Below are 245477 nucleotides of genomic sequence, written 5' to 3' on the forward strand. Positions count from 1 at the left end.
GAGGCTACTTTGTTGAATATGTTTAAGTCACGGAGTAGATAGATTTCTGATCGATAAGGGAATTAAGGGTTATGGGGAGAAAGCGGGAAAGTGGAACTGATCTACTTCAGATCAGCCATGATCTTATTGAATGGCGGGGCAGGCTCGAAGGGCTAGATGGCCTACTCCTGCTCCTATTTCTTATGTTCTTATGTTCTTATGTTCTAGGTCTCTCTGCACCTGCTTCAGAATCCTCTAGCTTATATTGCCTATCTGTGCTCTTCCTATCAACATGGATCACTTTCCATTTCTGTGTGGCAAATTGGATGAGCCACATGTCCACCCATTTATAAGTTCATAAGATGTAGGAGCAGAATTAGGCCATTCGGCCCATCAAGACCACTCTGCCATTCGATCATGGGTGATATGGTCCTTATTCCCATTTTCCTGCCTTCTCCCTATAACCATTCAACACATTACCAATTAAAAATCTGTCTTAACTCTTCAAATTTATTCCCTATTCCAGCAGCCACTGTACTTTGGGAATCCACAGATTCACAACCCTTTGGGACAAGTAGTTTCTCCTCAACTCTGTTTTAAATTTGCTATCCCTTACCCTGTTCCTGTCACTGGGTGTGATGTGTGGAACTGAATGACACTGACCCCTCAGCTTTCTGCAATTTTAAACATAAGATCATAAGAAATAAGAACATAAGAAATAGGAGCAGGAGTAGGCCATCTCGCCCTTCGAGCCTGCCCCGCCATTCAATAACATCATGGCTGATCTGAAGTGGATCAGTTCCACTCTCCTGCCTGCTCCCCATTACCCTTAATTCCCTTGTCTATCAGAAATCTATCTACCCATGACTTAAACATATTCAACAAGATAGCCTCCACCACTTCATTGGGCAGAGAATTCCAGAGATTCACCACCCTCTGAGAAGAAGTTCCTCCTCAACTCTGTTCTAAACTGTCCCCCTTATTTTGAGGCTGTGCCCTCTAGTTCTGGTTTCCTTTCTAAGTGGAAAGAATCTCTCTACCTCTACCCTATCTAGCCCCTTCATTATCTTGTAAGTCTCTATAAGATCCCCCCTCAGACTTCTAAACTCTGATGAGTACAGGCCCAGTCTATTCAATCTCTCCTCATAAGCTAACCCCCTCATCTCCGGTATCAGCCTGGTGAACCTTCTGTGTACTCCCTCCAAGGCCAGTATATCCTTCCGCAAGTGCGGCGACCAAAACTGCACAGTACTCCAGCTGCGGCCTCACCAGTGCCCTGTACAGTTGCAGCAAGACCTCCTGCTTTTATATTCTATCCCCCTCGCTATAAAGGCCAGCATCCCATTCGCCTTCTTGATCACCTGCTGCACCTGCAGACTGAGTTTTTTGCGATTTGTGCACAAGGACCCCCAGGTCCCTCTGCACTGTAGCATGCTGCAACTTTTCACCATTTAAATAATAATCCCTCCTACTATTATTTCTTCCAAAGTGGATAACCTCACATTTGCTAACATTATACTCCATCTGCCAGGTCCTTGCCCACTCACCCAGCCTATCCAGATCTCTCTGCAGACTTTCCGCGTCCTTCACGCAATTTGCTTTCCCACTCAGCTTCATGTCATCAGCAAATTATGTTACCTTACACTCAGCCCCCTCCTCCAGGTCGTCTATGTATATGGTAAACAGTTGAGGCCCCAGCACCGATCCCTGCGGCACTCCACTCGTCACCAACTGCCAACCAGAAAAGTATCCATTTATTCCAACCCTGGTAGCCAATCCTCAATCCATGCTAACACTTTACCTCCAACTCCGTGTACCCTAACCAGTCTGCTTGTGTTCTTCTGTAATATAATGATATCCTCCTTGCAGATTACAATGCTTCAATATTTTGTGCCATCCACATATTTTGAAATTGTGCCCTGCACACCCACACAAGTCATCAATATAGATCAAGAAAAGCAGGAGTCCTAACGCTGCCCACCGGGAACAACCACTGTGTACCTTCATGCAGTCCAAAAAATAACTGTTCATTATTATTCTGTTTCCTGTCACTCAGCCAATTTTGTACCTATGCTGCCAGCAGAGTCAGTTCTATTCCTTGCCTTCAACTTTGCTCAAAAATGTTTTATGTGGCACTTTATCAATCTCCTTTTGGAAGTCCACATCAACCAGATGGCCCTCATCAACCTTCTCAGTTATCTCATCAAAAAACTCAATCCTGCTAGTTCATCATGGCAAATCTGCGTTGGGATTCTTTAATTCACACTTGTCCAAGTCATTGTTAATTTTATTAGTTTAGGTTTGGGTAATTAAACATGTATCAATGATGAGGGGAGTGTGTTTTCAGTGATCTGTATTTTACTTCAGCACCAGAAATTCTCCCCGTTCTACAATAGCTTCAGGAACATGGTGTAGAACCTCTTGTTGTGTGGAAATGTGTGGCCCAATAGATCCTGCCAAATACAATCTTAAAATGCAGAAAATGCAGATGTATGGGATTGGGGGTGATCTAGGTAATTGGATCAGGAATTGGCTAGCAGATAGGAGACAGAGGGTGGTGGTTGATGGTAAATATTCGTCATGGAGTTCGGTTACGAGTGGTGTGCCTCAGGGATCTGTTTTGGGGCCACTGCTGTTTGTAATTTTTATTAATGATCTGGATGAGGGTATAGTTGGGTGGATTAGTAAGTTTGCTGATGACACCAAAGTCGGAGGTGTGGTAGATTGTGAGGAAGGGTGTCATAGTTTGCAGGGTGACTTAGAAAGGTTGCAGAGCTGGGCTGCGAGGTGGCGGATGGAGTTTAATGTGGAGAAGTGTGAGGTAATTCATTTCGGTAGGAATAACAGATGTGTTGAGTATAGGGCTAACGGGAGGACTTTGAATAGTGTGGAGGAGCAGAGGGATCTAGGTGTATGTGTACATAGATCCCTGAAAGTTGGGAATCAAGTAGATAAGGTTGTTAAGAAGGCATACGGTGTCTTGGCGTTTATTGGTAGGGGGATTGAATTTAGGAGTCGCAGCGTCATGATGCAACTGTACACAACTCTGGTGCGGCCGCACTTGGAGTATTGTGTGCAGTTCTGGTCCCCACATTACAGGAAGGATGTAGAGGCTTTGGAGAGGGTGCAGAGGAGGTTTACCAGGATGTTGCCTGGTATGGAGGGGAGATCCTATGAGGAGAGACTGAGAGATTTGGGGTTGTTTTCGCTGGAAAGAAGGCGGCTAAGAGGGGACCTTATTGAGACATATAAGATGATTAGAGGTTTAGACAGGGTGGATAGTGATAGCCTTTTTCCTAGGATGGAGAAAGCTAGCACGAGGGGGCACGGCTTTAAATTAAGGGGGGGTAGTTATAGGACTGATGTCAGGGGTAGGTTCTTTACCCAGAGGGTGGTGAGGGACTGGAATGCCCTGCCAGCTGCAGTTGTAAATGCGCCTTGTTTGGGGGCGTTTAAGAGATCTGTGGATAGGTTTATGGACGAAATGGGATTGGTTTAGATTAGTGGGTTAGTGTTGTTTTTTTTTAAAAGCTGGTCGGCGCAACATCGTGGGCCGAAGGGCCTGTTCTGCGCTGTAATGTTCTATGTTCTAAAAGATTCCTCTAATGTATTTAATGATGTGTTTCACTCTTTGATTTAATCCTTTTTCCTGGCCCATAAGGCTCTCCAAGAATTCATCATTCCTAGTCTAGGAATTGAGGGCAGTTACAACACATCTGTCTGCATTACAATTATTACAAAAATTGCAACTTACAGTTGCCAAAACTGGTCATCTTCGTGTTTTCAGATTTTTTTTAACTTATTTTGAAAATGGACTATTTGGTGTATTTTCAAAGACAGTCTATTTCCTATATTGTTTTAAGAATCTGATTAATGTTTAAATAATAACACAAGAACTTACTATATCCTCAAAACAAATAAATCAAGTATTCTCAAAGCCACTAGGTTGTTGTACAGATTTCTTTCTGCATTTGATCCTCTGTAGTTTATCCGCATGAAGGAAATGAGAGGTGGTGAAGAGCAAAAGGGAAAGAAAAGACAACGAGGCACAAACTAAAAGATAGAGTTGCTTTGAGGCACTTGAAACTAATGCTTCTTACAAAATTGTAAGTGTTGACTGACTTTTGAATGAACTCATTAGAGGTTTGCTGCTGCCTTAGAAATGTGAACATGCAGTGCCTAATTTTCCAAGCATTTTTTCGAAGTGTATGAAATATTAGGGCATTGCTGGCCTGCATTTCCAGGAACCCAAAGTTTGAAAATTAATCTTGTGAACTCTCTCACACATTTGTTAATAATTATTAACCATCAATTTAGAACAACCTTCATTATAATTTGTCAGGTCTCTATGAAAGATAACCACTTGCTGGTTCTCCTTCCGAAAAAAGCAAAAACAAAATGCCAGAAACCCCAGAGTAGAGAGAAAATTAGTTCACATTCAAGTATAAACACTTTGCAGAATTAATCTGTGTACAATGGCTGAAGTTTGTAGGAGGTGCTACCATTCAAGTTATCGGTTTAAAATAAGAAATACTCCATGTTTCTCCAAACATTAAAGCCTGTTCCTCATCAGAGGAGGGTTCACCAGATTTTAATATTAGTACTCACTGTAACCGTGTTTGCATTGGTAGCACTGAGTTATTTCAGTCAGATATGCAATGTGGTTTTAATTAAGAGTGGAAAGGTTCAACACAAATCAGGTTAACCCAAATATAAGAAATCCCACATCCTTCTTGTTGGGCAACGTTGGCATCAGAAAAGCCACATCCTGCCTGGGGATTATCACATTTCTTGTTTGGGTGTGGGCTGGGAATGAGAAGCAATAAACTTCACACACAGGCAGTTTATGCAGAGTAAGTGGGAGCCTGTGACACAGGGAAAAGAGGCAGCAGAGAGATGATTGGCAAATTGCAGGCTTTCAGAAGGATTCTTCAGATCAGGAATACAAAAAGCAGACATTTCTCATCAAAAGAACTGACAGGAAGGGAAATTTCCCAGCTATGCAGCAGAAAGAAAGACAGAGCAGGACAAGGTGAGACAGTATCCAACTATATGGGTTGGATGGGGATTCTATATATTTATACATATTCAATATATAACTAAGTGTGTAGATATGTAACTAATATGTAACTAAGTGTGTAGATGAAGGTGGAGCAGTTGATGTTGTATACATGGATTTTAATAAGGCATTTGATAAGGCTCCCCATGGTAGGCTCATGAAGAAAGTAAGGAGGTGTGGGATCGAAGCAAATTTGGCTGATTGGATAAGTAACTGGCTGTATCGTAGAAGACAGAGGGTGGTGGTGGAGGGAAAATTTTCAGAATGGAGGCCAGTTACCAGCGGTGTACCACAGGGGTCAGTGCTGAGTCCTCTGCTATTTGTGATTTTTATCAATGACTTGGAAGAGGGAGCTGAAGGGTGAGTAAGTAAATTTGCTGATGACACCAAGATTGGTGGAATAGTGGATGAGGTGGAGGGCTCTTGTATGTTGCAAAGAGACATTAATAGGATGCAGAGCTGGGCCAAAAAGTGGCAGATGGAGTTTAACTCTGATAAGTGTGAGGTGATTAATTTTGGTAGGACAAATTTGAATGTAGATTATAGGGTCAACGGCAGGGTTCTGAGGAATGTGGAGAAACAGAGAGATCTTAGGTTCACCTCCACAGATCTCTGAAGGTTGCCACACAAGTGGATAGAGCCATGAAGAATGCTTGTAGCGTGTTAGCGTTTATTAACAGGGGTTTTGAGTTTAAGAACCAGGAGGTTATACAGGACCTTGGTGAGACCACATTTGGAATATTGTGTGTAGTTCTGGTCACCTCACTGTAAGAAGGATGTGGAAACATTGGAGAGAGTGCAGAGGAGATTTACCAGGATGCTGCCTGGTTTGGAGGGTAGGTCTTATGAGGAAAGGTTGAGGGAGCTGGGGCTTTTCTCTTTAGAGCGGAGGAGGATGAGAGGTGACTTAAGTGAAGTTTATAAGATGATGAGGGGGATAGATAGAGTGGACATTCAGAGACTATTTGCTCAGGTGGATGTAGCTGTTACTACGGGACATAACTATAAGGTTCATGGTGGGAGATATAGGAGGGATGTCCGAGGTAGATTCTTCACTCAGAGAGTGGTTGGGGTGTGGAATAGACTGCCTGCTGTGATAGTGGAGTCAGACACTTTAGGAACGTTCAAGCGGTTATTGAATAGGCACATGGAGCACACCAGAATGATAGGGAGTGGGATAGCTGGATCTTGGGTTTGGACATAGCTCGGCACAACATTGAGGGCTGAAGGGCCTGTACTGTGCTGTACTGTTCTATATTTCTGTGTTCCATATGAAGTGCATTGGGGTGTTTTAAAGGCGCGATATAAACATAAGTTATTGCTGTTGTTGTAACCATTGGCGCTGGAGTGTTACTAGACAGACTCCTGGCCTATTAATCCAGGGAATGTCCTTCAAATACAACTTACAGAAATTTCAATTATATTTTTAATGAAATTTAGAAATAAGTAGTGTTAGTAGGGGTGATCATGAAGCTGTCATATAAAGCTAACAGGTTTACTAATGTCTTTTAGGGAATGAGACAAGCATCCTTACCCAAGGACAGGTGCCAAACCAGAGCTGTTTCATAGAACATTCAAGTAATGGTCTGACATAGCCTTAGAATCACAGAGGAGTTTTAATAGAATAAAGAAGAAGAAACTATTTCCACTCAAATAAGGGTCAGGAACCAGACAATACAGGTTTAACATAATCAGCAAAAGAACCAGAGGAGAATTAGGAATAAGATTGTTTTGCAGTGAGCCATTAAGATCTGGCATTTATTTATGAGTCACGTAGTCTTCTGTGCTGGAAGATTCTATGCCATTTACTTAACACCCCATGGTCCTTCATTGCCATTTCTGTTGTGTCTTGTCCCACCAATAGGTCAACCTTCCTGAGATGTGGAGATGCCAGCATTGGACTGGGATAGGCAGAGTAAGAAGTCTCACAACACCAAGGTGTTCAACAGGTTTATTTGGTAGCGCAAGCTTTCGGAGCGCTGCCCTATCATAAAGTGAGTGGAGAATTGGGTTCACAAACACAGCATATACAGACACAGTCTCAAATGCAAGATAATGGTTGGAATTCGATAATCAGGTCATCAAGTCTTGACAGGTACAGACAATGCAAGTGGACAGAGTGTTAAGCACAGGTTAAAGAGCTGTGTATTATCTCAAGCCGAGACAGTTATTAAGATTTTGCAAGTCGTGGAGGTTACCGATAGTGTGACATGAACCCAAGATCCCGGTTGAGGCCGTCCTCATGTGTGCAGAGTTTGGCTATCAGTCTCTGTTCAGTGATTCTGCGTTGTGTGTCATGACGGCCACCTTGGAGAACGTTTACCCGAAAATCAGAGGCCGAATGCCAGTGACCGCTGAAGTGTTCCCCAACAGGAATAGAACACTCTTGCCTGGTGATTGTCAAGCAGTGTTCATTCATCTGTTGTCATAGTGTCTGCAAGTTCTCCCCGATGTACCATGCCTGGGGACATCCATTCCTGCAGCGTATCAGATAGACAACATTGGCCGTATTGCATGAGTAAGTACCATGTACCTGGTGGATGGTGTTCTCATGTGAGATGTTGGCATCCGTGTCGATGATCCAGTATCTCTTGCAGAAGTTGCAGTGGCAGGATTGTGTGGTGTCGTGGTCCCTGTTCTCCTGAAGGCTGGGTAGTTTGCTGGGACAATGGTTTGTTTGAGGTTGTGTAGTTGTTTGAAGGCAAATAGTGGAGATGTGAGGATGGCCCTCACACCCTCAACTTGACATGTACGCCCAAGCCGTCAGGAGATGCGTCAATGCCAAATTCATCAGCCGCACTCACAAGGCAACCTTGAATGTCACCCAAGCTCAGTGCAATGCCACCTGCTCTCTCAAGACCAACCGCAACATTGTCATCAAACCAGCAGACAAGGGAGGGGCCACTGTCATACTGAACAGAACAGATTATTGCAAAGAAGTGTACCAACAACTGAATAACCAGGAACACTACTGACAGACCTGCAGATCCAACCAAAGAACACACCTGTCAGCTCAACAGACTGACCAAGACTGTGATCCAGATCTTCAGAGCACCCTCCGTGCTCTCATCCCATGTACTCCCCGCGTTGGAGATCTCTACTGCCTCCCGAAGATACATAAGGCAAACACACCTGGCCATCCCATCGTATCAGGCAATGGGACCCTATGTGAAAACTTCTCTGACTACATTGAGGGCATCCTGAAACCATTGTACAAGGAACTCCCAGCTTTTATCGTGATACTATGGACTTCTTACAGAAACTCAGCACCCATAGGGTAGTTGAACTAGGAACATTCCTCGTCACAATGATGTCTCAGCACTCTACACCATCATCCCCCACAATGATAGCACTTCTGTAACTGCCTCAGTATTCAATGCCAACAACTCATCTGCTTCATCCTGGACCACAACGTCTTCACCTTCAACAACCAGTTCTTCATCCAGACACACAGAACAGCTATGGGGACAAAATTCACACCTCAATATGCCAACATCTTCATGTTAGACATATACAGACGTTGGCATTTAACATTGCATTGTTTCATAGAATGGGTACATTTCCTCTATCAGTGACTATCAATGACTTAGTTTCGGTCTATACATAATTTGTTTTCCTGCATTTATGTATTTCCGTTCCCATTTACGGCTAATCTCTTTATCAGTCCTTTTTGTCCTAAGTTTGTCCTTATCTTTAAAGTGCCTCAAGCTCTTTACTGGCTTCCTGCAGTATCTGATTCCTGCATGTTTAACTTTAAATGGCTGTCTATCCTGCGTGTTTTAATTTCAAGTAGTGGCTGCGCTAAAAGTCAGTGCCAGCTTAATGTGTCTCTCCCAGGTAACCTTTCTATGTGCCAGGCAGCCATTTTATGTGTCAGGTACCCATCTTTATGATTTTCCCCACCTCAATCTCCACTTTTGGTCTGGATTATGACTTTAATAATCCCTAGACCAACAATTACACATTCACGTATGGAGGTCAATTTTCTTCTTTGTTTTTTCTGATGTCCTCAGGGATCTTTATCATGGGTTCTTCCTTGATGGATACACTAGCTCCTGGCACAATTCTCATTACCATAACCTTGCAGCAGATTTTTAGGCATCCAACAATTAGACAACAGACAATTACAATTGAAATAAGTATGACTAATCCATGTAATAAATAAGATTCCCAGGACCCCCCACTAGCCATTTCAGCCAGTTACTTCCTTTCTTGGGTCCCTGTCTGAAGTTATCAAGTTGTTCTCTGATGCTATTGATGACTTGTGTAATGTTATAAGACTTATTTGTGACATGGGTTATGCATTTGTTGCTAATGATTGTACACACTCCCCCTTGTTGTGCTAACTGGTAGTCCACTGTATTTCGTGTCTGCTGTGCATGTAATCTCAGTTCAGCCATTTCTTGGTTAACAGCCTCCAGTGCTTTTGACGTGCTGTTTCCCAGGACTGTTAGTCCACAAACAATATGATTCCTATTCTTTGCACTAATCACTCCTGCCCCCGTCCCCCCGAGAAAAGTCTCCAAGGAACCCATGTCCCAGTGAGGATCCCATTGTGCCCGGGGCTTCCCAGTTGGTACAGAATTCTTTGCTAATAGCCCGGGTTACTATTCTCCTCCAAATATGTCCTTCTGAGGGCATGGAACAGTCAGTGGTCCTATTGTTCCTACTGCAAAACGGTTTGGGAGGTTTGGTATTTCTGTTGTGTAAGTACCATTGAAGGGGAACACATATCCCTCCTTAGCCTGGTAACATTTAGTGTCTTGATTATGAATTTGTTCATATGGCCAATTGTTCAGTTCACTTGACTCCCTGTTTGATCCCACCAGCTGGTAAGTATCAAATGGCCATGTCTACTTGGCTGAGCTTACATGAGTCCTATTGCATTGTCCACAAATGAGTTGTCTTCCTGTGGTTATATTTAAACATTTCTGTTCCTCACAAGTGCAAGTAATCTGTCTCTTATTAACCCGACAATGTTGACTGACACACTGCGTCTGCATGCAGGAATCATTCTTAGGGACCAAGGCATAGGCACACCCACATCCCTGTCCTGTAAAACAAAGCGGATAGCTTGGGGTATCTGAACAAGCTTTTCCTCCAACCTGTTGGAACCCCCTGCACACAGGATCTGTGCGGTTTACAAGTCCCACACATGTCCCCTGTATACCTCTTTTATATTTGCCAATTTGTCCCTTACAGGGTGCACCTGATGTATCTACAGTATATAAGTCATGAGGGAGCCACCCAAGGGTGACTACAAATAGGGCTTCTACCGATTGTGCTAACGGATAACTTACAGTCCGATTCCCATATAAGTGTATACGAGCTTTGTAAAATAGACAATCCTCAAATTTACAGTCAAATTTACAGTCACGACAATGCAAAGCAGTACAGTCACATGTGTGATTATATACATATTCGCAACAATCAAGTATCAATCCTAATACTATAATTTATATAATCTCCGAAAGTTAAAATATTAACTCGAATGTGCCAGTTGCTCTTTGCCTGTGTTGAGGAAAGCAGTCTGGTTAATTCAGTCATTCATTCATTCATTTCTTTGTGTAATTTCAGCTGGGTCCAATGTTTCCATATACCTTTCCCTCTTGTGTCTAGACAGGCACAGGAGTCTCCACTAATTATAACTTTATATAGCCCATTCCATTTTGTGCAATCCCTGGTTTGTTAGGTAATGCTTTCACTAGGACGCGACTTCCCGCTGTTGGAACGTAAGGGAGTTAGTTCCGAAACATATCTCCTGATTTTATCTTTTAGTGGACCTACATCGGTCCCACCTGTTACGTTGCTTTCTGGTAATTGCATCGCCTGTCCCGTCATTAGTTGATAAGGGATTAATCCGGTTGTCCGGTTTGTGGTAGCTCTTAATCTCATTAGTATAGTGGGCAATAACTCTGCAATTCACTTATACGTCAGTAGTGCAAAATATTTAATTACATATCCCCCTTCCATAGAAAGCTTAGTGTGAATCAAATAACACTTTACACTGGCCTTTTGGCTGCAGCTGGACATTCATTCATTTGTGTATAATCTTATCAAAAGACATCGCTTTCCCCATTGAAATCACGTGCCATACAGCTCCCATCTTTATATGATGTACTGTTACATTATATATAATTTGATCATTTGTTTGCGTGCAAGCACCACATTACAATACTTCACAAAATGCCACTACCCTACCTACAAAGAAGTGCATTCAGATGCCTAGCACCAACATTTAGCAGCATTGTGCAAGTTATTCTGGATTTGATTTTATTCTCGGGTCTATATAGCAGTGTTATACTGTATAATAATAAAGCGACGGTTGTATCATGCCACTTTACACATCATAACCACGGTATCCAAATCCTTTTAATTTGTTTCTATTTTTAAACTGAGTTAAGCTTTATATTTGGCAAACTATGAACAATAGATGACACATGAAATTCCGACAGCAATACTTAACTTTAACCAGTTACAGAATACTAAACAATCAGATGTTCGTAAATCATTATACTCTGTGGACCTTAATACTGTATTTCGCTGACTTGATGCACTTTAAACTGACTCACAGACAGTATATTTACCTCATTCTTTTGTTTCTGCTTTTCTACCCTTCCACAAAATTACTTATTTTCTTCTCCTAACTACTCGGCTAACTCTCTCATAATTTCTACTTCATGACAAAGGAAAGAGCACATGGTTCCCTCCAAGGTTTAAATCCTTTCTTAAATTTCAATTTACTTCCCAATTTTTATTTAAACTCTGTATCAAACCCACTGTTGTAAAATCACAATTTGGGGAAGAACATTAAAACATTAAAGCAAACAACAAAACATCCACGCAACCACTTTGTTAAACACACACAGACACACATGGAAGCTTCCAAAATTAGTTCAACAGCACTTCCTCTTTCATTCAAACTTAACAATTTTAAACTGGGATGAAAATAAAACACTTAAAGAGAATATAGAAAATTGATTAAGACAGTCACTTTCATTCTTCTTTCTTCCAAACTGTAATTGAATTCAGAAACAAAAATAAATTCAAAAAATCTTATCACTTTAATCTTTAACAGTTTTAACACTTCCCCAGCAAACCAACCCCCCCCCTCACCACCACCGAGGCTAAACCAAAGCGCAAAGCACCACATTCACTGCCTGCAACAAACACTCCACAAGAACAAACAGCAAACAGGCTTCACCAACTCCTGCTCTCACTCTAATGCAACAACAACCACCTACATTTGACAAGCAACCAGACCACACAAACACACTGAAATACAAAAACTAAGATTTCTCCTCTCCGCCTCCAGGTATGCTACTAGCCCATTCTACCAGTAATCTTAGGACATAATCACTCCCATTTTCAGGATGGATTGGTGAGTGTTAGAGAGTCCATCCTTAAAGCCTGGATGAATGCTCGATCTCCTCAACCTGGATTCCCTTGTTCTGAGCACTCTTGATATACCTGGAACAATCGTTCCACGTATTCAGAAGCTCCTCCCCTTTTAACTGTTTTGCTGTGGTTATTCTGTTCCAGTTAATGGGAGCATTCTCTAATACCCTCTGAATCTCTGCTTTAAATTGGGTGAAGGGTGCCTGTTGGGCATCTATCTCCGATGTTAGGGGCACTACATGTGTCCACCGTCCCCCACTATAATCCTGTGCTGGAGGAGCAGCGGGTCCACCTGCCTCCACTTATCTGCTGGACAGGCTGCCCTGACCAGCTGGTGTACATCTCTCAGGTGTAGTTGGTGCCCTACCCAGATTGTGTCTAATTCTTCCCAGAATTTAGTGTTTGCACTCCTAGGTTGTAATTTATCCAGGGAAGCCATTATCTGCTGTCTCTCACCTGGGGTGAAGGGTTTATAATTTGCCTTTGGCTGTGCATCTGTTCTCCCTCAGGTCACTGGCGCTAAGTTGTGTTCTAGCGCTTCCCACTCCTCTGGAGGAGCGGTTGGTCCCTGTTGTGTGGACTCATAAGGAGGTAGAGGAACATTGCTCTCCATTGCTTTCCTTCTAATGCCTGGTTTTGTTTCTCCAGTTCCCTCACTCGGGATTCTAATTCTCTACTCTTTTCTTTATCTCCACTCCACTTATTAGTAGAGGCGACTACTTGCTCAATTCGACCAGCTAATTGATGTATAAACAATCCTCCTATCTTCTTTGTCTTCAAACATAAGAACATAAGAAGTAGGAGCAGGAGTAGGCCATCTAGCCCTTCAAGCCTGCCCCGCCATTCAATAAGATCATGGCTAATCTGAAGTGGATCAGTTCCACTTTCCCGCTCTCTCCCCATAACCCTTAATTCCCTTGTCTATCAGAAACCTATCTACCCGTGACTTAAATATATTTAGCGAGGTAGCCTCCACCACTTCAACAGGCAGAGAATTCCAGAGATTCACCACCCTCTGAGAGAAGAAGTTCCTCCTCAACTCTGTCCTAAACTGCCCCCGCCCCCCCTTATCTTGAGGCTGTGCCCTCTAGTTCGGCTATCGTTTCTAAGGGGGAAGAATCTCTCTACCTCTACCCTATCTAGCTCCTTCATTATCTTGTAAGTCTCTATAGAGCCTTAAAACTCAGCCTTCTAAACTCTAACGAGTACAGACCCAGTCTATTCAATCTCTCTTCATAAGCTAACCCCCTCATCTCCAGTATGAGCCTAGTGAACCTCCTCTGTACTCCCTGCAAGGCCAATATATCCTTTTGCAAATGCGGTGACCAAAACTGCACACAGTACTCCAGTTGCGGCCTCACCAGTGCCCTGTACAGTTGCAGCAAGACCTCCCTGCTTTTATATTCTACCTCCCTCACTATAAAGGCCAGCATTCCATTCGCCTTCTTGATCACCTGCTGCACCTGCAGACTGGGTTTTTGCGATTTGTGCACAAGGACCCCCAGGTCCCTCTGCACAGTAGCATGCTGCAGCTTTTCGTCCTTTAAGTAATAATCCCTCCTACTATGATTTCTACCAAAGTGGATAACCTCACATTTGCTAACGTTATATTCCTTCTGCCTGGTCCTCACCCACTCACTCAGCCTATCCAGATCTCTCTGCAGACTTTCCGCGCCCTCCACGCAATTTGCTTTTCCACTCATCTTTGTGTCATCAGCAAATTTTGTTACCCTACATTCAGCCCCCTCCTCCAGATCGTCTATGTAAATGGTAAACAGTTGAGGCCCCAGCACCGATCCCTGCGGCACTCCACTAGTCACCTACTGCCAACCAGAATAGCACCCATTGATTCCAACTCTCTGCTTCCTGTTAGATAATCAATCCTCAATCCATTGCTAACACTTTACCCCCAACTCTGTGCACCCTAACCTTTTGCAGCAACCTTTTGTGAGGCACCTTATCAAACGCCTTCTGGAAATCTAAAAGCACCACATCCACCGGTTCCCTTCTGTCTACCGCACTAGTCACATCCTCATAGAAATCCAATAAATTCATTAAACACGACTTCCCCTTAACGAATCTGTGCTGCATCTGCTTGATTAAACCATTCTTTTTTAGGTGTCCTGCTATTTCTTCTTTGAGGACAGATTCTAGCATTTTTCCAACTACGGACAGTAAGCTAACCAGCCTATAATTCCCTGCCTTTTGTCTGCTACTTTTTTTAAACAGCGGCGTAACATTATCTTGTTTCTCTTTTCTCCATCTACCCACTTTCTCTGCTGCTCTAAGGTCTGAGAAGTATCCCAGCCATCCCTTTGCATCCTGTTTATTAATGCTCACCTGCCTGTCGTATACACTTCAATAAGAGATCCTGCAGGTCCTCTCTTAACTTTATTATCTGCCATTTCGCAGACTTCACCAACCCCGGTCAATATTGCCACCTTGGCAACGTGCTTTAGGCACCATATGGTCACGATTACTCCCTAATAAAGTGTGCTCTCTACCACAGGGACTTCACTAACCCCGGCCACTATCACTACTCTAGCACCATGTTTCACTACCGTCTCAGGATTTCAATTTATGCTCACGGCTTCCGCTATTACCACCTCGGCAATGTGCTTCTCCACTGGAGTCCGGCTCTAGGTCAGAGTTGATCAACCTCCTTTTCCACACCGGACAATCTAGTACCTAACTTTACAAACTTTCATGCAATCAGATGGCAACTCTGCATTTGTTCGCCATTACAGAGTTTGATGTTAACTGACCTCTGCAACTTGTGCTTCACAATCCTAAGTGCCCTTGGTGTCTCTTTGCCCACTTCAATTCCTGACTTTCGTGTGGGGAATTTCCCCTCTTAACAACTGGTCTAAGGCTGGGAGTTTTGAGACAGGCACTACCTTGTCCTCTTGTCGGTCAGCACAAGTAACAGTTACTTTTCACTGTCAGCAGTTAGTACTTATCACTATACCATATATAACAATACTTATTACTACAAATATCTCTTAAGTTAAACCCTTTTCAAACTGTATTCTTGACCTTGTCTGACTCCCACAGATTCAGTGATGTCTACCCCGGCTTTCCGATTGTGGCCAATCTATCAAAACTTACCAGTAATAGGATCCTAGCCGACTGTGCCAATTCTTGTGGGAAATTACCACCAGAGTCAGACAGGAGGTTCAAAAGTACAGCTTTATTTCAGACATGAAACTTCAGGGAAAAACCATTGGTGCTTCACAGTACTTGACAGCTACCTTCTCAATAATACAATAGGAGTGGTTCAATTTTATACTTTTCAAACATTGGGTGGTCCAGATATTAGCCATTTAACACATTGTTATAGTTGAGTAGGATCGATAGTTTAACACATCATTACAGCCAGACATATACAGACATTGGCTTTTGACATCGCATTGTTTCATAGAATGGATACATTTCCTCCTTCAGTGACTATCAACGACTTGGTTTTGGTCTATACATACAGTAATTGTTTTTCCTGCATTTAGGTATTCCTGTTCCCATTTATGGCTGATCTCTTTATCAGACCTTATTGTCCTGAGTCTGTCCTTATCTTTAAACTGCCTCAAGCTCTTTACTGGCTTCCTGTAGTATCTGATTCCTGCATGCTTAACTTTAAATGACTGTTTGTGCTGCATGTTTCAATTTCAAGTAGCTGTCTGCGTTAAAAGTCAGTGCCTGCTTAATGTCTGTCTCCCAGGTAACCTTTCTATGTGCCAGGCAGCCATTTTATGTGTCAGGTACCCATCTTTATGATTTTCCCCACTTCAGACATGTCACAGCGAAAAACTGCACTGACCTCCTCAGAAGACGAAGACGGGACACAGACAGAGTACCTTTCGTCATCCAGTACTTGCCTGGAATGGAGAAGCAATGACATCTTTTTCGGAGCCTTCAACGTGTTATTGATGAAAACAAATATCTCATCAATGCCATCCCCACACTCCCACTATTTGCCTTTGAACAGCCACGCAACTTCAAGCAGACAATTGTCCACAGTAAACTACCCAGCCTTCAGGAGAACAGTGACCACACCACACAACCCTGCCATAGCAACCTCTCCAAGACATGCCGGATCATTGACACAGATGCCGTCATCTCACCTGAGAATACCATCCACGAAGTACATGGTACATACTCATGCCATTCGGCCAACATTGTCTTCCTGATATGCTGCAGGAAAGGATGTCCAGAGGCACGGTACACTGGGGAGACCATGCAGACGCTATGACAATGGATGAATAAACACTACTCGACAATCACAGACAGGAATGTTCCCTTCCTGTCAGGAAACAATTCAGCAGTCACGGGCATTCAGAGTCCGAGCAAAATCGCCCAGCAGAGACTGACAGCCAAGTTCCACACACATGAGGATGGCCTCAACCAGGATCTTGGTTTCATGTCGCACTACCTTAACCCCCACAATTTGCCAGGGCTTGCAAAATCTTACTAATTGTCGTGGCTTGAGACAATTCACACCTTTTTAACCTGTGCTTCAGCCTCTCACCACTCACATTGTCTGTACCTGTAAAGACTTGATTACCTGATTATTGCATTCCAACCATTATCTTGAATTGATTCTGTGTCTATATATGCCATGTTTGTGAACCTAACTCTCCACTCACCTGATGAAGGGGCAGTGCTCCAAAAGCTCCTGCTACCAAATAAACCTCTTGGACTTTAACCTGGTATTGTAAGACATCTTACTGAACCTTCCTGAGGTCAGGGCACAGTGGAATACCAACTCTGAGAGTCCTCAATATTGACTGAAGTCTCTTAGCATCAAATCAAAACATGGGCAAGGAAGGTCCTGCTGATAGCCACTGACTTCCCTCCCTCAGGTGATGAATCAGAACTCTTCCATGTTGAACACTACTTGGGGAAACACCAATGGTAGCAAAGACACAATGTGCTGTGACTGAGAGACATCAATCGCCATCATGAAGAATGGTTCAGTAGCTTCGCCATATATCCAGAACTGAAGGACATGACTCTTACTTCTTGCTGCAGCTGTTGAGAAAACTTACACAGATAAATAACCTACTTGATCTCACTGTTACCAATCTATCTTTTATAGATGCTTCTGTCAAGGTAACTTTATTGGAGATGAAGCATCATCTTTTCATTTGGGGATATCTTCCATTAAGTCTTGTGGTGTTATACCACTATGTTTAGCAAAAATCAATTAAGAACAGATCTAACAGCTCAAAAGCGTACATCAGTGAGGCACTGTAGGCCAGTGAATGCAGCACACTCTGACACCTATTTGATTCACTCCATATAATTTTGAGAAATGACTAAATGTACTAGCCAGGACAATGACTGCAGGTCCTGTCAACTTTCAAATGGAAATATTTGTGCTGATACCACGTTAACATTTTAAATTACAGAGTTTAGATAACTCACTCTTGACTCTTGCCCAAATGGGAGCACCATCACCACAAAGACTGCAGTAGTCCAAAAAGGCTGACCTCCATCTTGGTAACTAAAGGTTAAAAATAAAGGAGATCTTGTCTGCGTTGCCCACAATTCAAGAACAAATGGTTAATACTATTGTGGACTTAATACAATACAGATTGAACAACAGAAGTCTTTAACATGAGGAATAGATTCAAAAGGGCAGAGAAAATGTTTCCATGTGTGGAGAATCCAAATGCAAGTGGTGTTTCTTCATCATCAGTCTGTTATAAGTCTTGCTCCTACATCATTAGCTGACATTTCTCAATTATCTGAGAGGCAAACGGAAAGGGTTATGGTGAAAGGAATGGGAGGTGGGGGGCAGTGCAAATCCAGGTAGTGCATCTGCAGGATGCAGAAGTGGGATGTGAGAATGGTTAGGTATGAGCATACCACCATCTTCAATTGTTTCAGCACTGCTGTGGCCGCAGCCTGTCACACTCTGTCCAATGATGGTGAACACCATCTCCTCCATTAGTGTGAATTAATGCAGTCATGACTGTTCCTCATCACATCCCGCCCGGTCCCCTCCCCACCCGCCACCGCCACCAGTTACGTGCTGCTTTGTGTCACCTTGTCCATTTAAGGTGTGGGAGGTGTATCAGTGAGTGAGCTGCAATCTGCTTTGGTATAACCATAGAAGCAGGAGACCATTCAGCCCAGAGTCTACACCGATTCTGCAGAAGAGCATCTCACCCAGACCCACCTCCCTGCCCTATCCCTGTGCATTTATCATGGCTAATCCACCTAAACTGCACACCTTTGGACTGTGGGAGGAAACCAGAGCACCTGGAGAAAATCCAAGCAGACACAGGGCAAACATGTAAACTCCAAACAGTCACCCAAGGCCAGAATTAAACCTGGGTCTCTGGTGCTGTCAGGCAACAGTGCTCACAACTGTGCCACCAGACAGATGACAGTTAAGTCTGTCACAGTTGAATAAGCTGTTAAATATGGGTGTGAGGCTTTTTGTTGTTATGCAGTATTTTGGGATATCTGTATTGAAGTGCATCTGTTAATGATTGCCTAATTGTAGATTTTCTTTAACTCCTTTTATTAACCATGTGCATCTCAGAAATACTGCCTCAGTTTAGCATCATCCCAGCTCATATTAGATTTCGGAATCTGAATCATTAAATGTAGATCAGCAACAAAAACCAATCAAGTTCAGTATCACGTAACATTCTATTCTGATATCACTTCCTCATCACATGCTTTATTTGATTCAGTCATTTCCTTAACCCTGCCTATATTTTACCTTGAATTACCACTACTTTCATAAAATACTCTTTGTGGAAATAAGTACATCATGTTACATATTTATGCTACCCTCCTTTAGGTTCACCTCCTCATTGAGATTAGAGAGGTGCGTCAGATACAATCTTTTCTGTCTAAAGCCATGTTGACTGGTCTTCATTAATTATTCTCACAAGCACTCAAGTGTTAATTGATTCAATTATTTTAGCAGGGTTTTGAGGTGCTGCAGCTAGATGCCCAAACCTGCTCCTTCCATAACTAAGCTGGTTTGTTTCAAATCTCGTGACTCCTCTTCATTTATTCTCTTCCTCATAGCACTTTGCAAATGTCATCTCCAAGACTGATCCCAAATACTCCTGGCAATTTATTTGTATTTACTGTACTGCATTCACAGCTCATGATACGGTTTCCTCTACACTGGAGACTCCAAACACCGATTGTGACCCTTCAGAGGGGTCAAGTGAGTGCAAGGAGCGAGAGTGAGAATAGAGCTGGGAAATTAAGAGCGCAAGAAGGAGTGAGATTTTCCTATACATAAGAATTACTTAAGATTTTTAAGGAAGTAACTAATTAGCATAAGTAACAATGGCAGGACAAGAGTTATGTTGCTGCTGTGGAATGTGGGGACTTCTGCACAGCAGGACAAACATGTCTGCAAAAAGTGCAGAGTCAGGGAGCAGAAAGGAATGTGGTGGTGGTAGGGAACAGTACATCAGGGGGATTGACATTGAGTAGAGGCATAGGAACAGAAGGAGGTACTAACATGGGAAATGACAAACAGACCATGACAGGAAGGGACAGAGAGTACCAGTCCAAAAGTAAATCAATAGATAGAACATAGAACATTACAGCGCAGAACAGGCCCTTCGGCCCATGATGTTGCGCCGACCAGTTAAAAAACAATGACCCTCTAACCTAAACCAAACCCTTTCCATCCATAAACCTATCCACGGATCTCTTAAACGCCTCCAAACTAGGCGCATTTACAACTGCAGCAGGCAGGGCATTCCAATCCCTCACCACCCTCTGGGCTAGGAATTACAAAATCAGCAAAGGACAAAATTTAAGGCTCTTTGAAATGTGGTCAAGGGAATTTCCTTGAGCAGTGTGTTTCTAGCCCAATGAGGAAGGAGGCATTGATGGATCTAGTTCTGGGAAATGAGATGTGACAGGAGGATCCAGTGTCAACTGAGGACCTATAAGTATAATAAGATTTGGGTTAACTATCGTAAAAGGCAAAGATTTGTCCAAAATAAAAAATGCTAAATAGGAAGCCCAATTTCAATGGGGTGAGAACAATCCATCTCTGGTAAATTGGGATCAATGATTGGCAGAAAAACTATAAAAGAAGAACAGGTTGCTTTACAGGGGAGATAGTTTGCATACATTCCAAGACTCTCTGAATGACAAGAGATAGACAGCAAGAAGTAGAAAAGGGGTGCATGATAGATGTTAAGTTTGATAGTACAGGTGAGAACCAGACTGAACGTAGAAAGTTGACAGAGGAGTGAGAAGCAAACAGAGAAAGAATGAGAAGAGATTGACAGCTAACATAAAAGGGAATCTAAAATTTTTCTATTGGAATGTAGTAAAAGGATAAGATGAGGGATCAGGCTGATTAGGTAGGACGAAGGGGATCTATACATGGATGCAGGGGTATGGCTAGATAATTTTGATTGATCTTTACCTTGGAAGAAGATGCTGCCTAAGTCAATGTGGGTGGGTAGACAAGGTATTGGATAATAAGAACATAAGAAATAGGAGCAGGAGTAGGCCATCTAGCCCTTCGAGCCTGCCCCACCATTCAATAAGATCATGGCTGATCTGTCGTGGCTCAGTTCCACATTCCCACCCTCTCCCCATAACCCTTAATCGCCTCTCTTATCAGAAACCCATCAACCCGCGTCTTAAAAATATTTAGCGAGGTAGCCTCCACCACTTCAACGGGCAGAGAATTCCAGAGATTCACCACCCTTTGAGTGAAGAAGTTCCTCCTCAACTCCGTTCTAAACCGCCCCCCCTTTATCTTGAGGCTGTGCCCCCTAGTCCTACTATTCTTTCTGAGCGTGAAGAGTCTCTCCACCTCTATCCTATCCATCCCATTCATCATCTTGTACGTCTCATTGAGATCTCCCTTCATTCTTCTAAACTCTAACGAGTACAAGCCTAATTTATTCAGTCTCTCCTCATAGCTCAACCCCCTCAACTCCGGCATCAGCCTAGTAAACCTCCTCTGCACTTCCTCCAAGGCCAAAATATCCTTGCGTAAGTACGGCGCCCAAAACTGCACACAGTACTCCAGCTAAAAATTGATAGAAAAACTGGCTGTATTTAAAGTTAATGTCACCATCTGGGTGGCTTACATCCAAGGATGCTGAGAAAAATAAGGGACAAAATTGTGGTAGTACTGGTCCTAATCTTCCAATCCCCCTGTTAGCAGACATTACAATGATTTTCTTGTTGTATTTAAAACTTATCATTCTCTCAAGTAACCAAACAGAGGGGGAGTTCCAAGTTGAACATTACTATAGCCAGCTATTGCACCGTGAATGTCCATTGAAGATATTCGGGGTGAAAGAATTCAGAAATGCAAAGATAATTAAAGTCTTAGCATTGATTACAAGTAATACTCCAGATCTGGTATTGGGTAATGAACTTGGACAGGTGTCAGATCTCTCAGTGGGACAGCATTTTGGGGATAGTGATCACAACTCATATCTCCTTTACTGTAGCATTGGAGGGGGATAGGATCAAGCAAGCTGGAAACGTGTTTATCTGGAGTAAGGGGAAATATGAAGCCATCAGGCAGGAAATTAGATGAGTAAATTGGAAGGAGGTATTCTCGGGGAAATGTACTGAAGTAAGGTGGCAGATTTTCAAGGAATGTTTGACTGGAGCTTTGCACGACAACGTTCCAATGAGACAGGGAGGTTATGGTAGGTTACAGGAACCGTGGTGCACGAAAGTTGTAACAAATCTAGTCAAAAAGAAAACTGTACAAAAGGTTCAGGGAGCTAGGTAATGTTAGGGGTCTAGAGGAGTATATGGCTTGTAGGAGAGAACTCAAGGAAATTAGGAGAGCCAGAAGGGGTCATGAGAAGGCCTTGGCAGGTAAGATTAAGGAAAACCCAAAAGTGTTCTACAAATATGTGAAGAGTGAAAGGATGAGATGTGAAGGAATAGGATCTATAAAATGTGACAGTGGGAAAGTTTGGTAGAAATAGCAGAGGTGCTCAATGAATACTTTACTTTGGTATTCACGGTGGAAAAAGATCTTGGTGGTTGTAGTGCAAGCTTGCGGCGGCCTGAAAAGCTCGAAATGTGTGGACATTAAGAAAGAGGATGTGTTAGAGCTTTTGAATAGCATCAAGATAAATAAGTCACCGGGACCGGATAGGATGTAGAATCATAAAATGCTACAGTGCAGAGCACCGAGCACAATCCCACCCAGGCCCCTACCTCCATATCCCTACATATTTTACCCACTAATCCCTCTAACCTACGCATCTCAGGACACTAAGGAGCAATTTTATCATGGCCAATCAACCTAACCCACACCTCTTTGGACTGTGGGAGGAAACCGGAGCACCCGGAGGAAAGCCCACGCTGTACCCCATGTTACTGTGGGGGGGCAAGAGAAAAGATTGCAGAGCCTCTGGCGAAGATCTTTGCGTCATCCATGGAGACGGGAGAGGTTCCAGAGGATTGCGGATGTGGTTCCTAGATTCAAGAAAGGGAATAGGGATAGCCGAGGAAATTATCAACCAGTGAGTCTAACCTGTGGTTGGTAAGTTGATGGAAAAGATCCTGAGAGACAGGATTTATGAACATTTAGAGAAGTATAGTAATCAGCAAGGCTTTGTTAAAGGCAGATTGTGTCTTACGAGCCTGGTTGAGTTTTGTTTGAAAATGTGACTAGACACATTGCTGAAGGAAGAGCGGTGGATGTGGTTTGTATGGACTTCAGTGAGGCATTCAATAAAGCCGCCCATGCAAAGCTTATTGAGAAAGTGAGGGGGCATGGGATCCAAGGAGCCGTTGCCTTGTGGATCCAGAACTGGCTTACCCGCAAAAGGCAGAGAGTGGTTGTAGATGGGTCTTTTTCTGCATGGAGGTCAGTCACCAGCAGAGTGCCCCAGGGATCTGTTCTGGGACACTTGCTGTTTGTGATGTTTATAAATGACCTGGATGAGGAAGTGGAGGGATAGGTTGGTAAGTTTGCCGATGACACTAAGGTTGGAGGTGTTGTGGAAAGTTTGGAGGGATGAAATAGGATGTTAGATAGGATGCAAGACTGGGCAGAGAAGTGGCAGATGGACTTCAACCCGAAGAATCTGGAATATTGCCATTGGATCTTTTATCAGCCTGGGCAGGCAAATGAGGCCTCAAAACTTTGCAATTCAGAAGCATATGTGCTACCACTTGAGCCATGGCTGAAAAACAATGTCTTTTTTCAGTATGTCTTCAACCCATTTTAATTCTGCCCTTGTTTCTTCGCAGTTGATTTTTGTCTGAATACACATCTGGATCTTGATAAATAGTTTTGTTCCTCAAACTCCTTTTTTTGGATGTGAGCCAACACAAGTGTTGGATCTTCCACTTACCGCATGCTTTTGAGTAACTTCTCTTTGCTATGTCAAGCTTTTGTGATTTTCCTTGGTTAAAGTCTTGGCACATGTCCACACATAATGTTTCCTGGTCCAGTATAGTTTATATTACTGAACTGTATTCCAGGTAATACCTCTCATGGGGTTCATACATATTAATGGTTGAGAAGTTTACCTTTGAAGGTAATCAAGCCTACAATAGTTTACGGATACAATAACTATCCTTAATACTGCTCCAGTATACCATGGCTACATCGAGGGGTTCAATCATTTCTCACCCTCCACGTTACGTACTGCAATTCACTACCCAATTGAAAGGGGGATATGACCAATCCTACATTTCCTGAATAGGGCAGATAAGGGAAGGTGAATGCCTTAACAAAGGCAGCATGCCTGCCTCCTGGGAACATGCATCAATGAACTGAAATCTGTACTTATGGAAATAGATCAGTTGCATCTTCAATGAATACCAATGAATTTATGCATTTCTTGTCTGTACTGACACAAGTTAATTAAAAAATGTTTTCCATATGGAATTGATGGTGCTAGCTTTGATGCACAACACATCAAGTCAACAGCTTGACATACTTGTGCATGACAGATAGTGCTAACCTTTCATATGGCATAAAATCTTAGGGCTGAAGTGACCTTGTTAACCACCAGCAGAATGCCACTTGGCTGGAGTATGGGTGCAGATGTGCTTGTTGTATACCTTGTCCTTAGAATCTCAAGCTAAATTAAATCCAAGTCTAGCTTAGAATTAAGCAGATGATTTATTTTAGTAACTGCAGTCTCCTGCCATCTGTGATGGGTAAGTTGTTGGAAGATATTTTGAGAGACAGGATCTACAGGCATTTAGAGACACAAGGACTGATTAGAGACAGCATGGCTTCTGAGTGGAAAATCATGTCTCACAAATTTGATTGGGTTTTTTGAAGGGGTAACCAAGAAGGTAGATGAGGGCGGTGATGTTGTCTACATGGCTTTTAGCAAGGCCTTTAACAAGGTACAGCCTGGTAGGTTGTTGAATAAGGTCAGATCTCATGGGATCTAGGGTGAGGTATCTAAATGGATACAAAATTGACTTCTTGACGGATGGTTGTAGAGGGTTTTTCAAACTGGTGGCTTGTATGCCTCAGGGATCAGTACTAGGTCCGCTGTTATTTGTCATTTATATTAATGATTTGGATGAGAATATAGGAAGCATGGTTAGTAAGTTTGCAGATGACACCAAGATTATTGGCATAGTGGACAATGAAGAAAGTCATCTCTGATTACAACGCGATCTTGATCAATTGGGCCAGTGAGCTGATGAATGGCAGATGGAGTTTGATTTAGATAAATGCGAGGTGATGCATTTTGGTAGATTGAACCAGGGCAGGACTTACTCAGTTAATTGTGTGGCATTGGGAAGAGTTACAGAGCAAAGAGATCTAGAGGTACATGGTCATAGCTCCTTGAAAATGGAGTCACAGGTGGACAGAGTGGTGAAGGCAGCATTCAGCATGCTTGGTTTCATTGGTCAAAACATTGAATACACGAGTTGGGATGTCTTGTTGAAGTTGTACAAAACATTGGTAAGGCCAAACTTGGAATACTGCGTGCAATTCTGGTCACCCTATTATAGAAAGGATATTATTAAACTAAAAAGATTTAGTAGGATGCTCCAGGACTTGCTGGTTTGAGTTATAAGGAGAGGCTGGATAGATTGGGACTTTTTTCTCTGGAGCATAGGACGCTGAGGGGTGATCTTATAGAAGTCTATAAAATAATGAGGGACACAGGTCAGCTAGATAGTCAATATCTTTTCCCAAAACTAGAGGGCATAGGTTTAAGGTGAGAGGGGAGAGATACAAAAGCGTCCATAGGAGCAATTTTTTCATATAGACTGTGGTGAGTATCTGGAACAACATGCCAGAGGTAGTAGTAGAGGTGGGTACAATTTCGTCTTTTAAAAAGCATTTAGAGGGTTACATGGGTAGGATGGGTATAGAAGGATATGGACCAAACACAGACAATTGGGATTAGTTTAAGGGTTTTAAAAAAAGGAGGCATGGACAAGTTGGGCCAAAGGGCTCGTTTCCATGCTATAAACCTCGATGACATAACCCAAGGCATACTCCATCTGTACCAGCTCCAGAGTTCTCCAAGACATGGAAATGGCTAAAGCTCCCAATCCATTTTAACCTGGCAGCAATTCATTTTAACATCTTTCAGCTCCTAGTTTCTGAAGTCCTTTCACCTACATGAATGCTCAAGTGTTATCTGCTTAATTTAAAATTAATATTTCTAATATGCATTTATATTAACCAAATAATCCACTAGTTCTAAGAGTGTACTAGTGCAAGTGAGTACAGAAGTAGGAGGATAAGTGTGTGGCTGGAAAGATGCTGCAGGAGGGTGGGTTTTAGATTCCTTGGACACGGGAAAATGTTGCAAGTACAAGTGGGTGTGTTGTACCTGAACAGAGCTGGGACTGAGTTCCTTGCAAGCCATTTTGCTATTGTGAATGAGGGAGTTTTAAACTAACTCAGCAGGGGTATGGGTATCGAGTCAAAATATGAGACAGGAATACTAAGGTGCACAAGATACTGGCAGAGAAGATGGCACTAGTATAGAGAATAGTAAGTTAATGCATAAAGATAAGGAAAAAAGTAATGACGCTACCATGCATGTATGTGAATGAAGGAGCATGGTGAAAAAGGCTGAGAAGTTACAGTCACAGATTATGTTGTGGAAATATGTTTTTTGCAAGAGTGGTTAGGCAGCAGTTATTGCCCATTCCTAATTGCCCTTTAAAACAGTTGCTTGCTCAGCCATTACAGAGGAGCATAAGAACATAAGAAATAGGAGCAGGAGTAGGCCATCTAGCCCTTTGAGTCTGCCCCGCCATTCAACAAGATCATGGCTGATCTGAAGTGGATCAGTTCCACTTTCTCCCCATAACCCTTAATTCCCTTGTCTATCAGAAACCTATCTACTTGTGACTTAAGTATATTCAGCGAGGTAGCCTCCACCACTTCAACAGGTAGAGAATTCCAGAGATTCACCACCCTTTGAGTGAAGAAGTTCCTCCTCAACTCTGATCTAAACTGCACCCCCCCACCTTTTTTTTTGAGGTTGTGCCCTCTAGTTCTGCTGTCCTTTCTAAGCAGGAAGAATCCCTCTACCTCTACCCTGTCTAGCCCCTTCATTATCTTATAGAGACATATTAGATCCCCCCCTCAGTCTTCTAAACTCTAACGAGTACAGACCCAGTCTATTCAATCTCTCTTCATAGGCTAACCCCCCTCATCTCTGGTATCAGCCTAGTGAACCTTCTCTGTACTCCTTCCAAGATCAATATATCCTTTCGCAAATGCGGTGACCAAAACTTTACACGGTACTCCAGTTGCAGCCTCACCAGTGCCCTGTACAGTTGCAGCAAGACCTCCCTACTTTTATATTCAATCCCCCTCGCTATAAAGGCCAGCATCCCATTCGCCTTCTTGATCACCTGCTGCACCTGCAGACTGTGTTTTTGCGATTTGTATACAAAGACCCCCAGGTCCCTCTGCACTGTAGCATGCTGCAGCTTTTTGCCCTTTAAATAATAATCCCTCCTACTATTATTTCTACCAAAGTGGATAAGAGTCAATCACATTGCTGTGGATCTGGAGTCATGTTTAGGCCAGATCAGATGAAGATGGCAGATTTCTTTCCCTAAAGGACATTAGTAAACTAGATGGGCTTTAATGACAATCAAAAATGGTCATTAGAATTCAAATTTTAAGTGTCAAATTCAAATTTCTCTAGCTGCTGTGGTGGGAGATCATTACCTTGGGTCTCTGAATTACTGGCCCAGTGACAATACCACGATACTATTGCCTCCGTGTGATAACAACAAAGACCAGGCTGAAGGGAGGGAAGGACTGGATGATCAATATTGTTGGGAAAAAGGTGTTCAGTAAGTAATAGGAAAGAAGGAGTAGTGGTACTGGTCAAGGGGAGCATTTTGCAGTGCTGATAAAGAGGATGTCCCAGAGGGTTCAAGGGCAGAATCAATTTGGTTGGATCTAGGGAACAAAAAGAGTGCAATTACATTGCTACAGACCACCATCTAGTGAGAAGGACATAGAAGAACAAATCTGCGGGGAAGTTATAGATATACAGACATTATGGAGTAATTATAATGGGGGACTTTACTAGCACAGTCCCAGTTTACATTTGGGTAATTAAACGGTGGAGGGGCAGAAGCTCCTGGATTGTGTTTGGGAAGATTTTCGACAGCAGTATCTATCCATTCCAATAAGAATACACTGCTGGACCTGCTTCTTGGAAATGAGGTAGGCCAGATAGATCAAGTGTCAGTATGCGAACATTTAGGAGACAGCGATCATTGTATTATAAGGTTTAGGATTATGATAGAAGGGGACAATGGACAAATACAGAGTCAGATTAACTGGAGGAGAACCAACTTCAATGGGGCAAGAACAGAGTTGGGCCACAGATTGGAATGAAAGGTTGGCAGAAAAACTATGGCTGAACAACAGACCATCTACAAAACAGATATGGTCCAGTAAAGGCATATTCCCGAAAAAGGGCAAGGTAGGGCAAACAAATCCAGAGTTCCTTGGGTGAAAAAGTTGATAAAGCAGCCAAGACATTAGGTAGAAAATACAACTGAGAGGAGAGCCATGAGGAAAAAAGAAAGTTTACAGGGGAGGAGAAAAAGCACATTAGAGAAGCAAAAAGGGATTATAAGACTGGCACCCAACATAAAAGAGAATCTCAAATTTTTATAGACATTTAAATAGTAATAAGGTGGTAAAAGGAAAAGAGCTAAAGGGAATTTACACATGGAGGCTGGGGACATGTCTAAGGTATTAAATGAATACTTTACATCCGTCTCTATAATGAGGTGGGCACTACCCAGGACACAGTGATAGATGAGGAAACTCTGAACTTAGAAGGGTTCAAAATTGATAAGGAGGAAATGCTGAATAGACTGTCGATACTTAAAGTTGATAAGGGACCAGATGAGATGCATCCAACATGTTGAAGGATGTGAAAATGGAAATTGCAAGGGCGCTGGCCCTTGCAATTTCCAATTTGCAAAATCTTCCAGTTTTCTCTAGACTTGGAAGTATCAGAGAATTGGAGACTTGCAAATGTTATACCTTTATTCAAAAAAAAATTGTAAGGATAACTCAAACAATTACAGGCCAGTCAGTTTAACTACTGGTGTGCAAGCTTCTACAAACAATTATTCAGGATAAAATTAGCAATCATAGTGGAAAATATAGATTGATTAGGAACAGCCAGTATGGATTTCAAAAAGGGGATAGTGTTTAACTAATTTCCTGGAGTTTTTGAAGAGATGTTGCATTGGAAGTGGCGTAATGTACTTTTGAAAGGCATTTTTGTACAGGATCACACAAGAGACTCGTGGGAAAGGAATAAAAGGCACAGTAACAACGTGGATACAAAATTGGCTGATAATAGGAAACATTGTGGATATTTTTTGGATGGAAGAAGATTTTTTACAGGTGTTCCCCAGGGGCCAGTATTGGTACTCTTGCTTTCCCTGATATATGTCAATGATTGAGATGTGTGCAGGGGACAATTTCAAAGTTTAGAACAAAACTTGGAAGTATTGTGAACTGTGAGGTCAGTGTAGAGGTTCAAAAAGATACAAAAATTGATGGAGTGAGTAGATAGGTAACAGATGAAGTTCAATGCAGAGAAATGGGAGGTGATTCATTTCTGTAGGAGGATAATGATCAAATTTTATAGAATAAGGGTTAAAATTATTTAGAGGTACAAGAGCGGAGGGACCTGAGTGTGTATCTGCATAGATCATTGAAGGTAGCAGGACAGGTGGTGGAAGCAGTTGATAAAGCATATAGTATCCTTTTAAAAGGGGTATAGAGTACAAGAGCGAGGAGGTTATGTTGAACTTACACAAGACACTAGTTAGACCTCAGCTGGAATATTGTGGCACACAGAACTGTACACAGTGGGGAGATTGTGAACAACAAGAGTACACAAGAGATTTACAAGAGTAGTTTCAGGGATGAGGAACTTCAATTATGAGGATAGATTGGAGATGTAGGGACTACTCTTCTTGGAGAGAAGGGCAAGAGGAGATTTGATAGAGATGTCAAAATCATGAGGGGGCTGAACAAAGTTGATAGGGAGAAATTGTTCCCACTCACAAAAGAATCAAGAATGAGAGGACGCAGATTTAAAATGATTTGCAAAAGAAATAAATGAAGTGGGAGAAAAATCTTTTTCACACAATAAGTGATTTGGGTCTGAAATGTGGTGAAGGCAGGTTCACTTGAGGCATTCAAGAGGACATTGTTTCTGTTCAAATAATGATCTTATGTGCAAAATTATGGAGAAAAAGCAAGGAAATGGCACCAAGTCATTGCACACAGAATGGGCTAAATGGCTTCTTTCTGTGTTGTAACAGTTCTGTGATAGTTTTCAATTGGATAAATAAATAGATCAAAACTCAGCTAAAATTGAAATGGGCAATGATTACTCAGTGCAACATGAATCAACTAAAAGACTGGGTAGTGGAGGATGCTATAATTTACCCCAGTTTGTAAAAACTCAGTATAGGTACTAGTTCATGGAGGAATTATGTATTGTGTGCTTTACAGACAGCTTGGTACAATAAAGATCAATGAAATCTTGAAAAATTGGAAAATAAAATTGCATGCGAAACTGAAGGATACATTTTTGCTGAAGGCTGCAACTTTTGACAGTATATTCAAGGGATTAGCATGGAAAGTAAGGCCTGGGAAACAAACAACTCCAACATTTTCCAGGAGGATGGGGTCATTTCAGGCAGGAATATTAACTTAGATTCATACTACCCCTTTTAAAATTATTTTAAGTGAAGTCTCTCATTTGGAAAGCTGAATATTTACGCAATATTTATGAAATATTCTTAGAACCATTCACTCCATTTACAAACATTAATACATAATAGAAATCAACATCAGGAAAGGCACAAACCTTCATGACTTTTAGTGGCAGTCATGTCTATCCCTTCCAGTAGTCTTGTTGGATCACTTGAACACACTGGATGAATATCTCAAATGCTACAGCTTGTTTTAATTATATCAAGGATTGCTTTAGGAAACATAGGAGCTCAACAAATACAATTACTTTAATATATAATCAAGGGAAGCTCCAACAATCCATATTATTTATTTGAATTCTTGACATTGCATTGCGTTTTAAGAAAATTCTGACCTAATTCAAGGTGATAGCAAAAACCACTCAGGATTCCCATTTCCCTTGACATATGATTAACGTTCACACTGCTGGGTTGATCGTGAAAAACTGTGAAATGTTAACATTATCTTCACTGGGTTCCAGAAACACTGCAAATCAGCAAAGTTTTCTTAAAAAATGAATTTACGGTCATTTAATCCTATGATATTGTACACTGTATGCCAAGTAATATTTAAAAATTATAAAGGAAACCATAACTGTAAATTTACAATCATGTATGAACATAATCCCAGTTTTGAGAATTCGGAATTTTTTCCACAACTCCACTACCTGCATTATACCGCTAGATGCAAAAAGCACACCAGGTTACAGTTCTACACAAATACTGACTGCAGGACATAGTGAAAGAAGCTGCAAACAATTTTCATTTTTGTAGTGATCCGTAAAATGCCCCACAGCACAGAGGTCAAAGAGAAAAATGGATGTCAAACCAAAGATATTAAATCAGGTGAGATAGATAAGAGATTAAGGTCTTAAATGGAGAGCAAATGGAGTAGTTCAGAAAACTTCTGTAGAGCTGAGGAAGCTGGAAAAAACTGCTGCTGATGATTAAATTGGGGCACAAAAGAGGCCCAAGTCTGAGAAGTGGGAGTATTCATCGAAGATGAGATTGGAATGGGGGTTACTGAGATAGTAAGTTTCAAAATCATGACTGCATTTGTATACAAAGATGAGAATTTTAAACTTGAAGCACCAGGGTACAAGAGCCAATGTAGATAAGCAAGGTCAGGGATGACTGATGAGCTGAAATTGTTGGAAAGCACTAGCTAAACTGAAATCAATATTATAATAAAACAGCAGCATGTTTGAAGGGATTTAAGAATTATATCTTTTTAGTTTTACATATCTTGATTTTGAAATAAATTATGTGCATCAAGTGTTGCACTTGCTTGACAATGATAAATGCTAGCTGATGAATAATCAGTTATTAATTGTGTCCCTAGCATAATCATAATTGTGATCAAGCAGTAATCCCATCTCTCAATTTGACGAATAGACAAACAGCAAATGTTTTTTCTTTTAATGTTTTTTAATCCAGAGGTACTTTGGTCATTGTTTACATTAAAGGTTATTTCTTAATGATTGAATCACAATCCATGTTATGAGTTTGAAATGTTTCAGTTTAATATTAACTGTACTGTTATCCTCAATAACATCTGGGAACCTCTGCCAAAATTGAGAGAACTGTCCCACAGACTTGACAAACAACAACCTGGCAAAGCCATGTTCACAGAGTTATAAGTTTCAGCCATTGTCCCAGAATCCTCAATTGTCAACCCTGGTCATTGAACTATCCCACCACAGCAGAACAGATAGTAGTGGTGGTGCATTGGTATACAATCTGCATGCAGTGGCCCTGCATGAAATCTCCAGGCTTCGGGTCAAACATGGGCAAGGAAACCTCTGGCTGATTATCACTGACCGGCTGCTCCATGTTGAATGTCATTGGAAGAGGAATTGAGGGCAGCAAGGGTGAAGAATGTACTATGGATAGGACTTCAATGGTCATCAATGAGACAGACTCAGTTACACTAGTGCTTGCCAAATTGACTAAAACCCAAAGGACATAACTGCCATATGGAAACTTCACAGGTGGTCAATGAACCAACACATGGGGAAAAACCTACTTGACTTCATCTTCATCGATTTGCCTTCACACGTTTATCTACTCATGACAGTATTGGTAGGAATGACCACTGCGCAGCGTTTAAGGAAACACAGTCCCCTTTTCACTCAGATAACAAACCCTGTTCAGTTGCTTGGCACTGCCATCAGTGTTAAATGGGGTAGGTAAAACTGGGCATCTATGAGACATTGAGAGGGCAGCATCAGCAGTGGAATAGTTACATCACTCCAACCTGGCTCGTATATCCCTCCATCTTCAATGAGATCCATAGAGAAACATGCTAGGAACATCGCCAGGCATATCATAAAATGAGGTACTAATTTGGGAAGCAACAAGACACAATTTCATGTATGTCAACAACTGAAGCAGCACACAAAAGGCAGCAAAGTGATCCAATAAGAATGGATCAGATCAAATCTCTGCAGTCTTACCATTTCCAGATGTGGGCAATTAAATCAACTGACTAGCCCCAAGCTGAAAGTGGGCAAAGCCCAGAACACCATTGCAAAAGACAAGGCTGAAGAATTTGCAATCATCTTTAGTGCTGAGTAGATGATCATCTTGCCCTCAAGAACAAAAACCAAAGAAAATTCAACATAGGAACAGGCCCTTCACTCCTCCAAGCCTGCACCGACCATGCTGCCCGACTTAACTAAAACCCCCTACGCTTCCAGGGACCATATCCCTCTATTCCCATCTCATTCCTGTACTTGTCAAGACGCCCCTTAAAAGTCACTACCATATCCGCTACCACCACCTCCCCCAGCAACGTGTTCCAGGCACCCACACTCTGTAAAAAATCTGCCTTGTGCATCTCTTTTAAAACTTGTCCCTCACACCTTAAATCTTTGCCCTCTGCTAGCTGACTCTTCCACCTTGGGAAGAAACTTCTGACTATCCACTCTATCCATGCCTCCTCCTGAGATTCCCACCATCAAAGAAGTCAGTCTTCAGCCACTTTACTTGACATGATCCTGGCAGTGCAGTCGTCTGTTCACACCACTTGTGGGCTTCTGTGAATATTCTATTACGCATTGTAAATTCAAATCCAGTGCTTTCAAGGTCACAGGCCAGCCACATTCTGTGTGCATCAAGGAGATTGACATATTGTCTACACATCAATCTCGGACGTCTGGATCAGATTAAAAAACAAAGCGCAAATTTTGCTTAACTCGGTCGTCTAGGGCTTTAGGCCTAATGCTCAATCCATCTACAGATAATGTCACAGGATTATGTGGATTTCCATAAACAATGATGCATTATCCTTTATTGGTGTGGTGTTGTTGAATGCACACATTAGAAAAGAAATCAGCATTTTTCAAATAAAATTAATGTTGACATCTACAGCACAAATTTCATAAAATTAATGTTCACATTTACTTACACACAAGTTTCACTAAAAACATTCAGTATTCATACACATAATTCTGCGGTGTACACACAGCATGGTTCTATTGCACTCCAGCTCCTACAAAAAAATAGAGGATCTCACAGAGGGAAATGAATATTCTTCACTTCCACATGGAAGTTGATGCTGTCTCTTTCTGCACCTGTAATATACAGAAGACCATTCAGACAATACATTTTGAAGCAGTCACTAGGTCACAAGAGTACTTGGACAGAGATGTTTTTAGCTGGCACTCTCATGATTTCAGCCCCAATCAATAAAATCACAAGGCCTCAGGAACAAAATCACACATTACTGGACACAGAATTGCCAGCTTAGAGACCAAACTGGAGCTGGCATTGGAATTTGTGGCCCTTTGCTTTGATTGTCATCCAAAGGACTATGTTGACTCATTAAAAAAAGCTTTAGTGTGTTTGTGGATCATGCTGCACCTGGTTTTGGAGCTCTCAGTATATTCCGTATTGAAGTGCAAAAATGTTACATTTACCAAACATCCCTAACTGTAATAACAATAGCATTTCAGAAGATATCTTTGCTGCCTCTTTTGATCAATCCCACTCATCTTCAAATTCTAATTAACTGCTTTATTGAGGAATCTACTCAACATTCATCAATTTTCTTGAGATCATAAGCACCCCCAATCTCCATTCCACTCAGTTTAGAGGCTGAATTATTTCAACCTGATATCCTCCATAACTTACAAAGGAACAATCAGAATCCTGTTTACAATCTACTAATGACTGTTCTTGTGTCTTCTGCAATGCTCATCGATGGGTACTACCTCTTATATTTGATGACTCCACATTGGTCACAAAGAGAAGCAAAGATGAGTGAGGCCACTTTGACCCATTTACCTCTATCTTCATTAGAATCAACTGGCGCTGCCAACACAGTACCTAGCTTCTTTCTGAATGACTCCAGATTTGATCCCACCATTTAACCTAAAACCCTTCCAAGTAATGACAATACCCTGCGCAAGTATTGTTCCCAAACTTGAACTTGTATTATTCTGGTTTGTATCGATCAATCTTGTCCTTTAGACATGGTTTGGGTTGAAAGAGGGTACTGGATTCACCTCAATTTAGCATCTTATATACCTCAAGGCCACACTCATTTGTCTATTTCAAGTGCTGGCAGATGGATTTACGTGAGAGTTTGTGTTTCTAAGTATTGGTGTGGACTTAAGAACATAAGAAATAGGAGCAGGAGTAGGCCATCTGGCCCTTCGAGCCTGCCCCGCCATTCAATAAGATCATGGCTGATCTGTCGTGGCTCAGTTCCACATTCCCGCCCTCTCCCCATAACCCTTAATCCCCCCTCTTATCAGAAACCCATCAACCCACGTCTTAAAAATATTTAGCGAGGTAGCCTCCACCACTTCAACGGGCAGAGAATTCCAGAGATTCACCACCCTTTGAGTGAAGAAGTTCTTCCTCAACTCCGTTCTAAACCGCCCCCCCATTATCTTGAGGCTGTGCTCCCTAGTCCTACTGTCCTTTCTGAGCGGGAAGAGTCTTTCGGGCAAAAGGGTCTCTTCTGTGAGTCTTCTGATGATTCAATGAAAAGATCTATTTCTTATATGAGGACTTTTCCTCATAACTGACTCATGGAATCACCTTAGCCACACTTTGTTAGACTACTTGGGTCTGGATATGATCAGATTTGCACTCAAACATGTTGCCTGATTACCGATGCTACACAACCTCTAACTTATACTCTACTGATCGAACACAATAGCTCAGCATTGGTTATTTTGTTGAATAAGATCTGCAATGAATGGACTTGGATCTCTCCCCAAGCTGATTAACATTATTCTTCAAGCATTTATTTCTTCCAATGTTTATCAGCTTAACCATGTCAAATAAAATTCAATGCATGTGCAAATTTTGACTAGACCCATCATCAGTAACTCAATCTCCTGCGTGCCAGGTAGCTGTGAATGAGCATTATTTTTCTGAACCAAGCGTATTGATGTGATTGGAAATGGTAGGAGCCCCAGCACAAATCCTCAGGGTATTCCATTTAGCCTGACATCACTTCACAAACTATCGCCCTTCATTTCTCCTCTTTCAGAGGATTTCTCATCAACCTTCAAACTTTACTTTAAAATCATGTAGACTTTCATATAACAGAAATCTATCTATGCAACATAATAGAACTTGGACATTCACTTAGCCTGCCATTTCCTCAAAGGTTTAAAAGGGTTAGTCAGGCAGGATCGGTCATTACCCAGTTTAATTTCACATAAATAACTTGCAATTTATCCCATTCTGATAGTCAGTTTGTTAGCCAGATTATTACTTATAGCAAACATTTTCAAGCTATAAATTGAATTATCTAACAATTTGATTAAGCAATGTAAACAACAGCAAAATTATGGAAAGCTCAGCAATATCAGAATTTGCGTTAAGACTGGATAGTATCAACATTCTTGACTTTGTAATCACGACTGACCTTTAACAAAACTGCAATTCTTTCTTGAAACCCAAGTCCACCAAGGTTTTAAACTGCATTCCCACAGCTGAGGAACTTCCTCTGACATATTTCCAGTTGTTAGGAGAGAAGAAATGCTTTCCCTACACAACGTAATCCTTCTCATCTTGTTTCCAAACTAAACCATTTTATTGATATCACTTCAAACAGTGATACTCAGAAATTTTTTACAATTTTCCCCATGCGTAAACACTCTTCTGCATCCTGAGAGTTGAAATAAGAAAGTATTTCGCAGAAACTCAAAATTGCGTAACTCTTCATCTTCTCTAGGTTTCCCCTTTCTCTGGCAATCTTCAGGTTTTTAATCCCAATGTTTGGCAGCATGTAGTTCACAACCATTCTATGCAGATGTCAGTTTTTTTTCAACAACTATGGTGATTTCTGTACTTGCTGTCCCAAGAAAAAAAAACTTTGAAATGATTCCCCTCCCTGATCTAGGCCAAAAGTTGACACAGATGTAAAGCATGACAATGTTGGGCAATCCATCCCATACAATTTCTGTACAGCCTGCTGGCTGCCACATGGCAACCTCCAATTGTGGCTCAAGCTATATTGGAAATTTATGAGAGTAGAATTATGTTTAATATTCATTTTGCATTATGTAGTTTTGCTTTGGTTTAGATTAACTTCCAGGTAAATCACATTACCCAGTGCTTACTAGATCCCTAAAATAATATACTGAGAACCCATCTTAAAAAGGACAAAGAAACAGCAGACAATATATGACAGAGTGGCTGGAAGGGCAAGTAGGTGACAATAGGGATGCATTCTGGACACTGGAGTACATAAAGCAAGTGGAATAATGAATAATAAGAATGAAGAGAGAGTGACACAATCTCCAACACAAAAGGTGACACAAACAGGTTCAGGCAGATAATGCATCCAAGGTCTTACCTCGAGCAATGATACAAGAGATCCACTATTGTGTTACATAGATCTTGTGCAATTTAGTGTGGTCAGACACAGGGAAGGGAGAGAGAAACCTTCAGAGAGAGGGAGAGTTCAGACATGCAAGATGAGGCGAAAACTGTGGCGAAAAACTGCAGCAGGCGACGGTGCAGAGGGACCTCGGGGTCCTTGTGCATGAGTCGCAAAAACCCAGCTTGCAGGTGCAGCAGGTGGTCAGGAAGGCAAATGGGATGCTGGCCTTCATAGCGAGGGGGATTGAATATAAAAGTAGGGAGGTCTTGCTGCGGCTGTATAGGGCATTGGTGAGGCCGCAGCTGGAGTACTGTGTGCAGTTTTAGGCGCCGTACTTATGCAAGGATATTTTGGCCTTGGAGGGAGTGCAGAGGAGGTTTACTAGGCTGATGCCGGAGTTGAGGGGGTTGAGCTATGAGGAGAGGCTGAATAAACTAGGCTTGTACTCGTTCGAGTTTAGAAGAATGAGGGGAGATCTCATTGAGACGTATAAGATGATGAATGGGATGGATACGATAGAGGTGGAGAGACTCTTCCCGCTCATAAAGGACAGTAGGACTAGGGGGCACAGCCTCAAGATAAAGGGGGGGGGCGGTTTAGAACGGAGTTGAGGAAGAACTTCTTCACTCAAAGGGTGGTGAATCTCTGGAATTCTCTGCCCGTTGAAGTGGTGGAGGCTACCTCGCTAAATATTTTTAAGACGCGGGTTGATGGGTTTTTGATAAGAGAGGGGATTAAAGGTTATGGGGAGAGGGCGGGAATGTGGAACTGAGCCACGACAGATCAGCCATGATCTTATTGAATGGCGGGGCAGGCTCGAAGGGCTAGATGGCCTACTCCTGCTCCTATTTCTTATGTTCTTATGAGACAGAAGTTTAGCTATTTTTTGATATTTATTTAAGTATCTGAACTATATATGTGAAAGCACTAGTGAGAAAATAGTGAGCCAAACAAATGGAGAGTGACACAGTGATTTGACACACCATAGAAATTTACAGCATGGTCCATTAAAACTATCCAATCCAAAATGAATCCTATACCCTATTATTTCAAAAAAATGCAGCTTTAATTTCCCTTAAAAGATGCAATCCTGCCTCACCAAAGCATTCTCTGCTCAACAACTTTGGACAACAAGATGATCCCTCATTGCTGACTCTTTTCAATCTGAAGAAATAGACTTTGCCTATTCACCATCAGAACCTTTCGTAATTTAAATATGTCCTATTAAATCTTCTGTAAAGATTCTGCTCCAACCAAAATGGGGATAAATCCTCTCCTCAAAACTCAAGTAATAGTAGACAAGGAGATAGTGTACTCAGGCTTTCAAAAATCTGAGAAAATTACATGGTTCCACACATTACGTGTGTCCACCCTTGCTCTTACCTTACTGAGTTCTGGAAACAGCTCCTGCAATACAATGTCCAGCAGTACATATGTCAGCTGAAATAAAAGTAAACTGAGTAAGTAAATACTGAACCATATTGTTGGGAAGTGGCTGCAATATTAAGTCACCTCTAGTAACCAGCCATTAGGCTATTTAGTCTCATCCCAAATATGCTGTCCCAACAATGGCCTCGTTCAGTAGCGCAAACCTGAACTGACAGCATCATTTCAAACATTTGTTAAATAAACCAGCATATTTATATGTTAAATGTGTCACCATATAAATATGTTAAAGGCATCAACATACAAATATTTATTAAATATGTCAACATATTAAGTACATTGCCATAAATGAGCAATCATGTTTAACAAACCTGTCAAAGGTGTAACTAACAGAATAGTTAAGGAAGAACCAGTGGATATAGTTTATATATTTAGATTTTCAGAAAACCTTTGATGAGGTACAACACAATAATTAGAGCATACCAGAAAACAGAAATACATGGGTCATTCTGAAGTTGGCAGGCTTTGACGAGTGGGGTACCACATTTGGACCCTAGCTATTCACAATCTAGATCAATGATTTGGATGTGGGGGTTAAGTCTGTCCATGAAAAAACTAGATGGAAGGGCGAGTTTGAGAAGGATACAAGGACTCTTCAAGGGGAATTGGAGAGGCTAAGTGAATGCACAAATATTTGACAGATGGAATATAATGTGGGGTTATTCACACAGTTCCAGAATAAGGGGAAGACAATTTAGGACTGGGATGAGGAGGAATTTCTTCATTGAAAGTAGTATTTGGAATTCTCCACCCCAGTGGGCTGTGGAACCTCAACCAGCACGTTGAAGACTATCCTCAGTGATAACTAAACATCTCTAATTCACGCCTCTTGAACATTAGAACATAGAACATAGAACATTACAGCGCGGAACAGGCCCTTCGGCCCACAATGTTGCGCCGACCAGTCTTATTTTTAAAAAAAAACATTGACCCACTAATCTAAACCAATCCCTTTTCGTCCATAAACCTATCCACCAATCTCTTAAACGCCCCCAAACTAGGCGCATTTACAACTGCAGCAGGCAGGGCATTCCAGTCCCTCACCACCCTCTGGGTAAAGAACCTGCCCCTGACATCCGTCCTATAACTACCCCCCATTGATTTAAAGCCATGCCCCCTCGTGCTAGATTTCTCCATCCGAGGAAACAGGCTATCACCATCCACCCTATCTAAACCTCTAATCATCTTATATGTTTCTATAAGATCCCCTCTCAGCCGCCTTCTTTCCAGTGAAAACAACCCCAAATCCCTCAGTCTCTCCTCATAGGACCTCCCCTGCATACCAGGCAACATCCTGGTAAACCTCCTCTGCACCCTCTCCAAAGCCTCCACATCCTTCCTGTAATGTGGGGACCAGAACTGCACACAGTACTCCAAGTGCGGCCGCACCAGAGTTGTGTACAGTTGCAACATGACGCTGCGACTCCTAAATTCAATCCCCCTACCAATAAACGCCAAGACACCGTACGCCTTCTTAACAACCTTATCTACTTGATTCCCAACTTTCAGGGATCTATGTACACATACACCTAGATCCCTCTGCTCCTCCACTCTATTCAAAGTCCTCCCGTTAGCCCTATACTCAACACATCTGTTATTCCTACCGAAATGGATTACCTCACACTTCTCCGCATTAAACTCCATCCGCCACCTCGCGGCCCAGCTCTGCAACCTGTCCAAGTCACCCTGCAAACTTCGACACCCTTCCTCACAATCTACCACACCTCCGACTTTGGTGTCATCAGCAAACTTACTAATCCACCCAACTATACCCTCATCCAGATCATTAATAAAGATTACAAACAGCAGTGGCCCCAAAACAGATCCCTGAGGCACACCACTCGTAACCGAACTCCATGATGAATAATTACCATCAACCACCACCCTCTGTCTCCTATCTGCTAACCAATTCCTGATCCAAGTACCTAAATTACCACCAATCCCATACATCTGCATTTTCTGCAGAAGCATACCATGGTGAACCTTATCAAACGCCTTACTAAAATCCATATATACCACATCTACTGCCTTACCCCTATCCACCTCTTTGGTCACCTTCTCAAAGAACTCAATAAGGTTAGTAAGGCACGACCTTCCCGCTACAAAACCATGCTGACTATCTCTAATCAATTCATTACTCTCCAAATAACTATAAATCCTATCCCTAATAATTCTTTCTAAAACCTTGCCCACTACAGAAGTAAGACTCACTGGTCTATAATTCCCAGGGAAGTCTCTGCTCCCCTTCTTAAACAATGGGACAACATTCGCTGTCCTCCAATCTTCCGGTACTATACCAGAGACCAACGACGACCTGAAGATCAGAGCCAGTGGCTCTGCAATCACCTCTCTTGCCTCCCATAGAATCCTAGGGTAAATCCCGTCTGGACCAGGGGACTTATCTATTTTCAACCCATCTAGAATATCCAACACATCCTCTGTATCAACTACAATACTTTCTATTTTACACCCCTTCACCCCAGTGACCTCCTCAGCTACATTCATATCGTCCTGCGTGAACACCGAAGAGAAATAATGGTTCAATGCCTCTCCAATCTCTTCCGGTTCCACACACAACTTCCCTCTACTGTCTGTAACTGGCCCTAATCTTGCCCTGACCAACCTTCTGTTCTTGACATACCTATAGAACGCCTTAGGATTCTCCTTAATCCTATCAGCCAAAGTCATCTCATGCCCTCTTCTAGCCCTTCTTAACTCCCTCTTCAACTCCCTCCTAGCCAATCTAAAGCTTTCTACTGCACTACCCGAGCCCTCAAGCCTCATCCGAACATAAGCCTCCTTCTTCTTCCTAACCAACAAATCAACTTTTTTTGTGCACCACGGTTCCCTAGCCCTACCAATTCCTCCTTACCTGACAGGGACATACCTATCACAGACCCACAGTAGCTGCTCCTTGAAAAAACTCCACATTTCAGACGTTCCTAGTCCCTGTAATCTCCTAGTCCAACCAATGCTTCCTAATTCTCTCCTAATGGCCTCATAATTACCCTTCCCCCAGCTAAAACTACTGACCCGAGGTTCATGCCTATCCCTTTCCATCACTAAGGTGAACGTAACCGAATTGTGGTCACTATCACCAAAAAGCACACCAACTTCCAAGTCTAGCACCTGGTCTGGCTCATTTCCCAGCACCAAGTCCAATATAGCCTCACCTCTAGTTGGCCTATCTACATATTGAGTCAAAAAACCTTCCTGCACACTTTGAACAAAAACTGACCCCTCTAACGAGCTAGAGCTATAGCAATTCCAATCAATGTAAGTAAAGTTAAAATCCCCCATAACAATTACCCTATTACTTTCACTCCTAACCAGGATCGTCTCTGCAATCCCAATTTTAATTACCTTTAGGTACCCAAGTCCTCTGTAAATCACTGTACCTCACTTCCCTTTAAGGCTTTCCTTAAAACCTCTCTCTTTGGAAAACCTTTTGGTCTTTTGCCCTAATGTCTTATGTGGTCCAGTGTCATGTTTTGCTCAATAACAATTCTGTAAAGCACCTTGAAATGCTGTGTTGTTAAAGGATCCTATATAAAGACAAAGTGTTGCTCTGTTTTCAGTTGCCTAAACCTCATGCTTTAATTCCCTCCTTAATGTTCCTCTGGAGTACTGGGTACAATTCTGGTCACCACACTACCGGAAGGATGTTGATGCATTGGAAAGAGTGCAGAAGAGATTTAGTAGGATTTTGCCTGGTTTGGAGATATGGACTATGAAGAAAGGTTGAACAAACTTAGACTGTTTTCATTGGAGGGTTGGAGGATGAGGGGGAAACCTGATAGAGGTTTACAGGATTATGACAGGTTTGGATAGAGTCAATCGAGTCTTTTTCCCAGGATCGAAGGGTCAATTACTTGGGGGCATAGGTTGAAAGTGAGAGGGGGAAATTTTAAACAAGACGTAAACAGCAAGTTTTTCCACACAGAGGGTGGTGAATGCCTAGAACGTGCTGCCAGAGATGGTGGCGTATTCTATAACAATGTTCAAAAGGCATCTGGATAGATACATGAATAGGCAGGGAATAAAGATATATGTAGAGGCAAGAAAACATTAAATTAGAAAGGCATCTGTATTGGCACAGAATTGGTGGGCCAAAGGGCCTGTTCCTGTGCATACTGTTCTTTGTTTCAAGCTCCTCAACCTCCCTCTCGTCCTCAGAACCCGCCAAGTTCGTTGTTATTCCACCTTCCTCTCCTTTTTGCCTTCTTTCTTTATTACTTTTTAAGTGTTAAACACTAGGAAAATGCAAGATGCTGATCCTGAAGTGGTAAAATTTATCATCCAAGTGGATCCATTCCTAAATATACTATTGGACTAACAAGGCAACCAACTACATGAGGAGCAATTCTCTCAAGTCAGACAGAGAATATGCAAGAAAGTTGAAGGTTGAGATAAATAGCTACACAGCAAAACTGACCTTGAATGATTTAAAAAGGGAGATAACATTAACCAAATGTGTTATAATGTTGCAGATAAGTGAGCAAAGATTTAATAAAGTGCACAGACTTTGAAAAGGAGGCCCAATTTTATCAAATACCAGCCAATACTCAAGCTACATTCTTGATCCAAGCAATACCATAACACATTTCTAAATGCAAATTATTTTGTATAATTTGAGGTGGGATTACCCACCTCATGTAAAAACCCCAGGTAAATGTAACAAGAGGGTCAATCTGCAGAAATAACATTAGGACTATACAGGTAATATCAATACAGTTCATAATCATTGGTGAAGGTTAACAACCCTACAGCATCCTATAGCTGTATTTGTAAATAATTAAATAACTGTTCAAAAAGATTTCCATGTATACATTATTATGTTCTGATTATCACCACTGATGAACATCATTGCTCATGCCAGTATTTATATCCATGGACATTAAATTTTTTTTAAATTATGAAAATTCTACACTATGCTTCTAAGCTATTGGAATACAATGAAGATCTAAGAAAACAGCACTGCAGTTTGGGCTGCAATTTTGACAAAGTAACATGTAGATGACCAAAGTGCATGGGGTTACAATGAGACAGAGTTTTTATGATTCACTACAGGATAACAAGGAATGCTACAAAACTCTCAAAAGTAAACTAACTTATTTAAAAAAGGACTAAAACATTACTAAAAGTGAGCTGATTACAGAAACAATGAAAACAAGGAGTCAAGAGCAAATATTGTCTTCAGATGAAGGGGGATATCCCCTCATTCTCAATCCCTCCATCAAAGGGAACAATTTCCCCTTATTTGTCTGTCTAGACCCCTGTCCCCATGATTTTGAATGCTCTACCAAATCTCCACGCTACCTTGTTAGGGTGCTGGACCTGAACCCTAAGGTATATTATGAAGCCATGGTAGATCCTTACAATTTTTCTATTCTGGCACAAATAGGAGGATGGGGTACCTCTCTAAATCAGTTTTAAAGAGGGAACAGACATTATTCAGTCCCCTTTTTAAAATCAGAGATATTCTGCCCATTAATTTTTTTTTGTTAAAGGAAAAACTTCTGCAAGAAACAAAGTGGTTACAACATAGAAGGCTGTCATTTGGCCCATCAACTCAGTGTTGGCCTTTTGAAGAAGCCATTTCCCTGTAGCCCTGCAAAATTTCCTTTTCATATAATGATCCAATTCCCTTTTTGTAAGTCTCAATTGGATCAACTACATTCTCAGCCTTGGCATTTCAGATCCTAACCACTTGCTGTGTGAAAAAAGTTTGTCCTTCTGCTGCCATTGCCTCTTTTGTCAATTACCTTAAACCTGTGCCCTCTCGTTTTCAATCCTCACAGATGTGAATATAGGAGGCATGCCATACTGGATGCCATACTTCAACTGAGGATGAACCAATGTTTTACACAAGTTTAACTTAACTTATTTGCTTTTGTATCCATGCACCTATCAATAAAGCCTAGGATACTGTATGCTTTGTCAACCTTAAATGATGTATACACATACACATCCAGATCCCTCTGCTCCTGCACACCTTTAAATCTATACCTTTTATTTTATATTGTCTTTCTGCATTATTTCTACTAAAAAGAATCATCTCCCACTTCTCTGTATTAAATTTCATCCATATTAAGTTTCATCTATCACTTGTCCATCAATTCCACCAACTCGTCCATGCTCTTTTGAAATTCTACACCATAGTTCACAGTACTTCCAAATTTTCTAGCATGCGCAAATCTGAAATCATGTCATGTATACCAAGGCCTAGGTCAAAAGAGCAGCAGCCCCAACAGCAATGCTTGGGAACAGCACTACAAACCTTCAAGTCCAAAAAACAAGCGTTCATCACTATTCTTTGTTTCCCATCGCTCAGTCAATTTTGTATCCATGTTGTTGTTGTCCCTTTGTTCCACAAACTCTAATTTTGTTCACAAGTCTGTGTAGCACTTTTAAATGTCTTTTGGAAATTTGTATACACCATATCAACAGCATCATCCTCATCAATCCTCGCTCTTAACTCATCAAAATGCCTCATTAAGCAAGTTAAATTCAATGTTTCCTTCAAATCCATGCTGGATTTCCTTAATTAATTCACATTTGTCCAAGTGACCATTAATTTTGCCCCAAATCATTTGTTTCTAAAAACTTCCCCACCACCAATTTAAGCTGGCCTATTGTTGCTGGGCTCATAATTACACCCTTTTTGATTAAGGGTGCAACATTTGCAATTCTCCAGGCCTCCTGGCCTAAGGAGGACTTGGAAAATTACAGCCAGTGCCTCCACAATTTCCACACTCACTCCCTTCCGCATCCAAGGATGCATCTCATCTGCTTCTAGTATCCTATCAACCTTAAGTACGGAGAGCCAAACCAATTTTTGAGCCTCATCAATTTTAAACCCTTCAAAAAGGTCCAGAGTAGTCAAGGCAAACAATGTTCCCTTAGAGGCAGGGACGCAAGAAATTATCAACAGTGCTAGGGGTCCGGGTTCAATTCCGACTTTGGGTGATTGTGCAAACTCCACAAAGACATTCTCCCCATGTCTGCGTTGAGTTCCCTCCAGGTGCGCTGGTTTCCTCCCACAGTCCAAAGATGTGCAGGTTAGGTTGACTGGCCATTCTAAATTGCTTCTTAGTGTCAGGGGGATTAGCAGGATAAATACGAGGGGATTGATGTTGGTGCAGGCTTGATGGGCCAAATGGCCTCTTTCTGCACTGTAGGGATACTCTGATTCTATTCTATGAATACCAGAAATAGTGGGTAATCAAGGGGCTAATAAGAGTGGGAAACTTAAAATAATTTTTTCACGTTGGGGAAATACAAGGCACTAAAACAAATACCCATGGTCTGATGGTCTATGTCTAACAGTTCTAAAAGGTGTAGCTGCACAGGTAGCGGACGTACAGGTATGATTTTCCAAAATGTCCTAGATTCTGCAACAGACCAATCGGTTTGGGAGCTAGAGGCACTCCCATCACTGAATCCCCCAGTACCAACATCCTGGGGGTTACCATTGATCAGAAACTGAACTGGACTAGCCATATAAATATTGTGGCTACAAGAGCACGTCAGAGATAAGGAATTCTGCAGAGAGCAATTCACCTCCAGATTCCCCAAAGCATGTCCTCTATCTACAAGGCTCAAGTCAGGAGTGATGCAATATTCTCCACTTGCTTGGATAAGTGCAGCTCTGACAACACTCAAGTAGCTCGACACCACTCAGGACAAAGGAACCTATTTAAGTGGCACCCCATCCACCAACTTCAATATTTAATCTCTCCATCACCAATGCACAGAGGTGGCAGAAAGTATAACCAGCAAGATGCACTATAGCAACTCACCATGGCTCCTTCAATGGCACCTTCCAAACCAGTGACTTCCACCACCTCAAAGGACAAGGACAGAAGGTGCATCAGTTACCACCACCTGCAAAGTCACCTCTAAGTCACGCAGCATCCTGACTTGGAAATATATCCTCATTTCCTCATCGTCGCTGGATCAAAATCCTGAAACTCCCTCCCTAAAAGCACTGTGGGTGTACGTACAACACATGGTCTGCAGTGATTTAAGGCAGCAGCTCACCATCATCTTCTCAAGGGCAAGTAGGAATGGGCAGTAAATGCTGGCTCGCTAGTGATACCCACATACTATAAATGAATAAAAAGGACTAGTGGATATAAAGAGGAACCATTATATGCATATTCTTGGATTTCCAAAAGGAAATCATACCAGTGCATCTCAACACAGCCCAAATGTTACATAAAAGGCAAATGACACAAAGATGAAAGATCAACAGCCTAAGGATATAGAAAGAATTTGTCTTGTGAATGGTGTCTACTCTGGAATTGCAAAATTAAGTTTTGTGAATTAGTTATCATTAGAAAAATATTTGAAGAGACTTAAATCTGAAAACCACCTGATTTAGATCCGGCTCATAGTGATGCCATCATCTCAATGCATCCTTTGTAGAACAAGTGTGGCCAATCTAATTCAAGACTCCACTGAAGGTGCAAGAGGAATAGCTGCTTTGGAGAAAATAATGATGTGGAGATGCCAGCGTTGGACTGGGGTAAACACAGTAAGAAGTCTGACAACACCAGGTTTAAGTCCAACCAATTTATTTGATTAACTCACAAACTTCTGATTTATTTGATTAACTCACAAGTTTTCGAGGTTAAACTCTTCGTCAGGTGAACTATCAAATAAATCGGTTGGACTTAAACCTGGTGTTGTCAGACTTCTTACTTGGAGAAAATAATGCATTGATTGAAATAAGCACTATTAGAAATAGTATCAAGTAAAGGGAGCTACACTTTGCAGTTGACCATGCTGTACTTGATAAGGGGGCTAGTACAATGCGGGTAGATAAACTGAAGAAATTCCACACGTATAGCCATAATTCTCATCGTATGTTGCTTGGCAGCCAATCTGTATTAGTTATTCAATGTCTGCAGTAACTTGAGACACTGCGTTAAACATTGCATGCAAACCTGTTTGTTGAGCACTGGCTGCTGCAGTCCTTCAAATAATAGTCTAACTCCTTCGTACTTTGCTTCTTCCCCAATGCACTTCACAAAGAAATCTGCCAAGTAAAGGAACAGCTGATCACTGCTTTGGAATCAGGGTTTAAAAGATGAGCAATACTCAGGTACATTCAACATAACTGCTACCAAAATAATACATAGCTCACATTGGTTATGATCAAATCTCATGTCCAATCCAAATACAAGCAAATGTAAGTAGTTGATATGCTCTGCTGAAATAAGATTCTTTAAATAATCTCCTTTTCGAACCTAGAGCTATTTGGGTGGACTCTAGTACTTCCTGATATGTGTTGGGTTCCTGCCAAGCATTTCGTGTTCTTGATGTCAACTATGCCAGAGGCAGGGCGAGATAGCTTCTTGATTTACAAGGGGGTGAAAGGTGTAGGCAGGAACGTGGAGTTGAAGTTACAAGTGGGTCAGCCATGATTTTATGAAATGGTGGTGCTGGCTTGAGGGACCGGGTGGTCTACTTCTGTGCCTAATTTATATGTTTGCATGTAGTGGAAGGCACAAAACAACAGTCAGGCACTTGCTGGTAAAGAAGGTTCAATATCTGCAACTGTAGGGCAACCCTGGCAGTCAGAGATTGCCCCAGTCTTGAAGTCCATTAAATCCCATCTTGAGGCAGAGTGGTTAAAGAGCTGAATTGTTCATTATTTTACAGAAGTGTTTTGAAGTGAAGCACATTCTACTCCTGATAATCCAAATCATTTATGTGCTAAAACTAAGTGATCCAAAACTTAAAATTATGCAACATGAGCTAGGTTACCACTGGTTCTTTCTGCATTCTGACACTCTGTCAACTGTCGAAGAGCAGCACAGTGGCACAGTATTTAGCACTGCTGCCTCACAGCGCCAAGGACCTACGTTCAATTCTAGCCTCGGGTCACTGTTTGTGTAGTTTGCACATTCTGCAGGTGCTTCAGTTTCCTCCTACAGTCCAAAGACGTGCAGGTTGGGTAGATTGGCCATACTAAATTGCCTTAGTTTTACAACATGTGAAGGTTAGGGGGATTAGCAGGGTATATGTGTGGAGTTACAGGTAGAGAGTTGCTGTAGACTTGATGGGTTGAATGGCCTTCTTCAGCACTGTAGGGATTCTATAAACTAGACCTCATTGGACTGTCTGCCTAGAATTTGTGTTCCTAAAGGCACAGTCCCCTCAAATGTTTCAAGAAGATCACTTCTCATTCTGTTCAACTCCGATGGGTATAGGCCTAACCTGCTCAATCTTTCCTCATAAACCAACCCCATCATCCTAGAAATCAGTTGAGTGAACTTTCTTTCAACAGCTTCTAATGCAATTTAAGTATAGAGACCAGAATTGTACACAGTACTCCAGGTATGGTCTCATTAAAGCCCTGTACAGCCAGCTGTAGCGAGGCTTGATTACTTTTATGCTCAATTATCCTTGCAATGAACATAAATATTCCATTTGCCTTCCTAATCAATTGTTGTATCTGTATAGAGTTACAGTTTACCAACTTGAAAATGACTCATTTATCCCTACTCATATTTTCTGTTAATTAGCCAATCTTCTATCCATGCTAACACATTAGCCCCTATACCATTTGCTCTTATTTTGTAACCTCCGATGTGGGACCGTACTGAATGTCTTTTAAAAATCCAAGTACACAACAGCTACATGGTCCCTTTTATCCATGTTGCTTATTACTTCCTCTAAGAGCTCTAATAAATTAGTGAAACACAATTTCCCTTTCACAAAACCATGGTGACTCTGTATGATTGTATTATAGCTTTCTAAATGTCGCAGGTATGCTTACTTACACCACAATGAAGCTACAGTGAAAATCTCCTAGTTGCACACACTGGCACGTATTCGGGTAATTTGCCCTATGACAGAAGTTAGGTTAACTGGCCTATACTTTCCTGCTTCCGGTCTCCCTCTTTCTTGAATGCAGGCATCACATTCGTGATTTTCCAAACAACTGGGAACTTACCAGAATCTAGGGAATTTTGGATGATCACAACCATTGCCTTTAATTATCTCCGTAACCACTTCTTTCAAGACCCTAGGATGTAGATCATTGAATCTAGAAAGCCTGTCAGTCTTTAGTTCCTTTTCTTTAGTTCCCAGTTCCTTTTCCCTTGTGACTGCAAGTGCTTTAATTTCCTCCCTCCTTTTTACCTCTTAATTTTCATGTCTCCCACTGGAACAAAAAGTTTAACTGGGTCAAATGCCAGAATGCCGATGAATTGAAGATTAAAACTCTGGTGTGTGAAATTGCTTATAAACTCTGAGCTTTTATGTTATACATATTAAATTAAGTTGCATTTTTTCAGGTCTGTTTCCTTTAGTTTTAAAATTCACAGTGCAAAATGTGATCTTTGGAGACATTAAATTGTTTTTTTTAAAGAAAAAGAAATTAAGCCCAGAATATGATACACCTGTGTGAATAACGCTGATACACAGAAATGGCCTTGCGCCCTGATCACACCCCATCTACCACCTTCAACACTCAATCCCCCCCACTAGCGGTACACAGCAGCAATACTGTACATCATATACAAGATACACTGCTGCACAGGATACTCATCAAGGTTTCTTCAACAGCACCTTCCAAACCCAGGACAAGGGCAGAGATGCCTGGGTGCACCCCCTGCAAAGTATTTCTCCTAGCCACACATTATCTTGACTTGGAAAAAGATTCTTCATGGTTGTTGGGTCAAAATCCTAGAACGCCCTACGCTGAGTATATCGATCCACATGGACTTCAGGAAGGCAAGCTACCATCACCTTCTGCAGGGGAATTATGGTTTGTAACAAATTCTAGCTTTTCCAGCACACAGCACATGAACAAATATATACTTTCCCAGGTCTCACTCAGAACATTGCACGAGGTAGCAATTTAAAATAATACAATATTTTTGTCTTCTTTTCTTTAGTGGTAGCTTTGATTATCTGAATACAGAACACCTGCCACACATCACACTATGAGAATTGTTTTTAAATAGTTAATATTTAATTTTCTCATCTTCTCTCCAACTCTGTAACCCTCTAGTAGGTCCTCGGTCCCACAGCAAACAAACTGTCATTTTGCTTTGATTTCCTGGAACTTCTTACCAGGAATGTAGTTCATCATTTCATCAAAAGTCTGTTTTGCTCTCCTTTGTTTGCTTTCAGTGGAGCGAAGTTCAGTATTCTCACAGAAGACTGAATCTGTAACAAAAACAATTACATTCATTGTAGTCATTATTTCCTGAAGCAAGCTAATGCTAGCAAAAGGCAATTGTTATTAATACAATGGGCGAAATCTTACCAACAAATGGCAGAGTCCTGATGCTGCCAAGAAAACCGGCATGCTTCTCTCCAGAACCAGTCGGTTTTCCCTCCAGATCTTATGACTCTGCAAAAAGTCAAGGAGCTGTGATTTCTATGCCATTGAGGTGGGTGGGGCCTCAGCATGCCAGCAAAACCCAGCTGCACAGAAATCAGGGCACCATTTCTAAAGGATGCCCTGATCAGAACTGCAAAAATCTCTCCCCACCCCACCTCTCAGGCCTTAGAGGCTCCTGTCTGCACGTCCAATTGTGCCAGCATTCACTCTGAGCCCCACCCCCACGATCATCAGCCCTTTCTCCACCCCTCCCCCCCCCACCCAAAATGGCCATCACCAGCATCCTTTGCTCGTCAGATTGCTTCCGGCCCACACCCATAGCTGCATGAATTTAGCCCCTAGCACTCCGTCCCACCAACCCCCCACCCCACATCCCTCACCCAACCCACCCACCCGTACACACACACACAAACGAGGCTGCCCTTTGTGCAGGTTGGCATGGTGACTGGGTACTGTCCGGTGGCGTCTTTTGTTCCTCAGGGGCTATACTTACCTTTGCGCCCCTGGGGAGACCCCACAACAGGTTCACATCTAGGGTTGCACAGTGGCATAATGGTTAGCACTGCTACCTCACAGCTCCAGGGACCTGAGTTCAATTCTGGCCTTAGGTGACTGTCTGTGTGGAGTTTGCACATTCTTCGTGTCTGCGTGGGTTTCCTCGGTTTCCTCCCACAGTCCAAAGATGTGCAGGTTAAATGGATTGGCCATGCTAAATTGCCCCTTAGTATCATGCAGATCAGTAGAGTAAATATGAGAGCTAAAGGGATAGCGCCTGGGAGGGATTGTTGTCAGTGCAGTCTTGATGGGCCAAATGACCACTTCTGCACTGCTGGGATGCTATGATTCTACGAATGAGAACCAAATGAGACCTGGAAAAAAATATATTTTTGAAGTAATGGCAAGGGGTCAAGATACAGGCAGACGCTAATAATATTAAGATGCACGCAAAGTGATGACATTGCTGGCAAGAGGTGGGGGAGATCCAAAGTTACATTATCACCTGCGAGAACTCCAACTTCTGGATCTTGAGCCCCCAACAGGAATTTCACAGATGGCGAATGTGGGCTCAAGATTTCACCCAATGTTTCAAAACCCATATAAACCAGTAACTAGCAATTAGACAGTATAAGGAAATGTAGTGTGTTGTTAACATTGCATCCATTGTCAGTCCATTCTGAAGTTGGATGGATAGCACACTCCTTGCCAATTTCATGAACAAATTCCCACGTGTGCTTGGCACACTTAATCTGGGAGGGAAATCCCTCCTTCACTCACTATCCAACATCAATCAATCTGTACAGCCTCCTCCAGCCCAAGACATTCGTACTCCGACAATTCAGGCCTCTTGTCCATCGTCAATTTCCTTCACTTATTACTGACCTTCAGCAAAGACTCGAATTCCATCCCTAAACCAGACATCATTTCTTAATCAAAGTGATGGATTTTAAGCTTTTGGCTATTTGCCCTAATACCTTTGGTGTCTCAGTGTCAAATTTTATTTGATAATACTCCTGTGAAGGGGCATGAAGTGCTTTATTACATTACAAGGTGCCAAATAATACAACTTCTTCTTGCTGACACTTTAGCCCTGAAATCCAATATGGTGTTTCTATGATTACTTGATTCCTGACTAGTGCTGTTTTTAGGCCTGCTAGGTGCCAGAATCTACAGGCACACACCTGTTTCATGTATACAATGTACTGAACAATATGATTGTATACTGAACAAATTTCTAGTATTGGATTCATTGCACTAAATAAGGTGCCACTCCCTGGTTACTTTTCCCAAAGATCTGGCAGTAGAAAGACATAGCCGACAATTTAATTTTGCAAAGGTTCAGACAGTCTCTTAACATCATGTCAGGAAGGAAGAAAGCAAAGACACCGTTCACAATCAGTACAACACAAAACACAAATCCACAACAACAAACAATGTCATTTTGAAGTGCTGTGATGGCATGGATTACAGAAAATAAAAACACTGGTGCCACAGGTTCTATCATGCATTCTGGGACACTCAAGCCAAGTGGAAGGCAAGAATCAGGAAAGATTCCAAGACCGCAGACTTTAAAAAGGACCATGGCAGGAGACAGGAGTCAGGCAGCCATGTCATTGCATGAAAGTTACACTCCCTGTAATGAACTGCAGAACAGGAAATCGGACATAATATATCTTCTTTGTAACTCTTGGCAACAGTAACAGCATTGTCACCATTTGCCCAAGGATCTGAAATGACACAGAAACATCCGCAAGATTGCATTTGCTGGACATCTCCAAACTCCATGGCCTGGGCTTCAGCACCTCCCTCTGCAACTGGATCCTGACCTTCCGAACTCTCAGACCACAATCAGTAAGGACAGGCAACAACACCTCCTTCACGATCATCCTCAACACTGGTGCCCAGCAGACTGTGTTCTTAGCCCCCTTATATATTCCTTATACACCTATGATTATGTGGCCAAATTCCTCTCCAACTTGATTTTCAGGTTTGCTGACAATACCACCATATTTGATTTGATTTATTATTGTCACATGTATTAACAGAGTGAAAAGTATTGTTTCTTGCGCACTATACAGAAAAATCGCATCGTTCAGAGAAGGAAACGAGACAGTCATATAGCTAGGGTGCGGAGAACAATCAACTTATTGCAATTAAGTCCATTCAAAAGTCTGACAGCAGCAGGGAAGAAGCTGTTCTTGAGTCGGTTGGTACATGACCTCAGACTTTTGTACTTTCTCCCGAAGGAAGAAAATGGAAGAGAGAATGTCTGGGATGTGTGGTGTCCTTAATTATGGCTGCTTTGCCAGGGTAACGCAAAGTTTAGACAGAGTCAGTGGTTGGGAGGCTGGTTTGTGTGATGGATTGGGCTACGTTCACGACCTTTTGTAGTTCCTTGCAGTCTTGGACCACACTGTAGCGCATCAGATCTTACACCGCAGTGGATCAGATCTCAAACAGTGATGAGACAGAGTACAGGAATGAGATAGAGAATCTGGTGAACTGGTGCGTCAACAATAATCTCTCCCTCAATGTCAACAAAATGAAGGAGATTGTCATCTATTTCAGGAAGCATTAAGGAGAAAATGCCCCTGTCTACATCAATGGGGACAAAGTAGAAAGGGTCAACAGATTCAAGTTTTTAGGTGTCCAGATCAGCAAAATCTGTCCAGGTCCTCCACATGCCGACACCATAGTTAAGAAAGCCCACCAACGCCTCAACTTTCTCAGAAGACTAAGGAAATCTGGCATGTCAACTACGTCTCTCACCAGCTTTTACAGATGCACCATAGAAAGCATTCTTTCTGGTTGTACCACAGCTTGGTATGGCTCCTGCTCTGCGTTCCAAGACTTCAAGGAACTACAAAAGATCGTGAATGTAGCCCAATCCATCATGTATACCAGCCTCCCATCCATTGACTCTGTCTACACTTCCCATTGCCTCAGCAAAGCAGCCAGCATAATTAAAGATCCCACACATCCCGGACATTCTCTCTTCACCTTCTTCCATCGGGAAAAGACTACAAAAGTCTGAGATCACGTACCAACCAACTAAGAACAGTTTCTTCCCTGCTGCTGTCAGACTTTCAAATGACTTACCTTGCATTAAGTTTATCTTTCTCTATACCTAGCTACGACTGTAACACTACATTCTGCACTCTTTCATTTCCTTCTCAATGAATGATATGTCTTATCTGTATAGCGCGCAAGAAACAATAATTTTCACTGTATGCTAATACATGTGACAATAATAAATCAAATCCAAAGATTTGGGATAGATGGTGTGCAAAATGATATTACCAGCTGTACCTCTATTGCCAAACCATTGGGAAAAATAGCCAGCGAGTGGCACCCAAGTTACTACAGTCCAAGGAGAGTGGAGGAGCAAATTCCAACTAAGATATGCAAACTTTTTTTTTTAAAGATTCAGAGAAATTTTAGTGCATTACGTTCCTGGGGTCAATATTTCCACAATGGTGCCATCAAATTTTTTCTCCCTGTTTTTTTCTTTCTCCCTGTCAAGTGTTATTTAGTTTACATTTAATTGCTGTAATTGGACTGGTTTCAATGACCACTGATAGTAGCACATTCCACATTCCAATAAACAGAAAAAAAATCTACCTATGTTATTGGCTCATTGACCAGTGCAAACTATTTACTCTCTCTCTGGTGAATTGTATAACTAGGACTGTAGATAGGGCTTTAGACTAATTGGGGGGGGAGATGCAGGGGTGGGGGAAATTCCAAAATCTAAAGTAAAGGAGAGGGTACATGTGCAGGTTAATGTTGAGGATGTTCCACTAATTAAAGGAGGAGGGGGCACGAGAGAGGTTAGTAGCGTTTCTACAAATAAGGTCTAGATAAAGGCTGGTATAAAGACATTTTACCTGAATGCACGAAGCATTCAAAACAAAGTGAATGAGCTGATGGCACAAATGGATATGATCTAGTGGCCATTACGGAAACATGGTTGCAGGGTGACCAGCACTGGGAACTGAATATCCAGGGGTATCATACATTTAGGAAGGATAGACAGGAGGAAAAAGGAGGTGGGGTAGCACCGTTAATAAAGGATAATATCAGGGCAGTAGTAAGAGAAGATATAGGGTCCAAAGCGCAAAACGTGGAATCGTTGTGGGCGGAGATAAGAAATAGTAAGGGGAGAAAGTCACTGGTGGGTGTGGTCTATAGGCCCCCAAATAATAATTTTGAGGTGGGGCGGGCTATAAACAAGCAAATAATTGATGCGTGCAAAAATGGAACAGTGATAATTATGGGGCATTTTAATCTGCATATTGATTGGTTGACTCAAGTCAGACGCAGTGTACTTGAGGAAGAGTTCTTGAAATGCTATCGGGATAGTTTCCTTGAACAGTATGTAACGGAACCTACGAGGGAGCGAGTTATCTTAGATCTGGTACTGTGTAACGAGGCAGGTAGAATTAGGGATCTTCTTGTGAGAGATCCTCTTGGGACGAGTAATCATAGTATGGTTGAATTTCTGATGCATAAGAGCATAAGAAATAGGAGCAGGAGTAGGCCATCTAGCCCTTCGAGCCTGCCCCGCCATTCAATAAGATCATGGCTGATCTGTCGTGGCTCAGTTCCACTTTCCCGCCCTTAATCCCCTCGCTTATCAAAAACCCATCAACCCGCGTCTTAAAAATATTTAGCGAGGCAGCCTCCACCACTTCAACGGGCAGAGAATTCCAGAGATTCACCACCCTTTGAGTGAAGAAGTTCCTCCTCAACTCCGTTCTAAACCGCCCCCCCCCTTTATCTTGAGGCTGTGCCCCCTAGTCCTACTGTCTTTTTTGAGCAGGAAGAGTCTCTCCACCTCTATCCTATCCATCCCATTCATCATCTTATATGTCTCAATGAGATCTCCCCTCATTCTTCTAAACTCTAACAAGTACAAGCCTAGTTTATTCAGCCTCTCCTCATAGCTCAACCCCCTCAACTCTGGTATCAGCCTAGTAAACCTCCTCTGCACTCCCTCCAAGGCCAAAATATCTTTGCGCAGGTGCGGCGCCCAAAACTGCATACAGTACTCCAGCTGCGGCCTCACCAATGCCCTATACAGCTGCAGCAAGACCTCCCTTACTTTTATATTCAATCCCCCTCGCTATGAAGGCCAGCATCCCATTCGCCTTCCTGACCACATGCTGCAAGCTGGGTTTTTGCGACTCATGCACAAGGAAGATGGAGATGCAGATGGAGGGTGAGAAAGTAGGGTCCCAAACCAGTGTCCTCTGTTTGAACAGAGGGGAGTATAATAGAATGAGAGCGGAATTGGCTAATATAGATTGGGGGTGCAGATTGGTTGGTAGGACAGCTGAGGAACAGTGGAGGATTTTTAAGGACATCTTTTTCGGTACTCAGCAGAAATATATTCCAATGGTAAAGGACTGTAAGAGAAGGGATAACCAGCCGTGGTTATCGAAGGAAATAAAGAGCATTAAATTAAAAGCCGATGTGTACAGAGTGGCTAAAAATAGTGGGGAGTTAGAAGATTGGGAAAGATTTAAGAAACAACAAAGAATAACTAAGAAAGCGATAAAGAAAGGAAAGAGAGTATGAAGCTAAACTAGCTTCATATAAGTATTTACAAATATATAAAGAGCAGGAGACTGGCTAGAATGAATGTTGGACCCTTGGAGGACGAGTGGGGGATTTAGCAGTGAGTAACAGGGAAATGGCTGAGACTTTAAATAAGTTTTTTGTGTCGGTCTTCACGGAGGAGGACACAAATAGCTAACCGAATATTAAAGATAGAGGGATGGTAGGAGATGAGGTCCTTAATACAATTACTGTCACTAGAGAGGTACTGCTTGGTAGACTAATGGGACTGAAGGTAGACAAGTCCCCGGGACCAGATGGAATGCATCCCAGGATTCTGAAAGAAATGGCAGAAGTAATAGCAGATGCCTTAGTAATTATTTAAGAACATTCGTTGGGCCCTGGGGAAGTGCAGGAGGATTGGAAAACAGCTAATGTTACGCCGCTGTTTAAAAAAAGTAGCAGACAAAAGGCAGGGAATTATAGGCCAGTTAGCTTAACGTCTGTAGTTGGAAAAATGCTAGAATCCATCATCAAAGAAGAAATAGCAAGACACCTAAAAAAGCACAGTTTGATCAAGCAGAAGCAGCACGGTTTCATGAGGGGGAAGTCATGTTTAACAAATTTACTGGATTTCTATGAAGACGTGACTAGTGCGGTAGACAGAGGGGAACCGGTGGATGTGGCGTTTTTAAGATTTCCAGAAGGCGTTCGATAAGGTGCCTCACAAAAGGTTGCTGCAGAAGGTTAAGGTACACGGAGTTGGGGGTAAAGTGTTAGCGTGGATTGAGGATTGATTATCTAACAGGAAGCAGAGTTGGAATCAATGGATGCTTTTCTGGTTGGTAGTTGGTGACTAGCGGAGTGCCGCAGGGATCAGTACTGAGGCCTCAACTGTTTACCACTTACACAGACGATCTGGAGGAGGGGGCTGAGTGTAGGGTAACAAAATTTGCTGATGACACGAAGATGAGTGGAAAAGCAAATTGCGTGGAAGGCACAGAAAGTCTGCAGAGAGATGTGGTTAGGCTGAGTGAGTGGGCGAGGACCTGGCAGATGGAGTATAACGTTAGCAAATGTGAGGTTATCCACTTTGGTACAAGTAATAGGAGGAGGGATTATTATTTAAAGGGTGAAAAGTTGCAGCATGCTACAGTGCAGAGGGACCTGGGGGTCCTTGTGCATGAATTGCAAAAACTCAGTCTGCAGGTGCAGCAGGTGATCAGGAAGGCAAATGGAATGTTGGCCTTTATAACGAGGGGGATAGAATATAAAAGTAGGGAGGTCTTGCTGCAACTGTACAGGGTACTGGTGAGGCCGCAGCTGGAGTACTGTGTGCAGTTATGGTCCCCTTATTTGCAAAAGGATATATTGGCCTTGGAGGGAGTACAGAGAAGGTTTACCAGGCTGATACCGGAGATGAGGGAGTTAGCTTATGAGGAGAGATTGAATAGACTGGGCCTGTACTCATTAGAGTTTAGAAGGCTGAGGGGGTATCTTATAGAGACTTATAAGATAATGAAGGGGCTAGATAGGTTAGAGGTAGAGAGATTCTTTCCGCTTAGAAAGGAAAGCAGAACTAACGGGTGCAGCCTCAAAATAAGAGGGGGGGGTGGTTGGCAGTTCAGAATGGAGTTGAGGAAGAACTTCTTCACTCAAAGGGTGGTGAATCTCTGGAATTCTCTGCCCATTGAAGTGGTGGAGGCTACCTCATTGAATATATTTAAGTCACGGGTGGATAGATTTCTGATAGACAGGGGAATTAAGGGTTATGGCGAGAAAGCAGGAAAGTGGAACTGATCCACTTCAGATCAGCCATGATCTTATTGAATGTCGGGGCAGGCTCGAAGCGCTAGATGGCCTACTCCTGCTCCTATTTCTTATGTTCTTATGTCCAAACTCTTCTATAATTTTGAACATTATTATTTGGTTTTCCCAAAATCTCCTGCTCTGAATACTGGCTTCAACAAGCCAATGATTATAATTGCATCTTTTAAACCTTGGCATCAATTCAGCATTTTTCTTTCCTCACTTCTGCAATTTTTTCCCATTCTTGATCACAGCTGTTCATAATCTATACAAATGATTTGGATGTGGGGACCAAATGTAACATTTCCAAGTTTGCTGATGACAAAATAAGATGGAATTGTAAGTTTAGGGAGGCTTCCCGGCGACTTGGAAAGGCTAAGTGAATGGGTTAGAACATGGCAACTGGAATATAATCAAAATAAGTGCAAAGTTATCCACTTTGGTAGAAACAACACAAAGGGAGTGTATTTTGACATGATGAGAGGTTGTAAAGTACTAATGTCCAAAGGGTGACCTTGTTCATGAATCAGTGAAAGCTAGCATTCAAGTGCAGCAGGCAATTAGAAGGGCAAAGAGTCTGTTTGTCTTTATCACAATGGGATTTAAGTACAGAAGTAAAGACATCTTGCTGCCATCGTGTACAGCCTTCGTGAGTTTTGGTGCCGTTATTTAAGGATGGATATACTTGCCATAAACAGAGTCTAACAAAGGTTTACCAGACTAATTCCTGGGATGGTCTTATGAGAAGAGATTGGGCCTGTATTCTCCAGTGTTTCAAAGAATAAGAGGTGATCTTGAAACTTTTTTACAGGGTGTGACAGTATAGATGCAGAAGGGATGTTTCCCCCGGCAATTGAGCTCAGAATATGTTTACCATTTATACAGATGATCTGGAGGAGGGGGCTGAGTGTAAGGTGATTAAATTTGCTGACGACATAAAGATGAGTGGAAAAGCAAATTGCGTGGAGGGTGTGGAAAGTCTGCAGAGAGATCTGGGTAGGCTGAGCGAGTGCGCAAGGACCTGGCAGATGGAGTGCAATGTTAGCAAGTGTAAGGTTATCCACTTTGGCAGAAATAATAGTAGGAGGGATTATTATTTAAAGGGCGAAAAGCTGCAGCATGCTACAGTGCAGAGGGACCTGGGGGTCCTTGTGCACGAGTCACAAAAACTCAGTCTGCAGGCGCAGCAGGTGATCAAGAAAGCAAATGGTATGCTGGCCTTTATAGCGAGGGGGATAGAATATAAAAGTAGGGAGGTCTTGCTGCAACTGCAGCTGGAGTACCGTGTGCAGTTTTGGTCACCGCACTTGCGGAAGGACATATTGGCCTCGGAGGGAGTGCAGAGGAGGTTCACTAGGCTGATACCTTCTGCACTGTAGGGTTCTATGATCTACGATCTATGAGGGGGTTGGCCTATGAAGAGAGACTAAACAGACTGGGTCTATACTCGTTGGAGTTTAGAAGGATGAGGGGGGGATCTTATAGAGACATATAAGATAACGAAGGGCATGGATAGGTACAGGTAGAGAGATTCTTCCCACTTAGAAAGGATAGCAGGACTAGAGGGCACAGCCTCAAGGTAAGGGGGGCTAGTTTAGATCAGAGTTGAGGAGGAACTTCTTCACTCAAAGGGTGGTGAATCTCTGGAATTCTGTGCCCGTTGAAGTGGTGGAGGTTACCCCACTAAATATATTTAAGTCACGAGTAGATAGGTTTTGGATAGACAGGGGAATTAAGGGTTATGGGGAGAAAGCGGGAAAGTGGAACTGATCCACTTCAGATCAGCCATGATCTTATTGAATGGCGGGGCAGGCTCGAAGGGCTAGATGGCCTACTCCTGCTCCTATTTCTTATGTTCTGAATCAGGTGACGTAGTTCAGAATAAGGGGCAGGCCATTTAAAACTAAGATAAGCAGAAATTCTTTTACTCAAAGGGTGGTAAATCTTTGGAATTCTCTACCCATGGGGGCTGTGGAATGTGTCATTGAGCATGTTCAAAACTGAAGTTGACAACCATTCTGGGCATAAATGATATCAAGGGATATGGGGATAGTGGGGAAAAATGATGTAGAGGTAGATATCAGCCATGATCTATTTGATTGGTGGAACAGGCTACTCCTGCTCCTACGTTTCTGTGCATTATCTCTCTATATAATATATAAGGAGCCCACAGTTATACCCTATTTTAACAATGCCTCTGTTAGATTCAGTATATCTTTGTTCTTGTATCTGATGTCCCTATAGATAAAACTCAGTCATTTTGCTGTTTGCTTTTTTTAAATTGATACTAATTATCTCTGTCCCTTCAAACTATTTAGAGTTTTACTGCTTAGAACGTGCATCCATATTCTTCCATTCTGCCCAAAATGTACTGTTTGTTGGCTTGCAACTGCCACATATCTACCCATGCTTCTAATCTGTATGTCCTCCAATAATTTTTTTGTGTTCATTCTGTTTAAACCTGCTCTTGACATTCAATCTGAGAAATAACCAGTTACTGTTCCTGTCTACTTCCTCTCTGGAAACACCCACTTGCTCTCACTCTCAGTTGTGAGAAAAGCCCATTTAAAATAATGAGGGGCATAGATCAGCTAGATAGTCAATATCTTTTCCGAAAGGTAGGGGAGTCTAAAACTAGAGGACATAGACTTAAAATGAGAGGGGAGAGATACAAAAGGGTCCAGAGGGGCATTTTTTTACACACATAGGGCAGTAAGTGTCTGGAACAAGCTGCCAGAAGTGATGGTAGAGTACAATTTTGTCTTTTAAAAAGCATTCGAACTGTTCCATGGGTAAGATGGGTATAGAGGGACATGGGCCAAACACAGACAATTGGGACTAGTTTAGAGGTTTAAAAGAGTGGCACGGACAAGTTGGGCCAAAGGGCCTGTTTCCATGTTGTAAACCTCTATGACTAGATAGAGATAATTCCTACTCTTTTATTGATATATGTTAATGACTTGTAACAGATGCTGAGACTTTAATTACCTTTGTATTTCTGAATTTTTCACTCTGAATGCCCTCAAAGGACATTCAAGGGCCTACAGCTGGCTATAGTAAAGTTCATCTTGGAACCTCTCTGTTTGGCTAGTTGAGGGGAATGACAAGTTTTTAAATACAGCATGAAAATCATTGTAACTGCTAACCCTAACGCTGATCCTAAGGTCCCTTGTTCTTTTCTCTCTTCTGATTGATAGGTTATCAAGTCCCTTTGATAACCAAACTCAGTTCTTGTCAGGTCAGCAACATTCATTCACACATCAGGACCAGTCAGAAAAATCAAAAATAATGAACTCTATGCCAACTGGCCTGCTTTCTTGCTTGTGATTTTTTTCTAAGTTTTCTGAGATACAATTTCATTGGTCCCAGCTGAGTTTACACAAGGTTGCATACCAATATTATTAGTAATAAGGGAAGAAAATAAAAATTACTCGTAACAGAGTTTGAATAATCAGATCCAAATTCAGGAAGATATCTTTCTAGCCCTGTTGTTGCCTCAATTATCAACTTTCACAATCTTAGAGCACAGAAACAGGCCCTTCGGTCTACCATGTCTATGCTGACAACTTTCTGCTTTGTTAAAACTGTGGTATTTGGCACACAGATTTGATTGTCACAACTACCTTCTGTTAGCACTTATATGAAATTTATGTCCAAATCTGTAAACTTCACAAAGATCGAATTATGAAGTAAATGTACTATCCAGTTCATTTACATCTTTAAGGATTTTTAGTTAAACCACTGTACAAATTAACCCATCCCAAATTTGATGCAATATTTTGCATTTTACAATCATCTTGATGCTATCCTCACTTTCCAAGGTTGTTTTTTTTTGTTCCTTTGTTTGAATAGAGGGGAATACGGTAGGATGAGAGAAGAATTGGTGAATGTGGACTGGGAGAGCGCGCTGGAGGGAGGGTCCTGCTCCTATTTCTTATGTTCTTATGTCATACATGATGTACTTGACATTTACCACTGACCTGCTTAAAAGCTGAAGATATGCAGGAAAACAGTAGTCTGTCAGAGAAAATGCAACATAGGGCTGAAAGAACAAGTGTAATTAATAGTCAGATTTGAACTGACTGAGAGGAAGAACTCAAGTTGAGAAGAACAAATAAACCTGTATATATTTAAAAGATGTGGAGATGCTGGTGTTGGACTGGGGTAAACACAGTAAGAAGTCTCAAAACACCAGGTTAAAGTCAACAGGTTTATTTGGTAGCAAAAGCCACTAGCTTTCAGAGCACTGCTCCTTCGTCAGGTAAGTGGGAGTTCAGTTCACATACAGAGCATATAAAGACAAAAACTCAATTTACAAAATAATGGTTGGAATGCGAGTCTTTACAGGTAATCAAGTCTTAAAGGTACAGACAATGTGAGTGGAGAGAGGGTTGAACACAGGTTAAAGAGATGTGTATTGTCTCCAGCCAGGACAGTTAGTGAGCACAACACCACACAACCCTGCCACAGCAATTTCTGCAAAACATGCCAGATCATTGACACGGATGCCATCATCTCACGTGAAAACACCATCCAACAGGTACATGGTACATACTCTTGCAACTTGGCCAACATTATCTACCTGAAATGCTGCAGGAAAAGATGTCCCAAGGCATGGTACACTGGCAAGACTATGCAGACACTACAACAACAGATGAATGAACACCGCTCAATAATCACCAGGCAAGAGCGTTTTCTTTCTGTTGGGGAACACAGACATTCGACCTCTGATCTTCGTAAGCGTTCTCCAAGGCTGCCTTCACGACACATGACAACGCACAGTCACTGAGCACAGATTGATAGCCAAGTTCCGCACACATGAGGATGGCCTCAACTGGGATCTTGGGTTCATGTCACACTATGTGTAACCCCCACAACTTGCCTGGGCTTGCAAAATCTCACTAACTGTCCTGGCTGGAGACAATACACATCTCTTTAACCTGTGTTCAACCCTCTCTCCACTCACATTGTCTGTACCTTTAAGACTTGATTACCTGTAAAGACTTTACAGGTAACCTGGTGCTGTGAGACGTCTTACTATATTTAAAAGCACAACCTCAAGGTGTTCCAAAGAGCTTTACATCTAATGAAACATTATTGTTAAGTTGGAAATGCAGTAGCCAATCTTTGCACATAGCAAGGTCTCAGAAACAGCATTGAGGTAATGAGCAGATGAAATGTTTTCTTTGATGATATCGGTTAAAGGATATATTGGTTAGAGCACTAGGGAGAATTCCTCTACTCTTTATTGAGATGTAACTGAAAGAGAAGCAGGACCTTGGCTCATCTGAAAAATGGAGCATTTGAAAATACAGCACTGGAACGTCAACACAGATTATGAGCTCACGTCTCTGGAGAGGGATTTGAATCCACACCATTCGCACATACAGATGGACGTGTGAGCAAACGAGCCCATGCACGCATTGGAGATTTTTATTTTCCCTTCATTCAGACAAGTGTGCATGAATTCCTCTACCCTAGATAAGAACATAAGAACATAAGAAATAGGAGCAGGAGTAGGCCATCTAGCCCTTCGAGCCTGCCCCGCCATTCAATAAGATCATGGCTGATCTGTCGTGGCTCAGTTCCACATTCCCGCCCTCTCCCCATAACCCTTAATTCCCTCGCTTATCAAAAACCCATCAACCCGTGTCTTAAAAATATTTAGCGAGGCAGCCTCCACCACCTCAACGGGCAGAGAATTCCAGAGATTCACCACCCTTTGAGTGAAGAAGTTCCTCCTCAACTCCGTTCTAAACCGCCCCCCCTTTATCTTGAGGCTGTGCTCCCTAGTCCTACTGTCCTTTCTGAGCGGGAAGAGCCTCTCCACCTCTATCCTATCCATCCCATTCATCATCTTATACGTCTAATGTTCCAAGGTGATTCATGGGAGTTGGGGAAACATAACGGCTGGCTTTCCAGGAAAAATCAGTGGGGGGCTTGTAGTGAGGTTTGTGACCAGCATCCAGCTGGACACAAGTCTCCCAAGTGCTTTTTCTTAAAGCACAATCAGCTCTGTCAACAGGCTTTATAACTGCTCCCCACTAATGGGGAACAGGCGTCCCCATCCCGCAAACGGGGAGCAGTCAGCAAGTAGGATCATTGGGAGGGGGAGGGCAATTGAGGCTGACCATCGGGTGGGGGGGGTAGATCAGGACTGGCCAGGAAGGCCAGCGATTGGAGGTCAGTGATCAGGAGGCCGGTGATGGGGGGAGGAGGGGGAGCACTGCGCATGCAGCGATCTCTGCACTAACAGATTGGTGCATGCGCAATGGCCCACTTAGCGCTATGCTGCTGGCCTCTCAGGCAGGATGAAGTCCTGTCCCCTGACTTTTCGCAAGGAATCATGCTGAGGCGCTCTGTGTTGCTCAGAGTGCCAGAAGATTCATTCAGGTAAGTATGCCCAAATACTCCCATTTTCCCAGCCAATAGGCACTTAGTTTTGTTTTGCGAGAATCTGGCCAATAACTCTATATGGCTTGGTGTCAAATTATGAGCAGCTTCGTCAAAGAGATAGGATTTAAGGAGGAAAGAAAAAAAAGGAGGGAATTCCAGAGTTTAGCACCAAGCCAGCTGAAGACAGGCTATCAATGGGGATTAAAATTGGGGATGCTAAAGGGATCACAATTAGAGGAACACATATCTCAAAGGGCTTGCAGGATTGGAGATCACAGAGTTAGGGAGAGATGAGGCCATGGAAGGATCTGAAAAAAAAGGATTCGAATTTTTAAGATCAAGGCATTGCTTAATTGGGACCCAATGTAGGGCAGCGAGCACGTTGTTGATTAATGAACAGGATTTCATACAAGGAAACAGGCTATAATGTTTACAGTGAGCTCAAGTTTACAGCATGCAGAATGTGGAGACTAACCAGTAGAGCATCAGCATAGTCTGGACTAGGTAATATAAGCATGGATTAGAGTTTTAGCAGAAAGAAATCCGACAACACCAGCTTAAAGTCCAAACAGGTTTATTTGTAGCAAAAGCCACAAGCTTTCAGGACAGGCTGTCCCTTCGTCAGGTGGCTGGGAGTTCGGAACTCCTGTTTGGACTTTAAGCTGGTGCTGTGGAATCTCTCTCCGCTTTACCCCAGTCCAACACCAGCATCTCCACATTTAGAGTTTTAGCGACAGATAAATTGAGTCAGACAGAGTTGGGTGATGTAACGGCAGTGGGAGTAGACCGACTGTCTTGGCAATGAGGTGGATGTGACTGAAACTTCACATCATGACACCAAGGTTGCCAAACAAGCTGGTTCAGCATCAAACATCCTCAGGGAAAGCGATGGATTTGGTGGCTGGGGAAAAGAGTCTTAGCAATAGTTAATTGGGGGCCATATCTGCTCATCCAGAGCTAGATGTTGGACAAGCTGTCAGACAATTTGGAGGTAGTGAAGGGGTAGAAAGAGGTGGCGGTGAGGTAGATCTGGGAGTTGTCAGAGTGAATTTAGGAAGTGATATGTGTTTTCGAATTATGTTGTCATGGGCAAGCCTGTAGATGAGAAATAGGAGTGGGCCAAAGATAGTTCCTTGGAGGACACTTCAGTAACAGTGCAGCAGCAGGAAGAGAAGCCATTGCAGGTGATGCTCCAATTATGAATAGATTGACAAGAAGGGAAATGAGCGAGTGCAGTCGCACTCAGCTGGGTGGCAGTGGAGTTGTGTCAGCGGAGACAGATCAGGAAGGACGAGGAGGAATTGTTTACTTTCGTCACAGTCACACAAGATGTAATCTGTCACTTTGCTACAATAACAGGGCGGAAGCACAATTGGAGGGATTCAGACAGAGTTCAGGAGAGATGGGCACAAATTTGAAAGGTTGTAATATGTTCAAGGACTTTGAGGAAGAAAGTGAGGTTGGAGTTGGATTGGTTGCATACAAGGCTGAAGAGGCAGAGTCAAGGGTTGTTCCTTGAGCAGAGGGGTGATGACAGCAGATTTGACAGGGAGAGAACCTGTCAAATAACATGGGAATCAGGAAGGGAAGTTAGGTTGTCAGTTGTTTCATGGGAATAGGACCTAGATCTCAGAAGGTGTCAGCTCAGTATGGGGAGCATGGGGAGGGTGGGGGGTGGGGTTTAGGTGGTTTGGTGGAGAGAGAGAAGAGAAACTAAAAAAAATACCAGTTCAGGGCTAGGACATGAGGGAAGCTTTAGAGAAGCTTTGACCCAATAGGCTAACAGAAGGGAGGGAAGTGGCAAAGGCAGCTGATCAAATGATCTCAAATTTTAGTGAAAGAGAAATCCATGGTGAACAGGGGGTCAAAGATTACACAGTAGGGATTTTGAAAGTGCCATGATGTGAACTGAGGGATGGACATAGAAGAAAATCTGGGATGAAGGATGCAGGCAGAGGACAATAAGGAACTGATCAGAGTTGGCATTAACTGTGATGGACACAATGGGTGCAGTGACACAACTTGAAGGTTATTTACAATTTTATGCAGTGTTAGTTCTCATGTCAATGGTTTGTGTTCTCATGGTGAGAACAACCAACAGATGGTAATCTGGAACAGCTAGACAGATCTTTTTAACACATACTAACTTAATGGCGGTTGAGAATACTGTGTCCCCTGCCAACATCCATCTGCGCACACACACCGGTCCTCCAAAATTATACCGGTGTACAAAAAAAAATGGATAAATCGAAGACCAAGCCCAAAGTCAAAGGAGCAAAGGCTAAGAAAGCAGCACAGGAAAGGAATTAAACAACCTGAATTCAGAGCCACTCATGTGGAAGAGCTGATCCCCCGATCAGATGATCCGTTTTGACACTGGGAGCAGATTTTAGATCTCCGGCACTTATCATCCCTCAACCCCTCTCCCACTTTGTTTCTCTTTCCACTTTTTAATCATGGTTTACTTTCCTTTCTTTCTTCATTTTTGTCTCCTCGCTCACAGCTCAATCAGTCAGGGAAGCACACAGGACTGATCGATCAACATGGGACAGATGGACAAGAAAACAATCTGACTACACAACTGAGTAAATGGATGGACCACACAACAGCCTGGCAAAGTGAATACAACTTGGACTTAAAAAAGAGAGAATCATTTCAACTGTGTAGGAAGGCCAGTGAGCTGGTTTAGGCAGGCAGCAGGAAAGAATCGGGATGAAGTGTTTGAAAGATCAGACCAAAAGCAGATGGAACAGATGGATACACAACATGGGGAACACTCGACCCAGTCTGTGACCTTTTAAGCATCCAATTTGATTGAGCAATTGTGATCTGGGATCCATCAGGAAACATTTAGGCAGTGCAAGCAAACAAACATGCGTTGAACAAACAAACCAGGGACCTCACAGGCTGAACAGGTGGATTGAGACAAACATGGGACAGAAGACCTCAGTCTGGCTAAGTCTATCAGAGTTCTTCACCCAAGTACTGTTCTGTTCTTCAATGTTGCCATATTCAGCTCTTCAACTGCAAGTTTTAATAGGAATCTCTACATTTTTTACAAGAGTAAAAAGTGTTTGAAGATGTACCAACAGAAGCAGTATGAAGCAAAATTTGACAACAAGCAACATAAGGAAGTATTAGAACAGGTAACCAAAAAACTTGGTCAATGGTGGGTTTTATGAATCTCAAAGGAGGGAAAACACAGGTTTAAGGAGGGAATTTCACAGCTGAAGGAATACACACCTTCCATACACAAACCACTGTCATTTACCTACCTCGCAGCAGAGTTATAAGGGAGACCACCCGATGCTCTTGTAACAACTGGTTCAGTTTATGTTGAAGGTAATTGTCTGAATATGCTTCAAGTGTGTTTTTAAAGAGAATCCGCACACCCATTAACAAATGATGCAGCCAATCAGGCATATGAAAAACAACACGCCCTGCAAATTAAAAAAAATCAAACCATTAGCAAAATAAATTCACTTGCTAGCCAATATATAGCTTTGAGGAGTTGTGGTTCCTACCCACTTTTGGTTTTTGGCTACTGCTTTTGGTGAAAATCATGAGTGCAGGAGAGGACGAGAGGGAATTCCAGAACTGAAGACTTAGGCAACTAAAGGCATGGAAATCAGTAATGGGATCAGTGATGCACAAGAGGCCAGTATTGAAGAAGACCGGAGATCACAAAAGATTGTAAGGGATGAAAGAGATTAAAAAGTTAGGAGGAATAAAACCATGGCATGACTTTAAAATCATCACTTATTATATACTTCCAGTCTGTTCCAAATTTTAAATCAATGACTGAGGTCTGAATTGAATTTGGGAGAAGTCTCACAACATAATTCAGTAGTGGAGTAGAGAAACAGTTGTCTCTAAAATTGAGAGCTATAAATATCAAAATATGCACATCATAAATTATTCAACACTTCACATTAGGATTGGCTTTTGGAGTGCAGCAGCTGGTTACCTGACAAACATACCAGCCATAAACAGCTACCTACAAGCAACCAGGAAGTGAATAACCAGCTATCCTGCATCTACGTAGTATTGTCTGAACAAATAAGAGAGCTGGAAGAACTCTCTGCTATTTGGATTGTGCTAAGGAATAGTTTAACTATTAACAGAATTGATGCAGAGAATTTTGCTATCAAGATATTTCCTCCAATGAAGCATTAGTCCATCTGCATTGCACGAAAATGTCAGCCTAGAACAAAGTAATGCTCTTCTGAACCAGATATTTAAAGCAGTAGAGGCAAATAAGCCATGCTGTCATTAATTATTTATACTATGATGTTAAATGGGAACATAGCCACAGTGATTTCCCTGGCCAACAGATGAATTGATTTTCAATGGTTATTTCTGAGTTATCTCAAATTAACAGATGCTTTGTTGTATTTGGTTTCAAAAAGTCACCATGAGGTTCATTTCCACATAGCTTGAATAGTTTGAAATCACAATTGTCTAAACTCTCAAGGGACTGCTTTCGACATTCACTATTCAATCAATATTATTCAAAAACAGACTGAAATGATTCAGGTCAGATTTTTTGGCCACATACCCTCTCCACATTCAGTCTGTCATTAAAACTCATAATCCTCATCCCTTATCCACTGGGCAGAAAACCAGGACAAAAAGAACTAATTTCAAAGCCCATCCTCCTGCCCCTAATTTAAATTTAAGTTACAGATGTTGCCATATTGATAAATGAGATATTGCAAGTGTTCTGGATGACTGCCAGTTAAGAGGGCTGGCACTCCTTACATATGTAAACACTTGGTTTGGATTCCCACACTGCAATTGGTTGGCAGTCAATGGATCAGGGATCAGGACAATCCACTTAGTGGCTCCTATGACCACCAACAAGCTGCAAGTACATTTCCTTAAATCCAGCAGTAATCCTTACTTTGAGTCCAGGCACGCAGGAATGGTTCAACTGCATAGCATTTGTAACCAGTCCACCATTTTGTTGCTTCACTCTCCCACACATACCTTCAAAACGGACTGAAAATTTTTATTTCAAACAGATGAGTCAACTACGAAGGCGTGACAAGCACAGTAGTTAAGCTAAATTATTGAGATAAGATCCAATTTCAAATTGGCCCTTTTATGTTGAGCATTTCTAAAGTATGCTTATGAATATAGAGTCCTAAAAACAAATCAACCTGTAATACAGATAAACAGCTTTCCTTGGATGGACATATTGATAACCCTCAGTATTGCTCACTTTTGTGTGATCAATTTCCTATTTTTGGCGGATTAATTTCCCCTAATACGCCTAAGGAGTTTAAAGGGACATTTTGAGAACAATCTGAATGTGATAGGTTAGATACAGCGAAATTATTTTCTCCAATGGGTGACTCCTGAATAAAGGAATCTTAAAATTAGCTCTAGCCCATTCAGGAATAAAAAGCACTTTTCCACATAAGGAATTGCAAAATAGGGATAGGGCGAGAACAGTGGCACAATGGTTAACACTGCTGCCTCACAGCCCCAGGGACTCAAGTTCAATTCTGGCCTCAGGTAACTGTCAGTGTGGAGTTTGCACGTTCTCTCCATTTCATAAGAACATAAGAAGTAGGAGCAGGAGTAGGCCATCTAGCCCTTCAAGCCTGCCCCGCCATTCAATAAGATCATGGCTGATCTGAAGTGGATCAGTTCCACTTTCCCGCTTTCTCCCCATAACCCTTAATTCCCTTGTCTGTCAAAAACCTATGTACCCGTGACTTAAATATATTTAGCGAGGTAGCCTCCACCACTTCAACAGGCAGAGAATTCCAGAGATTCACCACCCTTTGAGTGAAGAAGTTCCTCCTCAACTCCGTTCTAAACTGCTCCCCCCCACCCCCCCCTTATCTTGAGGCTGTGCCCTCTAGTCCTGCTGTCCTTTCTGAGCAGGAAGAATCTCTCTACCTGTACCTATCCATGCCCTTCATTATCTTATACGTCTCTATAAGATCCCCCCTCATCCTTCTAAACTCCAACGAGTACAGACCCAGTCTATTTAGTCTCTCTTCATAGTCCAACCCCCTCATCTCCAGTATCAACCTACTGAACCTCTTCTGCACTCCCTCCAAGGCCAAAATATCCTTGCGCAAGTGTGGCGACCAAAACTGCACACAGTACTCCAGCTGCGGCCTCACCAGTGCCCTGTACAGTTGCAGCAAGACCTCCCTGCTTTTATATTCTATCCCCCTCACTATAAAGGCCAGCATACCATTCGCCTTTTTGATCACCTGCTGCATCTGCAGACTGGGTTTTTGCGACTCATGCACAAGGACCCCCAGATCCCTCTACACCGTAGCATACTGCAGCTTTTCTCCCTTTAAATAGTAATCCCTCCTACTATTATTTCTGTCAAAGTGGATAACCTCACACTTGCTAACATTGCACTCCATCTGCCAGGTCCTCATCCACTCGCTCAGCCTATCCAGATCCCTCTGCAGGCTTTCCACACCCTCCGCACAATTTGCTTTTCCACTCATCTTTGTGTCATCAGCAAATTTCGGCACCCTACACTCAGCCTCCTCCTCCAGATCATCTATATAAATGGTAAATAGCTGAGGCCCCAGCACTGATCCCTGCGGCACTCCACTAGTCACCAACCGTCAACCAGAATAGCACCCATTGATACCAACTCTCTGCCTCTTATTAGACAACCAATCCTTTTTCCACGCTAACACCTTACCACCAACTCCATGCCCCCTAACCTTCTGAAGCAATCTTTTGTGAGGCACCTTATCAAACGCCTTTTGAAAATCGAGAAACACCACATCCACTGGTTCCCCTCTGTCTACCGCACTAGTCACATCCTCATAGAAATCCAATAAATTCATCAAACACGACTTCCCCTTAACGAATCCGTGCTGCACGGATTTCCTCTGGGTGTTCCAGTTTCGTCTCTCAGGTTATTTGGACCAGCAATGCAAAATTGCCCCTTAGTGCTCTAAAGGTTTGTAGGTTAGGAAATGGGAAATGTGTAGAGTTACGGGGATAGGGTGGAAGAGAGGGCTGGGGTCAGATCCTCTGCCAAAGAGTCGGGCAGACTCAATGTACTGAATGTCTTCTTCTGCACTGCAAGGATACAATGAAAGTAAGGAATTCTTTTCCTCAAAAGGATGTGGACAAATCAATAGAAATCTTCAAGACTGGGATTCATAGATGTGTGTTAGGTAAGGGCAACAAGGAACCAAAGCAGGCAAATGGTGATGAGGTACAGATAAATCATATTCTGACTGGACGGCAGAACAGGCTCGGAAGCTGAATGACCTATGCCTATCAAGGTCCTGGATCATTCACCAAAATAAAAGCAAAACACTGTGGAAGAAAAAGATCCGAAAAAAGTGCTGGAAAACCTTAGCAGATCCAGCAACATCTAGGGAGAGAAAAACAGAGTTAACGCTTCGAGTCTGTATGATTCTTCTTCAGAACTGAAAAGAGATAGGAATGTAATGGGTTTTATACATTTGAAAAGGGAGGAGAGTCAGGTGGAGCAGGGATAGATTAGAAGTCAGGGGTAAGTAAATGACAAAGATGTCACGGAAAAAAGCAAAGGAAGTGGCAATAATAGTAATAAAGAAACAAAGGCCGGTTAGCCTAACATCAGAATCTCATTATAAAGGATGCAATAACAGGACACTCAGAAAATATCAACAGGATTAGACAAAGGCAACATGAATGTATGAAAGAGAAATCATGTTTGACATACCTACTGGAGATGTTTCAGTAGCTAATTCGTATAATAGACATACATGAACCAGCAGATTTGTGAATTTGGATCTTCAGAAAGCTTTTGATTAAATCCCACATAAGGGGCTAGTGTGCAACGTTAAAGTGCAAGGGATTGGGGGTAATATATTGACATGAATTGAGAATTGGCTAGCAGGCAGGAATAAATGGATCTTTTTCAAAGTGGCTGGCAGTAGCTAGTGGGATCTCGCAGGGTTTGGGTCCCAGCTATTCATAATATTTTCATTTTATATTTATTTGTCACAAATAGGCTTACATTATCACAGCAATGAAGTTACTGCGAAAATCCCCTAGTTGTCACATCAGTACCTATTCAGATACACAGAGAGAATTTAGTATGACCAATGCACTTAAGCAGCACGTCACAGGTGTGTGGGAGGAAACTGGAGCACCCAGAGGAAACCCACGCTGACACGGGGACTTCGCAGACAGTGACCCAAGCTGGGAATCGAACCTGGGTGCCTGGCGCTATGAGGCAGCAGTGCCACACCAGCAATTTAGATGAGGGGACCAAATGTAATATTTCCAAGTTTGCTGACGACATGAAACTTGGTGGGAATGTGATTGGTGAGGAAGATGAGGAAGTTAAGAGGCGTCAAAGTGATTTAGACAAGTTGAGTGAGTGGGCAAATATGTTGAAGATGCAGTATAACGTGGATAAATGTGAAGTTCTCTAATTTGGATGGAGAAACAGAATGGCAGAGTATGACTTAAATGGCAATTGATGAAATATTGATGTACATTGATGTATATTGATGTATATTGATGGAGAAGGCAGAGTGTGGTTGTGGATGGGGCTTTTTCTGAATGGAGGTCAGTCACCAGCGGAGTGCCTCAAGGATCTGTTCTGGGACCCTTGTTGTTTGTCATTTTCATAAATGACCTGGATGAGGAAGTGGAGGGATGGGTAAGTAAGTTCGCTGATGACACGAAGGTCGGTGGTGTTGTGGATGATCTGGAAGGATGGCAAAAGTTGCAGCAGGACATAGATAGGATGCAGGACTGGGCGGAGAAGTGGCAGATGGACTTCAACGCGGATAAATGTGTAGTCGTCCATTTTGGCAGAACCAACGGGATGAACGAGTACACTATCAAGGGCAGAAGTCTGAGTAGTGTTGAGGAGCAGAAGGATCTTGGGGTCCGGGTCCACAGGACTCTTAAATCGGCCTCGCAGGTGGAGGAGGTGGTCAAGAAGGCGTATGGCGTACTGGCCTTCATTAATCGAGGGATTGAGTTTAGGAGTCGGGAGGTAATGCTGGAACTTTATAAGACCCTTGTCAGGCCTCATTTGGAGTATTGTGCGCAGTTCTGGTCGCCTCACTATAGGAAAGATGTAGAAGCTATTGAAAGGGTGCAGAGGAGATTTACAAGGATGTTGCCTGGACTGGGAGGCATGCCTTATGAAGTTAGGTTGAGGGAGCTGGGACTCTTTTCCCTGGAGAGACGAAGGTTGAGAGGCGACCTGATAGAAGTTTACAAAATGTTGAGAGGAATAGATAGGGTGGACTCTCAGAGGCTATTTCCCCGGTTTGAAATGGTCGCTACGAGAGGACACAGATTTAAGGTGCGGGGAGGGAGGTTCAGAAGTGATGTTAGGGGTAAGTTTTTCACTCAGAGGGTGGTGAGTGAATGGAATCGGCTGCCGTCAGTGGTGGTGGAGGCGAACTCGCTGGGGTCTTTTAAAAGACTTCTGGATGAGTATATGGGGTTTAATGAGATTGAGGGTTATAGATAGGTCTGTAGGTTGGTAGGTGATGTGATCGGCGCAACTTGTGGGCCGAAGGGCCTGTTTGTGCTGTAGTGTTCTATGTTCTACAAAGGAACGTAGGTGTCCAAGTACAACAGTTGTTGAAAGCAAGCATGCAGGTACAGCAAGTAGTTAGGTAGGCAAATGGATTGCAAAAGGATTTGAGTACAGGAGCAAGGATGTCTTACCACAGCTGTAGGGCCTTGGTGAGACCACACTTGGAGTACTGTGCACAACTTTGGTCTCCTTATCTAAAAATAGGTATAGTTGCCGTAGAGGGAGCGCAGCAGAGGTTTACCAGACTGATTCCTTGGATGGCATCATTGTCATATGAGGGGAGATTGGGTTCAGTGGACCAGTATTAACTTGAATTAAGAAGATCTCATTGGGGATCTCATTGAAATATAAAATTCTGACAGTGCTGGACAGAGTGGAAGCAGGGATGTTGTTTCCTCTGTCTGGCAGTTGTAGAACAATTGGAATGCAGATTAGGCCATCTAGAAATGAGCTGAGGAGAAGCATCTTCACTCAGAGTAGTGAGCTTGTAGAATTCTGTACCACAGATGGCTGTGGAAGCCATAGCATTGAATATATTAAGGAAGGAAATAGATAAATTTCTAGACTTCAAAAGTGTCAAAGGATATGGAGACAGCATTGGTGAATGGCAATGAGATAAAAGATCAACCATGATCATTCTGAATAGTAGAGAAGGCTGAATGGCCTACTCCTGCACCGATTTTCTATGTTTCTAAAGCATGTGTTCAGAGTAGGTGTTAATTGCAAACTAAAGTTCAATGTTGTCTGACAGCAAAAACATGAGAACAAGATACAGACTGCCATTTGTGGGGACAAATTCAAAATGGAGGGCAGAACTCAGTCTAAAGTTGTTGAATGCAATGTTGAGACCAGAAGGCTGTAAAGTATCTTCACCCTGGGCTTCTCTGGAACACTGAAACAATGATGTGGATGTGCCGGCGTTGTCTGGAGACAATACACATCTCTTTAACCTGTGATCAGTGCTCCTTCCACTCACATTGTCGGCTACCTTAAGACTTGAACAGCAGGTTAGGTGTAAAGATTCGCATTCTAATCAGTAATCTCTAAACTGTCTGTGCTTTATATGCTCTGTCCGAGGCCAGAACTCTCCATTCACCTGACAAAGAGGCAGTCCCCTCGAAAGCTTGTGAGTTTACTATCAAATAAATCGGTTGGACTAAAACGTGGTGTTGTCAGACTTTACACTGAAAAAAGCCATCAACAGAAATGGGAGCAAGTTGCAGAGTGAGCAAAGGTGTTCCACAAGTTAACCAGCCTGTGCTTGACATCTTCAGTGTGGAGGAAGCTGTATTGTGAGCAATGAATACAGTAGACTAAATTGGAATAAACTGCAGCTTCACCTTGGACAATGAAGGAGGAGGAGATCCACTTCTTGTAATTGCAACGGAAAGTGCCATGAGAAGGGGTCATGGGAAGGGCATGGTCTGTTGGGGCTACAGAGGGAGGGGTTGGGTGGTGGCATCATGCTCGAGTTGGTGGAAATGGGGGGAGAATAATCCTTTGAATACGGAGGCTGATGGGTGAAAAGTGAAGATAATAGGTGCCTTATTGTGGTTCTGGGAGGGAGAGGAAAATGAGATGGGAGGGGAAAGATTATTCACCAATTGTTTATTCTGCAGTTATTACATATTTTAAAGAAATTCACCAAGAGATTCCAGCATGAATGGCTATTTGACTCTACTATGCCCGCATCCATGATGAGCACAGAAATCATACTAAGCTAGGGCAACCATGGCCACGACTCTCCCATTGCGACCTGCAACTTTTTTGGCGGGTCGAGCCGGGAGATGCGCGTGTTGGCCATTTCGCGGGTTCCCCAACAGTTTTTGCGACTCACGCACATCTCCCAGCCAGAGAAAAATGACACTGCCGGGAACCCGCTGAAAATCAGCGGGCCGCTGTTTAGCATGAGCTTACATACCTCTGCATGCAACTATCAGAATCCACACAACAATCTCTGCCCAAGTCTGCTTCTCCCACCTCTCTGATTAATTTTGGCACAAATCTGAACAGGTACTTAAAAGTTACAACCTGCGTGGCAGCCTTGAACTGGCGTGAGAAGGTAAGAGCTGCTAACAGAGCATGGGAGATGTTGCAGACAAGCCCTGGAGATGCCTGGTGGTCTTCCTTCTGCTCCTTCAGATATTGGCCCATTGCTGAGTGACAACTGGGGGGTTGGCAGGTGAGGTGTTGAGAGGGTTTCCATTTCCTCACAGCTCCCTGGGTGAAGTTCTGTCAGGGAATCGACCCCCACTCCCGCTCCACCAAGCAGCACAGAGGCACACTGAGAGAGGCAGCCTCGAGGGCTCCCTCGCTCCCCACCCCCTCTCCAAGCAGGACTGAAGTGCACTGAGAGGCAATGTCGAGTACTGCTTCCCCCCCCCACCCCCCTCCAAGCAGTGCTGAAGTGCACTGTGGAAAGCGGCCTCGAGGGTTCCTGCTTCCCCTACCCACTCCACAGCACTTTGTCTTTCTGCATGGTGTGGTCAGGGACTCTACTAAGTGCTGGTATTCTGGGCTGGGAGAGGAGTGTACTGACTGAGGTCTAACCAGATGAAGCAGCTGCTGCTCCAGGCCGGGGTGCAGAGGTTCAAACATGAGCTGCATGGAATCTGCTGTCACTCAACACACATCTGGTGCTGATTTGCAGCCCGTCCCTGCCCTGTGACGCGGACCAGCAACATGTGCTTGTAACAAATGTTGCAGTTGCACACATAGCAATGGCTCAAGGGTGACAAGGGTTTCCCACTAAGATCATGGCTGATGATGCCTGTGTGGAGCCCCAGACTGAGACGGAGACACGCTACAATGAGGACCATGTCGTTGAGCAGCGCATCGACCTGCTGAGATGCAGTTCTGCTGCTTGGACTGTTCTGAGGGGGCCCTCCAGTATGGCTCTGTGTGTGCTTCACACATCGTTATCGTTTGCTGCAGTCAGCACATTGCCCAGCAGCAGGGAGACCAGCTGGAGCAGGTTGAGGAGGAAGAGGAGGAGCAGCGAGGGGGCACTCCACCACATGAAGAGCTGGAGGAAAGACAGTGGGCGGCAGTGGCAAGTGTCGGACAGCGAAGGATGCCTTGATCGCAACCCGCTTCACCCAGCTGGTGCTGTGCAGCAAGGGGGTGCAACCAACACAAATCCACCACACCCCAGGAGCAAGTGCAGTCACTATTCCCCCTCCAAATCAACCTGGGCCCCCAAACCACCACATCACTCTTCCCCTGCTCCTGTCATCCCATCACTACATCCCCCAGAAACATCCGACCCTATAAATCTGCCTGGGCTGGCAATGGTTGCGAGTCTTGGTTGAAGGCTGGAGGGTGATGACGACTCACTGTTGTGCGCAGTGGGATCCTGCCCCTGGTGCAATTCAAGTCTGACTCCTACCTGTACTCCAAATGCATGTTGCCACCGTGGCCTATGGAGCTCTAAGGGTGGCACATGTTTTTTGGCCAAGAGAGGTGGGGACATTTGCACCAAGGGTCTGGTGGATGTTGGCGAATGTAGGGCAGGCACTCAAACATGGGCTGAGTCTGCAAGGCTCAACAGGCAGCACCTCAATGTTTGGGAATTGGGATCACTGAGCTGTTTTGGTGGGGGGGGGGGCGGGGGCGGAATCAGAAATCAGAGACACATTAGTCACAGCATGATGTGCAATTAACAGTTTACTGTGCTCGTAACATAAATGATCACCAAATCCTGACCTTCACCTGTGCTCTCTAGTGAACTACAACTTTCTAACTTAGTGCTGTCCACTGCTTCTTCTAGGTGCTACCCCAGGATGCAATTCGGAGGTGGGGATGTCCAGCTGTGATGCACGCCCCGTTGCCTGTGATGCCCTTGGCGGACGTCCCCTGGGTGGCCGGGCCCTGGCTGACTTGCGGATGGCACTGTTTCGGTGCCACCCTGTTCATCTCGCTGGCCCCGACATGCCCCGGTGTGAGGAAAGGGTAAATCGTAAGGTCTCAGGACGTCCGGGATCTCCTGGGTGGAAGACCCCACATGGACTCGTGCCCTTCCTCCTCCCTTGGGGTGCCCAGAAGTCCCAAGGGGACTCCATGGGACACCAGGATAGCTGGACTGAGCTCCAGAAGCTTTGGTGTCACCTGGGTCTGACAGTCCTGATGTACAATCCCTCAGAGGCTCGGCCAAACTCCAGAGCCCCTCTGCTACAGCATTCTATGAGTACACCAGGCTCTAGAGCCCCTCAGCAGTAGCCCTCTGAACCTGGGCTAAGTTGTCGAGGCTCACAGCCACGTCCTGCCACGTCTCCAGAATGCCAGCCAGAGTCCCAGCCATGGCCGGCAGTGTCTCCCACATGCCCCCGACATCCACGCCATTGAATGCTGTGCCTCCTGGATGCCGGAAACACACACACTCGTGGCCCGTAGCTTCTCCAGGATGGCCTCAACCCTGTCACCCATGAGGACAGACCCCAAGCCACTGCGGTCGCCACCCTTAGTGTTGGCCTGGGTCTCATGCTGTGTCAGCACTACCTCCTGCAACAGCACTCTGTTTGATTCCCCTAAACAGCCTTGCAGTTGCAGCATGGTTGCTGACAGCCCTTCCACAACTTCCCAGGTTTCCTGATGCATCTCCACCAGCCTTGGGAGGGACAAGCCCAGAGATCCAGCATCTGGCCTGGGGACATTTGAATCTGGAGGGCTATGGGGGCAGGGGAGACAGGGGGTGGGGGGGTACAGGGTGGGGGGATGGGACGATGAGGCCAGTGACGAATGTTAAGGGTGTTGTGGGGGCCAGTAATGTCTCTGTCAGGGGATCATGGGGGCCAGCGGTGTGTGTGGTGGGGTTGTGGGGGCCAGCAATGAAGCCAGCGATTTGTGTAGGCAGTGATCTGGATGCTGGAAGGTCTTGTCCATCATCTCCCAGCAATGTGCGCGTGCGCGAGTTCCCACACATCCCGTCGATTTCAGGCTCTTTGGCCCCGGTCCCCGAGCGTTTAGTGATATTCATGACTGGGGCCTCTGCATCGCACAAAATGCAGAGTTTTGAGTGAGAAGCTTAACTGAGAAAAGTGTCAGGATTATGAACAGTTTTCCTGCCAATTCAGCACTTTTGGGAGAATTGCACCCTCCCCCCAATATGTCTGTAAAGCAAGATGGCACATTCAAGGAGCCACCATTCTGGAGGAAGCATATACGTTTTAGTTCAAATGTATAAGGTGAGTCTAAATGCTCACTTACCCACATACATCAGGTAATCATAAACACCATCTAATGTCATCATTTCCATGAAGTAGTTCTGGTTGTATTTCTTCTCTGTACTTTCGGAACGATTGGCATTATTTTTGTACAGGTCATTAAAGAGCTGAAAGAAAGGAGGCATTAACTACTAATGAACCGTCTTTCCTTCAACAGCATTAAAAAATGGTGCTTCACACCAACACATGCTGCCATTTACAATCGATGATTACTATCATGATTTTTAATGGAAAAAAAATCTCGTGACTGAAGTATGGAAAGAGTTAATGCATTTTGTACCTTTAAGGAGGGAAAAGGTTAATGAATTTTGTACCTAGAATGTATCACAAACATAACTCTTCATCATGGCTGATCTTCCCAGGCTTATATTGCTCCTGGCGTTAATGTAAATTTCTTGTTCATGTCTTTCATTCTTTAACTCTCATAAAGACAAATGGTCAAATGTGAATATAGCTGGTCAGGTGTGAATGTTATTTTGCAGACATTGCAAGCCTTGCTGTTTATGTTAACAAGTAACTTCAAAGATGCCAAAGCAGTTGTAGGCATGGTAATTGAAGAAGGAAAATCAAAGATTTTGCCCAGAATTGGAAGTTTATGTCATACTTGTTACTAAGATTCCTGATGTATAAATACCCGCTTGTATTTATGTTCCATGAGAAGTCTGGTAGCTCATTGTTAGGAACCAGTTCTCCCAAAGCTCTAGAACAAAAGCCAGAGTTTTGAAATAAAAGCTACTGTACTTTGACTCACTAACAATCTCAGAGGTATTATTTTACCTACAAGACTTATGTTGTTGCTCTCAGTGAGCCAGAGGACCAAGTATGATGTGTGACACAAAATAAATGCAATGCTAAAAGGAGAGAGGAAAAATAGGATGAGATAAATATCAGCCACGATTAAATGCTAATAGGATGAGAAATATATCAGTCATGATTAAATGGTGGAGCAGACTCGATGGGCTGAGTGGCCTAATTCTGGTCCTATGTCTTATGGTCTTAGGGAGTGCATACTGTACAAAAGGCTTCTACCATGTTATCAGTCAATCTCCCTCACTGTTGTGAACAACAAATTGCAATAAAATGGTGCATCTTTCAGCTATCTCTGTTGGGCAGACATTGCCACCCGTGATGGGAGGACTGAATAGTAGGTACAAGTTAAAAGTAACATAAAAATAGGAGCACAAGTATTGTATCTATCTGGTCCTTCAAGATTGCCCTGCCATTTAGTAATGATTATGGATGATCTAATGCAACCCTATGATCATGTATTATCCCTACGTCTCTTAAATCTCTTCAGATACATTCAAAAACCCTACAATAAATATGTAAAAACCAGGTACAGCATTACTGCTACACTTGAAATGAGATCTCTGGACATCAATGTCACAAAAATAATATAAAATCCTGACACCTAGAAATAGGTGTGGTAAATCCACAGTATATAAATTTTACCCTTTGTTACAAAGATTATGTAAATTCTGAAAATGAGTGGATTTGTAACGAGTTCATGATGGTCATTTTGTCAAAAGACAGCATAAAAGCATTTACTTCAATTTTTGCATTTCATAAAATTCATTTATTTTCTTAAAATTTGCAACTCCTTAAATTGGGCAATTTTAACGTGAACTGAAACAGCCATTGTACACCTTGGTCAACAAGCAGAGATTAGTGGACCACTATCGCTACCTGCAGAAGACTAACAATAGTGAAATCTCACTGTAATAAAGTAAGTTCAAAACTATTAAATTCAGTAAACGTATCCACTTCTACTGCTTCCAAATTACCAAATTTATGGACACACACAAACTGATGGGACAACTGAAATCCCATTGATGAATAACTTACTCATAAATAAAAACTGTGCTACTATTTCAAATCACAAGAACAGTGTTTATTACAACAAAAAAGGGTCATAACTGATTGGCCTCTCCCACAAATCACCTGCCAAATACACACTCTCAAACTGACCTTCTTATTGTTTTCCGAAGTAGGACTGAGAATGGTGAGTTCCGGCCTGCTTGGTTTAGGTTTGGGAGCCTCACAAGAATTGATGAATGCTGTGAGGAATGACTCCAGATGTTGGCCTTTCTATACAACAGCAATAGGGGAATAACAATTGCATAAATTACACAGCAGGTGCAATATGTAGAAAATAAAGAAACAGGTGCCTGTGAAAATACTGCACAGTAATTTATCACTGACCCAGGTTAGGATAAAATCAAACAATTAAAGTAATTCACAATTCTTTATATTTGATTTTATTTCAATATTTATTAGTTTTTGATCACTGAGATTTAGTGATCAAGTGAATGAATCAACTTGGAGGAGTCTAGCCTGACTGTGTGACAGAGTTATAGAGATTTACAGCATGGAAACAGGCCCTTTGGCCCAACTTGTCCATGCCACCCAGTTTTTACCACTAAGCAAGTCCCAATTGCCTGCATTTGGCCCACGGACCTCAATACCCATCTTACCCACATAACAGTCTGCATGCTTTTTAAAAGACAAAATTGTACCCCTCTCTACTAGTGCCTCTGGCAACTCGTTTCAAATACTCACCACCCTTTGAATGAAAAATAAGTCACCCCTCTGGACTCCTGTATCTCTCTCCTCTCACTTTAAACCTATGCACTCTGGTTTCAGACTCTCCCAACTTTGGGAAAAGACATTGACCATCTAGCTGACCTATGCCCCTCATTATTTTACAGACCTCTATAAGATCATCCCTAAGACTCCTATGCTCCAGGGAAATAAGTACCAGTCTCTCCAGCCCCTCCTTATAACTTAAGTCCAGTTAGCATCCTAGCATATCTTTTCTGCATTCTTTTTGGTTTAGTTTCTGAGTTCTTTTTAGTTTCTATTATAGAGTGATCAGAACTGTACACAGTCTTCCAAGTGTGGCCTTACTAATGTCTTGTACAACTTCAAGACGTCACAACTCTCATATTCAATTTTTTGACCAATGGAACCAAGCATGCCGAATGCCTTCTTCATCACCCTGTCCATCTGTGATTCCATTTTCAAGGAGCTATGAATCTGTACTCCTAGACCTCATTGTTCTATAACTCTCCCCAATGCCCTAACATTAACTGAGTGCATCCTGTCCCAATTCTATCTACCAAAATACATCACCTCACATTTATTGAAATTAAATGCCATCTGCCATTCATCAGCCCACTGGCTCAACTGATCAAAATCCCGTTGCAATCCTAGATAGAAACAGCAAAGGAGAGGTCACCCTGTTGGGAGTTTTCTAAAGGCCCCCAAGAAGCTCCAGAAATGTAAAGGAAAGGATTGCAAAGATGATTCTGGATAGGAACAAAAGTAATAGGATAGTTGTTATGGAGGACTTTAACTTTACAAATATTGACTGGAAGTACTTTAAGTACTTTAGATGTGTCAGTTTTTGTCCAATGTGCACAGGAGGGTTTCCTGACACAGTACGTAGATAGGCCAACAAGAGGCGAGGCCACATTGGGTTTGATGCTGGGTAATGAACCAGCCCAGGTGTTAGATTTGGAGGTAGGTGAGCACTTTAATGATAGTAACCACAATTCAGTTACGTTTACTTCAGTGATGGGAAGGGATAGGTATATACTGCAGGGCAAGAGTCATTGCTGGGGGTGGGGGGGGAGGTGGGGAAGGAAATTATGATGCGTTTAGGTGAGATTTAGGATGTAGAAGGAAACTGCAGGGGATGGGCACAATTGAAATGTGAAGCTGGTTCAAGGAAAAACTACTGCGTGTCCTTGATAAGTATGTACTTGTCAGGCAGGGAGGAAGTGGTCGAACGAGGGAACCGTGGTTTACTAAAGAAGTTGAATCTCTTATAAAGTGGAAGGAGACTTATGTAAAGATGAGACGTAAAGGCGCTTGAGAGTTAGTTAGCCAGGAAGGACCTAAAGAGAAAGCTAAGGAGAGCCAAGAGACATAAGAAGTCTTTGGCAGGCCTGGATCAAGGAAAATCCTAAAGCTTTCTATAGCTATGTCAGGAATAAAAGGATGACTAGGGTAAGATTAGGGCCAGTCAAGGACAGTAGTGGGAACTTGTGTGTGGAGTCCAAAGAGATAGGAAAGGCGCTAAATGTTTCATCAGTATTTATACAGGGAAAAGACAAAGTTGTCGAGGAGAATACTGAGATACAAGCTATTAGACTAGATGGGATTGAGGTCCATAAGGAGGAGGTGTTAGCAATTCTGGGAAGTATGAAAATAGATAAGTTCTCTGGGCTGGATGGGATTAATCCTAGGATTCTCTGGGAAGCTGAGTCTTTGGCTTTGATCTTTTAAGTCATCATTGTCTACAGGAATAGAGCCAGAAGACTTGTCCCCTTGTTCAAGAAGGGGAGTAGAGACAACCCTGGTAATTATAGACCAATGAGCCTTACTTCTGTTGTGGGCAAAGTTTTGGAAAGGATTATAAGAGATAGAATTTATAATCATCTAGAAAGGAACAATTTGAATAGGGATGGTCGACACTGTTTTGTGAAGGCTAGGTTGTGCCTCGCAAACCTTACTGAGTTCTTTGGGAAGCTGACCAAAGAGGTGGATGAGGATAAAGCAGTTGATGTGGTGTATATGGATTTCAATGAAGCATTTGATAAGGTTCCCCTAGGTAGACTATTGCAGAAAATACGGAGGCATTGGACTGAGGGTGATTTAGCAGTTTGGATCAGAAATTGGCTAGCTGTAAGAAGACAGAGTGGTGGTTGATGGGAAATGTTCATCCTAGAGTTCAGTTACTAGTGGTGTACCACAAAGATCTGTTTTGGGGCCACTGCTGTTTGTCATTTTTATAAATGACCTGCTTGAGGGCGTAGAAGGATGGATTAGTAAATTTGCTGATGACACTAAAGTCTAGAGTTGTGGATAGTGCGGACGGATTTGCAGGTTACAGAGGGATGTAAATAAGCTGCAAAGCTGGGTTGAGAGGTGCCAAATGGAGCTTAATGAGGAAAAGCGTGAGGTGATTCACTCTGGAAGGAGTAGCAGGAATACAGAGTACTGGGCTAATGGTAAGATACTTGGTAGTGTAGATGAGCAGAGAGATCTCGGTGTCCATGTGCATAGATCCCTAAAAGTTGGCACCCAGGTTGATAGGGTTGTTAAGAAGGCATACAGTATGTTAGCTTTTATTGGTAGAGGGATTGAGTTTTGGAGCCACAAGGTCATGTTGCAGCTGTACAAAACTCTGGTGCGGGCGCGCTTGGAGTATGGCGTACAGTTCTGGTTGCCACATTATATATAGGAAGGATGTGGAAGCATTGGAAAAGGTGCGGAAGACATTTACCAGGATGTTGCCTGGTATGGTGGGAAGGTCTTATGAGGAAAGGATGAGGGACTTGAGGCTGTTTTTGTTAGAGAGAAGGTTAAGAGGTGACTGAATACAGGCATACAAGATGATCAGAGAATTAGATAGGGTGGACAGTGAGAGCCTTTTTCTTCAGATGGTGATGGCTAGCACAAAAGGACATAGTTTTAAATTGAGGGGTGATAGATATAGCACAGACGTCAGAGGTTCTTTACTCAGAGTAGTAAGGGCATAAAATGCCCTGCCTGCAACAGTAGTGGACTCACCAACATTAAGAGCATTTAAATGGTCACTGGATAAACATATGGATGACATTGGAATAGTGTAGGTTAGATGGGTTTTAGATTGGTTTCATAGGTCAGCACAACACTGTGCTATAATGTTCTACATTCTTCACTGTTCACTATGCCACCAATGTTGGTGTCATTGCAAACCTTCTTCTCATCAAATGATTAATATAAATAACAAGTAACAGTGGGCTCAACACCGATCCCTGAGGCACACTGATCACAGGCCTCCAACCGTCTGCAACCATCCTTTCCCTTCTATTATCAAGTCAATTTTGTATCCAATTGGCTAGCTCACCCTGGGTCCTGAGAGATTTAACCTTATGAATTAATAGTTAAAATGATAAGACCGCTGACAGGCTCATAATCAATGACCTTTCATTCTCATGGTTTTGTCATGATGACAGGCTCAGTAAACTGATCCCATCCAGGTTTCTCAACCATGTTAGCAGCAGTCAAGCTTTCAACAGAAGCATGTGCATGAGAAGAATGAGCAGGAATGACAATCCACCAGGGGCCTAGGCTGAGTTAGCTGATAGTAGCTGAAACAGTTTTGCAACATCAAATGACAGAATTGGGTCAGACAAGTGCACAAAGACCACCAGGAATTAATAAGCTAAACAAAGATGAAGCTAAAAAGTAAACAAGACTCTGCAAACTCAACGAGTTAGGCAGCATTTGCTGAGATGAAACAAGGAATTCAAAATGGACCCTTTGTAAAAAAAACTATTGACAAAAAGTGTAATTGTTTCACATTTCCAACTGCAGATATTTTCTTGTTTAAGCATGAAGCCAAGTTAGACTCCTCTAGCATAACCAATGAATTAGCTGACTCATGAGATCCACAGAGATTAGTAGCTTTCCTGCCGATTTTTATCAAGGAGACTTGTCCCAATATTAAGGCCTTCTTTCTCAAGGACACATTTGAGGTTGTATTCACCAATATATGGAATATGTCTACCAGATGATGGGGGGAGTAAGAGAAATAGGATGAATAGGGAATTGGGGAAAAAATCCAAGGACAAATTAGGAATAGCTAATCTCCTGCACTCTCTGGCAACTCGTCGTAGCTGGAAACTTGGGAACAGGTTATCTGCTGACTTCAGGCTGGTGTGCAGATGGAACTGCAAATAAAATTATAAAATATCTTTGCAACTTACCTCCTTTATTAGCTTTCCAGGGACAGACTTGATAATCTTCCCTACAATAGATAACATAATATTACGTGTGATGAAATCTAATTCACTCAGTGAAATGGTTTGTAGTCTAATGCTATTTAAACAATTTCATTTACACTTTTGCAATAGTTATATCCATAAAGAAATTACTGTAATTCATTTTTATTATTCCAGCCTGAGGAGCCTGTTCATGTTTCCTTCCAGACTGATGTTGGGATTTAGCAGTATAGGGGGAATTACAATATTTCTCAAAATAGTCAAACCCACAAGGACACATGCACAAACCCAATTTTAACTCAATAAAATTCTAGGGATCATGAGAGAAACCCCCATGGATTCCACAGCTTGAGAGAGACCTGGATCATTTGGATGGTTATGATTCTCCTGGTATGAGCGACACCAAGGTATACAAGAACAAAAACTGAGGTGTCTGCTCAACACCACCTTGGACCCAACTGACAGACCCCAGCATAAGATGGTGTGGGTTGCAGACCCATTTTACCTTCCATTGGGAAGGTGAAAGAAAAGCCGTAATAACCAAAGCCAAACAACTGCTTGAGAGGCCCCACAGCAACCCTGCTCAGCTGACCTTCAAGGAATCCTTCTGATGATTACAAAAATTAAGTTTATTTTGGCACAGCTTGGTCATGCTGCCTAAACTTTTCACACTGTTATCTGATTTGCTGTAGCAGCAAAAAAAAATTACTTATGATGCTAGGAAAAAAAACTGGCAAAATCTCTCTGCCTTCAGCTAAGGGCAGTAAGAAGTCTCACAACAACAGGTTGAAGTCCAACGGGTTTATTTGGTAGCACAAGCCACTGGCTTTCGGAGCACGGCTCCTTCGTCAGGTGAATGGGAGTTCTGTTCACAAACAGGGCATATAAAGGCATGCACTCAATTTACAAAATAATGATTGGAATGCAAGTTCTTACAGATAATCAAGTCTTAAAGGGACAGACAATGTGAGTGGAGCATGAACACGGCATATAAAGACACAAACTCAATTTACAGAATAATGATTATTATTTTGAATAATTATTCATTATTCTGTAAATTGAGTTTGTGTCTTTATATGCCCTGTTTCTGAACAGAACTCCTACTCACCTGACGAAGGAGCAGCCCTCCGAAAACTTGTGGTGTGTGCCATCAAATAAACCTGTTGAACTTTAAGCTGGTGCTGAGAGACTTCTTACTGTGTATACCCCAGTCCAACACCAGTATCTTCACATCACTTCAGTTAAGAATGCAGCTTATATTGCCCATGTTTTCAACTAATACCCACTGTACAGTAACAGAAGTATGTTGCTGACAAATGTCTGTTCTAACCTCACCAATGCATTTTTATTTATCTCAATATAAAAAGATATAAAAGCTCAAATCTCCAACCTGAATATTTGTTGGCCTTTATAGCGAGGGGGATAGAATATAAATGCAGGGAGGTCTTGCTGCAACTGTACAAGGCACTGGTGAGGCCGCAACTAGAGTACTGTGTGCCGTTTTGGTCCCCATATTTGCAAAAGGATATATTAGCCTTGGAGGGAGTACAGAGAAGGCTCACCAGGCTGATACCAGAGATGACAGGGTTAGCATATGAAGAGAGATTGAATAGACTGGGTCTTTACTCATTAGAGTTTAGAAGGCTGAGGGGGGATCTTATAGAGACTTACAAGATAATGAAGGGGCTAGATAGGGTAGAGGTAGAGAGATTCTTCCTGCTTAGAAAGGATAACAGAACTAGAGGGCACAGCCTCAAAATAAAGGGGGCGGGGGGCAGTTTAGAACAGAGTTGAGGAGGAACGTCTTCACTCGAAGGGTGGTGAATCTCTGGAATTCTCTGCCCATTGAAGTGGTGGAGGCTCGTTGAATATATTTAAGTCAGGGGTAGATAGATTTCTGATAGGCAAGGGGATTAAGGGTTATGGGGAGAAAGGAGGAAAGTGGAACTGATTCACTTCAGATCAGCCATGATCTTATTGAATGGCGGGGCAGGCTCGAAGGGCTAGATGGCCTACTCCTGCTTTTATTTTTTATGGTTCAAAACTTTGTCTACTCCCATGATGCTCACAGTTATCTTACAGAACAGCAAATTTAAATGCTTTTAATTAAAGAACAAAATTAACTGGACTGTCAGGTAGCATGCAATATAGTGTGAAGGGGACTTTATACTCACCTAGATTTACATCTGGAAGAATCTTCTCAAGAAACTGAGATTCACAGCCATCGGGCGATAGAAAATCAGCCAGAAGTTGGCTGTTACTGAGTTCGGGATGTTTCTGCAAATTCTATTAATAAAGTTCAAGAAAAATAAAATAAACTTCATGACTTTAATGGGGCGTTCAAACTTTGCAGACTATTTCCTGAATGGATTATTCTACCCCACTTAATATAAACCAAGTTAGCGCTTACTTTAGAATGTACAGCCCTCAGAACATCAAGGCTAACAACGTAACCAGAATTGATATGAAACATTTAAGTATAATGAAGACCATTCATTCGCAAGCAATTTCTGCATTTCTTTTAAAAGATGTTACCGTTACCTCTGGTGTTCCCAAAGGATCAAATCTATTTCTATCTGCCCCCTGGCAAGATCATTTGAAAACACATCAGATTCCTGATGTACGTTGCTGACACTAACTTCATCACTATCTCTCTCAACTCTCTCCAAATGTCAGATTGCTTGATGGACATCCAGTACTGGATGGGGAGTAATTTGCATCTGTTAAATCTTTGCCACCAACTCCACCTCATTCTGTGAAAACTGGCTAAAGCTACTCCAATAGTTTGCAATCTTGGTATCATACCTGACACATCCACTAAAACTGCCAATTTCCAACTCCATAAATTGCCCTCCTCCACCTCTGCAGGAATGATGATATAATTTCAAGGCAGGACTGTGTGGAGTTGGAGGGAAACTTGCAGATGATAGCATTCCAATGCTTCTGCTGCACTCACCACATTTCTGGTTTGGAAAGTGCTGTCAAAGGAGCCTTGGCAAGTTGCTATAGTGCATCAGTGGTACAGCCACTGAATGTTTAAGTTGGTGGACTGGGTGCCAATCAAGCAGGCTGCTGTGTCCTGGATTTTGGCAAGCTTTGAGTCTTGTTGCTTCTTCATTCATCTGAGCTTCTGCAATCCTGACTTGTGCCTTCTCAAGGTGGACAGGCTTTGGGGATCAGGAATGCCATAGTATTCCAAATCTCTGATCTGTTCTGGTAGCCACTGTATTTATGTGGCTAGCCCAGTTCAGTTTCTGATCAATTGTAACCTCAGGACATTGACCATGGGGGATTCAGCAATGGTAATGCCTTGTATGTCATGGGGAAGCGGTTAGATTCTCTCTTTTTGAAGACAGTCATTTTCTGGCATTTGTGCAGCATAGACGTTTCATGTCACTTAGCCCCAACCTGAACATTGCTGTGTGAGAGAGAATGGACTGCTTCAGTACCTGAGGAATCACAATGGTGCTAAACATGGTGCAATTATTCTTTTGAACTTATGATGACAAAGCAGTTGAAGATGGTTGGTGCTAGGACAGAGCTGAATAGGGTGAGATTAGTACTGTAAGGGAGGGGTGAGAGGGAGGGAGGGGCGAGAGAGGGACGGGACGGGGCGGGGTGGGGACGGGGGGGGAGGTGGGAGGAGAGGGGGGAGGAGAGGAGAGGGGGGAGGAGAGGAGGGGTGGGGACGGGAGAGGGGTGGGGGCACAGCAACACAATCTCCCCATTGCTCCCCTCAGCATTCCGCTGGGACAAATCCTTCCGGGACATCCTGGTCCTATCCTCCAACATACCCAGCACCTCACCAGCCATGGCATCTTCCCACATAATCGTAGAAGGTGCATCAACTGCCCGTATACCTTCTCCCTGTTCTTCATCCCACGTCCCATCCACATTCAAAACATTAGTTCTATTCCCAAAGCATCAAAGAATATGGGGGGGAAGGCTACTGAGTTGGATGATCAGGTCTGATTATAATGAATGGTGGAACAGCTCGAAGGGCTGAATGCCCTATTCCTCCTCCTATTCTCTATGTTTCAATAAAGTCCTCAACCAGATTGGCAATACAAGCTCTAGAAGCATCCCTGTAATAATTAGCATGTCGATTCACCACAAATGTAGGCACTCCTGCCAAGTGTCAGAGGAGCCACAAAGTAGGAGGAGCCAAAAATAATTAAAGGAAGAAAAGAAAGATTAATATACAGGGATTTGCACATTGATGCATGAGTTTTTGGGTATTCTATGTTACACCAATGCATTTTTGTCATAGAATTCTCAGTTTCACAAACAGTGACATGAATTTTATCTTAAACTGAGTTGAAGTCATGCTCAGTACACTGAAAGCAGGTTCAAATGCATTAACAAGTTATGTACCTGCAGGTATTCCTGAAATTCTTCTCGCTTAGAGTTCAGGAAATCAAAGTTCTTGGATCCAATGAGTCTCTTTGAAGGAAGCTGTGCATCTGGGAAAGATCCTAAAAACACAAACCACAAATGAATTGCTTAAACAGGATCTGACCAAAATCTCCTTTTGAAGGATTTAATCAATACTTAATACATTAGAACTGCATTCAACAATCCAAGATCTTAAACTGCTTTCTTTGGATATTTTAATCAACATCTTCGGTACAAGATGTTACTTAACTAACAACGGTCAATAATGCTTCGCTAGCTTTGCATTTTACCTCTTCTGTTTCACAGTTTCTCATCACAAGTTCCTCAATATGTATTTGATTAACTATCGTACAAAGCATGCTATGTACCCTCTGGGCTATAAATACAGAATGGCAAAGTACAGATTCAAAACAATATGGTTATCATCTCAAAAACTGAATGTAAATCGGAAACAAATTCCAAAATTAGACAGACAATAATTTAGGCATTCAAAAATACACCCTATCGTGTTGTTTCCTACAGTGGGACTGATTCACTTGGTACACAGATTTACATTAACACTTTACCATGAAATTCTGTAAGCTTCGATTCAAGGACGTAAAACTCAAAATATCTTCGGTAAACAAAGCGGCTTTCACTTTCGTGTCCCTCTGAAAAGCAGATTAGATTTAACAGTAAACAATTTATAAAAGCATTAAAGGAATGCATTAATATCTAAAGCTCAAACCAAAATCATTCTTCCTGTAATAATTAAACAGGCTTTTAGGTGCAGCTGCAACATTTGGTCAGAGGTATTGAAGAGCAACAGAAATTCAGGAACAGTATATAAAGAAACACTATACCTATGATGTATCTTTAATGACAAAAAATGGTCGCTAGATAATAAAGGAAATATTCCGGTCTGGCAGCACTGGTGGAACGAAAAGCTAAGTTTACATTTCACGTCAAGGTTAACTGAACTGAGAATCGAAGGACAAGAGAAGGCCAGAGTGGAAGAGGACAGGGGCAGAATGCAGGAGGGCTTCCCACAATGGGGGGAGCCTGCCCCTACAAGGGGAAGGGCATACCTCCACCTTCAGAAGGGGAAGGAGATAGGACCCCCACAAGGTGAAGGGGGCAGGGCACCCCCCCAACCCCTGATGGGAAAGGGGAGCCCACAAACTGGGGAGGGGTCAAGTGAGGGAATGGAGGAAACAGGGGGAGGGTGTGGAGGAGATGGAGTGATGCAATTGAGTTGAATGCAGTGGAGGGCATGACCTGGCTAAGTGGGGATGACACAAACTAGAGCAGGCCATTTAGCCCCTCAAGTCTGGTCTGCTAATTAATTTGATCCTGGCCGCAATGTACCTCAACCACATTCACCAACCTCTGCTTCATAGCCCTTCATACAATTACATAACACTAATCAATTATCTCCATTATGACAGCTTTAACTGACCCTCCATTAACATCACTTTGGAAAGACTGATCTAGGTTTCTACTAGTTTTTGGATGAAAAAGTGCTTTTTGATTTAATTCCAGAATAGCACTAATTTTAAATTTGCATCTCCTCTTTGTAGCCGTCGCCATTGGTGTTGGCATAGTGATAGTATCGCTGGTCTACAAATCCAGGGGTTAAAATACCACCGCCACCACCACCCCCCCCCCCCCAACCCCCAAAGACAATTTGTGAAATTCAATATAATTCAGTCATTAAAAGCTCTCTCAGTAATAATTAGCATGAAATGGTTGTTGATTGTTAATAAACTTGATGTGTTTTAATAATGTTCTTGAGGGAAAGAAATCTGCTGTCCTTACTTGATCTGGCCTACATGTGACTCCAGACCTACAGCATGTGGTTGACTCTTAAATGCCCTCTAAAATGACCTACTAAGCCACTCCAGTAAGATCAAATTGCTACAGAAAGATGGACCACCCAGCATGACAACAATAACATAGAACATAGAACATAGAACATTACAGCGCAGAACAGGCCCTTCGGCCCACGATGTTGCGCCGACCAGTTACAAAAACAATGACCCACTAGCCTATACCAATCCCTTTTCGTCCATAAACCTATCCAGAGATCTCTTAAACGCCCCCAAACTAGACGCATTTACAACTGCAGCAGGCAGGGCATTCCAATCCCTCACCACCCTCTGGGTAAAGAACCTACCCCTGACATCCGTCCTGTAGCTACCCCCCCTTAATTTAAAGCCATGCCCCCTCGTGCTAGCTTTCTCCATCCGAGGAAAAAGGCTATCACTATCCACCCTATCTAAACCTCTAATCATCTTATATGTTTCAATAAGATCCCCTCTTAGCCGCCTTCTTTCCAACGAAAACAACCCTAAATCCCTCAGTCTCTCCTCATAGGACCTCCCCACCATACCAGGCAACATCCTAGTAAACCTCCTCTGCACCCTCTCCAACGCCTCCACATCCTTCTTGTAATGCGGGGACCAGAACTGCACACAGTACTCCAAGTGCGGCCGCACTAGAGTAGTGTACAGTTGCAACATGACGCTGCGACTCCTAAATTCAATCCCCCTACCAATAAACGCCAAGACACCGTACGCCTTCTTAACAACCTTATCTACTTGATTCCCAACTTTCAGGGATCTATGTACACATACACCTAGATCCCTCTGTTCATCCACACTATTCAAAGTCCTCCCGTTAGCCCTATACTCGACACATCTGTTGCTCCTACCAAAGTGAATTACCTCACACTTCTCCGCATTAAATTCCATCTGCCACCTCTCGGCCCAGCTCTGCAACCTATCTAAGTCTCCCTGCAGACTATGACACCCTTCCTCACAATCTACCACACCTCCGACTTTGGTGTCATCAGCAAATTTACTAATCCACCCAACTATACCCTCATCCAGATCATTAATAAAAATTACAAACAACAGTGGCCCCAAAACAGATCCCTGGGGCACACCACTCGTAACCGAACTCCATTATGAATATTTACCATCAACCACCACCCTCTGTCTCCTATCTGATAGCCAATTCCTGATCCAACTTCCTAGATTACCCACAATCCCATACATCTGCATTTTCTGCAGAAGCCTACCATGGTGAACCTTATCAAACGCCTTACTAAAATCCATATATACCACGTCAACTGCCTTGCCCCCATCCACCTCTTTGGTCACCTTCTCAAAAAACTCAATAAGGTTAGTAAGGCACGACCTACCCGCTACAAAACCATGCTGACTATTTCTAATCAATTCGTTACACTCCAAATAACTATAAATCCTATCCCTAATAATTTTTTCTAAAACCTTGCCCACAACAGAAGTAAGACTCACCGGTCTATAATTCCCAGCAAAGTCTCTGTTCCCCTTCTTAAACAATGGGACAACATTCGCTATCCTCCAATCCTCCGGGACTACACCAGAGACCAATGACGACCTGAAGATCAGAGCCAGAGGCTCTGCAATCACCTCTCTAGCCTCCCAGAGAATCCTAGGGTAGATCCCATCCGGACCAGGGGACTTATCTATTTTTAGCCCCTCAAGAATTTCCAGCACATCCCCCTTATCAACCGTAATACTGTCTATTTTACACCCCTGCAACCCAATGTCCTCCTCAGCTATATTCATGTCCCCCTGTGTGATCACCGAAGAGAAATATTGGTTCAATACTTCTCCAATCTCCTCCGGTTCCACACACAACTTCCCCCTGCTGTCTGTAACTGGCCCTAATCTTGCCCTGACCAACCTTCTGTTCTTGACATACCTATAGAACGCCTTAGGATTCTCCTTAATCCTATCAGCCAAAGTCTTCTCATGTCCTCTTTTAGCCCTTCTCAACTCACTCTTCAACTCCCTCCTAGCCAATCTAACACAACCCTGTCAACCTTGTTCTCCTTACAAATATCTGGGGGCTTATGCCAAAATTGGGGGAACTGACTCCCAAACTAGTCAAGCAATAGCTTGAACCATACTTTACAGACAATAGGTGCAATTTTCCAGCCACACTCACCTGAAACCAGAAAATCCCACCCGAGATCAACAGATCTTTCCATCGTCTGCCCCTTACCTGCTCCAATTCCCATGGCAGGCGGAATGGGAAAATTCACCTCAATGTCACACCACCATCACACCAGAGGTGATGGCACAGCTGTATACAATCAAGAGGGAGCTGTCCTAGGAGTTCTCAACATTGGCTCTAGACCCAGGAAGTCACATGGCATCAAGTCAAATATGAGTAAGGAAACCTGCTGATTACAACCTACTCTCCATCCTGCTCTCCCCTTTTGCTGATAAATCCGTACTCCATGTTGAACACCACTTTAAGGAAGCATCGTGAGGTGGCAAGGGCATAGAATGTACTCTCGATCAAGGGACTCCAATCACCAAGAATGGCTCAATAGCACTGCTACTAAAACAGCAGTTTTAATCCTAAAGGACATAGCAATTAGATTGGGTCTGCGGGAGGTGGTGGAAGAACCAATAGGGGAAAGCCTACTTGACCTCATCCTCATCAATCTACCTGCTGCAAATGCATCTGTTCATAGCTGTTCAGTACAGCACAGCCATCTACATGGCAATGTGGAAAATTGCCCAGGTATGCCCTGTACACAAAGAGCAAGATAAATCAAATCCACCCAATTAACAACCCATCAGCCTACTCATCAATAGTGATGGAAGGGATTATCAATGATGCTCTCAAGTGGCACCTGCAGTCTTTTGCCAAGATCAAGCATCAGATCAAGCCCCGGGTGGGGTGCAATGCCTTATATCTTGTCAGATTGGATCTTGTTTGTCTCTTTCGTGGGCACCATGAATTGGATTCAACTGGAATTTGAATTTAGTTTTGGAAGCAAGCAAGGAATGGATGTGGGTTTGCCCGATGCATTCTGAACACTAGCTTTGTAACTTTAAGTATGAAGTAAAAAAAACTTTTAAACCTGCCCACTGACAATCAGTTTGGTTTCCACCAGGGCTACTCAGCTCCTGACCTCATTACAACCTTGGTTCCGTCAAGAACTAAAGAGCTGAACTCTTGACGCGAGGATTGTCTTTGACATCAAGGCAGCATTTGACTGACTGTAGCATTAAAGAAAACTGAAGTCAATGGGAATCAAGGGAAACTCTCCATTGGTTGGAGTCATACTTCACATAAAGGAAGATGGTTGTGGTTGTTGGAGTCAGTCAGTCATGGGCTATCACTGCAGGAGTTCCTTAGTATAGTGCCCTAGGCCTAACCATGTTCAGCTGTTTCATCAGTGGCCTTCCCTCCAACATCAGGTCGGGTGAGAATGTTCACCGCTGACTGCACAATGTTAATCACCATTTGCATCTCCTCAGATACTGAAGTAGTCCATGTCCATGTGCAGCCCTGGACAACATTCAGGCTTGGGCTTTTAGGGACAATTAACATTCCTGCCACACAAGTGCCAAGCAATGATCATCTCCAACAATGATTACAACCTACTCTCAACCCTGCTCGATGGTTTCCCACAACTTGCCTGGACTTGCAAAATCTCACTAACTGTCCTGTCTGGAGACAATACACATGTCTTTAACCTGTGCTTGACCCTCTCTCCACTCACACTGTCTGTGCCTTTAAGACTTGATTACCTGTAAAAACTCACATTCCAACCATTATCTTGAGTTTGTGTCTGTACATGACCTGGTTGTGAACACAAGTCCTCACTCACCTGATGAAGAAGCCTGAGACTCTGAAAGCTAGTGCTGCCAAATAAACATAGAACATTACAGCGCAGAACAGGCCCTTCGGCCCACGATGTTGCGCCGACCAATTAAAAAGCAATGACCCTCTAACCTAAACCAATCCCTTTCCATCCATAAACCTATCCACGAATCTCTTAAACGCCCCCAAACTAGGCGCATTTACAACTGCAGCAGGCAGGGCATTCCAATCCCTCACCACCCTCTGGGTAAAGAACATAAGAACATAAGAAATAGGAGCAGGAGTAGGCCATCTAGCCCTTCGAGCCTGCCCCGCCATTCAATAAGATCATGGCTGATCTGTCACTGCTCAGTTCCACTTTCCCGCCCTCTCCCCATAACCCTTAATCCCCTCTCTTATCAAGAACCCATCAACCCGCTTCTTAAAAATATTTAGCGAGGCAGCCTCCACCACTTCAACGGGCAGAGAATTCCAGAGATTCACCACCCTTTGAGTGAAGAAGTTCCTCCTCAACTCCGTTCTAAACCGCCTCCCCTTTATCTTGAGGCTGTGCCCCCTAGTCCTACTGTCTTTTTTGAGCGGGAAGAGTCTCTCCACCTCTATCCTATCCATCCCATTCATCATCTTATACGTCTCAATGAGATCTCCCCTCATTCTTCTAAACTCTAACGAGTACAAGCCTAGTTTATTCAGCCTCTCCTCATAGCTCAATCCCCTCAACTCCGGTATCAGCCCAGTAAACCTCCTCTGCACTCCCTCCAGGGCCAAAATATCCTTGTGCAGGTGCGGCGCCCAAAACTGCACACAGTACTCCAGCTGCGGCCTCACCAATGCCCTATACAGCTGCAGCAAGACCTCCCTACTTTTATAAGAACCTACCTTTGACATCCGTCCTATAACTACCACCCCTTAATTTAAAGCTATGCCCCCTCGTGCTAGCTTTCTCCATCCAAGGAAAAAGGCTATCACTGTCCACCCTATCTAAACCTCTAATCATCTTATATGTTTCAATAAGGTCCCCTCTTAGCCGCCTTCTTTCTAACGAAAACAACCTCAAATCCCTCAGTCTCTCCTCATAGGACCTCCCCTCCCTACCAGGCAACATGCTGGTAAACCTCCTCTGCACCCTCTCCAATGCCTCCACATCCTTCCTATATTGTGGGGACCAGAACTGCACACAATACTCCAAGTGCGGCCGCACCAGAGTTTTGTACAGTTGCAACATGACACTGCGGCTCCTAAATTCAATCCCCCTACCAATAAACGCCAAGACACCGTATGCCTTCCTAACTACCTTATCTACTTGATTCCCAACTTTCAGGGATCTATGTACACATACACCTAGATCCCTCTGTTCATCAACACTATTCAGACTCCTACCGTTAGCCCTATACTCTACACATCTGTTATTCCTGCCAAAGTGAATTACCTCACACTTTTCCGCATTAAACTCCATCCGCCACCTCTCGGCCCAGCTCTGCAACTTGTCCAAGTCTCTCTGTAAACTATGACACCCCTCCTCACTATCTACCACACCTCCGACTTTGGTGTCATCAGCAAATTTACTAATCCACCCAACTATACCCTCATCCAGGTCATTTATAAAAATTACAAACAGCAGTGGCCCCAAAACAGATCCCTGAGGCACACCACTTGTAACCGAACTCCATGACGAATACTTACCATCAACCACCACCCTGTCTCCTATCTGCTAGCCAATTCCTGATCCAATTAACTAAATCACCCTCAATCCCATACATCTGCATTTTCTGCAGAAGCCTTCCATGGTGAGCCTTATCAAACGCCTTACTAAAGTCCATATATACCACGTCAACTGCCTTACCCCCATCCACCTCTTTGGTCACTTTCTCAAAAAACTCAATAAGGTTAGTAAGGCACGACCTACCCTCCACAAAACCATGCTGACTATCTCCAATCAATTCATTACTCTCTAAATAACTATAAATCCTATCCCTAATAATTTTTTCTAAAACCTTGCCCACAACAGAAGTAAGACTCACCGGTCTATAATTCCCGGGAAAGTCTCTGTTCCCCTTCTTAAACAATGGGACAACATTCGCTATCCTCCAATCTTCTGGCACTATATCTGTGACCAACGACGACCTGAAGATCAGAGCCAAAGGCTCTGCAATCGCCTCTCTTGCCTCCCAGAGAATCCTAGGGTAAATCCCGTCCGGACCAGGGGACTTATCTATTTTCAAACCCTCAAGAATACCTAGCACATCCTCCTTATCAACTGCAATACTATCCAGTTTACAACCCTGTAACCCAGTGTTCTCCACAGCTACATTTATGTCTCCCTGCGTGAATACCGAAGAGAAATATTGGTTCAATGCCTCTCCAATCTCTTCCGGTTCCACACATAACTTCCCACTGCTGTCTCTAACTGGCCCTAATCTTGCCCTAACCAATCTTCTGTTCTTAACATATCTATAGAACGCCTTAGGATTCTCCTTAATCCTATCAGCCAAAATCTTCTCACGTCCTCTTTTAGCCCTTCTTAACTCACTCTTTAACTCTCTCCTAGCCAATCTCAAGCTTTCCAGTGCACGACCTGAGCCCTCAAGTCTCATCCTGACATAAGCCTCCTTTTTCCTTTTAACCAGCGAATCAACTTTTTTAGTGCACCACGGTTCCCTAGCTCGACCATTTCCTCCTTGCCTGACAGGGACATACATATCAAGGACTCGCAGTAGCTGCTCCTTGAAAAAACTCCACATTTCGGACGTTCCCAGACCCTGTAGTCTCCTAGTCCAACCTATGCTTCCTAATTCTCTCCTAATAGCCTCATAATTGCCCTTCCCCCAGCTAAAATTACTGACCCGAGGTTCATGCCTATCCCTTTCCATCACTAAGGTGAACGTAACCGAATTGTGGTCACTATCACCAAAATGCACACCAACTTCCAAGTCTAACACCTGGTCTGGCTCATTTCCCAGCACCAAATCCAATAAAGCCTCACCTCTAGTTGGCCTATCTACATACTGAGTCAAAAAACCTTCCTGCATGCTTTGTGCAAAAACTGACCCCTCTAATGAGCTAGAGCTATAGCTACTCCAATCAATATTAGTAAAGTTAAAGTCCCCCATAACAATTACCCTATTACTTTTCACTCCTATCCAGGATCGTCTCCGCAATCCTTTCCTCAACCTCTCTAGAACTTTTAGGAGGTCTATAAAAGACTCCCAACAGGGTGACCTCTCCTCTCCTATTTCTAATCTCAGCCCATACTACCTCAACTGACAAGTCCTCATCAAACTTCCTCTCTGACACTGTGATACAATCCTTGACTAATAATGCTACCCCTCCCCCCCTCTACCTCCTTCCCTACCCCGACTGAGGCATTTGAACCCCGGAACCTGCAACAACCATTCCTGTCCCTGCTCTATCCATGTCTCTGAAATGGCCACAACATCAAAGTTCCAGGTACTGATCCACGCTGCAAGTTCATCCACTTTATTGCGAATACTCCTCGCATTAAAGTATACGCATTTCAAACCCTGCTCTGCTCCACCCCCACGATGCCGTGCATTGCAGTCCCCATCTATGCCCCCCTCACTTTCATTCCTGTTACCCAGGATCCCACCCCCCCTCTGAATCAGTTTAAACCCCCCTGCATAGCCTTAGCAAATTTTCCCCCCAAGATATTGGTTCCCCTTTGATTCCGGTGTAGACCATCTCTCTTGTAGAGGTCCCACCTTCCCCAGAATGAGCCCCAATTGCTCAAGAACCTGAACCCCTCCCTCCTGCATCATCCCCTCAGCCACGAGTTCAAACTTTCCCTCTCTCTCACATGTTGGACTTTAACCTAGTGTTGTCAGACTTCTTACTGTGCATCTCCAACAAGATAGAATTGATCTGACCATTGCCCCATGACACTCAATAGCATCATCTTTGCTGAATCCCCCTCTAACAACATCCTGGGGAAAGGGGGCAGTTACCATTATGCAGAAACTAAACTGGACAAGCCATGTAAATACCATGGCTACAGAAGCAGGTCAAAGATTGGGAATTCTGCAGCATAACTCCATTCTCCAAAATCTGTTCACTGTCTCCAAGGCTCAGATCAAGATTATGACAGAATGCACTCTACTTACTTGGATGATTGCAGCTCCAACAACAATATCCAGGACAAAGTAGCTGCTTCACTGACACTGTTTCACTGGCATCCTATTCACCACCTTAAATATTCATTCCCTCTAACATTGACACACAGTAGGAGGACGCAATGCAGCAACTCACCAAGCTCCTTTGACAAGTATTTCCAAACCCCCAACCTCTGCCATATGGAAGGACAAGGGCAGCAGATACATGGAAATACCACCACCTGCAAGTTCACCACAAAACTTTCAGCATTCCTTCATAGTCAGTGGGTCAAAATCCTGAAATTCTGACCCCAGAAGCACAGTGGATTCATTTACACAACATGGACAGCAGCAGTTCAAGAAGCAGGTTCACCATCACCTCCTCCATAACATGTAGGGATGGACAATAAATGCCAGCCTAGCAAATGATGCCCACGTACTGTGAAGACTACATTTAAGATAATTGTTTCTCATCTTGCTACTTCAGGAGAAGAGGAATATTGATTTGCGTATCATCACCAGCACAAAAAAAAATTATCAGCTGTGCCTAAGATTTTAAAATCTGAGTTGATTCCTGCTGGAATTATATGGTGCAGCATATTCTACAGAAATTAGTTATAATAGCAGAAAAGAACTTTCCACACAACTTGGAATTCTGCAATTCCTCTTTACAAAGATAATAATTAACAGGATTAAAGGTTTTCTTATTTAACAATGAATGCTCATGAGGAATAATTAGAAAAGTGGAATAGGGCATAGGAAGGAGGAGTGAAGGAATCACAGCTATCTTACCTGATCCATCATCATTTCGATCTACCTCAATACAGAAGACTGGGACTCTCTCTTTTTTACTGTCAAAGTAGAAGTCAAGAAATGGAATGCTTATTTTCCACGCAGAGAGATTACGCTGAGCATTGGGAGTGATCGCCAACTCTTCAAGTAAATCATCCTCAGACACAACCGTTGCTTCTTCAACCTGCAATAAAGCTCAACATGAAATGACAGCTTTTCATGGAGATGACAGAGTTCAACATCAAGGATGATCAGTCATCACAGAGCATCAACTTCTTTGTGTGTACAACAGATTAGAAAAATCGAAGGTACGAAAAGATTGAGGAGACAAAGGGAAGAAGACGGCTTACCTAAAACAACATTTGTGAATGTGAAAGTGTGTGGTAATGACCTATAACTGATTATCACTGCTGCTTCACAGCACCAGGGACCTGAATTCAATCCCCAGCTTGAGTCACTGTCTGTGTGGAGTTTGCATGTTCTCCCCGTGTCTGTGTGGGTTTCTTCCGGGTGCTCCAGTTTTCTCCTACAGTCCACAGATGTGCGGGTTAGGTGTACTGGCTATGCTAAGTATCCCTGGGTGGGATTGTTGTTGGTGCAGACGTGATGGGCCAAATGGCTTCCTTTTGTACTGTAGGGACTCTACGATTCTATGAACTCACTTCCTATGAGTGGCAAAAATGGAGATGATGAATGATTTCTATAACAAATTGGAAAGGTGCACAAGGGAAATAAGTCACACGACAACGGGGATAGAGCAAGGGAATGGGACTGATTGGACTGCTCTACAGAAAACTGGGATGGGCTTCATGGGTTGAACAGCCTCCTCCTGTGTCTTCATGACTGTATAGCAATTGAACCAAGCTTGAGGGTCATTTACAGCTGGGTAGAAGACAAATGTTGGAGAGAATGCTAATGTTCAACTGTCTCAAAGAATGGATAGAAATATAGAAACTAGAAGCAGGAGTAGGTCATTCGGCCTTTCAAGTCATGGCTGATCAAAATTAATATCCTGATCTCACCTTTCCCCTCATATCCCTTGATCTTTTTAGCCCCAAGAGCTATATCTAACACCAAGGACGAGTTGAGATAATTAAAGAAACAAGTGCAGCTTTTTGAAATGGATTTCATAGTTTGTCTTCCCTCCCTCCATATTAACCTTGCCAGGTTGCCAGCTCAACCTGACTGTCAGCCAAAAATCTCAGAACTTAAACTATGACTATGACTATCGGCTGGAGCGTTGAGTTTAAAAATTAGCAAGTCATGTTGCAGCTTTATAGAACGTTAGTTAGGGCGCACTTGAAATATAGTGTTCAATTCTGGTTACCACACTACCAGAAGGATGTGGAGGCTTTGGAAAGGGTACGGAAAAGATTTATCAGGGTTTGCCTGATATGGAGAGCATTAGCTATGAGGACAGGTTGAAGAAACTTGGTTTGTTCTCATTGGAACGATGGAAGTTGAAGGGCGACCTGATAGAAGTCTGTAAGATTATGAGAGACATGGACAGAGTCAGAAGTTTTACCCAGGGTGGAGGAGTCAATTACCAGGGGGCATAGGTTTAAGGTGTGAGGGGCAAGGTTGAAAGGAGATGCACGAGGCAATTTTTTTTTACACAGAGGGTGGTGGGTGCCTGGGACGCACTGCCGGGAGAGGTAATGGAAGCAGATATGATGACTTTTAAGGGGAGTCTTGCCAAATACATGAATAGGAAAGGAACAGAAGGATACAGTCCCCGGAAGGCTAAGGAGTTTTAGTTCAGTTGGGCAGCATGGTCAGTTCAAGCTCAGAGGGCTGAAGTTCCTGTGCTGTGATTTTCCTTGTTTTTTGACTACAAATTAGTCCTAGATTTCAATTCTGACCTGAAATCTGAGATGAACAAGAAGCCAACAAATTCCAGTATAGACATCAATGAATGCTTAATCCAAATTTAATTTTGTAACCAAGCACATTTACAGTTTTGAAGGAGCTACAACTTGTTATACCACGCTTAATAAACATGGTCAGTGCAAATAGCCCAATGTTACTCACGAGATCATCATCTCCTGCTGGTAATCCATAGTTAGGCAACATAGCCCCTTCCATTGTTGTGCTTTTAAAAACTCCTTTCAGTTTGCTGCCTATTCGACTTATTCCAAAAGATTCTACCCGTTTATTGGAGCCCCTGAATGACAGCAGACAAATGGATCAATAAACCCTTTAAACACACTAAAAGTGCACTGATTAAGTAAAAGTGGAACATGCCATGCAATGAATTTTAGCTCATGCAATGGTCAGAGATAAAGAGTAACTCTGATCTGCCCGTTTACAATTATTATCAACAGGTGTTTAAAGACAAGAATCAGGGCTACAATTTACCAGCTGGGTGGATTTGGATACACTTTTGCCTGTGCATTTTTATTACAGATCTAGTGGTGTAAAATAATCACCAAGTCAAACTGTGAAGAGCAAAAATGCAGTGTGTTGAACTATCAACCTTTACTCATTATAAAATTGATAAGTTAATTTTCACTGATGAGAGCAGATACAGAACACTTGGAAGCAAATAAAGAATCTGAACAGTTTAGAGAGTTTCTGCTGAAATAATTCAACTCCGCCTATACAACTTAATGTTCATGTGTCCAATACTCCTATCAGAGTTAGATGTAGTGATTTCACCTGGTGACCATGGTTAGTTATTTTATTGAAGAAAAGCGACTCGCTTAGCCATTTAAAATTGCATTGCGTCCAGTAATCTGAATACCAAGACCCTCAGAGTTATAACTTCTTTCCCATAAATTGGCTGGCCTGACAACACAATCAATAAATTTTATGCTCAAACAATGAGCAAAGTCAATTTGCTTCTGAGTACACATCATGCTGGACTACAGAATTACTTAACTATTGCCAAAATTTATTTAAAAGGGAAAAAGGACTGGTTTAAATCAAGCACCATACTCCACTATGGAATTGGTTTCAGTGAAAATGAGGAGGAACAAAGTCAAACTATGCCAATGTTACATGGCAAGGTTCAAGAACATCTATATTTTGATTATTTTCTTTGAAAAAATTGTCGCAATAATTAGAAGGGCACTTAGAAATCAGAATATTCCATAGCAACAACTACAATGCACACTGGGACAAAGTTGAGGTGTGCAGTAGAGCACAAGAGTTTGCACGGTGTAATCCTTCAAGAAAAAAAATGCTAATTTATATTACCAATCTTCCATTGCTATAAGAACAAAAGAACAACTTCTAAAGGGGGCAATATTCAGCTATATACTGTTTATAAATACGTATCATCAGATATTACATCAAATCTGTAATTTACAATTTGTATTAGAAATTGGTTGCAACATATGGTCCATCAAGTTACACGTCACAGAACAAAGCCAAATAATCAAAACTAAATCCCAGGTGAAGCATTTCACCATAATACCCAGGCTTCTATTAGCACGTAAGTTACCAATAATTGCTTCAATTGTTGAACCAACATGTGCACAGCAAACAAGTAAAAAAGCTCGTTGTTTCACAATCTTAAACATCACTCCCACAAACACTATTAGAATCAGTGTTTCTTTGAACTTGCTTATTGTTCATCCTTAGGTCCAAATACACTACTACTACTTGTCTAAATTCTCTGTATTGAAATCAGGAGTCAGAGTCTCCTATATTCAAGAGATTAAGTGTAAGAGGTAAGGGAGAAAGAGAGAAATTGTTTTGGCTGATAGAATGGGGAACAGAATCTAAAAATTGGAACCAGACTATCAGGAGTGAAAATAACAAACAGCAATTAATGCCTGAACAATTAAAAATCCATCAGAGATTTAAAATTTACGTTACCCAAAGATATAAAGGGATATAGAACAAAGGCAAGTGAATGAAATTTGATTAGAGATCAATCATGAGCTCACTGAATGGTGAAACAGGTTCAAGGCTTGCTGCTACTCAAATGAACGGTGAGTCAAAATGATGTAGAAAGGAGAGAATATGGAGAGGATAAATACAAAGAGGTTTCCTTGAGAAGTTTTGAAGGTAGAGAAAGAAATAATATTATTATTAGATAGAGTTGTTAAAGAACAGGTTTCTAAATGGTTAAAACAAAGAGAGCTGAAGGAGTAGTCATTGATGGTGGAGCAGAGAGAACATTGAAAATAAAGTGTAACACTGTAGGACCAGTGTATGGGACAAGGGTTGCAGGAGATTGGGGATGATAAAAGTAGAAAGCTATGGATGGATTTGTGGGCATGGACATAAATTTCATATTCAGCTGAGGGAAGAAGGGAGTTAAGTTAAAAAGGAACAGAAAGAACAGCTGGGAAACATGGTATGTATGTAGTTAAATTAGCAGAAGACAAGGCCCAATAACCTTAGGAATTATTAAAATAACGGCTTCTTAATTCATATACCAGAGACTGAGAGTGGGAGCAGCTGAGACCACTGAAAATAACACAAACTGGAGAGAGTGATGAACCTTATAAGGCAACAGAATCCTATAAACAATCAGTGTGAGGTAAAATAAATGAGAGCTTTGAACGTTTAAGGGATTATTCAACTAAAGTTATGGTGCTGCATGAAGATGTCGTGCCTTGGTTTGACCAAATTCTGTTTATATAAGACAGGTAGCAAAGACCAAGTCAGCCTATCATTTTATCTGATAGATTAAACTTCATCCATTTGCTCAAGTGAAATGTCTCAGGCACTGGTTTAAAAACTCAGTTTAATATCACCTAATTATTGTTCTACTGCACCACAACCCAATACCCAATTAAAAACTATTAAATTAAATCAGGGGTTTACTCAGGAATCTTCTTGAGCTACAGGACAAGATGGCACCTCACACAGTGGTCTCAAATCAAACTTTAAGTAAACATAATGAGTTATGGCAACTTTAAAAATTTATATAATGTCCACCGTAAATTTAATTTCAAAATAAATGTAAATATTACTCCATTTGTTTGCTGTCTCCTCATCCTTCCACACAACTTACAAGTTCAAAAACAAATGCTGCTCATCTGGTTTAGAACACTGCTAAAAATGTAAAAATGTTATGTTGATCAAATCACTGAACTCAGACAAAAGATTTAAAGATTAATTTACTGAGTTTCACACTAATACAGCCCATCAAGCAGCCTATAATCAGCAACCAATGATCTTGTTGGCACAGCAAGAATAATGGTTCTGGGGTGAAGGGCTTCAGTTTCGTAGATAGATTAGAGAAGCTTGGATCTCCTTGGAGAAGAGAAAGTTGAGGGGAGATTTAACAAATGTTCAAAATTATGAGGAGTCTGGACAGAGTAGATGGGAAGATGGTGGCATAATGGTAATGCCATTAGACAAGTGATTCAGATTCCCAGGTTGATGCTCTGGGTTCAAATCCTACCATGATGGAATTTAAATTCAACAAAAAAAAATCTGGGATTAAAAGCTAATCTCAGTAATAATGACCATAAAGCTAGTGTTGATTGTCATAAAAACCCATCTAGCTCACTAATATCCTTTAGGGAACAAAATCTGCTTTCCATTACCTACATGTGATTCCAAACCCACAATAATTGACTTTTAACTACCCTTGAAATGGCCCAAAAAGCCACTTGGTTCAAGGGCAATTAAGGATAGGCAACCAAAGCTGGCTTTGCCAGTGACACCCACATCCCATGAAAAAACAAAAATAAATTTCTCCTTTTGCAGAATGATCGAAAACCAGAGGAGACAGATTTAAGGTGAAAGACAAAAAGCAGAAGCAATACAAGAAAACGCCATTTTATGCAGTGAGTGGTTTGGATCTGAATGCACAGTCTGAGAGTGTGGCAGAGGCAGATTCAGATGTGGCTTTCATAAAGGAATTAGATAATTATCCAAGGAGAAAAAATTTGCAGGCCTATGGGGAAGTAGGACTAAATAAATCAGTCCTGCAAAATGTTGGCACAAAAAAGGCCAAAAGGCTTCTATGCTGTAACCTTTTGATGATTAAATATAATTTAGCTTTTATTCAATGATACAGAATGTCATCCAGCTCTATTACTGGTTATACAGTATTCACAAATAACTGTACAGGTTTATTGCAACAACTGTTACTACAGGCCCACTAAAATCAGATGTGTTAACACACTCCACTCAAAGAACTTAGGGAAGAGAAGAACATTATAGTGCAAGGTAATGTATGAACATACATCAAAACAAAACATTTTCATAATGAATGCAGCAATGATTAATATACCACAATCTACGATATGGAACATGGTAATAAGTGCCATGAACCTCAAGGGAAAAAAACACTTATTAAACGATGCAACTTTAAGCATTTTTGATGCAACATGAAAATCGAAATGTCCACTTCATACATGTTGAAACAAACGTCAATTTTTTATTTATGTTTATGAGTGTCACCAGAATGGAAAATGGAGGCGATGAAGGCTGTATACTTACTAAATGCACAAGAATAAACTATTACACAGCTGGCATCTATTACACAGATCCCTTGAAATGTAACATTACTCTTATGTCAACCAAACATTTCAACGTTTATCTAGATCAGGATTTGAAGTTAAGATACACAAGATAAAATTTAATTATGATCAGGACTACATTTTGGTTTAACATACTTGTTTAGGGAATTTACCAAAAAATATCCCCTGATAACCAGGCAGAATCTAGGCAGTGAATTTGTAGCTAGGCACATTCTAGTCCTGTGGTTGGTGTCTCCTCTTTGGAGGACTGTAGTAATCCATTTGGCCACCAACACAAAGTAAACCTGGCAGTTCCAAGTAATTGGCACTTCACATTATAGTCAGGACACAAATTATTCTACTCCCTCTGCATGAAGTGACCTCAAAGACGTCCAAATGACTTGGGAGTTAGAGAAATTTATGTTAGTCATATTTTAACATTGAACTTGATTTAGATCATTTTCTTAAAGGGACACTCATAACACTGATCAGAATGAATTATATAAGAAAATAAGATAACTCTGGTAGGAAGGCTGAAGTCCCCAGGAAATAGATTTGGGATAACTAGCAATGGAAACTTTGGCAAGAGAAGAATTTTTAAACATAGAGTTGTGATTTGGACACACAGACTAAAAGTGATATATGCCAATTCAATAGCAACCTTGAAAAAATAATTCAATAACTATTTGAAAAGAAATTTGAAGAGCTATAGGAAAAGAGTGGGTGAGCGAGACTCACTGGAAAGCTTTCAAAACCTCAGCACAGATATGATGAACAGAAGACCTCATCCTGAGTTACATGATTCTGCACCAGCTTTTTGCCATAGGAGTTCCATTGTACGCTTGCCACTGGTCCAGAGCCCAAATTAGACCATCGATCTCAGGAATACCTCTCAGACGAGGCATCAATCCTCACTGACTACATTCTAATCTGTGACCCAGTATTTCTATCCATGATCCATCTTTCAATTGATTCATTTCTGCCAATTTACATAAATGAAACTGGAAAACTAACAAACAGAATCTATACCTTAGCCAAATCATTTATCAAACAATGTAAGTAAGCCAGTTATGAAATCCTAAATATAAACCAATAAAAGGAATACAGAATATACAATGTACTTTAATGATCGGCATGATAAACGTTTGACACAAACATCCATGCATGTTATAAAGAAGCAAATGGTATGGACCCTGACTTACGTTATAGCAGCAGGGAGAGAAGGTAAAATGCCAGATGGAAGTGTTAGAATTGACTGGACATGAGGAAAAACAGATGCTGATGAAGACCCTTGATTCACGGAGGCAGCTTGCCCTAGAGGTCCAGATTCAGTGCCCCGTTTAAACTCCTGTTTGGTGCTAACCCACAAATTTGTTTTTTTTAAAGAACATATCCAATAGGCAGCATTAATCAGTAGAAAGAAAAACAGATAAATGTTAGCTTTAGCACTTGCATTCATTAATGGGAGTGCTCTAAGGCCAGCCATTTGTTTCTGCATTCATTCACATACTGCTCTGGGGACAAAATTCACGGTACAATGTTTTCTGCCTTTACAACAAACTCTTGACTTATTAGTAAGGTTTCTACTAACTTCATTACAACATGAATTTATCCCCCATTTTTCTGCCCAAGTCAGTGAGAATTTTCACTCTGAAAAACTAACTTTCAATTAAACCAGATTTACTGAAATAATCAATTCTAAAATGCGGTCATGAAAGCAACAAAGTAAAAAATAATTTTTTTCAAGAACCAATCATCTTAAAAACCTCTGACCAACTTGTATTTATACAGCACTTCTAAGATAGCAAAATGCCCTCAGATGTTTCACAGGAGTGTTATCAAACATAACTCCACACAGACATACCAGGAGATATTACAGCAGATTATCAAAAACTTGGTCAAAGGGGTAGATTTTAAGGAGTGTCTGAAAGCAGGAATGAAAGGTAATGGAACCAAGATTCAGGGAAGGGATCCCAGAGCATAGAGCACAATGGTGGTTCTCAGGTTGGACGTAATTAAGCAATAGAGAGGGGTGAAGCCAAGGAAGGATTTGAAAACAAGGGCGGGAATTTAAAAAACAGAGGTATTGCTTAATTTGGAGCCAGTGCAAATCATTGAACAAAGGAATGATGGGTAAATGGGACTTGGTACAAGTTAGGACATGGACAGCAGAGTTTACAAAGAGTAGGAAGTGGGAGACCAGCTAAGTATTTGTAGGAATTGTCAAGTCTAGATGTAATGAAAGCATCATGAGAGGTCCAGCAGAAGGTGAAAAGGGATAGGGGTTGAACCAGCAAAGCTCATAGGTGATAATAGGTGATCTTAACAGTCACAGGCATATATAGTTGAAGTTAATCACAGGGTCAAGCACAACATCAAGGTTGCATACAATCTAGTTTGGCTTCAAACAGTTACTAGTGAGAAGGATGAAGTCAGTCACTAGGAAATAAGTTTGCATTGGGATGTGAAAACAACAGTTTTCTCTAGTTTCTTTAGTTTGAGAAAAACTTCTCCAGTGAAGGAGTCAAGAGAGGTGATGGTTACAGTGGAGCTCCATGTTGTCAGTATATATGTGGAAACTGATGCTCTACTTTAGGATTTTTATTAATTTGATTTATTGTCACACACTATTGGCATAGAGTGAAAAGTATTTTTGAAGTTGGAGGACACGAGAGGTAATGATGCAGGAAGGAAGAGAAGCTATTGCAAGTGATTTTTTGACAAATACTGGATATCGAGAACAACAGAACTGAGCAAGTGCAATTATCCTCAGCCAAATAGAGCAGCAGCAACAGGAACATAAACTACTATTTTCATTAAATATGGTCGCATTCAGCCAGAGTTAAACCAACAATGGCAACCCAATAATGTACATTCAATTACTGATGAAGATTCCTGATTACACATCCTTATTCCTAAAGTTTTTAACTAGTGCACAAGCTTCAGACAATGCTGGCTGATGAGGAACTCTCAAGCTTGTCATTTTTATGGTGCTGAGACCACTAATTCTACCACTTGGCAAGTTTGACTTACTGTATCCCTAAAACCAGAACCTCCTGCCATATAACTTAAAATTAGTTGAAACTGAATTTAATTTTTATGTAATTTAGCTGTTAAATAAAAATTGGATTGCCATGCTACACATTCAGATCCTTATCAGTTGGTCAGACTTTGTATTTTATGCACTAATATCCTTCCTACCACTTTATTTATTTATTAGTGTCACAAGTAGACTTACATTAACACTGCAATGGAGTTACTGTGAAACTCCCCTAGTCATCACACTCCAGCGTCTGTTCGGGTACACCTAGGGAAATTTAGCATGGCCAATGCCCCTAAACAGCATGTTTTTCAGACTGTGGGAGGAAACTGGAGCACCCATGGAAACCCACACAGACACGGGGAGAATGTGCAGACACTGAACAGACAGTGACCCAAGCCAGGAATCGAACCTGGGTCCCTGGCGCTGTGAGGCAGCAGTGCTAACCACTCATGTTCAAGTCTCCAATTTCATCATTTACTGAGCAAGCAGCAGCAATGAAAGAGGATGTGGTGGTTCATCCTCTGCCATACAGGAATAGGGCCTAAGTGAGATTGTAGTTAGTGCAGACTCAATGGGCCAAATGGCCTCCTTTGCACTGTAGGGATTCAATTATCTATAATCTTCTATATTGACATCAAGTTGGCTAAAGTGATAGCAGGAAACAAAGTTGTTGAGCCTGCTCCTACCCCCATCTGTCAGCTATAAAATCGCTCCAGATGAGATATGCTAACTCAATACAGATCAGGAGTCAAGCTGAGACTTTTCTGAAATGTTGGAGCCTTTCTCTGAAACACACTGTGGAGCTCACTGCTCACCATTTGATTTATATTTTCATAGCAACATCACAGTGTCACCTTCTATATTTCTACAAATGCTACATAAAAGCTTAAAGCTCCTTCAAGCAGTAAATACAGGGAGCAACTCCAAGTTTGCAAATCATATAGACACTACTATTGGGCTATACTGATAAGGAGGTGAATTCATATTATATAAATCTATATAAATATATTTACTATGGATCAATAAGCTTTTTACTGTAGAAAGCAAAATCAAATGGAAAAACCGATTTGAAACATATTTTCAGAAAGCTGCTGACTAGGCTTAGTTGAAAGGTCACTTTTAGCTAAATTAAACCTCACGAACAGGAAACCATGAAAAATTCAGCTCATTATAAAGGCAGAAGCTTGTGTAAGCTCCATAAAGCTGCTCTGTAAAAGTGGCATGCAATCTGGACTATGGGGGTGCCATGATGTATTGCAGACAGGAGCAACAGGTTTCTCAACGTTCTGCAGTTATACTTACCGGAAATCATCCAAATTCAGGCTACTTCTGCAACAACAGGCACAAGGAATTACAGTTCACACAGAACAAAACACATGGAGACAAAAAACAATACAAGCAGAAACAATGAAAAAGTATACAATTAATGAGCAAAGCAAGTTAACCTTGATTTTAATTTTGCATCATTTGTTATATTTTTAGTCCCGTTCAGAGGAATGTTTGTTATAAAGTGCGTTAAATTCTAATGGTCACAGAAAGCCCAAAGTAAATTGGTATATATTTGTATTCAAAAAGTTATATAACCTGCTCTTCAATATTTTAATGCTGCTCAAGCCTTAAGGGACCCTTTCAGCCCTTACTTCAAACAAGTTACAATGCAAGTTATTTTCACCTAAAAGGTGCAAACGCAAGTAACGGATAGTACAACGTAGGTGTGCAGTAGAACCTGCATTTAGGTCACTCTAACTCTATGGGCTCGAAAGCTAGCTACTACAGATCAATGGGAGTTATTGGTGACATATCTATGCTTCAAATTGTATCTACATAGAAATGATTTGGAGTTCCAATGAGGTTCAAAGGTCATCAGCAATCAATTCAGGTAGGATCTATATATTATGAAAGTGAATGAGGGAATCAAGAATAGGTTCAGAACTTTAAAGTTTATATTACTAGTGTCACAAGAAGGCTTACATTAACACTGCAATGACATTATTCTGAAATTCCCCTACTTGCCACACTCCAGCGCTTGTTTGGGTACATGGAGGGAGACTTTAGTGTGGCCAATACACCAAACCAGCTAATCTTTCAGACTGTAGGAGGAAACCGGAGCACCTGGGAGGTAACCCATGCAGACTCCACATAGATAGTGACCCAAGAGGCATTGGATCTCAGGACCTGCCACAAAGAATTTGGCAAAGATGGTTCTAAAATTCTCTTCGGGCCTGAGAGGTAGGGATATAGGAAATTAATAGCAACTTAATGGAGTATTAGAGGTACTGTGTCAAAGCACATCCAGCAAAATCAAATATTGATGTAAGGAGCTCAATGACAGTTCAACTGATATGACAGTGTTTTCAAAGCTTGCACCAAGGGTAAGACCTGCCCTGACAATTAAAGTTAACCAGCTTCCACACAGGTACAAAGGATGTACCAGTTAGGTATGATCATAAATACAACAGTAGTCAGTTTTTTGTGTTGAAGAGATATTCTGTCAAGCATTTGTGAACTACAGAAACAAAAACTGAAAATGCTGGAAAATCTCAGCTGGTCTGGCAGCATCTGTGAAGAGAGAAGTAGAGTTAGCGTTTTGAGTCATATGACTCTTCTTCAGAGCTGTGAATTACAGCCAGCTTGATGATTAGCACAATAAGTAGATTCTAATTCGCTAAATAAATATAATTTTTCAAATGTACAGAAAGTCCAGCACCCAGGTAAATTTCTCATATTATTTAATTAATATAAATTATTAAATATTTTGAATTAAAAGCAATCAACTGGGTCAATTCAGGATATAACAAGAAGCATTGCTGAGTACAATCAACAACAGTTACCTAAAAAATTTACATCGGTCATTTCTAACTACTATGGTGAGATCCTAAAAATGCTAGGGTTAAAAAATACATAATTTTAACGCATTATAATGTCCACTTTGTTGCATTGAAAGTTGACTCAAAACCCAGAGCATAAATCAGTTTACTGCTGTTGATTCTGAATTGCTGAAATATAAATCTGTCTGAATGTATTTTACATTGAACAGATATCACAATGTTCATCTTACTAGCACAGTTACATGTGTTGGGTGGTGAATCAAATTCTCAGCAACTTATAGCAAGAATATAAATAATTGTATATTTAGACAAATAAATTCAACGGGAGTAAAAAGCACTTCAGTAACAAAGTAAAAACAAAGAATCATATTAGTAGAAATTGTGATGCTGGTGAAAATTGTGTTTGTTCACCATTAGCTTGCTCAGACTCACCTATTTGACTTGGAGTTGCGTGTTGGTGATTCTGCTCCTTTCAACAAATATCTGAAATACTGTGAAGAAAAGTCCAAATTAATTTGTAAGTGATTCATATCTCGAAATACACTCGAGTCTAAATATCATTACCAACACACAAGTCTTAGTCTTAGTACAGTCTGATGTACATCTTATTCCAGATGCGTGAAAAGCAAAATATACAAGCTATATGCGAAGACTGATGAAGTGACAATAGTTCTCACTTCATCTACAACTGCTAAAAAGAGGTAACAGGGGTCAAACATTCTTAGTGTAATCAAGAATCGGACTATATGTACACATATGGAACATTGTCCAAATATAGACAAAAATGCTCAATGATCAAGCCTTAAGGGACCCTTTTCAGCTCTCACTTCAACCAAGTTACAACGCAAGTTATTTTCACCTAAAAGGTGCACACAGAAGTAATGAACAGCCTGGTGTTCGGGTGGAATGGTGGCACAGTGATTAGCATTGCTGCCTCACAGTACCAGGGAACCAGATTCAATTCTGGCCTGCATGTTCTCCCCATGTCTGTGGGGGTTTCCTCTGGTTTCCTCTCACACTCCAAAAATGTGCAGGTTAGTTGACTGGCCATGCTAAATTGACTCTAATGTCAGAGGGAATACCAGGGTAAATGTGTTAGGTTACATGAATAGGGCCTTAATGGGATGGCCTCCTTCTGTCGTGTAGGGATTCTATGAATCTGATACTAGGTTCAAAATCTAGTTTAAAATCAGCAAAATGTCAAAGCTGGAAACTAGACAAATTCATTGCCATGTGTAATAAAGGCAATATGGGATGAATGGCTTCCTTCTTGTTGCCTTATTCTTGGAACACCATTGTCCATTAGTAAACACACTTCAGCATTTACGTACAACAAGAATGCCGCTAGCACCTTCAATATCAAATAAAGCCATGGGTATACTGCAATTCTTTTAAAAAAATGCATACAGCAAGCATCAGCAACTGGAAACACTCTCTTTGGGGCTGACACAGGCTGTAGACTTGTAACCACTAGAGGTCACTGCACATTCACGATTTCACCATTCAACCAAACCATTTGCTGAGAAGACAGATTGGGGAAGGAGCCTACATTTATTTCATTGTTCCATCTTGAACATCTATTTATACTACTGAGAACACTAATGAGAAAATATCATAAAAGCTAAGACAGAGAGTAGACAATGGTAATGCATAGATGTAATTTATCTGGATTTTCAGGAAACCTTTGAGACGTTGTCCCATATTAAACCAATGAATAAGTTCAGAGAACATGGAGTCAGGAGACAAGTGGCAGGATGGATTTCTTGCTGGCTGTAAGTGCTGGGTTGCCAAACACATAACAAAGACTTGGAACAAACTATACTTTACTCACTAGCTGAGCAGCTACTCTATTCTTGTACTCTGCTCTGGGGACAATCCCAACCTTCCTGACGTGACCATTTTTGTAGCCGGGTCATGATGTCACCATGTGACCACTCGGTCTACACTGACTTCAAGACAAAGAAAGAGTCTTGGAAATGACAGGGTGACATTCAGAGTGGTAGGAGATGGGAAAGGGTGTTTCCTGAGGATCAGTGCTAAGGTTCCTACTGTTGGTAACTTGTGTTAATCTGGGCTTTGGAATCACAAAGTTTCTAAGTTTGTGGACAACATCAAATTAGGGGTGGGATGGGGGTGTGGGGGAATAATCAATTCAGAGGAGCAATGCAACAAACTACTAGAGGACATTAATAATTTTGCAGAATGGGCAAACAATTGGCAAATGAAGCTCAACATAGGTAAAGTGATGTAGCACCGTTTGGTAGGAAGGACAGGCAGGGCATTTATTACTTGAAAGGTGCAAGTCTAGATGGACAGAGGGACAGGGATCTCATCAAGAAACCTAATAGGGAATTTTGAAGAAAGTTCTTCACCCCAAAGAGTGGTACAAACGTGGAACTTATTACCTTGGTGGGACATGGGCCTTGCTGGCTACAGGCCCAGTCTAACAACTACGTATTTTAGGTCTCAGCTAGCTCAGTCCATTGTGGTACTACCGAGTCTCTCTTGGTGATGGACTGGACACTGAAGTCCCCAGCCAGAGTACATTCCGTGCTCTTGCCACCTTCAGTTCTTCCTCCAAATGAGACTTCATGGGATCTGGAGTTGATGTTGTGGACTCTCAGAACAATTCCCTTCCGACTGCATACTGCTGTGCTGTCAACACTGCCAGGTTTGTCCTGTGATGGCAATGGTGGTGTCTGGTTCTCTGAGTATGACCATTTTTAGCTCTCCAAATTTTGGCACAAACCCCCAGATGATAATAAAGAGAACTTTGGTCAGAGCTAAACTCGTCATTATCTGGGTGGTCTGTCCGTCTGGTCTCTTTATTTACACTTGATTCAACCACATTGCTGTGGATCACACACAGATGAGGACAGCAGATTTTCTTCCTTAAAGGACATTAGTGAACTAGATGGGTTTTTATGACGAACAACAATAGTTTTATGGTCATCATTAGACTTTTAACTTCAGATTTTTTTTTATTGAATTCAATTCCACCAGCTGGTGGGATTCAAACCCAGGTCCTCAAGCTATTACTATTGGTTTCTGGATCACTAATCTAATACCATTACGCCATCACCTCCCCTTCTGTTGAAACAAAAAAGTATAGATGCTTCTAAGAGGAAACGAGGCAAGCATATGAGAGAGAACAGATTAGATAGTTATGATCACGGATTTAGAAGAGGAAAGATTCAATAGAGCATAAACATCGGCTAGAACTGGTTGAGCTAAATGGCCTGTTTCTGTGCCATGTATTGTGTTATCATGAATTTGTCCGAATTTAATTTTATTACTTCACTGATCTAAGTTCGATTCTAAAAGTGAAAACAGAAATCTTGTGTCAGAACACCAAGTACTTCAAGTGCATGGTGACCCGACAGAGACAGGAAGAGTGGAAATACCAAGACATGAGCAACACCTTGTGAAAGGGAAAGGGGGTTATACCATTCAGAATTCTCATTCAAACCCATTTACTTCAGATCTCAGTAACAGGGTGGAGAAAGATGCAAAGCAGAAAGAGAGAAGCAACTAAGATTCCTTACCTCATCACTGTGGCAAAACATAGGTGTAAAAACTGTTTCAAGCAAATTCATGACATGTTCATAAGCTTCAAACAAACAGCGCATAGTCTGAAGTTTCACTACATCTGTATAGGATCCTTCTGCAACTGCAAAGTCAAGATACAGCCCATGAATTAAATTATACAACTGGGTTATAGTTTCATACCTTCACAAGATTATGAATGTAACAGTCTGCAAATAAATATTTCAGTAAGTGCAGGAGCTATAGATCATGCAATTCCAGAGTGGAAAAATATCTCAACCTCACTTATGCCTCAGAGATGATGGAAGTCATTAATTAAGATGCCAACATGTCCCTGATTGGTTGAAATTAGATATTTCCATTACTGCAAACTAAAACCGTGGGGTCCGGGTCCAGGTCCATAGGACTCTTAAAACGGCCTCGCAGGTAGAGGATGTGGTTAAGAAGGCGTATGGTGTACCGGCCTTCATCAATCGAGGGATTGAGTTTAGGGGTCAGGAGATAATCCTGCAGCTTTATAAGACTCTAGTCAGACCCCACTTGGAGTACTGTGCTCAGTTATGGTCGCCTCATTACAGGACGGATGTGAAAGCTATTGATAGGGTGCAGAGGAGATTTACAAGGATGTTGCCCAGATTGGGTGGTATGCCTTACGAGGATAGGTTGAGGGAGCTCGGTCTTTTCTCCCTGGAGAGACGAAGGATGAGAGGTGACCTGACAGAAGTGTACAAGATGTTGAGGGGTATAGATCGGGTAGATTCTCAGCGGCTTTTTCCCAGGGCTGAAATGGTTGCTACGAGAGGACACAGGTCTAAGGTGCTGGGAAGTAGGTACAGAGGAGATATCAGGGGTAAGTTTTTCACTCAGACGGTAGTGGGTGAGTGGAGTCGGCTGCCTTTGGTGGTGGTGGAGGCAAATTCAATAGGGTCTTTTAAGAGACTTCTGGATGAGTACATGGGACTTAATAGAATTGAGGGTAATAGAATTATAGGTAAGCCTAGTAGGTAGGGATATCATCGGCGCAACTTGGGGGCCGAATGGCCTGTATGTGCTGTAGTTTTTCTATGTTCTAAATTTTATTTCTTTTGCATTCAGGCCTTTCATAACCCATAAAAGGTATGATGACTATTAAAAAGAGTCACTTAACTAAGGCCAATTCTTTAGTTTCAATTCATTGGCAAATAATTCAGAAAACTCTGTTTTGGGTTAACACATTTGAAATCTGCAACTAGTTTAGAAAATCCATTACAGAGCTTCACCGTTGTAGTGTTGGCATTCTCTCAATTTTGAATGTTCAATGCAGACACAAATGAATATTAATGAACATGTCACAATTTCTGAAAGGCATTTGTAAGTTCCACACAATAGACTATTGAAGTTATGGAAATACAGGGTAAATCTTGGGTATGAAATGGAAGTAGACGGAAGGGGAGAAAACATTTGGTACATACTCGGGAGCAAAATCAGCTAAGAGAAGAACAAGTGATGAGCGAGATCCCCAGCAATCAGCTTAGGGAACCCTTCTGTTTCTAATTTACATCAATTGCTTTAAACAAAGAAGCAAATTTACAGAGAATACCAAACTAAAGCAGAATGGAATTGGAGAAAAATCAATATGTAAAGATCAGAACACTGGCAGAAATTTAATGGCCATAAGCAATTACATAAAGGAAGGAAAAACAAATATACATATTCCCTGAATGATACTGAAATAGCCAACAGAGGTAAAAATTTGGGGACAGCGAGAGGCCCAAGTTCAATACATCCAATCAATAAAGAATAGTAAAGCCAGCAGAACAATTAACTTTATAGCTATATAGAAAACTGTAAAATGAGAGTAATCTCCAGGTTTAAGAAGTCCAAGTTGGCAGGAAAGATGAAAACTTCTTCAGCTTTGAAAGGTAACACTAGAAGTGATATTAAGTGGTATAGAAGATAGTATGCAAAAGAAGGTTAACCCAGAATCTTAATTAATCCTAACCTAAATTAGAAGTTAGGCAGGGGACTGTTAATGATTATGATAAACTTAATACCAATGTTAGGAGCAACCTCTTCATGTGCAGAGTGAGTAACATGTTTAATGGACTCTCAGGTATAGTAGTGGAGATGATGATGATGGAATAATTTTAAAAACTATCTGCTGCAATGGTTGGTGGAACTTTTCTTGTCTAGATGAACCAGAAGGATCTAAATGACTTTTACCCACAATGATCATGTACCACCCACTCACTGAATACATTTGGTAGGAATGCTAAACATTACTAAGCTGAATTAGAATTCAAACATAAAACTGTGCAGCTATAGACGCATTTTTTGGACACGTTCGGCACAACTTTGTGGGCTGAAGGACCGGTATATTACTACAGTTTTTCTATGTTTCTATGTTTTATTTTAGATACTGGTTGCAATTTGTATCCAGGTCACTTCAAAACAAGTATACTTGCATCTGTATTTGCAGCAGGGTCAGTATTTGCATATCAGAAACTACAAAATCAAAAAAGACAAACATTCTAAATGGAGTGTATTACTACAAGCAACATAGTTTAAAGTGAGCTGGGCATTTCTTTGAATTTGCAAGAAACGAAAGATTGAACTGCATTTGGAGTATTTGCAAGTTAAAAGCAATTGACTCCTTAACCAGAAAAGCACTTTGAGGTTCCGCTTAAATGATTAACAGCAACACCATCACACATAGGTGAGAAAAAATGATCTCAACACATCAACATTCAGGATCCGAGACAATCTTATTGGCTGCCACGCAGTAGTAACACTAGTGGTATTCGCCATCAAGGATTCTACCATTAAGCCAAAAAGATGTTCTGCCTATCACACAAATGAGTAATATGATTTTTGAATTACAGTGGCTGTGTGATGCCAGGAATGTAGACTATACATCCCAAAGACTGGCAGAACATATCCAACAGCATGTCCCAGCTGCTGTTCATAATGGGCAAAGTACAGACCATACCCAACTAGCCTGCGTTGGCAAAATAGTGTCCAACACTAGATGTGATTCCACAATTGGACAACATTTGCTAAACAATCCTCAATATGCTAAGAACTATGGTGATAACCAATTTAAGATTGTCAGTTGGGCTCACACCCTAGCACATTTGCAAGTACTGGAAGCTACAAATATTAATACATGAGGCCCTATCCTTTGCAAAGAACATGTATATTCACTATGCCTGTTTCAGCTAACAAAATAAGTGACAGCTATTTGCTGATTTATTCTCCAGGGCAATGCCTTGACTAATCGGGATTAGGCTGCAAGACTCTATATTTCAAACAACGTTGGCAGTTTTTGTCAGTCACCATCAACTGGTGCATTCTCCACGGCAGCATCTCTACCATTCAGAGTCCACTAGTCAACCAATCAGTATTCTGTTCTCATATAGTATAAATTGTTTTCCCTTATACTGGTATTCTTGAGACATGCCCTGATGAGTATAAGACAAAAAGTTTTGATATTTTTGCCGCAATACTCAAGTTCTGAATGACCAAATGACTATTCGTAGTGACAAACTTACCCTGTTGTATCTCTTCTACAATAAAGGGATCAAATTTGATTTTATCAATGCTCTCATCAAGACAGTACGTTTCATAAATTTTCTTCACTTCTTCATGAAGAGTTTGCTTCTCTTCATCAGTCAACTCTGGTCGCAAAATCCGGTCATTGAATTCCTCTGTCAACAGAAAATGTTGCAGGTGTAAATATATTGGCAATTCTTTCAAAATTTTACATAGGACAGGAGATTGTAGATGAACACTGAACATGTATGTAATCTCTGGTTGGATTCGGCACATCAAAATCAAAAAGGGACCTCATTCATGTAATGCATCAAAAGAGCTAAGTGGGAAAAATGGTATCAACAATGAATCTGAATGCATGCCTTTTCTCGTGTTTTTTCCTGAAGGAAAGTGACATCAGAGATCTGACATTTGAAAATCTACCTATAACCTTGAACACAATGCTTATGCCACATTAAATGACATTTATGTCAAAGTTTGTTAAAATATTTACACAACTGGAATGAATTTAAATCATTTAAGATACTTCCGTTGTTTTTCTATTACCGTTTTTGCACTTTAATAAGGGCAAATTATGAACCTGCTTCATAATAACAGAATTATTCTATTATAGGCTCTAATGCATATAATAAGTGCATAAATCTAAATGAGATATGCAGCAAAGTCCAACGTCACTAGTATATTGAACAGATTAGCCATTTAATAAAGAAACAGATCTAATTACCATCACACATAACTGTTGACCATTAGTCAAAATTAGTGTAAATTTAAGAATCCCACCAGTATTGAAATCATTTCATAAAATCATAGATTCCCTACAGAGCAGACCATTCAGCCCATCGAGCCTGCACCAACAACAATCCAACCAAGGCCCTATTCCCAAGCCCAATATATTTACCCTAATAATCCACGGTCCCCTGACACTATAGGTCAATATAGCATGGCCAATCCACCTAACCCCCACACCTTTAGACTGTGGGAGGAAACCCACACAGACACGGGGAAAATATACAAACTTCGTGGGCCGAAGGGCCTGTTCTGCGCTGTAATGTTCTATGTTCACACAGACAGTGACCTAAGACCGGAATTGAATTCGGGTCACTGGCACTCTGACCAGTGCTAACCACTGTACCACGGTGCCACCCACGGTATTTGTAATGGTGTTCTTGACTGGAACCGGGATTTGCACACAGGAAAGTTTGTAAATAGATCAGCAAAGCAAACATTTTTGAGATTAATGGGCAAGACACATTGGCCTTTAAGAGTAGTTACCAAGATTAAACTTTTCTCAAATGTTTGTTCCTTACCTACAGTGAAACAGAATTGCAGCACATGCACTGCACCCTCTTGCTTCAGGAAGTTCATGAACCAGAAGAGGAGATCCTGTTGCTCTCTTATCTCTTTTAACTCAAGTTTCAGGGCCTAGATTGGTCAGTTAAATAAAAAGCAAGTGCTCAGTATTTGTTAAGCAGTGTGGCTAAGCAGTTGAACAAAAGTCAATAGTAGTCACGTACATGGTTTCAAAAACATTTAATGCGCACAGCAATAGTTTAATCCTCAAATCTAATATATTACAGATCATGTTGCTTTATAAGCCAAAGTAAAAATTTTAAATTCATGTGGTTTGTGTTATTTAAGAACTAAACCAAGACACAAGATTCTCAAACCCAAACATTTTTGTGTCCCTAAAAAATAATGCACATTATCATGCTTCAGATATATATTTAATGTTTGCAGCCTTTTTATTTTTGATGCACCAGGCCTTGGCAGACAGCACATATGGCAAATGCTGTCAAATAGCTTGTCCTTTATATACAATTAACCTGATGCGATGAGATGAGGCTAATAACTCAAGATAAATTTGTTACAAAACCCATTTGTTGTCTGATGATTTTCAATTATACTTTTAACAAGACAATTTTTGTTGTACTACTATGCTGATCAAGTATGGCCATTCAAAATTGCCATCACAAATTGCTCCTTTACCTCAGCATGGCTGAATTTGCTATACATATCTTTTGTCACCACATTTTCCATTAGATTTGATAATGCAATATATGTGCATATAGATGAAATTTGGGCAGAATTATTCAGGCTGCAATAAGCTGCAGTCCAATATTATTGATTTTGCTAGTTCCAAGTACAACCGTCTGTAGTTTAGGAGCCACAAACATATGCTGTGACTATACGTGCATTTGGTAAAAGAATATTTCTCATAGGTTAAAGCCTTGGTCTTCAGCAGCGCCTCAGAACAGGCGGAAGCAATTTCATGCCAAGTGTGCTTGGGATTCAATGGTTTATTGGTGTTATAACAGATTGTGTCTTGAAGGATTGTATAATTTTATATACAGGTACAAGCGTTTTACTGCACCATTTTAGATCTTCAACATGAAGTCACATAGGACAAGTTGATCTCAGAGGAGACTATAATTAGCAGAGTGATAGAAAAATAATCTATTTAATTACTGATGATTCTTGATAGAAAATATGCCCTTGGATATCAGCTGAGGGGAAGGTTAAGCGTATTATTGGTTGAAATATTTGTAAAATTGCCTGAGCTAAGCAGTGAAGGAGGCTACATCAGTGAAGTATCAAAAGGCAAAAAATAAGCCTTCAGGAGAGGGGGATAAGGTGGGGGTAACTAGAAAAGTTCCTAGTACAAATGCTTCATTTAAATGACAGTAGGTCCTTAACTTTACAAGCAGAAAACAGCAAACTGAATAAGCCAGCAGAAACACAAGAACATATTATCCAGGGGAAAAAAATTGCATTCCTACCGATTGGGCTTTATTTCTTGCATCAGCATATTTCTGCAGAAAGGGAACCAAGGGAGAGGGGGGCTCAGTCGCTGGTTCTGGCTAATAACAGAAGCATATTTTATCTGATTAATCAAAACAATTACAGATTCAATTTTTACATGGATTTACAGACAGTACATATTCAGGACATTCAACATTCCCCACAAGCCTCTTTCTGCTTTTCCTCGTCTAACTTTATCAGCACAATCCTCTCTCTTTCACCCTCATATGCATTTTGTTAGGTCCCATTGATATGAGAAGAAATCCAGAACATTATTCTTTAGACGTCTGCTGAACCAAAAATTATGACTGCTACAAGTCATATGACCAAAGGTCTGGCCAGAAGCACAGAATCTAATTAATCTGCTGAAATAAACCATTAATGGGCTGAGTCACATAACCCAAGCCTCTGGCCTTCTGGACAATTCTAATTTTTGGGCTTCATAGGTAGCTTGCTATTTAAAATCCAACCGGTGAACCCCGAAAAAAACAGAACTCCAGGCAGAACTCAACTCCCGTCTCTGCTGGAATATTTCCTATGATTGCCTGCAGAACTGACCCAATCTCTGTATGCCTACTTCATCTGCAATAGCAGCTCAGTAACTTAGTTCTTCAGCCAGCTGATCTTTCGTGGAAGAACTCCCCCTTGGATTCAACTTGTGAACTAATATCCATTTCTGTAGTCCTTGTATTGTGACTATTCATAGTTGTAAAATTTACTTTCTTTCCCCTTAATGTGCATGTGGGCAGTGCACGTGAACGTGTTTGGAAAACATGTCACCACATATATTAAAAATTCAAAACACCTTTTGCTTACAGACAGGTGGTATTAGGAAATAAGCATAAGCCTATCTCTCCTTTGTCCATAACAATAGCTAACTTTACTTTAAATTAAATTTATAGTATTTGTTTCAACCACTCCTCTGGTAACATGTTCCACATTTTCACCACTCTCTGGTAAAAAAAAATTCCCTACAGAAAACCTTAGGAATCTGAGCTTGAGATTGGGGTTAATTAATATACATCCATGTTATTGAGATGGTGCAGTTCTGCTAGCATCAGCTCCGGACACAAGTAGGAAGCCCAAATGTTAATACAAAAGTCACAATTTATGTTCAGCTGATAGAAGCATACTGCTGCCCGAGTTCAATAACCATAATGGCTGCTCCATCTTCAGTAGGAATCCCAGGTGGTGCCAACAGTAGGATAAGCTTCTTATACTGATTTTTAAGTTTAAGTTTACTTAGTAGTGTCACAAGTAGGGTTACATTCATACTGCAATGAAATTACTGTGAAAATCCCCTAGTCTCCATACTCCAGCATCTGTCCGAGTACACTGAGGGAAATGACCAATGCACCTAACCAGAATGTCTTTCAGACTGTGGGGAGAAACTAGAGCACTCGGAAGAGACCCATACAGACATGGGGAGAAAGCGCAGACTTCGCACAGACAGTGACCCACGCCGTAAATCAAACCCGGGTCCCTGACGCTGTGAGGCAGCAGTGCTAACCACTGTGCCACCATGTGATGGCTGATTGATTGTGTTGAAAATAGACAGAATACCAAACCCTACATGATTTTGAGTCAACTTCCCCCGGGAAAGAATTATAAAAAGATTTGTAATACTCACTGGACTATCGTCTATAAAAATCAGTAACAAATGGTTCACAGTGTCCTTTAAAAAAAAGGGAACAGCATTTGTACATCCATAATCAAGTACCTGAGAGATTATTACACTGGAATATAATTAATCAAAGAATGGACTCTCAAGGTTTAAATTTACCATTAACTGTCATCTAGATATTATTTTTGAAAAGCATTAAAGAAACAGCACATGAAACTTTTAGGTTCAAGTCAATAACAACAAGGATTTCCCACAAACTGACCTCAGTTCAGATGGAAATTGTAAAGTACAGAAAATTGCCAATTTTAGTGCAAAATGAGACAATAAAAATGAAGTTAAATTGAGAAGCATGATTGTGAAGGAGATATTTAACTATAAAGGAGTTCCTGTGAAACAATGCAATTAAACTGCTACCATAATGTTTTGATAACCTGAAGCATCAACTACTTCTCTCTGCAGTCATGCTGCGTGACTTGCTGAATGTTTCCTTTCAGGTTTATTTTATGGTATTATGTAGACTGATGAGATGCTACCAGTCAAAACAATAAATGGACATGGAATTTGTCTCTTGAACACTCAAGTGGAGGAGCAGAGAGGATAGAGCTCTTGTGCATGAACAAAATGGTTAGCAAGAGGCATGAACAAAATGTTTAGCAAGGAAGCACTGAGAAAATACAACAGAAGAGAAATAATGAAAAAAATCATAATTTGAGGATGTGGATGATAAATGACAGTTTTAAAAGGGAGCAGAAAATATCTGAGGAATGGGAGCTGTTTACATTTTGAAGAGTGAGGTGATAGTTTGGGAAAAAGATGGAAAATGGATAGAGCTGTAGGTCAAAGATCAAGTGACAATGACTGAATAACATGATGGAATGGACACATGTAACATTAGGAGGTGATACAATTCACATATACAGACAATAAGGTGCAGAATGCACTGGTCATCAAGCTCCAGGCAAGAGAGGCGCGAGGCTTTATGACGTTTGGTAAATAAAATTATGTCAGAAGAATATGACATTGTGCTCTCATTTTTTACTTCTGTTTCATTGTCCATGTGAATAATTGATGAGATGGAAGATGAAAGAAACAAGGCAATAAAGTGTTGGAAAGTAGAGAAACTTAACCCCACTTTCACCAATACATTATTTGCATTAATAGAATAGAAAGCATAAGGAATAAGAATAGGCCATTTGGCCCTTCAAGTCTTCTCTGCCATTCAGTAAAATCTGGCTGACCTTATCGAAGCCTTAGCTTTACTTTCCTGTCTCCCATAACCCATGACCCCCTTGCATATTAAAAGTCTGTCCAACACAGCCTCACATTTATTCAGTTACACAACCACCACTGCTCTCTCTGATACAGAATTCCACTACCCAGAAATAAATTTCCTCACATCTCTGTCTTAAGTGAAAGACATCTTATTCTGAAAGTGTGCCCCAGTTCCAGATCCCCCATGAGGGGAAACATCATCTCAGCAGCTACTTTTCTAGCCCTCTCAATCTTGTATGCTTCAATAAGATCAGCTCTCATTCTTCTAAATTCATAGAATCATACAGTGCAGAACAGGCCCTTTGGCCCATCGAGTCTGCAAAGACACATTAGAAACACCTGAACTCACACCTAATCCCATCTGCCAGCACTTGGCTCATAAACCTGAATGTTAAGATGTGCCAAGTGCTCATCCAGATATCTTTTAAAGGATATGAAGCAACCTGCTTCTACACACTCCCAGGTAGTGCATTCCAGATCACCACCATCTTCTGGATAAAAATTATTTCCTCACATCCCCCTAAACCTTCTGCCTCTCACCTTGAACCTATGTCCCCTTGTGGCTGACCCTTCAACTAAGGGGAACAGCTGCACCTTATCCACTCTATACATGTCTCTTAGAATCTTGTATACCTCGATCAGGTCAGCCTTCAGTCTTATCTGCTCCAATGAAACAAAACCCAAGTCTATGCAACCTCTCTTCAAAGTTGAAATGTTCATCCCGGGCAGCATCCTGATTAATTTCCTCTGCAGCCCCTCCAGTGCAATCGCATCTTTCCAATAACATGGCAACTAGCACTGTACACAGTACTCTATCTGTGGCCTCACCAAAATTCCATACAACTCCAACATGATTTCCCTGCTTTTGTAATCTAGGCCTTGATTGATGAGGACAAGAGCTCCATGCGCCATTTTCACCATCCTTTAGACCTGCACCAACCAACGACCACTAACTAAGGGGCGATCTTATTGAAACTTACAGGACACTGAGGCCTGGATAGAGCAGACTTCCATTATCAGTTCCCTTTAATGTAAAACAAAATCTAAAATACTTTAGAGAGGTAACAATGAAGATTGGGAAAAAGTAGGTGGTTTAGAAAAGATTAACAACTGGTCAAAAACTAGAACCAGAGGGCACAACCTCAGGCTAAAGGGACGATCCTTTAAAACAGAGATGAGGAGGAATTTCTTCAGCCAGAGAGTGGTGAATTTGTGGAACTCTTTGGTTCTTGATTAATAAGGGATCAGAGGTTCTGGAGAAAAGGCAGGAGAATGGGGATGAGAAAAATATCAGCCATGATCGAATGGTGGAAGAGACTCGATGGGCCGAGTGGCCTAATTCTGCTCCTATGGTCTAACTCCAATAAGTGTAGGTCCAGCCAGCTCAACTTTTCATCATAAGCCAACCTCTTCATCCTAGGAATTAACCTAGTAAACCAAAACTGTACACAATACTCTAGGTATGGTCACACTAATTCACTGCAAGGTTGTAGCAAGACTTCTCTATTTTTATACACCATTTCCTTTGCAATCAAGGCCAACCTTCCCATCTGGCTTCTTAATTATTTTCTGCACCTGCATGCTAACATTATGTGATTCACGTACAAGGACATTCAGATGTCTTTGTACCGCAGAGTTCTGTAATCATTCTCCATTCAAATATTCCGCTTTTCCATTCTTCCTACCAATATACACAATCTTATATCTTCCCCACTCCATCTGCCAACTTCTTCCCCACTCAACTGACCTTTCTACGTCTTTTGCAGATTTTGTTCCTCCTCGCAACCCAACTTACACATATATATTGTAAAATGGTAAAGCCCTGCACTTATCTTTCTGGCATCCTATTAGTTAGTACGCCAATTAGAAGTGACTCATTTATCCCGTCTTGGATAATAATTTTTTATGTGGCATCTGTGGAATACCTTTTAAAAAATCCAAATACACATCTATCAGTTCCCTTTAATGTAAAACAAAATCTAAAATACTTGGGAGAGGTAACAATGAAAACTGGGCAAAAGTAGAAGTTTCAGAGAAGATTAACAACTGGTCAAATAGGAACTTTTGAAAGATGAACTTTAAGAAGTGTGTAGCTTGTTAAGAGAAATTAAATCTGAAGGTAACAAATAGGGTTGGGATCAAGTTATGAGAGTGATATAGGAGTGCAGGTGTGAGATGAAAAAGACAGAAGTAAACAATCTTGGTAAACAGGATGAAAGTTTGAAAGTTAATTCTTGGTTGAAGAAGAGATCACTGTTATGGAATATTTGGCAAGAGCAGTTAGGGACATGAAAGGAAGAAAATCCTGATAACTAAATGGAAGAAATATTGTATCATTCAAACATCATACAGTACAACACACAAGAAACAATACTTTTCAATGTATACTAATACATGTGACAATAACAAATCAAACCACTGACAGCACAGTAATAGATGAGAAGTGGAATGAAATTGTGGAGAGGTACAAGTGGATGTAATGAGCATATAAATGAAATAGTGTGTGCAGTTCTGGTCACCTCACTACAAGAAGGATGTGGAAGCATTGGAGAGAGTGCAGAAGAGATTTACCAGGATGCTGCCTGGTTTGGAGGGTAGGTCTTATGAGGAAAGGTTGAGGGAGCTGGGGCTTTTCTCTTTAGAGCAGAGGAGGATGAGAGGCGACTTAAGTGAAGTTTATAAGATGATGAGGGGGATAGATAGAGTAGACGTGCAGAGACTATTTCCTCGGGTGGGTGTAGCTGTTACTAGAGGGCATAACTATCAGGTTCATGGTGGGAGATATGGGAGGGATGTCCAAGGTAGATTCTTTACTAAGACAGTGGTTGGGGTGTGGAATGCACTGCCTGCTGTGATAGTGGAGTCGGACACTTTAGGAACTTTCAAGCAGTTATTGGATAGGCACCTGGAGCACACCAGAATGATACGAAGTGGGATAGCTCAATCTTGAATTTGGACAAAGCTCAGCACAACATTGAGGGCCGAAGGGCCTGTACTGTGCTGAACTATTCTATGTTCTAGTTATGGCACCCAATGCTACAATTATAGATAATGTCACCATATGAAAAGAAAGCAGGTGTAGATGGAACCTTGGGCACTTGCCCACTTTCAGACAGGATAAGCCATTGTGGAGGTTTGGTGGCAGCATGAGGATAAGCAACAGTGAAACCAAGCATAAAATGTATTTGAGCTATTTTTGTGTTTGGGACTGCTTAGCCTTCTACTTTGTGGGTCTGGGGACCACATACAAATAAAAAAATGTTCTTATTAATTTGCCTGGATCTCAAAACTATTGATACTTGGATATTCTAATTTAAGAATCACTCACCATTAAAAAAAGTGACAAATGAGCTTCAATAGAGATAAGTGAGAGCAATACCAGTGCAAAAGTAGCAATGGTTAATACAGTCATAATAAAAGCAAAAACTGGAGCTCAATTCTGGAAGAACTGAAGAGCAAAGTGACATTAAATTTGAACAAAATTTTGTTTAGATATGAGACTGAACAGTCTGGTGTCTATATTGGAAAAAGATATAGTGACTGGAGAAGGCTTACTCCAATGAAACCCAGTTAGTCATTGTGGTGGTAAATTACACGGTCTTGCCACTCTTCAATAATTAACGGAGGGATTTGCAAGCTCCAAGACTGGAAATTCCCGTCAGAGGTCAACTGGGGGCGGGGAGGGGGGGGTGGTCATTATTGAAGAGTGGCGAAACATGTCATTTACCACCACAATGACTGAGGCAATGAGCATAGATACAATTAAAATGAAGCTCGGTAAACATATGAAAATAAGATGAAGGATGGCAAAGGCTTGTGTGGAATATGGACACATGATCATAGTTTTTGAACCAAATGACCTATTTTTGAGTTGCAAGTACTTTACAATTTTGGAACCCAAGCCAGTTCAAACATTTTAATTCAAAATTCAAAGAATTATCAGGGCAAAGAGAACCATGCTGGATGTCATGAGCACAGCTGCATGCAGAACATTTATCTCAAGCTCCATTTATATTAATTTTCAAGTACGTTTTATGGGTTTTATTGAAGATTTTTGGTCAAACAATTAACCAGTTTAGTCTAAACAAAGATATTTACCGGATCAGCCAAGAAGTCCAGAGAGGGAAGAAACACTGACCCAGCCAGAATTTCTTGAATCAATAGGGTTAGAGATCTAGACATCAAACAGAGGAAGAAACCGTCACCCGCTGCACATTCTGTACGAGAATAATATGCAAGTAGCATCAGAGATCGAAAAACACATGCACAATCCATTTATAAGCTTATAGTTTCTTCCCTCATTAACTGGAACCCTTCTAAATGGTGAATTGATCCAATATATTTCTGTAGATAGATTTAAATTTATTAATGACATGTCACAAGATTGTTTGAAATTTGAAACAGATTGTTTCAAATTTCAGATTAAGTTAATAAACTATTGCATTCTCACAACAGCCTCTTCCAAAAGGTCCAACCATGGGGTGCAGAACAATGAATAATCTCGACTTGCATTACAATACATTTCAAATCACTTGAGCAGTTTTCTTACAACAATTTACATTTATATAGCACCTCTAATGTAGAAAAAAATACTGCAAGGTAATCAAAAAATGAACAAGTCAAGGAACGGAAGTGGGATATGTGATCAAAAGATTGGTACAAGATATGAATTTTCAGGAGAATTTGAAGTGTGGAGAAGAAAATGTTTTAGGGAAGGAATTCCACACCTTTAAAATTGCAATTCCACAACTGAAGGACACTGCCAACAACAGTGGGTTGAAGCGGGGTGCACAAGAAGTCTGAATCAGAAGAACAGGAGTGTTTTCGGGGCTGTGGAACTGAGGAAGATTAAGGAGGGAGAAATCCATGAACAGATTTGAACACAAGGATGAGAGATTTACATCTGAGACAACAGCCAATCCTGGGAAAGTACTGACAATGCCCAAAGCCCAAGCACAACTTCGTCTAAAAAAAATCCTTTTCTCCACCGTTCAATTGCTGCGTCCTATTATTAATAACAAAATATATTTTAAAAATGACACTAAGGAGAAGTACCCAAAATTTTAGGTTATCAATCAAGTTCAAAAGCAAGCCTCTATTTAAATGCCTGGTCAGAACTTCAAGTTAAAAACTTCTGAACATTGAAATATTACAGAAAATATTGTTATGGGGAAAGGAAATAGTAGCAAAGAGTCAATTCTGTTTACAGTATCTTTTAGTTAAAAAAAACTTGCCATTAAGTATATGTTTCATATTCCACAGTATGTAACAAAAAATAAAATGTCAACATAGTACCTGCATTCTGTGGCTTTTGGCGGTAGAATGTATGGGAACAGCAACTCGGTTAATTTCCTGAGATACAGGAGTTCATCCCTGCGACTTCTCAGAGCCAGGTGCAGATCTGGCCCATATTCTTCCAGTGCAGCTTGTTGTAAATATTCACTATGTTTCACTGAAATAAAAGAAACTCATTTAAATACACCTGCAGATAAAGTCGCCACAGACCCAGATGACCATAGGCTGTTCTCCTCTTTGAGAGACAGAGCTGATTGGTGGTAATTTAACTTGAAGGTCACCATACCTCAGGCAAGGTTAAAGGGCAGGGTCTTCATGAATAACCTCAGCCAGTACGGGAATTGAACCCATGCTATTGGCATCGCTCTGCATCACTAACTATTTACGCTGTCAACTGAGCTAAACTGACCTGCAAACAATCTATGACTCTAGTTCTGAAACAACAGTTGATAGAACACAATTGGGGAATAATCCATGATATTGGCACACTGGACATCGCTCCAAACTAGAAATGAAAATAAAATAATTTTAATCTCAGAAATAATCAAAAAAACCCAGTCTGCAGGTGCAGCAGGTGATCAAGAAGGCGAATGGAATGTTGGCCTTTATAGCGAGGGGGATAGAATATAAAAGGAGGGAGGTCTTGCTGCAACTGTACAGGGTACAACTGTGAGGCCACAACTGGAATAGTGTGTGCAGTTTTGGTCGCCGCATTTGCAGAAGGATATATTGGCCTTGGAGGCAGTACAGAGAAGGTTCACTAGGCTGATACTGGATATGAGGGGGTTAGCCTAAGAGGAGAGATTGAACAGACTGGGTCTGTACTCGTTGGAGTTTAGAAGGCTGAGGGGGAATCTTATAGAGACATATAAGATAATGAAGGTGACAAATAGGGTAGAGGTAGACAGATTCTTCCCGCTTAGAAAGGATAGCAGAACTAGAGGGCACAACCTCAAAACAAGGTGTGGGTGGTGGGGGGTTAGATCGGAGTTGAGGAGGAACTTCTTCACCCAAAGGGTGGTGAATCTCTGGAATTCTCTGCCCGTTGAAATGGTGGAGGCTACCTCACGGAATATATTTAAGTCACGGGTAGATAGGTTTCTGATAGACAAGGGAATTAAGGGTTATGGGGAGAAAGCAGGAAAGTGGAACTGATCCACTTCAGATCAGCCATGATCTTATTGAATGGCAGGGCAGGGTCAAAGGGCTAGATGGCCTACTCCTGCTCCTATTTCTTATGTTCTTATATCAGTATAGATAGGATATTTAAAATCTCTAAAAAGATATAAAAGTTGATTATTTACTTGTGTACTTGCAATAATGAATGGGCAAGTTGACTTCAATCTTTAAACTCCTGAGATACAACACTTACTTTTAAAAGTTTTCTGGTCTATGTAAGTTGCAAGGTTGAATTTGATACAACTATTGCCAGCAATTACCAACCCCAATGCCTCCTGATCCGCAAACCCACCAGCACCCGATCACCGGCCCCAGCCCCAACATAGAGATGCCCCCTTTCTCTCCCCTTCTACCCACCTCCCCAAACCTGGCTCCACCCCAAACTGACTGTGCCAAGCTCGCACTGCCCAAGGAGCTCTGTCCACCCCTGCCCCCAACTACCTGGGGGATTCAGCGGCCTCCAGTCTCACCGGCAAGACCATCATGTCTGGACCCCATTGGCAGAGATCACTGGTGATTCTAACCAGTGAGGGCCTTCACTGGCAAGGTTGGAAAGCTAGATGAGCCTGGATTATTGCATTCCAGGCTCATTAGTGATGCTAAAATGATCTAATACACACTTAAATCAGCTTTCCCGGGTGTGGGGATGATTACATTGGCAGAATGGGGCTGGCAAGATTGGTAAAGGTGAGAAATCGAGTGAGAGCCCAATTTTTTGCCCCTCAATCATATTTCCTGCACTGCTATACTGCTCAATTAGCGCAGCGAGGCAGAAGAGTCCACCCATACAGTTTTATAGTGTGCAAAAAGGCCCTTCAGCCAATCGTGGCTGTGCCAGCCATCAAACCCCTATCCATTTCCACAAACAGTACATAATGGAACCTATGATGGAGCAAACTATGCTACATCTGGTCATGCGTAATAAGTCAGGAATGATCTCACAGTTAGGATCCTCTCGGAAGGAGTGATCACAGTATGATTGAATTTGAAATACAGATGGAGGTGAGAAGGTAAAATTCAGTGCCACTGTCTTGTGCTTAAACAAAGGAGACTACAATAGGTGAGGGAGGAGTTGGCTAAGGTAGACTGGGAGCAAAGATTTTATGCTGGTACACTTCTGAAATGGACTTTCAAAGTGATTTCTCAATGTTCAGCAAAAGCATATAGCATGAAAAGGAAGGACTTCAGGAAAAGGCATAATCAGTCATGAATGTCAAAGGAAATAAAGGAGGGTATCAAATTGAAATAAAACACATTCAAAGTAGCAAAGATTATTGGGAAACTAGAGGATTGGGAAATCTTTAAAGATCAACAGAAAGCCACAAAAAAGCTATAATGAAAAGTAAAGTAGATTATGAGAGATAACTAGCTCAGAATATTAAATAGCAAAAATTACTACAAATATATAAAACAAAAAAGAGCAGCTAAGGTAAACATTGGTTCTCTAGAGGATTTAATAATGGGAAATGAGAAAATGGCTGGGGCATTAAACAGATATCTTGTGTCAGTCTTCATGGTGGAAGACACAAATAACATGCCAAAAATTGATGCAAAGAGGCTACGGCATATGAGGACTTAGAAACAATCATTATCACCGAAGAGGTAGTGTTAGACAAGCAAAAGTCTCCTGGCCCTGATGGAATGCAACCCAGGGCACTAAAAGATATGGTGGGGGGAAAATAGCAAATGTGCTCATGGTAATTTACCAAAATTTACTGGACTCTGGGGTGGTTGCAGCAGAAAGTAGCAAATGTGCCACCACTGCTTAAAAAAAGGAGATAGACAAAAGGTGGGTAACTACAGGCCGGTTAGCTTAAATTCTGTAGTGGAGAAAATATTTGAATCTATCAAGGAAGAAATAGTGAGACATCTGGATAGAAATTGTCCCACTGGACAAACACAGCATGGGTTCATGAAAGACAGGTCATGTTTAATTAATTTACTGGAATTCTTTGAGGACATTACAAGCACAGTCACAATGGAGAGTCTGTGGATGTGATGCATTTGGAATTCCAGAAGTCATTCAACAAAGTGCCACACAAAAGGTTGCTGCATAAGATAAAACGAGCCTGGCATTACAGGTAATGTATTATTATGGACAGAGAATTGGCTAACTACCAGAAAGCAAAGAGCGGGGATAAATGGCTCTTTTTCCGGTTGATAATCAGTGTCTAGTGATGTGCCTCACATCACTATTAGTGTTGGGACTGCAATTGTTTACAATTTACAAAGATGATTTGGAGCTGGGGACCAAGTGTAAAAAGTGCGTCAACTTTTGCAGACGACACTAAGATGTGTGGTAGAGCAAAGTGTGCAGAGGACACTGAACGTCTGCAGAGGGATATAGATAGTTTGAGTGGACAAGGGTCTGGCAGATGGACTACAATGTTCGTAAATGTGAATTCATCCATTTTGGTAGAAATGACAGCAAAATGGACTATTATTTAAATAGTAAAAAATTGCAGCATGCTATTGTGCAGAGGGACCTTAATGCCCTTGTGCATGAATCATAAAAAGTTGGTTTCCAAGCCAGCAGGTAATTAAGAAGACAACTGGAATTCTGTCCTTCATTGCTATAGGGATGGAGTTTAAAAACAGGGAGTTCATGTTGTAACTGTATAAAGTGCTGGCGAGGCTACACCTGGAGAACTGTGTACAGTTTTAGTTTCCTAATTTGAGAAAGGGCGCACTGGTACAGGAGGGAGTGCAGAGGAGATTCACTAGGTTGATTCCAGAGTTGAGAGGGTTGGCTTATGAGGAGAGACTGAGTAGACTGGCACGATACTCACTGGAATTTAGAAGACTGAGGGACGATCTTACAGAAACATATAAAATTATGAAGGGAATAAATAAGAGAAGCAACGAAGTTGTTTCCACTGGCGTGTGAAACTAGAACTGGGGGCATAGCCTCAAAAAAGGGGAGCAGATTTAGACTGAGTTGAGGAGGAACTTCTTCACCGAAAGAGTTGTGAATCTGTGGAATTCTCTGCCCAGTGAAGCAATTGAGGCTACCTCATTAAATGGTTTAAGGCAAAGACAGATAGATTTTTGAACAGTAAAGGTTATGGTGCGTGAGCAGATAAATGGAGTTGAGTCCATGAGAAGATCAGCCATGGTCTTATTGAATGGCAGAGCTAGCTCAAGGGGCCACTTGGCCTATTCCTGCTCCTAGCTCTCATGTTCTATTCTAAACCCATTTTCCAGCAATGGGCTCATAACCTTGTACGTTATGGCATTTCAATTGTTCATCCAACTGCCTCTACCACCCTTTCAGGCAGTGAGTTCCAGATTCCCACCACCATGTGAAAAGGTTTTTCCTTACATCTCCTACAAATGTCCTGCCCCTTAGCTTAAATCTATGTCCCCTGGCTATTGATCCCTGTGCTGAAGGGAAAAGTTCCTTCCTATCCATCCTACGTCCCTCATTATTTTATATACCTCAATCAAGTTCCTCCCTCAGACCTTCTCTACTCCAAGAAAAACAGCCCCAGCCTATCTTGAAAGCTGAAATGCTCCAGCCCAGTTAACATACTGGGGAATCTCCTCTGCACCTTTTCTAGTGCAATCTCTTCCTTTCTACGGTGTAGTGACTAGACCTGCACACAGTATTCCAGCTGTGGCCTCATCAGCGTTTATACATAGGAAAAATATATCCCGTGAGAAGTAAAAATAAAATTAGGAAGACAGAGAGGAACTGTGAAGTTAAATTAACAAGGAGCATAAAACAAAATGGTTAAATATTTTTAAAGCAAAAAGGATGACTGAAATAGAATAAGGGCCATTAAGAGACAGACAGGATAATATCACAGGTAACAATAGAGAGATAACAAATACCAAATAATTATTCTGTTTTGGCATTTACCAGAGAGATAGAACATGTAGGCATGATCTTGAAGGATGAGATAGGCAAAGTGCTTTTGAAATATAAAACAGACAGAATAAATTAATCAAACTCAAAGAGCATCCAAGCATTTTAAAATAATTGAGGGCAGAGGCATTACTATATCTATTTAATAATTCATTAGAAAAATGTGCAGCATCATAGGACTGGCAATTAGCTGACATTATTCCCGCAGTTAAGAAGGGGACAGATATGCCCAGGGAATTACACGCCAGTCATCTTAAAATCAGTGCTTGGGAAAATAATGGAAAAGAACATCTGGGAGAAAAATGTAACAATGAAATCACCATGGTTTCCAAAAGGAAAAAGGACCAACCTTATTGAATTTTTTGAGGAGATAGCAGAGAGTGTAAGCAATGACATTTCAGTAGATGTATTTTCAAAAGCCTAATGAATAAGGACAGAAAATGTGAAGTCAGAGTGCAAGTTACTAGCTGGCTTCAAGACAGAAAGCAAAGTCTGGGAGTAAAGGTTGGCTATTCAGAGGAGCAGAAGGTGGGAAGTTCCACAAACTGAGACCACTACTGCTCACAATTTACATTAATAATTTCAACTTTGGAATCAAAATTACAATTTCTAAATTCACAGATAACACCAAATTGGAGGGGAATGGTTAAAACAGAGGAGGACTGCAACAAATTACAAGAGGACATTAATATTTAATGCAGAATGGACAAATTGTGAGGCAATACATTTTGACAGGAAGGATAAGTAGGCCACTTTGCTTGGAAGGTGGAAGTCTAGATAGGGTTGAGAGACAAAAGGGCTCAGGAACAAAGGAATTGCAAGATCACAGGCATAATAATCGCTCGAAGTTGTGCCACAAGTTAGCAATGCATAAAACTAATTAGGCTTTATTTCCAGAGGGAGAGGTTTGGAAAGTTGTGCTAGTCCTATATCAAACCCTGTTCAGACTACACAGAGTATTGCATGCAATCTGGTCATTGTATTGGAATAAAATGGAGGAATGAGTGATCGTGCAGAGGTAAAGGCTGATGTATGTTCTAATAGAGGTCTTTAAACATTTTATAAAGATTTAATAGAGTGGCGAGAGAGAGAATGTTTCCGCTTGTGGGGAAGAGCATAACTGCAGACCATTAACATGAAATTCAGAAGGAATTTCTTTCCCCAAATTGAGAGACTGTGGAACTTGCTACCACAGGAAGTGGTTGAAGCAAATACTATAGATGCATTTAAGAGGAAGCTAGGCAAGCATTTCATGGAGAATAGACAGAGTACTGACCATACTCAAGCAACTCATGCATACAAACTTCAGAACATAGTGTCTAACATTAGATGTGATTCCACAATTAGATAGCACTTGATGAAGAATCCCAAGTGTGCTACAAATTACACTAACAACTAGTTTATGATCAACAGCCAGGCTCATGATGTGGTTCACTCATGCTGGCAAGGGGCTACATATGTGCAGGGGCCAGTCCTTTGCAGGCAAAAAGAAAATGCCCAAGTATGACTTTTTTTAAATTAAACAAAAACAAAAGGAATAACAGCTTCCTAGTGCATTACTAATGGCAACACCTCAACCAATCAGCACCCTTTTTTCCTGTTTTATAAACTGCTGCTCCCTTTGAAATTTGGCATTCTTGCCTTTGTCCTGAAAAATGCAAGAAAGTTGCAAAAGTATTTCTCTTTTTTCAGCAACTCCTAAGTGACCATGGTTATTGGTAAAACAAAGTTAAGTAGGCAACATAGAATCACAGAATACCTACAGTATAGAAGGAATCCATTCGGCCCATTGAGCCTGGACCGATAAACAAGCCCACCCTATCCCAGTAGCCCCACATATTTATCCTACTAATCCCCCTGAAACTAGGGTCAACTTAACACAGCCAATGCACCTAACCCGCACATCTTTGGACTGCGGGAGGGAACCGGAGCAACCCGAGGAAACCCACGCAGACACAAGAAGAACATGCAAACTCCACACAGACAGTGACCCAAGTTGGGAATAGAACTCCTAGGGGCTGGGACGCAGCAGTGCTAACCACTGTGCCACCCCATCAGATGTAAAGATATGGCAAAAGGCAAATTGAGTGAGTTTGGAAGATATGGCAGCTGGAACGTAATGTGACGAAATATGAAGTTATCCACTTTGCAAGGAAAAACAGTAATGCGGAATGCTTTTAAAAATGGGAAGACTGCAAAATGTTGATAATAAGAGGGATCTGTGTGCCTTGCACAGGAAGGTAACGTACAGGTATGTTGCACTTCAATCCCTTTATCATCAAAACCAAGAGTAAAGCCTTACTAGAATTGTATAGGGCTTTGGTGAGACCACAAGATGTACAATTTTGGCCTCCTTAACCGAGGAAGGACATACTCACCTTAATAGGAAATCTAAAGAAGGCTTATTAGACAGGTTCCTGGGATGAGGAAATTGAATTGGAAATTGGAGATATGAGTTTGAGGAGGCTAGACTTATAACCCTGAGAAGTTACAATAATGAGGGGATCTCATTGAAGCATAAAGCTTTTCATAACCTTCACAGGGAAGATGCTGGAAGGAAACTTGTACTGGTTGAGGACTCAAGTCCTGGGTCACAGTATCAAAATAATGTTTAAGTTTGTTTATTAATGTCACAAGTAGGTTTAACACTGCAGTGAAGTTGCTGTGAAAACTCCCTAGTCGCCACACTCCAGCACCTGTTCAGGTACACGGAGGGAGAATTAAGCATGGTCAATGTACCTAACCAGCATGTCTTTCAGACTGTGGGAGGAAACAGGAGCACCCGGAGGAAATCCATGCAGGCACAGGGAGAATGTGCAGACTCCTCACAGACAGTAACTAAGCCAGCAATTGAACCCGGCTGCCTGGCACAGAGGCAGCAGTGAACCATTGTGCCACCATCTTTTAGGACTGCGATAAAATCCTTCACTTAAAAGGTTGTGGAGCCTTTGGAATTCTTGGCCCCAAAGATTGGATACCTGATCGTTAAGCGGTGATCAGTCACCGGGCACCGCAGACCGCAAATCCTTTAGATTCTGAGAGAACCAAGGAAAACGAGGATTATACAAGAAGGTGCAGCTGAGGGGGGTACGCATGATCTTACTAACTAGCTAAGCACAATGGAGGGGCCAAGTGGCATATTCTTATTCGTATTTGATATGTGCTTATGTTAGTGATGATTTTGCAAGGTTGACCAAGTTGGGTGTGCCTTTATTATTTTTGAATGAGGGGCATTGGTTGGTGTCTTCTTTTATTTTACAATTGGGTTAAACTATTGTAAAAAAAATCAAATAATGTGCTAGGTGGTTAATAGTCAACCATGTTGCTCTATATCAGGAATCACATATTAGCCAGATTAACTATGAACAACAGATCTCCTTCTGGATTTTGCCAGAATCAACCAGATGGAGTTTACTAAAGGGGTCAGATGAAGAAGTCTCTGGAGAATCTGTGCCCATCAAGCCTGTTGTGTAACTAGCTAAGGAAATTCTACTGTTCAAGTGACAACAAATTCAGAGAGCCTCGGATCAAACACAGCAGTATCAAATAGGAAAGAAAGACATCCTAAGTACCAAAAGCATGTTAGAGAATTTTGGAACTGCATGTGGTGCCACATGTCTGCAAGCACTTGTGCATCCTTGTTGTTTTGACGATTTAAAGCGAAAACAACCTTTTTGTTTGAAGTATCATTTGCTTGTTAATTTGTTTTCCTCATTTGGGGGTCACACATATATATTATGCATATCACTAGCTCCTTAAAGGAGCTCGTAACACAATTTGAATATCTAACTGACCTCAGTTAGATATATTCCACAGGACAACTGGGATAAGTAGTGGAAGTCTCACAACAGTTCAGAAAGAAGTTCTGAAGTTGGGGATGAGGCACCTTGTCGAGGCTGCGAAGAGTAAGCTCTTACTCGACCATACCTCATTTGTGCTTGATAATGAGGCTTCTAGGAGATGGCGAGCACAGTAGCCCATTCTTCAACACTAAATAATAAAATTATAATTAGGTTCATCACATACAGGTATGGAGTAACAGGGTTATCTCTGTAATTTGATTGCAGGATTAAAAATCATCCACTTAACCCAGAATTAGACCACCGTCTACAAAGTATTACAGATATGCTGCATCAGTGAAAATAGCAATTTTGCAATCTTAACAAAACTAGTTATACCAATGGAACATGGTATAAAAGGAGCAGTAATTGGTTAACTAACAACCGATTAATAAATAATATCAAAGATCTATCTTATTAATGCTGTACAACTTCTATATTGGTATTGTACATGCTAATACATGGAATTACAATCCCTATTTTTCTAGCTGAGAAGAATTATTCAGACATTGATATACATTTAATACCTTTTTGTCTTGCTTTTGATATGACTTCAATATGCTTCATTGCCGCTTTTAATAATTTCTGATTTATGAGGACCGGAAAATCAACCTTAGAAAAATACAATTGAAAAAGGATTAAATAGCTTATTAATAAAGTTAGGCTTACAAAACTGCAATATTATACAACTTATAAAATTCATGCTGCAATCCTGACTTTGTGCCAAAAATCAGTTCCAATTCTTAACTGTTTGGGAAAATGCATATTCACAGGTTGAAAAATAATTTTCCTAATGGGTATCACATTTTAACCAAATAGTCTTGGTTCAAAATTATCGCATCATTTTATGCTCTCAAACTGTGCAATCAGGATGTTGTGGTGGCTGCACCCACAACAAAGGAGAGAATCTTCAACAGTTGGATAAAGTGTCAAAAGGCTGAATGATCTCGATGTAAAGTTGAAATGGAGCAAGTGTGCCTTCATATAATGAGGTAGTTGTACCATGGACTGAAAAATCAATGAAAAGCGGCTACATCTGGTTCAATACTACTTGGAATTTCTGCCTGAGCTGGCAACTGTGTTAGTTCCACGACAAGTTGATGATGAAAAACGTGAAATGGGAATGGTCTAAAGCATTGGATGTTCTTGTTGCATACAAGAGAAGATGACTAGTGGTGCACTTCTTGCTTATTATGACCCAAATCAAAACATAAAGCATATGCATGATGCTTTTACAACTTCTACAGATGCATCTTATAAAGCATTGTTTCTGGTTGTATCACTGCTTGGTACAGCTCCTGATCTGCCCAAGACTGCAAGGAACTACAAAATGTTGTGAATGTAGCCCAATCCATCACGCAAACCAGCCTCCCATCCATTGACTCTGTCTATACTTCCTGGCAAAAATCTGACATCACATGCCAAACGACTCAAGAACACCTTCTTCCCCGCTGTTGTCAGACTTTTGAATGGACTTACCTTGCATTAAGTTGATCTTTCTCTATACCCGAGCTATGACTGTAACACTACGTTCTGCACTCTCTCGTTTCCTTCTCTATCAACAGTATGCATGCAAGAAACAATACTTTTCACTGTATGCTAACAGATGTGACAATAATAAATCAAATCAAATGATGCTTCAAGCTATGGAGTTGGAGCAATGAATCACTCATGTCATGAATGATGGTCAAGAGAAAGCCAACAGCATATGCATCACAAACACTGATCAATAGTGAATACAACCATGCACAGAAGGAAAGGAAAGTACAACAAAAACTAGTAAAACGTTTTGATTCTGCAAGCATTCTGCAAACATCATGCAAGCTACAGATCATAAATCCATAGTAGCTATTCCGGCACCAAAGTCCACAATACTGCCAATGGCAGTATCAAGGATGCAATGGCGGACTCTGAATACCGCAGTTCAAAAGAGAATGCTATAGCTGATACATTGGCATATTACCTGCACGAACACTCAGAGCTATGGTGCAATCTACACAAAACGAATAAGGGATGAGGAATGTCCAATTATTGCACCTGAAATTGCAGCTGGATATTCAATGTTGAAATGAGGCCATTAATAGACATCAAATAGATGGACCAAATTTGACCAAAGTATAGACAAGGAATTGAAGGAGTTAAAATGGCGGCACGGGCTCGTTGGGCCAAAGGGCCTGTTTCCCATGCTGTGTTGTTCTTTGTTCTTTGAAACTGTCCCACAATCAATGTAATGAGTTGGCATGTTCGGTTGTAATCTCTGTCCAAGGATGTAAGTGTCAAGGGCATAAGACAAGGCTGAAGGGTCTTGACTTTAATGCCAAGAGTATTAACAGTAAAACGAATGAGTTAACAGCAAGGATTGACACTTGTAATTATGATATAATAGCCATCACGAAGACGTGGTTGAGTGAGGAGGATTGGCAGCTCAATGTCCCAGGATATAGAATCTTCAGGTAAGACAGAGAACAGGGTAAAAGAGGGGGAGGCATTGCATTATTAGTTAAGGAGGTAGTTACTGCAGTAAGGAGAGATGATATCTTGGAGGGGGCATCAAATGAAGCTTAGGAATAAAAAAGAGACAGCTACATTGCTAGGTGTTTATTATATATATCCCCAGATAGTCAGCAGAAAATTGAAAAGCATATATGCACACAATTTGTAGAGGGGTGTAAAAATGAGGGTAATTATATTAGGTGATTTCAACTTTCCCAACATTAATTGGGATAGCCATCATGTTAAGGGCTTAGATGGATTAAAGTTCTTAAAATGTGTACAGGAAAACTTCTTCAATCAACATGTAGATGATGATCCAACGAGGAAAGTTGTGCTGGGCCTATTTCTAGGGAACGAAACCAGGCAGGTGGTTGATTTGTTGATGGGGGAGCATTGTGGTGATTGCGACCACAACATAGTTCAATTCAAATTTGTTATGGACAAATAAATTGACAAGTTACATAAAAAGATTTTGGATTGGAGGAATAGATTTTAACAAAATTAGGCAGGATCTAGTCAAGGTAAACTGGAACGAGTTACTGTGGGGAAATCTACAGAAGAGCAGTAGGGGGTGCTCAAAGATGAAATGGGGAGGGTGCAGGTGAACATGTTCCTTTTAGGGGAATAGGAAGGTGTAACAATCCCAGAGAACAATGGACACAATAATGACACAATCTCAATTTACATGAATAATGATTGGAATGCGAGTCTTTATAGCTAATCAAGTCTTAAAGGTGCAGACAATGTGAGTGGATTCCAATCATTATTCATGTAAATTGAGTTTGTGTCTTTGTATGCTCTGTTTGTGATCAGAACTCCCACCCACCTGACGAAGAAACAGCTAGTTTCGAAACCTAGTGGCGTTTGCTACAAATAAATCTGTTGGACTTTAACCTGATGTTCTGAGACTTCTTACTGTGTTTACCCCAGTCCAACATTGGCATCTCCACATCAAGACCACCAAGGAGGTGCCAGAGGATCGGAGAATAGTTAATGTGGTCCCACTATTTAAGAAAGGTTATAGAGACAAGTCAGGGAGTTACAGACCAGTGAGTCTCACATCTATGGTCGGGAAACTTCTGGAGAAGATTCTGAAGGAGAGAATCTATCTCCGTTTAGAGGGGCAAGATTTGATCAAGAATAGTCAGCATGGTTTTGTCACAGGGAGGTCATGCCTAACAAATCTGATTGAATTTTTTCAGCACGTAACCAAGTGTGCGGATGAGGGTAGTGCAGTTGGCGTAGTTCACATGGATTTCGACAAAGCCTTTGACAAAGTCTCACATGGGAGACTTATTAAGAAGGCTAACATATATGGGATACAGTGTGATCTTATAAGGTGGATTCATAATTGGCTTAATGGGAGGAGACAGAGGGTGGTGACAGACGGCTGCTTTAGTGACTGGATGCCAGTGACCAGTGTCATACCACAGGGATCCGTGCTGGGCCCCCTATCGTTCATCGTTTATATAAATGACATAGATGACCAAGTGGGGTGGGAGGGGGTAGGATCAGTAGGTTTGCCAATGAAACAAGCATGGTCGGGTGGTTAACAGTGAAGTCGAGTGTCTTGGGTTACAGGAAGATATAGATGAGACGGTCCAATGGGCAGATAAGCGGCAGATGGAATTCAACTCTGAAAAGTGTGAGATGATATGCACTGTGGAAGGAGTAATTTGACAAAGAAGTATACTATGAAAGGTGTGATACTGGGAAGTTCCAAAGAACAAAGGGACCTTGGTGTTGTTTGTTCATAAATCTCTGAAGACAGTAAGGCAGGTTAACAGGGTGATGAAAAGGGCGTATGGCACACTTGCCTTCATCAAACAAGGTATAGATTACAAAGGTAGAGAGGTCATGATGGAGAAGCCAGAGGGTGGTTGTAGAGGGCTGTTTTTCAAACTAGAGACCTGTGACCAGCGGTGTGCCTCAGGGATCAATGCCAGATCCAGTGTTAGCTGTCATTTACATTAATGATTTGGATGAGAATATAGGAGGCATGGTTAGTAAGTTTGCAGATGGCACCAAGATTGGTGGCATTGTGGGCAGTGAAGGTTATCTTGGATTGCAATGGGATCTTGATCAATTGGGCGAGTGGGCCGACAAATGGCAGATGGAGTTTAATTTAGATAAATGTGAGGTGATGCATTTTGGTAGATTGAACCAGGGCAGGACTTACTCAGTTAATGGTAGGGCACTGGGGAGAGTTCCAAGACAAAAAGATCTAGAGGTACGGGTTCATAGCTCCTTGAAAGTGGTTGACAGGTGGACAGAGTGGAGAAGGCGGCATTCAGCATGCTTGGTTTCATTGATCAGAACATTGAATACAGGAGTTGGGACATCTTGTTGAAGTTGTTTAAGACATTGGTACGGCCACACTTGGAATACTATGTACAGTTCTTGATACCCTAAGATAGAAAGGATATTATTAAACTAGAAAGAGTGCAAAAGAAATTTCCTGGGATGCTACTTGTGAGAGGGGAGAGATACAAAAGTGTGCAGAGGAGCACCTTTTTCACACAGAGGGTGGTGTCTGGAATAAGTTGCCAGAGGTAGTAGTAGAGGAAGGTACAATTTTGTCTTTTAAAAAGCATTAAGACAGGTACATGGATAAGCTGGGTATAGAGGGATACAGGTCAAATACGAGAAATTGGAACTAGCTTAGGGGTTTTTAGAAAAAGGACAGCATGGACAAGGTGGGCCAAAGGGCCGGTTTTCATGCTGTAAACCTCTGACTCTATGAGCTGTACAGAACTTTGGTGAGGCTACAGCTGGAGTACTGTGCGCAGTTCTGGTCGCCACATTTTAAGGACGTGAACGCACTGGAGAAGGTGCAGAGGAGATTCACCAGAATGTTGCCTGGAATGGAACATTTAAGTTATAAAGAGAGGTCGGAGAGGCTCGAGTTGTTTTCTCTGAAACAGAGAAGACTGGGGGGTGACCTGATTGAGGTGTTCAAGATTATGAGGAGCACAGACAGGGTGGATAGGGAGCAGTTGAAGGGTCAGTTACAAGGAGACACAAGTTAAAAGTGAGGGGTGGGAGGTTTAAGGGGGAATTGGAAGAAAAACCTTTTTACTCAGAATGGTGACGGTCTAGAATGCACTGCCTGGGAGAATGGTGGAGGCGGGATGCCTCATGTCCTTTAAAAACTACCTGGAAGAGTACTTGGCACGCCATAATATTCAAGGCTATGGACCATGTGCTGGCAAGTGGGATTAGGTGGACAGGTCAGGGCCTTTCATGTGTTGGTGCAGACTTGATGAGCCCAAGGCCTCTTCTGCACTGTAGGATTCTGTGACTCTGTGATTCTGAAAGAGCTGGGCTGCATCAAGTGTGTCAGAGATTGGTGGAATTAGTTCTTTGAGAGATAGGATTCTGGCAGATCTCATACTGAGCACAGATATATAGTCAGTACAAAATTCACAGCAAGATGTTTTGCTCATTGACCTGGTCTAGAACGCTGATCTAGAAATATCGGTCAGCAAATGTACCATCTGCCGAAACTATGGAAGCAAAGTCACTTAAAACTCCTTTCTAGTCATCGTCATGGCCTGCTGTACCATTTCACAAGAGCTCATATAGCGAGAAGGAAAATGACAATTTCTTGGTAATTATCAATAGCCACCTCAAGTGCATCGACATAAAGCACGAGTTAAAATATCAATACTGAACAGAGAGTACATGAGTTACAGTCTATTTTTGCTTGTTATGGATTACCAGGGGACCTCATCTGAGATAACATCCCTCAATTTCATTCTGATCCACTCCAAACATTCATGAAACAAAATGGTATCAAAGATCCGCTCACTCCTCTTTATCATCCAGTATCAAATGAAGTAGCACGGGTGTTCAAAATCTTTATGAAGCAGTAATTAGTTAATTGCCTGCTGAAGCATAAAGCGACTCCAAATTCCATTATACATGAAGAGAAGGTTACGTTGAGTTTGGTCCTACGAAATATTAGCATAATCCATTTGATCACAAGCAGTTCAGACTTCAGTGTCTGACTACTGATTTCAGAAAAAGAAACAGGGCATTTGAGTACTGAACCAAAACAGACTCGATACTAAAACCTAAAGATCAGGAAGATTTCGTAAAGAAGTTAGTACATTTGATTTGTAAATATTGCTCCAAGAATAAAAACACAATACTTAATTCTTTAAAACAGAAAAGCAGTGCAATGCAATTTTATATTACAGAAGTGACATGGGATCATAGAATCCCACAGCGCAGGAGGAGGCTTTCAACCTATTGAGTCTACATCAGCCACAATCCTACCCAGGCCCTATCCCCATAACCCCATGCATTTACCCTAGCTACTACCCCAACACTGAAGTGCAATTTAGCATGGCCAATCCACCTAACCCGTACATCTTTGGACTGTGGGAGGAAACCAGAGCACCCAGAGGAAACCCGCGAAGACGCAGGGGGAATGCGCAAATCAAATGTAGTGACCCAAGCCGGGAATCAACCTTGCTACATAATAAACACTTCCTTGAATTGACTATGTTTGGTGTCATCTTCTCTCCTCATGCCACCCAACATATAACAGGTAGAGGGAGCATTAACCCAGAAATGGGTCCTGGGGCAGAATAAGCATATTAACGTAGAGATAGGCATCAGCAGTAACAGGCACAGAGCATTAATCCAGAGACATGAGGTCATTGCACGTTCAAGAGAAGAAGAAACAAATGCAGGGACAGGTCTGCAGGTACAATAAGAGCAAAGGCAGGGCTCTGCAGGTATAATGAGGTATAATGCAGAGACATGGGTAGATAGATACACGATGTGGAGATGCCAGCGTTGGACTGGGGTAAAACAGAAAGAAATCCCGAACAGCAGTTTAAAGTCCAAAAAGGTTATTTGTATCAAAAGCCGCAAGCTTTCGGGACAGCCCGTCCCCTCGTCAGGTGGGTTGGGAGTTCTGATCGTAAAAAGGACACAAAAACACAAACTCAATTTATGTGCATAATGATTGGAATGTGAGTCTTTGCTTCCAGTGTGGACAAGAACGAGGGCTGTGAGGTTGGTGAGCAAACTGCACACGGTACAGTGATGCAGACACAGGACACAGGCAACGAGAAGGTGAAAAGGAACGTAGTAGTAATTGGGGATAGTGTGGTTAAGGGTATTGACACTGTCCTTTGTCACAATGACAAAGTGCACAGAAGGGTGTGTTGTCTGCCTGGTGCTCGGGTCCAGGATATCGCATCTGGGCTGCAGAGGAAGCTGGAGTGGGAGGGTGAGAATCCGGTCGTTGTAGTACATGTGGGTGCCAACGACGTGGGCAAAATGCGAACTAAGGATCTGGGGAGGGAGTATGAAAAGCTGGGAATGGAATTAAAAAGTAGAACCAACAAGGTGGTTATCTCTGGACTACTGCCTGAACCGAGTGCAGACGGGCGTAGGGTTGATAAGATTAAGAAAGTGAATGGGTGGCTCAGGGATTGGTGTGGGAGGAATGGGTTTGAATTTATGGGGCATTGGCACCAGTATTGGGGTAGTTGGGACCTGTTCAGGTGGGATGGGGTTGGTCTGAACCGTGCTGGGACCAGAGTCCTGGCGAATCGTGTAGATAGGACTGTAGATAGGGCTTTAAACTAATTAGCGGGGGTGGGGGGGGTGTGTGTGTGTGTGTGTGTGTGCGTGCGTGCGAGGGTAGGTGAAATTACGGGGTCTAAAGTAAAGGAGAGGGTACAGGTAAGGGAAGAGGCCAAGGATGTCCCAATAATAAAAGGAGTAGGGGGCGTGAGTAAGGTCGGTGGCATTCTGGCAAATAGGGTACAGGTGAAGGCTGGGATGAAGGCACTTTATCTGAATGCACGAAACATTCGGAATAAAGTGAATGAGCTGGTGGCGCAGATCAGCACAAATGGATATGATCTGGTGGCCATTACAGAGACTTGGCTGCAAGGTGACAGGGACCGGGAGCTAATGTACAGGGGTATCAAGTGCTTAGGAAGGATAGGCAGGAGGAAAAAGTGGGGGGGGGGGGGGGGGGGGGGTGCGTAGCTCTGCTGATTAAGGATAGCATTAGGGTGATAGTAAGGGATAATATAGGAGCCAAAGAGCAGAAAGTGGAATCGTTGTGGGTGGAGATTAGGAACAGCAAAGGGAAGAAGACGCTGGTGGGTGTCGTTTATAGGCTCCCAAATAATGATCTGGAGGTGGGGCGGGCTGTTAACGCGCAAATAAATGCAGCGTGCAGGAATGGAACAGCGATAATTATGGGGGATTTCAATCTACATATTGATTGGTTGACCCATGTTGGACGCGGTGGGCTTGAGGAAGAGTTCTTGGAATGCTGCCGGGATAGTTTCCTTGAACAGTGTGTGTCGGAGCCGACGAGGGAGCGAGCTATCTTGGATCTGGTGTTATGTAATGAGGCGGGTAGAATTAGGGGCCTTGTGGTGAAGGATCCTCTTGGGAAGAGTGATCATTGTATGGTGGAGTTTCTGATACAGATGGAAGAGGAGAAAGTGGGTTCCCGGACATGTGTCCTTTGTTTGAACAGAGGGGAGTACGATAGGATGACAGAGGAATTGGCGAATGTTGACTGGGGGAGCGTGTTGGAAGGTAGGTCTGCTGAGGAACAGTGGAGGATCTTTAAGGAGATCTTTCTTGGTGCTCAGCAGAAGTTTATTCTGATGGTTAAAAAGGATCGTAGGAGGAGAGATAATCAGCCGTGGATAACGAAGGAGGTAAAGGAAAGTGTTAAATTAAACGCGGATGCGTTTAGAGTAGCTAAGAGTAGTGGGCGAGAAGAAGATTGGAAGAGGTTTAAATGTCAACAAAGAAGTTGATAAAGAAGGGTAGGATAAACTATGAAGCTGGGCTAGCGCTTAATATAAAAAAGGATAGCAAGACTTTTTATAAATATATAAAAAGGAAGAGGCTGACTAGGGTGAACGTTGGACCCTTAGAGGATGAGAGGGGGGACTTAGTGGTAGGGGATGGGGAAATGGCTGAGGTCTTGAATAACTTTTTTGTTTCTGTCTTCACGGAGGAGGATGTGAATAATTTGCCGGGTGTTAGCGATGGAAAGATGGTAGGAGTGGAGGGCCTGAATGACATTATTGTTACTAGAGAGGCAGTGCTCGACAGACTGGAGGGACTGATTGTGGACAAGTCCCCAGGACCGGATGGAATGCATCCGAGGGTTCTGAAAGAAATGGCGGAGGTGATAGTGGATGCCTTGGTGATTATTTTCCAAACGTCGCTGGATTCCGGGGAAGTGCTGGAAGATTGGAAAACGGCTAATGTTACGCTGTTGTTTAAGAAGGGTGCCAGGCAAAAGGCAGGGAATTATAGGCCGGTTAGTTTAACGTCTGTTGTAGGTAAAATGTTAGAATCCGTCATCAAGGAGAAATTAGCGAGGCATCTTGAGGAGAATTGTTTGATAGAGCAGACGCAGCACGGTTTCGTTAAGGGGAAGTTGTGTCTGACAAATTTATTGGAGTTCTATGAGGATGTGTCTAGAGCGGTGGATAGAGGAGAGCCAGTGGATGTGGTCTTTCTTGATTTTCAGAAGGCGTTTGATAAGGTGCCTCACAAGAGGTTATTACAGAAGGTCAGGGGGCATGGAGTTGGGGGTAGGGTGTTAGGCTGGATAGGGGGTTGGCTGTCAAATAGGAGGCAGAGAGTGGGGGTCAATGGGTGCTATTCGGATTGGCGGTTGGTGACTAGTGGAGTGCCCCAGGGATCGGTGCTGGGGCCTCAGCTATTTACCATTTATACAGGTGATCTGGAGGAGGAAACCGAGTGTATGGTGTCGAAATTTGCTGATGACACCAAGATTGGTGGAATGGCAAATTGTGCGGAGGGTGTGGAAAGTCTGCAGGAGGATCTAGATAGGCTGGGCGAATGGGCCAGGAACTGGCAAATGGAATTTAATGTTGGCAAGTGTGAAGTTGTCCACTTTGGTAGGAATAACGGTAGGAAGGACTATTACTTACATGGCAAAAAACTGCAGCATGCAACGGTGCAGAGGGACCTCGGGGTCCTTGTGCATGAGTCGCAAAAACTCAGCCTGCAGGTGCAGCAGATGGTCAGGAAGGCTAATGGGATGCTGGCCTTCATAGCGAGGGGGATTGAATATAAAAGTAGGGAGGTCTTGCTGCAACTGTACAGGGCACTGGTGAGGCTGCAGCTGGAGTACTGTGTGCAGTTTTGGTCGCCGCACTTACGCAAGGATATTTTGGCCTTGGAGGGAGTGCAGAGGAGGTTTACTAGGCTGATACCGGAGTTGAGGGGGTTGAGCTATGAGGAGAGGCTGAATAAACTAGGCTTGTACTTGTTAGAGTTTAGAAGAATGAGGGGAGATCTCATTGAGACGTATAAGATGATGAATGGAATGGATAGGATAGAGGTGGAGAGGCTCTTCCCGCTCAGAAAGGACAGTAGGACTAGAGGGCACAGCCTCAAGATAAAGGGGGGGGGTGGGGGGGATGCGGTTTAGAACGGAGTTGAGGAGGAACTTCTTCACTCAAAGGGTGGTGAATCTCTGGAATTCTCTGCCCGTTGAAGTGGTGGAGGCTGCCTCGCTAAATATATTTAAGACACGGGTTGATAGGTTTTTGATAGGCAAGGGGATTAAGGGTAATGGGAGAGGGCGGGAATGTGGAACTGAGCCACGACAGATCAGCCATGATCTTACTGAATGGCGGGGCAGACTCGAGGGGCTAGATGGCCTACTCCTGCTCCTATTTCTTATGTTCTTATGTTCTGATCAATTCTTAAAGGTACAGACAATGTGAGTGGAAAGAGATTTAAGCACAGGTTAAAGAGATGTGTATTGATTCCAGACAGGAAAGTTAGTGAGATATTGCAAGTCCAGGCAAGTTGTGGGCGTTACAGATAGTGTGACATGAACCCAAGATCCCGGTTGAGGCCGTTCAACTTGCTTGATACAAGCAGAGAAGCCAACAATGCAAGGCAGGATTTTAAAGGTCTGGTGAAAAGCATTAATACAAAGACATAATAAAAATTAAAAACGGTGGAAATGTCACTCAATCTAAAGCATTAACTGTTTCATTCCACAGACGCAGTCTGATCTGCTGAACATTTCCTGCATTTTTATTTCAGATTTCCAACATTTGCAGTATTTGGTTTTGAATTAACACAATGGGCTGGGGGTGCAAGGAATCTGTATAATGGAAATAATGAAAAGATAGGGATCTGTTGGTGCAGTGAGAGCATTATACAGAGCCAGGGGTTAGTAGACACAGTCAGTAACGACCTTAATAGGGACAGATACATCAAGCGCTCCAATAGAGATTGGTATATCAGGGAAAGTATACTGCAGATGTATAGTGCCAAAGTACCATGAGGTGGAAAGAGACTGTAGACACAGTAAGAACATTTTGAGACAGATAGCAATCTGAAGGTGTAGAGTAAGGATTAATGGAGAGTCAGGAGTCTGTAAGCAGTGGCAAATTACATTAAGGTGGTGGCAAAAATAAAAAAGGTATAAAGAGGTATCTGCAGGTGCAGTAAAAGCACATCAAAAAGTATAAAGGGGTCTGCATGCGAAGTGAAAGCATTATTATGCACAGGAGTCTACAAGCATGAGAGAGCATGAATGAAGAGACAACAACTTTGAGTTTAGATAATGTGGTTAACATATTAAAATGCTCCCAAGACACTTCACAGAAACGAAACCAAATAACATTTTTAATTCCAAACAGTAGGAGGAGAGACCATGGCAGATAGAACAAAGAACAAAAACAGCCTGGGAAACAGCCCTTCGGCCCAACGAGCCCGCGCCGCCATCTCAACACCACCAGTCCCCCCCTCCACCCACGACCCTTGTCTGATGTTTTACGGCCATCCAGATTGAGGGAAACTGATGACCAGAAGCTTGGCAAAGAGGTACATGCAGTATCTTAAAAAACAGAAAGAGAGATGGTGATGCTTTGCAAGGAATTCCTTGGCAGTGAAAAGTATCATTGCCAATTGCAAAGCAATTAAAATCAGTGATGCTCAACAGACCAGAATTAAAGTAGTAAAAGATATCTTGGACAGCTGCAGGATGAAGGAGATTAGAGAGATAAGGAGGAGTGGAAGGATTTTAGATAAGGATAAGAATGTTCAAATTTAGGTTTTTCTTAGCAGGAAACTAGTATGGGTCAGTGAGTGTTGGGCATATGAGACTTGGCATAAGTTAGGACATGGGCAACAGTTTTGGATGACCTCAAGTTTACAGAGGGCAGAAAATGGGAGGGTGGCCGTAAAAGCAATGGAAATTTGAGTCTAGAGGCAGCAAAGGCAGATGAGCTGAGATAAGGGAAAATATGGATTATGTTACAGATATGGAAAAAGTCGTTTTAATGATGATGTGGCTACGTGGCCAAAAGTCCATCACAGGATCAAACATGACATTGAGACTGCCAATGGTCTGATTCAGACTCACGCAGTTTCGAGGAAAAAGGCCTGCTACTAGGAAACGGAATTTTCAACCGGGTCTGAAGGCAAATGGCTTCATACTTCCCAATCATTTTAGAAAAGATTCTACTGGTATTCTTCCAAATTCTCTGCACATAGCCATCTCTGCATTTATCAGGCAAGAGGAGGGAGTCATTGTTCCAACGGAGAACCAGGAAAATGTAAATGTCACTGGCTGTATGAAGGTCATGATGTGGAGATGCCATATATGGATATGAAGGTCATGCCATTTGAGAGTGCTGTTTATAGTCATCATCACTTTATTAAGGTAAAATCATCTTCAATGCTGTATCCCAGCCATAGCTGCCACTAATCCCCAGAAACGGTTTGACACAATAAAATTTAAATATCTGCCTGCCCTCTGTGCTAAAGATTGGCCAGTTAGTGTCATAGAGCATGACAGGTGATAGACTGGTACCAACCAATTGTCAAAAAGTCATCTCAAAGATTCAACCTCAATGTATCCACAAAGATTTGCCAATGGTTTGCAGGCCAGAGGTGTCATTATTTCCTCAGGTTATTTTTCTTGCTTCTCTTGCTGTCTGGACACTTGCCATATACATTTGTGGAATAAACAAACTTCTAGGAACAGAGTGTTTACTTATCTTCATTTGCCCATGACATCTCATCTGTTGGTAGTGGGGAAAGTGATGCAAGAAGGGGAGGGAGGCTGCAAGGATGGGATCATATGAGGATGTACTTTCACCAACCACACTTTCCTAGATGTAGTGAGGCTCCCTTTGGCTCAACTGAGGTCAGCACACAAACAATAATTCACTAAATCAGAATTGAGACAATACTTACAGGCATGGCTGTCATAGCAATGCAGACTGACTATCAGTACTTTAGAATGTAAGTGCAGGTAAGTGGGTTTGAAGTGGCAATCTATTGCTGATGTGGCATAACTTCCTCGGAGTGCCTAATATTAAAGATTTAAAATGTGCGTGGAGATGGCAATGAAATCACCATCAGCCACATTTAGGCAATATACTTTTCAGATCTATGATGTCACTCTGGTGTAACACTATAAATACCTTCACAATAATTCTCTTACCAAATACTTTCTTTATTTCCTCACTGCTATTACGGCCATCATGCTATCAAAATACCTGTTATCCCTTCCCTCCTGAGTTCTAAAAACATTTATGATCCTTGGTCAGACCCTGCTCAGGTTGTGGGGGAGATCCAATTTTGTTTAAGCTAGACAAAATTTGAGATTCAAGATGCTTCCCAAGTGAAGAAAGCCACAAGATGCCACAAGTTATGAACAATTAAAAATAAACTTTACTATACAAGTACAGAAAAAGCAATTCATAAGTATCTTGTATTTTAACATTCAGGTGAATTAACAAGCCAACTGTGGTCGAATGCACCACATTTCACAATAAATGACAGATACAACTAAAATGGATTTATGGATTTCTGTAATATCCAGGTAGATTGCTGTCACACTTAATCAACCAATCTCAGTGAAATGTCATCTCTCTTGTAAGAATCCCCAGTCTTCAACTTCAAAGATCTTGCCTTGGAATTCTCTCCAAAAAACATTCCAATGTGGCTGGCTTTGACGACAGCTAACCTTGCATGGTTTCGATTTTGCCTTCTGGGATTACATGCCCCTGGTTTTCCAATCACTTAAGCATCAGTTTACAGGCGAAATTTCAGATCTTTGGCCATGCCTTCTGACATCTGTCCTAAATCTCATGTTAAATTATGTTTGATAATATACCAGTGGCGCACAATGCATCGTTTTAGTGTAGTAAGAGTACTGTATCATTGCAAATTTTCATTATTATGGGCTTTGCCTTCCACAGATTACTCAGAGAATAAAATTTTCTGTACAGTTATGAATTTTGCTTCTTACCTTCTGAGCTCTACGGACTAGAACAGCTGCAAAAAAGTGCAAAGTTACTCTGAGTTCATCAATAAACGCTTCGTCATCAGTCAAGTCCCTGAAAAATCAGAAAAAGGGCCTTCTTCACACAGAGGTTCAAATGCATTGGAAAGGTTTAAGATAAGCACTGGATGCATAGACATTCAAAGTCTATTGTAGTTTTTGACAAAAAATTAGACTTGCATTCTGCTCCACTAAATGAACTCTACTGTGCAGAGCTCAAGCCTCCAAAAAAAAACTATGGCTCACTTGTGTAAGGACAAACAGACATGTGCAACAGGCCAAGGAACTACAACAGGCAATCCATGGGTACTAATTCTCCTCAAGAAATTTTTTCCTCTTTATCTGACCCCATCCCTTCTTCTCATCTCTTGCTGGGCATTCATGATAATCTCCAACATTCCCCTCTCTACTATTAGAATGATATGCCCTTCGGAAAAATCTCAGTTTTATCGCCTTAAACCCTCTCCCCAAGGAACTGAATTCAACAGAACAATGAGATTTTGTTCCATAGCCTTCATCACCACGTGCACTTCTTTGGCCAGGAATCCACTATGCTCAAGGGATCCTTTCACCTGTTACTAGTGTTCTCTTTCCAACTTGATTCCTACGTATGGCTGGACCCTATTTTCATATCTTTAATCAAGAACTGCCTGTGTGACTTCAGCCGGCTGAATTTCTGACAAAGGTGGTGCTGCTGTTATTTTATATGCCATCCTCGCCTAGTAGAGGCCATCTCCGTCACTTCCTCCTACCGAACCATGCCCCGCAACCAATTATTAAGCCATTGTCTCTGACCTCACCTCCTCTGGAGGTCCTCCCTCCTTTAGCTTCCCACCTCATGTTCCCCCAACCCAACAGTACAATTGTACGTCTTTTCAAGATCCACAAGCAGGACTGTCCTGGTAGACCTATCATTTAAGCAGGCTCTTGTCCTACTGAACTGATTTCTTCCTACCTTAAGTATTTTTTCTCTCCTTGTCAATTATCTCCCCATCGACATCCATGACTCTTCTGATGCCCTCTATCATGAACCTCCATTCTCTTGACAACTCATCTCCCAAGAGTTCTTTACTTTTTCCTTGAATGGAGGTCAGTCCAGTTTCAACACATCACTATCCTTCTTTCCTCCACCTGGCTAAACTTGTTCTCTTATTGAACAAAGTTCTCTTAACCCTCCTTACTCCTCCAATAAAAGATGTTGTTGTGGGTAGCCACATTTATTTATTTATTAGTTTCCAGTAGGTTTATATTAACACTGCAATGAAGTCACTGTAAAAATGGGTCTTAGCTGTGCCTGGCTTTTTGGCAGAAGTGCAGCCCCCTCTCTGAACTCTTTTCCCTGTATATTGATCACTATAATGAACATTATTCCCCTGAATTAGAAACCTACCATTAGCTTAGTTTCCAATTCCTGTTCTTTTCTCACCTTTACTTGGACCCTTCCTCAATGCCCTGCCTTCCATTTCTGGGGAAGGTCATCAACAAATATTCACTACAACGAAGGAGATTCTCATCGATTTCAGGAAACATAATGGAGAATATGCCCCTGTCTATAGCAATAGGGATGAAATACAAATGGTTGAGAGCTTCAAGTTTTTAGGTGTCCAGATCACCAACAATCTGTCCTCGTCCCCCCCACACCAACACTATAGTTAAGAAAGCCCACCAACACCTCTACTTTCTCAGAAGACAAAGGAAATTTGGCATGTCAGCTATGACTCTCACCAACTTTTACAGACGCACCATAGAAAACATTCTTTCTGGTTTTTTCACAGCTTGGTACGACTACTGCTTTACCCAAGACCACAATAAACTACAAAAGGTCATGAACGTAGCCAGTATCCCATCCACTGACTCTGTCTATATTTCCCACTGCCTCGGAACAGCAGCCAGCATAATTAAGGACCCACGCAGCCCAGACATATTCTCTTCTACCTTCTTCCATGAGGAAAAAAAATACAAAAGTCTGAGGTCACGCACCAACGGACTCAAGAACAGCTTCTTTTCCGCTGCCATCAGATTTTTGAATGGACCTACCTCGCACTAAGTTGATCTTTCTCTACACTCTAGCTATGACTGCAACACTACATTCTGCACTCTCTCCTTTCCTTCTCTACGAATGGTATGTTTTCTCTATACAGTGTGCACGAATCAACACATGAAAATAAAAAATCAAATCAATATAAGCCCACTTACTGCAACTATACTTCCTCACACCCTACATCCTGAAAGGTTTCCATTGCATTCTCCCAGGCTCTCCATCTCCTTTGCATCTATTCTGAAGACGCAACCTTCCATAGCTGCACTTCTGGTAAGTGTTTATTTTTTCTTCAACCAAGATCTTCCATCTTTGCCACTATGGTTAACAAGGCCCTCAACCACGCCCAGCTCATTTATTGTATGTCTGCTCTCACTTCTTCTACATCCTCCAAGAGCCACAATCAGTTTTTCCTGGTCCTCCGCCACTTCCAGCAGGATGCCACCACCAAACACATCTTTCCCTTTCAGCATTCCAAAAGAACTATTCCCTCCACAACACACTGTCCACTTCACTACCCCCCTCAATACCCTGCCCCTTCTCACTGAACCTATGTAAGTGCATGATGTAAGTGGGCGGCATAATGTCTAGCACTGCTGCCTCACAGTGCCAGAGACCCAGGTTTGATTCTTGGCTACAGCCATTGTCGGTGTGGAGTCAGCACGTCCTCCCTGTGTCTGTGTGGGTTTTCTCCGGGTGCTTGGGTTTCCTCCCACAGTACGAAAGATGCACTGGTTAGGTGCATTTGCTACGCTAAATTCTCTCGAACAGGCGCCAGAGTGTAGCAACTAGGGGATTTTCACAGCAACTTCATTTGTGTTAATGTAAGCCTACTTGTCACACCAATAAAGTAAACTTTACACTTTAATAAAGTGTAACAGATGTAAAGATGTAACACCCACCTTTTATCTCCTCCTCGTTTTCTAAGGCTGCAAATATTCCTTCTAGGTAAGGCAGCAATTTACCTATAATCCTTTTAAATTAGTGTATTGCATTTAATGCTCACAGTGGGCTTTCCTCTACACTTGGGTAACCACTTTGCAAAACACCTCCATTCCATAGCTTCTGGCCTGCCATTTTAATTTCCCACCTTACTCTGATGTTAACCTCTCTGCCTTCACCCTACTATAGTGTTCCAATGAAGCACAATGCAAGTTCAAGTAACAACACTTTAACTTGCAATTGAGCACTTTTACAGCCTTTTGGACTCCACATCAAGTTCAACAACTTCAGACTGTAATCTCTACTCTGACTCTGCACTTCTTTGCTACCACTCCTCACCCACCCAACATAACAACTGTTCTCTCCTGGTGTCCAAAACAAGTTCACTTTGGTCAAATATCAAATGCAGCTAATAGCCACAGACATATCCCAGTCAGGATCAGTGCCTTCAACAGAAGTAGAGAAAATAAATGAGATAGGAAAATAAGAGAAAGTATTAAAGCACCACTGGCCTTGCTCAGTTTTCTTTTGACTGTATCATGGTGGCATTGTAAAAGCCCTATATACAGTAGCTTGAAACCATGAGATTTTAAATATTCCATAGTACAGTTCTAAAAAAGACCAATTCTGCACTCAAATCAATTTGGAGATTGAGTTATTTGAGAATACTGAGATCATCTACTTGAATTTACCAATAGTATACATACCTTACTCCCCGACATCTCAATCTAGCCAAGATATGCCTAGATAAATGCTAGATACCCCTCCAAAATCTCATTCAGATCTGAAGTGAAATCAACAGTAGAAATCACAGAGCCAGTGTTTGCACACTCTTGCCAATCTACTAGTACTTCCAAAACCAGTTTTCCCAGATCTATAAGGTCGCTGAACACCAAATTCTTAAATAGTGACTAATGACAAAAATTCTGCATTACTAAAGGGTAGACTATACATAAAAAATAAACTATGTAAAACCATGACAAAAATTATGATGACATATCACCATTCAAAGGAAGTAAATTAATCGATTTTAGGACCATATTTATTTTAGTTTCGGAACAGGTTATTGAACCATAAAATGATTTACAGGTGCTCAATGTTGCTTTGGAACAGAACTGCTTTTTCAGAATTGGCAATAAAGCAAAAGAGAATGTAAAGAGCTTCTACAAACACAAAGGGCAAAACAGTAACAAGGGAGAGTGTAGGGTATCTTAAGGGTCAACAAGGTCATCTACATACGGATCCACAAGAGATGGGCGAGATCCTAAATGAATATTTCTTATCAATATTTACTGTTGAGAGGAGGCGGTGTTGGAAGTCTTAAAGCGTATCAATAAATCCCCGGAACCTGATGAAGTATATCCCAGGACGTTGTGGGAGGTTAGGGAGGAAATTGCGGGTCCCCTAGCCGAAATATTTGTACCATCGATAGTCATGGGTGAGGTGCCTGAAGACTGGAGAGTGGCAAATGTTGTGCCTTTGTTTAAAAAAGGCTGCAGGGAAAAGCCTGGGAACTCCAGGCCAGCAAGCCTCACATCTGTAGTGGGTAAATTGTTAGAAGATATTTTGAGAGACAGGATCTACAGGCATTTAGAGACGCAAGGACTGATTAGGGACAGTCAGCATGGCTTTATGAGTGGAAAATCACGTCTCACAAATTTAATTGAGTTTTTTTTGAAGGGGTAACCAAGGTGGTAGATGAGGGCAGCACAGTTGATGTTATCTACATGATCTTTAGCAAGGTCTTTGACAAGATGCCACATGGTAGGCTGTTGCATGAAGTTAAATCTCACGGGATCAAGGGTGAGGTATCTAAATGGAGACAAAATTGGCTTCTTGACAGAAGTGGCTGTAGAGAGTTGGTTTTCAAACTGAAGGCCTGTGACCAGTGGTGTGCCTCAGGGATCAGTGCTGGGCCCACTGTTATTTGTCATTTATACTAATGATTTGGATGAGAATATAGGGGACATGGTGTCATCTGCAAACTTACTAACCAAGATTGGTGGCATAGTGGACAGTGAAGAAAGTTATCTCCAATTGCCATGGAATCTTGATCAATCAGGCCAGTGGGCTGACAAATGGTAGATGGAGTTTAATTTAATCAAATGCAAGGTGATGCATTTTGGATTGAGTAAGTCCTGCCTTGGTTCAGTTAATGGTAGGGTGTTGGGGAGAATTACAGAACAAAGAGATCTTGGGGTACATGTTCATAGCTCCTTGAAAGTGGAGTCACAGGTGGACAGAATGGTGAAGAAGGCACGTGGCATGCCTGGTTTCATCGGTCAAAACATTGAATACAGGAACTGGAATGTCTTGTTGAAGTTGTACAAGACATTGGTAAGGCCACACGTGGAATACTGTGTGCAATTCTGTCACGCTATTATAGAAACGATATTGTTAAATTCGAAAGAATGCAGAAAAGATTTACTGGGATGCTACCGGGACTTGATGGACTGAGTTATAAGAAGAGATTGAATACACTGGGGCTTTTTTCTCTGGAGCGTAGGAGGCTGAAGGGTGACCTTATAGAGGTCTACAAAATAACGACAAGACAAGGTAGATAGTCAATATCTTTTCCCAAAGGTAGGGGAGTCTAAAACTAGAGGGCATAGGTTTAAGGTGAGAGGGGATACAAAAATGTCCAGAGGGGCAATTCTTTAACACAGAGGGTGGTGAGTATCTGGAACAGGCTGCCCGAGGTAATAGTAGAGGCGGGTACAATTTTATCTTTTAAAAAGCATTTAGATAGTTACGTGGGTACAATGGGCCAAATGCGGGCAACTGGGATTAGCTTAAGGATTTAGAAGAAAAAGGGCAGCATGGATGGGCTGAAGGGCCTGTTTCCATGTTGTAAACCTCTATGATTCTATAACTGCTTTAAAATACATTTATTATCACATTCAAGGTTCCAATGTAGTAAAATGAACCACTTCTTACCTATACCAAGGATGCACAAAGTTTTCAATCACCAGCTCCAGTATCTAAAGAACGTAAAATTCTATAGTTAGCACAAAACCAGGATTTTGGTTAAGCATACATTATCTTTGCAACTTCTTGAAATACTTTTGTATATGTTATGCATATAAACATGACCCCAGGCCTGAACAGACTAATGTTAAAAGGTGTTGCCACCACTGAAGAGTTTTGAGAATTTTAAGGGGATCTTCATTTAATTTTTCAGCTTTCTGCTGGCATCATAGAATCCTATAGTTCAGGAGGCGGCCATTTTGCCTATTGAGTCTGCATCAACCACAATTCTATCCAGGCTCTATCCGCATCACCCCATGTATTTACGCACACAACTTTGGACTGTGAGAAGAAACTACATCTGGAGGAAACCCACGCAGACACAGTAAGAATTTGTGAATTCCACACAGATACTAACCCAAGCCAGGAACTGAACCCAGGTCCCTGGCACCGTGAGGCAGCAGTGCTAGCCACTTTGTCACTATGTCGCCCCATGTTGAGAATATTTCAATGTATGAAACAAATGTCATCCAAATGATTTTCTGTTGACTGTGGTGGCACAGGTGTTAGCACTGCTGCCTCACAGCGCTGGGATGCGGGTTTAATTCCGGCCTTGGGTCACTGTTCAAACCCCACTCAGACATTCACCGGATACTCCATTTTCCTCCCACACTCCAAAGATGTGCAGGTTACGCTGATTGTCCCTTAGTGTCAGGGAACTTGCAGTGGTTATGCAGGTAAATACGCAGGGTTAAGGGGATAGGGACTGGGTGGGATTGCGGTTGGCACAGACTTGATCGGCCAAATGGCCTCCTTCTGCAGAGTAGGGATTATATGATTTTTGTGCTCGGGGAATAGAACACACTTACATGATGGCACAAAGTGTCAGCATTAAACATTTCCACAGAATTATTACAGTGTAGTGTCTGCGCCAGCACTCCGAATGAGCAATTCACTCAAGCGCCATTTTCCTACCTTCTCCCCATAATCCTGCAAATTCTTTCCCCTATCTACTCTGCCCAGACCCCTCATGATTTTAAAATCCCTCCAACACATCTCTCAAACTTCTCTTTTCAAAGGAAAACCACCTCAATTTCTACAATGTAGTAATATAACTCAAGTTCCTCATCTCTGGAAGCATTCTCGAGAACTTTTTCTGAAGTCTCTTTAATGTCTTTGCATCTTTCCTAAAGAGTGGTATCCAGAACTAGGCACAATGTCCCAGTTGAGGCCAAACCACTGTTTTATACAAGTTTAATATAACTTCCTTGGTCTTGTAATGAAGCTTAGAATGTCGCTGCCTGTCCACCCATTCCACCAACTTGTCAGTGTCCTTTTAAATTCTACAAAATCCTTCTCACAGCTCACAATGTTTCCAAGTTCGGTATCATCTGTAGATTTTGAAGTTGTGTCCTGTGCGCCAAAGTTCAATGACTGATGTCAGGAAGAACAACGGTCCCAACACCAATCCCATGGCAAATTCACAGAAACCATCCTCCTGTTCAAAAACAAATCCATTAGCCACGACACACTGTTTATGTCATTCAGCCAATTTTCTATCTATAGTTCTAATGTCCCTTTTATTCCATGAACTGTAACTTTGTTCACAAGTCTGTTGTGTAGCACGGTATGAAATGCCTTTTGGAAGTCCACGTACACAACATCAGCAAAATTACTTTCATCAACCTTCTCTGTTACCGCTTCAAAAATTCAAGTTAAGCAAGAGTTCTCCTTAAATGCATCCGTTTTCCTTAATTAACCCACGGTTATGACTACTAATTTTGCCCTGATTTATTGTTTCTAGGAGCTTCCCAACTTCTGCAAATTTAAACTGACCAGCCTATAATTGTTAGATTTACCTTTACATCCTTTTTAGAACGAGGGATAACATTCATAATTCTCCAATTATCTGGCACCACCTGAGTCTACGGAAGAAGGAAAAATTCTGGCCAGTACCTCTGATTTCCACTCTCATTTCCCTCAGTTTCATTGGGTTTATCTCATCTGCTCCTGGTGCCAAATCAATTTTAAGATTACCCCATACCACTGACTTATCAATTTTAAAGTCTTCAAGTGTCTAAACTATCTCCTCATTCATCATGACCCAGGTAATATCTTCTTGATAAAGGCAAATGCAAAGTGTTTATTTAATACATCAATGATGCGCCCCGTCTCTATATTATCACGAACAGCCAGTCCGCTGCACGGGTTGCGTGTGCTTCAAACTCACGATACAAGGAATGCGTCCATTATGCACAGTAATAAACATTTGCAAAGGAAATATTAATACTGAGTCATTAACGAAGGGAAATGACTACTGCATTTTTTTAAAAAGTTATCTAAGAGACCCCAAATTGTTTCAAGCGAACACAAAACATATGACTCCTGCATGAAGAGTGATAGGTGAACTTACTTCAGACAGAGATGCATCCACCTTTGAACTAATCGTCAACCCCAGCCACGGTTGGTAGTTTTCCAAAAGTAGCGTGGCCCTGACAACAGATAATACACATATTATAAAATAACATTTTAACAAACAGCTCCCAGCCACCTGACGAAGGAACAACATGTTCCGAAAGCTTGGGGCGTCTGCTACAAATAAGCTTGTTGGACTTTAAGCTGGTGTTGTGAGATTTCGGTTTTACCCCAGTCCAACACCAGCATCTTCACTTCAGGGAAATGGTGCCAGGAACGGAGTATCCTAATCTCCCAAGGAGTGTTGGGATGAATACTTGGCCAAATTTGAGAACTAGCTACTGCACTTTCACAACTCATTTGAGGGCAAGGCATCTTCAGTTCAGCAAAGCACACTGCATCAGTCTTCAAGGCTTGAGGTCGTCAAAGACTCTGACCACTGATCTTATGTTGTCTTATCCTGTGTTTGTCAAGAAGGGTTGGCCAGATGCGTCTGGGTCCTTGCCACCCATTGGGACCTTGGCTCTTTTTCTGCGGGGGCATAGAACATAGAAATCTACAGCACAAACAGGCCCTTCGGCCCACAAGTTGCGCTGATCATATCCTTACTTACTAGGCCTTTCTATAACCCTCAATCCCATTAAATCCCATGTACTCATCCAGAAGTCTCTTAAGAGACCCCAACGAGTTTGCCTTCACCACCACCAACGGCAGCCGATTCCACTCACCCACCCACCACCCTGAGTGAAAAACTTATCCCTGACATCTCCTCTGTACTTAGCCCCCCCCCCAGCACCTTAAACCTGTGTCCTCTTGTAGCAACCATTTCAGCCCTGGGAAATAGCCTCCAAGAATCCACCCAATCTATACCTCTCAACATTTTATAAACCTCTAACAGGTCACCTCTCATCCTTCGTCTCTCCAGGGAGAAAAGACCTAGTTCCCTCAACCTAAGGCATGCCTCCCAATCCAGGTAACATCCTTGTAAATCTCCTCTGCATCCTTTCAATAGCTTCCACATCTTTCTTGTAACGAGGCAACCAGAACTGCGCACAGTACTCCAAGTGGGGTCTGACTAGGGTCTTATAAAGCTGCAGCATTATCTCCCGACTCCTAAACGCAATCCCTCGATTAATGAAGGCTAGTACAACATACGCCTTCTTAACCACATCCTCTACCTGCGAGCCCAATTTAAGAATCAGACATCTGGATGACAACATGGCAGAGGTGCAGAGTCTTTGCTAAAGCTCTGGATGGATCCTGGATATTGCCTGATGGTCTTGTCATGGCTTTTGCAAGCTTATCCTGCAGTTCATCATTAATGCTGAACTTTGCTCCCATGAGATTATAATTCTGATTTTGTGATGTTGCCTTTTATTCTGACAAATAAGCATAGAGGCGTTTACAGCGTTTGTTATGCTGTGAAAAGCAGGATTTTTTTTTATTGTTGATGGCATTCATCCACCAGCCTGTTCTGACAGTGGAACAAGGGAGGCCACAATTTAACTGTTTCTGGGTCCATTTCTTTCCACTGAGTATGGCGAGATGGTTATATGACATGAGGATTTGTGGTATTTACCTGCTTTTTTTATGCACTACAATCGTCACATTTGCATGGAAGGAATTTTTTTTTATATATACAAGACGAGTAGTATCAAAGCAGGGTGGTGGGTAGATAGTTTGGGACACAGATGGCTGGTATGGCATTAAGTGCTCCTTGTGGGTAAGAAGAACCCCTGTTAGAAAAAAACTCCAATCGTTCTTCAGTAATTTTGTTGTTCTGGGATTTAGGAATCCTTACATGATTTCTGAGAAAATACAGATCATGTATCCTGGCAAAGACGAGGTTCTTTTGTTGTTTGTCATTGGCATCTCTGATGTTGTTGGAGTGAGGAATTACATTATGGTGCTTGCCCAGGCACAGTTGACTAATCCTTTGCTATGCAGAGGTTATCCCCCTTTTGTGATGTAATGCCAAATCCCCCAAAGAGGAATACCTCACTTCGTAATCTGTTAAAAGTATGTGGGAAAGTGTGAACTGAATTGCAGTAATGTTGAGTGGCTAATAGAAATACCTGACACTCACTTTAGAGTGAACATTTAACAATTTATTTATTTAACAGGAAACTTTAAATAAACAAGTAACATACCGAATAAAAATAAGATTCTAATGGCACGCTGTTCAAACAAATACAATACTCATCCATTAATCGAAAAAAAATAGAATTCAGTCATCCTCAAAATATACAACCAGGTTTTGTAGCTTTCGGAAACTTTGAATTCTTCTGTTGATTCCTCTGTCCTATAAGCTTTTTCTGATTTGGTACCTTTTTTAGTTAGGTGGTGCTTTCTCTTAGATATCTGAAGCTAGCATAGCTGAGAGCTGTTCTTTCCTTCCCAAGACTTGAGGTGGCAGTTGCTAACCCGCATTGTACTCTCTTTTATGCCTGTGATAACCTTAAATTGATTGGGCAACATTTAAACAAAAACAGGTTATCTTGTCAAGACTACTGCTTGATTTTTTGATACAAATGTTTCATCTTGGACTCTGGACGTACTTTGCATTTTAAACCTCCAAGCACAAACAAAACCCCAGCTTTTAAAAGGACTATGCAACGTTTTTCACCCTCTAGCATTTTACATCTTCAACATCAAGTTCCAACTTCACAAACTCAACTTCGCAACGATTATCTACTTCTTGTGAGGTTGTGTTCTGTTCCTGGTACCCTTCCTGCGAGAGTGTATACTTAAATACCATGTTTAGCATCCATTGGATAACCCTGATGCTCCTCTCTCCTTGGAGTTTCCTTTCTTAATACAGGTAGTCAGTGTTGATATGGGCTCTGGATTTGTTACAGTTAATCTTAGAGTGTTTCCCTTATGTTGTTGGGAGGGTCATATCCTGAGATTTCCTGTGATAGGCATCTTGACGATTCTTCCTCTCTTCAGTAGTGTTTCCTTGCTGGAATATGGTTTAAATTCTTTGGTGATGAGAAATCTGGTTGGCATCTTTGATATGGTTAGAAGGAGGTTCAGTTTTGTTGTGAGTTTAGATGAGGTGTGTGAATCCTTGGCTTACTGGTTCCTGTACATTACAGTAAACACTGACATGCCATATCCTATGCTGATGGTGTCATCCTGATGTTCCCCCTTTTCTGTGCTATCTTTTCAATGCTTGGAGGTCCTGGGATGCTGACTTAGGCCCTGGTTGGTTATATTTAACTCCATAAGGGGATCCCATTTATTGTGTAACTTTGACTCTGTTATCTTGACACTGTGCACATGGAGCCATATGCCTGAGATCCCCCACACTTTCATTATCTGTGAGAGATAGAGAAACACTGACTACAACAATTACATTTGCATGAATATTCACTGGTCTTTTTTGTATGTTTGTGGAATAATAATTATTCTGTACCGTACTCAATTTTAGGATTTGTTACATCCTATGGCAAAGATATAAATGAAAACTTACGAAAACTATCTCAAGAACAAGCGCCTGTGGAATTTCTAATTGTTTTTAAGAATGTTTGTAAAGGACTTCGCAGAGTTTCTTAAAAGGAACCAACTGTATTTCTTCTTGGATAAGAAATACTGGTCCATGTGACCTGGCAGCACTACCAAAAGGAAGTTAAGAAAAAAGCCACATGACTAGCAAACACAAAGGAGAGCTACTAATACAGGAAGTGGGGGTGAAGCCAATCAGAGCAGATTTAGACACAGAGAAAAGGCAGACAAAGACAGAAAGGGAAACAAAGAATTCTTTTGAGGAAAAAAGCAAATCACTCCCAAGAAGAGGTCAGTTTTCCTATTTAGCAGAAAAGGAAACAGAAGTTCTTGGTTTGCAGTAAAACAGAAAATGAGCAGAACAATGTTTACAATTTTCAGTCACTAACGAGTTTTACAGGGATGTTCTTCTGAGGCTGTATAAGGTTCTGGTCAGACCCCATTTGAAGTATTGTGAGCAGTTTTGGGTCCCATATCTAAGGAAGAATGTGCTGGACTTGGAAAGTGTCCACAGCATTCACAAGAATGATCCATGAAATGAAGAGATTGTCATATAAGGAATGATCGAGGACACTGAGTCTGTACTCGTTGGAGTTTAGAAAGATGATGGGGGGGGTCTTATTGAAACTTACAGGATACTGCGAGGCCTGGATAGAGTGGACATGGAGAACAAGTTTCCACTAGTAGGAAAAACTAGAACCAGAGGGCACAACCCTTTAAAACAAAGATGAGGAATTTCTTCAGCCAGAGTGGCGAATATGTAGAACTCTTTGCCGCAGAAGGCTGTGGAGGCCATATCATTGAGTGTCTTTAAGGCAGAGATAGATAGGTTCTTGATTAATAAGGGGATCAGGGGTTATGGGAAAAAGGAACGAGAATGGGGATGAGAAAAATATCAGCCACAATTGAACGGCAGAGCAGACTCGATGGGCCGATTGGCCTAATTCTGCTCCTATGTCATATGGTCTATAGCTGACAGCTTCTTGTTAAATATGCTGTCTGAACTAATCAATAGCACACTGCAATGCCGCATCAAAGTGGTTCAGTTCTTTCCTTAATAGAATAAGAAATACAACAACTGACATACAAATAAATGGGACGAATATCATTTCTACTTCATATCAAGGCTTCATTACAAGATGCCAACCATATTCTAAACCTAGTAATACCTTCCATAATATAAATTTGCATTCCACTCTTGGTTGTTCGAGATTGGCCAAGTGCTTCATGTCGTTAGTGTGTGCTTAAACTGGACCAGATACGGGGCAACACGACAGCTCAGTGACTATCACTGATTGCTGTGCAGACACATGGATTTGGGCCGGTGTCTGTGGGAGTTTGCGCATTCTCCCCGTGCTTGCGTGGGTTTTCTCCCACACCCCAAAGATGTGCTATTAGGCTGACTGGCAGTAATAAATTGTCCCTAAATTAGTTTCCCTCAATGTGGATGGCCATAAAACAATAGTTAAGGGTCATGGATGGAGGGGGGGGACTGGTAGTGTTAAAATGGCGGCGCGGGCTCATTGGGCTGAAGGGCCTGTTTCCCGGGCTGTTTTGTTCTTTGTTTTTGTTCACTCAATATAAATTTCTACTACTGAGATGGAAAATTTACTCAACCAATCCATGTAAATGATTTGATTTATTATTGTCAAATGTATTACCACACTGTTCATAGAGGAGGAAATGAAAGAGTGTAGAATGCAATGTTACAGTCAAAGCTGGGGTGTAGAGAAAGATCAACTTAATACAAGGTAGGTCCATTCAAAAGTCTATGGCAACAGGGAAGAAGCTGTTTTTGAGTCAGTTGGTACACGATCTCAGGCTTCTGTATCTTTTTCCTGACGGAAGGTGAAAGAGAAAATGTCCAGGTGCGTGGGATCCTCAAATTATGCTGACTACTTTGCCAAGGCAGCAGGAAGTGTAGACAGAGTCAGTGGATGGGAGGCTGGTTTGCATGATGGATTGGGCTACATTCACAACCTTTTGTAGTCTCTTGCGGTCTTGGGCAGAGCAGGAGCCATACCAAGCTGTCGTACAACCGGAAAGAATGCTTTCTATGGTGCATCTGTGAAAGTTGGTGAGAGTTGTAGCTGGTATGCAAAATTTCCTGAGTCTTCTGAGAAAGTAGAAGCATTGGTGGACTTTCTTAATAATAGTACTGGCATGGGGGAGGACCAGGACAGGTTGTTAGTGATCTGGACACCTAAAAACCTGAAGCACTCAACCCTTTCTATTTCATCCCTGTTGAGAAGAGGGGCATGTTCTCCTCTACACTTCCTGAAGTAAGGGATTTACTTATATTAATAAAGTTCAGGGTTATGGAGAAAGAGCAGGAGAGTGGGACTAATTGGATAAATCTGCAAAGAGGTGCAATGGATTAAAGGATCGCCTTTTCAGCTGTATGATTTTATATTCCTCCTAACACAACTATTAAATCTTCCAAGTACGGATGAGCTTAGTGGTTAAAAAAAGCAGCATGGACAACTTAGGCAGAAGGGCCTGTTTCCATGCTGTAAACCTCAATGACTCTGACAATATGAAGTATTTTGAAGGCTGAAGGTAAATTTGCATGACTAATGAAAATACAGAAAGTATCATCATTCCCCTTCCCTTACATCAGTGGATCGCTACGACAGACAAAACAACACAACCATGTACAAAGTTCCAACTTGTACACATTGGCCTTGAATTATAAACTTCAAAATCAACTCAATTCATTTTTACATTCTATCTAGTTTTTTTCTTCCTCAGGTACAGAACTGTTCAGTACTGATGAACTTACTTATGTCTTTTACATTTGACTTTCCCACAGACAGCACAGCTATGACCTTGGGGAAACAGTTCTTGCTGTTCCAGCTGTTATTAACAAGAAAAGTAAAATTAGCAGGGTGCTCTGAATTTAAAACAGAACATCAGAAACATTGCATATATGTACAGCATGTCTTGATGGATAAATATTAAAGTGCAACTGGAGACAAATAATTATAACAAATGTAGTTCATTACCACCTCATTCTATAGCAATCATGTTTTGACAGCAGTACATCTCCAGATTCAACTCAAAGAGAAGATTTTCTTATTTGAAACTTATAAAAGAAATAGCTACAGAAGATGCTCAAGTGAAGAATGAGCTGGGGTTTCAGTTGAGAGAGTGGTGGTGCAATGATGAAGAGACATGGTGAAACAGATCAGGTCTGTTTGTGGTGTTAGCACCTCTAGCTGCTGGGTCCATATCCAGTACAGACCGATGGAATCAAAGTTTCGTCTCTGCAAGATGCAAACGGCTACGGTGAAATAAGGACTGGCAGTCTCAATCAGGTTAATCACCAACTAGCAATGCCAATCATAGACTGGCGCAAATTAGAAAAATATCAGCCTGTTGCGATAGGAAATCATATGAAGTTAGAATAAAGCAAAATGTTGGAACAGAGGGAACCTTACTCTATATCTAATAGTGCTGTCCTGAATTTCAGCATACTTGAAGCTCATGAATGGCACCTGAAAATAAGTGTGTCCAGTGCACAGTTCAACAAATAAATACAAAATAGGAAAGAGAAAGAAACATTCCTGGCTGCATAAATAGTCACCAATCTGTGGTAGAATCCTTCCCAATTATTTTGAAATGATATTCTCTTCTCTTGAGCAAGGACTAGCAAGCATATGCTCATGCTAGCTATGACTGTAACACTACATTCTGCACTTGTTTCCTTCTCTACGAACAGTAATGTTTTGTCTGTATAGCACACAAGAAACAATACTTCTCACTATGCTAATACATGTAAGTTTTTCACTCAAAGGGTGGTGAGTGAATGGAATCGGCTGCCGTCAGTGGTGGTGGAGGCGAACTCGCTGGGATCTTTTAAAAGACTTCTGGATGAGTGTATGGGGTTTTATGGGATTGGGGGTTATAGATAGGTCTATAGATTGGTAGGTGTTGATGTGATCGGCGCAACTTGCGGGCCGAAGGGCCTGTTTGTGCTGTAGTGTTCTATGTTCTATGTGACAGTAATAAATTAAATCAAATGCTATGCAAAAGTGGCTGCCCTTAACAGGGCTCCATTACATCTATAGATTTATCTTGATATGCTGTTTCCTATTTTCTTCTTCCACTGACATGGAAACATAGAAAAACTACAACACAATACAGGCCCTTTGGCCAACAAAGTTGTGCCGAACATGTCCCTACCTTAGATTACTAGGCTTACCTATAACCCTCTGTCTTATTAAGTTCCTTGTACTTATCTAAAAGTCTCTTAAAAGACCCTATTGAATCTGCCTCCACCACTGTTGCCGATAGCCCATTATACACACTCACCACTCTGAGTGAAAAACTTACCCCTGACATGTCCTCTGTACCTACTCCCCAGCACCTTAAACCTGCATCCTCTTGTGGCAATCATTTCAGCCCTGGGAAAAAGCCTCTGACTATCCACTCGATCAATACCTCTCAACATCTTATACACCTCTATCGGGTCACCCCTCATCATTCATTGGGTAAAACTTTACATTTTCCACGTGGTCATTCGTAAGTGACCCTTGATTGAGCTTTTTTTTTGGGGGGGGGGGGGCGGAGGTGGTATTAATCAGGCATGATCTGATCCTGACTCAACATCACACATATTAAACAGTTGTGCTGATGAGCAGAAATACAAGCCACTTTAATCTTTCACTTAAATCATTCCCTAACCCAGACAAATTGGTACCAGTCACTGTGCCAACAGCACAGCTGAGATCAGCTAATGCAGAAGGTTGGGACACAAACGTGAAATCTTCACATTTTGTAGGGCTCAGCAACTTACTGGCAGCACCACCATGATGAACATTACTGTTGCCCTTTATTACACAGTACCATTGCTGGTCTAATTGTTGTACAACTAACACTTTAAAAACCAACATAAATTGCAGGAATTGCCAATTTGTAACATCAATCTCAATTTAGGTGACTTAATGAAGCAAAACATAAATTATTAAACACTTTTCTTTTAATTGGAATTGAAATTCCACAAGAAATATAAATTTGACAAAGGCAAAAGAATAGACTATGCATGGGCTATCAGTGTCTTCAGGACAGGATGAAAAATCAAGGCAGGGACCTCTGCAAATGGTATTTCCTAGGACATGTGAATTAGGACCATTCAATAACAAGAAAACAGCTACCCTGGGCAAGGCTACCAGTATCCTTCGCCAAGGTTTGGTGAACTTTACAGTGAAACAGTGAAAAACACTTTGCAAGTGAATACTAGGAAATGACAAACCTCAGCACGAAGGGTGGCCACATGGCCCATTGCATTACTGCTAGCTCAAAAGCAATCCAGTAGATCTCACCCCACCATTCTTTTCCCCATATCTCTGCGATATATTCTGTGTTTATCCAATGTAAAATGTTGCTATTAATTCCGTATAAACTGTCCTATCAGGCAATGTTTTCCAAATCCTAATCACTCATTGCATAAAGCATTGTCCCACATGTTGCCTCTGTTTTGTTGCCAATCACCAAGCAAATTCATGCAATATTTTAATTGTAAAGTTCTTCATCTAACAAGCTGCAGCTATAATTTAATCACTGATGTTACCAAATCTGGAGGGTGACATAACACGTCATGCGTCAAATGTAGGTCTCTTATTCTGGTAGGAGACACAACCTTGCTGCTACTTGTCCATCTATTAAATTCTGAAGCTGAAGCCTATGTAACTTATGATGCAACTGCCAGTTCAGCCACAGTACCGAAGGCAAGTTATACAAGTGGCCTCAAGTCTACCAGTGCACCAATTAAAACTTTCTAATTGAAGGAACATTAAATCATCAGACTGCATTCCTTTCACTGATTGGCGCTGCAACCACATTGTTATAACTGGTCTGGTATTTAATAACTTACATGCAATTCTAAAAAATTGACAGCCTTTATCTGAAATAAAACAGATCTGTCTAGAGATTACATTTTTATTCCAAGTTTAATTTATTTAACACTTTGTCCCCAAATTCTGGTTCCTAAAGGGATGGGCAATACATGTTGGCCTAGCCAGCAACACCCATGTTCAAGAACAAAAAACTTCACAACTATGCCAGGTTGCACCAAATCAGCGATCAGAATTTTGAACTTTTTTTCCCTGCTGTAATTGCAAAAACTAATCAATCCAACTCCAGACAAATTAAAAACTCAACATGACTGAGAAAAGCTATGTGCCTCGGGCTAAAAGACATTTGATTTATGAAAACATTTCAAGTCTACAGTTTTTCTTTCTTTTAAAGTCACATTTTCATAGAACTCGAGGCATTTTTCTGATTGGAAAGACATATTTGTTATCCTCTTACTTCCACTCAGCAATTTGAGCACTCGCCAATTCTACATACAATAACCTTTAAACATGGTACAAGGAGCTAATCTAACGATTGATTTGAAGCAATAGGTGTGCAGCATAACCTTTTACTCTGAAAGTGACATTATCTTGTTTCACTATTAAAACAAAAATATTAAAACAATATTAAAACTAAAATATTAAAACAAAAATATTAAAACAAGAATATGAAGAGTTCACAAGACTTTTCTCCATAGAGGACCAACACAAAGTCAAATTCTCATAAACCTCTCAGAACTGCCTCCTGCACTGTAGGATTCTATTTGGCCCATCAAGTCTGCACCAAGCACAATCCCACCCAGGCCCTATCCCCATAACTCCATGCATTTACCCTAGCTGGTCCCCTGGCATTAAGGGGCAATGATGTGGGTATGCCAGCGTTGGACTGGCGTAAACACAGTGAAAAGTCTGACAACACCAGGTTTTAGTCCAACCTATTTATTTGATAATATACTCACAAGCTTTCGGGGTTAGCCCCTTCGTCAGGTGAATGGAGAGTTCTGGCCTCAGACAGAGCATATAAAGCACAGACAGTTTAGAGATTACTGATTAGAATGCGAATCTTGGGTTCATGTCGCACTATCTGTAACCCCCGTGACTTGCCTGGGTTTGCAAAACCTCACTTACTGTACTGTCTGGAGACAATACACATCTCTTTAAACTGTGATCAGTGCTCCTTCCACTCACATTATCAGCCACTTCAGGTCTTGAACAGCAGGTTCGGTGTAAGGATTCGCATTCTAATCAGTAATCTCTAAACTGTCTGTGCTTTATATGCTCTGTCTGAGGCCAGAACTCTCCATTCACCTGACGAAGGGGCTAACCCCGAAAGCTTGTGAGTATATTATCAAATAAATAGGTTGGACTAAAACCTGGTGTTGTCAGACTTTTCACTTCATTAAGGGGCAATTCAGCATGTCCAATCCACCTAACCTGCATATATCTTTGGACTGTGGGAAAACGTGCAAAGTCCACATAGTGACCCAAGCCAGGAATTGAACCTGGACCCCGGCGCTGTGAGGCAGCAATGCTAACCATCATGCCACCCTGCTAATAGCCAACAAGAAAAACTTGTAATCTGTTCTTGAACGGCAAAAAGCCATGGAACACAACATACAAACATAGAGGGAGCATGTATTAAGGCAATTTGATCAGAATTTCAAAGCAAGGGGACAAGTTCAAAAGTAGGACCTTTTTGATTTGATTCATTGTCACTTGTATGCAACAACATAGTGAAAAGTATTGTTTTATGCACGCTATACAGACAAAGCATACTATTCATAGAGAAGGAAACAAGAGAACTCAGGATGTAGTGTTACAGTTATAGCTAGGGTGTAGAGAAAGACCAAATTAATGTGAGATAGTTGAATTCAGAAGTCTGACAGCGGCAGGGAAGAAGCTGTTCTTGAGTCGGTTGGTATGTGACCTCAGGCTTTTGTACCTTTTCCCCGATGGAAGAAGGTGGAAGAAAGAATGTCCAGGGTGGGTGGTGTCTTTAATTATGCTGGCTACTTTGAGGCAGCGGGAAGTGTAGACAGAATCAATTGATGGCATGATGGATTGGACTACATTCACGACCTTTTGTAGTTCCTTGCAGTCTTGGGCAAAGCAGGAGCCATACCAAGCTGTGATACAACTAGAAAGAATGCTTTCTATGGTGTATCTGTAAAAGTTGGTGAGAATTGTAGCTGACATGCTAAATTTTCTTAGTGCCCTGAGATAGTAGAGGCATTTGTGGACTTTCTTAACTATAGTGTCAGCATAGTGCAGCAGGCGACGGTGCAGAGGGACCTCGGGGTCCTTGTGCATGAGTCGCAAAAACCCAGCCTGCAGGTGCAGCAGGTGGTCAGGAAGGCGAATGGGATGCTGGCCTTCACAGCAAGGGGGATTGAATATAAAAGTAGGGAGGTCTTGCTGCAGCTGTATAGGGCATTGGTGAGGCCGCAGCTGGAGTACTGTGCGCAGTTTTGGTCGCCATACTTACGCAAGGATATTTTGGCCTTGGAGGGAGTGCAGAGGAGGTTTACTAGGCTGATACCGGAGTTGAGGGGCTTGAGCTATGAGAAGAGGCTGAATAAACTAGGCTTGTACTCATTAGAGTTTAGAAGAATGAGGGGAGATCTCATTGAGATGTATAAGATGATGAATGGGATGGATAGGATAGAGGTGGAGAGACTCTTCCCGCTCAGAAAGGACAGTAGGACTAGGGGGCACAGCCTCAAGATAAAGGGGGGGCAGTTTAGAACAGAGTTGAGGAGGAACTTCTTCACTCAAAGGGTGGTGAATCTCTGGAATTCTCTGCCCGTTGAGGTGGTGGAGGCTGCCTCACTAAATATTTTTAAGACGCGGATTGATGGGTTTTTGATAAGCGAGGGGATTAAGGGTTATGGGGAGAGGGCGGGAATGTGGAACTGAGCCACGACAGGTCAGCCATGATCTTATTGAATGGCGGGGCAGGCTCAAGGGGCTGGATGGCCTACTCCTGCTCTTATTTCTTATGTTCTTATACCTCAGAGGGAATAATTAATCTCTGGATTACTTAAACACAAGAGAGTAGAATTAAGATGATAAGGAGGATCAACGCATGGTTTAATGCATTGGGAAGGACGTGAGCTTCAGCTTCTTTGGAATTGGGACCAGTTCTGGGCAGAAGGGACCAATTCAAAAGGGACAGGTTACAGCTTAACAGGACTAGATCCAATGCCACCACAAGGAATTTCATCAGTGTAGCTGGGGAGAATTAAAATAACTTTAAACAAAGCCAGAAGAAGCAGGAATAAGGTACATAAAGGGGTGAATATGCTGAATAGTATTGGAGAAGCAAATAGTGCCATATTAAATAGGAGCACACAAGTCCACAGAGAACACAAGGCAGATTTAGAACACACGTATGTAAAAACACAAAATATGGTGAATAAGGTTGGTGAACTCACTGCCTATAAAATTTAGAAGGGCAAATTCAGGAAATAAACTTTCAGAGCTATGCGGATAAAGTAGGGCAATGGGACTGGCTGGATTGCTCTACAGGGCACTAGCCTGGATTTGGTGAGGGAGAGTGGTTTCCCTTCAGTGTTGTAATGACTATAACTACCAAGCTAACACTGGGAAAAAAAAACAGTATGGAAACTCTATTTTGTATCACAATGAAAGTAACTAGGAGATGAACTAATAACTGTATTTTAAAGTGCATTCACACTGGGAAATGATACGCTAACTATATTATCTATCACACTGACATCAACTAGTAATGATAATAAGGTATCTATAACAAGAGCATTAAAATATAACTATCATATATTGCATAGGCATAAGCAAATGATGTGATATTGTATTTATTATACATTACACATAACAGAAAATGAATGGTGAATTATATATTTACCAATATTACCTGGAAAACAATAGTGGGGCTAAATAGATTTTCCTGATTTAAAAAAAAGAGAAAAACAAAGATTCAGATTTACCTTTGGTTTTCGCTCAATAGTGAAGAGAATATTGGGCAGAAGTGAGTCAGGTCCAAGTGAACAGTAGAAAGTGACAACTCCAGCGAGGAATGACCAGAACATCATCAGAATGTGAAGATACCTTTTGATAAAACAGTGGTATTGTGAGAATCATTCCAATTGCAACATTAGCATCATAGGTTTATATAAACCTTTGGCTGTTACTTAGTCATTACTGAATTAAAATGTAATTTGCTTTTATATTTTAGCCTCTGCTCCAATTCCTACCACACCCTCCTCCCACCCCTGAAAAGATGTACACCATTAACATTTAAAATATGCCTCAAATCAATGTCTCAAAATTTCCTCCAAATCCAAACTGCTCGCAACTTCATATGCAAGGATGTTCATACTAATATAGTGAGGAAACTGACACCTTTTTAAATGAGTGGATTTCAATCTTTTTTATGTGGGGGCCTATGATTATAATCCTGAGAGTATCCCTGATATTAGCACCATCTTGAGGGTCCCTCAGCACAAACTTGCAAAGGACTGAAAATTATGCTTTAATTGTGGTGAACTTTGAATGTAGAGTGATTCAGAAATAGTGTTTTAGTTAGACTTGAACACGTCAGTGAATTGACATTTGTGGTTCTTTTACAAAAGTCTAACTAAAACACTATTTCTTAATCAGACTAAATCCACTCATTTAAAAAGGTGCCAGTTTCCTCACTTTATTAGTATGAGCATCCTTGCATATGAAGTTACGAAGTTGGATTTGGAGGAAACTGCCTGAATGGAAGTTGAAAACTCAATAATAGCGTTCAACAGGAAATTGGAGGAAAAAAAACCTACAAGGGTATGGGGGAAAGAGTGAAGTAGTATTATTATTCCAAAGAGCCGGTGTAGACTCAATGGGTCGAATGACCTCTTTCTGTGCTGTACAAGTCTATGATTCAAAAGTTACCACTGCTTCTTCAATCATAAAACAAAAATGGTGGTACTGCTGGCTATCAAAATGCATTTGTTTTTAAAAATCCATTTTATTTCACTGGAGTTTTACATTGTTATACTAATACTTCAGTCAATGCCAATTTCTCTTGTTTTGAATACTACCAGATTTTTGACACTGTCATCATGTTATACTATATGAAAATTTCATACAATCACAATTGAGAGTACAATAATCAGTTAAAAGACTACAGTACAGTATAAATCCATTCAAATAGAATAGAAAATATGAAACTTTTATTTTGCAAAAGATTATGAAGTAATTTGATAAATATGTTTAGAATTGTTTCTTGATTTTCAGAAGGCGTTTGACAAGGTGCCTCACAAGAGGTTATTACAGAAGGTCAGGGGGCATGGAGTTGGGGGTAGGGTGTTAGCGTGGATAGAGGATTGGCTGTCAAATAGGAGGCAGAGAGTGGAGGTCAATGGGTGCTATTCGGATTGGTGGTTGGTGACTAGTGGAGTGCCCCAGGGGTCGGTGCTGGGGCCTCAGCTATTTACCATTTATATAGATGATCTGGAGGAGGGAACCGAGTGTATGGTGTCGAAATTTGCTGATGACACCAAGATTGGTGGAACGGCAAATTGCGCGGAGGGTGTGGAGAGTCTGCAGAAGGATCTAGATAGGCTGGGCAAATGGGCCAGGAACTAGCAAATGGAATTTAATGTTGGCAAACGTGAGGTTGTCCACTTTGGTCGGAATAATGGTAGGAAGGACTATTACTTACATGGTGAAAAACTGCAGCAGGCGACGGTGCAGAGGGACCTCGGGGTCCTTGTGCATGAGTCGCAAAAACCCAGCCTGCAGGTGCAGCAGGTGGTCAGGAAGGCGAATGGGATGCTGGCCTTAATAGCGAGGGGGATTGAATATAAAAGTAGGGAGGTCTTGCTGCAGCTGTATAGGGCACTGGTGAGGCCGCAGCTGGAGTACTGTGTGCAGTTTTGGGCGCCACACTTACGCAAGGATATTTTGGCCTTGGAAGGAGTGCAGAGGACGTTTACTAGGCTGATACTGGAGTTGAGGGGGTTGAGCTATGAGGAGAGGCTGAATAAACTAGGCTTGTACTCGTTAGAGTTTAGAAGAATGACGGGAGATCTCATTGAGACATATAAGATGATGAATGGGATGGATAGGATAGAGGTGGAGAGGCTCTTCCCGCTCAGTAAGGACAGTAGGACTAGAGGACACAGCCTCAAGATAAAGGGGGGGGCGGTTTAGAACGGAGTTGAGGAGGAACTTCTTCACTCAAAGGGTGGTGAATCTCTGGAATTCTCTGCCCGTTGAAGTGGTGGAGGCTGCCTCACTAAATATTTTTAAGACACGGGTTGATAGGTTTTTGATAGGCAAGGGGATTAAGGGTTATGGGGAGAGGGCGGGAATGTGGAACTGAGATACGACAGATCAGCCATGATCTTATTGAATGGCAGGGCAGGCTCGAGGGGCTAGATGGCCACTCCTGCTCCTATTTCTTATGTTCTTATGTACGGATGGGACAGTGAGTGAAAGCAAAACATACCCTGTGGTCAACAGAACATGCATGAAAGACTTAGCATAAGAATTAGCGCACATATCAGAATCATACAGCACAGAAAAGGCCCGTCAGCCCATGGAATCTGCATTGACAACTATCACTAAAGGCGCATTATTCCATTTTTCTGAACTTGTCCACATCCTTGAATGTTATGATATTTCAAGTGCTCATTCAAATATTTTTTAAAGGTTGTAAAAGTTTCTGGTCTTGACTACCTTCCCAGGCAGTGCATTCCAGATTCCCATCACTGTTTGAATGAAAGTTTTTTCTCAACTCCCCCTGAAACTCCTGCCTCCTCGTGATTGAGCCCTCAACCAAGGGCAATAGCTGCTCCCTATTCATCCTGTTCATAGCCCTCATAATCTTATATACCTCAATCATGTACCACCTCCCCCCTCTCATCTCAGCAATAAAGAAAACAATCCAAGCCTATCTAGTCTCTCTTTATAATTCAAATGCTCCATGCCAGGCAACATACTGGTGAATCTCCTCTGTATCCCCTCTAGTGCTAGAGGGTTGAGAGGTGTGGAATGCACTACTGAAGTTTGTAATTGAAGAGATCATATAATCATTTAAGAATAGATTAAACAACTAAATGAACCTCCCACCCCTCTGCTCCCCATCTGTTTCACCGATAAGTCCTGGCCAAACTTTCTCTAAAGATCCCAGCTGCCCTAGCAGGAATCTCGTATCACAACCGAGCTTTGAATAGAACAGTTACTTTGGAATCTGATGTCAGGCACACATGTCCTGCATAGCAGAACTGGTTTTGCATGGTTAGTGCCTTGATAATGGGCAAGTTAGCCTGGGAGAGGATTTGCTGTTGGACTGCCTCACGTACCAGCAAATTTGGAGGGTCTCACAATGGCACCACTGCTGATGCCTCTCCAATGTTTTGAGATACCTGCAAGTCACCCAAGTTTCTGAAGCAGAAATGTGTGTCACGATCGTTGTTGCTGAGTAAACCACAATCTTAATCTTGGGAGATCCTGGTCCCAAAACAATCTTTCTTCAATTTACTAAAGCTGAGCTAACACAGTGGAGGCAAAGATGAATTTCATCATCTACGTCTGCCTTTGTCAACAGGAGACTCCTAAGATGGACCACATTTTCCATCATTTTGCTGCTAATTGTTATCGACAGGGCAGCTTCAGATATTGGCAGCTACACCAACATCCCCCACGACGATGGCATTGCTGCAATTAACTCAGTATTCAACAGCGACAACTGCCAGTTTCCAGATGCAATTTTACAACTCATCTGCTTCATCCTGGACCACAATGTCTTCAACTTCAACAACCAGTTTTTCATCCAGACACATGGAACAGTTATGGCGACCAAATTCGCACCTCAACATGCCAACATCTTCATGCACAGGCTCGAATAAGACTTCTTCACCACACAGGACCTTCAACCAATGCTATACTCTGGATACATCAATGACATTTTCTTCCTTTGGACTCATGATGAACAATCACTGAAACAACTATACAACGACATCAACAAGTTCCATCCCACCATCAGACTCACCATGGACTATTCTCCGGAATTGGTTGCGTTCTTGGACACACGCATCTCCATCAAGGATGGTCACCTCAGCACCTCACTGTACCGCAAGCCCACAGATAACCTCATGATGCTCCACTTCTCCAGCTTCCACCCTAAACTCGTTAAAGAAGCCGTCCCCTACGGACAAGCACAGGATCTGCTCAGATGAGGAGGATAGCAACAGATACCTCCAGATGCTAAAAGACGCCCTCATAAGAACAGCATATGGCGCTCGACTCATCAATCGACAGTTCCAATGCGCCACAGCGAAAAACCACACCGACCTCCTCAGAGGACAAACACAGGACACGATGGACAGAGTACCCTTCGTTGTCTAGTACTTTCCCAGAGCGGAGAAGCTACAACATCTTCTCTGGAGTCTTCAACACATCTCGCCAGAACCAACCCCACACCCCCACTTCTTGCCTTCAAACAACCGCACAACCTCAAACAGACCATTGTCCGCAGCAAACTACCCAGCCTTCAGGAGAATGGTCACCACAACACCACACAACCCTGCCACAGCAACCTCTGCAGAATATGTTCATCAACATGGATGACATCATCTCACGTGAGAACACCATCCACCAGGTACACGGGACATACTCTTGTAACTCGGCCAACGTTGTCTACCTAATATGCTGCAGGAAAGGATGTCCTGAAGCATGTACATTGGGGAGACCATGCAGATGCTACGACAACGGATGAATGAACATCACTCGACAATCACCAGGCAAGGCTGTTCCCTCCCTATTGGTGAACACGGGCATTCGGTCTCTGATCTTCGGGTAAGCGTTCTCCAAGGCAGCCTTCATGACACACGGCAGCGCAGAGTCGCTGAGCAGAGACTGATAGCCAAGTTCCACACACATGAGGACAGCCCCAACCGGGATCTGGGGTTCATGTCGCACAATCTGTAACTCCCATGACTTGCCTGGGCTTGTAAAATCTCACTTACTGTCCTGTCTGGAGACAATACACATCTCTTTAACCTATGCTAATGCTATTTCCACTCACACTGACTAAATCTTTAAGACTTGAATAGCAGATTAGCTGCAAAGACTTGCATTCTAATCAGTATTCTGTAAACTGTGTATGTCTTTATATGCCTTTCTCTGATCAGAACCTTGCACACACCTGACGAAGGAACACTGTTTTCAAAAGCTTGTGGGTTTACTATCAAATAAACTGGTTGTACTTAAACCTGGTGTTGTGAGACTTCTTATTGTGTTTAGCCCAGTCCAACGCCGGCATCTCTATATCAGGTGCACTGAAACAGAATTTAGCATGGCCAGTGTATTCAAATAGGCGCCAGAGTGTGCCGACTGGGGGGATTTACACAGTCACTTTATTGCACTGTTCATGTATGCCTATTTGTGACACTAATACATAAATAAAATGTGACAAAAAAAGAAAAAGGAGTCAGCATGCCACTGCCCCCCACACCCACCCTCCGATCCCAATTCCCCATTTCCACCTCCATCATTCCCCGACTTCCCCCCTCTTCTACCTCTAAAGTCCCGGGCCCTCCACCTCCCCCTTCCTCAGGCCGCCTTACCTGTTGAACAGCAGTGTGGACAAGGTGAGCAGCACAATTATGAAACAGAAGACCGGATACTGGCGCCCGATGTCCCGGACCAGGTGAAACCTGAGCCTGAGGCCCAGCTCTCGGAGCGCCCTGCGCACCGACGCCATTCTCACTACCCACCCCGAGCCTGCTCTCAGCACCAACAGCGCCGCGGCATCGCGACCCCTCCCGGCGCGACGGACCGGCCACAGCAGCTCAGTCGTCAGCCCTCCACAAGGCCGTGGTTTCTGCCCGGCTCCAGCCAAATTCCAGGGCCGCGCTAGGTCCACTCCTCTGCCGCTTTCCCCCACAACACCACAGCCCGACCCGCTTCGTCTCCGATTAGAGCCGGCTCCGCCTCCGGTCAGCCAGGCTCCAACCCAGCCTGTCAGGCCCGCGCCCCCCAGCCTGTCACACCCCGCCCCCCAGCCTGTCAGGCCCACCCCCCAGCCTGTCAGTCTCGCCCCCCAGCCTGTCAGTCTCGCCTCCAGCCAGCCAGGCCCCGCCCCAGTCAGTCAGGCCCCGCCCCAGTCAGTCAGGCCCCGCCCCAGTCAGTCAAGCCCCGCCCCCAGTCAGTCAGGTCCCGCCCCCAGTCAGTCAGGTCCCGCCCAGTCAGTCAGGCCCAGCCCCCAGTCAGCCAGGCCCCGCCCCCAGTCAGCCAGGCCCCGCCCCCCCACAGCCAGCCAGACTCTGACCCGTCTCTGTCCCACCCCCAACATCACGGTTCTGAATCCAGGCCCACCACAGGATTGGAAGCCCGGCCCTCAGCCTGGCCAACCCACTCCCGTCCCATCCCACCCTGGTTCTGCCCCATTCCCACCCTGGCCCCAGCCAGACATGCCCTGCCCCCCTCTCGTGGATCTGCCCTAAGTCCCCAGGCCCTACCCTGAGCCCATGGCCTCACATCTCCATTAAAGATGGTCACCTCAGCACTTCACCGTAAACCTACGGATAACCTCACGATGCTCCCCTTCTCCAGCTTCCACCCTAAACACGTTAAAGTAGCCATCCTCTACAGACAAGCCTTCCATAAACACAGGATCTGCTCAGATGAGGAGGATTGCAACAGACACCTACAGATGTTGAAAGACGCCCTCATAAGAACAGGATATGGCGCTCGATTCATCAACTGACAGTTCTGATGCGCTGCAGTGAGAAACCATACCAACTTCCTCAAAAGACAAACAGGGGGCACTGCGGACAGAGTATCCTTCATCATCCACTCCTTCCCCAGAGCGGAAAAACTATGACATCATCTCTGGAGCCTTCAACATGTCATTGATGAAGACGAACATCTCGCCAAGGCCATCCCCACATCCACACTTCTTGCCTTCAAAAAAACCATACAATCTCAAACAGACCACTGTCCGGAGCAAACTACCAAGCCTTCAGAAGAACACCACACAACCCTGCCACAGCAACCTCTGCAAGATGTGCCGGATCATCAGCACGGATGCCATCATCTCACGTGGGAACACCATCCACCAGGTACACGGTGCATACTCTTGCAACTCAGCCAATGTTGTCTACCTGATATGCTGCAGGAAAAGATGTCCCAAGGCATGGTACATTGGCAAGACCATGCAGACATTACAACAACAGATGAATGAACACCACTCGACAATCACCAGGCGGGAGTATTCCCTTCCAGTTGGGGAACACTTCAGCAGTCACGAGCATTCAGCCTCTGACCTTCAGGTAAGCGTTCTCCAAGGCGGCCTTCACGACACACGACAGCGCAAAATCGCCGAGTAAAAACTGTTAGCCAAGTTCTGCACACATGAGGATGGCCTCAACTAGGATGTTGGATTCATGTCACACTATCTGTAATCCCCACAACTTGCCTGGGCTTGCAAAATCTCACTAACTTTCCTGGCTGGAGACAATTCACACCTCTTTAATCTGTGCTTAACCCTCTCTCCATTCACATTGTCTGTACTTGTAAAGACTTGATTACCTCTAAAGAGTCACATTCCAACCATTATCTTGTAAATTGAGTCTGTGTTTATGTGTGCCCTGCTCTTCACTCACCTGAAGAAGGAGCAAGACTCCGAAAGCTTGGGCTACCAAATAAATCTGTTGGACTTTAACCTGGTGTTTTGAGACTTCTTACTGCGCTTACCTCAGTCCAACTCCAACATTTCCACATTGTGGCACTGTAACTTGCCATTACAGTTTGGGAATTTCTAAGACTTCTTTTGCCTCTCAGCTTCTCCTTCCTTAAGTACCAAACCTTCTGGTTCACATACTTCATTGGGCCCATCTTGTGGCATGCTTATGTATTGCCTCCCTCAGCCTGGGGTCACCTTACCTCTTCAGTGCTTTATTAGAGCTGTGCTAGACTTCTTTTAAGGTCAGCATTCTCCACAACTTGGAGGTTAAAATATTCTTCAAAGGCTTCAAATTCTTAGCAAATGTGATTGAGGATTCATTTTTTTTAGGATTTTGTCATCCAGAAACGTACCAAATGAGTATTAACTTGTACTTATATTATCTGACCTAATCCTGGTATACTCCTGCAATCTAAACATTTCATTATCCATGACACCCAATTCTGGTCTGGTTTGATCTTTGTTTTAATGTAAATAGGTCTGATGCATACTATCCATGGCTGTGTTTCATTACTGATAAGCACTTTTTAAAATTTGCTTTTCTTCGAGATGCTTCCATAACTGCCATCTTTAATGCTCCTCTTTGTTCTTGTCAATTTCAGTGGCTCTCAATGCTCTGATGGGGCCATTTTTGTAAACTTATTCTTTCTGCAATGAATAAGATTAGGCCAGCTTCTTTATTTTTAAAGCTTAAAGCATGTAATTGAATGTTTTAGCTCTGGCTGCTGTTTCAAAAATTTGTTTTCTCACCGGAGCTATGCCGCCACATGTTAAGGTGCTGGCTCTGAACCCTGCTATTGGAATGCTAGTGCTAATCCTGAATACTATCGATTTTGAAATGTAATTTTTACTTTTCACTGTATTTTGCTCACCTTTTCTGTGATCTGGCTAGGTCCCTTGACCATGCATTCATTCAGGTTCTTTTCAACTCTACAGTGGATTATTCTTCTCACTTTCAACCTTTGAAAAAAAAATTGCTCAGCCTTTATGTTATGGTTAGGTCCCTTGATTCTGTGTTTAACCAGGTCCGCCAATGGACATCCACATGTCCTGGTGGAATCCTTCAGCCTCCATATCTGCAGTGCAGCTTCTTTTTAGGTGATCTTCACCAGTGTCTTCAATTTAGGTGCATTTTGTTCAGGTCAGACTTAGTCTCTTTAATTTTTTATGCTTTTAGGATTTTGGGTCTGTCCTTCATTTTCATTATGTTGTAAGGCTGTTTGGTGTCTCACTGAATCATCTGGAAGTTTGTATTGTTAAACATAAATTGTTTATTAGTAACTCATAACTTTACACATTTCCACAATGCAGAGCTGCATGGGTGCTGTCCCAGTGCTGGCTTCTGTTAGATTCTCCTACTCACAGATTACCATCATGTCACTCTATTGCCACAGGTACTCGGCAGTCCAAGGGGGCACAGCCTGAGGGGCAGGGCCAGTCTGGAGCAGGCCAATTGGTGAGGAGGGAAATCCGCTGCGCACTCTGCAATGCAATCAGTGGGAGGAGGGAGGGAGAATTGGTCTGGGCATGTGGGTAGGTCACGATGGTCAGTTGGTCTGGGCAGGTGAGGGGTGCCAAATGGTCTGGTGGTCAATTGGTCTGGCTTGGGGGGATCCCCTGCACTAGCAGTGGGGCTGCCTGCTATAAGCCATGGAGGCTGGTTGAGAGCAACAAAGGCTGAGTGACAGGTCTCTCTGCTGTCATGGCACAGGGACCTGTGCATGCACAATCGTGCTCTCAGCCAGCGTTTGGGTGATTTGAGCCCGCCCCCTCCCCCTACAGATGAGAAACAGTTTTTGAGGTTTTTCCATGCACTGACTTCACAAGATCAGAGATTTGCACTCACCCAAAAACGGATCAGAAACTCTCCTGTTTTCACGCTCATCCTGGATTTAGGATTTTTTTCATAAGATCTTCTCTAATTCCACATTAACCCATGCTCTGCCCTAAACACCCTTATACTACACTTCCCTCAACATATACTTTAACTGCAATTTTTACCCTCTCACTTAATCTACTTATATCAGATTTTTTGTTGTCTCCACAACTTGCTTTCTCATCTATAGTATATGAGCAAATTTGGCTAGAGTACATTCTATTCCTTCATGCAAGTATTAATTGTAAATAGTTTAGGATCAAGGACTGATTGCTGTGGCAACCCACTGAATTGTAGTTTGACAACCTGACTATCCATTTATTCAAACATTCATATCCTCTTTCTTCACCAATCCAATATCATACCTCTTTTGTAATAGCCTTCTATGTGGCACCTTCTTGGATGTTTTTTGAAAATCCAAATACACTGCATCTGTTTTCCGTTACCCATCCCTGCTTGTTATATTCTCAAAAATACTTTGATTCTTATTTCTCTGGTATGTAACAATCTCTGTAAGGAAATTGTAAAGCAATAACCAAATTTACCAAATGAAAAAAATACCATCAAGATTCTGGAAAGGTCACAGCAAATTGGAAACTCGCAAATGTGACTCCTCTATTTAAAAAAGGAGGGAGACAGAAAACAGGAAACTGTAGGCCAGTTAGCTTAATATCTGTCACAGGAAAAATGCTGGGATCTATTATTAAGGAGGTTATAGCAAGAAAATCTTAATGCAATCAAGCAAAATCAATGTGATCTTGTGAAAGGGAAATTGTGTTTGATTAATTATTAAAGTTTTTTGAGGAAGCAACAAGCAATATGGAAAAGAGAACTTGTAGGTGCAGTTCGCCCTGATTTCCAAAAGGCGCCATATTAATGATTACATGAGCTCGTGGTGTATGGGTAACATAGCAGTATGGATAAAGGATGGTTAGCTAACAGGAAATAGAGACTAAAGTGGGCATGGCGAAAAACTGCAGCATGCGACGGTGCAGAGGGACCTCGAGGTCCTTGTGCATGAGTCACAAAAACCCAGCAGGTGCAGCAGTTGGTCAGGAGGGCGAATGGGATGCTGGCCTCCATAGCGAGGGGGATTGAATATAAAAGTAGGGAGGTCTTGCTGCAACTGTACAGGGCACTGGTGAGGCCGCAGCTGGAGTACTGTGTGCAGTTTTGGTCGCTGCACTTACGCAAGGATATTTTGGCCTTGGAGGGAGTGCAGAGGAGGTTTACTACGCTGATACCGGAGTTGAGGGGGTTGAACTATGAGGAGAGGCTGAATAAACTAGGCTTGTACTCGTTAGAGTTTAGAAGAATGAGGGGGGATCTCATTGAGACATATAAGATGATGAATGGGATAGACAGGATAGAGGTGGAGAGGCTCTTCCTGCTCAGAAAGGACAGTAGGACGAGAGGGCACAGCCTCAAGATAAAGGGGGGGCGGTCTAGAACGGAGTTGAGGAGGAACTTCTTCACTCAAAGGGTGGTGAATCTCTGGAATTCTCTGCCCGTTGAAGTGGTGGAGGCTGCCTCGCTAAATATATTTAAGACGCGGGTTGATGGGTTTTTGATAGGCAAGGGGATTAAGGGTTATGGGGAGAGGGCGGGAATGTGGAACTGAGACACGACAGATCAGCCATGATCTTATTGAATGGCAGGGCAGGCTCGAAGGGCTAGATGACCTACTCCTGCTCCTATTTCTTATGTTCTTATGTAATTTTTGGGTTGGCAAGATATAATCAGTACAGTGCCACAGGATCAGTGCTGGATCATCTATATCAATGACTTGGATGAAAGGCCAAATGCACATTTGATAAATTTGCTGATGACACAAAAAGTAGGCACAACATTAAGTTGCAAAAAGAATTTAATGGGAGCAATTCTCCAACCTCGCCGCACCTGATGCAGATCATGCTGATCCCGGAGCGTAGCGTGTGGGCTTATAAATTGGTTTTGCGCCTTGCACCAAACAGTTTGTGATTCTCCCGGTCCCTTTCTAATGGTGTGAACCAGATCAGCCAGGCTGATTAGCATATTGAAAGTAGTATTTTAATATGTATAGCCCATTTAGTTCCTAGTGCATGGAATTTTCCAGCCTTTGGGTGCAGTGCGATAATGGCAAGAATCACTACTGGTCTCCACAGCGGAGACCTTGTGCGATGATCATGCCGAGGGGGGCTAGGAGGCCATTGAAACCCTCGGTGGTCAGGGGCATAGTCGGGCCATGCCTATCGGCCAGTTCCCACCTATGATAGCCACTAGACACCCTGGCAGTGGCCACATACACCCTGTCAGTGGGCACCAGACACACCAATGCTTGGGCAGTGTCAAGGGGGTGGGACCTGTGAGGGGTGCTATGCAGCGGAGCTCTGATGAGGGGGCAGGCGGGCAAAGGGGGGCGCACGAGGAGGGATGGTGGAATGACCCAGAAGAGAATTCCAAGAGAATTCCAAAAGAAAAATAATTCTCCTAATCTTCATCCTAAATGGGATACCCCTTATTTTAAATTCAGTGCTTTAGCTCTAATCTCTCCCACAAGAGGAAACATAATTTCAACATCCAGCTTGTCAAATCCTCTTAGGATCATAGCCATGAAAGCTGTAGGCAGATTGTACTCCTGGTCTACCCAGCAGGAATAAAGAACAGCTTATTGTGGTGCTATGAAGCTACAAAGTGCCACATTTGTGTGTGGAATGATATAGGTGCTTATTGTTGTGTATGACATATCTTTGTTGTCACTTTTTAAACTGAAAAGTACCTTATTATTTGTCAATTCATGTGGTATTTGCATTTGTTCTGATTCATATTAAAGTAATTAAGTGACAAAAAGTAGAATCTTGTTGATGATTTCTTCATTTGTTAAATTTGGTTATTTTCGTTTCTTGTTTCCTCACAGAAATCAGAATACACGAGGGAAATAAGAATGGAAATAGGTGTGAGGGGAGTCCCAGGCTGTTAAACTACCAGATGGCTGTTTTGGAAGGGAATGGTTGAGAAATATAGGGATTTCTAAGAGATCTTGGGGTACGTGTTTATAGCTCCTTGAAAGTGGAGTCACAGATGGACAGAGTGATGAGGAAGGCATTCAGCATGCTTGATTTCATTGGTCAGAACATTGAATACAGGGGTTGGGATGTCTTGTTGAAGTTGTACAAGACATTGGTAAGGCCACACTTGGAGTAATGTGTACAATTCTGGTCACCTTATTATAGAAAGGATATTATTAAACTAGAAAGAGTGCAGAAAAGATTTACTAGGATGCTACTGGGACTTGATGTTGAGTTATGAGAGGCTGGATAGACTGGGACATTTTCCTCTGGAGCGTAGGAGGCTGAGGGGTGACCTTATAGAGGACTATAAAACAATGAGGGGCACAGATCAGCTAGACAGTCAATATCTTTTCCCAAAGGTAGGGGAGTCTAAAACTAGATAGCATAGGTTTAGGATGAGAGGGGAGAGATACAAAAGTGTCCAGAAGGGCAATTTTTTCATGCAAAGGGTGGTGAATGTCTGGAACAAGCTGCCAGAGGTAGCAGTAGAGGCAGGTATAATTTTGTCTTTTAAAAAGCATTTAGACAATTACATGGGTAAGATGGGTATAGAGGGATATGGGCCAAATGTGGGCAATTGGGATTAGCTTAGGCATCTAAAAAGAAAGGGCAGCATAGACAAGTTGGGCCGAAGAGCGCAAGGCTGTAAACTTCTATGACTCTGTGACTCTAAATTGCATTAAAAGCTGCAGATAAGTCGAGAATGATGAGAAGAGTTAGCATGGGGGTCACGGTCACATAGAATGTTGTATGACTTTAACAAGGATCATTTCAATGCTGTGCACAGGCAGAAACCAGATTTCAAACACAGAGCTGCAGAAAAGGGAGGTCCAGAATTCACTACTAATGACATACTAAAAGACTTAAGAGGAAAGTGTGGTTAGAGAACATGTTTTCAAATCTTCTTTCACAATAATACTTTCCATTAGTGGTTTGCATTCCAAAATCGAGTCCAGGTTTTTAAAATGCTTCCTTTAAACAAAGCTTCTGTTCCACTTTTAACAGCAAGTTCAGTATCTAGGTTTTACTACTTCCACTTTAGGATTTCTTTGTCTTGACTGTTCTACCAACTCTTCACAATTGCTTTAACTATCACTTCCCAAACTCTATTAAGGTAGCATCAAGCTTTTGATTTGCCTCTGAAGTTTGCTTTCTCACTTTAAACCTGGTTACTGCAACTCTGTCTTTAACTCAGAACTTTACTTTTCTCCTGGTCTGTTTTCTTAACTTCAGGCTTCTTCAAACATTCTTTATGTCCCAATTCCCTGGTTAAATGGGCAGTATCTGTTTATTTGGGAAGCCTGCCTCTTTGCTGCTCCTTTGTTCTGTCTAGTCTTTCTTCTGACAGAATTGAAAGATGTTCATTCCCCAGTGTCCAGTCTCCAAGTGCAAAAAATTTTAGCTTATACCAAAAACTCAAAAGCCTTCCTACCTTAAAATCACCCCCACCCCCAGTTATTAAGCAACCACCACTACTTTTATTTACTCTTCAAACCATAACCCTCTCTAAGCACAACAGAAATATAGTTGGAATTGAAACCAACACCCACACATGAATCTAACTATAAGTTTTACCCCTCCAGGCACAGAAACATTAAATTAAACCCAATTAAAATTATGCCTTATTTCTAATGTTTACCAACACAAATTTAAATCCCTTAAAACTGCCTTTGTTTTCCTAACAAAATAGCAGCATAAACTCCAAAAGCAAAGAAGTTATGATGAACCTTTATAAAACAATGAGCTATGAGAAAAGACTGGATAGGCTGGGGTAGTTATTCTTGGAATGTAAGGCACTGTGGAGTGATGTGCAAAATTAAGAGGCCTCAATATTTTTCTTAGCAGAGGGATCAAAAACCATTTAAAGTAACTAGTATAAGGATTAGAAGAGAGCTGAGGAAACATTTTTCCACTCAAAGGATTGTCGGGACCTGGGAGTCTCTGCCTCAAGGGATAGTTGAGTCAGAAATTCTCAATGTATTTAAAAGTACTTGGATTTCTACTTGAAGAGCCATGATCTGCAGGAGCACAGATCAAGTGGAGGAAGGTAGGATTAGTCTAGGTAACTCTTCATCAACTGACATGTCTGTCATTTTCTATGAGTTTTCTATGTTATACATTTTCTATGATTTCTACAATGTACATCTGAATAAACCTTCAGCCAGCTTTTGAGTTTACTCATTTGGATGTAACTTTTTTGGGACAGAATTGGGCTCCTCCATCATCTGAAGATTCACAAATTCTGACAGACATCAACCTTAATTATTGAAGGACCTCCGCTGACTTGCCATACCTAATTGTTGTCCAGGACTTTCTGCATGCAGGCACAGATTGCTTCATTAACAAAGTTGTAAATGGAACTGGGCACTGTGAAATCTACACTTCTGACTTTATGATGAAGGAAAGGTCAATTCGTTAAAATTTTAAAATTGTTGGTAAACATTAGAAATAAGGCATAATTTTAATTGGGTTTAATTTAATGTTTCTGTGCCTGGAAGGGTAAAACTTATAGTTAGATTCATGTGTGGGTGTTGGTTTCAATTCCAGCTATATTTCTGTTGTGCTTAGAGAGGGTTATGGTTTGAAGAGTAAATAAAAGTAGTGGTGGTTGCTTAATAACTGGGGGTGGGGGTGCTTTTAAGGTAGGAAGGCTTTTGAGTTTTTCTTTTAAGCTAAAATTTTTTGCACTTGGAGACTGGACACTGGGGAATGAACATCTTTCAATTCTGTCAGAAGAAAGACTAGACAGAACAAAGGAGCAGCAAAGAGGCAGGCTTCCCAAATAAACAGATACTGCCCATTTAACCAGGGAATTGGGACATAAAGAATGTTTGAAGAATTTTAATTTTAATTCAATTTGTTGGGCCGAAGGGCCTGTTTTAATAAGAACATAAGAAATAGGAGCAGGAGTAGGCCATCTGGCCCTTCGAGCCTGCCCCGCCATTCAATAAGATCATGGCTGATCTGTCGTGGCTCAGTTCCACATTCCCGCCCTCTCCCCATAACCTTTAATCCCCTCTCTTATCAAAAACCCATCAACCCGCGTCTTAAAAATATTTAGCGAGGCAGCCTCCACCACTTCAACGGGCAGAGAATTCCAGAGATTCACCACCCTTTGAGTGAAGAAGTTCTTCCTCAACTCCGTTCTAAACCGCCCCCCCTTTATCTTGAGGCTGTGCCCCCTAGTCCTACTGTCCTTTCTGAGCGGGAAGAGTCTCTCCACCTCTATCCTATCCATCCCATTCATCATCTTATACGTCTCAATGAGATCTCCCCTCATTCTTCTAAACTCTAACGAGTACAAGCCTAGTTTATTCAGCCTCTCCTCATAGCTCAACCCCCTCAACTCCGGCATCAGCCTAGTAAACCTCCTCTGCACTCCCTCCAAGACCAAGATATCCTTGCGTAAGTACGGCACCCAAAACTGCACACAGTACTCCAGCTGCGGCCTCACCAATGCCCTATACAGCCGCAGCAAGACCTCCCTACTTTTATATTCAATTCCCCTCGCTATGAAGGCCAGCATCCCATTTGCCTTCCTGACCACCTGCTGCACCTGCAAGCTGGGTTTTTGCGACTCATGCACAAGGACCCCGAGGTCCCTCTGCACCGTTGCCTGCTACAGTTTTTCTCCACGTAAGTAATAATCCTTCCTACCATTATTCCTACCAAAGTGGACCACCTCGCACTTGCCAACATTAAATTCCATTTGCCATTTCCTGGCCCATTCGCCCAGCCTATCTAGATCCTTCTGCAGACTCTCCACACCCTCTGCGCAATTTGCCGTTCCACCAATCTTGGTGTCATCAGCAAATTTCGACACTATACACTCGGTTCCCTCCTCCAGATCATCTATATAAATGGTAAATAGCTGATGCCCCAGCACCGACCCCTGGGGCACTCCACTAGTCACCAACTGCCAATCCAAATAGCACCCATTGACCCCCACTCTCTGCCTCCTATTTGACAACCAGTCCTCTATGCACGCTAACACCCTACCCCCAACTCCATGTCCCCTGACCTTCTGCAATAACCTCTTGTGAGGTACCTTGTCAAATGCCTTCTGAAAATCAAGAAAGACCACATCCACCGGCTCTCCTCTATCCACCGCCCTAGACACATCCTCATAGAACTCCAATAATTTTGTCAGACACGACTTCCCCTTAACAAAACCGTGCTGCGTCTGCTCTATCAAGCAATTCTCCTCAAGATGCCTCGCTATTTCCTCCTTGATGACGGATTCTAACATTTTACCTACAACAGACGTTAAACTAACCAGCCTATAATTCCCTGCCTTTTGCCTGCCACCCTTCTTAAACAATGGCGTAACATTAGCCGTTTTCCAATCTTCCGGCACTTCCCCAGAATCCAGCGACGTTTGGAAAATAACCACCAAGGCATCCACTATCACCTCCGCCATTTCTTTCAGAACCCTTGGATGCATTCCATCCGGTCCTGGGGACTTGTCCACAATGAGTCCCTCCAGTCTGTCGAGCACTGCCTCTCTAGTAACAATAATGTCATTGAGACCCTCCAGTCCTACCATCTTTCCATCGCTAACACCCGGCAAATTATTCACGTCCTCCTCTGTGAAGACCGAAACAAAAAAGTTATTCAAGGCCTCAGCCATTTCCCCATCCCCTACCACTAAGTTCCCCCTCTCATCCTCTAAGGGTCCAACGTTCACCCTAGCCAGCTTCTTCCTTTTTATATATTTTATAAAAAACTCTTGCTGTCCTTTTTTATATTAAGCACTAGCCCAGCTTCATAGTTTATCCTACCCTTCTTTATCAACTTCTTTGTCAGTCTTTGTTGACATTTAAACCTCTCCCAATCCTCTTCTCGCCCACTACTCTTAGCTACTCTAAACGCTTCTGCTTTTAATTTAACACTTTCCTTCACCTCCTTCGTTATCCACGGCTTATTACCTCTCCTCCTACAGTCCTTTTTAACCATCAGAATAAATTTCTGCTGAGCACCAAGAAAGATCTCCTTAAAGATCTTCCACTGCTCCTCAGCAGACCTACCTTCCAACGCACTCCCCCAGTCAACATTCGCCAATTCCTCTCTCATCCTACCATACTCCCCTGTGTTCAAACAAAGGACGCGTGTCCGGGAACCCACCTTTCTCCTCCTCCATCTGCACCAGAAACACCACCATACAATGATCACTCTCCCCAAGAGGATCCTTCACCACAAGGTCCCTAATTCTACCCACCTCGTTACATAACACCAGATCCAAGATAGCTCGCTGTAAACTGATGAGGATATGTTTTTAAACAAATATTAACTCTTACCACCTGCCACAGGTCCATAACTCTGCCACTTGGCCTGTAGTGAGCAACAGACTTTGAAGTCACCTGCCAAGTACATTCAATGCCTTTGCTACCCTTTACGATCCTCCAAGTAGTAGGTAAAAATTACAGAAGCTGGAAGGGATGAAAGAGCGGTCTTTTAGTTGCTTTTCTCCAATATATCATCATAGGATCCATAATGAAATCCTGCAGACCAATCAACTTGAGGGCTTTCCATGGACACATCAACAGTCAGGGTCTAATGCTCATGGCAGACATTTTGTTAGAGACCAGGTCACAAAACCCAACACGTTATGAAGCCTGACTAAACTAACTCTTTTTGGAATTAGTGTGAGGATAAGCTGAGGATTAGTGTGAGGATAGTGTGTCAATAGAATCACTCTAGGTGTGATTCTATTGACACACTAGGAAGCTTTTATCAAAATAAACTTTACTTTAACAATATAAAAAAATGAATTAGCTTAACTTTTACCAGTGAAATACTTAAATATGACAAGATACAATGCTTAACTTCTAACATGTTTTTATTAGTTCCAATTTAAGCAATATTCCTCAGACTTAAACTCCTCTTCAGAATCAGTTAGCAAAAAAAAAACGCATGCTTGCATGAGCTGCCAGTCCTCAAAGCTCCAGGACACCTCTTGGGAGAGACCTGTTTTCTAGCAGGTCCCCAACGAACAGCACAGTAGCTTGCATTTCTGCCTCACAGTGCCAAGGACCTGCGTTTGATTCCTGGCTCGTTTCACCATCTACGTGGAATCTCCACAGTCCCCAGTGTCTGCATGGGTTTCCTCCCACAGTCCAAAAGATGTGCTGGTTTGGTGCATTGGCTATGCTAAATTCTCCCTCAATGTACATGAGCAGGGGCCGGAGTGTGACAGCTCAGGGATTCTCAGTGGCTTCATTGCATTAATTTATTGCATTATTAATTTAAGCCTACTTGTGACACTAATAAATTTGATTTGATTTGATTTATTGTCCAATGTATAACATACAGTGAAAAGTGTTGTTTCTTGCACATCATACGTTCATACAGAAGGAAATGAGAGAATGCAGAATGAATTGTTACAGTCATAGCTAAAGTGTAGAGAAAGATCAACTTAATACAAGGTAAGTCCACTCAAAAGTCTGACAACAGCAGGGAAGAAGCTGTTCTTCAGTCGGTTGGTACTGACCTCAGATTTTTGTATCTTTTTCCCAATGCAAGATGATGGAAGAGAGAACGTCCGGGGTGTGTGGGGTCCTTAATTATGCTAGCTGCTTTGCCGAGGCAGTGAGAAGTGTAGACAGAGTCAATGGATGGGAGGCTGGTTTGCGTGATAGACTGGGCTATATTCACAACCTTTTGTAGTCCCTTGCAGTCTTGGGCAGAACAGGACCCATACCAAGCTGTGGTACAACCAGAGAGAATGCTGTCTGTGGTGCATCTGTAAAAGTTGCTGAGAGTCGTAACTGACATGCCAAAATTCCTTAGTCTTCTGAGAAAGTATAGGCATTGGTTGGCTTTCTTAACCATATGTTGGCATGGGGGACCAGGACAGGTTGTTGGTGATCTGGACAACTAAAAACTCTTGACCCTTTCTATTTCATCTCTGTTGATGTATACAGGGGCATGTTCTTCTTTACGCTTCCTGAAGTCAATGACAATCTCCTTCGTTTTGTTGACACCGAGGGAGAGATTATTATTGCCGCACAAGTTCACCAGATTCTCTAGCTCATTCCTGTACTCTGTCTGAGATCTGGCCACATTACAGTAGTGTCATCAGTAAACTTGAAAATTGAATTAGTGGGGAATTTGGCCACATTGCCCTATGTGTATTTGTAGGGAGCCTTGTGGGGCATCGGTGTTGAGGATGATCATGGAGGAGATGTTGTTGCCTATCCTTACTGGTTGTAGTCTGAGAGTTAGGAAGGTCAGGATTCAGTCGCAGAGGGAGGTGCTGAGGCCCAGGCCACGGGATTTGGAGATGAGTTTGTTGGAATAATGGTTTTGAAGGCTGAGCTGTAATCAATAAATAGGAGTCTGACATAGATGTCCTTGTTATCTAGGTGTTCCAGGGTTGAGTGCAGTCCAATAAACTTAAACAGCCAACTTCAGAAGGAGACACTTCTTGCAGACCCAAGCAGAATCTGCTTGCTTGTATGCCTAGCTCCTCGCATTAGGTTGATTAAGAGAAAGCATCATGTGCTAATTAAGCCCTATCTGAAACTCCAGGGGACAACCCAAAAAAAAACAAAGTCACATTAGCTCAGATTAAAACACCCCAATATCAAGAATCAATTATGCTTATGCACCTGCATCCTCAGCAATATAGCTGCCAGGTTTACAGACAGATCAACACCAGGTAACCCAGAGTTCAAATTTAAGCGTACCCTTCACAAGAAATATATAAATAACTTCTTAAAGGCACAATAGACAAGAACAGGTAGTCGAAAAGAGAGATTACCTGTGTTAAAATGTCCTGGTTTTGACTCTTTGCTGAGATGGCAATGACCAGGCCCAAAGAGCACAAAGCAGATCTCTTAACGCATGTCAGAAAGTAACAAAATAAGAAACCTCTAGGGTAGGTGGATTGGCCATTATAAATTGCCCCTTTGGTGTTCCAAGATGTGTAGGTTAGATGGATTAGCTATGTTAAGTGGGGGTAACAGGGATTGGGCCTGGGTAAATTGGTGCGGACTCGATGGGCCCAATGGCCTCTTCTGCACTGTAGGGATTCTATGATGATTCTAGCTTATCTGTTGAACATTGACATAAGAACATAAGAACATAAGAAATAGGAGCAGGAGTAGGCCATCCAGCCCTTCGAGCCTGCCCCGCCATTCAATAAGATCATGGCTGATCTGTCGCTGCTCAGTTCCACTTTCCCGCCCTCTCCCCATAACCCTTAATCCCCTCTCCTATCAAAAACCCATCAACCCGCGTCTTAAAAATATTTAGCGAGGCAGCCTCCATAAAATAAATAAAATAAATAAGATAAAAGTACACCAAAAAAAGGTGCAAAATCTCCAATGACTTAGCTGGTTAAGACGTTGAAATAGCTAAGCTGCATACATAAAGGTGGCCTTAAATTCGATTTCCTGTTTGTGGTAAGTTAACTATTCTTAGCTGCAGTAATCTTGTTTATTGACCTTCAAAAATCGGAGAGAACTAGGGGTTTTGGCGAGGGGCAGGCGATTTTTTTTTAAAAAAAACCATGATTTGATCCCAACTATTTTACAATGCAGTGAATAGCTAGTTTTAATTCAGGTTGCTTAAAAAACAGATACAAGCCATACATTTACTATATACAAGCTCATTGAATTGAAAAAAAAATGCTTTTTTGTGCCAGAGATCTCATTGGAAGATTACAAACCTAGGAAATCTTGAGGTGAGGCTCTTCATCTAAACAGTCTGTGAAGTTACTTTACCATGCTCCTTTATTTCTGAAACACCAAGTTATGGTGGAATTTAATTCAGTAAAAAGTCTGACACCACCAGGTTTTAGTCCAACCGATTTATTTGATAGTAAACTCACAAGCTTTCGAGGGGACTCCCTCTTCGTCAGGTGAATGGAGAGTTCTGGCCTCGGACAGAGCATATACAGCAGTTTAGAGATTACTGATCTGAAGCCAGAGCTCTCCATTCACCTGACGAAGAGGGAGTCCCCTCGAAAGCTTGAGTTTCCTATCAAATAAATCGGTTGGACTAAAACCTGGTGTTGTCAGACTTTTTACTGTGTTTACCCCAGTCCAACACCAGCACATCCACATCATGACTACTATGGAATTTAATTCATCAAGCCAATGCTTCATGCATAAGCACAGAACAGATATCAGCCCTGTTGATTCCAATCCACAATTTGAATACTAGGTTTATTCAATAGATAACATAGGTGAGCTTCCCCCCACCCCACCCCTGACCAGAGAACCACATTATTGAGCACCTAGTTTAATACATGGCCATCTCAAGATGGGCAACTGTCCAGTTGTTGAGAAAAGCTCTAATTTGCTTTATAGAATATTGAACATTATGTTCAATCTTCTGTATTGCAGTAGCTGGAGCAGTACTGCAATATTTTTGGACTGCGGTTCTGAGCTAGATTGGAAATATTGAAAAATAAAAAGGCCAAACCCTTTCTCTAAATCAGGATGCAAATACACAAGTTTGATTTGGCAAGTACTGAGTGTTCACGGAACTCAATGTTGCTCAAAATCCAGCTTGTAGTATAGCGCACTGACACCATCCAGCCCCAGTCTGCACTGGCTGTCTAAAAGAGCATCTCACCTTGACCCTACCCTTATAACCCTACATATTTACCATAATTATCAATGCAGGAAAGTCGATGCTAGCTATGGTATGTTACCATAGGGGAAAATTCCAGCAGCCCAGTTAATTATCCAGTTATGTAAAAGTAAATTTCCACGTTTAATCCGAGTTTCTGGTGTGCTCCCCTAATCTCTGAATGGAAAGAGTGGTAATCACAGCATCTCCAGATAAGAAAAAATAAAAACCTAATTACTGATTATCTCAAACACATGCACAGGACATCTAGCGAGAACATCAAACATCTATAACCACAGCCTGTCAAGGCCACTTGAGAATTCAGTGACTGGCAACTTTTGGATTAAAAAAAGTTATCTACCAGTCCTGTCAGGACTATGTAACCTTATCTTGCATTTCAAAATAACTTGCTAAAGCAAAGGACGATATGAGAAACCAACATAATTCTGTCACCTATTTGCTACTGCATTTGTTTCCCTACAGAGGACCTCAGTTTCACTGAAGCTTTACAAACCAGTACAATCAGTTTAATGTTCAGGCATTGTACATCTTTTGAGCACTGGAACTATGCATCCATGACCAAAAGAAAATCTCAATTTGTAAAGACGTAGTTAAAAATCAAAATCTTTATTACAAAAATAAGTTACACTCACCTCCAGCTTACAGTATAAAACAATGTTTATCTGCAGGAATGAAACAATGATGGTCAATGCCAATGAAATCTTGCTGTTTAGCAGCAAGGTCCTTAAAGGACGAGTAACATCTCCAGTTTCCATGGGTGGATAAAAGCAATGATTGATCAGGTAGTTTAAAAATGAAATCAGACTATACAGAAAACCAAGCAACTTTTTCTCAAGTTTTATTGAGTCGCATCCAGATTTTAACCTTTCATCTACTTTGGAAGCAAAAACTACAATATCCCTTTTCAACAGAAGAGATTTAGATTTTAGAAATGTTCGTATGAGTCTTCTATTGCTCAATTTTTACCTAGATTTTTTTTATTCAATGTTCCCCATTCATCCATTTAGGCCAGATCCACACTAAGTTTCTAGGAACCTCCATCAAATATTCAAGGTAGAAAATCACATTTAAGTGATCATCCAAGGTACTGAAATACCCTTGCAGGTGCACAGTAAAAATGTCACTGGCATCAAACCTACAATGTCCATTGTTTATACACTGTGACAGTGTAACATGATTATAGCAACAGCCTAACGTGCGAATACAGCATTGGATTTTAAAACAGAATGGAACTGTCAAGAGTATTGTTCTGGATGAAATGCAAGTATAAAAGGCTGATCTTTAGACATTGTTGAATTAATGTCAAATATAGTCTTTCACATTAAAATCTGATGCCTCAATAATTAAGTTTTCCAGCAGTAAGGATTTTATTTCAACATTCTGCATTAACTTTCTCCCAAGAGTGTCAATCCCTTGGTGTGCAGCTATGCAACCTAGTGGTAACGGCAAATGCATTTTAACTGTTGGAACTTAGTGTACCTACAGCAGAGAATGCTGAAATGACAACAGGAGCGTTGATTATCCCTAACCAGGGAAAATAACAAGGGCAATTGTACCAAGTGAAAGCAACAAGTTCAGATCAGAACTCAGATTAAACTGGAACCTTTTGTGGTCCAGCTGCTCAGTGGATAAATTCCATTGATGATACTAAGAAATAAAGTATCAATTATTAAGCAATCAATTCAGGAAGCTGGGGTACCCCTTAGGTGTTCAGAACCCATATTCCTTAGTCGAATCCTAACTTTACCCAGTACTCACCCAACTACCTTAACATTTGCACGGTGTTAACCCAGCCATCCAATATAAAACATCATATGGTACAATCTTTTACAGGTTTGTTAAAAATAAATGGGTTAAGGAAATTATTTACAAGTGTAGTGCTATGGGAATTACGAAATTAAATTTCTTACTGAAATTTAACCCAGAAGCTTGTGACTTGAGGCCAAAAGGAAAACAAACACTTTCTAAAGCATTACACTGCAATACCCTCAAATTTTTTTTCCAAGATGTTGAATCCCTTTAATATGCTGAAAGCAAACACTCCAAACTTAACCCTAGATAACCTTCCATCACTTGTAAAACATTCCAATTCAATTTTCAACTTTTAATTGTAGCTTGCACCTGGTCATTGAAAATAAACAGCAAGACTTTGTGCTTGCTGTTGATATATGGTGGCATTATACTACTTTAGGAACCGATGAATATGAATCAAAAAATCTCTAGGTAAAAAAAAGCAGATTGAACATTATGAAAAACATTTACAAAGGCAGAAATTTGCCACTGATTCAGCAGGGCAACTTCTGAACAAAGTGTGTTTAGTTCAGAGTTTACATCAAATCCAAACAAACTGGATTGAGAATGTGATTCATATCAACTTCATTAGAACACAAAAATATGCAATTTTATACATTGGTGGTAGGTAACCTATACAAAACCATCAAAAGGGATATTGTACTTTATTTCAGAATGTATGGTTTGCAGTCAAATTTAGTTTTTAATTTCCAACATTTCAGTACTTACAAAAGTAACATCTCCTTCAACTATCATACAATCTAAGGCTAACTATAATATCTGAAAAAGCAAGACAGCAATTTCAGTTTAACAGACAAAAGCAAGACTTGTTTCTGGTCATTTGTAAAAATTAGAGACACTATAACTTTATACACCCCACTTTAGACAGAACTAATTTGAGGGATTGAATGAAATAAAATCCAGACTAGCAATAAAATACAATAGGTCTCTTATGGGCAAATACAACAAAACAAGCTTTGCTCTTGTCTTACAGTTCTCTATTTACAGTACACACAGGGCAGTTTAATCCTCGGCGACTGAGGTAGTTAACCAACCCCTTTTAAAAAAAAAAGACAGGTTCAGAAAAGAACCATTTTTCTGGAATGCTCGACTACCTGAAATTTTGGCGATTACACTTCCATCTGCAAGCAGTTCTCCTCTTCAGGAATAATGATTTACAGAACTGTTGTGTGAGGTAGTGATGAGCAATGAGTGCTAATAGATCAATCAGTTGAACTTGAATGTGATTGTGCACAGTTTTAAGTCTTCCAAGCAGTTTAGCTTTGTATGAATCGTGTGAACATTATGAAATCTCTTGGCAAAACTTCAAGGTCATCACCCACCACTACCTCTGTACATTACAAAAAAGGTACATTTTGTTATACAAAGTTTAAAAATTATAGTCCATATATGTTTAAATCTGAAGCTCTTCATTTCCTTGGCTGTTCCCGATCTCCGTTTGGCATCATGGTCTGGAATTTTACCATCATCTCCATTAGCAGCTTCAAGTGTAACCTCCACATAGCAAGTCAGTCGTCATCAAAACAGGTCAGGACCGGCCTCGACCTCGTTTTCCTGCTAGCCAGGCAACAAAAGGAAGCCATTAAATTAGGATCCAAACTAAACCAGTTTTAGAAAAAGAGAGGTTAATACAAAGTACTGTTTTCAAAACATGCTTGTTCCCATTAATACAAAAATTACTGCTTGAATATTCCTGTATTTCAGGATCAAAATTTAATATGGCAAATCAAGCAATTATACTTAAATGAGCGTAACTTAAAACTAAGGAGTGTATCATTTAACTTAATTGGGTTCTGATTTTTAAAAAACAATCATTATGTTTGTTGTTCAAAAGAATTCATTTACAAAAGATCAGTTCAATGTAATTGTTAGTTTAGTTTAAAGTAACAAAAACAATTGAGCAGTTCTATTCGCAATTCCGAAGTGCAAAAATTCGAGATTGCAGAACTTCATTTAGTATTGATCTAAGAAATGGTACACTCCTTTTTTTTAAATTTAGAATCAAAGTATTTTAGTAACAACACAATTGAGCAGCTCAGTTAAACAAATTTCAATATGCAAACTAAAGCATCTTTAGTGATTAAGCAAATAACATACACTGAGCATTTAGTGCTGAAAATTATGAGCAGTTGATTTTTAATTTGACTTTTAGAAATGCATTTTAGAGCAGTTTCTTCATAAATACATCCTTATGAAGAAACTTATAATTTACTGATGTAACTATTTTTCCAGTAAAAATGGTACTAATTCTAGTTGCAGAAAAAAAACACAAAAACATCTCCATTTAGCTCTAAGATACTATTTGGTGTCACCCCCAAAGGTTTTTAATGGCACAAAGCAGTGCATATTAGATTCAGGTTAAGGAAACCTGTTCAGGTTAAACAGCAATGAAGCAAGTGAGACAGAAGTAACTAAAATTCAACGGTTCATCATTGATTTACATGTCAATCATTCTGAATTACACGGCAAGGAAATTGAAAACCTTGCAGAGTAAAGACATTGCCTTTGGAGAGTATCACTAGTGCATTTTTTAAAAAGCTAATGTTCTCAAGTTTAAATAGCATGAAATAAGCAATCCATATAATTAACTAAATTGTGCAGACATTAACACATTCCTAGGTTTTCTTTCAGTAATTTAACCACTCTGACCAAGGTTTTTCATTATAAATTCTTTGGAGAATTTGGATAAGTTTTTGTAAGGTTGGAAAAAATTTGTCAAAAGGAAAATTTATGCAACAAAACGGAATTTTGTTAAAATTCAAGTGGTTTGGTAGAATTTTGAAATTTTATTGAAATAGACATTGACAGTAGATAGAGAATACAAGAATGAACTTGACAAAATGTCACTTCTGGAATAGCCAAACCAAATAACTGGTAGTAATTTGAAATATCAGTCAACAACAAACAAATTTATTTAGGTCAACTTGCCTACTTCTGGTAATGCAAGTTAGTAACATACAGCTTCTTCAGTTACTTCAATACAAGAAATTCAGGAAAAAAGCAACAAGCTAATTTTGTAAATTATGCATTTAACTTTAAAAGCCACGGAAACAGAACTACCAGTAATATACATACATGAAAGCCAAATATTAGATTATGTTTAATGAGCCAGATTGCTAAAAACTTTTTTTTTTGGCAAAATCATGATGAATTATGTCCATCCTCTGCTAAACTAGATGGAATGCCTTTATCCAAACAGCCGAATTTCAAAAACAAAAGAAAGCCTTTCCCACAGTCAAGTGGAACCATTGCAGACTATGCAGTAAAGTCCAAGTGATTTTTTTTTTGTAAAAATATATATACACATCTGCAAACAGGGATTCTTGCCAGATGTCACCAATTAGCAAGCGGCAGCCAATCAGATTAAAGGCCAATCTGCATTTCGAAGTCAGTTCGGACAACCTATCAGTCATATTTTACTGAACCCCTAATGGTCTATTTCCACTGTTGCCCATAAGTATCCTGATAAAACTCCTGGTTGTTCTCAGATTTGTAACCATAGTTACCAGAATAATCACCACCTTGGAGCGGTTGCTGAGCAATAGGTTGGGAGCCCCAGTTCTGATTATTGGTCTGGCGCCGCTTCGAATCTGGCTGGTTGTACCCATCAGCTTTTCGTTTGCCTCCTACATTTCCACCGCGGCCACCCCTCACACCACGTACCCCGCGGCCTCTTTGCTGCGCCTGGGGACCCCCTCTTGCACCACGAGCACCTCTCCCTGCCATTTGACCACGCGGTGTGAATCCAGATCTTCCACGTGGTTGGGGAACTCCACGACCTCTGGTAAGAGGGGCACCTCTTCCACTTCTGCCACCTCTTCCTCTAGTAGTCATCTGATAATCATCATAGCCATAGTACGGGTCTTCATATCCTCCACGATAATCATGGTAATCATAGCCATAATAATCATAATCTTCATAACTATAGTAATCTAAAGGGTAGCTGTAACCTCCTCTGGCTCCACGTCCTCTGCCTCGTGTTGGAGGGGGCATGCGGGGAGGAGGGTAGTAATAATAATCCTCATATCTGGAATTAGAAAAGATAATATTTTGAACCATTAAAAATACAAGCTTATCAATTCAGCCAAATCATTGAGCAAACTTTAGTTGATCACAACCACCTGAAGCATATTTCTTTTCAAAATAACTAAAAGCCGAGCAAATTGGTAGGTCCGGAATTTTTGACCGAATATTTGAATGGCACATTGACTTTTTGGTGCTCTGTTCTGAGGAACTATTGACTCTTCACTCCCTGCTTTGATGAGAAATACAGGAGAAACTTTTCTACATGACATACTAAGAAAAAAACCCATCAAGAACAATTTTTGCAATCCAAGAACTGTTTAAAAATGATATGCAGTTGAGAAAAATGGTGCATAACAAGGCAAACAAAGTGAATGGGCAAAACTGACAGGTGGAGCTCAATTAAATAACCTTTCCTTAAAAGACCAAGAGATGTGAGGAGCAAAACAAAAAACAAACTTGCGTGCTGAAACAAAAAGTGCTAGTCTTTATCTCAGCCAAGTTAAAATACAGAAGTAATCCTTGTGTCACATTTGGAGCCATGCACAGACCCCTCCTCGGCACTGCACTTTGTCTTGCAACTGTGTCTTAAGTGTGTCAGAAGGCAGTACAATAAGTTCACCAGAATAATACTCTCCCCTCCATCCTGCCCCACTTCTATAAGATTACATAACTAAGGGGAAGAGTGCAGTCGTGATGGATCAGCTGGTATTTTCCTGCCCATCAATTTTGCATATTGGGGCAGCAGTGGTTAGCACTGCTGCCTCAGTGCCAGGGACCTGGGTTCAATTCTGGCCTCAGATTACCACCTGTGTGGAGTTTGCATGTTCTCCCCATGTCTGTGTGGGTTTCTTCTGGGTACTCCAGTTCCCGCTGCCACACTCCAAAGATGTGCAGATTAGGTTGATTGACCATGCTAAATTGACCCTTAGTGTCAGAGGGATTCGCTGGGTAAATGGATTATGAGCTGAGGACTCGAGTGGGATTGTTGTCTGTGCAAGCTTAATAGACTGAATGGCCTCCTTCTGTACTGTACGGATTCTATGATTCCCAAAAGGCATGCAAGCTCATGGTGGAAAGTTGGATAAAATAAATTGAAATTTGGATCATGCATTACCCAAGTGAATGGCAGAACAGGCACAAAGAGCTGAAGGGTCAAATGGCAATTTCATTTAGAGGTCACTGGATCTGGTGCAGGAAACTGGAGGAAATAGTGCACTAAGGTCTACCCTTCTGCAGTTAGGTGAGGAAGTACAGTTCAGCACCTGACTTCCTACCTGCTAACCGTACTGGGTGTCTTAAACTAGAAATATACCTAATCTTAATTACCATTCCTTCTAAAAAGTTATTTAGGTTAGTTAAACTCAGGATAAAGAATAAGGATTCAAAAGGTAGTAGTTTCAATGTACACTACAAACATACCAACCAGGAACTGTAGACCATTCAACCCATTGAGCCCACCATTCAATAAGATCACAGCTGATCTGATGGTGGCCTCAATTCCACTTTTTTGCAACTACCTTTGTGATTCATGCACGAGAACACTGCTGTACCTCAAGAGTTATGATCTTTCTCTACGTAACTATGCTGACATTCTATTCTTCCTACCAAAGTGGACAATTTCACACTAGCCCATGTTATTTATACTCCATCAACCAATTTTTTGCCCACTCACTGAACCTATATCCTTCACAGATTCCTTGCGTCTTCACATCTTACTTCCCTACTTTTGTCATTACCAAATATATATGGTCCCAGCATGCATCCATTTTGCCTGTTCACTAACCAATCTTCTTTCCATGCTATGTTCATTGGTATGATAACATACTTGACTTTTATACCAATTACAAAGTTGAAATCTTTGCTGTAGCTAAGCTAGTACCACCTGCTGCTTTTTTTAAATCATTACAGTATGAACAAGTTGTTTCCAATTTGAAAACTCAGCAAGTGAAATGCAGCGATTCAGGAAAAAAGTAATACGCTTGCAACATGATTAAGATAAGTAATTAGACACTGATTATGGCTAAATAAGGAAGTGCTATCAATGACCGCCATTCACCACCTGTCCTGACGTGACAATACCAACCACCACAGATTCTTACCCAGCTGGAGCTTTGCCCAGATTCCAAGCACAATTTTTAAATGAACAATTTTTTTGAAAGGGCTGTTGGTCACATCTTACTACCAGATTGCAAAATGATTTAAACTAAAAGCTGAAATGTCAGATATACTCACGGCTGAGACCTAGCAGCTTGCCTTTGAGCCTGTCGCTCCTTCTTCTTCTTGTCTGGTGGTTTTGCAAGAACAATTTCAATATTTTCACCTTCTAAATATTTCCCATTCATTTCATCCATAGCCTGCCAAATAAACAAGATAAATATTCACAAGTTAAAAGTCATTAGAAAGTCTAACCTCTAGGAAGCTCCAGTATAACACAAGGTTTTGTTTTACCAGTTCAATTAAATTTCAAAAGAAGCTTTTTAAATAGGCAAGCCAAATGACTTATCAAATAGTCAAATGATGCAACATCCAACAACTAACCCTGAAGCTAAACATGTTTGATTGTTAAAGTACTAAGATGCACATCTTAAAATTTTCCTACAAAATTAAATCAGTGCCTAAAGAATGGATTTAACCAAAATATATAGGTATAAACATAGGAGATCTCATTGAGACATATAAGATGATGAATGGGATGGATAGGATAGGGGTGGAGAGACTCTTCCCGCTCAAAGGACAGTAGGACTAGGGGGCACAGCCTCAAGATAAAGGGGGGCGGTTTAGAATGGAGTTGAGGAGGAACTTCTTCACTCAAAGGGTGGTGAATCTCTGGAATTCTCTGCCCGTTGAAGTGGTGGAGGCTGCCTCGCTAAATATTTTTAAGACGCGGGTTGATGGGTTTTCGTTAAGCGAGGGGATTAAGGGTTATGGGGAGAGGGCGGGAATGTGGAACTGAGCCACGACAGATCAGCCATGATCTTATTGAATGGCGGGGCAGGCTCGAAGGGCTAGATGGCCTACTCCTGCTCCTATTTCTTATGTAAACATGTGTACAAGTGACACTAATAACTAGTTAACCAATAAATCCTGGCACCCAAATGAAAAATATGGAGATCTGCATTGAAAGACCATTCTTAATTGATTGACTTCATAGTTAGCCAAAAGCATACACCTCAGAAATAGCTAATTATGAAAAGCAATTCCATTTATTGTAAGAGTACATTACATGTAACAGAAGCTGAGTGATCTCAGTAAGTTAATTATCCTTCACTATTAATCAGCCGAAAGATGGTGAAAAATAGCTTTCATCACAGATCACAGCAGTCTTCCTAACAGAAAACAGTTATTCATTTGAAGTTTCATATGTAATACTACACCATTTCTGAATCTCAAAATAGAATGCTTCAGCAGCCTTTACCTTTACTGCACCATCTCGTTCATCAAAGTGAATGAAAGCATAATCTTTCAACTTCTTCACCCGCTCCAACTTGCCAAATTGGCTAAAGGTCTTTTCTAGCAATTCTTCTGTTACCGTACTAGCCAGGTTACGAACAAACAGCACCTTTACCTGCAATAGTGAGCAAATATCTTTAAATGTTAAGCCCAACTAATGGCAATAATTTCTTAATGTCAGCCTCAATATTAAGGCAATTAGAAATTACCATCCGCAGCTTACTGAGAAAGTGTGCAGCAGAGCGTAGCTGCCCTTGAAATGATGGCAGCAAATTGCCTTTTTGAACCATTGTGGTTTACAACATAAAACTACATTCACAATGCTGCTGGGTAAAGAATTTGCCAGATTTTGACCCAGTGATGGAGGAGGAACAGAAAAACACATCAAGTCAGGATAGTGTGCAATTAGAAGGAATGATAGTAATCTATGATGAATTAGTTGCCTGTGAATTTGGTGATTTGGACAGTCCTTCCAAACAAGCTAGCTGCTTCGATGCATCCTTTAGTAATACCCTATCCAGACTGCGGTATTTATGTTTAAGATAGTAGAAAAGGTGTTAATGAAGCATACTGCTTTGTCCTGGATTAATAAACAGCTTCTTAACTGTTGGAGCTGCATCCTTCCAGGCAAGTGAAGAGTATTCAGCCATGCTCTTGACCTACCTTGCAGGTGGTGGGGGCTTTAGGGAGTCAAGTGCGAGACACTGGCTGCAGTACAGTCAATCTCTGATCTGCTACAATAGCCATGATATTTATGTAGTGTGTCCACTTGAGTTTCTTATCAATGTCAAAGTCCCTAGGATGTAAGAGAACTCCAGGCAAGGAAGAGCTTATATAACTATGACTTCAATGACTACCATTAGAGATGCTGGCAAGCAACCACAGAATTCCCTTTTATTCTCACAGGGTTTGGACATTGTTGGTTAGGTCACCATTTTAATTGGCCACCCCAAATTATGCTCTGGAAAATGCTGGTGGACCACCTTTGAACTGCTGCAATTTGTGTGTAATACGTTTATGGGGGTTCCAGGATTTTGACCCAACAATGTTGTAGCCAGAATGAAAAAGTTAATTTCCAAACTTGACACTGACCTAACATTTTGTAACATACCTATTCCATCACATTTTATTATAAATGTTCAAGGATTAATACCTTTGACATGACCTCTGGATCTGGATCCTCAATAGGATCTGCCCATTCCACTGTTACAACATTGCCCCAAACCTTCACTTTTCCACTCATAAGCCTGCGTCTGGCTTGGGCAGCAGATTTATGATCTTCAAACTCTAAGAAACAGAAACCTCTATTCTTCTTCTTGTCATCTGGCTGGTGGTAAAGTATCACATCCGTGAGCCCCTCTGTCAAAATAAATAAGTTAGGAGACAACAATCACTAAAAAATCTCCACTGGCTTTGCTCACTATATTTAACAAATTTCTGGCAAAATAGCTTTTGTCTGTAAAGTACATGCACCTATGAAAAGTTTATTAAATGTAGAAAAAAGGTTTTCCAACATGAAGCACAAAGTCACAAACTTCCTTCCCTTCCTCATATAGAGAAACGTTTGAAGTAATTTTCCTACTATTTGACTATGCGAGTGAAGTGAAAAAGAGAATAGGATAGAGTGGATTGTTGAATCCTTGTATTTCAGTAAGAAATGCTATATTCAAGCTGCACTTAACTGACAAATGCAATGATTTAGTAAGCCAAACTATCACTGTGGGCAAACTGACAGATGACTGCAATAACTGTGGATCTTCCTAGGCTTTTGGAATGGTCTACCTAGATAATCTTTCATTCTGGTTTAGGAATCAGTGGGAAAGAGAAAAGCAACCGAAAATAGGTTTTCCTCAAAAAGCTATGGTACAATATGTTTAGCAGATCTTAATCGAGAAAGCAAGTACCAGAAAGCAATTTCCACAATGCCTCAAAGTTGTTGTATTTGCTTCTCGGACTTTGGCAAAGTCAAGGCTGGAAATGACCATGTAAAAGAAAATGCAGACGCCAAAATTCTGGTTACACTATTACATACAGAAATCATAGAAATCCTACAGTGCAGGAGGCCATTCAGCCCATCGAGTCTGCACCCACCATAATCCCACCCAGACCCTACCCCCATATCCCTATATATTTACCCTCTAACCTACGCATCTCACAATACTAAGAGGCAATTTTTAGCACGGCCAACCTAACCCGCACACCTATGGACTGTGGGAGGAAACCAGAGCACCCGGAGGAAACCCACGCAGACACGAGGAGAATGTGCAAACTCCACACAGACAGTGGCCCAGGTCCCTGGAGTTTGTAGATGTATGTAGACAAGGACTTCAGTACACAGGAATTTCACAGAAGTATAGATTTGATGATCACATAAGGAAATTTGACAAGTGTGAAATTTGTTGGTGTGGGGCAAGGTGCCACTGTTTGATATACAATATAAACAGGGTTAAATTAGGACTGTGTACTAAGTTACAGTACAGATCTAAAACACAAAATGCAATATTTTCAAAGATTCCTCCTAAAGTTTATTCCAAGACTTGAAAATCTAATTTATTATATAAAACAGATAACAGGACAGGTCAGATGTTGCAGTTGGTAAATAGCAATGTGATCCACAGCAAGCATAAACAGTCTGCAGCTCAAGCATAGCAACAGTAAGCTGGAATCTGACCTACTGACACTATGATGGATAAGGAAGGAAGTTGGACATTTCTTTTTAGAAGAGAGTCACATATCTTGGGTGATAATTAGATTTAGCCAATACTCATGGATAGCAAGATACGACTACGAGTGAGGCAGATATGGGGATCCAGAAGGTAGCATAGGGGGAGCTTCAGGCCTGCACTTGTCCAACTGAATGATGAGCTAGTTGATTGTACCACCGAGCATCAAAAAACGGGGGGCCCACAAGTTGTGCCGATGATATCCCTACCTACTAGGCTTTCCTATAACCCTCAATTCTATTAAGTCCCATGTACTCATCTAGAAGTCTCTTAAAAGACCCCATCGAATTTGCCTCCACCACCACCAACGGCAGTCGATTCCACTCACCCACCACCCGGAGTGCAAAACTTACCCCTGATGGCTCCTCTGTACCTACTTCCCAGCACCTTAAACTTGTGTCCTCTCATAGCAACCATTCCAGCCCTGGGAAAAAGCCTCTGAGGATCTATCCAATCTACACCTCTCAACATCTTATACACTTCTATCAGGTCACCTCTCATCCCTTGTCTTTCTAAGGAGAAAAAAACCGAGCTCCCTCAACCTATCCTCATAAGGCATGCTACCCAATCCAATCCAGGCAACATCCCTGTAAATCTCCGTTGCATCCTTTCAATAGCTTCCACATCCTTCCTGTAAGGAGGCAACCAGAACTGAGCACAGTATTCCAAGAGAGGTCTGACTAGGGTCTTATAAAGCTGCAACATTATTTCCCGACTCCTAAACTCAATTCCTCAATTGATGGAGGCCAGTACTCCTTAACCACATCCTCTACCTGTGAGGCCGATTTAAGAGTCCTATGGACCCGGACCCCAAGGTCCTTCTGATTCTCTACACTGCTAACAGTATTATCCTTGATATTATATTCCTTCATCCCATTTAACCTGCCAAAATGGACCACTACACATTTATCCAGGTTGAAGTCCATCTGCCACCTCTCCGCCCAACCTTGCATCCTATCTATGTCACGCTGCAACTTCTGACATCCCTCCAAACTATCCACAACACCACCAACCTCCATGTCGTCAGCAAACTTACCTACCCATCCCTCCACTTCCTCATCCAGGTCATTTATGAAAATTATAAATAGCAAGGGTCCCAGAACAGATTCCTGGGGCACTCCACTGGTGACCGACCTCCATGCAGAAAGAGACCCACCTACAACCACTCTGCCTTCCACCAGGTACATGGTACATACTCTTGCAACTCGGCCAACGTTGTCTACCTGATACGCAGCATGAAAGCATGGTACATTGGGGAGACCATGCAGACACTACGACAACAGATGAACGAACATCATTCGACAATCACCAGGCAGGACTGTTCCCACTTCAGCGGTCACAGGCATTCAGCCTCTGACCTTCGGGTAAGCGTTCTCCAAAGCGGCCTTCACGACATACGACAGCTCAGGGTCGCTGAGCAGAGACTGATAGTCAAGTTCTGCACACATGACGACGGTCTCAACAGGGATCTTGGATGTTGCACAATCTGTAACCCCCATGTCTTGCTTGAGTTTGCAAAACCTCACTTACTGTACTGTCTGGAGACGGTACACATCACTTTAACCTGTGCTTAATGCTCTTTCCACTCACGTTGTTGGCATCTTTAAGACTTGAATAGCAGGTTAGTTGTAAAGACTCGCATTCTAATCAGTAATCTGTAAACTGTCTGTGCTGTTATATGCTCCGTCTGAAGCCAGAACTCTCCATTCACCTGACGAAGGGAGAAACCCCGAAAGCCTGTGAGTTTACTATCAAATAAATCAGTTATTCTGCAGGCAAGCCAGTTCTGCATCTACAAGGCAACAGCCCCTTGGATCCCATGCCCTCTCACTTTCTCAAGAAGTCATGCATGGGGGACCTTATCGAATGCCTTGAAGTCCACATAAATCACATCTACCGCTCTTCGTCAATGCATTTATTCACATTTTCAAACTCAACCAGGCTCATAAGACAGAATCTGCCTTTGACAAAGCCATGCTGACTGCTACTGAGCATACTAAACTTCTCTAAATATTCATAAATCCTGTCCCTCAGAATCTTCTCCATCAACTTACCAACCACTGAGGTTAGACTCACTGGTCGGTAATTTCCTATCCCTATTCCCTTTCTTGAATATAGGAACCACATCCGCAATCCTCCGGAACCTCTCCCGTCTCCATCGACGACGCAAAGATCATCGCCAGAGGTTCTGCAACCTCTTCCCTGGCCTCCCACAGTAACCTGGGGTACATCCCATCCGGTCCCAGCGATTTATCTATCTTGTTGCTATTCAAAATTTCCAACACATCCTCTTTCTTAATGTCCACATACTCAATCTTTTCAGTGCGCCGCAAGCCTGCAGTACAACCATTCAGATCTTTTTCAACCATGAATAGAGGTAAAGTATTCATTAAGCACCGCTGCTATTTCTACCAGTTCTGTACAAACTTTCCCACCTTCAGATTTTAAGAACATAAGAAATAGGAGCAGGAGTAGGCCATCTAGCCCTTCGAGCCTGCCCCGCCATTCAATAAGATCATGGCTGATCTGTCGTGGCTCAGTTCCACTTTCCCGCCCTCTCCCCATAACCCTTAATCCCCTCTCTTATCAAGAACCCATCAACCCGCTTCTTAAAAATATTTAGCGAGGCAGCCTCCACCACTTCAACGGGCAGAGAATTCCAGAGATTCACCACCCTTTGAGTGAAGAAGTTCCTCCTCAACTCCGTTCTAAACCGCCTCCCCTTTATCTTGAGGCTGTGCCCCCTAGTCCTACTGTCTTTTTTGAGCAGGAAGAGTCTCTCCACCTCTATCCTATCCATCCCATTCATCATCTTATACGTCTCAATGAGATCTCCCCTCATTCTTCTAAACTCTAACGAGTACAAGCCTAGTTTATTCAGCCTCTCCTCATAGCTCAATCCCCTCAACTCCGGTATCAGCCTAGTAAACCTCCTCTGCACTCCCTCCAGGGCCAAAATATCCTTGCGCAGGTGCGGCGCCCAAAACTGCACACAGTACTCCAGCTGCGGCCTCACCAATGCCCTATACAGCTGCAGCAAGACCTCACTTTTATATTCAATCCCCCTCGCTATGAAGGCCAGCATCCCATTCGCCTTCCTGACTACCTGCTGCACCTGCAAGCTGGGTTTTTGCGACTCATGCACAAGGACCCCGAGGTCCCTCTGCACCGTCGCCTGCTGCAGTTTTTCGCCACGTAAGTAATAGTCCTTCCTACCATTCTTCCTACCAAAGTGGACCACCTCACACTTGCCAACATTAAATTCCATTTGCCATTTCCTGGCCCATTCGCCCAGCCTATCTAGATCCTTCTGCAGACTCTCCACACCCTCCGCACAATTTGCCTTTCCCCCAATCTTGGTGTCATCAGCAAATTTCGACACCCTGCACTCAGTTCCCTCCTCCAGATCATCTATATAAATGGTAAATAGCTGAGGCCCCAGCACCGACCCCTGGGGCACCCCACTCGTCACCAACCGCCAATCCGAATAGCACCCATTGACCCCCACTCTCTGCCTATTTGACAACCAATCCTCTATCCACGCTAACACCCTACCCCCAACTCCATGTCCCCTGACCTTCTGCAATAACATAGTTCCTATTCCTTCACATCTCATCCTTCTACTCTTCACGTACTTGCAGAACGCCTTAGGGTTCTCCTTAATCTTACCTGCCAAGGCCTTCTCGTGATCCCTTCCGGCTCTCCTAATTTCCTTCTTAAGTTCCTTCCTACAAGCCGTATACTCCTCTAGATCCCTAACATCTCCTAGCTCTCTGAATATTTTGTACGCTTTCCTTTTCTTTTTGACTAGATTCATTACAACTTTCGTGCACCAAGGTTCCCGCAACCTACCAAAATCTCCCTGTCTCATCGGAATATTGTCATGCAGAACTCTAGACAAACATTCCTCGAAAATTTGCCACCTTACTTAGGTACTCCCCACCCCCCCTCCTCCCACCCGAGAACACCTTCTTCCAATTTCCTTCATCTAATTTTCTACCTGATGGCTTCATATTTCCCCTTGCTCCAGATAAACATTTTCCTAACTTGCCTGATCCTATCTCTTTCTAATGCTAGCATAAAGGAGATAGTTATGATCACTATCCCCAAGATACTCTCCCAGAGATCTGACACCTGTCTAGGTTCGTTAGCCAGTACCAGATCAAGTACAGCTTCTCCTCTTGTAGGCTTATCCACATACTGTGTCAGGAAACCCTCCTTAACACACCTAACGAACTCCTCCCCATCCAAACCCCTTACCTTAGGGATATTCCAATCGATGTTTGGGAAATTAAAGTGTCCCATCATGACAACTCTGTTATTACTACATCTCTCCAGGATCTGTTTCCCTATCTGCTCCTCAATATCCCTGTTCATATTGGGCGGCCTATAAAAAACGCCCAAAGTTATCGACCCTTTCCTGTTCCAAACTTCTACCCAGAGACTCTACAGACAATCCCTCCACATTCTCTACAGCCGTGACGCAACTCCCCCCGCCGCCACCCCAAACCCCCTCCCTGTCCTTTCTGAAACACCTGAAACCCAGCACCTGAAGTATCCAGCCCTGTCCAAGACATCCAAGTCTCTAATGGCCACCACATCACATTTCCAAGCAGCGATCCACACTCTAAGCTCATCCACTTTATTCACCACACTCCTGGCGTTAAAATAGACACATCTCAAACCTTCAGTCTGAGCGCGCCCTTCTCCAGCACCCGTCTATCCTCCCTCTTACACTGTCTACAACCCTTCTCTATTTGCAAGCTAACCTCCTCGCTCCCAGTCACCTCATCTCGATTCCCACTCAGCCTTTCCAGTTTAAAGTCTCCCCAGTAGCCTTAGCTAGCCTTCCCACCAGGATATCGATGCCCTTGGGATTCAAGTGCCACCCGTCCTTTTTTGTACAGGTCACACCTGCCCCAAAAGAGGTCCCAATGATCCAAGAACCTGAATCCATGCCCCCTGCTCCAGTCCCTCAGCCACGCATTCATCCTCCACCTCGTTCCATTCCTGCTCTCACTTTCCCGTGGCACAGGCAGCAATCCCGAGATTATTACCTTCATGTTCCTCCTTCTCAACTGTCTACCTAACTCGCTATATTCTCTTTTCATGACCCCTTCCCTCTTCTTACCTATGTCAGCGGTACCAATATGTACCACTACCTGTGGCTCCTCTCCCTCCCACCACAGGATTTCTCAGATGCGACCAGAGACATCCCAGAACCCGGCACCAGGGAGGCAAACCACCATCCAAGACTCCCGTCTGCCTCCACAAAATCACCTGTCCGACCCTCTCACTGTAGAGTCCCCAATTAATACTGCCTTCCTCCTCATTTCCTTAGCCCTCGGAGTTACAGGGCCAGACTCTGCTGTAGAGACACGGCCACTGCTGGTTCCTCCAGGTGAGCTGTCCCCACCAGCAGTACTCAGACAGGAGTACTTACTGTGAAGGGCACATCCATTCACATCACATCCTGCTTTAAACGTATTCAATAACTGAGTTTCCACAGTCCTTGGGACAGAGAATACCAAAGATTCACAAACCTGTGACATGAGAAGAAAATCGTTTTATTCTGCTTCTCTTACTTCAATTGTCTCCTGGTTCAAGACTCATCAACAAGGGAAACAGCTTACTTGCACCCTCCCCATCTATCCCTTTAATCATTTTGCAGGTTAAGGTGATCACCTCATTCTTTGAAACTCAAAATGCAGAGCCAGTTTCCCCAATCCCTGTTCATAAGACAGTCTCACCATCCCAGGAACAAGTTTGATGAACCTTCATTGCACACCTTCTGTGGCAATATCATCAATCCTAAGGTAAGGGGACCAAAACTGCAAACAGTACTCCAGGTGCTGTCAACTGGTCTATGGTTGGAGCTAGTTGTGCTAGACCATGCTGTAAAGCAGTGATAACTGTTTTTGCCCCATTCATGTGTTTGTCGAATAGACTGAGCATCAATAGTGAATGTGATGAGGGAAATGATGCAACTTTACCTGTCACTTTACCAAATTCTTCCATAATCTGTTCCTTTGTCTTGCTTTTTGGAATGGATCCAACGAAAAGTCTGTTATTCGCCACAGAAATGCAAACACCAATGTGTTTACCAGGCCGAATTTCATGGTTATCACACTGACAAAATTGATAACAGAGTTAGTTCATGAATCATAATCAGGAGAATGATTATACTGTGCATATAGATCACAAAATCTTACCAACTTGACTGCTTCCTGTGCTGCTTCTTTGGAGCAAAAGGTGACAAAAGCATACCCTCGATTTAAGCCAGTCAGAGGATCCATCATGAGACGCAAATCCCATATTGGCCCAGCTTTTTCAAACAAAGGGACAAGTTCATCTTCAAAGAGATCCCTTGGTATTTTGCCTACAAATATCTGACAAAATTAGACTGACGTTAATAAAATATATATAAAACTTGGCTTTCATTGATTTAAAGAAAGCTGATAAAACTGATTATTTCATACCAACAAAACAACAACACGTTCTGTTTTAGGTTAATATTAAAAATATCCCATTACCCAGCCATCACTTTCAGAAGTTGACATATTAATCAAATCTCGTAGTTCAACACTCATAACACCCCTATAATTAAGCACAACATTATAAACTCTCTCCCCTTGCTATCCTAACTCACCTCACAACACACTGTTGTTCTTTTGAATTAATGGGGGGGGTGATTCCAAGAACCACGTAGCATTCATCAGTCCATAACCATCGTTACTCACCTCAGTACCAATATTAGGTTGAGGACCCGAATGTATCGTATGTGGAGGAGGACCACCATACTTCCTTTGTCCTGTAGTGACATCAAGTGTATATCCTGTTCTTTCCAATAGGGCCTAAGAAAATAGAAGTAAAGTTTAACCAAAGTGAAACCAACAAGTATAATTTACTAGAAAAAATATGGTAATCATAAGGATTGCAGCTCTGCCAAATCCTATTGAGTAAAGAAGGGCCCATTTTTTATCCGAGACAGATGTGCATTCAATTTCTTCAACGCTCAAGCTCTCCGTTGACGTGGACTGCTGACTAGCCTGATTCCTGCGATTGAGCGACTATCATAGGAGTAAAGGTCAAACAGGTCAGATTTATATTCATTGGTGTTCAGAATGAGAGGTGAACTTATTCAAACACAAGACCCTGAGGGGACTTGACAGGGTAGGTGCTATGGGGATGTTTCCCCCTTGTGGGGAAATCTAAAACAAAAGGGAAGTTGAAAAATAAGAGATCTTCCATTTAAGATGGAGATGAGGAAGAATTTCTTATCTCAGTCGGTGGTGAGCATTTGGTACTCTCTTCCACAGAGAGCAGTAGACCTATTAAAAGCCAAGTTAGACAGATTTTTGATCTACAAGTCAATTAAGGATAATAAGGGACAGGCAAGAAAGTGGACTTGAGATCATAATCAGACCAACCACTATGTTACTGAACAACAGAGCAGGCTTGATGGGCCGAATGGCCTATCCCTACTTCTTATAACATAGCCTTAAGCAGCTTGCTGAAAACTTGCCACCTAGATCATGCAGACGGAGCAACAGGAAGTAAGCAATGCCCACAGAACCAAGTCCCATTTGATGGAGATTTGATTGGCAGTGATATTTATTGCAGAGTAGTGTGAACAATACAAACAAATAGTTAAAAAGGTATACAAGGTCCTACGCTTTATTAACTGGGGTATAGAGCATATGAGAAAGCGAGTTACAACGAGCCGTTATAAAACACTGGTCTCATATTTGGCCTCAACTAACAAGAGTGTCCAATTTTGGGCACCATGTCCTTCCTAAAGGATGGGTACAGAAAGAATTAAGAATTGTTCTAGAAATAAGTGATTTTACGTGGATAGTTTGAAGAAGCTTGGGTTGTTCTCCTAGAGAAGAAAATTGAGGATAAATTTGAAGGAGGTATACAATATCATGAAGGCAAAAGCAAACTACTGCAGATGCTGGAATCAAACAAAACCAGAAAATGCTTGAAAGTCTCAGCTGGTCTGATTGCATCTGTGCAGATAGGATAAAGCTAACATTTTGAGCTTGGAAAATTAGAGCTCTGAAGGGTCAAAGGACATTGGATAAACACCTAAAGAAAAAAAAATTGACCTACAGGGCAAGTGTAGGGGAGCTCTTACAGTGCCAATACTGACTTGATGGGCAAATGGCCTCCTTTTATGCTGTAATGTCAAATTAATTATTAAAAAAAAGAGGCTAACCTTCCTGAATCTCACTAATTAATTTGGAAACTCAAGATGATTTCCAGAGCAGTCCATTTTGAGGTTGGAAGCCATGGGGTAAAATTTGAAATATTTACTAGTGCAAATCAATTTACTTGACCTGAGAAACATCTGTCATAGATAACACTAAGTTGTACGATCCAGAGCCACAAAGGAGGGTACTCAATTTATTAATAATTCCGAGGGCAGAGGCCTGCAACCTGAAGCAGAATAAGGATTTGCAAGCAGCTTTTGATGTTTAAAAAACCGATCAAACCAATTTTGATCACAATTTAATGACTTGTCTGGTTTTAAAACTTCATTTCACTTAAGAATTTTTTAAAAAGTTATTTTCAATTGTCCTATTTTTCATTATTGGCATTTAAATAACAGCCATCAAGCCACTCCATTGTGTCAAACTGTCAGAAAGTCACTAACAAATGAAATAAAAGGATAAAATAAAAAAAATTAGTGCTGGAAAAACTCAGGTCTGGTATCTGTGGTAAGAGAAACAGAGTTAATGTTTCGGCTCTCTGAAGTCCTATGACTTCTTTCAGATTTCCAGTCGCTTTAACTAAGGAATCAAACTGGACACAGCACCTGGCATCTATCAAGGAATCTGCCAGAAATAGTGACAAACTCAGCCCAGTTGTACTTCAAGGGCAGTTAATGATGGACAATGAATGTGGGAGCTAACGGCACCCACATTCCACAAATAAGGGAAAATCCTTCCTCAGTCGCTTTCTAGCAGCATCCACTGCAAACATGACATGGAAGGTAACTCAAAAGGTCAACTCTGGCTACTGAAGAACTGTCAGTGTCTACGTAGCAGCTAGAACCAGCTTTTCCTAAACATGCAAGGAAAATAAGCTCGCAATAGTTTTCATTTAAAGAAATAAGCACCAAAGCAGAAACATTTGCTACAAAATGTCAGAAAACAAGCCAGGCTTATTACTTTAATGTAAGCACTGCACCTTAATTTTTGTCTCATCTGGACCTTTATTAGCATCTGTCACTTTAGATCCTTGCTTTTCCCTCTGCCTGTAAGTCTTCATTACTCCACATAGAAAGGCACTTTTATTCTATACAAAAAGAAATATCATAGAAGTAACAAGTCTCAATGGAATAATTATTTCTCCCTGATCACGGTGGACAAGGTTCCTCTTTTCCATAAAAGCATTCAGGGAATCAGCTGAGTTCTACTGGATTAGAAAGACTTTTCTCACATGACAAAGTATTTAGCAAACAATGGAACATGAAACTCAACTTTGTTAACCATATCACAGCACAAATATCATCAACAATTAGCACCAATATAACAAAGGGATTCGCAGGAGATACACAAAATATTTAATTGTAATAATGCATTAGCCCAAAGTACGTCCAACCCTTTTGATCTTGATATTAAACATGCATCAAACTATAAAAGATAGGGTTTAACCATGAAAAGTGAGATGATGCACTTTGGAAGGACTTATTTGACAAGGAAGGATTCAATGAATGGCATGACACTAGGAGGTTCTGCGGCAATTATTCATGTTTGTCCAATGATACGGTAACAACGGTTGAGTTCCATGGTTTGTTGAATACTTTGGCATGTTGCCCATAGATCTCTGAAGACGGAAGGGCATGTGAATAGAGTGGTGAAAAGGGCATATGGGACATTTGTCCTTGGAGTTGTATGGAACTTTGGCGAAGCCACAGCGAGAATAGTGTGCAGTTCTGGTCATCATATTATAGGAACGGATGTTACTGCTCTAGAGGGGGTGCAGGAGATTCACCAGGATGTTACTGGAGATGGAACATTTAAGTTACAAGGAGAATTTGGATTGGCTGGGGTTGTTTGCTTTGGGAGCTAGAAAAACATAAGCAGTGACCTGATCGATGTGTACATGATTATGATGGGCATGGACAGATACAGAGCAGCTGCTCCCCTCAGTTGAAGGGTCAGTCACAAGAGGTCATAGGTTCAAGGTGAGGGGCAGGAGGTTCACAAGGAACATGAGGAGAAAACATTTTTACCTAAAGAGTGGTGATGATCTGGAATGCACTGCTTGGGAGGATAGTACAGGCAATTTGTCTCGCATCCTTTAAAAGGTACCTGGATGAACACTTCACATATCAAAACATTCAAGATATGGGCTAAGTGTTGGTAAATGGGATTAGTTGGGAGGTCAGGTGTTTCTCACGTGTCAGTGCAGACTTGATGAGCTGAAGGGCCTTTTCTGTATGATTCTATACAGAACAAAACCCGCGTATAACAAAATTCCTATTTACATTAGCATTAATAAAAGATTTTAACCAAGAGATACTGTGACATTTTCTAACTTCTAGAATGGCATTCATACCATTACTGTCAATACCTTAAAGCTACTGTCTTAAGTTAAATGAAATATGAATGTAATTGTAAATAAAAATGAATAAGGTACACTATAATCAAAGATTACACCAACCTGATCTATTTTAAAATTTGAATGTTTGTGGGAAGTTTCACATTCACAATGGCATGAATACTACTATATTATTTCGATTTCACTTCTCGATCTAACTTAACCATAATGAACAGAACAATCCTTACCTGAACATGGGAAAGATCACTTTCTTTAAACTGTTGTAGTACTGACAATGCACCTTCTTCATTGAATTCCCTCAAGGCATCAATTGCTCTCTCATCTAAATCACTATGAGAAACCAAACCTATAGGAAAATTCAAGGTATATCAATAAACAAATCTGGCAGTACAACTCAAAACATTCAATAAGAAATCTGATCATTTTCTTTACCACAAAAATATATACCAGCTGAAATGTGTCTAGTTTCCATAATCCCCACACCAACAATCACTGTCCCATCAGTACCAAGCCTGTAGGGTGACAATAAGCCCAACTCTCCTGATACAAATGGCAGTAAGCCAGAGTCCCTCAATTAAATTTGCTCTATTCTCCAGTACCAGGGTACCCTTCATGTCATGAGGATTTGTTTGCTTGACTGTGCTAGACTTGGGTTCAACTCCAATTGCCATAGTAGCTTTCCCTGTACTTGCTCAAACAGATGCAGAATTTTGATGCACTTAATTCAATTCTTAAGACAGCAATCATGGTAGGTGACTCAAAATGCCTTGTCATCAAGTCCTGGTTCTGAACCATAATCCAATGTTGATATTTACACACACACACACTTCTCAGTTACTATTTGTCCTCAGGATTTCAGGAAAGGAAATAAAATAGGAAGAATGAATACATCTGTGTTCTATATATTACATCACAAAAACAAGTTACTGTTATGTAGAACATTTCAAGTCACTTCACCAGTGTTAACAAAATTTGAAGCCAAGCTACTAAGGGGATATTAGGTCAAATGCTTGGTCAAAGAAATAGATTTTAAGGAGCAGCTGAAAGTAGTTGGAGTGGAGATTTACTAAAGGAATTAGAGCTCAAGGCCTACACTGAAGTCTCATTACCAACAATGGAGCAATAAAAATCAGGGAAATGCAAGAGACCAGAATTAGAGGATCAGAGTTATGTGGCTGGAAGCTAGATATAAGCAGGGGTGAGGACACAACAAACATCTGAAAGTCAGGATTTAAAATGTTAAATCTTCCACTGTCAACATAGCAGAAGCTCTTGCAATTCTGCAGCATTTTATAAGCTAAAGTTTATGCAAGTTGCAAGGCAGGCAGCCCAAACAAGAAACAACTGGATTAGAAAAGCAAAATGTTATTTAGATGAAAACACTACAGAATACTGCAGTAGAGATATCTGGATGCCCTCGTACTTGAATCACAAAAAAGTTGGTATTCATATAATTAGGAAGGTAAATGGAATGTTGGCCTTCATTGCAAGAGGTGGGGAGCAGAAGTTTTAAGAAACGGGAGTCTTGCTATAATTGTACAGGATATTAGCGAGACAGCACCAGAAGGCCATTCAGAGAAGGTTCACTAGGCAAATTCCTGGGATAAAAGGGTTGTCTCAAGAGGATCAGTTGAGTAGGCTGCATCTGAATTGAAGTTAAGAATAAGGGATTATCTTATTGAAATATATAAGATTCTGAGGCAGCTTGATGGGGTGATGCTGAGGTGGTGTTTACCTTTCATCCTTTTGGGAAAGTAGAGATCATTTCAGAATAAGACCTACTTATGAAGGTGATGAGGAAGGATTTCTTCAGAGGGTTGTGAATTTTTGCAATTCTCTATCCAAGACAGCTGCGATGGCTGAGTCACTGAGTACATGCAGGGCTAAGATATGCAGATTTATAAAATATAGGCAGGTTATGGGCAACAGGTGGGATAGAGAGGTCAAGATCAGGCCATGTCATCCAGAATATTGAATTAAATCGAGCCTTATGGCCTGCTCATGCTCCTTTTTTGTTACGTTGAATTTAGGGATAGCAGACAAGGGTGAACAACAACATACCTTTACACAATGCTTCTACCTAAAGGGTCCAAGATGCTACACAGCAGCAGGAAAAAAAACAAGGTACAACACCGAAACAGATAGGGAGATATTAGTTACTGACTAAAAACTTGGTCAAAGAGATAGGTTTTAAGCAGCATCTTAAAAGAGTTAAAGCGGCAGAGATGCAGGGAAGGAACTCCAGAGCTTAGGTCACGAGCAACTGAGGCAGAGCGTTTACAATTGCCAATGCTCAAGAATGCCAGAATGAAGTAAATATCTTGGGGTTGTGGAGTCAATGGCATGGCCATTGAGTTATTGGTGAAAATTTTAAGACCAAGTCACTGGTTGATCAAGAGCCAATGTGGATTAGCAAACACATGGGTGATAGGGGAACAGGATCTGTCAGTTAAAGACATGGGTAGCAGAATTTTGGTTGACCTCGAGTTTACAGGTGGTGGGAGATCAGCCAGCAGGGCACTAGATTGGTCAAGTATAGAACTGAGACAGGCATGGATGAGACTCACTGAGTGCAGCTCAGTCAGATGACAAAGGCCTAAGGCCCTTGATCTCATTAAACCAGATGCAATAAAGGCCAGAGAGGGAGGTTAAGCATACGAGCTAAATGAATATGATTGTTTTGAAGGTTATTCCATTGGCCAGCGGGGAGGGACAGAATTGCAGAATAGTTGCTCAGAAATTAAAAGATTTAATTTTTCTGGCTAATTATTGATTTAAGTCAAATTTCTGATCGTACCCAGTGCAAAGCAATAACCAAGGGAAGTCTGAACTTCCCAGGCGACTGACATGCAAACCTTACTTGAGAAATTCTGGCGGCGGCACACGTGCTGTTTACAGCCCATTGGATTCAGTCAGGCATTTTATTGGAGTTACTGTACTGGATGTCAAATAAGCAGTGTAACAATTTTGCAACGTGTTGTCAACAGAGATGGTAGTGAGCTACAGCAAGACATCATGCAGATGTGGAAAATAACTACCTCTGGATGATGTTGCCAAGTGACAGCAACATCATCCAGATGTAGAAGGCTGCTTTGGGGGGAGGGGGTGGGGGGCAATTTTGTGGGCTTTGGTTAGAAGTAAAAGAATTGGCGGGGGGGGGGGGGGGGGGGGGGGGGGTGCGCAATGGCCTAGTGGTACTGTTGCTAGACTATTAATCCAGAAACTCAGCAATGTGTTGGGGACCCAGGTTCAAATCCTGCCACGGCAGATGGTGAAATCAGAAATCAATAAAAAATAGGATTAAGCATCAATTGATGACATGAAACAGTTGTCAATTGTCAGAAAATCTGCTTCACTAATATCCTTTAGAGAAGGAAATCTGCCAACCGTACCTGGTCTGGCCTACATGTGACTCCAGAGCCACAGCAATGTAGGCCACTCTTAACTGCCTCCCAAGAACAACTAAAGATGAACAATAAATGCCTGCCAGCCAGCAACGCCCATGTCCCACAAATATTTTTTGAAAAATATGAAAGCAGCCCCAACTCAGCAAAGTAACAGTGCAGACACATCGGGAAGAGAATGGTGCGGTCAATCATGTCAAAGACTGCAAGTAGGTAGTGGAAAATGAAGGAAAGTTTTCCTTTGTCACACAGGATAAAACTTGTGACTTTGTTAAGATCTAGTTCTCTGCCTGTTGAAGTGGTGGAGGCTACCTCGCTAACTATTTTTAAGACGCGGGTTGATGGGTTTTTGATGAGAGGGGATTAAGGGTTATGGGGAGAGGGCGGGAATGTGGAACTGAGACACGACAGATCAGCCATGATCTTACTGAATGGCGGGGCAGGCTCGAAGGGCCAGATGGCCTACTCCTGCTCCTATTTCTTATGTTCTTATGTTATGTTAGTTTGGCTCTGTGACTGGGATAGAAATCCAAATAGAGAGATTCAAATAAGAGTTTCAGGCAAGATTTGAGACAACAGTCAAGGACCGAAGATAGAGAACTGTTTACAATATTGGCAAACAGAGGTAGGATAGGGGGAGTGGGTGATCAGCAGTGATGAAGGTTCCAGAGATGAGTTGAGGCAGGGTCAGAGATGGCCAAAATATTGCACTCAGGGCCATGCCCACTGGGAGTTCCAACTTTCAATGATCAAATTAAGGCAGCTTCTCAGACAAAAAGGGCTGTAGAAGAACAGTTCCTAGCAGTGCCAGAACACCACATCTCCAAAGACCATTCCTTTGCTTTCTATTAAGACAGAAATGCCTTCAATTCTTGTGCAAACATTCCTAAAATAGGCAGACCAGGTATAGGTCTACAATATTCAAAGTGATATTAAGTTTTGTAGCTTATTCCATACACAAAACGGTGTCAACATGACATAACATTAAATTCTCACCACTTTCCACCCCAAGTGCGGGTGCCAAAAACCAGTGCGAACATTTTTAAAGAATAGAGCAGCATCAGATCCAGGCTGTATCTCAGCATTATGATGTGGATGTGCCGGCGTTGGGCTGGGGTAAACACAGTAAAAAGTCTGACAACACCAGGTTTTAGTCCAACCAATTTATTTGATAGTAAACGCACAAGCTTTTGGGTTAGTCCCTTCGTCAGGTGAACAGAACTCTCCATTCACCTGACGAAACGACTAACCCGAAAGCCTGTGCGTTTACTATCAAATAAATCGGTTGGACTAAAACCTGGTGTTGTCAGACTTTTTACCGTGTCTCAGCATTATGCCAGAAATGCCTCTTCTTCTTAGGCAGGCATAAAAAATCCCACAGAACTACGTGAACAGCAGACTCAATCTCATGGCTAATATTAATATCAAATGTTCTCATTTAATCTCATTGCTGATTGACTACGCCACAAAAATACTTCACTCACTATGAAGCACTTTGGATTGCCCAAAGATAGTGAGCCACTATAAATGCAGAATCTCTCCAAATTTATTTTGACCAAGTGACAAATATGTCAAAGAGCAATAGAGACAGAATTGTGTGATCTAAGAGATTGAGATTAATTTATGACTCACTGCTGCTCTGGCTGATATTAACTATAGCCTAGGAATTAAATCACAATCCTTCTGTTTGAATGCTTGAACAATGCTGTGCCCACAAGACCAAATAGAAAATTTCAATCTTTTCAAGAGAAGTACCCATTTTGTTCTCTTGGTGAGAACTGACCCTAAATGAGATTAATTCTACAGATAAAACAACACTCTCACTGATCTGGTTACCTGAATGCAAATCTTACGTCTATAAATAGGAGCACGTCATTAGTAGGAAGAATCAATCCAAGCCACTGCAAAAACGATATTTAATATTTTGAGGACACCGAGATTGGACCATTAGAGAATGAACACAGGATAAGAGACTTAGCAATGGGTAGAAGTGGCGCCTTGAATTGATAACACAAATTTAGCTTTGGTAGAAAGTCAATGTAGTTTACAATCCATACCTGCTAAATAAATTTCATCTAGCTTGTCTGCTACTTTTTTTGGTAAACCAGCGCTTAATAAAGTTTGATAGTGTTCTGATCGAACAATGGCAGTGGAAGTATCCATCGGTTCTTCTGTACCATTTCCATTCATATGTTCGGTAGCCATTTCTTCGGTGGACATCTGTACACGTGTACAAATGGAAGCAAAAACATGCGCGGTAATGTCTTCATTTAGAAATGGGCATTATTAAACCGACATGGTACAATTATTGAAAAAAAGACTGGCTAAGGAATCATACTGCCAGCTCTGTACGTAGTGATCTCAGCTTTAATCATGGTCCCACACCCTATCAGACAGCGTCGGCTTTAGATCAGTAACATATTTAAGTTAAAAGATGAACAACAGGCTAAAACTAAGCCTTCCCGCCCTTTTCAACACTCCTTAGGTGGTGCATGCCAGCGGCTACCGGCTCACCGACAAATGTCTGGAATGGCCACCCCCCCCCCCCCTCCCCTCCCCTCCCCTCCCCCGGCTGAAAACCGCCCCCCTACCAAGCCGAGGGCTGACCGCCGGAGAACGGAAGGTCGGATCGGCGGGGGGGGGGGAGGGGAGGGAGAGAGACAGAGGAGTGGGGTCACCTGCCTCCATCTCTTTCTACCGCCCAGCCGTCTCCCCCCAGCTCTTCTCCCACCCCTAACTCGCTCTCTGTGCCCCCTCCCCCCAGTCGTCTCCTCGTCTCCCCCCTCCCCAGCTCTCCTTATTCTCATTGTGCTCTCCCCTCCTGTACCCCCCTCCCCCTCCTGGTCTCTCTCCCTCCCGGAGATCCAGCGTTTTCTTCCCTCCACGCCGCCGCCATGTGACACAGACAAAGGCCGCATTCCAGCTTCTCGGCTGCCGTTTAAACTGCAGCCGCTGAATCCTCCTCTCCGCCTGCAGGCTTTGCTTCCTCCCTCGCCAGATCCAATCCCGTGCGGGGAACCGGCTCCGGCTCTGCTTGTGGCCCAAGGCCCCACTCTGACACCCGCTCGATTTTCGGGCACGGTACCGGTTCTCCCCACCCCCATCCCGCGGCAGGCAAGATACAGACATCGAGGCTATTCCGAACAAAGCCGGGCGGGCAGGTAGCTATGAAGGCGGCTGCTGCCCGCCTCTCTCAGCTCGGCTCTCTTACCTTGCCCTCTACTCTCTCACACTCAGCTTTACAAAATGGCGGCTGGCCTCAGCACGGCGCGCGGCTCTCAAAGCCCCCGAACTCCACTCACGCGCTCGCATGGCGGGGTCTCCCGACCTGCCCCGCAAGGACACCGGCAACACTAGGCGTGGCCTCAGCTCCAGTCCCGCCCCTTACTCGCTCCCATTGGTTAGAGCGGCGGTAGGCCCCGCCCGTTCCGCTCGAGGTGGATTGACGGGAGGAGAGTGCCTGTTGGGTAACACTCACTCTTCATTTCTTTTCAAAGGATTACATCGGCATGAACTGTACAAATACAATTCTTATCGCTTCTCGGCCTTTTGGCTAAGATCAAGTGTAGTTTTGGCATCCTGCAGTTGGTTGAGGTTACCCTGAAGCAATTTTTTTAAAGTGGCATCTCGGCCTTTTGGCTAAGATGCAAATAAGATCCAGCCTTGGAGAAGAGGTGATGCCAGCTCCAATCAGCTTGGATCATGCAGATCAAACCCAAGAGAGGAAGTGATGAGCCTGTCTTGTCAGCTTGGATCTGGAATTGGACTGAATTGGATAGGATATAAACAAAAAAAATGCAACTCTTAATGCTGTTACCATTCAGCAGATGCCAGCTCTCTACAAGAGCAATTCTTCCAGTCCATTACCCAGCCCTTTCCCCATTGATCTTCAAACTGCATGGCAGCACGGTAGCACAGTGGTTAGCACTGCTGCTTCACAGCTCCAGAGACCTGGGTTTGATTCCTGGCTTTAGGTCACTGTCTGTGTAGAGTTTGCACATTCTCCTCGTGTCTGCGTGAGTTTCCTCCAGGTGCTCTGGTTTCCTCCCACAGTCCAAAGATGTGTGGGTTAGGTTGATTGGCTATGCTAAAATTGTTTTTTAGTGTCCTGAGATGTATAGATTAGCGGGTAAAATATGTAGGGATATGGGGGTAGGGCCTGGGTGGGATTGTGGTTGTTGCATGATGGGCCAAATGGCCTCCTTCTGCACTGTAGGGTTTCTATGATTTTTCTACGAAATGTTTTCACTTCAGATGATTGTCCCTTTTTGAAAATCGCAATTGAATCCACTTCCACCATACACATGCACTTGCTACATAAAACAAATCCTTCATGTCACCATTGGCTCCTTTGCCATCTACCTTATATCAACGTTCTCTTGTTCTCAACCCTACTGCCATTGGAAACATTTCTTGCTATCAATATCTCCGCTCAACTGTCTCTAAGGAGACTAACCCCAAGCATCAAGGAATATAAGTGAGGTGTTCATTACATGAACCATTATTATTTTAGTTTGTATTATCGCTGATGTCTTCCTAAAATGTGGTTCTCAGAATTAAATACAATACTCCAGTTGAGGCCAAACTAGCATTTTATAAATACTCAGCCTGACTTTTTTATTCTTTCATGGGATATTGTCATTGCTGTCTAGGCCAGCATTTATCTTGCATGTTTAATTGGTGATAGTGAACTGCCTTCTGCAAGTAATGATTTTGTACTGCTTTATGGATAGATCTGAGAAACACCAAGGAGTGAAAAGCATTATTGGGTTTTATAGATCGTACCCAAAACTGTAGTGTTGATGTTGGGGATGGTATTAAAGAGGAAATATGATAAAGGAACATATGTAATTACGGGTGACTTATCTGCATATAGATTGGATATATCAAATTAATAACAATATCATGGAAAAGGAATTCCTGGAGTGTGTACTAGATAGTTTTCTGGACCAATATGTTAAGGAACCAACTAGAGAACAGGCCATCCTTGACTGGGTATTGTGTAATGGGTAAAGAATAATTGGCAATCTAGTTGTACAGTGCCCCTTAGTGATGAACGATCATAACATGATAGAATTCTTCATCAAGCTGGAGAGTGATGTAGTTGATTCAGAGACCAGCGTCCTTAATCTAAATAAAGAAAACTACGATAGTGTGATGTATGAGTTAGTTATGATGGATTGGGGAATGTTACTTAAAGGGATAATGGTGAATAGACAACAGCGCACATTCAAAGGATGCATGGGTGAACTGCAACATTTGTTCATTCCTGTCCAGTGCAAAAATAAAATGGGAATGATGGCCACGTCATGGCTTACAAGGAAAAGGCATACAAATTGGCTAGGAAAAATAGCAGACCTGAGGACTGGGCACAGATTAGAACATAGAACATAACAGCGCGGAACAGGCCCTTTGGCCCACAATGTTGCGCCGACCAGTCTTATTTTTTAAAAAAACATTGACCCACTAATCTAAACCAATCCCTTTTTGTCCATAAACCTATCCACCAATCTCTTAAACGCCCCCAAACTAGGCGCATTTACAACTGCAGCAGGCAGGGCATTCCAGTCCCTCACCACCCTCTGGGTAAAGAACCTGCCCCTGACATCCATCCTATAACTACCCCCCCTTAATTTAAAGCCATGCCCCCTCGTGCTAGCTTTCTCCATCCGAGGAAACAGGCTATAAATCCTATCCCTAATAATTCTTTCTAAAACCTTGCCCACTACAGAAGTAAGACTCACTGGTCTATAATTCCCAGGGAAGTCTCTGTTCCCCTTCTTATACAATGGGACAACATTCGCTGTCCTCCAATCTTCCGGTACTATACCAGAGACCAACGACGACCTGAAGATCAGAGCCAGTGGCTCTGCAATCACCTCTCTTGCCTCCCATAGAATCCTAGGGTAAATCCCGTCTGGACCAGGGGACTTATCTATTTTCAACCCTTCTAGAATATCCAACACATCCTCTGTATCGACTGCAATACTTTCTATTTTACACCCCTTCACCCCAGTGACCTCCTCAGCTACATTCATATCGTCCTGCGTGAACACCGAAGAGAAATAATGGTTCAATGCCTCTCCAATCTCTTCCGGTTCCACACACAACTTCCCCCTACTGTCTGTAACTGGCCCTAATCTTGCCCTAACCAACCTTCTGTTCTTGACATACCTATAGAACGCCTTAGGATTCTCCTTAATCCTATCAGCCAAAGTCATCTCATGCCCTCTTCTAGCCCTTCTTAACTCCCTCTTCAACTCCCTCCTAGCCAATCTAAAGCTTTCTACTGCACTACCCGAGCCCTCAAGCCTCATCCGAACATAAGCCTCCTTCTTCTTCCTAACCAACAAATCAACTTTTTTTGTGCACCACGGTTCCCTAGCCCTACCAATTCCTCCTTGCCTGACAGGGACATACCTATCACAGACCCGCAGTAGCTGCTCCTTGAAAAAACTCCACATTTCAGACGTTCCTAGTCCAACCAATGCTTCCTAATTCTCTCCTAATGGCCTCATAATTACCCTTCCCCCAGCTAAAACTACTGACCCGAGGTTCATGCCTATCCCTTTCCATCACTAAGGTGAACGTAACCGAATTGTGGTCACTATCACCAAAATGCACACCAACTTCCAAGTCTAGCACCTGGTCTAACTCATTTCCCAGCACCAAGTCCAATATAGCCTCACCTCTAGTTGGCCTATCTACATATTGAGTCAAAAAACCTTCCTGCACACTTTGAACAAAAACTGACCCCTCTAACGAGCTAGAGCTATAGCAATTCCAATCAATGTTAGTAAAGTTAAAGTCCCCCATAACAATTACCCTATTACTTTCACTCCTAACCAGGATCGTCTCTGCAATCCTTTCCTCAACCTCTCTAGAACTTTTTGGAGGTCTATAAAAGACTCCCAGCAAAGGAGGACAAAGGGATTAAGAAGGGGAAAATAGAGTATGAAAGTAAGCTTGTGGGGAACGTGTAAGCTGTCTAAAAGCTTCTATAGGTATGTGAAGAGAAAAAGATTGTTGAAGGTAAATGTAAGTCACTTGCAGTGAGAAACAGGGGAATTTATAATGGGGAACAAAGAAATGGTTGACCAACTAAATACATACTTTGGTTCTGTTTTCATAAAAGAGAACAAATAATGTACCAGAAATGTTGGAGAATAAAGGGTTCAGTGAGATGGAAGATTTGAAAGAAATCAGTGTTAATAGGGAAATGGTATTGGGGAAATTCATGGAATTGAAGGCCGATAAATCCCGAGGGCCTGATAATCCCATTAAGGAAATGGCCCTAAAAATATTGGATGCATAATGGTCATTGTTCAAGATTCTATAGACTCTGGAACAGTTGCTACAGATTGGAGTGTAACTAAAGTAACCTCACTATTTAAAACAGAGGTAGAGAGAAAACAGGGACCAGTCAACCTCACATCAGTAGTGGGAAAAATGCTGGAGTCTACACTAAAAGATTTAATAGCAGAGCACTTGGAAAACAGTGGCAGCATTGGATAAAGTCAGCATGGATTTACAAAAGGGAGTCATGCTTGACAAACCTACCGGAAATTTTCAAGGTGGTAACTAGCAGAGTTGCTGAAGGGGAGCTAATGGATGTGATCTATTTAGACTTTCAAAGATGTTCGACGAGGTCCCACATGAGAGATTAGCATGTAAAATTAAAGAGCATGGGATTGATGTAGAGTGTTGAGATGGATAGAAAACTAGTTAGCAAATGGAAAAATACCTTTTATTCCTATTCTTTGTTTCCTAGGCAGTGACTAATGGGGTATGATGGGAATCTAGTAGGACCCCAATTATTCACAATGTATATTAATGATTTAGATGAGGGGCATAAATGTACTATCTCCAAATCTGCAGACAACAGAAAGCTGAATGGAAGAGTGAGCTGTAAGGAGGAATCAGAGATGCTTAATTTGATTGAGTGAGTGGGCAAAATCATGACAGATGAAGGAAAATGTGAATAAATGTGAGGTAATTCACTTTGGTAGCAAAACAGGAAAGCAGCTTATTTTTGAAACGCAATAGAATGAGAGAGGGAATATGCAATGAAACCTGGGTGTTGTACACCAGTCACTGAAAGTAAGCATGCAGATGCAGCAGGAGATGAAGAAGTCAAATGGTATGTTAGCCTTCATAGCAAGAGGATACGAGTACAGGCACAGGATGTATTGCTGCAGTTATAAAGGGCCTTGGTGAGACTCCACCTGGAATATCACATGCAGTTTTGGTCTTCTTATCTGAGGAAGGATATTCTTGCTATGGAGGGAATGCAGTGAAGGTTTACCAGACTGATTCCTGAGATGGCAGGACTGAGAAGAGATTAAGGCAGTTAGGATTATATTCGCTGGAGTTTAGAAGAATGAGGGGAGTCCCATAGAAACCTATAAAATTCTAAGAGTACTACACTGGGTAGATGCAGGGAGGATGACCCTGATGGTGGGGGTGTCCAGAACCAGGAGTCACAGCTGAGGATATGGCGTAGACATTTTAGGACTGAGTCGAGGTGAAATTTCTTCACCCAGAGAGAAGTGAGCAAAAAGCAATTAGGCCAAAACATTGTGGCTCAAATGTTACAGTTGTTCACACTGACGGAATTTTCCCATACCACTGCAGTGAACGGCGATCTGGCTGAATGCCAATTTCTCCGACTTCACTGCAGCGGGAGCGTGGCATGAATGGCTGATAAGATTGCACCCTCTATGTTTTCAAGAAGGAGTTAGGTATAGCTCTTGGGGCTAAAGGATTCACAGGATATGATGCAAAAGTGGAAAAAAGGTTATGAGTTGAATGATCAGGCCTGTTTCAGTAATGTCCTAACTGTTTTAGGGGTGATGGGTTTTAATAAATGTGGTTTGTACATGTAGATTCAAACTAATGACAATAGATTTATTCTAGCAGCTTTTGCCTATACAGAGTAGGAACTGAAAGTAAAAGCAGGAGCCTTTGAAACAATCCAGTGATATCACCATCAAATCATGTAAATAGCTCTTAAAGCAATCACATAACCCTTTTAAATGTATAACATCCCTCCTCTTTTACTTCTGTGGTCATGACAACAGATTACTACAACGTTATGTATAGGATCAATAATATTTTAGATACAATACTATGCACCATTAATCATTATACACAGTCAATCAGAAAGTTGACTGGGGGAACATTTATTCCTCCCTGCCTAGAGACAATGTTTTGGAATTTGGCTGTCCTTGACCCTAGAAATACAATTTAAAACATCAGTGGACACTTCTGCTCTTGGAACTAATTCTGCGTCATTTTCACGTGATGTAGACACAATCATCAAGCAACTCGGATTCAACTAAGTCTTCCAGAGTAGTATTCACAACACTCAGGACGAAAAATGTCAGTACTTCTGGGAATGATTCTAAAAAATCATTTTGAGATGACAACAATTGGTCAGCATTGTGTCTTCAAACTAGTCCAAACATAAGAACATAAGAAATAGGAGCAGGAGTAGGCCATCTAGCCCTTCGAGCCTGCCCCGCCATTCAATAAGATCATGGCTGATCTGTCATGGCTGATCTGTCGTGGCTCAGTTCCACATTCCCGCCCTCTCCCCATAACCCTTAATCCCCTCGCTTATCAAAAACCCATCAACCCGCGTCTTAAAAATATTTAGCGAGGCAGCCTCCACCACCTCAACGGGCAGAGAATTCCAGAGATGTGTGGGTTAGGTTGATTGGCCATGCTAAAATTGCCCCTTAGTGTCCTGAGTTGCATAGGTTAGAGGTAGGGACATGGGGTAGGGTCTGGTTGGGATTGTGGTTGGTGCAGACCCAATGTGCCAAATGGCCTCTTACCCCATTGTAGGGTTTCTATGATAGTCCATCTCCTGTTTAAACCATGTAAGAAATTGGTCTTTTTTTTTACTAAAGCTATGGCTGGTACCCATTTCTCAGTCATGATGTAATTACCAACTAACATTCGATATCCTTGTTGAAATGAATATTGTTTTGCCTTTGTGCCTCGTCTAACAACATAAAATTGTTGTTGACACTACTATCAAAGAACAACACAGCACAGGAAACAGGCGCTTCAGCCCTACAAGCCCGTGCTGCCCATTTTAACCCTCAGTGAGTGCCTCATTCCAATCCTTCTTCTACCTACAACTTTTGTCTACATCTAGTGGACTCCACAATAAAGGGGTGCAAATTTAGGGAATTATATGTGTGCCAGATTAAGGGAGATCCAATTTAGGGACAATTTATTAACACCAATCAGTCTAAAAGCAAGTTTTTGGGGTGTGGGAGGAAACCGGAGCAGCCGGAGAAAAACCACGCAAGCACGGGGAGAATGTGCAAACTCCCACAGACACTGACCCAAGCCGGAGATCCGACCCGGGCCCCTGTAACTGCACAGCAAATAATGATAGTCACTGAGTTGTCGTGTTGCCCGTCAATTGGTCCAGTTTAAGCGTACACTAACGACGTGAAGCACTAGGCAACTCTCGAAGCAACATCCAAGAGCAGCTCTCGCACAACCCACTGCGTATGCCCCTTGTTGGCTAACAAGGCGGACCAAATCGCCTGTGGATGTAAAAAAGAGACATCAATAAACATACAACAGCCTATACAGACATTAATGGAAGATCCCCAGTAGCTCCAACGTAAGAGACAGGTGAGCCAAAAATTTGTTGGACGGCCGATAGGAATCTATTAATTCCCAGGAACGTCCTGAGGCTCTTGATCCTCAACTAGAACATTCTTTTGTATCCCTCCATCTCTAGTCTGCTCATGTGCCTATTAGGTACGTCTTAAACAACTCTAGCTTGTCTGCCTCCACCACCCTACTTGGCAGTGCATTCTAGGCCCCCACAACCCTCTGTGAAAAACATCCCTCTAACATCTGAATTATACCTCGCCCCTCTCACCTTGAGCCCCTGACCCTCATGATTTTCGCATCCAACCTAGGAAAAAGCTTCCCACCGTTCACTCTATCTATACCCTTCATAATCTTATGCACCTCTATTAGGTCACCCCTCATTCTCCGTGTTTCAAGGGAGAACAACCCCAATTTGCCCAATCTCTCCTCATAGCTAAGACCCTCCATACCAGGCAGCATCCTGGTAAACCTCCTCTGCACTCTCTCCAAGGCCTCCATGTTCTTCCAGTAGTGTGACGACCATAACTGGACGTAGTACTCCAATGTGGTCTAACCAACGTTCTATACAACTGCGACATTAGACACCAGCTTTTATACTCTATACCCCTTCCTATAAAGGCAAACATACCATATGCCTTCTTCACCACTTTCTCCACCTGTGCTGCCACCTTCAAGGACTTGTGAACTTGCAAACCAAGGTCCCTCTGTGTTTCTGTACTCTTAATGATCCTACCATTTATTGTACAACTCCCCCCCAACATTATTTTTTCCAAAATGCATCACCTCGCATTTATCTGGATCAAATTCCATCTGCCATTTCACCAACCAATTTACTAGCATAGCTATATCCTGCTGTATTGTCCAACACTGTTCATCACTATCAGCAAGTCCAGGCATCTTCGTGTCATCTGCAAACTTGCTGATCACACCAGTTACTCCCTCTTCCAAATCATTTATATATATCACAAATAGCAGAGGTCCCAGTGTGGAGCCCTGCGGAACACCACTAGTCACAGACCTCCAGCTAGCAAAAGACCCTTCCACTGCTACCCTCTGTCTTCTGTTGCCAAGCCAGTTCTCAACCCATCTAGCCACCTGTCCTTGTATCCCATGAGCCTTAACCTGAAGTTTCTGGAGGTAATAACAAATCAAGTGCAGTTCTCAACTTTCTCTTTAAAAATAGTAATGCAGATGAACTTTGGGTAGTTGCATGAGTAATGTTTCTATAATATGCCAAAAGCTATTCACGTGAGTTGATAACGAACCTTACTCTCGAAGCTTTTAGAAAATTTTAGAAGGATTGTACAAGTCCTTTAACTAATCCATTGGTTGGTGGTGATAAGGTGCGAATTTTATATGCTGAAAACCATTTGCCATGAGATAATCTACAAACTTTTGTAAAGTAAACCGTGATCCATTATTGCTAACAATTTGTTCCGGCTATTAAATCTTAAAAAAATGTTGTCAAGTTTTTCAATGATTTGTTCAGATGTAGTAGATCTCACGATAACCTCTGGGCACTTCGAGTGTGCATCAGTTATGACTAAGAACATGTAACCCTCAAACTGACCAGCAGAGTATATATGTTACCGTTGTCGTAGCATTATAGGCCACTCCCAAGGGTGTAAGGGAAACAACGATGATGTATTTCTTATTCGTGACGCTGTCCCACTTTTTTTCAATCTAAGCATCCTGACCCGACTACCAAAAATAACCTTGTGTTAATTCCTTCCATCCGGACTATACTAGGATGTCATTCCTTTAGCCCTTCCAGAGCTCCTTCATGCAGACAAGACTTGTGTCGTCAAACTAGTCCAAAGATATCACTTGGATTCCTCACAATAGACTCTGACCTTGAATGGTCAACACAAGCTTTCTTGACGAATATGGTTTCAAATTAGGATGAGCACAATGCATTCCAGCTTCCTTTCAATACCATATCCATCACCTTCCCGATCATGGGATCATTTCTCGTATGTCTCTGGACTTAAGAAGCTGTCACATCTGCTCATGAAAAATAAAGGACATTAGCAAAACCAATCGCTGGTATCTGCTCAATAGGTAAAGGTAAACGTGATTAGCATGGCACTCGGACTGACTATACTTTGTTTTGTAAGGGTGCGCAGATAAGATCAGTGACCATTTCTGCAATTGACCGTCAGCTAATGACAGTATGTCATTATACAGCCCAAAAATAGTACATAAGGATCAATGTCAATAATGTGAAATCACAATCATAAAAATAATTATGAAACCTTACACCAAAAATTATATTCAATGCTTCTTTTTCTATCTGACCAGTTAGACTCAGCACTAGTCAGAATACACAAAGCAAAAGCTATTGGCCGTTCTTCTCCCGAAGGCGTGATAATGTGAAACTACTGCCCCATCTTCAAGCATCGCAAGCAAGCAGTAAGGGTAACTTTGGATTAAAATACTGCAGATTTCTACAAAGTATGTTTTTTCAATTCTCTTGTCCAGTCCCATGACTGTTTCATATATAGTAAATTATGCAATGGCTTCAATAATGTAGCTAAGTTAGGAACAAATTTGCTATTATAATTTCCTTATCCTAGAAAGGATCTCAATGGTGTCACATTTGTCAGACATGGTGCTTTTAAAATACCATCCCTCTCTTTAGATGTTTTATGTAAGCCTTTACTATTAATCACATGACATAAATATTGGACTGGAAAAAGGTATAGAAACTAGAAGCAGGAATAGGCCATTTGACCTTTTGAGCTTGCTCTGCTGTTCATTTTGATCATGGCTGATTACCGAATTCAATATGCTGATTGCCCCTTTCCCCCATATCCCTTGATTCCTTTAGCCCCCAGAGCTGTATCTAATTTCTTGAAATCAAACATCGTTTTGGACTCAACTACTTCCTGTGGTAGCGAATTCTACACATTCACCACCCTCTGGGTGAATAAATTTCTCCTCACCTCAATTCTAAAAGATTTATCCCTTATCCTCAAACTATGACCCCTGAGGTCACGTACCAACTGACTCAAAAACAACTTCTTCCCTGCTGCCATCGGACTTTTGAATGGACCTTCCTTGTGCTAAGTTGATCTTTCTTTACAACCTAGTTATGACTGTAACACTACATTCTGCACTCTCTCCTTTCCTTCTCTACGAAAGGTATAGACTGTATAGCATGCAAGAAACAATATTTTTCACTGTATACTAATACATGTGACAATAATAAATCAAATCAAAGATGTGATCAGCCATATGTTTTAAGTGAGCGTTCCTGGTCTCCAAGCAGTTAGTATGTAACTCTGCTTCCAGATACAAAGAAGTTTGGGAAGTGGACTGACACACCTTGAAAACATCATGGCAGCTGTCCATTGTACAGACCTGCTTAAGCAGTTTTTTTGTGGTTGCACACCAGCTGCACGTTGATGGAGTGGAAACTCTAGTGGTTGATGAACACTCTGGGGTGATCTCAGGGTCCCTTAATTGCCACACTCAGTCAGTGCCATTCTGTACCTCTTGAAAGCTTGACAGAGCCTCCCTGAGCATCTGCTTATTCCAACTGGCATCATCACAGACATCATCACATGGATTGGCAAACAGCCATCAATCGCAGGTCTTCACAGGTACTGTAAAGATCTGCAAGATCCTGCAAAAGTCTTCAGCAGAACCCCAGAAGGATTCAGAGGCTTTGATTTTGACAGCACTAGTCAAATATGATGCTTACACTCCAACAAGACTGCAAATGTATGCCACCATCTAACACGACAACCTGAGACATGAATGTTTAGACTTGTTAAGGAAGCTTACCTTCAGTATGTATACTGTGTCATGGGTATAGCCTCTTGTGTACTGCACCTCTCTACTGCTCCTTTCTTTCATGTAGAGCTATGTGACTGTGGGTAGCAGGTTATTGTTCGTAGTTCTGTATTTGCTATCCTATTATTGGCCATCTTGGCCCTCATCTGATGTCCTGGATAATAGAGTGAACGGCACCCGCACTGCCATGGTAACTAAGAACATAAGAAGAACATAATAGGAGCAGGAGTAGGCCATCTAGCCCTTCGAGCCTGCCCCGCCATTCAATAAGATCATGGCTGATCTGTCGTGGCTCAGTTCCACATTCCCGCCCTCTCCCCATAACCCTTAATCCCCTCTCTTATCAAAAACCCATCAACCCGCGTCTTAAAAATATTTAGCGAGGTAGCCTCCACCACTTCAACAGGCAGAGAATTCCAGAGATTCACCACCCTTTGAGTGAAGAAGTTCCTCCTCAACTCTGTTCTAAACCGCTCGAGCCTTCAAGTGCAGATGATATGCCTGAAGTATTGAAAAAAAAACTTCCAAAATATATCATCAGCACATGTACTGTGAACAAACCTTTTCCCACAAACTGATAAAAAAGCAACTGTGAGTACTGTGTCATTATTAGCAATTTTGTCTAGTATGGTTTCAGCCCGAGTTGCTTGCCTTGCTTTCACTGACAGTTCCAGTGAACCTGGGAAACATGTAGACCCAAAGTTCAAGTTAAAAACCTTTTTTAATATTGCTCTGATTGAACAATTAGCAGATGGTAAGTGGCAACCTACCTCACCCAAAGAGGCTAGGGAGTCGGACACACACCGCTTAACCCGCTCGAGTGAAATGTGCAAGTTGGTGGGATGCAGCTTGTTTACCAAAGCACTGTAAATGTTGCAAGTTATAACCAGTTAACAGCTCCCAAACTTACAGGCTCTTGCTCATAAAAATCAAACCCATACTCCAGCTGGGGCTTAAACAGATTGAACATAATTGTGTCCTCCATGCATCTCTTTATAAAATAAGAATGCCTTTTAACAGCTTTCTCAACTTGTCCAGTTGTCTTCAAAGATTTATGTACGCACAGATTCCCTCTTCCTGCATCACCTTGAAAATTGTTAGTTTACATTGCCCTTCCTCAGGGCCAGTGCAGCCATTAGATAAACTAGGTGGTCACCTACAGCAGCAACATTTGGGGGACAGCAAAAAACTCAATGAACTATTCATGAGACATCCACATATACTGACATATGTATGGACATGATTTTCCTATCCTATTTGGTGGATTTTGTGGTGGATAGAAACTAGCAGGAGCCAAAAACTCAGAATCCTGTTCTTACGAAAACAGTGCAATTCTCCTGATGATGGGTTAGGCATCCCACTGATTTGTGGCAATGAACACCATTTGCATTCGATTACCATTTCATGAATCACAGCAGCAGCAAATCACTCCAGTCTGAATCAAGTTTGAAAAAGAGTGGCATGCAGTGGTTGGACCTCAATTCACTCTCAGCTGTCAGGTGAGTGCTACATGGATAGCCTACCTATCACAGTGCTGTACTAGGTTCATTTCTCATTGCCAGTGGAACATCACCACTGCTAAGAGTGTAGGTCTGCTCCAGGTGGGTGCCTTAGTAGTCCTGAAGGACAGCACTTGACAACAGCATTCAGAGAAGGCTGAACATTCAAACAGAGACCAGTATTTTGACCAGGGGTTATGGGGGTGGGGAATAAGAATAGCACATACATGAAGGGAAGACGGGCATTGAAAGGTGTTGGGGCAGAAGGAATGCATGAACGGGCAAAAGGGTAGGAAGGTTTTGCAAAAAGTTGGAGAAGGAAGGGGAACAATAGTAGGCAAAAGGGAGACATATGATTGATATGCTGGAGTTTACCTGAAACATTGACAAATAAGGGGCCGGATGGGACACCACAAGAATGAATGGAAACAGATGCACGCAGACTCTGGAATAGGTAAGGGGAAGGATGTATTACAGTGACACAAGAGGGACGGATCATACTGAGACGGGGGAGGGGTGATGTGATAGAAAGGGAGACAATGTTGTACTCAGTCATAAGGGCAGTGGGAACTCATTGAAAGTCAAAGTTCTTACATTAGAGACATTCCTTGGCCCCAAGTGACAGAATACAAACTGTCCTTAAGCCCACAATCAGTAATGAGAGAGCACAGACTGTCCTTGGTTCCGCAGTTGGGCGTGAGAGAGTGCAGACTGTCCCTTGGGTACTCCAGACTGTGGGACCAAGGACAGTCCGTACTCTTACTCCCGACTGTGGTCCCGAGGACAGTCTGTATTAAGAAGCCCTTTCTGGGGGTGTCCTCTGTCCTGCTGGTGCCACAAGATTCAAATGGAGTCAGACCTGAGAAAAAGGAGGAAGACCTCATTCAAAAGGTAGCCATTAGAAGCCATTCTTTTGCCACACTGTAACAGGGAAATGTAGAAATCACTGGCTTAACATCATAGTGGCTGCATTTCAACATTAACAGAGGAATGTGAAATTTGGGAATGCAGACAACCGTTAAGCAGGAAACTGCTCTGCACATATGGCATCACATCAATGGAAGACTGGATTTCAAAGGACCAAAGGGCATCTAGTCGCTAATCATCAGCAATTTATTGTTAGTTAGTATGCCAGATCTGAGTTTGGAGCATGAATCAGTTCAGTTCACATATGCCGTTTAAACCTTTTCCACTCGTGAGATTCAAATGTTCAAATCAGTGATGGTATCCTGATCACTTCAATGTGCCTCAGATTCAAAGCTGCATCAGCGACAAGGTTAGTCAGTCAGAATCCATTACAATCGTTTTGGTTTGAGGTTGTGAGCTTCACTATATTCACCCTTTATTCATTAATCTATTCAATGTATCATTTCAGACGAGTCTGAATCATTTCAGACAGAGGACAAACAGTTCTGGAGCCAGAGCGCAATGCGACGCTGAGCACAGCTTCAGGAGGAAGCCCCACCTGAGGTCCAGGTTGCGCAGGAGCCTTCACAGCAAGAACATGAGGGTCAGGAGAGACCTAGTCCATGGAGGCGACTCGCGAGATCAATGGTCTTATGAAGAAGATGCTCTTACTTACAGATGAGTGAGAGCACTGATAAACTGCAGCAGGCGACGGTGCAGAGGGACCTCGGGGTCCTTGTGCATGAGTCGCAAAAACCCAGCTTGCAGGTGCAGCAGGTGGTCAGGAAGGCGAATGGGATGCTGGCCTTCATAGCGAGGGGGATTGAATATAAAAGTAGGGAGGTCTTGCTGCAGCTGTATAGGGCATTGGTGAGGCCGCAGCTGGAGTACTGTGTGCAGTTTTGGGCACCGCACCTGCGCAAAGATATTTTGGCCTTGGAGGGAGTGCAGAGGAGGTTTACTAGGCTGATACCGGAGTTGAGGGGGTTGAGCTATGAGGAGAGGCTGAATAAACTAGGCTTGTACTCATTAGAGTTTAGAAGAATGAGGGGAGATCTCATTGAGACGTATAAGATGATGAATGGGATGGATAGGATAGAGGTGGAGAGACTCTTCCCGCTCAAAAAAGACAGTAGGACTAGGGGGCACAGCCTCAAGATAAAGGGGGGGCGGTTTAGAACGGAGTTGAGGAGGAACTTCTTCACTCAAAGGGTGGTGAATCTCTGGAATTCTCTGCCCGTTGAAGTGGTGGAGACTGCCTTGCTAAATATTTTTAAGATGCGGGTTGATGGGTTTTTGATAAGAGAGGGGATTAAGGGTTATGGGGAGAGGGCGGGAAAGTGGAACTGAGCCACGACAGATCAGCCATGATCTTATTGAATGGCGGGGCAGGCTCGAAGGGCTAGATGGCCTACTCCTGCTCCTATTTCTTATGTTCTTATGAGAGACAATGTTGTGCAAATCTCTATTTGTCCTGAGCTCTGGTGGATCACATCTGCCACATTCTTCAGGAGGACCGAACACCACATCGAGTCAGAAGCTTTGATGGTGACTGCTGAATTCAATTTCTTTGCCTGTGGTTTGTTCCAGGGATCCATAGGGAACCTCTACATCTTGCAAGTCACAACACATAGATGCATCAAGAAGGTCACAGATGTCCTCTATGCCAACACTCAGCAACATGTGAGGTTTACACTTGATGAAGAAGCCAGGCTGAGAGACAGAAATGGGTTTGCAGCTATCTCAGGCTTTCCAAGAGGCCAAGGTGCATGTGGCTTTAAGGGTTTCATGGCAGCAGCCCCTAATATTTATCAACTTTCATTAAGACTTTTGTTACATCAATGGGCAACTGGGGTATGTTCATTCGTGCACAGGGAGTTACCCTGACTCCCAGGGGCCTCAGATAGTTGAAGTATCCGAGGATCTACATGAAAGGCTGCTAGGGGATAAGGGGTGTCCATTGAAACATTGCCTCATGACAGTGCTACAGAGGAGCGATACAGCACAGCTCTACACAATACCTAATCAAGCAGACCATTGGCATTCTGAAGATGCACTTCCAATGTTTGGACCACTCAGGTGGTCACTGAAGTACAATCTGGACGGGGTATCTTACATTATGATTGTGTATTATGCCCTTCACAACCTGGCACTGCAAAGGGGTGACCTCTTGCCAGAGGGACAAAAAGAAGTGAATGTGAGCTCCTCGGAGGATGAAGAGCAGGATAACTAGGAACCTGAAGATGGAGATGGAGAACACCTACCATGGAACGATTCTATCAACGAAGCACAATGTGGAAGATGTGCTGGTGCCACTCTAATTGCTACCAGATTTCAGGAAGATTAAAATGAAGGCAATGGGCAAAGGCCACATTTCTCCAGTGCCTTAATGTCATTCTATTGCATTGAAAAGGATGTCCAATCAGTCACATTGAGAGCGAGTTCAGCATTCAGACTTGCCTCTTCCAGCCTTATTATTCAGCAGGCCATGATCTTTAAGGTCAGTGCTGCGCACTATATACATA

General features: G+C 42.1%; 2 protein-coding genes and 1 pseudogene across 9 annotated transcripts; 1 reads left to right on the forward strand and 2 right to left on the reverse strand.

Moving 5' to 3' along the window:
• Positions 1 to 30968: 30968 nt before the first annotated feature.
• Positions 30969 to 183846, reverse strand: snx14 (sorting nexin 14). 3 transcript variants are annotated; one of them, XM_080200285.1, is made up of 30 exons: positions 183476 to 183846; positions 177848 to 177968; positions 170810 to 170883; positions 164519 to 164597; positions 162076 to 162119; positions 156126 to 156213; positions 141850 to 141934; positions 132437 to 132593; positions 131240 to 131315; positions 125876 to 125920; positions 124224 to 124304; positions 122754 to 122868; positions 121446 to 121601; positions 117915 to 118039; positions 114802 to 114860; positions 112844 to 112870; positions 109701 to 109856; positions 104102 to 104234; positions 102071 to 102254; positions 92090 to 92173; positions 91503 to 91603; positions 89303 to 89414; positions 87114 to 87154; positions 82324 to 82443; positions 80339 to 80462; positions 68859 to 69023; positions 51048 to 51143; positions 47909 to 48000; positions 38895 to 38951; positions 30969 to 34239 (listed from the first exon to the last, which is right to left on the reverse strand). In XM_080200285.1, exons 1-30 carry the CDS (start codon positions 183610 to 183612, stop codon positions 34201 to 34203), a joined length of 2973 nt encoding a protein of 990 aa, XP_080056411.1. In that variant the 5' UTR covers positions 183613 to 183846; the 3' UTR covers positions 30969 to 34200. The 3 variants fall into 3 exon arrangements, with proteins under 3 accessions (XP_080056411.1, XP_080056409.1, XP_080056410.1); XM_080200283.1 differs by lacking the exon at positions 109701 to 109856 and having other exon boundaries at positions 30970 to 34239; positions 183476 to 183704; XM_080200284.1 differs by lacking the exons at positions 109701 to 109856; positions 112844 to 112870 and having other exon boundaries at positions 30970 to 34239; positions 183476 to 183704.
• Positions 183847 to 200711: 16865 nt separating this feature from the next.
• Positions 200712 to 229442, reverse strand: LOC145350878 (heterogeneous nuclear ribonucleoprotein Q-like). Of its 6 annotated transcripts, none has more exons than XM_080200292.1 (12): positions 229320 to 229442; positions 228166 to 228328; positions 222932 to 223050; positions 221328 to 221435; positions 218873 to 218986; positions 218345 to 218521; positions 218126 to 218261; positions 210563 to 210768; positions 209375 to 209524; positions 208192 to 208313; positions 205597 to 205960; positions 200712 to 203487 (listed from the first exon to the last, which is right to left on the reverse strand). In XM_080200292.1, exons 2-12 carry the CDS (start codon positions 228326 to 228328, stop codon positions 203452 to 203454), a joined length of 1695 nt encoding a protein of 564 aa, XP_080056418.1. In that variant the 5' UTR covers positions 229320 to 229442; the 3' UTR covers positions 200712 to 203451. The 6 variants fall into 6 exon arrangements, with proteins under 6 accessions (XP_080056418.1, XP_080056417.1, XP_080056415.1 ...); XM_080200291.1 differs by having other exon boundaries at positions 200712 to 203490; XM_080200289.1 differs by having other exon boundaries at positions 205455 to 205960.
• Positions 229443 to 229641: 199 nt separating this feature from the next.
• Positions 229642 to 229821, forward strand: LOC145351223 (U2 spliceosomal RNA; annotated as a pseudogene).
• Positions 229822 to 245477: the final 15656 nt, after the last annotated feature.

Source organism: Carcharhinus amblyrhynchos, chromosome 12, assembly GCF_965287045.1.
Source record: "Carcharhinus amblyrhynchos chromosome 12, sCarAmb.v2.hapA, whole genome shotgun sequence".
Lineage (NCBI taxonomy): Eukaryota > Metazoa > Chordata > Chondrichthyes > Carcharhiniformes > Carcharhinidae > Carcharhinus > Carcharhinus amblyrhynchos.

Bases quoted from the DNA above. Each gene is read 5' to 3' on its own strand.
- snx14 (XM_080200285.1), bottom strand. From the start codon at position 183,612: ATGGCGTCGGTGCGCAGGGCGCTCCGAGAGCTGGGCCTCAGGCTCAGG. The intron at 121,602-122,753 runs GTAAGGAACAAA...TTCTGTTGACAG, and splicing joins GCAATTCTGTTTCACTGTAG to AGGAATTCAATGACCGGATT. The intron at 80,463-82,323 runs GTCAGTTTGAGA...CCTTTCTTTCAG, and splicing joins CTTCGGAAAACAATAAGAAG to CTCTTTAATGACCTGTACAA.
- LOC145350878 (XM_080200286.1), bottom strand. From the start codon at position 228,328: ATGTCCACCGAAGAAATGGCTACCGAACATATGAATGGAAATGGTACA. The intron at 218,987-221,327 runs GTGCAGTGCTTA...CTATTTTCTTAG, and splicing joins CAGATGAGACAAAAATTAAG to GCCCTATTGGAAAGAACAGG. The intron at 210,769-218,125 runs GTAAAGTTGCAT...TTATTTTGACAG, and splicing joins AGAATTTGGTAAAGTGACAG to AGGGGCTCACGGATGTGATA.